This window comes from Pan troglodytes, chromosome 20 (assembly GCF_028858775.2).
Source record: "Pan troglodytes isolate AG18354 chromosome 20, NHGRI_mPanTro3-v2.0_pri, whole genome shotgun sequence".
NCBI lineage: Eukaryota > Metazoa > Chordata > Mammalia > Primates > Hominidae > Pan > Pan troglodytes.
In genome coordinates, this window is record NC_072418.2 from 56,293,631 (window position 1) to 56,575,431 (window position 281,801).

At 46.3% G+C, this 281,801-nt stretch overlaps 4 protein-coding genes, 39 non-coding genes and 2 pseudogenes across 70 annotated transcripts; 44 read left to right on the top strand and 1 right to left on the bottom strand.

Moving 5' to 3' along the window:
• The first annotated feature begins 4,043 nt into the window (after positions 1 to 4,043).
• Positions 4,044 to 32,121, top strand: LOC104003432 (zinc finger protein 813). 4 transcript variants are annotated; one of them, XR_010153958.1, is made up of 6 exons: positions 4,044 to 4,141; positions 13,714 to 13,820; positions 20,109 to 20,190; positions 22,892 to 23,018; positions 28,225 to 30,701; positions 31,191 to 32,121. XR_010153958.1 is itself a non-coding variant. In XM_063802259.1 (5 exons), exons 3-5 carry the CDS (start codon positions 20,176 to 20,178, stop codon positions 29,934 to 29,936), a joined length of 1,854 nt encoding a protein of 617 aa, XP_063658329.1. In that variant the 5' UTR covers positions 4,044 to 4,141; positions 13,714 to 13,820; positions 20,109 to 20,175; the 3' UTR covers positions 29,937 to 32,121. The 4 variants fall into 4 exon arrangements, 2 of the variants coding, with proteins under 2 accessions (XP_063658329.1, XP_063658328.1); XM_063802259.1 differs by having other exon boundaries at positions 28,225 to 32,121; XR_010153957.1 differs by lacking the exon at positions 13,714 to 13,820 and having other exon boundaries at positions 4,053 to 4,141.
• On the top strand, positions 15,619 to 16,578 carry LOC100613074 (tropomyosin alpha-3 chain-like; annotated as a pseudogene).
• On the top strand, positions 41,663 to 42,771 carry PANTROV1R-PS283 (vomeronasal 1 receptor panTroV1R-ps283 pseudogene; annotated as a pseudogene).
• Positions 58,744 to 118,018, top strand: ZNF331 (zinc finger protein 331). 24 transcript variants are annotated; one of them, XM_054672475.2, is made up of 9 exons: positions 58,760 to 58,982; positions 59,590 to 59,818; positions 60,354 to 60,418; positions 77,178 to 77,244; positions 93,949 to 94,012; positions 101,531 to 101,560; positions 107,088 to 107,169; positions 109,383 to 109,509; positions 114,444 to 118,018. In XM_054672475.2, exons 7-9 carry the CDS (start codon positions 107,161 to 107,163, stop codon positions 115,697 to 115,699), a joined length of 1,392 nt encoding a protein of 463 aa, XP_054528450.1. In that variant the 5' UTR covers positions 58,760 to 58,982; positions 59,590 to 59,818; positions 60,354 to 60,418; positions 77,178 to 77,244; positions 93,949 to 94,012; positions 101,531 to 101,560; positions 107,088 to 107,160; the 3' UTR covers positions 115,700 to 118,018.
• A 19,780-nt stretch (positions 118,019 to 137,798) lies between these two features.
• On the top strand, positions 137,799 to 173,410 carry DPRX (divergent-paired related homeobox). 2 transcript variants are annotated; one of them, XM_054672611.1, is made up of 6 exons: positions 137,799 to 138,474; positions 138,587 to 138,876; positions 143,491 to 144,094; positions 168,450 to 168,497; positions 170,901 to 171,055; positions 172,962 to 173,410. In XM_054672611.1, the coding sequence occupies exons 4-6, from the start codon at positions 168,470 to 168,472 to the stop codon at positions 173,352 to 173,354; spliced, it is 576 nt and encodes a 191-aa protein (XP_054528586.1). In that variant the 5' UTR covers positions 137,799 to 138,474; positions 138,587 to 138,876; positions 143,491 to 144,094; positions 168,450 to 168,469; the 3' UTR covers positions 173,355 to 173,410. The 2 variants fall into 2 exon arrangements, with proteins under 2 accessions (XP_054528586.1, XP_016789946.2); XM_016934457.2 differs by having other exon boundaries at positions 137,799 to 138,404.
• LOC100608781 (oligosaccharyltransferase complex subunit OSTC-like) lies at positions 152,985 to 153,591 on the top strand. Its single transcript, XM_054672612.2, has one exon. The coding sequence runs from the start codon at positions 153,101 to 153,103 to the stop codon at positions 153,470 to 153,472; it is 372 nt and encodes a 123-aa protein (XP_054528587.1). The 5' UTR covers positions 152,985 to 153,100; the 3' UTR covers positions 153,473 to 153,591.
• Positions 173,411 to 189,761: 16,351 nt separating the features above from the next.
• Positions 189,762 to 189,868, top strand: LOC112206465 (U6 spliceosomal RNA). Its single transcript, XR_002940829.1, has one exon. It is a non-coding gene; the product is annotated as a U6 spliceosomal RNA (small nuclear RNA).
• Positions 189,869 to 202,764: 12,896 nt separating this feature from the next.
• Positions 202,765 to 202,847, top strand: MIR512 (microRNA mir-512). Its single transcript, NR_035834.1, has one exon. It is a non-coding gene; the product is annotated as a microRNA mir-512 (primary transcript).
• Positions 202,848 to 207,773: 4,926 nt separating this feature from the next.
• Positions 207,774 to 207,845, top strand: MIR1323 (microRNA mir-1323). Its single transcript, NR_035663.1, has one exon. It is a non-coding gene; the product is annotated as a microRNA mir-1323 (primary transcript).
• Positions 207,846 to 209,997: 2,152 nt separating this feature from the next.
• Positions 209,998 to 210,121, top strand: MIR498 (microRNA mir-498). The gene has a single exon (NR_035825.1). It is a non-coding gene; the product is annotated as a microRNA mir-498 (primary transcript).
• Positions 210,122 to 211,519: 1,398 nt separating this feature from the next.
• On the top strand, positions 211,520 to 211,605 carry MIR520E (microRNA mir-520e). Its single transcript, NR_035859.1, has one exon. It is a non-coding gene; the product is annotated as a microRNA mir-520e (primary transcript).
• Positions 211,606 to 214,817: 3,212 nt separating this feature from the next.
• MIR515-1 (microRNA mir-515-1) lies at positions 214,818 to 214,899 on the top strand. Its single transcript, NR_035835.1, has one exon. It is a non-coding gene; the product is annotated as a microRNA mir-515-1 (primary transcript).
• Positions 214,900 to 215,756: 857 nt separating this feature from the next.
• MIR519E (microRNA mir-519e) lies at positions 215,757 to 215,842 on the top strand. Its single transcript, NR_035854.1, has one exon. It is a non-coding gene; the product is annotated as a microRNA mir-519e (primary transcript).
• A 2,120-nt stretch (positions 215,843 to 217,962) lies between these two features.
• MIR520F (microRNA mir-520f) lies at positions 217,963 to 218,048 on the top strand. The gene has a single exon (NR_035860.1). It is a non-coding gene; the product is annotated as a microRNA mir-520f (primary transcript).
• Positions 218,049 to 220,828: 2,780 nt separating this feature from the next.
• MIR515-2 (microRNA mir-515-2) lies at positions 220,829 to 220,910 on the top strand. Its single transcript, NR_035836.1, has one exon. It is a non-coding gene; the product is annotated as a microRNA mir-515-2 (primary transcript).
• A 1,387-nt stretch (positions 220,911 to 222,297) lies between these two features.
• MIR519C (microRNA mir-519c) lies at positions 222,298 to 222,383 on the top strand. Its single transcript, NR_035852.1, has one exon. It is a non-coding gene; the product is annotated as a microRNA mir-519c (primary transcript).
• Positions 222,384 to 224,309: 1,926 nt separating this feature from the next.
• MIR1283A (microRNA mir-1283a) lies at positions 224,310 to 224,395 on the top strand. The gene has a single exon (NR_035634.1). It is a non-coding gene; the product is annotated as a microRNA mir-1283a (primary transcript).
• Positions 224,396 to 226,691: 2,296 nt separating this feature from the next.
• On the top strand, positions 226,692 to 226,775 carry MIR520A (microRNA mir-520a). The gene has a single exon (NR_035855.1). It is a non-coding gene; the product is annotated as a microRNA mir-520a (primary transcript).
• A 3,408-nt stretch (positions 226,776 to 230,183) lies between these two features.
• Positions 230,184 to 230,265, top strand: MIR526B (microRNA mir-526b). Its single transcript, NR_035871.1, has one exon. It is a non-coding gene; the product is annotated as a microRNA mir-526b (primary transcript).
• Positions 230,266 to 230,997: 732 nt separating this feature from the next.
• Positions 230,998 to 231,077, top strand: MIR519B (microRNA mir-519b). The gene has a single exon (NR_035851.1). It is a non-coding gene; the product is annotated as a microRNA mir-519b (primary transcript).
• A 2,252-nt stretch (positions 231,078 to 233,329) lies between these two features.
• Positions 233,330 to 233,413, top strand: MIR525 (microRNA mir-525). The gene is given in 1 exon segment (NR_035868.2): positions 233,330 to 233,413. It is a non-coding gene; the product is annotated as a microRNA mir-525 (primary transcript).
• A 781-nt stretch (positions 233,414 to 234,194) lies between these two features.
• Positions 234,195 to 234,273, top strand: MIR523 (microRNA mir-523). Its single transcript, NR_035866.1, has one exon. It is a non-coding gene; the product is annotated as a microRNA mir-523 (primary transcript).
• A 1,527-nt stretch (positions 234,274 to 235,800) lies between these two features.
• On the top strand, positions 235,801 to 235,886 carry MIR518F (microRNA mir-518f). Its single transcript, NR_035849.1, has one exon. It is a non-coding gene; the product is annotated as a microRNA mir-518f (primary transcript).
• Positions 235,887 to 237,012: 1,126 nt separating this feature from the next.
• On the top strand, positions 237,013 to 237,072 carry MIR520B (microRNA mir-520b). The gene has a single exon (NR_035856.1). It is a non-coding gene; the product is annotated as a microRNA mir-520b (primary transcript).
• Positions 237,073 to 238,527: 1,455 nt separating this feature from the next.
• Positions 238,528 to 238,609, top strand: MIR518B (microRNA mir-518b). Its single transcript, NR_035845.1, has one exon. It is a non-coding gene; the product is annotated as a microRNA mir-518b (primary transcript).
• A 3,433-nt stretch (positions 238,610 to 242,042) lies between these two features.
• On the top strand, positions 242,043 to 242,126 carry MIR526A-1 (microRNA mir-526a-1). The gene has a single exon (NR_035869.1). It is a non-coding gene; the product is annotated as a microRNA mir-526a-1 (primary transcript).
• Positions 242,127 to 243,245: 1,119 nt separating this feature from the next.
• Positions 243,246 to 243,331, top strand: MIR520C (microRNA mir-520c). Its single transcript, NR_035857.1, has one exon. It is a non-coding gene; the product is annotated as a microRNA mir-520c (primary transcript).
• Positions 243,332 to 244,528: 1,197 nt separating this feature from the next.
• Positions 244,529 to 244,628, top strand: MIR518C (microRNA mir-518c). The gene is given in 1 exon segment (NR_035846.1): positions 244,529 to 244,628. It is a non-coding gene; the product is annotated as a microRNA mir-518c (primary transcript).
• A 969-nt stretch (positions 244,629 to 245,597) lies between these two features.
• Positions 245,598 to 245,683, top strand: MIR524 (microRNA mir-524). Its single transcript, NR_035867.1, has one exon. It is a non-coding gene; the product is annotated as a microRNA mir-524 (primary transcript).
• A 1,175-nt stretch (positions 245,684 to 246,858) lies between these two features.
• On the top strand, positions 246,859 to 246,944 carry MIR517A (microRNA mir-517a). The gene has a single exon (NR_035841.1). It is a non-coding gene; the product is annotated as a microRNA mir-517a (primary transcript).
• Positions 246,945 to 247,937: 993 nt separating this feature from the next.
• On the top strand, positions 247,938 to 248,024 carry MIR519D (microRNA mir-519d). The gene has a single exon (NR_035853.1). It is a non-coding gene; the product is annotated as a microRNA mir-519d (primary transcript).
• Positions 248,025 to 251,155: 3,131 nt separating this feature from the next.
• MIR521-2 (microRNA mir-521-2) lies at positions 251,156 to 251,241 on the top strand. Its single transcript, NR_035864.1, has one exon. It is a non-coding gene; the product is annotated as a microRNA mir-521-2 (primary transcript).
• Positions 251,242 to 253,678: 2,437 nt separating this feature from the next.
• On the bottom strand, positions 253,679 to 253,780 carry LOC112206478 (U6 spliceosomal RNA). Its single transcript, XR_002940841.1, has one exon. It is a non-coding gene; the product is annotated as a U6 spliceosomal RNA (small nuclear RNA).
• A 936-nt stretch (positions 253,781 to 254,716) lies between these two features.
• MIR520D (microRNA mir-520d) lies at positions 254,717 to 254,802 on the top strand. The gene has a single exon (NR_035858.1). It is a non-coding gene; the product is annotated as a microRNA mir-520d (primary transcript).
• Positions 254,803 to 255,680: 878 nt separating this feature from the next.
• Positions 255,681 to 255,747, top strand: MIR517B-1 (microRNA mir-517b-1). Its single transcript, NR_035842.1, has one exon. It is a non-coding gene; the product is annotated as a microRNA mir-517b-1 (primary transcript).
• Positions 255,748 to 256,771: 1,024 nt separating this feature from the next.
• MIR520G (microRNA mir-520g) lies at positions 256,772 to 256,860 on the top strand. The gene has a single exon (NR_035861.1). It is a non-coding gene; the product is annotated as a microRNA mir-520g (primary transcript).
• Positions 256,861 to 260,047: 3,187 nt separating this feature from the next.
• On the top strand, positions 260,048 to 260,136 carry MIR516B-2 (microRNA mir-516b-2). The gene has a single exon (NR_035840.1). It is a non-coding gene; the product is annotated as a microRNA mir-516b-2 (primary transcript).
• A 1,412-nt stretch (positions 260,137 to 261,548) lies between these two features.
• MIR526A-2 (microRNA mir-526a-2) lies at positions 261,549 to 261,616 on the top strand. Its single transcript, NR_035870.1, has one exon. It is a non-coding gene; the product is annotated as a microRNA mir-526a-2 (primary transcript).
• A 3,278-nt stretch (positions 261,617 to 264,894) lies between these two features.
• MIR518E (microRNA mir-518e) lies at positions 264,895 to 264,981 on the top strand. Its single transcript, NR_035848.1, has one exon. It is a non-coding gene; the product is annotated as a microRNA mir-518e (primary transcript).
• A 1,093-nt stretch (positions 264,982 to 266,074) lies between these two features.
• Positions 266,075 to 266,171, top strand: MIR518G (microRNA mir-518g). The gene has a single exon (NR_128602.1). It is a non-coding gene; the product is annotated as a microRNA mir-518g (primary transcript).
• Positions 266,172 to 269,904: 3,733 nt separating this feature from the next.
• Positions 269,905 to 269,990, top strand: MIR518D (microRNA mir-518d). The gene has a single exon (NR_035847.1). It is a non-coding gene; the product is annotated as a microRNA mir-518d (primary transcript).
• Positions 269,991 to 271,896: 1,906 nt separating this feature from the next.
• MIR516B-1 (microRNA mir-516b-1) lies at positions 271,897 to 271,985 on the top strand. Its single transcript, NR_035839.1, has one exon. It is a non-coding gene; the product is annotated as a microRNA mir-516b-1 (primary transcript).
• Positions 271,986 to 274,377: 2,392 nt separating this feature from the next.
• MIR518A (microRNA mir-518a) lies at positions 274,378 to 274,463 on the top strand. The gene has a single exon (NR_035844.1). It is a non-coding gene; the product is annotated as a microRNA mir-518a (primary transcript).
• Positions 274,464 to 276,381: 1,918 nt separating this feature from the next.
• Positions 276,382 to 276,447, top strand: MIR517B-2 (microRNA mir-517b-2). Its single transcript, NR_035843.1, has one exon. It is a non-coding gene; the product is annotated as a microRNA mir-517b-2 (primary transcript).
• A 1,123-nt stretch (positions 276,448 to 277,570) lies between these two features.
• On the top strand, positions 277,571 to 277,659 carry MIR520H (microRNA mir-520h). The gene has a single exon (NR_035862.1). It is a non-coding gene; the product is annotated as a microRNA mir-520h (primary transcript).
• Positions 277,660 to 281,801: the final 4,142 nt, after the last annotated feature.

Below are 281,801 nucleotides of genomic sequence, written 5' to 3' on the forward strand. Positions count from 1 at the left end.
TACCCCTAATATCACAGAGATGCTTCCTGCCCGTTGAAGTTACTATTTCGAACAATCGAAGGTAAAACAACATATTGTAGTGGGCCACCTGTACTGAACGTTGAATCGTTTTTCCTCTTAAGTTGAAAATAGTTTCAATGCAAAGAGCTTTTTTGGAGCAGGTAGAGTCGCGCGTCCTGCAGGCGGGGCAAGCTCCCCTCAGTCTGGGGCAGGGCGGTGGAGAGGGTCAGGGACCTCGGTAAAGGGGTGGAGTGGGGCGCTTGTTGCAGCGGGCACAGACAATTAGAACGGCTTATTAAACTAAGCAAGGTCCTGGGTTGGGTTGTTTGAGTGGATAATGGAAACTGAAGAGTGACAAGCAGAACTGCCTATTATACACAGGAGGTGAAGGACAATTTCATATTTCATGGAAATAAAGTCAGGGCCCGGAGCGGTGGTTCACACCTGTAATCCCAGCACTTTGAGTGGCCGAGGTGAGACGATCGCTTGAGCCCAGGAGTTTGAGATCAGCCTGGGCAACATGATGAGACATCGTCTCTACTAAAAATCAAAAAAAAAAAAAATCAGCCAAGTGTGGTGGTGCGCGCCTGTGGTCCCAGCTGCTGGAGCGCTGAGGTGGGAGGATCGCTTGAGCCAGGGAGTTGGAGGCTGCAGTGAGCCCTGATCTCTCCACCACGCTCCAGCCTGGGTGTCAGAGCTAGACCCTGTCTCAAACAAACAAGCAAATAAATGCGAGGTGTAATTCCTCCTGTGGAAATAAAGAGATTTACTTTCTTTTCGTCTCTTTTCTTAGGAGACTTATTTAGAAAATTTGTAAATGGATTTTCTCTGTCTTCTGAGGTTTTTTGTTGTTTTGTTTTTGTTGTTTGTTTTTTAGATGGAGTTTTGCTTTTGTTGCTTAGGCTAGAGTGCAATTGCACGATCCCAGTTCACCGCAGCCTTCAACTTCCGGGTACAAGCCCGGTTTCGAACTCCTGACCTCAAGTGATTCGCCATCTTGGCCTCTGAAAGTGCTGGGATTACAGGTGTGAACCACCACACCTGGTCTGAAGTGGTGTTTTTTAGAAACTAACTAAACCTTTTTTCAGCTTGATGACCCAGGGATGTATTTCTGAAGGACTTGGGAGCTCTCTTTGAAAGGCAAAATACAAGGGAGACAGTACCTGTATCTCAGTAGGAAATTAAATAATTCATACATCAAATAATTCCAATTTAAAGCTATGACCTTTAAATAATTATGAGCCTTTGAAGAGAGAGGCCATTTCTCTTACTGTCTCCTGTCTCTGAAGTAAAAGCTGAAAAACAACAGGAATGAAGTCAGTGGCAAGACCAGCTGGTGCCACTGATGACCAGGCCTGAGGTTAAAATATTAACCCCCAACTCTAACCACATGTGCTCTCAATCTATCATGACCCTTTCACGTGGAACCCCTTACAGTTGTAAGCCCTTAAAAGGACCAGGAACTCTTTCTTCGGGGAGCTCGGTTCTTGAGATGCCAGTCAGCCGATGCTCCCGGCCAAATAAAGCCACTTCCTTCTTTAACCCTGTGTCTGAGGGCTTTTGTCTGTGGCTCGTCCTGCTACACCTTGAGAGAAATGTGCTCATTCAACTTGAGTCCAGTGGAATGCAGGCGTAACTTCTATGAGTTTTCCTGGCCACGTGTGGTGGCCCACACCTGTAATCTCACCACTTTGGGAGGTCAAGGTGGACAGATCACTTGAGGTCAAGAGTTTGAAACTAGCCTGGCCAACATGGTGAAACCACCTCTCTACTAAAAATACAAAACAAAGGGCCAGGAGTGGTGGCTCACACCTGTAATCCCAGAAAATTGGAAGGCTTGGGCGGGTGGATCACAAGGTCAGGAGTTTGAGACCAGCCTGCCCAACATGGTGAAACCCCGTCTCTACTAAAAATACAAAAGTTAGCTGGGCTCCTAGCTACTCGAGAGCCTGAGCCAGGAGAATCGCTTGAACCCGGGAGGCAGAGGTTGCAGTAAGCAGCTGAGATCGTGTCATTGCTCCCCAGCCTAGGCAACAGAGCGAGACTCTGTCTCAAACAAAAAAAACAATGGTGGCATGCACCTGTAATCCCAGCTACTTGGGAGGCTGAGGCAAGAGAACTGCTTGAATCTGAGAGGTAGAGGTTGCAGTGAGCCGAGGTCGCCCCACTGCACTCCAGCCTATGCAAGTCTTCCTCTTATTTACAGGAAAAGTTTTCCTGTAAATAATTAGAAAGACTAAGCAACCCCAGAGATAAGACCTCCTGAGATCATTGTCCCTTTTTATGGAGTGATAAAGTAACCTTCCTTGAAGTGTATCACTCTGTCACCAATCAACTTGCTGCAACCTATGCACTGGTCTTGAATGGAAAATGTGGTGATTGTCCTAAAGCTTCTGTCTTTCCCTGTGTGTGAAACCTAAACGTCTCTACTATGGAACGCTGATCCCATTCATTTGGAGTTGATGTTTGCCAGTGGTTATCCTCATGCTTTGTGTTCAGATAAACTCTATACTTAATCATAAATTCTAAATTTTATTATTTACTGCTGACATCAGTTTCTGTCGGATTTTAGGAGCCTCACTAGAGAGGGCACCTGTCGCCATGTTGTAAAACTCACACTTGTCAAAAAAACATGGGTTAGTGTTTCTTCCCCTCCTCGGCATGAAGCTACTTAGCTGACACAGATGGTCACCTCCATTACCAAGTAGAGCCAGGATGAACTATGTGTGACCAAGGGTGTTGTCAAGTCCTCTTCCCTGAGGACTGATTAGTGTTTATCTTGAAAACATGTCCTTAATGGGTTGTATAGAACAGTGAAGTTTCTTTCTCTCTTTTCAACCTCTTAGCTGTTTGTCTGTATTTCGCATCATAATCTGGCCTAAGGCTTATTTATTAATGAAATGGTTTTAATTTCTTTCTCTATTGTCGTCGTGGAGATGATTTCTCATTGGGGGGAAGACTTTTTGTTTGTTTTCAATTATGTTTTCTCAACAATTAGAAAGTGAAGTAAAAAGTATTTGTTGGGCCAGGTGCAGTGGCTCACGCCTGTAATGCCAGCACTTTGGGAGGCCGAGGCAGGCGGATCACTTGAAGTCAAGAGTTTGAGACCAGCCTGGCCAACATGGTGAAACCCGTCTACAAAAATACAAAAATTAGCCAGGCATGGTGGCACGCGAATGTAATGGCAGGTACTCCGGAGGCTGAGGCAGGGGAATCGCTTGAACCCAAGAGGAAGAGGCTGCAGTGAACCGAGATCCCGTCACTGCCCTCTAGCCTGGGCGACAGAGAAATACGCTGTCTCAAAAGAAATAAGCAAATAAATAAAGTAATAAATCTCTTCCCCAAACGTGCTGAGACAACTAACTGAATATCCAGATGGAAAAGAATACTGTTGGATCCCTATCTCACACAATCAAAATTGTATTTTAAAACATTAAAAAAAAAAAAAAAAGGAAAAAAAGAGAGAGACGAGGAAGGAAGAGCTGCGGGAGGGGGTGTTACTTTGTCGCTCAGGCTGGCCTGGACCCCCAGGCTCAGCGATCCTCCCGCCGCTGCTTCCTGAGTAGCTGGGACCTCAGGCTCCTGCCCCCGCGCGCGCATCCCTCCCACCCCGGCGCCCCATCCAGCAGGTGGTCACCTCACTCCACCCTGGCCTGAGCACTCCGTCCCGCATCCGTGGCGGTGGCTTTAGGGAAGTCTCTGAAGTTGAGCACGGGGTGGACTTGCCCTCCTGAGTGAATGGAGAATAGAAAGGGGGAGGATTTCTATTCTGTTTTGTGGGCCGTCAGCATGAAATCGTACCTTCCGCCCAGGCAGGGCTTTGCATTTCACATTCTAGTTTGCATCCCCGTTACAGACAATTCCAGGGCTTTGGAATAGTGCCTCAACCTTACTGGCCGGTCTCGACTCCAAAACCCTAAAACAGGCGCTGGAGCGAGGGTGAGGGACTCACAGGTCCCACCCTGGCCTCGCCCTCTGCGCATTCCAAAGGGCAAAGTCTCTCCGCCTCTCGCCCCGCCCCTGCCTCGTCAGGCCCCGCCCACCTCCTCCCAGGTCCCGCCCAGGCCTGGCTTCTGTCCTGCGCAGAGATTCGCGAAAACCCGGAAGCGGATCGCGTGGAGTGACGGTCCCACGGCAGCGCGTGAGTTTGGCTCTGTGTTGTATTAAGTCTGCACTTCCCAGGTCCCTGGCGCTTCTGTACCTGGGGCGTGGGGTCCCCACAAACCTGGAAATTCTCAGCCATCTTCCTTCACCTAGAGCAAATTGAGACGACCCCGTGAGAGTCCGGGGGTCGCTTCCTTTTGTGTTTAAGGTCGCCCTGAGGCTGGTCCCGTCCCGGGTCTTTCTGCTATAGGGCAATGTATACACTTTCTATCGCGCATTTTTCCTGCTCTAAACCTTTCTCTGACTCCTCCCACCCCGCGCGTTTTGAAGTCCTCACCCAAGAGGTGGATTCTCGCCCACTTCGGCCGGTGGAGCGCAGAACCGCGGCCCCAGTCCCGGGAAGGCCGCGTCCTCTGTCTGGTCCTGGGATCCTGCAGACCCCACCCTTGTCTTAAGGCGCCCTCGCCCCCCCCCCCCACCTCCCTCCTCCTGCCGGGCCCTGCTGCTCCCTAAGTCTCCCCTCCGCAGTCACGGCTTCCCCTGAGCCCACGTTGGGGAGGTGCCCGGGGCTTGTCCTGTTGAAGGGGGCCAGCCCTTCCACACCTGTGGGTATTTCTCGTCAGGTGGGAAGAGAGACTGAGAAAAGAAATAAGACACAAAGACAAAGTATAGAGAAAGGACAGTGGGCCCAGGGGACCGGCGCTCAGCATACGGAGGACCGGCACCAGTGCCAGCCTCTGAGTTCCCTCAGTATTTATTGATCATTATTTTTACTGTCCTAGTGAGGGGAGTGTAGCAGGGCAACAGGTGGGGAGAGGTCAGCAGGAAAACATGTGAGCAAAGGAATCTATATCATGAATAAGTTCAAGGAAAGGTACTGTGGCTGGATGTGCACGTAGGCTAGATTTATATTTCTCTTCACCCAAACATCTCAGTGTAGCAAAGAGTCACAGAGCAGTATTGCTGCCAGCATATCTCGCCTCCAGCCACAGGGCGGTTTTCTCCTATCTCAGAATAGAACGAATGGAAATGGTCAGCTTTACACCTAGACATTCCATTCCCAGGGACCAGCAGGAGACAGAAGTCTTCCTCTTATCTCAACTGCAAAGAGGCCTCCCTCTTTCACTACTCCTCCTCAGCACAGACTCTTTATGGGTGTCCGGCTGGGGGATGGTAAGGTCTTTCTTTTCCCATGAGGCCATATCTCAGGCTGTCTCAGTGGGGGGAAACTTGGACAATACCCAGGCTTTCTAGGGCAGAGGTCCCTGCGGCCTTCCACAGTGCATTGTGTCCCTGGTTAATCGAGAATGGAGAATGGTGATGACCTTTACCAAGCATACTGCCTGCAAACATATTGTTAACAAGGCACACCCTGCACAGCCCTAAATCCATTAAACCTTGATTCAATACAGCACATGTTTCTGTGAGCACAGGGTTGGGGCTAAAGTTACGGATTAACAGCATCTCAAAGCAGAAACAATTTTTCTTAGTACAGATCAAAATGAAGTTTCTTATGTCTTCCTTTTCTGCATAGACACAGTAACAGTCTGATTTCTCTTTCTTTTCCCCATATCCTGTGACATGGGGTGTTCTTCCCTGCCCAGCTCCAGCCCCTTGAAAATGCGCTCCCCTGGTATGTAGCCATCTTACTCCAAACCGTCATGTGATTCTGTGGGCTAAAGGGATCAGGAGACACAGGCAGTAGAAAACCTGAGAAAGAGAAAAGAATGAGAAAGACTCATAACAGATGGCAAAGTAGAGAATGGGTGAGGGATTTGCCAAGAGACAACGAAAGTGAAAAATATATATATAAGAAAGCAGGAGGAGAAAAGCAACTGGAGACATGCAGAGAAAAGCTAAATGTACAGAGAGATGAAGGACAGCAAGGTAGGGAGAGGGGCAGCAAAGAGGGAGGCTCATCAGGGTGAGGGAGAGGAGGAGGGATTTGGAGCCAGGGCAGACAGAGCAGAGTGGTGCTGGTGGCAAGGAGAACAGAGGGAGAAGCACAGCAGGGAGGACACCTGGGGATCTAGGCTGCCAGAGAGTGGGGACAAGGGGTATAACAGGGAAGAGAGAATGTAACGCGGAGAGCAGAGGAGGCGCAGAGATGGTGTTGCGGGAATCTGAGGACTAAAGAGACTGATACGGGGGAGACAGGAGGATGTTTATTTAAGGTACGCACCGGCTCGGTGGATTTACATCTAAAAAGCTGAGCATTTCAACAAAGAGTGGGGCTTTTATAAGCAGGCTTACAGAAGCAAAATAAAAGCAGTTAATCATATAATGATAGGTCATGTCGTCTATAACATAGCATAACTTGTAGCCTTGCATAGCTGGTGGTCTTGCAGCTGCATTGAAAGAAAAGCAAGAACAGCTAAATACATTTGTTTTCTTTCTTTCTTTCTTTCTTTTTCTTTTCTTTTCTTTTCTTTCTTTCTTTCTTTCTTTCACTCTTGTTCTAAAGGGGAGGAGGTGTCTGGAGCCCATTCCTTTGGCTTCGACTTCGCAAACAGCGTTATGTTATAACTGTTCTTGAAGTGAGCTTGCTAGGCAGAGGAAAACTTGTTCTTCTCTTTTTAACCCTTGCCTTGCCTGTTACTTTTCTTGGAGTGAATGAATGCATATATTTTTTTAATTTCTGCCTGAGTTTTCTCCCTTTTATGCTTTTTATAAACAAGATTTTAATAGAAAGCATCACTATGACTTGATTATTCATGAAAAAGCAGGTTTTCTTCTTTAGGCACAGGCTGATATTTATGTGGAGCTATTAGCTGAGTGGTAGTCTGCCTAGTCACAATTGCTCCTATAGTTGATTGAATGTTCCTTAACAAGGAGAGGTAAGAGGCAAGGGAGTATTAAACCAATTCTTAGTATTTCTAGAACCACTCCTGTTAAGGTTTTGAATCGACTGAAGGAGGAAAACCAGCCTCTAAAGAGGGACTCGGGAGTCTACTTTGTCTAAGTCTGGACTGGAACATGGGATAATTTTTTTATTCTTGCAGTTATTTCTATAACAGCCTTCCTATTATCATTGATTTCTAGGCAGCAATTAGTTAGATTACACTTTCTACATACTCCTCCTTCCTGGGCTAGGAGGTAGTTGAAAGCTAATCTATTTTGGTAGATGGCATTTCTCGTTTTTGTGGCTTGCTGGGCCAGTAAGTCTAATGCATTTGCTGTTTCATTAGTGACGATTTCAAGTACTGCTTGCAACTTTATGATGCGGTTAAGCATGTAAATTGGGGTGCGGTACCTTTATGACTTATTTTGTGCCCGGGTAGCTGGCCTAGAGTACTGAATTAGTCTTTCAGGGGGCCAATCTGTGTCTTTCTAGTCTTCTATTTTTATGTCTTTTCTTATGTCTATATCTCTTTTGTTTTTTTCTTTGATTTTATTGTAGACAAGATACCTTCAAGTTTCTCCCTGTTGCAGTGGGAGTGAGAAGAAACATGGTCTAATTGTTTCAAGTACACAAGCCCTTGTCCTTTTTCCTGGCAACTGTCGGTAGGCCCTTGGTGCACACAGATCCAATAGAGACCAGAGGGTGCTTGCCAGGTATTTGGAGCTTCAAGCTGATACTATGTGTGGTTTAGAGAAGAGAAACGCGAGAATGGGTTTGGATGAGGTGATCTGGAGTCATCTTTGCCTTGCCACAAAGTTTTCTTTAGTGTTTTATTATAATATTGCTGTCTTAAACAAGTTAATTCTTCTAGTGAGTCCGTAAAAGCTCTTCCTTAGTGAGCAACACAGTTTCTCCTGATAATGGAAGTTTTTAAGAGCTAGGGGCTTAAGGCTGGGTGCAGTGGCTCACACCTGTAATCCCAGCACTTTGGGAGGCCGATGCAGGTGGATCACGAGGTCAGGAGATCAAGACCATCCTGGCTAACACGGTGAAACCCCGTCTCTACTAAAAATACAAAAAACAATTAGCCAGGCCTGGTGGTGGGCACCTGTAGTCCCAGCTACTCAGGAGGCTGAGGCAGGAGAATGGCGTGAACTTGGGAGGCGGAGCTTGCAGTGAGCCGAGATCACGCCACTGCACTCCAGCCTGGGTGACAGAGTGAGGCTGTCTCAAAAAAAAAAAAAAAAAAAAGTGCTAGGTGCATCGGTTCAGGGGAAGAGCCAGTTAGAGTTAAATTATCTTGTGACATTAACTCTTTTGCTTCTTAAGGCCATTGGTCTCCTATGTTAGTCCTTCTACAAACATAACATGAGAAAATGCTTAAGCTGCTAGCAATGTTTTCAGCTAGCCGAGCAAACAGGTTTTTAGCTAAAGGATGATGCTCTCGTAACTTCTAGTCTGCATGCTTATGGAATGATTTAAAGACTCGGAATTGTTGCTGGTCCGGGTTCTTTTTTGATAACATATAGGTAGGTTGCTGGGTAGGTGTGTGTGGAGACATGTATGGGGTAACCTGCAGTCCACACGGGTAAGTCTGGCTTTAGAATGGTGAAATTTACTGGATGACAGGTTTTTGTTTCACAGTCTGGTTTTACTGGCATTTTGATAAGCATAATTGGCCTTTGTTGTGTGCTAGGGTGGCACAATATGCAATACTGACCATCTTTTTCTGGGTCCCGGGGGACAAGGTGGCATGCATACATATCTGTAGTCATTTCTATAGTATCTTTATATAGGTAGGTTACCACAGACGGATGAGTCTAGGTCTGCTGCTGGACAAGCATCAAAATACAGAGAAATAGGCCATCAGTAAAAGGGAGGGACCTTGGTTTGGTTTAAGAGGGAACTTTCTTTTGACCTTGCATGTATTTTAAACTATTCACCAGGTGAAAACTTTGTGTTATAACATACATAAGGTTGGTTATTTCCTGGGTCACAAATTGAGTAGATGGTCTGATTATAAGTACAAGTCTTTTTTTTTTTTTTTGAGATGGAGTTTCACTCTTGTTGCCCAGGCTGGAGTGCAATGACATGATCATGGCTCACCACAACCTCCACCTTCTGGGTTCAAGCAATTCTCCTGCCCCATCCTCCTGAATAGCTGTGATTACAGGCATGTACCACCATGCCTGGTTAATTTTGTATTTTTATTCAAGACGGGGTTGCTCCATGTTGGTGTGGCTGGTCTCGAACTCCCGACCTCAGGTGATCCACCTGCCTCAGCCTCCCAGAGTGCTGGAATTACAGGCATGAGTGACCACACCTGGCCTTTATAAGTACAAGTTCTTAAGCGAGTCCTTGTACACTCATAATAAGTATGGTGCAATAGAGTCTTAGTTATCCTGTTCCCTGACCAGGTAGTATGTGTACAGTGGGGACACATTTCTATAGTTGCTTTTTCTACCATGGTTAAGGAGGGTAACAACAGCAAAACAGGTACAGCATGTTCATATCCAGCAAGGACAGAAGAGGGCCTTGCCTGGCAGAGGAGGTTGAGCACAACGACAGAACAATAATAAAACGGTTAGTATTACAAGGAAAACTGCTAGTCTTAAGATTTCTAACCACATTTACTTGCTTGATGAGTCCTCAAGCTTCAGCTGTACGTAGACTAGTCAGCTTCCGGTGTGTGACTAGAGCAGGGCTTGTCGTCCCCTCCAGCTTCAGCTGTGCATAGACTAGTCAGCTTCCAGTGTGTGACTAGAGCAGGGCTTGTCGTCCCCTCCACCTTCAGCTGTGCATAGACTGGTCAGCCTCCAGAGTGACCAGAGCAGGGCTGTCGTCCTCAGCAGCAGCTTGGTCTCATCTCAGGATCAGCTGAGTTGGATGATCTGGGTCTTGCTGGCTGTTCCACTTGTCCTGAACTGCTGGTTTCAGCTGACTGTGGTGGACCTATGGCATGATTCCTGCAAATTTAACAGCAGTGGGAGTGGACAAGATTACAGTACAGGGCCCATCCTATATGGGTCCTAGAGAAGTTGGATTCTATTTTTTAACCTAAACAGAGTCTCCAGGTTTAAGCGGTGTACTGGATCTGTCAGACTTATCGGCATTCTTTCTCATATTCAGTTATGGGCTTCTTGCATGGCTGTTCTTAAAGCCTGCATTTGTTTTCTTAAAGTTAATTCCTCTAGTTCTTGGAGATCACTTTTAATTTGACTTATGATTGGAGAGGCCGACTGAACGAACTCTCATAAGGTGAATACCTAGTTTATTTGGTGGGGGTGCACCTGACTCAGAGGACAACCATATGAAAGACCTGATCTTATCTCAGGTGAGTTTCTTGGCAGTATTTCTTCAGTAGCTGCTTAGCGTCTGGTTCATGTATTTTACTTTTCTTGAACTTTCCGGCCAATAGGCTGTGTGTAACTTCTATTTTATTTTTAGCAGTCTTGTTAAATCTTGCATTATTTCAGCTGCAAATGCTGGCCCATTGTCTGACTTTAGAGATAGAGGCAGTCCAAACCTGGGAAGAAGTCTTCAGTCACTTCTCATGCTTTTTCTGTCCTGGTGGGGAAAGCTTTAACCTATCTTGAAAAGCTACAAATAAGCACTAGCATATACCGACATCCTCTGTCGGATGCACGGAGCAGTTCGGTAAAGTTTATAACCAAGTTTTCACAAGGCATGGCTCCTGCTTCTTGAATTCTTGGGGGCCAAGTGGGCCCCCATCACGGTTTTTCTGAGCACAGGTTAAACATTGTTTACAAATGGCTCAAATGACAGGAGAGAGCCACAGCACATAGAAATGGCACTTTCGTGGCCGGGCGCGGTGGCTCATGCCTGTAATCCTACCACTTTGGGAGGCCAAGGTGGGCAGATCATGAGGTCCGGAGTTCAAGACCAGTATGAGCAACATGGTGACACCCAGTCTCTACTGAAAAAACAAAAAAAGTAGCCAGTCATGATGGCAGGTGCCTGTAATACCAGCTACTGGGGAGGCTGAGGCAGAAGAAACACTTGAACCTGGGAAGCAGAGGTTGCAGTGAGCCAAGATTGCACCACTGCACTCCAGCCTGGGTGACAGAGCGAGACTCCATCTCAAAAACAAAAACAAAAACAAAAAACCAGAAATGGCACTTTCATAACGTTGCTAATGCTGTTTTTCTTATATGAGTTTCTTGATGAGTTTGCTTCACAAACTTAGGAGCTAACATCTTTGGAATGGCTAGTCTCCTATAGAAGAACTTCTACTACCTTCTTTTAATATATTTTTTATCTTCTTGGGCAAACCAGGATCTTTGATTTGGAGTATAACTTGGGTCGTCTTGGAGAGGAGGTTCTGGGAGGAGAGGCATAGCTAAGGCTTCCTGTTTAAAATGCGGCGTGATCATTGCTGCCTGCTTGGCCTCCCTGTCTGCTTTTCTGTTTCCTGTGGCTTCTGGCATCCTTGCCATTTGGTGCCCTCTGCAGTGCATTATAGCTACTTTTTCTGGGGCCTATACTGCCTCTAAGAGCTGTAGAATCTCTTCTTTGTACTTTATTTCTTTCCTCTAGCTGTTAAAAGTCCTCTCTCTTTATATATAGTTCCATGTACATGCAAGGTAGTAAAAGCATACTTAGAATTAGTGTAAATACTGACTTTCTTCTCTTTTGCTAGCAACAGTGCTCTTGTCAGGGCTATTAATTCTGCCTTTTGAGCTGATGTTCCGGTAGGCAGAGGCTGAGCCTCTACTACTGAGTCTGATGTTACCACTGCATACCTGGCATGTCCAAACTCTTCTAGCACAGAACTACTTCCACCTGTGAAGTACTTGACATCTGGGTCTCTGAGGGGTCTGTCTGTAAGATCTTTCTCATTGGGGAATACCTCGTCTCCTGTTTCGACACAGTTATGGAGAGGAGCTCCCTGTTCAACTGGGAGCAGAGTAGCTGGGTTAGGGTGTTTACTGTTCTAAAGTTGTGTAAGGGTTTTCACATAGAAGCCCTTGGTACTGAGTCATCCTCAGGTTTGATAAGTAATGGTGCCTTCTTTGATCCATCAAAGTTATGACTCAGTGTGGCACCCAGACGGTTAGTTGCTGTCCTAGAGTTAATTTGCTAGCTTCCTGTGTTAACAAGATGGTGGCAGCTAATGCCTTAAGGCAAAGAGGCCATCTTAACACCACGGAGTCTGGTTGTTTGGATAAATGTGCCACGGGGCGATGCCACGATCCTATAAGTTGAGTCAGAACCCCTATAGCCTTTCTTTTTTGTTCATGAACATATAGAAAGAAAGACTTAGTTATGTCTCATAGTCTTAAGGCTGGGGCCTGGGTTAAAGCTTCCTTGACCTGCTTGAAGTCTATTTCTTGGTTAGTTTTTCAAAAGAGGGGCTCCTTTTCTCCTCTTTTTGTGGCTTCCTATCAACGACTTAGCCATCAGTGAACAATTTGGAATCCGGAATCTTGCTGCCTCTAAAAATTCCTATTTGACGTTGGGTGGCCGGGGTTGGAAGGGCACAAATGGCTTGCTTCCACTCATAGCCAAGCCAGTCTTCCTCGTGGCTCACTATGACACCTAGATATGGAACCTCTTCAAGGCAAATTTGGGCTTTCTTTTTTGATATTTTGTAACTTATTTTCTATAGGAAATGGAAGAGATCCTGGGTTCCCTGATAACAGTCCTCTTAGATTGGGGCCGGCAAAAGAAGCTCATCTGCATACTGCAACAAGGTGCAGTTGCTATTTGGCAGGGTATAAGCCATGAGGTCTGAGGCCAATGTTTCTCTAAAGATTGTGGGAGAGAACCGGGCATGGTGGCTCGCGCCTGTAATCCCGGCACTTCAGGTGGCTGAGGCGGCTGGATCACGAGGTCAGGAGTCCAAGACCAGACCGGCCAAGATGGTGAAACCCGGTCTCTACTAAAAATACAAAAACTGGCCACGTGCGGTGGCTGGCACCTGTAATCCTAGCTACTCTGGAGGCTAAGGCAGGAGAATTGCTTGAACCCGGGGGGCAGAGGTTGCAGTGAGCTGAGATCGCGCCACTGCACTCCAGCCTCGGCAACAGAGCAAGACTCCATCTCAAAAAAAAAAAAAAAAAAAGATTGTGGGAGAGTTTTTTTGTTTGTTTGAGACGGTGTCTCACTCTGTCGCCCACGCTGGAGTGCAGTGGTGCGATCTCGGCTCACTGCAAGCTCTGCCTCCTCCCGCCTCCTGGGTTCACACCATTCTCCTGCCTCAGCCTTCGGAGTAGCTGGGACTACAGGGGCCCGCCACCACGCCCGGCTAATCTTTGTATTTTAAGTAGAGACGGGGTTTCACCTTGTTAACCAGGATGGTCTCGATCTCCTGACCTCGTGATCCACCCGCCTCGGCCTCCCAAAGTGCTGGGATTACAGGCGTGAGCCACCGCGCCCGGCTGTGGGAGAGATTTTAAACCTTTGTGGGAGTCTAGTCCAGGTGAGCTGTGACGCTTCATTGTCTTATGAAATGCAAAGAGAGGCTGAGTAACTGGTGCCAGACAGATATAAAAGAGAGCATCCTTTAAGTTTAAGACTGTAAACTAGGTAGCACTTGCTGGAGTCCTATCACAGTGTACGGGTTGGGTACCACTGGATGGATAGTTACCGTGGCCTGGTTTACAACATGCAAATCCTGCACCGGCCTATATTCATTAGACCCTGGCCCTGGCAATGGCTTCTGAACTGGCAAAAGTGGAGTCTTCTAAGGCGACTGGCATTGGACTAAAATCTCATGTTTATAGAGCCTTTCTGAACGCTTGCAGATGCCCTGTATGGATTTTTGGGGAACTGGGTACTGACGAACCTGAAACAGGAGTTGCTTGTGGTTTTGATTCTGCTACTACTGGCGCATGATTTACAGCTAACCCAGGTGGGTTGTCCTCAGCCTGTACTCCAGGAATGTCTTTAACTAACTGGAAAAATGATTTTTCTTCTACTTGAGTGTGAGGTTGCACTGGTGCCTGAAAAAGGGGCTGGGTGCAGTGGCTCACTCCTGTAACCCCACCATTTTTGGAGCCTGGGGCAAGGGGATTGCTTGAGTCCAGGTATATGAGACCAGCCTGGGCAACACAGTAAGACCGCCGTCTCTGCCAAAATAAATAAATAAATAAAATTAACCGGATGTGATGGTGCACACCTGTACTCCCAGCTACTCTGGAGGCCGAGGCAGGAGGATCACTTGATCCCAGGAGGTCCAGGCTGCAGTGAGCCGAGATCATGCCACTGCCCTCCAGCCTGGTCAACAGAGTGAGACCCTGTCTCAAAAGAATAAAAGGGGTGGGGGACTTTGTGTTCAGATGAGTGGGTGAGTTCACTGGGTATGATTACTTGTGACATGTTGAGTTCTGTGTATATAATATAATAACTTAAAATTTGTTTAAATTATACAGATGAGATTGAGAATTTAAAAATTCCTATCTATAAGGCATGTACATTGTATAAATCTTGGCATAGAGGTCAGCTTCCACTTGGAATCCCTATTCAGCCAGAGGGCAGTGACTTATTCAGTTGTGAATCACTCTATTCCCTTTTCGCAGGGCTGGGGTAGGAAGTGGGGCAATGAAGTGGGAAAAAAATGACTTTCTGTTATTACATAATACTTTTAATTAAATTAATTAATAATTAATATTTTGGGACAGGGCCTGGCTCTATCACCCAGGATGGAGTGCAGCATGATCTCTTCTAACTGCAGCCTCGACCTCCTGGGCTTAAGCGATCCTGCTACCTCAGCTTCCTGTGTAGCTGGGACCACAGGCGTGAGCCACCAAGTCGGACAAGTATTGTATTTTTTTTTTGTAGAAACGGGTTTCACTATGTTTCCCAGGCTGGTCTCAACATCCTGAGCTCAAAGGATCTTCCTGCCTTGGCCTTCCGAAGTACTGGGATTTCAGGGATGAGCCACCACACCTAGCCTACATAGTACTTTTTAAAGGGGACATCAAAACGTGGTGGCTCCTGCCAGTAACCCCAGCACTTTGGGAGATGGAGGTGAGTGGGTCACCTAAGGTCAGAAGTTCAAGACCAGCCTGGCCAACATGGTGAAACCTGGTCTCTACTAAAAATACAAAAGTTAGGCAGGCGTGGTGGTGTGCACCTGTAGTCACAGTTACTGGGAAGGCCAAGGCACAAGAATCGCTTAAACCTGGGAGGTAGAGGTTGCAATGGGCCGAAATTGTGCCAGTGCACTGCAGCCTGGGTGGCAGAGCGAGTCTCCATCTCACAAAAACAAGCAAGCAAACAAAAAATAAAATAAAAAACAAAAGGGACATCAAAAGTACATTTGTTCTTATGTGTAATAGATTTACTTTATTTTCTTTGTTTCCTCTTCATTGCTTTTATTCTTTTTTTTTTTTTTCAGTTTGAGATAAATTGTAGGTTTTTGTTTTTTGTTTTTTTGTGTTTTTTTTGGCAGAATCTTATGCAGTGACCCAGGCTGGAGTGTAGTGGCATGATGTCAGTTCACTGCAACCTCTGCCTCCTGGGTTCAAGTGATTCTTTTGCCTCAACCTCCCGAGTACGTGGGACTACAGGCCCACGCCACCACACCAGGCCAATTTTCGTACTTTTAGCAGAGATGGGGTTTCACCATGTTGGCCAGGCTGGCCTTGAACTCCTGACCTCAGGTGATCCACTTGCTTCGGCCCCCCAAAGTGCTGGGATTACAGGTGTGAGCAACCACGCCCAGCTGAGATAAATCTTAGTTTTCAAAATTTCTCTTTTAATACATAATCATGGAGAGGAGTCTGCAATGCTGAATGGAGGAGGCAGGAACCAGAGTGTGAGCAGTAGCTGGGTGGGCACCATGGCTGGGATCACCACCATCGAGGCAGTGAAGCGCAAGATCCAGGTTCTGCAGCTGCAGGCAGATGATGAGGAGTGAGCTGAGCACCTCCAGCGAGAAGCTGAGAGAGAAAGGCGGGCCTGGGAACAGGCTGAGGCTGAGGTGGCCTTCTTGAACGGTAGGATCCAGCTGGTTGAAGAGGAGCTGGACTGTGCTCAGGAGCGCCTGGCCACTGCCCTGCAAAAGCTGGAAGAAGCGGGAAAAGCTGCTGATGAGAGTGAGAGAGATATAAAGGTTACTGAAAACCGGGCCTTAAAAGATGAAGAAAAGATGGAACTCCAGGAAATCCAACTCAAAGAAGCTAAGCACATTGCAGATGAGGCAGATGAGAAGTATGAAGAGGTGGCTCGTAAGTTGGTGATCATTGAAAGAGACATGGAATGCACAGAGGAATGAACTGAGCTGGCAGAGTCCCGTTGCCGAGAGATGGATGAGCAGATCAGACTGATGGACCAGAACCTGAAGTGTCTGAGTGCAGCTGAAGAAAAGTACCCTCAAAAAGAAGACAAATGTGAGGAAGAGATGAAGATTCTTTCTGATAATCTCAAGGAGGCAGAGACCCATGCTGAGTTGGCTGAGAGATCAGTAGCCAAGCTGGAAAAGACAATTGATGACTTGGAAGATACACTGAAATGCACCAAAGAAGAACACCTCTGTACACAAAGGATGCTGGACCAGACTCTGCTTGACCTGAATGAGATGTAGAATGCCCCAGTCCCACCCTGCTGCTGCTCCTTCCTCTGACCCTGACTCTGCCTGAGGTCAGCCTGCCCGAAGCTGACCTTTACCTGAGGGCTGATCTTCAATTGGAAGGCTGCTTTCTCCTCTCGCTATCCCCTCCTCCCCTGCCTCTTTTTCACCAAACTGTCTCTGCCTCTTGCTGAAGATTCCAGCTGGGCTAGAGGCTGAGAACCTTTGCAAACAACATTTAAGGGAATGTGAGCCCAATGCATAATGTCTTTAAAAAGCATGTTGTGATGTAAAAAAAAAAAAAAAAATACATAATTACTTCTGGAAGATGCCTTTGTCACATCCTATAATCAGCTCACATCATTTTTTTTCTGTACATTTCCCAGTTATTTTCCTGTTGACCCCAGAATTTGTTAGATTTTTTAAAAGACAATTTCTAAATAGTTTCTGTTTGAAACTAGTTGCGTCTGGTTCAGATTGAGGTCTGCATGCTTTCTAGTCTTTATTATTTATTGAAAACCTTTAGTACCGAATACAGAAGTTTGATTATTTCAGTGCGTACCCAGTAAAGATGTCAGCGGCCTTTTACCTTAACATCAAAATGTAGTTTAACCAGTTAGTGTATTTTTCAGTTTTCTTTCCTTATGTCATCTGTGGACATCTTGAGCTGTGAGCTATTAAGTGCATGTTTCCCTCAAGGCCCTCTGGTCCATTCTGGAGTAACGTTGAAAGATGGGCTGGATTGGCCTGGAACTTTTGGGGTGGCCAGACCCAACACCAGGCCATGGGGGCTACGAACTCTGGCGGAGTCAAAGGAATGAGAAAAGACAAGTTAAGAATGCATAAGGTGGGTCCAGGGGGCCAATGCTAGTATGGAGGCTGCAAAAGACCCAAGCTCTGGAAGCCCACACTATTTATTGGTGATCAAACAAAGAAGCAGGTGGTGAGGATGTGGGGGTTGATAGGAAGCAGTGCATCAAGCACATGATCTATAGGTGTGTCGGTTTAGCATTTATATGGAACATGTTCTGCGACTTGAGATCATGGGGAACTTGAGATCATGTTCTTCTAGTTTAAGATACAATCATTTTATGAGCCTGGGAGTGCTAGAAGCAAGGAAGCAGCAAGTCTGGGCACATTCCAGAGGCCACGAGAGGTTTTAGGCCCTGGACCCTGGCATGTTCCAAGATTCTTTTTATATTATGTCAGACTAGCAAGCCCTGCCTCAGCTTTTCCCCAACATGGAATGCTATTCTGAAAGGACCCATGTATTCTTTTTTTTTTTTTTTTTTTTTTGAGATGGAGTTTCAGTCTTGTTGCTCAGGCTAGAGTGCAATGGTGTGATCTAGGCTCACTACAACCTCTGCCTCCTGGGTTCAAGTGATTCTCCTGCCTCAGCCTCCCAAGTCGCTGGGACTACAGGCACCCAGCCACCATGCCCAGCTAAATTTTTGGATTTTTAGTAGAGATGGGGTTTCATCATGTTGGCCAGGCTCATCTCAAACTCCTGACCTCAGGTGATCTACCCACCTCAACCTCCCAAAGTGCTGAGATTACAGGCATGATCCATTGAACCTGGCCACCCATGTATTCTTGATTGAAAAATTTTGCTTATGTCTTAGTGCTACAGCTGACCCTCTTTCACTGTTTTCAAGGTCAATAGCTGTGTGTTCACACTTCTGTGTTTTATAAATGTTACTGTGATTTTCTTGTAAGGAAAAATTAAAAGTTGGGAATCAATGGCATCAGAACCTTGCAAATGAAGTTTCTTTAGCCCAGGCATATGAAAGATGCTTCTCTAATTTTCAAGGATAGGGGTGATAAAGACCAACCCTTCCCATTAGCATTTCCAGGCCCCCATGTAAGAATTCAGGCATTCTCAGGGTAGCTTGGTGAAAATTTCTCTTTCTCTGAGCCCCAGTGAGCCTCCCTGCAACTAGGAGATGAGGGGCTACACCGGAAAAGCTCAACCTGAATGACCCTGGTCCCTGAAATGATTGGCAAAATAGAATGCGTGTCTGGGTGTGGCTTTTCTCGTGGGAGAGGGGAGTGCCCAGTTGTAATTAGAATTTTAAATGGGATGCAGTACCCCAAAAATAAAAAAGAATAAAAAAATGCAAAAGAATGGAAGAAACAGAGGTGCAGACTCAGACACAGAGACCATCTTCGGGGCCTTTCTCTGTATGAGGACGTCACAGCAAAATCTAAAGCAGGTCACATCAGTCCCTGGCAGGGAACCCTCCACCGGCTTCCCGTGTTCCCCAGGACAAAAGCCCAACTCCTCACTGTGGCTCCACAGCCCTGTGTCCAGGGCCCCTGCCAGTGTCTAGCCTCCTCCTGGGAGCTTGCCCTCATCTCATGACTCCCTCTGCCCCAGTCACATTTGCTTTTCTCTTTTCCCAAACAACAAAAGCCTTCCTGTCTCTGGTCATTGTCCCTGCTCTTACTCTATGTCCCTAAATGATCACGGCCCTGTCCCTTTCTCCTCCTTCAGGTCTAGGCTCAGAGTTGTCTCCCATGCCCTCCCACCCCCATCTGAAGTTCCCTCTGCCCATCAGTCTCTATCACGTTACTCAGGTTCTATTATCTCTGCATCAATCACATCAGAAACGCTTTTTTTTTTGAGAGACAGAATCTCACTCTGTTGCCCAGGCTGTGAGTGCAATCTTGTGATCTTGGCTCACTGCAACCTCTGTTTCCTGGGTTCAAGTGATTCTTGTGCCTCAGCCTCCCAAGTAGCTGAGAGTACAGGTGTGTGCCACCACACCCAGCTAATTATTGTATTTTTATTTTTATTTTATTTTATTTCATTTTTGAGTCTCACATTGTCACCCAGGCTGGAGTGCAGTGGCATGATCTTGGCTCAGTGCAACTGCCACCTCCTGGGTTCAAGTGATTCTCCTGCCTCAGCCTCCTGAGTAGCTGGGATTACAGACACCCACCAAGCCCAGTTGCTTTTTATATTTTTAGTAGACATGGGGTTTCACCATGTTGGCCAGGCTGGTCTCTGACTTCTGACCTCAAGTAACGCACCCTCCTTGGCCTTCCAGAGTGCTAGTATTACAGGCACGAGCCACTGTGCCCAGCTCAATTTTTGTATTTTTAGTAGGGACAGGGTTTCACCATGTTGGCCAGGCTGGTCTCGAACTCCTGAGCTCAAGCGATCCTCACACCTCAGCCTCCTAAGTAACTGGGACCACAGACACACAGACTTGCACAACCATGCCTGGCTAAGTTTTTGTATTTTTGGTAGAGATGGGGTTTCACCATGTTGCCCAGGCTGGTCTCAAACCTGAGCTCAAGAGATCTACGCACCTCGGCCTCCCAGAGTGCTGGGATGACAGGCATGAGCCACCGCACCCAGCTCTGCATGAGGTTTGGTCAGGCCTGGGTCTGTGCCCTAAAGGGGAGCTCATCCCACCCCAGCTCCCCACTGCTGCAGCGTGTGTGTGGGCTTCTCCCGGAGGGGAGTGGGAGTTTCCCTGTAGGAGTTTATTGTCCCTGGTGTGGTCGGCAGCATAGGGGACCGTATGTCCTCAGGATGAGGTCTCCTTTGTATGTGTTGTTGTGTTACAGGGAGGGGATGTGTTGATTCTGAGCAATAAACAACATATTTTTAACATTCAGGATTGACTTCTAAAGACTCTTGGTACGTGAGGAAGAAACCTGGAAGAGGAAAGCAAAGGAGTCAGGGATGGCTCTTCCTCAGGTGAGATGATATTCTCGGTGGATTGTTCTGTCTCCTTCCTTTCAGAAACGCTGGGCCTTGGAGTTGGGAATCTTCTCTGAGTCTGAAGCATCCTGCCTGACAGGTTTGCTCGCACTCACCCATGCCTTCCTCATTCCCTCTTATCTTGCTTAGATTCCATCTCCCATGATCCAGTGACATGAACTTGGGAAGAGGCTGCACTGGGCATGGTCCTGGGAAGGGCTCACACCCAGACATGGATGGAGACGGGGTGAGGGTCCCGTGGTGTCAGTGCTGTTGTGCAGCAGGGATTGTTCAGTGGCCACATGTGGATGCTCTCTCAGCTCTCTGTGGACTAGGATTAGAGCAGCTGCCAATGGAAGTCACATATTCATGTGCACAAAATACGTGGTAAATTCTAGAAAAGGCAACCAATATGGGGAAATGTTTTCTGCCTGATTTTATAATACATTTTTAGTTTTTTGAGTGAGTTACTGTGTTTCTGACTCCAAAAATCTTAGTAATTAGAATGGAAAGTTCATACAGACTTGAATGATAGAAGATGTTTTATCCCATCATTATTTTAAGAATAGGAAATCAACCTGAATAATAGCAGGAGATTCATTCAACCATTCTTAGCACATTAAAGCTCATGGAGACTGTGGGGTTACTGTGGAGAGGCTTGTGAAACAGGTGTTGTCATTAAACATGGTTATAATTTGTATTGTCATTATTATTAAATTATGATAATATTATTGTATTTTAAATATATGAAGTCTTGGTCTGTCGCCTAGGCTGAAGTGCAGTGGCATGATCTTGGCTCACGGGAACCTCCACCTTCCAGGTTCAAGTGATTCTCCTGCCTCAGCCTCCCAAGTAGCTGGGATTATAAGCACGCGTCACCCCGCCCAGCTAATTTTGTTGTATTTTTATTAGTGACAGGTATCACCATGTTGGCCAGGCTGGTCTCGAACTGCTGATCTCAGGTGATCTGCCCACCTCAGTCTCCCAGAGAGCTGGGATTACAGGTGCGAGGCACCGTGCCCAGCCCCACCAATTATTATTAAATACATATTTTTATATTTAACCATCACGTGATGTATATATTTGTTTTGTGGTAAAACTCCAAGCAAAGCTGCAGCTTAGACTTTTTGCTATAAAGCATCTCCTTTCCCTGTCACGTCCTCCAGCCTCACTGGGGAGCCGCTACTGTCAGTTCGGTGTCAGGTGTCAGAGCAAGTCTCGTTCACGTGTATTTCTGCATCACTATGAGACTTAAAAAAAATTCTGCTGTAAATTAAAAAATATATACTTTTTTGCAAAAATTAGCTGAGCACACCTGCAATACTACAGATATCTGAAGATTCCTCCAGGTCAGGCAGTTGAAAGGGTGATTGCTTCCCCTAGGATGGGGCATTTCCTGTTTTCTTAGATCTGAGAGGATTCCACCCTGCCCCCAACTGCCAACGTGTCCTTTTCCAGCAAGATAAGATCCCTCTTCAGTTCAACAAAACTTGCTACTTTTTATATTTGTAAAAACTTTATATACACACTCACATATACAATATACACACACATATACATCTCCATACATATACACACACACAAATGTATATATTTTGAACAACTTTTACAGTTTGAAAACTGAGGAAAATGATAACCCTTTGTATTAACATCTAGTTTTTTGTGAGTCTCTGTAGGTTTCATTATTTTGTTGACATATATACATATATGTCATGACATGTATACACATACACACACACAATGGATTTTCATACTTTGAGAAATCTAGTTTTCATGTATTTTCTTTTATTTTAAGACTGGGTCTCACTGTATTGCCCAGGCTGCAGCACAGTGGCGTGATCTTAGCTCACTGCAACCTCCACCCTCAGGCTCAAACCATCCTCCTACCACAGGCTCCCAAGTAGCTGGAACCACAGGTGCCATGCCAGGCTAATTTTTATGTGTTTTTTTTTGTTTTCGTTTGTTTGTTTGTTTGTTTGTTTGTTTGTTTTGAGATGGAGTCTCTTGCCGAGGCCGGAGTGCAGTGGTGCAATTTTGGATCATTGCAACCTCTGCCTCCTGGGATCAAGGAGTTCTGCTGCATCAGCCTCCCGGGTAGCTGGGATAACAGGCATGTGCCACCATACCCAGCCGGATTTTAGTTTCTGATCTTTCACTGTGGACGTTGTCATCTCTGAAGGCATCACCCATACTCTGTCTCATCTAGATACTGAATGTCACTTGCTGTGTCAATAAAAGTTTCTGGGCCAGGCGCGGTGGACCATGCGTGTAATTCCAGCACTTTGAGAGGCTGAGGCAGGCAGATCACAAGGTCAGAAGTTTGAGGCCAATATTGTGAAACCCCATTTCTACTAAAAATACAAAAATTAACTGGCCATGGTTGTGCGTGCCTGTAATATCAGCTACTCAGGAGGCTAAGGCAGGAGAATCGCTTGATCCTGGGAGGTGGAGGTTGCAGTGAGTGGAGACTGTGCCATTGCACTCCAGCCTGGGCAGCAGAGTGAGACTCCACCTCAAAAAAAAAAAAAAAAGCATAATAAAACACGACTGGGAAGACAAAATGTGGTGATAAATCCCTTACTCGGATTTGTCAGAACATTCACTGCAATTAAATCCTTGCTTTCCCCTCTCGTCTTCTCATTTTCTGTAAAGATAAGAACTCCCATAACAATTTCCTTAAAATGTGTTTTCATTTCAGGGTCTATTGACATTCAGGGACGTGGCCATAGAATTCTCTCAGGAGGAGTGGAAATGCCTGGACCCTGCTCAGAGGACTCTATACAGAGACGTGATGTTGGAGAATTATAGGAACCTGGTCTCCCTGGGTGAGGATAACTTCCCTCCAGAAGTGGGGATGTGTCCTTTCGTATCTTTGTATTTTCTCTTTTTTTAGATAGAGTATCTCTCTGTCCCCAAGGGTGGGGTGCAATGGTGTGATCATGGCTCACTGCAATCTTGAATTCCTGGGCTCAAGAGATTGTCCCACCTCAGCCTCCCCCGGTAGCTGGTACAGGTGCATGCAACCATGTCGGGCTACTTTTTTAGTTTTTTTTTTTAGAGAACGTTCTTGCTGCATTGTTGAAGTTGGTCTTGATCTCCAAGGCTCAAGAGATCCTCCTCAGCCTCCTGAGTAACTGGGATTACGGGCACCAACCCCCATAACTAATTATTGGCTTTTATTTTTAAAATTTTTGCATATGTATGTCCTTAAGGCCAATATGAGTCTTCTGTAGAAAACATGTAGTTGGTTCCTGTTGATTCAGCCAGTCTTTGCCTTCTGAGTGCAGAGTTAAATATTTACATTTGAAGTATTACTGATGGAGAAGACCTTACCGTTGCGTTTCTGTTACATATTATCTGTATTTCTTGTAGGTTTTTTTTGTTCTTCATTTCTCATTTACTACTTTTTGTGTTTAATAGCTTTTTTGTGTAGACATGCTTTGACTCCCTTCTTATTTACTTTTTTTTTGTTTGTTTATGATGGAGTCTCACTCTGTCGCCAAGGCTACAGTTCAGTGGTGCGATCTTGGGTCACCGCAACTGGCTCTGCCTCTCCAGCTCAACTGATCCTTGTGCCCCAGTGGCTCATGCCTGTAATCCCAGCACTTAGAGAGGCCAAGGCAGGCAAATCACCTGAGGTCAGGAGTTCAAAACCAGTCTGGCTAACATGGCAAAACTCCATCTCTACTAAAAATACAAAAATTAGCCGGACACTGTGGTGGGCATCTGTAAGCCCTGCTACTCAAGAGGCTAATGCAGGAGAGTCGCTTGAACCCGGGAGGTGAAGGTTGCAGTGAGCTGAGACTGTGCCATGCACTCCAGCCTGGGCAACAGAACAAGACTCTGTCTCAAAAAAAAAAAAAAAAAAAAAATTCCATAACCTGCAAAAACTACTCTTTCTCCACCAGAACTCTTTATTTATGTCAGAATTATTTGTGTATGTTGCATTTTCATCAACATACATGTATATTGTGTTTTCATGCTTTTTTCTTTTAAATAATAGAAAAAAAGTTGAATTATGAAGAAAAGGTACACTTATAACAGTTTCTGTATCTGTCCTTTTATTTGCCTATTCATTTATATATTTATTTGTTGATGAGATGAAGTTTTGTTCTTGTCGCCCATGCTGGAGTGCAATGGCACAATCTTGGGTCACTCCAACCTCCAACTCCCAGGTTCAAGTGATTCTCCTGCCTCAGTTTCCCGAGTAGCTGGGATTACAGGCATGTGCCACCATGCCTGGCTAATTTTGTGTTTTAATAGACACAGGGTTTCTCCTTTTTTGTCTGGCCAATCTCAAACTCCTGCCCTCAGGTGATCCATCAACCTCAGCCTCCAAAACTGCTGCGATTACAGGTGTGAACCACCGCGCCCTGCCTATCTGTCTTTTAATTTACCTTTACTGGAGAACTTTATATATATTTGTGGGTTGGAGTGACTCTTTAGACTTCTTTCATTTCTTTTTTTTCTTTTTCTTTTTTTTTTTTTTTTTTGAGACGGAGTCTTGGTCTGTTGTCCAGGCTGGAGTGCAGTGGCATGACCTTGGCTAACTGCAACCTCTGCTTACTGGGTTCAAATGATTTTCCTGCCTCAGTCCCCCAAGTAGATGGGACTACAGGCACGTGTCACCACACCCGGCTAATTTTTTGTATTTTTTTTTTTTTTTGTAGAGGTGGGGCAGGGTTTCATGGTGTTAGCCAGGATGGTCTCGATCTGACCTCGTGATCCTCCTGCCTCAGCTTCCCAAAGTGCTGGGATTACAGAGATAAACCACCATGTCCAGCTGGCCCTAAAGTTTTAAAAACATGTTATTGCTATTAGATGGCTTCAAGTATTGAAAGATTTATAGTACGGGCTCTAACCTTCCTTTGTTTAATAAGATTTTTAAGCCTTCAGTGATGTTGATCATGAGATGCTCCCTTTCATGTCTCAGTCATTTCACTGTCCTGTCAGAAATAGCTTAGACTGGCCAGCTGAGGTGGGTCATGCCTCTAATCCCAGCAGTTTGGGATGCCGAGGTGGGCGAATCACTTGAAGTCAGGAGTTTGAGACCAGTCTGGCCAACATGGTGAAACCTCAAATCTACTAAATACAAAAAAATTGGCCAGGTATAGTGGCTCACACCTGTAATCCCAGCACTTTGGGAGGCCAAGATGGGCAGATCACCTGAGTTCAGGAGTTTGAGACCAGCCTGGCCAACATGGTGAAACCCCGTCTCTACTAAAAATACAAAAATTAGTTGGGCATGGTGGCACACGGCTGTTATCCCAAGTACTCAACAGGCTGAGGCAGGACAATCTATTGAACCTGGGAGGTGGAGGTTGTAGTGAGCCAAGATTGCCCCACTGCACTCCAGTCCAGGCGACAAAGTAAGACTCTGGGCTGAGGAGGGAGAATCTCTTGAGGCAGGAGAATCGTGCCACTACACTCCAGTCTGGGTGATAGAGCATGACTCGGTCTCAAAAACAAACAAACAAAAAGAAATAAACTGGGAGCCTTCAGACACAGAAAATTATTTCTCATGCATTTGGAAAGTGGGAAATCCAAGAGCAAGGTGCCAGCCAAATTGGTTCCTGGTGAGAGCCTTCTTCGTGGTTTAGCCCAGCCATCTTCCTGCCGTGTCCTGACATGGGGGAAAGAGGAACAGGAAACGAGCTCTTTAATATCTCTTTTTATGAAAGCACTAGTCCTATTCATGAGTAGTCAACACCCATAACCAAATTCTCTCAAAGGCCCCATCTGCAGAACATCCTATTAGAGAAAAAGAACTCTGAACATGGCGTTTGGCCAATAAGAACATTCAGACCAGGGAGGCTGCATCATATTTTTTGTTTTTATTGTGCAACTTGTTATATACAATGTTTTCTCTGATCTCAGTTTATACATTTTCCCAGTGCACATTCTATGTTTTGTATTTTATGCTAGTGAGCTAGATACATAGGGCAATGTATATATATATATATATATATATATATATATATATATATATAATTGCTGTATTGCCTGGCTGTTTCATAAATGTAGTTGTGACATCATAATTGCACCCTCTGACACTGTTAGTCAATTCTTTTTTTTTTTTTTTTTTTTTTTTTTGAGATGAAGTCTCACCCTTTCACTCAGGCTGGAGGGCAATGGTGCAATCTTGGCTCACTACAACCTTTGCCTACCAGGTTCCAATGATTCTCCTGCCTCAGCCTCCCAAGTAGCTGAGATTACAGGTGCACACCACCACGCCCAGCTAATTTTTTTGTATTTTTAGTAGAGTTAAGGATTCACCATGTTGGCCAGGCTACTCTCGAAATCCTGACCTCATGATCTGCCCGCCTCGGCCTGCCAAAGTGCTGGGATTACAGGCGTGAGCCACCGCGCCCAGCCGTTAGTCAATTCTTATTCCTTATAATGCTGTGTATATTTTTGACCTCATAAATCAGCAGGTAGTGATCTTAACATGTATTTCAGTTCTTATATTGTGTTCTGGTGGTAAATAGAAGTTGTGGCTTTTTTCTTAACAGGAAATTGTTTAGAATTCTGCAGGTTGTATAAATGTACTTGTTATTTGCTTGCTAGTTTTATGAGTTACAATATTTTACTAACTAATTTTTATGATTGTACGTAAGGCTTTTCGGTATGTGGTATGCAATATAACTGACACAGTCCACTAGTTAATGTCATTTTTTTTGAGACAGAGTTTCACTGTTGTTGCCCAGGCTGGAGTGCAATGGCGTGATCTTGGCTCGCTGCAACCTCTGCATCCTGGGTTCAAGTGATTCTCCTGCCTCAGCCTTCCCGAGTAGCTGGGATTACAGGCATGAGCCACCACACCCGGCTAATTTTGTATTGTTAGTAGAGATGGGGTTTCTCCATGTTTGTCAGGCTGGTCTCGAACTCCTGACCTCAGGTGATCCGCCTGCCTTGGCCTCCCAAATTGCTAGGATTACAGGCATGAGCCACCGTGTCTGGCATTAATGTCACATTAACTAGAGCACTGTGGCTCGTGCCTGCAGTCCCAGGACTTTGGGAAGCTGAGGCGGGTGGATCATTGAGGTCAAAAGTTCGACCCCAGCCTGGCCAACATGGTGAAACCCTCTATCTACTAAAAATACAAAAATTAGCCAAGCATGCTGGCATGTGCCTATTATCCCAGGTACTCAGGAGGCTGAGGCAAGAGAATGGCTTGAACCCAAAAGGTGGAGGTTGCAGTGAGCCAAGATTGGGCCATTGCACTCCAGCCTGTTGTGACAAAGTGAAACTTCATCTCGAAAATAAAAATTACAAAAATTTTTAAAAGAATGTCATAACGTGCCTTTTCTGCATAGGTATAGGTAATTTTATGACAGTTATTCAGAAAAATATTGTATTAACTTTTATTTTGAGATAAAGTCTCACTTTGTCACCCAGGCTGAAGTACAGTGTTGCAATCTCAGCTCACTGCAACCTCTGCCTCTTGGGTTCAAGCGATTCTTGTGCCTCAGCCTCCTGAGTAGCTGGGACTACAGACGTAGGCCACCACGCCTGGCTAAATTTTGTAATCTTTTCTTACCTTTTCAGTGCTATGATTGTTTGACAATACAGAATTTCCATTGATTTTGGTTATCCTTACATGAGCTTGTTGTGGATTATTTACCAATATGGTATATCAAGTGGTCCTTTAGCATTTATTTGTATACAGTAAATATGCTGTAAATATGAAGAATATATACTTTTCATTGGTGTGACGGTGATATGTTTTTTGCAAACTGTTAGACACTTTACAGTCACAGTGGAAAAATACTCCTTACTTTAGGCTTATACACATTTGTGCACTGTCAGTGTTTTGTCGTGATATTGGAAAAAGGGTTCCGTAGAGATGATTTGAAGCACATGTAATCGCCCTTTATCTAATAAAGAATCTTACGCTTCTGTGTTCCTAAACTTTGAAGATCATGTTGGGGAAGTTTAAAATGAGTATTTTTTGTGTGTCACATTTACACATTTCAGTATTATTTACCATCTGTACTGAACTGGAAACCTATTGGTGTTTATATTTTGTAGATATCTCTTCCAAATGCATGATGAAGGAGGTCTTGTCAACTGCACAAGGCAATAGAGAAGTGATCCACACAGGGACATTGCAAAGACATGAAAGTCATCACACTGGAGACTTTCGCTTTCAGGAAATTGATAAAGATATTCATAACTTAGAGTTTCAGTGGCAAGAAGATGAAAGAAATAGCCATGAAGCACCCATGACAGAAATCAGAAAGTTGACTGGTAGTGCAGACCGATATGATCAAAGGCATGCTGGAAACAAGCCTATTAAAGATCAGCTTGGATCAAGCTTTCATTCGCATCTGCCTGAACTCCACATGTTTCAGACCCAAGGGAAAATTGGTAATCAAGTGGAGAAGTCTATCAACAACGCTTCCTCAATTTCAACAGCCCAAAGAATTTGTTGTAGGCCCAAAACCCATATTTCTAATAACTATGGGAATAATTTCCGGAATTCTTCGTTACTCACACAAAAACGGGAGGTATACATGAGAGAAAAGTCTTTCCAATGTAATGAGAGTGGCAAAGCCTTTAATTATAGCTCACTCTCAAGGAAACATCAAATAATCCATTTAGGAGAGAAACAATATAAATGTGATGTATGTGGCAAGGTCTTTAATCGGAAGCGAAACCTAGTGTGCCATCGTAGATGTCACACTGGGGAGAAACCTTACAGGTGTAATGAGTGTGGCAAGACCTTCAGTCAGACGTATTCCCTTACATGCCATCGTAGACTTCATACTGGAGAGAAACCTTACAAGTGTGAAGAATGTGACAAAGCTTTCAGTTTCAAATCAAACCTTAAAAGACATAGGAGAATTCATGCTGGAGAAAAACCGTACAAGTGTAATGACTGTGGCAAGACCTTTAGTCAGACGTCATCCCTTACATGCCATCGTAGACTTCATACTGGAGAGAAACCTTTCAAGTGTAATGAGTGTGGCAAGACCTTTAGTCGGAAGTCATCCCTTACATGCCATCATAGACTTCATACGGGAGAGAAACCTTATAAGTGTAATGAATGTGGCAAGACCTTTAGCCAGGAGTTAACCCTTAAATGCCATCGTAGACTTCATACCGGAGAGAAGCCTTACAAGTGTAATGAATGTGGCAAGGTTTTTAATAAAAAGGCAAACCTTGCACGTCATCATAGACTTCATAGTGGAGAGAAACCCTTCAAGTGTACTGAGTGTGTCAAGACGTTCAGTCGAAATTCAGCCCTTGTAATTCATAAGGCTATTCATATTGGAGAGAAACGTTACAAGTGTAATGAGTGTGGCAAGACGTTCAGTCGAATTTCAGCCCTCGTAATTCATACGGCAATTCATACTGGAGAGAAACCTTACAAGTGTAATGAATGTGGCAAGGGTTTTAATCGAAAAGCACACCTTGCATGTCATCATAGACTTCATACTGGAGAGAAACCTTACAAGTGTAATGAATGTGGCAAGGTTTTTAATCGAAAAACACACCTTGCACATCATCATAGACTTCATACTGGAGATAAACCTTACAAGTGTAATGAATGTGGCAAGGTTTTTAATCAAAAAGCACACCTTGCACGTCACCATAGACTTCATACTGGAGAGAAACCTTACAAGTGTAATGAATGTGGCAAGGTTTTTAATCAAAAAGCAAACCTTGCACGTCATCATAGACTTCATACTGGAGAGAAACCTTACAAGTTTAATGAGTGTGGCAAAGTTTTTAATTGAAAAGCAAAGCTTGCACATCATCATACAATTCATACTGGAAAGAAACAAGTGCAATGAGTGTGGCAAGACCTTCTGTCACAATTCAGTCCTTGTAATTCATAAGAATTCATACTGGAGAGAAACCTTACAAGTGTAATGAACGTTGCAAAATTTTTAATCAACAAGCACACCTTCCACGTCATCACAGACTTCATAGTGGAGAGAAACCTTAGAAATGTGAAGCATGTGACAAAGTTTACAGTCACAAATCAAGCCTCAAAAGACAGGAGAATTCATACTGGAGAGAGAGCTTACAAAGGTGAAGAATATCACAGAGTTTTCAGTCACAAGTCAAACCTTGAAAGACATAAAATAATTCATACTGCAGAGAAACCATAAAATTGTAAGAGTTCGTGACAAGGCTTTCGGGCATGATTCACACCTGGCACAACATCCTAGAATTTATACTGGAGAGAAACCTTACAAGTGTAATGAGTGTGGCAAAGCCTTAATGAGCAGTCAACACTTACTCACCATCAGGCAATCCATGGTGAAGGAAACTTGACTAATGTAATGATTGTCACCAAGTCTTCAGTAACGCTACAACCATTGCAAATCATTGGAGAATCCATAAGGAAGAGAGATCATACAAGTGTAATAATCGGCAAATTTTTCAGACATCGTCCATACCTTGCAGTTCATTGGCGAACTCATGCTGGAGAGAAACCTTATAAATGTCATGATTGAGGCAAGGTCTTCAGTCAAGCTTCATCCTCTTTTACAAATGTTCTTGAGGATCAGTTGGATCCTCACAGAGCACCTTGCCCAGCAGTCAGTAAGTTCTCAATAAATGTAAGCATATCTGTAAGGAGATGTGGAGAACAGTGTGAATGTGCATTCATTGCTATCCAGCAATTTGCAATTTTTCCCTCAAAAATCCCAGTTGTTTTCTTTTTTTTCTTTTTTTTTAATGGGTCAAGTAAATTTCTTTTTTTATTATTATTATTATACTTTAAGTTTTAGGGTACATGTGCACATTGTGCAGGTTAGTTACATATGTATACATGTGACATGCTGGTGCACTGCACCCACTAACTCGTCATCTAGCATTAGGTATATCTCCCAAAGCTATCCCTCCCCCCTTCCCCCACCCCACAACAGGCCCCAGAGTGTGATGTTCCCCTTCCTGTGTCCATGTGATCTCATTGTTCAATTCCCACCTATGAGTGAGAATATGCGGTGTTTGGTTTTTTGTTCTTCAGATAGTTTACTGAGAATGATGATTTCCAATTTCATACAGGAGAGAAACCTCACATGTGTGATGATTGTGGCAAAGCCTTTACTTCACGTTCACACCTCCTTAGACATCAGAGAATGCACACTGGACGGAAATCTTACAAATGTCATCAGTGTGGCAAGGTTTTCAGTCTGACTTCACTCCTTGCAGAATATCAGAAAATTCATTTTGAGATAATTGTTCCAAATGCAATGAGTAGAGCAAACTATCAAGCAGTAATTGACATTAAAGTGTTTATGTTAAGAGGATTGGGCCAGGTACAGTGTCTCACACCTGTAATCCCAGCACTTTGGGAGGCCAAGGCGCGTAGATCACTTGAGGTCAGGAGTTTCAGATCAGTCTGGCCAACAAACATGAGCCACTTTTCCCAGTTTGCTTTTTGTTCTTTAACAAAAACTGAGAGAGATTTTTATGGGTATCGTGTTTAATCTAAATCACATTGGGTTATATAATCATTTAACAATATTAATTTTTCCAAACCATCAATATGGGTTATATGTCTGTATATGTTTTTAATGATATTGATCTATATTTGTAGATTTCAAGGTACAAACTTGTCACCTTTTTACTTTTATTTCTATTTCTCTAAGTTCTCTAGCAAATGGAAGTGTTTTTAAATTTTCTTTTAAAATTGTTTATTGTTACAAACTTCTCACCTTTTTACTTTTATTCCTAAGTATTTCTTACTTTAAGTTCTCTAGCAAATGGAAGTGTTTTTAAATTTTCTTTTAAAATTGTTTATTGTTAATGTATGGAAATTCAACTAATTTTTGGTGCTGATATTGTACTGTGCAGATACACTGAATCTGTTTATTACTTCCAGTAGTATTTTGGTTGAGTCTTTGTGATTTTCTACACAGAAGATCATGTCATCTACAAACAAATATAATTTTACTTCTTTCTTTCTGATTTGGATGGGTTTGATTTCTTTTGCTATTTCATTGCTCTGGCTAGGACAGCCAGTATTTATTGAATAGAAGGGGTGAGAGCATTCTTCCATCACGTGAGATCCTACAGGAAAATCATTCCATGTTCCCTGCTTCGTTATCTACTCGTTGGTCATTTCATGGATGGTCTTTCTATTGTTGAGGTAAATTTCCTTTTCTATCTATTTTGTTTAGGATTTCTATGATGACTGGATTTTGAATTTTGTGAAATACTTTTTCTCCATCTATTGAGATGATGTGGTTTTCATCTTTCATTCTGTTCAAGTGGCATATCACATTGATTTGCTTGAATATGTTGAACCATCCTTGCATCCCAGAAATAAGTGGCACTTGAATATCTACAATCCTTTTTATATCCTCTTGAATACAGCTTTTTAGTACAAGGGGTCTTCAAGAAGTTCATGGAAAAATACGTATTTTGCATATTATGAGAAAATTGTGTATGAATTTCCCAGTTTTTGCACCAAAATAAACTGGTACAAATCTGTTATGTCTGAACAGGCCCTAGTTTGAGGCACCCAGAAGGATAAGACATGAGTTTTAAAAGAGACTCTATCTGCCGGGTGCAGTGACTCATGCCTGTAATCCCAGCACTTTGTGAGGCCAAGGTGGGTGGATCACCTGAGATCCAGAGTTCGAGACCAGCCTCACCAACATGGAGAAACAGCATCTCTACTAAAAATACAAAATTAGCCAGGCATGGTGGCACATGCCTGTAATCCCAGCTACTCTGGAGGCTGAGGCAGGAGAATGGCTTGAACCCGGGAGGCAGAGATTGCTGTGAGCCGAGATTGCACCATTGCACTCCAGCCTGGTCAACAAGAGCGAAACTCCGTCTCAAAAAAAAAAAAAAAAAGAAAAGAAAAGAGACTCTATCAAAGCAATATAAATCCTGCTAAAATTGAAACAAAAAGAAGCATCAAATTTACAATGAGACCAGATGCAGTGGCTCAGGCCTGTAATCCCAGCACTTTCAGAGGCCAAGACAGGTGGGTCATGTGAGCCCAGGTATTCAAGACAAGCCTGGGCAACATGGTGAAACCCCCTTGTCTACAAAAAATACAAAAATTAGTTGGGCACGGTAGCACATGCATGCAGGGCCAGCTGCTGTGGAGTCTGCGGTAGGAGGATAGCTCGAGCCTGGGAGGTTGAGGCTGCAGTGAGCTATGATCATGCCACTGCATTCCAGCATGGGTGATGGAGTGAGATACCGGCTCAAAAAAAAAATACTTCTGGTAAAGTTTGGGTAGAGGAATAATGAAATCATTGATGCTTTATGAAAAGGTTATGGAGATGATGCCCAAAAGAAATAAACAGTTTGTAAATGGATAACTTAGTTTGAGTTGGGACAAGACAATGTTGAAGGTGATGCATGGAGTGGCAGGCACACCATCCACATCAGTTTTTTTGTTTGTTTTTGTTTTTGTTTTTTTTTTTTTTTTTTTTGAGATGGAGTCTCGCTCTGTCTCCCAGGCTGGAATGCAGTGGCGCGATCTCGGCTCACTGCAACCTCTGCCTCCCAGGTTCAAGTGATTCTCCTGTCTCTGCCTCCTTAGTAGCTGGGACTACAGGCGCGTGCCACCACATCGGCTAATTTTTGTATTTTTAGTAAGACGGGGTTTCACCATGTTGGCAAGGCTGGTCTTGAACTCCTGACCTCACGATCTGCCCACCTCAGCCTCCCAAAGTGTGGAGATTACAGGCATGAGCCACCATGCCCCTTCCACATCAGTTTTACAAAAAAATTTATCTTGTTTGTGCCACAATGAAGAGGACTGACAGGTAACAGCAGAAACAATAGTCAGGAGTTCGAGAACAGGCTGATTAACATGGTGAAACCCCGTCTCTACTAAAAATACAAAAATTAGGTGGGTGTGGTGGCGGGTGCTTGTAATCCCAGTTACTCAGGAGGCTGAGGCTGCATTATCGCTTTAACCTGGGAGGCGGAGGTTGCAGTGAGCCAAGATGGGGGCAACAAGAGCAAAACTTTGTCTCAAAAAAAATAAATAAATAAAAAATAAAATATGTCAAGCCCCTTCTCTTCCTGTCTCCTCTCGTGGTGTGTACTTGACTCCCCTTCTCGCCAGATCTTCTCACAGGACTTTCAGATTTAAGCAATTCCTGGCCAAGAAACAAAAGCAAAAATCGTTCCATTCCCCAGTGGATTCAGATCAAAACTGGTAATAAAATCAGGTACAATTCCAGAAGGAGACATTGGAGAAGAATGAAGCTGGGTCTATAAGGAATTGCACGTGAGATGGCACACATATTTATGCTGTGTGAGCATCATAATCACGTTACCATATCAAGCCGAAAATGTCACCACTATCTGGACAGTTGGACATGTTTTATTGGGAATATATTTTTTCTCTCTGAATCTGCTATGAACACGTCAGTTGGGTGGGTTCAGTAATATGTGAGACTTTCTTTTCAAAATAAAAAAGGCAAATGATGTAATTGCATAGAGTACCTTAATTTCTGTTTTGCTTTTTTTTTTTTGAGATCAAGACTCCACTGGGTCAGCTGATCACACCTGTGGTCCTCGCACTTTGGGAGGCTGAGGTGGGAGGATTGCTTGAGACCAGGAGTCTCCTGGGAATGTTCTCATCTCCCCTAACCCAATTCATGAGAGACCCTTGGACTTTACTGTTATGGAAAAATCTATATTAAGCAATATCAGTGTGTCAAAGTATTACGTCTGTCACAAGCTCGTGAAAGGAAAATAAAAATTACTAAGCCAAAGAGAAAAGTCAACCTGAGAACTGCATCAGACAAACCTGCCTCCCATTTTATTCCTAAATGAGATAGCCACAAAGACTAAAATAAAGCTACGTAGAGGCCGTGCACGGTGGCTCATGCCTGTAATCCCAGCACTTTTGGAGGCCGAGGCGGGCAGATCACTTGAGGTTGGGACTTTGAGACTAGCCTGACTAACATGGAGATACCCTGTCTCTACTAAAAATACAAAAATTAGTGGGGTGCGGTGGTGCGCGCCTGTAATCCCAGCTACTTGAGAGGCTGAGGCAGGAGAATTGCTTGAACCCAGGAGGCAGAGGTTGCAGTGAGCCGAGATTGCGCCATTGCACTCCAGCCTGGGTGACAGAGTGAGACTCCCTCTCAAAAAAAAAAACAACTTCCAGCAAACATCATATGTTATAATAATCCTTTGCCACAGAAGAGAATCAGGTATGATAAGTTCCTACGTGGAGAACAAAATATGAGTTTCTACTCTGTCTTCAGGTGCCTTCCCAGAGATGCCCCCAAATTTTCCTACAGCAGTGGGGATGTAGGATGGACTGACCCTCCCCACCACACACACACACACACACACACACACACCCTGGGGAAAAGCCCATATAAATCAGTTCCCGTTTCCTCCACAAACTGCGGGCTCCCAGTGAAAACTGCCTTAGACTTTCTTGCAAATCCCATTCTTTTCTGGCCTTCTACGGGATGACAGGGGCCTAGAGAAGGCAGTACTGGGTGGAGTTACCTGGGTGCGCATTTGTCGGGATGTGGCATTTTATGGCTATTCTAAGGTCTGTTATCAGTTGTCTGTCTTGGGGAGAATGTGCAGTCGCCATGGTGCAATAATCCTCTATCCAAGGACCACACAGGTCACCACAGGTGCTCAATCAGTGTGATCCACATGGTGTGATGTGTGCTCTGGCAGGGCACAGACGGACACACTCAGCTCTGTCAATGTGTAAACAGGGAGTGTTGCAATGACATGGTTTATTCACAGTCACTATGGAATCTGATGTGGCATTTTAAAAAATGCGTAGATCTGTTGCAACTGGTATGAAAACATCACGTGGGGAAAAGAAAGAGAGATCAGACTGTTACTGTGTCTATGCAGAAAGAAGTAGACATAAGAGACTCCATTTTGTTCTGTACTAAGACAAATTCTTCTGCTTTGAGATGCTGTGAATCTGTAACCCTAGCCCCAACCCTGTGCTGGCAGAGACATGTGCTGTGTTGACTCAAGATTTAATGGATTTAGGGCTGTGCAGGGTGTGCTTTGTTAAAAAGTGCTTGAAGGCAGTATGCTTGGTAAAAGTCATCACCATTCTCTAAACTCAAGTATCCAGGGACACAAACACTGCGGAAGGCCGCAGGGACCTCTGCCTAGGAAAACCAGGTATTGTCCAGGGTTTCTCCCCATGTGATAGCCTTAGATATGGCCTCGTGGGAAGGGAAAGACCTGACCGTACCCCAGCCCGACACCCGTAAAGGGTCTGTGCTGAGGAGGATTAGTGAAAGAGGAAGGCCTCTTTGCAGTTGAGATAAGAGGAAGGCATCTGTCTCCTGCCCGTCCTGGGAATAGACTGTCTCGGTGTAAAACCCGATTGTATATTATATTTACTGAGATAGGAGAAAACCGCCTTAGGGCTGGAGGTGAGACATGCTGGCAGCAATACTGCTCTTTATTACACCGAGATGTTTGTGTGCGTACACATGAAGGCACAGCACCTTTCCTTAAACTTATTTATGACACAGAGACCTTTGCTCACATGTTTTCCTGCTGACCTTCTCCCCACTATTACCCTATTGTCCTGCCACATCCCCTCTCCGAGATGGTAGAGATAATGATCAATACTGAGGGAACTCAGAGACCAGTGCTGGCGGGTGCTCCGTATGCTGAGCGCCGGTCCACTGGGCCCACTGTTCTTTCTCTATCCTTTGTCTCTGTCTCTTATTTCTTTTCTCAGTCTCTCGTCCCACCTGACAAGAAACACCCACAGGTGTGGAGGGGCTGGCCACCCCTTCATCACTGATTGGCCGGGCGTGGTGGCTCATGCCTGTAATCCCATCACTTTGGAAGATGGAGGAAGGCAGACCACCTGAAGTTGGGAGTTTGAGACCAGCCTGACCAACATGGTGAAACCCCATCTCTACTAAAAATACAAAATTAGCTGGGCGTGGTTGCGCATGCCTGTAATCCCAGCTATTAGTGAGGCTGAGGCGGGAGAATCGCTCGAACCTGGGAGGCGGAGGTTGCGGTGAGCTGAGATCGTGCCATTGCACTCCAGCTGGGCAACAAGAGTGAAACTCCATCTTAAAAACAAACAAAAAAACAAAAAACCCCATCACTGATTGGTGAAAGCTATTGAATTAGACAGAAATGTAACTCTGCAAATATATATTTAAATATTGAATAATGAATATCTGAATGGTGTGTATATACATATATATTTTGTATGTGATTTCAGATGCAATTTTAGATATTCTATGAAATTGATATTAGATATTCTATGATATAAATGGTTGCTTTTTATTTTAGTGTTTAAATGTTTTATCGTTACATTTGTTCAGATGTGTATTTTCTATTTATGAATTGCCACGGTTTAGCCAGCAGTTTACTACAGCACTCATTTATTTTCTCACAGTTCATAGATGAGAAATGTGTCAGGTTTTTCTGGGTACTCTGTCTGGTCTCACGAGGCCAAAATCAAGGTCAAAGCCATGGGTTCTATTCTAGAGACTGTGGGGGCAGAATTCTCTTCTAAGCTCATTCAGATTGTTGTCAGAATTCATTTCTTTCTCTTGGTTCCCATATATTCAATATACAGCATGTGAAATCACTCTCGTGCTCCTGAGTCCTAACTTCCTCCACTATTGCATCTCTCTGACATATATTTCTTCTTTAAGGACACATAGGACTCACCCAGATAATCCAGGATAACTTTCTTTTATTTTTCTTTTCTTCTTCTTCTTTTTTTTTTTTTTTTTTTTTTTTTTTTGAGACTGTCTTGCTCTGTCGACCAGGCTAGAGTGCTGTGGCAGGATCTCTGCTCACTGCTACATCCACCTCCAGGTTCAAGCGATTCTCGTGCCTCAGCCTCCAGAGTAGCTGGGATTACAGGCACTCACCACCATGCCTGGCTAATTTTTGTATTTTTAGTAGAGATGGGGTTTCACCATGTCGGCCAGGCTGGTCTTGAGCTCCTGACGTCAAGTGATCCGCCTGCCTCGGCCTCCCAAAATGCTGGGATTACACACAGGTTTCTCTTTCAAAGTCAAATGAAGCTGGGCATGGTGGTGGGTGCCTATATCCCAGCTACTGAGGAGGCTGAGGTACGAGGAACGCTTGAACCTGAGAGGCGGAGGATGCAGTGAGCCGAGATCACGCCACTACACTCCAGCCTGGTCAACTGAGCGAAACTCAGTCTCAAAAAAAAAAAAAAAAAAAATTCAAATGACTGTTAGCCTTCATTAATCAGTAAATTACCAGTCAAACTCCTTTTGGCAACATAACGTAAACACAGGAGTAGCACCAGGAGTTGGAGACCTGGCTACAACATTATAGGACCAGTAAACTTTTTTGCACTGAGAAAATAATATGTCAATCTAGCTAGAAAATTATTATTTGGGATATTTCTGTTAAGAGAAACTGGTATACTATATATTACTAAACTATATTGGTGATACTGTATTTAACATAGTTATATAACTAAACATCAATATAATTATATAGTAATATGTATTTAAATATTGTTAAACAATGTTTCTATGAAATTTCTATATAATTTGGTATTCAGTTGTGCTCACAAGTCCATTTATTTATGTATGTATGTATTTATTTATTTATTTATTTATTTATTTTCTGAGACCAAGTCTTGCTCTGTAGCCCAGGCTGGGCAGCAGTGTTGCGATCTTGGCTCACTGCAACCTCTGCCTCCCGGGTTCAAGCAATTCTCCTGTCTCAGCCTTCCAAGTAGCTGGGAATACAGTCGCACGCCACCACGCCCAACTAGTTTTGTATTTTTAGTAGAGACGGGATTTCAGCATCTTGGCCAGGCTGGTGGTCTCAAACTCCTGAGCTCAGGTGATCCGCCTGCCTAGGCCTCCCAAAGTGCTAGCATTACAGGCGTCTGCCACCACACCCAGCCATATCTGGACTTCTTATATACCTCCTTCTACTGCGGACTCTACCTGTCAAACTGAAATAGAAAATACTCACCTGACCCACCCCTCTGTCTGGATGGTGAGCTCAGTGTGCTGGTCATGCCAGTCCGCATTATATGAGAGGGCAGCAGCCAGGCTGCTAGATATGGGCTTGTGATTCTGTGACCTCACCTGCTGTCACAACCGCAATGATCATTTTACCTGTCACAGCTGTGACAGTGCAGTCCTAGGAAGCTATTCTTTTTTAAAAACTTCATTTCCCTGTTGTAATTACCAAGAAAACGTTTACTAATTCCTAGATAGCATCTCCAAAGGGATTTTGGAGTGTCTGGGGAGATTCTTTCTTCTTGATCCCTGGAGGCAGAGAGGGTCTCACAAGAAGGAAGCAGGAAATACTGAGCTCTGGTACATCAGGGACTGAACACACACTATGTATGTCTCAGTGGATTCTCTGCCTCCCTGAGAAGTCTTTCCACCCAAAGTAGATTTCCTTATAATATTTAGACCTTTGATCTTTTAAGTTATATGCAGATAAATGGAATCAGGCAAAGTACCTAAGAAGGATTTTGAGAGATAAAAAAAAAAAAGTAAAAGGAAGAACATGAAGCCATTAGTTCACATTAGAAATTTTGGAACTCACCACTCTGTCTTCCAGAAAATAGACCTAAAGACAGATATACCATTTGACCCAGCAATCCCATTACTGGATATATACCTAAAGGAATATAAATTGTTCTATTATAAAGACACATGCACGTGTATGTTCGTTGCAGCACTATTCACAATAGCAAACATGAAGTCAACCAAAATGCCCATCACTGGTGGACTGGATAAAGAAAATGTGGTACCTATACACCATGGAATACGATGCAGCCATAAAAAAGAACAAGACCATGTCCTTTGCAGGGACACAGATGGAGCTGGAGGCCATTTTCCTTAGCAAAGTAACACAGGAACACAAACCCAAATGCCACATTCTCATTTGTAAGTGGGAGGTAAATGATGAGAAGAGAGATACATAGAGGGGAACAACACACACTAGGACCAATTGGAGGGTGCAGGGTGAAAGAAGGGAGAGGATCAGGAAATATGACTAATGGGTACTAGAATTAATACATGGGTGATTAAATGATCTATACAACAAACTCCCATGACACACGTTTACCTATGTAACCAACCTGCACATGTACCCCTGAATTTAAAAGTCTTTTAAAAATGAAGGAAATCTCACTTAATCTCCAAATCTACCATTTCAATTTATCAAATGCACAAGATCCCATGGCTTACAGATTTAATTTTCCATATATGTTCTATATTAACACCTTTGACAAATCTCTCCTCAACACTTACTGTTTTAATTTATATACTCATTAATTTATGAGTATATGAACTGAAAAGAATGATAATTTCTACCCGACTCTATTTTATGATCCTTTAGTATGTCACATTACGTAGTTAGGACATGATATCAGATTGTCCATTAATTCCTGTGGTAGGTGCCATCGTACTTTCTTTCCTGGTATAAAAAGAAGTAAGTCTCTGTGGCTATCCTGATATGGGGTCAATCTTTTTAAATCTAATTTAGTCATGAGGCAGATTCCTATAATTTTATACTCCAATCAGTGTATCTACATTTTATCAAGGTCTTTAAAGATTTATTCATAATTGCTATCAGTCTATGGGCTAATATTTTATACATCAATGGAAACTGGTCAAAACCAAAATTATGAAATTAAATGTCACCTGCATAAAATATAGAGACAAGGTATAAAATAGAAATTAAATATGTGGCCGGGTGCGGTGGCTCACGTCTGTAATCCCAGCACTTTGGGAGGCCGAGGCGGGCGGATCACGAGGTCAGGAGATCGAGACCATTCTGGCTAACACGGTGAAACCCCGTCTCTACTAAAAATACAAAAAATTAGCCGGGCGAGGTGGTGGTCGCCTGTAGCCCCAGCTACGCGGGAGGCTGAGGCAGGAGAATGGCGTGAACCCCAGTGGGCGGAGCCTGCAGTGAGCCGAGATCGCGCCACGGCACTCCAGCCTGGGCTACAGCGAGACTCCGACTCAAAAAAAAAAAAAAAAAAAAAATTAAATATGTATGTTCATTATTGGAAGAACCCCGCTAACTGGCTTGTAGAGCATGGTGGTCAATGCACTCTGAAATCAGCCCAGACAAGATCAGTCCCTATTCTACTCCAAACACGGTGTGAATTTACACAAATCATGTCATCTCTCTGTGCTTGAGTCCTCTTTGTCTTTATAATGGTGGTACCTGGCTCATCGATTATGAAGAATATGGAGGTGAATACATGTCTGTTCTTCATAGCAAAGAGCAATTCATTGCAAATACACTTAAAATGGGACACATCCAAATATGGCAAACTCTTCATACTAGAAAGTAACTTTATTAAGTATTTCTATTGCATTTCAGCTGACTTTATTTTTTATTTTTATTTTTTATGTTTTGAGACAGGGTCTCACTTTGTCATCCAGGCTGGTGTGCAGTGGCGGGATCTCGGTTCACTGCAGCCTCAATCTCCTGGGCTCAAGGGATCCTCCTACCTCAGCCCCCACCAAGTACCAGCTGCCTTTTAAATGTCGCTCATGCATCACGTTCCCTGCAGGATCCTGTGTCTCTGAAGATAAGTAGCAGCCTGTGGGAACTGACAGAATGGCTGCTGGGATGTGGCCATGGGAATGATCTTCTTATCGCAGACTGTACTTGGAATCCTGGGGATTTCTCTCTTATTTACCATTATCTGTCCTTTTACATCACTGGGTGCAGGTTAAGGTCCACAGATTTGATGATCAGACACCTAATTGTAGCCAACACCTTATTCCTCCTCCCTAGAGGAGTCCCACAGACAATGGCAGCTTTTGGGTTTAGGCATTTCCGGAGTGATTCTGGATGTAAATTTCTTTTTTGTGTCCACAGAGTTGTCAGAGGAGTGTCCATTGGCAGCACCTGCCTCCTGAGTGTCTCCCAGGCCATCACCATCAGCCCCAGGAGCTCAGGTGGGCAGAGCTTAAAGGGGACGCCCCCAAGCACGCTGGCTCCTGTGTGTTCCTCAGCTGGCTCCTCCCTGGTCAATATCATTGTTCTTATGCACGTGACCGGCAAGTGGCGCAACAAAAATACCACAAAGAAAAAAGATCTGGGATACTGTTCTGCTGCTCATCACGAGGGCACCAGAGAGTCGCTGACGCGGCACTGCTGTCCTTCCCTGATGTGATCCGCCTGGGGCTCATGCTCTGGGGCAGCAGCTCCATCGTTTGCATCCTGCACAGGCACAAGCGGCGGGTCCAGCACATTCATAGGACCAGCGTCTCCCCCACATCCTCCCCTGAGTCCAGAGCTACCAAAACCATCCTCCTGGTGAGCACCTTTGTGTCCTTTTACACTCTCTCTTCACCTTTCAAATTTGTTTGATTCTTTTAAATAATCCCAGTCAGTTGGTGGTGAATATCTCTGCAATGATCAGTGCAGGTTTCCCAACTGTCAGCCCCTTTCTTCTCATGAGTGGAGACTCCAGTGTATCCAAGCTTTGCTTTGCTTGGATAAGTAACACAAAACCCCCTAATCTTATCAGAAATATGTGAATTGGACATGTTTGTACAATGTTTATGTTTGTTCATTGATCTCTAGAGACCCATAAACACGGTTATGGAACGAGGCTTGTTAGTGCTGTGCTTGCCAGCAGGGGTCACTCTTTCCTTCTTTAACTCCTGATTCCTCCCTCCACCCACACCGCCCTGGAGCAGCTCTGTGGAAAAATTGGAAATCAGCTTAGAGGTTTTTGGGAGGAAGACACTGAAACGTAAACGTTATAAGAAAGTGACGGGGCACAAACACACGTGCCTCATCCCTGTGTCCCTTGGAGTAGACGGGGGAATGTGCGCAGATGCGAAGTTCTTGCTGTCATTTTCGTGATGAACAGTAAAATATATATTTTCTCAGATGCAGAAATCTCATGCCCTCAGTCAACATCCATAAACTGACAATCTTACTTGTTGGCTTGCAAGTAAGGTTAAAATTTAAAACCTTTTGCAATTTCTGATAGGTTTGGTGATGCTGAGACAGATGTGACTTTGTGTAAGAGGAAGGTAGAAAGGTTCTTCACCGGTGTGGTTAGCGGACAGAAAACGGCTTTCTGGAACAAGCAGCAAATTCTCTCACCCAAACTGGAGTGAAATGAGAGTAAGATTCCTCCACTCTCTAACCCTTGAATGGGGCTGTTGTGTGAGAGGGAGGATTGAACTGAACTGTCCGAATGTGATTTATGTGTTGCTCATTCTCCTCCTGGCAGGAGCAGGAAAGGACGAAGAGTCCCCGAAGCTGATGCTGAGTTCATGGGGTTGAGCTGACAGCGGCCAACAGGCTGTCATAAACCGTAAGCAAACGAGGCTTGTTAGTGCTGTGCTTGCCAGGAGGGAGCAGTCTTTTTTTCTGTACCTTCTAATCCCTCCCTTCACCCACGCCGCACTACAGCAGGTCTGTGGAAAGAGTGGAATCAGCTTAGAGGTTTTTGGGAGGAAGACATTGAAACTCCGTTTTTTCATTTTGTTTTGTTTTTGTTTTTGTTTTTAGATGGAATCTCACTCTGTCCCCCAGGTTGGAGTGCAATGGTGCCATCTTGGCTCACTGCAACCTCCCCGCCCCGGGCTCCAGCCTCATGCCATGTTTCCCAGGCTGGTCTCGAACTCCTGGGCTCAAGTGATCTGCCCGCTTGTGCCTCCCAAAATGCTGGGATTACAGACGTGAGCCACCATACCTGGACTGAAACACTTTTAGTCCTGTTGCATGCAAGGATTTAAGTCACCAATGTACATGGATTCCAGCAAGAAGGGTCAGTAGGTGCAGGGGTGGGTAAAGGTGCTAAGGATGTGGGGTGAAGTGTGGCTGCAAACAGGCAGAAAGAGACAAGCTTCTGACCCTGAATAGTCACCAAATGCTGGATGGTGCAATGCTAAGAATGCAGCACAGGCCGGGCGTGGTGGCTCACGCCTGTAATCCCAGCACTTTGGAAGGCCAAGGTGGGTGGATCATGAGGTCAAGAGATCGAGACCATCCTGGCCAACATGGTGAAACCCCCTCTCTACTAAAAATACAAAAATTAGCTGGGCGTGGTGGCGGGCACCTGTAGTCCCAGCTACTCGGGTGGCTGAGGCAGGAGAATCACTTTAACATGGGAGGCGGAGGTTGCACTAGCCGAGATCGTGCCTCTGCACTCTGGCCTGGCGACAGAGCAAGACTCCATCACAAAAAAAAAAAAAAAGAAAAGAAAAAGAAAAGAAAAAAAGTGCAGCACAGACCATGGTCTGAAAAGCTAAAAAAGAATCACACTGGCCGGGCGCGGTGGCTCGTGCCTGCAATCCCAGCACTTTGGGAGGCCGAGGCGGGTGGATCACGAGGTCAGGAGATCGAGACCATCCTGCCTAACATGGGGAAACCCTGTCTCTACTAAAAATACAAAAAATTAGCCGGGCGTAGTGGCGGGTGCCTGTAGTCCCAGCTACTCAGGAGGCTGAGGCAGGAGAATGGCGTGAACCCGGGAGGTGGAGCTTGCAGTGAGCGGAGATTGTGCCACTGCACTCCAGCCTGGGCGACAGAGCGAGACTCCATCTCAAAAAAAAAAAGAAAAGAAAAGAATCACACCTCCCCCATTGTCCTGGCCCCTACCACACACACACACACACACACACTCTCTCTCTCTCTGTCTCTCTCTCTCTCTGTCTCTCTGTCTCTCTGTCTCTCTCTCTCTCTCTCTCTCAATCTCTCTCTCTCTCTCTCTCTCTCACACACTCCTATCCCAGCTTCCTCTGGTCTACTGGCCCTTCGCAGTCCCTTACCCATGCCATTGTATAGTGTATTATACTTATTAGTCTGTGATTACACAGAGAAAAAACACAAAACACAAAAACAAGAAACAAACTCAACAGACAGGGTTTAGGCAGGGTTCCCAGTGAGGGCGGAAAGAGGCTCTTTTGTGCTAATTCAATGTCCTGTTCGGTTTCTGCATCAGAGTAGACAGTAGGAATTGATGTGTTGTGTGTTTTTGGGCTTCGTGTCCCTATGTACCAGAGGACATTATTCCAGTCTGGGTTGGGTGCAGGTAGGGACGTGTGAGACTAACTCTCCTGCCATTTGCCACCCGTTGGGGGCGAGTCATTAGGATTCCTATGAGTGCCTCTGGCCTCTGATGTCCCAAATCCTCACTATGCAGATGATGTTGTGTGTCTCGGCAGGTGAGAGGAGTTGCTCTCAATCTTCCTGTGTGGGGTGTGATCCCCGCTCTGCCAGCAGAGGTAACTGACAGAACCCAAAGAAATGCAGCCTTCTGCTTTCCGGGGAAGGCTTATTGAAAGTATGTGAGCAGACTTACATTGCTCAATGATTTCAGTGGTCGACAAAAATTGTAGATGACAAAATGATTTTGTCATCTGCAGCCTCTGGAAAAGGGAGGCAGCCTCCACCTAGAGGTGCCTGTGGGGTCCTAGTTGCCCTGACGCAATCCTGACACAATAATAGTCACACTGATTTTGAACATTATCTGTCACTTTGCTACTGAGCTCTCGTCATCACCAAATCCTGACCCACAGACAGCTCGGGGCTCCCCAACTTGATATTCCAATTTTGAGATGGGTTAGTCCAAACTCTACAAAAGTCCCCGAAAGCCTTGCTTATGACACAGAAATGGTGTATTCTGGGAGGAAAATGGACTGGCCCAGCAACATCTCAGCTCTAAAGGAAAAATCAAGATCTGTCATCGGTGAAAATTTTATGCCCTTCTCCATGGTCTGAAGCAAAGCTGTGGCATTATGGGGTCCCAAATTCAGCATGTAGCCCCTAAATGCCTGGTCCAGGTTCACTGATGGGTCAGGGAAGTAGATTCCTCATGGTGGCCACAGCAGAGGCTGTTCGGGCTCAGTGCCAGCCACGTGGAACCCGCAGCAGGGGCATTTGCTCCGCTCAATGGTCAGACTTGGGGCCAGGTGTGGGGGCTCCAGCCTGTAATTCCAGCCTTTTGGGAGGCTGAGGTAGGCGATCTCTTCAGGCCAGGAGTTCAAGACCAGCCTGGCCAACATAGGGAAATGCCATCTGTACTAAAAATACAAAAAATTAGCTGGACGTAGTGGCAGGCACCTGTGATCCCAGCTACTTCGGAGGCTGAGGTGGGAGAATCGCTTGAACATGGAGGTTACAAAAAAAAAATCATCAAAACTCAAGGTTTTGGCCACTGCCCACATTCTAGCTGTTTGTTCATCCCCATTCAAACTAGAGACTGTCTGATGAAGCACACCCTCTTTGAGGCTGCAAACTGGAAACAATCTCAGCTGCTGATCTTACAGTTGCATCCCTGATTTAGGAGTCCATGGTAAAGGACTGTTTTCTGAAGCACCTGACCAAACTCAGGCTCTGGACAGAGCCTGAATCTGTCTCATGCAGCTTGTCACTGCAGGCCGGGCTTGTGGTTCTTGGTGAAAGTTGATCTGTTTATCTGGCGGTTGGGGAGGCCCCTGACCATTCCTGGCAGAATGAGTGCATTGGACTTTTGACCCACTTCTGGAGGTTTCAATCATGTCACACCACTCTGGCCACCTTCAGCGTCACGCCAGCTGACTCCAGCCGCACCACGTGTCCCTTGAAACTCATTCATGTCACATTTTAGACTTTTGGGACCATTTTCACTCTGACATACTGAGTCTTTAATCACTAAATCTACTAAAAATGGGCCAACTGTCTGATTTTACTTCCTTGTTTCCCCTCTTGATCCATCAATGTTGTTTAGGGAATTTGTTGATTGAATGTGGCTGTCTCCAAAAGGAATGATCTCTTCTTGACAGCCTCCAGGATCAGGATGAAATTGTTGGGGGCTATGAATCTATTTCCAAAATATGAGATTTCTCTCTCTGACCATTCCAGGCACAATATGTCATTCTTTCTCTGAACAGGCCAGTCTACTTTGCCCACGATGAGTGGCAGCCCAGCTAAAAGCGAGTTATGGGACTCGAAGTTAGTTACAATTAAGTTTTATACAAAAATCTTTATCCCTGTTTCACCTTGCTCTTAGGGACAAAATGTCTTGGAGACAGTAGGGGATGATGAGAATAAAGATGAAATTATAGGTACCAGAATGGGACTGACTGATTCTGTGGAGGGAGAGGGAGAGTGACAACCTGAAACCTGGAGAGCAGTCAACTTAGGTCCTAGGAGCACTGAAGAATGGAGGGACATTCATCACCTTTTTTCCCTCATAATCACCTCCGTGAGTCCCAGAAAGAGTCTCCCTGGAAATGATGTTGGGCCAGGACTGTGTTAGTTTCAGTTAAGCCAGATGGCAGGGCAGGTGCTGGGGGTTCCTGTGTGTTTGGTCTCCACGTCACCCGGAAGAATCCTTTGGGACTGTTCCCTCCCTCTGGGATTCTAGTGAGGAGTGTGCCCTTTCGGTGCCCACCTGCCCTCCTTCCTCTGTGAACTGCGTCTCCTCCTCCTGTTTTTCTTCCACATAGAGATGAATGTATGTTTATTCCTATTTGGATAAACCAGAGAAACAAATCAAGTAACAGAACCCCAGACCCAGCCTCCAACATAGCCTGATTCTTTTCTCTTCCTCTTCCCACTGTACTAATTTCATTATGTCGGTGCAGAGATACCCTGAGGTGGGGTCTCTCAGAACAGATTGCAACACCATACGTGTAGAGAAGGTGGTTGGAGATGGCAGGAGTCCAATCCTGCCAATCCTGAGAATCAAAGCTTGTGTCTGATACTACAAGTGTATACACAGGAAGTAGATGGATCCAGGAAAGATCCTAGAGCCCAGGAAGAGATTATTTAGAGCAGGCAGGATCCCTGCAGGAGAGCAGAGTAGCAGGACATAGGTTCAGCAGCCACTTCTGAGGTCAGATGCTCACAGCTAAGCCTCTGTGGTAGGTCTGATCTGCAGAGCAATGCAGAGCCTGGGAAAGCTCTGATCACACGTGGAAGATAAAACTCTGGGCTTCTATTAGTCTGTTTTCCCACAGATACAAAGAACTACCTGAGTGGGTAATTTATACAGAAAAGAGATTCAACTGAATCACAGTACCACATGGATGGGGAGGCCTCAGGAAACTTACAGTCATGGCAGAAGGGGAAGCAAGGTATGTCTTACCATTGTGAAAAGGAGAGACAGAGAGAGTGAAGAAAAGCACACACTTTTAAGCCATCAGATCTCGTGAGAACGCACTCACTATCAGCAGAACAGCAAGGGGGAAATCCGCCCCCATGATACAATCACCTGCCACCAGGCCCCTCCCCTGACATGTGGGGATTACAATTAGACATGAGATTTGGGTGGGGACGCAGAGTAAACCATGTTAGAGCTCATGGAGAAGTGTCCTATGTGATGGAACATCCTGCTTCTGTGGGCGTGACAGTCTTTGCTCTTTCTTGGCAGAGAAACACTTACAACAGTCACTTGAGGACCATGTATAGATAGGCTTGCTTTCTTCTGAGTTTCTTGAAAAAGGATTCAGAGGAAACATTTTACCCACTTTCAGTTCGAGTGATGGTGGGGAGTGACTTCAGTAAAAATGGCAGATTAGGGAACTCGGGGTAGGAGTGGGAGCTGTCCATCCCCAGAAATCTCAGAAGGCCCAGCACAACCTGCCAGAATTAACCTGATCGAAACTTGTACTTTTTTTTTTTTTTGCCATGTAGCTTTATTTTAAATCAGACCTTTATCTTACTATGTGTTGCAAAGAATCGATTTTGTCACTTCGTAATGTGTCTTATGCACTGCAGTCTATTTCTGAGTTGTGAGCCCCACCCATCTATCGGTCTGCCCATCAACCAACATGTCTTACAAGACTAGCTACCCTCATTTCGTTCTTTTTCAGAGTTTTCTTGATTATTCTTATTTGTATTTTCACCTATGAGATTCTTGCAATAACATCCATAACTCCTAACTGAATATATCTACATTTGGACCAAATTAAATTTATAAATTAGCTTATGAACAATTGATTTTTATAATATTGAATTTTTTTACCCAAGTCCATGCTGTAACTTCTTATGTGTACATTCATATATTTCAGGAATCTTCTACTTAATTCTTATATACATTTCACATATTTGTTAAAATTATTCCTAAGTATATTTTATTTTATTGTTATTTTGTAATTGCATCCCCCCCCAAATCTAACTTGTAAATTATTATCTCATATATACATAAATACCTGCTGTGTGTAATTTAAGGCCATGTCATGGGTTCAAACTGATTTGTAACATCAACCACTCAATTTTCCCCATTCACTGGAATGACTACTATTCCATATCCACAACAAGAGCTGTTGGGTTGAGGGAAATCAGGGTGGAGATGAAGCAAAAGTGAAGAGAAAACATTATCTAACCCACGCATGCAGCAAAACAACCTCCCTATGGATCAATATGTAATTATCTAAAGTATAAAATACTTAGAAAATATTAATATTTATCTCATACTATACAATATGGAAATTATAAGGAAAAGACAAAAGAATACCCAATTACTTATATATTCCCTACATAAAAATATATACATTTATATGGTAAAAGATTGCATTATCGCAGTGTAAAATGAAAATAGGAAAACATATAAAACATAACAATATGTAAAACAAGTGACAATATGTATGTTAGATTTAATATCCTATAGTAAAACAGGGTAAATTAAAACTATAAAATAGAAGAAAATTTAAATCCAAGTAAATCATATGAGCCAAAAACTAAATAAACTAAATAAATATAATCAATAAGCATTTAATACATCTTGACTCAGTTTAGATATAAAAGAAAGAAAAATCAAACAGTGACATGGTGGTTTTGCCATGATGTCATCAAGTGTAAAAAGATAACCTTTCTCAATAGAGATGCATCTCAGGTTTGTGGGTCTGAGTCCCTCATGGACTGCAGGTGAGAGAGTGAAGAGACACAGCCTTTTCTCAATTAAAGTAGAAGGATATAAATATATATATTTATTTTTGCTATACTTTATAATATACAAACACATATGGATGATTACACCCTAATATTTGCTGTGATTCTACAGAAATGCATGACTCTCAGGAGACATCCAAAAGACAGCAAATATCTCACATGAAACTGAATAGTGAACTTCATCCTCAATGAACCACAGAGTTCACCATTCTGAGTATATCGTTCAAGTTATTTTCCTATTTTCCTTCCGCAGGTTCTAGCACGTATTAACACCGTGTGTCTAAAGTCATCCCTGCTGGTCATCTGGAGGAATCTGAGAAGGGGCAGGTCTTTCTTCTGACTCTCAGAGCAGCACCCTCTGCTGGACAGGGCTGGACACCTCACCTCAAGCCCAATCTGATCCACCAACAGGGTCTGTTATCTCCTGTCCGGGGAAGAGGTGGGCCTCTCTCCATCCTGGGAGGAGCGCTGAGCTTCTCCTTCATCCAGGGATGGGCCCCAGGGACCCGCCAGTGGGACTGGGAGAAGCCACCCTCAGCAGGGAAGACAGAGATGCCTGCGTGGCCGAGGCCTGGAAGGTCTGCACCATGGTGCACAGAGGCCCCGGAGCTGGGTGAGGCCAGAAAGCTGCTCTGGGGTCAGCGGGGAATGTGCCTGCTGAATCTGCAAGCACCTGAGCTACGTCTTCACAAATGGCCTCAGACCTAGAGTGCAGGGAGATCCCCTGGCTTTTCTGAAGTGGTGGCCGGTGGTCTCCCGGGGAGCAGAACCTGGGCTGCTTACTTCCCTTACCCAGTGAGGGCCCACGGGGAGCTCTTAAGTTGGGCATCATGGGTCTGCGTGATGTGGCTGCTGTGCCCACATCAGAGGGTTTTTGTTTCTTTTCCAAAGTCAAGCTGCACTAATCTAGACCAGGGATCCCCACCCCTGGGCTGCGGACCGGTCCCCATGGGTGGCCTGTTAGGAACTGGACCGCACAGCAGGAGGTGAGCAGTGGATGAGGGCGCGTGACCACCTGAGCTCTGCCTCCTGTGAGATCAGCAGCGCCACTGCATCTCAGAGGAGTGCCAACCCTACTGTGAACTGTGCATGCGAGGGATCTGGGTTGCATGCTCTTTATGAGAATCTAACTAATGCCTGATGATCTCAGGTGGAACAGTTTAATCCTGAAACCATCCCCCCGTCTGTGGAAAAACTGCCTTCCACCAAACCAGTCCCTGGTGCCAAAAACGCTGGGAACCGCTAATCTAGACAGTTCTCTGCTAAGGAAGCACGTGGTTGAGAAGCATCAGAATCGTTCCCACGGACCATGCTCCGGAGTCTCAGCAGGCTCCTGCAGGTGAGCCCCACTGGCCTCTCCTCTTCCTTCCGGACCTCCTCAGCTTTGGTAATGAAAAGCTGCATCCTCTTCTGTCCCCAATTCCTCTCTGGGTGTCAGGATCTCTAAAACCCTCTCAGCCGCTGAGAAATCTGTCTGTCTGTCTCACAGTGTGTTTATCCGTGCATCATGAAGGACCCTCATATGGCTGACGTGCCTTGGCTGATGCGAGTAACACTGCAGCAAGCGTGGGAGTGCAGATAGCTCTTGGAAATACCCATTTCCTTCAGATGCATACTCAGAGGTAGGATTGCTGGATTGTTTGGTCATTTTGATTTTTAAAATTAAAAAGAATTTTAATTCTCATATTGTTTTGAGTAAAATTAAATTATAACTTGTAAGGCAACTCCATGTTTTTTATAATTTTTTAAAAAAATAATTGCTCTACCAATTGACTGTCCCAACAACAACGTACAGGGGTATTTTTTTTCCTCCGCATCCTCACCACTTGTTACCTTTTGTCTTTTTAATAATAGCAATCCTAAGACATGTGAAGTGATACCTCACTGTGATTTTGATTCGCATTTTCCAGATGATTAGTCTATTCAGGCCCCCCCCCCCCTTTTTTTTTTTTTTGAGATATACTGTCACTCTGTCACCCAGGCTGGAGTGCAATGGCACGATCTCGGCTCACTGCAACCTCCGCCTCCGGGGGAGGCGTGATTAGCCGCCACACCTGGCTAATTTTTGTATTTTAGTAGAGATGTGGTTTCACCATATCGGTCAGGCTGGTCTCAAACTCCTGACCTCAGGTGAACCACCCGCCTTGGCCTCCCAAAGTATTGGGATTACAGGCGTGAGCCACCGCGCCTAGCCCTAACTAATATATTTTAAATAACTTTTTGCTCTTGGCACATGGACTAAAACCACATCACCAAGGCCTTCAATGACGTCCAATGTCCGCCATCTTATTTCCACTCCAGCTCCGCCCCAGGCATAGTTGCTTTTCTTTTTACTGAAGCCTTCTCCTTTTTTTTTTTTTTTTTTTTTTTTTGAGACAGAGTTTCACACTGTCGCCCAGGCTGGAGTGCGGTTGCGCGATCTCGGCTCACTGCAAGCTCCGCCTCCCGGGTTCACGCCATCCTCCTGCCTCAGCCTCCCGAGTAGCTGGGACTACAGAAGCCCGCCACCTCGCCCGGCTAATTTTTTATATTTTTAGTAGAGACGGGGTTTCACCATGTTAGCCAGGATGGTCTTGATCTCCTGACCTCCTGATCCGCCCGCTTCGGCCTCCCAAAGTGCTGGATTACAGGCGGGAGCCATGGTGCCCCGCCAAAGCCTTCTCCTTGCCAAGTTAATTAAAGAGAATGTTTTCTTCATCAAATTAGAAATTACATCCTCAGAGAAGCTTTCCAGTATTTGTAGTTCTTACAGGCCACATTTATTACAAGTTTATAGACTCCAAACTTCTCCACTGAACAGTTAATAAAAAGGACACAGGCTTATTGTAAAATAATTCATTTAGTGCCTGCCATTCTGATTACACTAGAAATTTAGTTCTCCTGCTCCGCGTTCTGTTATGTGACTGTTCAATGCATTACTTAAAACTGCAAGATTGAATAGAGAGATCGGCTTCTGACATTGATGAATGCAAACCACAAGAAACCAAGTCTCCTCTGCAAAATGATGAAAACACTCGCAAAGTCACTAAAATCAATCATTTCAGACTTCTGAAATTTACCAAAGCCACAGAACAAAGTGAAAAGTATCTATCCCACAGAAAGTACCAAACTTCAGTAAGACAGCAGCATTTGTGTCATTTTAACATGGGGGCATTTCTGTCACCCTCCATCCTTCGTTCATTGTGGAGCACTGACTTTGTTTGGTTGGTTGTTTGTTTTTGAGACGGAGTTTTGTTCTTGTTGCCCAGGCTGGAGTGCAATGGCGCGATCTCGGCTCATTGCAACCTCCGCCTCCTGGGTTCAAGCAATTCTCCTGCCTCAGCCTCCTCAGTAGCTGGGATTACAGGCATGTGCCACCACGCCCGACTAATTTTGTATTTTTAGTAGAGACGGGGTTTCTCTATGTTGGTCAGGCTGGTCTCAAACTCCCGACCTCAGGTGATCCGCCTTCCTCGGCCTCCCAAAGTACTGGGATTACAGGCATGAGCCAGTGTGCCTGGCTGCCCTGACTTCTTTCGAAGCTCCTTTTAAACCCCTTCTGTCTCCGTCTTCATGTTCACCACAGTCTTATTCGCCATGGCCAAGACACGGAAACAACCTAAATTTCCTTCAAAGGACAAATGGGTAAAGAAAATGTGATATATACACATTAAAATATTATTCAGCCATGAAAACACAGAAATTCTGCCATTTATGACAACAAGAAAAAAGCTGGTAGATGTTATGCGAAGAGAAATAAGGAAGATACAGAAAGAGAAATATTGCATGATATTCATTTCTTCATTTCTGGGGAGGCCTCAGAAACCAGGTCCTTACTAAGATGTGGCAGGCTAGTTTTGTATTTTAGACTGCTCATTAAAATATGTATTTATTGGGCCGGGCGTGGTGGCTCACACCCATAACGCCAGCACTTTGGGAGGCCGAGGTGGGCGGATCGCCTGAGGTCAGGAGTTCGAGACCAGCCTGGCTAACATGGTGAAACGCTGTCTCTACTAAAAATACAAAAATTAGCTGGGCATGGGGTGCGTGCCTTTAATCCCAGCTACTCAGGAGGCTGAGGCAGGAGAATCATTTGAATCCAGCAGGCAGAGGTTGCAGTGAGCCGAGATGGGCCACTGCACTCTGGCCTGGACAACAGAACGAGACTCCATCTCAAAAAAAAAAAAAAAGTATTAATTGCCTATGGTTTTAAAAAATGCAAGTAGTTTCTGAAGGATAAACTGAAGACTCTTAAACGAGTACTTCTGTTTTCTGAGTCAACCTTTCTTGTTCAGAGAATGAAAAGATCAAGATGCCTCACCTAACATCCAGGAGGGTCCCTGACTTCCTGATTCTAGGCCCTAAACCTATGTCCAAGAGAAAAGTTACATCTGTAGTCCAGAGCTTTTTAAATACAGTTATCCAGGCCCCTAAACAGCACAAGAAAATGGAAGCTAACTCCTTACAACTTGTGAAAGCGACAAAGTAGCTGCTGCTTTTTTGTTGCTTATTTTGGATTAATTAAAGTGACATCTTTTTTATTCTACTTTCTTATTTAAAAATTAAAAAACAGGTTGTGTTGACTTACACACTTCTCCATAAAAATACAATATATTGATTCAATATGAAATGTCTACTTTAGTGCCAGATAAATTGAGAATTTGTATACCAAATTTTAACAAATTTGATGTTCTCAAAAGAAACAGCATTATTCACTTTGTTTCAGATGAGACTGGGCTTATGTTCACAAGTACACACTCACAGAGATCTAATTCCACAGGCACACGTGGTAGAGTAGGCTAAGATCATCACGGACAGTAATGACTTGCAATGCCATTTGACAAATCCCCCAACAGAGCTCTGTAAAACCACTAGAAAATGCGCACAACAGCACAACCATCAAAATGAAAACACCTGTTGTACAGAGTTGTATAGTAGTTGTATAGTTAGTAGTTGTATGGAGCACCCTTGACATAAGTAACTCCATCTTAGAAAAAGACTCCATCTTACATTTCATGGGGCACTTTGCCAACAGGGACAAGATGTTTTGCTTAGTAAATAAATAATAAGGACTGCATCCAAGCAGATAAGGACATAAACAAGCACATTCTTCCACTATCAGTCCTCCCCACAGGACTCTGGCCATAAAAGAAGCTGGGCTTCAGCAGCTCAAAATGGCCATCTTAACTGCCAACCATCCTGCTGTCATTTGTGATAAGCACTTGACATCTGCTGCCAAAGTTTCTACCCACATCAAAGATTCTTCTTTGCAAGATCAACAGACAACTCAGCCCAGACCAGGAGACTGTTTATGTCATCATTACTCTCCCCACGCAGGTTCAAATCTGCTGAGATTTGGTTTATCTCTGATTTATTAGGGAGAATTGGCTCACACGATCACAAGGCAAAGTCCCATGATAACCCATCTGCAAGCTGAGGAAGAAAGAAGCCAGTAGTGGCTCAGTCCAAGTCCAGAAGCCTCAGAAGCAAGGAAGCCAACAGTGCAGCCTTCAGCTTGTGGCCAAAGGCCCAAGAGCCCCCAGCAAACCACCAGGGGTCCAGAGATAACCAGGTCCATACATGTTTGTATCTTTCCACAGTGTCAGGCTTTGATTGATGCTATTTCAATCACAAAAGCCATGAGCCGCCTGGAGTTCCCAAAGAGGCTTGTGATGGTTAATATTAAGTGTCAACTTGATTGGATTGAAGGAAGCCTAGGCAGCTGGTAAAGGATTGTTTCTGGGTGTATCTGTGAGGGTGTTGCCAGAGGAGACTGATGTTTGAGTCAGTGGACGGAGAGAGGAAGACCCACCCTCGATGTCGGTGGACACCATGCAATTGGCTGCCAGCTCGGGTAGAACACAGAAGGCAGAAGAAGGTGGGATACCTTTGCTTGCTGAGTCTTCTGGCTTTCATCTTTCTCCCATGCTGGATGCTTCCTTCTGCTTCTCCTGCCCTTGGACATCAGATTCCAGGTTCTTTGGTCTTTGGACTCTTAGACTTACACTGGTGGCCTCTGGCCACAGGCTGACGACTGCACAGTTGGCTTCCTTGCTTCTCAGGCTTTTGGACTTGAACTGAGCCACTACTGGCTTCTTTTTTCCTCAGCTTGCAGATGGCCTATCATGGGACTGGGCCTTGTGATCGTGTAAGCCAATTCTCCCTAATAAACTTCCTTTCCTATAGACATATATCCTATTAGTTCTGTCTCTCTGGAGAACCCTGACTAATACAAGGCAATTCTCTTTGGTACTGCCCCTTCACTTGGTAGTCAGAGCCATAGGCACGCAGGCTCAAGCCACTTCACAAGTCAGTCAATATTGCAAACCATACATAGTAGTGTACTTAATCAATATATATAAATGTTATAGATTAAACATTTCACAATAAACAAAGTAATGTTTAACATCAAGAGAAAAGAGATAGGAGAAAAGGGTTAACAAGTCAGTCCAGGGAGAGTAACAAAACCCTTGGTCAGGGCTGGGCAGGCCCATTGGTCTTGCAAGAAGTCTTTGAGGCTTCAGCAGCAGATGCCAAGTGCTCATCACAAATGACAGCAGGACGGTTGCAGTTAAGATGGTTATTTCAAGCCACTGAAGCCTTGCTCCTTTTATGGCCACAGAGTCCTCTGGGGAGGACAGATGGTGGAAGAATGTGCTTGTTTATATCCTTATCTGGTTGGATGCAGTCTTTATTATTTATTTATTAAGCAAAACATCTTGTCCCTGTTGGCAAAGTGCCCTGTGGAATGCAAGATGGAGTCTTTTTCTAAGATGGAGTTACTTATGTCAAGGGTACTCTATACAGTAGTCTTATCCACACGTTCATAGAAACATACAATCTCATCCATGTCATAATCAAGGCCAAAAACCTCACAGGCGCCCTCCCTTACCTGAGCTCCAGGAGGCTCCCTGATGAGTCCACACAATCACAAATCCAGTCACACCCACCAATGATTCTCTCCCAACAACAGCATATATTTTTTAGGGCAAAGCATCTCACACCGCAGTGTTTGTCTAAATTGCACCATTTCGTAAGCCCCCTGCTCTTTTGCAGACCTTGGTCAAAGTGAAACATTTCACAGGGGTTCAGGCAGTGAGAAATATCCTGCCTAATCACCTGACCACAAGGCGAACAAAGACCCAATTAAAGAAACATTCTCATCATGTCCTACCGGGCAAAGGCCCAACTGAAAAACCATCTCTATCATATCTTGCTGGGCAAAGGCCCAACTAAAAAAACCATCCCTATCATATCTTTCTGGGCAAAGGTCCAAGGAACATCCTGATGAGATCCCACCGGAAAAAGGGCCAAACCGCCTGATCATAAGAACATCTTGTCAATATCCTGCCGGGCAGCAAGCCATACAGCCCAGGCCTCTCCCGCCCATACCAAGGTAACACTCACAGAGACATTTGAAGAGCCAGGCAGTGCTCCCAAGTCTGGGACAGCATCAGAGAACGAAACGCAAAGTCCTGCCCTTACAGAGAGAGCCTTGGCACAGACCCAGTCAGGACCAGGTCACTCCCGTGGAACCTACTCAAGGTCCCTACACACGTGCCTGGAGCTCCCCAATCTACTGGGGGGTGGGGGAAAGGGCAGTGCTGAAACGTCCCCAAAATCTCACATGTAAACACCCTACCTAACACTTTCTAGAGGCATTTCCAGCTCGGGGCTGTATTTCCAAGAACCCTCTGGAGGCACAGCTCTTTTCTAAGGAGGGCCATGTTGCATGCTGGGAAATTTTTGAACTTTTCCCAAATCACAGCTTTTAAGCTTTCCGGGCTTATTATTATTATTTTGAGACATTGTTTCACTCTTATCGCCCAGGCTGGAGTGCAGTGGTGTGATCTCGGCTCACTGCAACCTCTGCCTCCTGGGTTCAAGCGATTCTCTTCCCTCAGCCTCCCAAGTAGCTGGGATTACAGGCACACACCACCACGCCTGGCTAATTTTTGCATTTTTAGTAGCGATGGGGTTTCACCATGTTGGGCAGGAGGGTCTCGAACTCCTGATCTCAGGTGATATACCCGCCTCGGCCTCCCAAAGTGCTGAGATTACAGGCGTGATTTCTGGTCGTTTCAGAATACATTTCCTTCCCAGAAGGACGCGGGGACACGCCTTCCCTATGGACGGATCCCAAATGCAAGTTGTAAGCAATTAGAACTGTAGGCCCCTAGAGCCTGAACCACTTTTCCCAGGAATTTTTTGTGGTGCGCCTTAGGAGCAAGCAAAGTTTCAGGGCGGGAGAAGGCCGACAGGGCTTCCAGCATTTGAAGATTCTCCCAGTCTGAAATACGCTTCCCCAGAAGTCTATGGGGGGTGCAGCTGCTCTAACAGTGGGAGGAGACACCGACGAAAAGCATTCTGACGGCCGCGCTTCCAGCGCTAAGGATTCCAAAGTAGTGAGCATTTCCCAGAGGTCTCTGGGGCATGGCTCCATTAGGGCCGTGTGCAGTTGCATGCAGGGAAACACTGATGGGCGCCCTTCCAGATACGTCGATTCCCGGGTTATGAGCTACATTTCCCAGAAGCCCTCAAGGCAGGACGTCCTTAGGGTCGCGTAGAGTTGCATACTGGGAAATCCTGACAGCCGCTTCCAACTCTGTGGATTTCCGGGTTATGGACTACATTTCCCAGAGGCCTCTGGGTCACGGCTCCATTTGCGCCGTGTAGAGTTGCATGCTGGGAAACACTGACGGGCGCCCTTCCAGCGGCGTCGAAGCTTCTCTGGTTACGGACTACATTTCCCAGAGGGCCTTGGGGCACAGTCCAATGAGGAGCGAGCCGAGTGGCCGGCTGAGGGGCGTGCTTCATGCTCGCGGGATTTTTAAAAATGGTTTCTCCTGGATCTTATCCCAACTGCGCCTGAGACCTTGTTTCACCTCCTGATGTGCTGGGTGTGGTTAGGCCTCGAGCCGGGAGCTATTTGCCTCCCAGGAGGAAGCCAGGGCAGGGTTCCGCGGGGAATGGCGGTGAGGGAGCCACTCGGGACGGGGAGGCCCTAAAATGAAGAAGCTTCGGCCTGAGGCTTCGGGAGCGGCGAGCAGGGAAGTGGGAGTGTGTGTGAGTGAGTGTGTGTGTGTGTGAATAAGCCAGAGGCTTCCTGGTGGGGCCCCGCCGTGGCCCAGTGACTGAGATAATTGTCTTCGTCTGTGGGGTAATGCGAACAAGCCCCGTTCCCCTAAGCCGTGATGCATGCGGGGTTGACGCGGCCGGGCTCTGTCCCCATAAACTGTGACACAGGTGTGTGTAGACGTCTATGAGGGCCATAGCGCCGGGCTGTAAGGGCATCTGTAGGGGTGACGCAGCCGGGCTGTGTCTCTGCACCTCCGCTCTGTGCGAGGTCAATGCTGGTGGGGTCTGCAGAGGTGGCACGGCCAGGACGGGTCTCCGTGTCTCTGAAATGTTCCTTTGCACTTCTGTCAGGTTGACAGGGACAGGCAGTGTCTCTCTGGTGTGAGCGTCTGTGGGTGTGAAAGGGCCAGCGAGTGTGCGGCTGTGACTGGTCGGGATCGGGCCTGGATGCATGGCCTTTTGAGTGAGCACAGGTGTGTGCGACCATGTCACCTGTCTTTCTAGTGTCTCCGTTGCTTCCTGTGCCTTCGCCTTCCAGCCATGTGGTACCTGCTAGGGAGCAGTGGTCCCAAAGTGACATGAGAGGCTCGACGCTGTTGTGAAAATGACCAAGAAGAAGGCTTCACAAGTCACGAGATGGCAGTTTTGCAGCCAGAAGTGCTCAACATGCACACTACCTGGACGACAAGAGGAAGTAACCTCAAGAATAGAATTCCTTTTGGGGAAGAAAGAGGTACCTGACATGGGAGGCGGGGAGGCGGTGAGAGGGGCAGCTCCATGTTTCAGAACCCCAGTTCCTAGGGTTTTCCAGCATTTCTCTGAAAAACTCACATGCCTGTGCCCTCTTATTTCTGATTGATTTTAACTGTGGTCTGGGGACAAGTGTGCCCTATTTTCTTTCTTTCTTTTTTTTTTTTTTTTTGAGACAGAGTCTTGCTCTGTCGCCCAGGGCTGGAGTGCAGTGGCGCGATCTCGGTTCCCAGGTTCAAGCGATTCTCCTGCCTCAGCCTCCCGAGTAGCTGGGACCACAGGCGCACGCCACCATGCCCAGCTAATTTTTGTATTTTTAGTAGAGACGGGATTTCACCGTGTTGGCATGGGTGATCTCGATCTCTTGACTTCATGATCCGCCCCCGTCGGCTTCCCAAAGTTCTGGGATTACAGTTGTGAGCCACCGCGCCTGGACGTGTGCGCTATTTTCTAACGTAGCTTGTGATCCAGAAAGGTCCTGGTGCCTCATTCTTATCTTCCTTTTCCCCTCCGGCCAGCTGGCCTTCAGGAAAAGCATCCCGGAGGAGGAAAAAGTGTCATATGTCCTAAAGTAAGGTTTCAGGTGAGTTAGCTTTTTGTTCATTCAATGATTTGTGTTTATACAACTTAAGACTATTTACTTTCCTTGGGCCCATTTCTTCCCAAATAGTCATTTATCCCACTAATTCCTCCCCAAGGGATGTGACAGGGCCATGCAGGTCACTCCTCCGTGTATTCTCCATTGACCTACCCTCTTCTAAAATGTCTAAAAATTGTCTAAGAATCTGATGGTACAGAAGAGATTAATTCTAACACTTTATATTACAGTGTGGTTTGGTAAGGAAGGGATTTATTTTTGGGTGGAAGGAAACCCAGATATCTTTGGTCTTTTGTTTATTTTTTATTATTGTAGTTATTTTTTAACATGGTTAATTTTTTTTAATTTTTATATAATTGGCAAATGACAAATTGTATTTATTGTGTATACGTTTTTATATATGTATACATTATGAGATGATTAAATCAGGCTGATGAACATATCCATCACCTCACTAATTATTATTTTTGTCATGAGGACATTTAAACTCTACTCTCTTAGCAATTTTCAAATATACTATATATTTTTTTTTAAATTTTTTTTTCTTTTGCCCTTGTCCCCCAGGCTGGAGTGCAATGGCATGATCTCAGTTCACTGGAACCTCTGCGTCCCGGGTTCCAGCGATTCTCCTGCCTCAGCCTCCCAAGTAGCTGGAATTTATAGGCACCCACCACCATGCCTGGCTAATTTTTGTATTTTTAGTAGAGACGGGGTTTCATCATGTTGGCCAGGCTGGTCTTGAACTCCTGATTTCAAGTTATCTGCCCGCCTCAGCCTCCCAAAGTCCTGGGATTACAGGTGTGAGCCACCATGCCCTGCCTTTGCCCCAATTTTTAATCACATTTTTTTTTCACACTCTTGAGTTGTGTGAGTTTCTTATATATCGTGAATATTAACTGCTTATCAGATGTATGGTTTGCAAATGTTTCCTTCTACTCCATAGGTTCTGTCTTCACTCTGTTGATTGCTCTGCTGTGCAGAAGTTTTTTAATGATGCAATTCATTTGTCTGTTAGCCACCATGCCCAGGCTTGATTTCTTTTCCAAATAGTTGTTAGTCTATAGGGATACTATTGTTGTTTTTTTTTATACTTTAAGTTCTAGGGTACATGCGCACAACGTGCAGGTTTAATACATAGGTATACATGTGCCATGTTGTTTTGCTGCACCCATCAACTCATCATTTGCATTAGGTATTTCTCCTAATGCTATCCCTCCCCCAGACCCCCCACTCCGACGGGCCCTGGTGTGTGATATTCACCACCCTGTGTCCAAGTGATCTCATTGTTCAGTTCCCACCTATGAGTGAGAACATGCAGTGTTTGGTTTTCTGTCCTTGTGATAGTTTGCTCAGAATGATGGTTTCCAGCTTCATCCATGTCCCTGCAAAGGGCATGAACTCATCCTTTTTTATGGCTGCATAATAATCCATGGTGTATATGTGCCACATTTTCTTAATCCAGTCTGTCATTGATGGACATTTGGGTTGGTTCCAAGTCTTTGCTATTGTGAATAGTGCCACAGTAAACATATGTGTGAATGTGTCTTTATAGTAGCATGATTTATAATCTTTTGGGTATATACCCAGTAATGGGATTGCTGGGTCAAATGGTATTTCTAGTTCTAGATTCTTGAGGAATCGCCACACTGTCTCCCACAATGGTTGAACTAATTTACACTCCCACCAACAGTGTAAAAGTGTTCCTGTTTCTCCACATCCTGTCCAGCATCTGTTGTTTCCTGACTTTTTAATGATTGCCATTCTAACTGGCGTGCGATGGTATCTCATTGTGGTTTTGATTTGCATTTCTCTGATGACCAGTGATGATGAGCATTTTTTCATGTGTCTGTTGGCTGCATAGATGTCTTCTTTTGAGAAGTGTCTGTTCATATCCTTGGCCCACTTTTTGATGGGGTTTTTTGTTTTTTTTTTGTAAATTTGTTTGAGTTCTTTGTAGAATCTGGATATTAGCCCTTTGTGAGATAGGTAGATTGCAAAAAGTTTCTCCCATTCTGTAGGTTGTCTGTTCCTTCTGATAGTAGTTTGTTTTGCTGTTCAGAAGCTCTTTAGTTTAATTAGATCCCATTTGTCTATTTTGGCTTTTGGTGCCATTGCTTTTGGTGTTTTAGTCCTGAAGTCCTTGCCCATGCCTATGTCCTGAATGGTATTGCCTAGGTTTTCTTCTAGGGTTTTTATGGTTTTAGGTCTAATATTTAAGTCTTTAATCCATCTTGAATTAATTTTTGTATAAGATGTAAGGAAGGGATCCAGTTTCAGCTTTCTACATATGGCTAGCCAGTTTTCCCAGCACCATTTATTAAAAATGGAATCCTTTCCCCATTTCTTGTTTTTGTCAGGTTTGTCAAAGATCAGATGGTTGTAGATGTGTGGTGTTATTTCTGAGGCCTCTGTTCTGTTCCATTGGTCTATATCTCTGTTTTGGTACCAGTACCATGCTGTTTTGGTTACTGTAGCCTTGTAGTATAGTTTGAAGTCAGGTAGTGTGATGCCTCCAGCTTTGTTCTTTTTGCCTAGGATTGTCTTAGCAATGCGGGCTCTTTTTTGGTTCCATATGAACTTTAAAGTAGTTTTTTCCAATTCTGTGAAGAAAGTCATTGGTAGCTTGATGGGGATGGCATTGAATCTATAAATTACCTTGGGCGTTATGGCCATTTTCACGATATTGATTCTTCCTGTCCATGATCATGGAATTCCATTTGTTTCCTCTTTTATTTTGTTGAGCAGTGGTTTGTAGTTCTCCTTGAAGAGGTCCTTCACATCCCTTGTAAATTGGATTCCTAGGTATTTTATTTTCTTTGTAGCAATTGTGAATGGGAGTTCACTCATGATTTGGCTCTCTGTTTGTCTGTTATTGGTGTATACGAATGCTTGTGATTTTTGCACATTGATTTTGTAAGGGATGCTATTGATTTTTTAATGTTGACGTTGCATACTACAACTTTACTGAATTCATTTATTATTTCTAGTCATTTTTTGATGGAGCTTTTAGGGTTTTTTATATGTATAAGATCATGTCATCTGCAAACAGGAACAGTTTAACTTCTTCACTTCCTATTTGATTGGCTTTTCTTTTTGTTGCCTAATTGCTCTGCCTAAAGCTTCTAGTACTACATTGATTAGAAGTGGTAAGAGTGGGAATCCTCATCTTGTTCCTGATATTTCAACTTTTCACCATTGATTATGATGTTAGCTATGTGCTTGTGTTATATCACCTATATTATATTGAGGTACATTCCTCAATACCTAATCTGTTGAGAGTTTTTGTTAGGAAAGCCTGTTGAATTTTGTCAGATGCTTTTTCTGGATCTATTGTGATGATCATATGGATTTTATCCTTCATTCTGTTAATGTGCTATATCAGATTTATAGATTTGTATATGTTGAACCATCCTTGCATTCCTGGGATAAATCCCGCTTCATCATGTTGAACGATCCTTTTTATATGCTACTGAGTTCCGTTTGCTAGTATCTTGCTGAGGATTTTTGCTTTTATGTTTATCAAAGGTATTGGCCGGTGATTTTTCTGGTCTTGCAGTGTCCTTGTTGGGTTTGGTCATGCTGGTCTTATAAAATGGGCTTGGAGATAGTCCCTTCTCTTGAATTTTCTGGAAGAGTTTGAGAAGCATTGTATTAGGTCTTCGAATGTTTGGTAGAATTCAGCAGTGAGGGCATCAGGTTCTGGTCTTTCATGGGAGATATTTATTGCTTATTCAACCTCCTTACCTGTTGTTAGTGTGTTCAGATTTTGTATTTCTTCATGATTCAATCTTGATAGATTATATATTACTAGGAATTTATTCATTTCTTCTACATTATTCAATTTTTTGGCGTAGAAATTTTTTTTTTCTTTTTGTTTTGAGACGGAGTCTCACCCTGTCACCAGGCTGGAGTGCAGTGGTGCGATCTCGGCTCACTGCAAGCTCCGCCTCCCAGGTTCACGCCATTCTCCTGCCTCAGCTTCCCGAGTAGCTGGGACTACAGGCGCCTGTCACCGTGCCCGGCTAGTTGTTTGTATTTTTAGTAGGGACGGGGTTTCACCATGTTAGCCAGGATGGTCTCGATCTCCTGACCTTGTGATCCGCCCACCTCGGCCTCCCAAAGTGCTGGGATTACAGGCGTGAGCCACTGCGCCTGGCCCGGGAACTAATTTTTTTTATACCAGGCCTGCATTAATTGCATTATAAGAAATATAACTTGCTGGGCGCAGTGGCTCATGCTTGTAATCCCAGCACTTTGGGAGGCCAAGGCAGGCGGATCATGAGGTCAGGAGTTTGAGACCAGCCTGACCAACATGGTGAAACCCCATCTCTACTAAAAATACAAAAATTAGCCAGGCATGGTGGCATGTGCCTGTAATCCCAGCTACCCAGGAGGCTGACACAGGAGAATCACTTGAACCCGGGAGGTGGAGGTTGCAATGAGAGCCGAGATTGTGCCTGGGTGACAGAGCGAGACTCCATCTTAAAAAAAAAAAAAAAAAAAGAAATATAACTTAAGGAAGTCCTGAATTTAAAAAAATGATTACTCAAGTTAAAAAAATCAGAGTTATGAAGGTGCTGGTACCTTATAGTTATTAACAAATGTTGAATGGATAGGCTTGTGGGAAGCATAACAAGTGTATCTCAAAAATGTCCGCACCCTAATTCATGAATGCGGGAATGTGTGATGTTGCACGGCAAGGGAAATTTCAGTTGTAGATGGACTGAAGTTATTAATCAGCTAACCTTAAGACAGGGAGATTATCCTGAATTGTGCCAGTGGGCCCAATGTAATCACAGGGTATTAGAAGTAGATGAGGGGTGCCAGAAGAAGAGAAAGAGGTGAGGATTTACTGTTAACTGTATTTACTGTTAACATTTTGTTAACAGGTATGTGTCCTGTCTCCCACTCCCCCACTAAACACGTGTGTATGTTTGTTTCTGGAGCATTAAATCCTGCTAATTGATCATGCAAATGAGTTAAAGACTCTTCGAATCTTAGTTTGTGAAAGAAATCCAACCCAGCCATGGGTCACATTACATTTGTGTACATGTGGAGAAGAGAGAGGCAGGCCAGTTATCTTTCTCTTGCTTTGAAGAGCTTCACATGTTTACACCTTATAGAATTAGAGATACGCCATTTCAAACTAATCCCATGACAGCAGATTATCAAGAAAGAGAGCCTTTCAGAATTAGATTTTCTATGATTTTAATGTTTCTTTGACGGAGAATGATAATCAGTGATATCTGATGCCTTCCAAATATACACAAGTAACATTTCCATGATTATAATGTACAAGTAACAAATCCAAGGTATATGAAATCCAAATATATGAAATGACTAAGATGGCAACAATTTGAAATAATTACACAAATCTCCCATATCACATAGAACACATGATTCAGTCTCTTGCTAATATTCTTGATTTGGTATCTCTTCTCAGATTAGATTCTTTAAACTTGATTTCTGATGCAGAATCATGTCTCTACTTCCCTAGTTGCTGGTAAAGAGGGAACATTTTCTTATGTGTCTTAGAATCGTTTTTGCTAATTCTGCTGATTCAAATAAATTCATGCTTAACATCAGGCTTGGAAAGTTATTTTTAGTTAGCATTTGTGATATGATAGCTGATTGAGAAGCACATATTTTAGCATAAGAAAACAGCAGCCTCATGTTTCTTTTCTAAAAATGGATTAAGGGATATGTAATGTCAGTGATCTTTTTTTTTTTTTTTTTTTTTGAGACGGAGTCTCGCTCTGTCGCCCAGGCTGGAGTGCAGTGGCGCGATCTCGGCTCACTGCAAGCTCCGCCTCCCGGGTTCACGCCATTCTCCTGCCTCAGCCTCCCGAGTAGCTGGGACTACAGGCGCCCGCTACCAGCGTGAGCCACCGCGCCCGGCCCTGTCAGTGATCTTTAATAAAAACAGCTAACTTATGTAAAGTAATTGTTATGTATTACTATGTTTTATGTAGATTATCTTACTTGATAATTGAGATAGCCATATCTTATGGTATTTATATTCCAGTTTCACCAGTGAGGAAAAAGACACTGCGAGGTTAGTAACTGTCAGAGTTCAGAATCACACCCTGAAAGTTGTACTGCAGAGCCTGTGTTCTTAATTTCTCCAAAGTACTTCTGCCCAAATTACATGTACCTTTTTAAACCTACTTTCTTCATTTGGTAATACATCATAAATGCTTTCTCAATTATATGGATCAGTATCACTAGTAAATGTATTTTATGTCATGATATAGCAGATCATAATTTATTTAATCTGTCCTCTACTGTCAGATATTTCTTTTTTTTTTCTGAGACAGAGTCTCGCTCTGTTGCCCAGGCTGGAGTGCAGTGGCGCAATCAGAGCCCACTGCAGCCTCCGCCTCCCAGGTTTGAGCAATTCTCCTGCCTCAGCCTCCCGAGTAGCTGGGACTACAGTTGCCTGTCCCCACGCCTGGATGATTTTTTTGTATTTTTAGTAGAGACGAGGTTTCACGATGTTGGCCAGGCTGCTCTCAAACAACTGACCTCAGGTGATCCGCCCACCTTGGCCTCCCAAGGTGCTGGGATTACAGGCATGAGCCACCACACCCAACCTATTTTTTTGATTTTTTAAAAATTATTCTCTGAAGGCTGGGCGTGGTGGCTCACGCCTATAATCCCAGCGCTTTGGGAGCTGAGGCAAATGGATCACGAGGTCAGGAGATCGAGACCATCCTGGCTAACATGGTGAAACCCCGTCTCTACTAAAAATACAAAAATTAGCCGGGCGTGGTGGTAGGCGCATGTAGTCCCAGCTACTCAGGAGGCTGAGGCAGGTGAATGGTGTGAACCCGGGAGGTGGAGTTTGCAGTGAGCTGAGATCATGCCACTGCACTCCAGCCTGGGCGACAGAGCAAGACTCTGTCTTTAAAAAAAAAAAAAAATTATTCTGTGGAGAAGTGGAATCATATCAATTGATTGCATCAATGACAGTGTCCTAGTTGTGGTATTACACTATAGTTCAATCATCATTGGTGTAAATCAGGTAAAAGTTAACCAGGATCTCTCTTGCTGTGTTGTTTCTTACAACTGCATGTGAATCTTTATCTCCATTCTAAAGAAAATTCACAGAGAAAAAATTCCCTGAATATTCTTGCACAAACAATTGTGTATGACTATAGCTGTGTCCTTCAGATAAATTTTGAAAACCAGAATTTTGAGTCAAAATCAGACTTGTTAAGTGTCTGCAGTACGCCAAACTCTGTAATATTAGCACGAAGAATGAGAGAATAACTAAAAGGACACAGCTGCTACCTGTATGTTGTCTATAACCCAGCAAGGAGGGGAAACTGAGTAGAAGCAGCTCAGGGCAGCCTGTGATCACGGACTGTGGGGAATTCCAGGTGATGTACCCTGAGAGGTGCTAGGAAGGGAACATCATTCTGACAGCACCCGCTCGGGTAGGCCATTCTTGCATTGCTATCAAGAAATCCCTGAGACTGGGTCATTTATAAAGATTATATTGGCTCATGCTTCTGAAGGCTGAAAAGGAAGCATGGTATCGACATCTGGCATCTGCTTGGTTTCTAGGGAGGCCTCAGGAGCTTTTACTCCACTTTACTTGGAAGGTGAAGTGGGAGCAGGCACGTCACATGGCAAAAGGAGGAGTAAGGTTGGGACACAGCGGTGGCGGGAGGTGCGGGGGATGCCATGTACTTTTAAATGACCAGATTTTGCAAGAACTCACTCACCATTGGCCAAGACAGCACCAAGACATGAGGGATCTGCCTCCATGACCCAAACACCTCCCACCAGGCCCCACCTCCAGCACTGGGGATGACAGTTCACCTCCCACCAGGCCCCACCTCCAGCACTGGGGATGGCAGTTCAACTGGAGATTTAGATGGGGCAAGTATTCAAGCCATATCGCCCACAGATGTCGATTTATAACCAAATAATTCTGAATTCACAGGTTCCATGTGTAGGTAAATACAATTTGTTTTATAACTTGTATTTTTCTAATAATGTTTGATGCAAAGGGAAGACCAATAGGGTAAGGCGAATTAATGCTTGTCTGCTGGGCCATCATGGCTTGAAGGACAAGTTCAGAGGTAAAATTCACACTCCCCTCAGACGTAAAAGGAAGCAGCCTCAAAACAACTGTCGGTATGTACAGGGCATCACTTGGCATTTTGGCCATTTTTCCAGTCAGTGCTCCAGCACATGTGGAAATATGTGTCTGTGTGTGCATGTACATTGGCATCCGCAGGGGTAACCGGGACCTGACGTGTGAGTAGAAGACGCACTTGCGTGGGCGTGTGTGGGGTTGATGTGCCAGCTCTGTCCCCATAATTGTGACAGGTGTGCGAGTATCTTGGGGGCAATGGGACCCATGCAGGGTGACCATCCTTACAGAGGGAGGTCAGCTACACGATCTATAACCCCAGTTAATACAATGTAGACCCCAGGAATCTCTGAAACTCTGTGATCCCAGTGCCCTCTGACTTCTGATTGTCATAGATATGGCCTGAGGGCAGCTGTGCCTTATGAGGTATTTTCTAATTTAGGCTGCGCACCTAGAAAGACCCTAGCTTCTCAGTCTTATCCTCCTCTTTCCCCTAAACCAACATTCTTCCGAAAAAGCACGCCTTGAGAGGAAGAATCATTTACCCATCTTAAAATCAAGGTTCAAGTGAGTTACGTTTTATTCATTAAATGATTAGTGTTTATAAGACAGGACTATTTACTTTCCTTGCCCCTAAATATTCTCACTATAACAACTTATCCCAGTCATCCTTTCCAAAGAGGTGTGGGGGGTTCATACCGGGATATCCCTCAATGTACTCCCCATTGACCAAGTCTCTTCTGAATGTTATTCATGTGCCTCTTTGGCAAACTGTGTAGCTCTTTCTGTGTGCTCTGCTCTTCTATGAATCTGATGATATAGAAAAATACCTCCTGGAGCTTAACATTAGTGCTTGATATTAGAATGTGGTTTGCTAAGGAAAAGATTCGTTTTTAAGTGGAATCAAACACCACCTATCTTTAGTCTTTTCCCTAAGCCTGATTTTCATATCACAGCCAGAAAGTAGATCGTTTGAGTATGTGACAAGGTTGTCAGCTTTGTGAGGCTTTTAAGAGTGGAGTTTGAGCAAACTTCTGTGTCATCAAAGGCATAAATGTTTTCCAAGTAATCAATAAATTGAAATTTTTTCTGTTTACTAGATTTTCTTTGAAGCTGACAGCCTCAGAGTTGTTGTTTTTTTCCACTTGCTTTGTGTGCACAGTGAGAAGCAATGTGGTTTGATTTTGAGTATGAGTTCTGGATCTAGGACAGAGTTGGCAAATTTTTTTCTGTAAAAGGTTCAGCAGTAAAGGGATTTATGGGCCACATATAGTTCTGTATTTTTCTTCTTTTTATTTATTTATTCGGATTATTGTTGTTTTGTTTATTAAAATGACATCCTTTATTTTTTATTTTTATTTGATAAATAAATTATGTGCTTATTATGTACAACATTATGTTTTGATATGTATGTGCATTATGGAGTGATGAAACCAAAGTGAATAACATACCCTTCACCTTACTAGTTATCATTTTTGTGATTAGAACATTTAACATCTCTCAGCAATTTTCAAATATACATTGTTATTCATTATAGTCACCAGGTTATAAAATAGATACACAGAATTTATTCCTCCTCTCTAGCCTTTGTAGCCATTCATCTCCCTATTCCCACCCCTGTCCCAGCCTCTGGTAACCATCATTCCACTCTTTGCTTCTATGAGTTCAGCTTTTTGACACTTAAATAGGTGAGATAATGCAGGTGGACCTTTCTATGCCTGGCTTATTTCACTTAATATAATGTCCTCTAGGTTCACCCATGTTATCACAAATGACTGGATTTTCCTGGTTTTTAAGGCTGAATAGTATTTAATTGTGATATATGCCACATTTTCTTTACCCATTCCTCTACTGATTAACATGTAGGTTGATTTTTTTTTGTTTCCCCCTGGGGTATTGTGAATAATACTGCAGCAACTTGGGAGCATTCCTTCCTCTACAACTTTTTGGAAGAGTTTCAGAAGAATATTTTGTGAATATTTGGTAGAATACAGCAATGAAGCCATCATCAAGTCCTGGGCTGTTCTTTGATCAGAAATTCTGTATTATTTATTCAATCTTTTTACTCATTACTGATATGTTCAGATTTTTCTGTTTATTCATGATTCCATCTTGGTAGGTTGTGTGTTTCTAGGAATTAATCTTCTAGGTTATCCAACTTTTTTGGCATCTAATTGTTCATTGTAGTCTCTCGCGATTCTTTGTATTTCTGTGGTATGAGTTGTAATGTCTCCATTTTCATTTCTGATTTTATTGATTTTTGAGTCTTCCCTTTTTTGTCTTTGAAAGTCTCATGGTTTTTCAATGTTGTTTATCTTTTCAAAAAAATCAACTCTTAGTTTCATTAATCTTCCCATATTGTTTATTTAGTCTCCATTTATTTTTATTCCGACTTTTATTATTCCTTTCATTACTATGAGCGTCATTTGTTCTTTTTCGAGTTCCTTGAGAAGTAATGTTTGTTTAAGGTCTTTCTCCTTTCTTAATGTAGGTGTTTATTGCTATAAACTTCCCTCTTAGAACTGCTTTTCCTGCATTTCTCAAGATTTGATATGTTGTTTCCTTTTGCATTTATTTCAAAATATTTTTAAATTAAACTTTTAACTTCTTCCTTGACCTACTGGTACTTACCATGTTGTTTAATTTCCACATATTTGTGAATTTACCTAAATTCCTCCTGTTATTGATTTCTAGCTTAATACCACTGTGGTTGAAAAGATGCTTGATAGGATTTCGTTGCCTTAAATTTCTTAAGACCTGTTATTTGGCCTAATATGTTATCTGTCCTGGAGAATCTTTCATGTGTGCTGGAGAAGAATACGTATTCTGCTGCTGTTGGGAGGGATGCTCTGTATACATCTGATAACTCCATTTGGTCTAAAGTAAAATTCAATTCCAGTGTTTCCTTATTGATTTTCTGCTGAATAAGTTGTCCTTTGTGGAAAGTAGGATTTGAAGTCCCCTTCAATTATTGTATTGCAGTCTGTTTGTCCCTTCAGATCTTATAATGTGTGCTTTATATATTTACACGATCCAATGTTGGGTACATACATATGTACAATTGATACATCTTCTTCATGAATTGATCCCTTTATAATTCTATAATGACTTTCTTTCTCTTCTTATAGTTTTTGACTTAAATTCTATTTTGTCTGATATACGTAGAGTTGACCCTTGAACAACATGGAGCTGGGGCGACAACTCACCATGCAGTCAAAACTCCACATTTAACTTTTGACTCCCTAAAAATGTAATAGCCTACTGTTGAATGGAAGCCTTATTGATTACATAAAGTAGATTAACACAAATATAGAATGGTATGTGTGTTATATGCAATACTCCTACAATAAAGTAAGCTAGAGAAAAGAAAATGTTATTAGGAAAATATGCCGGGCACGGTGGCTCATGCCTATAATAGCAGCTGTTATAGCAGCCAAAACGGACTAAGACAACTGTATTGCTGAGACACAGTGAAAGGTCATTCAAGATCAGGGGGTGACATCTTAAGTCCTAGAAGTCAAAAGTCTAAAGTGGGTCTCACTGGGCTAAAACCAACATGTTGAAGACTGTGTTGCTTTTTGGAGGCTCTAGGAGGCATTCTCTTTCATGGCCTTTCCCAGCTTCTAGAGGCTGCCCAGACTCCTTAGCTCATGACCCCATCCTACTTTTTTTTTTTGATACAGAGTCTCACTCACTCTGTTGCCCGGGCTGGAGTGCAGTGGCACCATCTCAGCTCACAGCAAACTCCACCTCCCAGATTCAAGTGATTCTCCTGCCTCAGCATCCTGAGTAGCTGGGATTACAGGCATGCACCACCACACTCGACTAATTTTTGTATTTTTTTAGTAGATGGGGTTTCACCATTTGGCCAGGCTGGTCTCGAACTCTTGACCTCAAGTGATCCGCCCGCCTCGGCCTCCCAGATGCTGGGATTACAGGTGTGAGCCACTGCGTCCAGCCCTATCCTACACCTTTAAACCCAGAAAAGACAAGTCAAGTTCTTCTTGTATCACCTCATTCCCCACCTGTTTCTGTCATCACATGTTTCTCTTCTTCGGAACTCCCTCATCTACTTTTAAGGAACTTTGTAATTGCACCAGGCCCACCTAGATAATTCAGGGTAATCTCCGTATCTGAAGGGTGGCTGGTTAGCAATTTAAGTCCATCTGCAACCTTATTTATCTTGCCTTGTAACATAACATATTCCCAGGTTCCAGATGTAGGATGTGGATATATTCTGCCAGTAACAGGCCTGTCCATCAAACTTTCCTGAATAGCTAGAATGTACCCACTCCCCTATAACAATGGTCTGTTTTCCTTACTAACCTTTTTTTAAATTTGGGGCTCCCTATAATTATATACTTTATAATGGGATTAATGAAAGCCTGTAACCAAAAAAAAAAAAAAAAAAAAAAAATTATTCCCCTAAGAAGCACACAAAGAGGAAACTAAAAATTACCCTTATTTATTTATTTATCTATTTATTTATTAAGACAGTCTTGCTTTTGTTGCCCAGGCTGGAGTGCAATGGCACAAGCTCGGCTCACTGCAACCTCTGCCTCCCGGGTTCAAGAGATCTTCTGCCTCAGCCTCCTGAGTAGCTGAGATTACAGGTGTCTGCCACCACATTCAGCTAATTTTTGTATTTTTAGTAGAGATGGGGTTTCGCCATGTTGGCCAAGGCTGGTCTCGAACTCCTGGCCTCAAGTGATCCCCCTGCCTTGGCCTCTCAAAGTGCTGGGGTTACAGGTGTGAGCCACTGTCCGGCCGTAATTACCCATATTTATACCATCTAAAGATAATTACTGTTAACACTTAGTATGTATGTTTACCGTCTTCCCCTCCACCTCTAAGCATGTGTGTGTTTTGTTTCTGGAACATTGAATCCTATTAATCATGTAAATGAGGCAAAAACTCTCCAAATCATAGTTTGTAAAAGAAATCCAGCCCAACCACGGGTCACATTATGTCTGTGTGCATGTGGAGAGAAGAGAGATACCAGTCATGTTTCCTTGCTTTGAAAAATTAATCAATGATAAGTATGAAAATAGTCACTGGATACCTTACAAATATGGACTTTGGAAACATTCCCAAGGTTATATGTGCAAGTAACGAATATTGACTGTAACATTTCAAAGGTATATGAAATAGAATGAGATAGCACTAGTTTAAAATGTTCACTTTTTTTTTTTTTTTCTTTTTTGAGATGAAGTCTTACTCTGTCACCCAGGCTGGAGTGCAGTGGCGCAATCTTGGCTCACTACAACCTCTGCCTCCCAGGTTCAAGCGAATCTCCTGACTCAGCCTCCTGAGAAACTGAGATTACAATCACCCACCACCATGCCCGGCTAATTTTTGTATTTTCAGTAGAGACAGGGTTTCACCATGTTGCCCAGGTTGGTCTTGAACTTCCGACCTCAAGTGATCCGCTCACCTTGGCTTCCCAAAGTGCTGGCATTACAGGTGTGAGCCACTGCACCCAGCTGATAAGAATCTTTAAACTAGATTTTTAAAGGAACTATCATGTCTCTGTCTCCCTAGTTAAAAGGAAATAGCAGACTTGTTACTTTTATGAAAATGGATTGATATGTTACTGATTTTTTAGTAATAACAGCTACCTTATCTTAATTGTTATATATGACTGTGTGTTTCATGTGGATGATCCTGTTCAAACAGTCATACATTGTACTATCTTTCTTGCGGTTTTACCAGTGAGGAAACTTTACCACACTGTGAAGTTAATAACTATCAGAGCTCAGATTAACACCCTCATATCAGACCACAGAGCCTGTGTTAATTTCACCAAAACATCTCTGCTCAAATTATATGTACCTTTTTAACCTACCCTTTTCCCTTGTTGATTCATCAGAGGTTTTCTTAATTAATGAGTCAGTATTATTAGGAAATGTACTCTATGTCATTGTATAACAGACCATGGTTTAATCTGATTTTCCTTTATCCTCCACTGCAAGATTTTCATTTTTAAAAATTATTCTCGACTGGGTGTGGTGGCTCACGCCTGTAATTCCTGCACTTTGTGAGGCCGAGGCAGGCGGATCACCTGAGGTCGGGAGTTCGAGTCCAGCCTGACCAACATGGAGAAACCCCGTCTCTTCTAAAAATACAAAAAAAATTAGCCGGGCGTGGTAGCGCATGCCTGTCATCCCAGCTACTGGGGAGGCTGACGCAGGAGAATCCCTTGAACCCAGGAGGCGGAGGTTGCAGTGAGCCGAGATCGCACCATTGCACTTGAGCCTGGGCAACAAGAGCGAAACTCTGTCTCAAAACAAACAAACAAACAAACAAACAAACAAAAAATTATTCTCTGTAAATTCTGGGTAACGTCAGTGGATTACATCAATGTTAATCTTCTGGTTGTGGTATTATATACTACAATCACCAGCTGGGGTAACCAGGTGAAAGGTACACAAGATCTCTCAATTTTATTTCTTGTAACTACATATGAATCTAAAGTCTATCTAATTAAAAGAGAAAACATTTTCAGAAAAAAAGCATTTTGTGAACATACTTCAACATTGTGTACGACTATAGCTACTTCCTTGGCATAAATACCAAAAAGTGGGATTTTGAGTCAAAATGAGACTGTGGTTAAGTACCTGCAACATCCTGTAGACCCTGTGACGTTAGTACTTGGAATGAGAGCGTGACTCACGGGGCATAACTGCTGCCTGTACATTGTTTACAATCCAGCAAGCAAGGGACACCGAATAGCAGCTCCGGCAGCCTGTGCTGGCGGCCTGCAGAGAATTCCAGGTGACGCTCCAGAGGGGCTAGGAGAGGATACCCTTCTGATGACAGCCATGGCTCGCCCGGCATCACCCCACTCAAGAGGCCAGACGGGGTCCCAGCTGAGGTGACACAGCTCCTTTCCCAGTCGGGAAGGGGCGTCTGCAGGGAGCAGGAAGGGCTTAGCTTGGGGCTGCCCGCTCCGGCACCGACCTGGGACGCGCCCTGAGGCCCCTGCCTGGGACCGTCCCGGACTACATTTCCCAGAGACCATCCAGGAGTACGCCGTGCTGCATGCTGGGACACGGGGCTTGGGGCTCTGGTTTCCCCCGACGGTCCCGCGTCCTCTTCTAGCCTCACCCCCTCCCGAGGCCCCAGCGTTGGGGGACTACCGGGTGCGTCTGCGGCTTTGGGAGAGTCGGAGGAGGGAAAGGGATGGGAGGGGTGCACGCACACGTGTCAGTGTGTCCGCGTGTCAGCATCTGTGCACGCGCACGTGTGTGTCGGGCTCTGTTGTGTCTGCACATGCGTGTCGGCATCTGTGCGTGCGCACACGCCTGTCAGGGTCTGTGTGCCCGCACAGGTACGTCAACGGCTGAGCACGCTATGTATCGGGGGTCTGTGTACGCTCACATACGTGTCGGGGTCTGGGTACGTGCACATACGTGTAGGGGTCTGTGTGCACATGCGTGTCGGGCTCTGCTGCTGCCTGCGCGCTCCGGCCTCTAGGTGCGCGTGCGCATGTGCGCTGGCCTCCAGGGGTGGCGGGACCGAGTGTGTGACGCACTTGCGTGGGAATACGAGGCTGACGCGACGGCCCTGTCCCCGTAACTGTGACACGGGTGCACGCGAGCGTCATTGGGGGCGATGGGGGCCGTGCTGGGTGCGCGTTTGCACCAGTGACGCAGCCGTTGCATCTCCGCCAGTCCGCGCAGGTGAGATTGGCGCGCGTGGCTCCGAGGGGAGACGGGCACGGGGCTTCTGATGGTGACGCGCTTGCTGGAGAGTGTGGGGTGACACAGCCGGGCTCTCCCTATAACTGGTGACCGGGGGTGCTCCAGAGGTATTGGGTCAACGCAGCCTGTGCCTGTGAACCTCGGCGGTGCGTCCCTGGGACTCTGCTCTGTGAGGTGCGCTCTGGGGGTTGTGCGGGGGCAGCGGTCGGGACGGGTCTCCGTGGCCCATGGATGCACCTTTGCACCGTGTGGGGTGGCGGGGCCCGTAGCGTGGCCGTGCTGGGCGTTAGTGGGTATGAGGGGCGCAGATGTGTCTCAGGACAGAGTGAGCTGTGGTGAGGCTGAGCTGTGCAGACTTGTGCTGGGATGGGTGATCGGGCCTTCTGGGTGACGCAGGTGTGTGTGACAACACAACCTGTAGCTCCAGCGTCTCTGTGCTGGGATGGATGATCGGGCCTTCTGAGTGATGCAGGTGTGTGTGACAGTGCAACTTGTAGCTCCAGCATCTCTGCTGCTTCCCCTGCCTTCAACTCCTAACCAAGCGATACCTGCCTGAGAACAAGGGCCGCGGAGGGACGTGAGCGCCTGAGCCTCGCCGGGAAATTCACCAACAAGAAGGCAGAAACAGCCATGAGGTGACGCTTTCAGAGCCAGAAGTGCTGTCCATGCAGGCCGCCTGAGTGACAGGGGACGGTGGCCTCAGGAGTAGAATTCCTCCTGTAGAGGGACAGGTCCCTGATGTGGGAGACAGGGAGAGGGGCAGCTCCACGCGTCATCATCTCAATCGCCACAGCGTGCTCTTCAGGAATCTCCCAGAAACTCCATCTCGGGGCCTTGTATTTCTCATTGGTTTTATTAGGTATGGCAGGGGTTTTCTAATGTTGCTCTTATTTCAGAAAGACAGAATGTCTTACCCTTCTGGTTCTGTTTTCCCCAGGCCAGCATCCTTCAGAAAAAGCATCCCCGAGGAGGAAGACGAATCGTTAAACATCTTAAAGGGTCAGGTGAGTATCCTTTTTTTTTATATTAAATGATATATGTTTATAAGACTTAAGACCAAACATTAAAGGTAGATGACCAAGATTTGAGTCCTGTTTCTGCCTCTTAGCTTTTTGAGCCTTCTGAAGATAGGCTTGTGAGGAGGGTGAAATGCATTAACACGCATAAAATCCATAGACGCGCACCCCTGAGTGGGAGTGCACAGTGAGTGCTGCTGTTTTGTGCTAAGTCTGGATGTCTGTACATCAGGAGCAACGTACATATGAAGGTAACTGGGATGGGTGTTTGCAGGTTCACAAAATGAACCACAGCCTCAAATGGCCTAGAACTGTTATCCTTAACCTGAGGGCCTTCCTTTAACTCCACTTACAACTTTCCAAGGGACATTCTGTGTATATTTACTGTATGTGTTTATCAGTGTTAGTGTATTTGTCCCCCCCCACCACCACCCTAAGGAGATACTCTATAATTTCATGGCATTAAGAAGGATGTACATGCCCCAAAGACGTTTAGACCCATTGGTCTAGAATCAAAGACTGTGTACCTTGACCACAATTATTGTTCAGGATGGTGGAAATGGTTAAGTAATTATACCACGTTCATTTCATGGAATACTCTGCAGCTACAAAGAAGTAAGTTTAGTTATAACCATAAGAAAGAAAAATGCACCTGACATAATATTAAACACTACTAATAGTTATTAACAATAGTAAATGAAGGAAATGCTTCAATTGCCTACAAATTCCATTGAATAAGATTTTTGTAAATACCTTATCCAACATGACATTTTAGTATATTATTTAGGATTATTCTTGAATCCTTCAGAAGAGAGGAGCCTGGCCACATTTATTGAGCACATTTTTGTACCATACTCTATTGTGTTTTGCACACACTCCTTAATTTATTCTTACCTTAGTCTGTAACAAAGTACCATAGACTGGTGGCTGAAACCACAAACATTTATTGCTCACAGTTCTGGAGGCTGGAAGTCTGAGAAGAGGGTACCAGCATGGTCAGGTTCTGATGAGGGCCGTTTTCCAGGTTGGAGACTGTCACCATCTTGCTGTGTCCTCTCATGGAGGACATGTGTGTGCTTGGAGGCTCTTTGGCAGGGCTCTAGGAGGTGTGTGTGCTCGGAGGCTCTAGGAGATAGTCTTTTTTTTTTTCTGTAATTGAGATGGAGTCTTGCTCTATTGCCCATGCTGGAGCGCAGTGGCACAATCTTGGCTCACTGCAACCTCCACCTCCCAGATTCAAGTGATTCTCCCACCTCGGCCTCCCGAGTAGCTGGGACTACAGGCACACACCACTATCCGCAGCTAATTTTTGTATTTTTGGTAGAAACAGGGTTTCTCCTTGTTGATCAGGCTGGTCTCGAACTCCTGACCTCAGGTGATTAATTAGCCCGCCTCAGCCTCCCAAAGTGCTGGGATTACAGGTGTGAGCCACTGAGCCTGCCCTGTGGGAGGTATTTTATGTCCTTGCTTTTGCTGGCTTCTAGATGCTGCCCACACGCCTTGGTTCGTGACCCCTTCTTCCATCATCAAAGCTGCAAAGACAGGCCAAGTCCCTTTTCCATCACGTCACTCTGACCCTACTTCTTTCTGTTCATCTCACCCTCTTCTAATTTTGAGGACCCTGGTGATTACATTAGGCCCACTGAGGTAACCCAGGATAATCTTCCCTATTTTAGTGTCAGCCCATTAGCAATTTTAGTCCACCTGCAACCTTAATTCCCCTTTGCCATGTAAGGTAATATAATCATAGGTGCCAGCAGTACCATATTGACATGTTTGAGAGAGGCAATGAGAGAACAATAATCATGTTCTATTTCTTTTCTTTTTTTTTTTTTTTTGAGACAGAGTTTCGCTCTTGTTGCCCAGGCTGGAGTGCAATGGCGTGATCTCAGCTCACCGTAACCTCTGCCTCCTGGGTTCAAGCAATTCTCCTGCCTCAGTCTCCTGAGTAGCTTGGATTACAGGCATGCGCCACCACACCCAGCTAATTTTGTATTTTTAGTAGAGACGGGGTTTCTCCTTTGTTGGTCAGGCTGGTCTCGAGCTCCCAACCTCAGGTGCTCTGCCTGCCTCGGCCTCCCAAAGTGCTGGGATTACAGGCGTGAGCCACCGTGCCCGGCCTATATTTCTTTTTTTATGTGTTTTTGTTTTGTTTTGTTTTGTTTTTTCCTTATAGACAAGGTTGTGTTCTGTTGCCCATGCTAGAGTGCAGTGGGTTGATAATAGTTCACAGCAGCCTCAATCTCCTGGGCTAAAGTGGTCTTCCCACCTCGGCCTCTCAAGTACCTGGGATTACAGGCACCAGCCACTGTACCCTGCTCCTATCTTGTTATATTTCTTATAATAGGATTAATGCAGGCCTGCTGGGGGCAAAGAAAAAAACAGTCCCTAAGGAGCCCTTAAAGAAGAATCTCCAAATTACCCATAATTGTACCATCCAGAGATAATCACTGATGAACATTTTAAATGGCCAGCACTTTGGGAGGCCAAAGCGGGATGATCACTTGAGGCCAGGAGTTTGAGACCAGCCTGGGCAACAATGAGACTCCATCTCTACTAAAATAAAAAATTGAAAAAGATTAGCCAGGCATGGTGATGCATACCTATAGTTTGAGCTACTCAGAAGGCTGCTGTGGGAGGATCACTTGGGCTTAGGGGTTCCAGGCCGCAGTGAGCCATTGCACTCTAGCCTGGGCAACAAAGGGAGACAGTGTCTCAAAAAAAAAACACAAGAAAAAAACATCTGAAATGGTATTTATGTTTCTAGGCCTCTTCTTTGCCTCTAAGCATGTGTGTGTTTTGTTTTTGGAGTATTGAATCTTGCTAATTCATCATAAATGAGTCAAAGACTCCAAATCTTAATTTATAAAAGGAATCCAACCCAGCCATGAGTCGCATTACACCTGTGTGTGTGTTGGGAGGGGAAGGGCTATGCCAGTGATCTTTGCCTTGTTTTGAAATATCTCACATATTTCTACCTTGTAGGATTAGAAATCCATCATCTGAATCTAACCTATGGTAACAAATTTTCAAGAAAGACAGCCTTTTAGAATTAGATTATAGAATGTTAATGTTCCTTTCCCAGGACATCACAATAATCACCCATGAACACTAATCACTGGGTGCCTTGCAGATATGGACTTTCCATGTGACATTAGCAAGATTATTTGTACAAGTAACAAATATGGGCTGTATAAGTAACATTTCCAAGATAGAAAAAGAATTAGATGACAGTATCTCATATGTATCTCCCTTATCCCGTGGAACACAAAATTCAGCCTCTTGCTAATGTTCTCAACTTGGCATCTTCTCAGATTAGAGTCATTAAATTAGATTTTCTTATGCAGAACAATGTCTCTGTCCCCCTAGTTGCTGATGGAAAGGGAACATTTCCTCGTTATATTTCTTAGAATCTCTTTTGCTAATGTATTCATTTTGTTAAACAAAATGAATTTCATTCTTAACATCAGACTCTGAATGTTATTTTTGGTTAATATTGATTACGCAGACAGCGGGTTCAAGGAAGGCACTTTTGTTTTTCTTGAGACAGAGTTTCGCTCTTGTTGCCTAGGCTGGAGTGCAATGGCACAATCGCGGCTCACCGCAACCTCTGCCTCCCGGGTTCAAGCGATTCTCCTGCTTCAGCCTCTTAAGTAGCTGAGATTACAGGCAAGTGCCACCACGCCCAGCTAATTTTGTATTTTTGGTAGAGACAGGGTTTTTCCATGTTGGTCAGGCTGGTCTTGAACTCCCGACCTCAGGTGATCCACCTGCCTCAGCCTCCGAAAGTGCTGGGATTACAGGCATGAGCCACCGCGCCCAGCGGCACATTTTACCATTAGAAAAAAAAGGAGGGGGCCAGGCATGGTGGCTCACACCTGTAATCCAAAGCACTTTGGCAGGCTGTGAGGCAGGAGGATCGCTTGAGCCCACAAGTTCAAGACCAACCTGGGCAACATGGTGAGACCCTGTCTCTATTATGAATTTTTTTATTTTTTTGAGATGGAGTCTCGCCCTGTCTCCCAGGCTGGAGTGTAATGGCGCAATCTCGGTTCACTGAACCTCCACCTTCCAGTTCAAGCAATCCTCCTGCCTCAACCTCCTGAGTAGCTGGGATTACAAGTGCGCACCACCATGCCCAGCTAGTTTTTTGTATCTTTAGCAGAGACGGGGTTTCACCACGTTGGCCAGGCTGGTCTCAAACTCCTGACCTCGTGATCTGATCTGCCTGCCTTGGCCTCCGAAAGTGCTGGGATTACAGGCATGAGCCACCACGCCCAGTCTTATTATGAATTTTTTAAAAATAAAAACTATAAAAAGAAAAACTTTTTTTAAAGAAAAAAAAGCAAGGAGATTGGCCGACGTGAGTTGGTCTTCAATAATAACAGGTAACTTCTATTACACAAATGTTACATATTATTGAGTGTTTTACATAGATTATCATACTTGCCAGTTGTAACAATCATACCATGTAGTATTTTTATTCCATTTTATCAGTGACGAAACAGACACTATGAGGCTAACTGCCAGGGTTCAGATTCACATCTCTAAAGTCAGACCACACAACCTGTATTCTTAATTTCATCAAAACATCTCTGCCCAAATTATATACACCTTTTTAATCTACCTTCTTCACTTGGTAATTCATCATAAAAATTTTCTCAAGCCAGACGCGGTGGCTCACGGCTGTAATCCCAGCACTTTGGGAGGTCGAGGTGGGCAGATCACAAGGTCGGGAGATCGAGACCATCCTGGCCACCATGGTGAAATCCCATCTCTACTAAAAATACAAAAATTGGCTGGGCGTGGTGGCATGCACCTGTAGTCCCAGCTACTCGGGAGGCTGAGGCAGGAGAATCGCTTGAACCCGGGAGGCGGAGGTTGCAGTGAGTTGAGATCGCGCCACTGCACTCCAGCTTGGCCAGAGCAAGACTCCGTCTCAAAAAAAAAAAAAATTTTCAATAAGAATCGATATTATTAGGCTGGGTGTGGTGGCTCATGCCTGTAATCCCAGCACTTTGGGAGGCCAAGGTGGGCGGATCACGAGGTCAGGAGATCGAGACCATCCTGGCTAACACTGTGAAACCCCGTCTCTACTAAAAATACAAAAAATTAGCCGGGCGAGGTAGTGGGCACCTGTAGTCGCAGCTACTCGGGAGGCTGAGGCAGGAGAATGGCGTGAACCCGGAGGCGGAGCTTGCAGTGAGCCGAGATCACGCCACTGCACTCCAGCCTGGGCGACAGAGCAAGACTCCGTCTCAAAAAAAAAAAAAAAAGAATATTGTTAGTATTCCATGCCATCATATAGCAGACCATAATTTAACCCATCCTCTACTGTGAGATACTGCTATTTTTTTCGTTGTTGAAACTGTATTCTCTGGAAATCATAGATAAGATCAAGGAGGGAATCCGTGTCAGTATCCTGGCTGTGATACTGTACTGCAGTTTTGTTTTTCTTTTTTTTGAGACGGAGTCTTTCTCTGTCACCCAGGCTGGAGTGCAGTGGCACAATCTCAGCTCACTGCAACCTCCACCTTCTGCGTTCAAGCAATTCTCCTGCCTCAGCCTCCTGAGTAGCGGGGATTACAGGCTCCCACCACCATAGCCAGCTAATTTTTGTATTTTTAGTAGAGACGGGGTTTCACCATGTTGGCCAGGCTGGTGTCGAATTTGTGATCTGCCTGCCTTGGCCTCCAAAAGTGCTGGGATTACAGGCGTGAGCCACCATGCCCGGCCTGTACTGTAGTTTTATAAGGTATCACTACTGGTGTAAGTCAGGTTAAGGGTGCACTGGATCTCTCTGTATTATTATTTACAACTACATGTGAATCTACAGTTATCTCAGTTTTTTAGAAAAATAACTTACCTAGAAAAAAATTTTTCTTGATCGCTCTTTCACATACATTTATGTACTTCTGTTTTCTTGTCTTTCTAACTGTTTCCTCCTCCTGGACCCATAAATTCCACATGTGGAATTTTGAGTCAAAATTAGATGTTTGTTAAGGGCCTGCACTATGCCACATCCTGTGACGTTAGTACTTGGAATGAGAGCGTGACTAACGGGGCATAACTGCTGCCTGCACATTGTTTACAATCCAGCAAGCAAGGGGCACCGAACAGCAGCTCGGGCAGCCTGTGCTGTGGCCTGCAGAGAATTCCAGGTGACGCCCCAGAGGGCCTAGGAGAGGATACCCTTCTGAGAACAGCCGTGGCTCGCCCGGCATCACCCCACTCAAGAGGCCAGACGGGGTCCCAGCTGGGGTGACACAGCGCCTGTCACATCCACTCATGGACACTCAGTAGGCCACACTCCCGATCACCCAGCCACAGTCCTAGATCAGTCACTGACTCACAGTCTGCCACTTGTATTTCCATTGTCTCTGGGCGTCCTCTGCCTTCACCTTCCAACCGTGTGGTACCTGCCTGAGAGCAGCGGCCCCCAGTGGGACATGAGAGCCAGGACCCTGTCATTAACTGAGCCAACACAAAGGGCACAGCCATTGCCATAGATAAGTGTTCAAGCCGGACGTGTTCTCCGTACCGGCTCCTGTGTCACAGTAACGGGAAGCCTCAGGAGTGGGAGTCCTTGTGGAGGGAGAGGTGACTAACTTGGTAGGTGAGTGTCGGGAGCATCATGTGTTCTAGAATCCAGTAAATACACGTTAGTCCCCAAGAACTCTGAAACTCACAAATGCCAGTGTCTTCTCCATTCGGATTGGTTTCAGCTGTGGCCTGGGGGGAAGGCGTGCCCTGGAGGGTATTTGCTAATGCAGCCTGTGCTCCAGAAAGACCCTAGGGTCTCATTCTTCCTTTCCCCTAGGCTGGCATCCTTCAGAAAAAGCATCCTGAGGGGAAAAAAAAAAAAAAAAAAAAAAAAAAAAAAAAAATTATTATTTAGGTTGGTGCAAAAGTAATTGCGGTTTTTGCCATTACGTCTAATGTCAATTGCTTTTGCACTGACCTAATATTAAATATCTGAAAGTTGGCTCTCCACATGAGTTACCTTTTTTGTTCTTTAAATGATTTGTGTTTATATGACTTAGGACTCTTTACTCTTTATGGCCCCAAATATCCTCCCTAATAGCAATTTATCCCAGTAATTCCTCCCCAGGGCCTGTGGCAAGGGCCAGGCAGGTATATTCCTCTCTGTACCCCCTGGTTGACCAGCCCTCTCCTTTGAGTATTCACAAACCCATTTGTCAAATTGTTGACATCCTGCTGTGTGCTCTGGTTTTCTAAGATCTGATGGTATAGAAAAATCCCCCCATAAAAAAAAAAAAAAAAAAAAAAAAACTCCCTCCTAGAGGTTCATGTTAGCGTGCTTTATTTTACGGTGTGCTTGGGTAAGGAGGGGATTCGTTTTTAGGTGGAGTCAAACACAGATATCTTTGGTCTTTTCCATGGGACTGATTTTTAGAGCACAAGAAAAGAGAAAGTTAGTTTGTTTAGTCTGTACCTGGCAAAGTTGTCAGTTTTGTGAGGCCTTTAAGAGCGGAGTTTGAGCTAATTTCTGTGTCATCAAAGGCAGAGATGTTTTTCAATATGCAGTAAATCGAAATTTGTTCTATTCACTTGGACTTCTTTGGGCGGACAGCTTCTGTTTTTCTTCAGTTCCCCGTTTGTGTGAACTGTGAGAAACCATATGGTTTAATGTTGAGTATGAGTTCTGGATCTAGGGCAGAGGTTGGCAGCTGTCTTCAATGGCAATTTGTGTATGTTTATGGTCTACAGAGGCTTTGATCTGTGTTTATACTGCAGATTAAATCAAGCTGATTAACATATCCCTCCCTCAACTCACTGATAATCATATTTGCAATGAGAACATTTAAATTTAGTCTCTTGGCATATTCAATATTATTCATTATATTTAGTCACCATGCTAGACAATAAATCTCCAGAAATTATTCCCACTTTATCTCCTTTAATCTTCTCATTCCCCATCACGCTCCCAGCCCCTGACGACCACCTCTCTTCTTCTGTGAGTTGGATTTTTTTACACTCCACATGTAATGACATCATGCAGGATTTGTCTGTCTAGCTTATTTCACTTAGTACAATGTCCTCCAGATTTACATGTTGTCACAATAACAGGATTTCCTTCTTTATAAAGGCTGGATGGCATTGCATTGTGTTATCTCTAGCACACTTTCTTTATTAATTCCTGATGAGTATGTAGGTTGATTCCTTATCTTGGCTACTGTGAATAATGCTACTGCAGTGAACATGGGAGCACAGGTATCTCCATGACATACTAATTTCATTTTCTTTGGATATATACCCAGAGTGGGATTGCTGCGTCATCTGATAGTTTTAGTTTTTTCAGGCATCTCCACAGTGTTTTCCATCATGGCTATACTAATTTACATTCTAACCAACAGTGTATAAGGGTCCTCTTTTCCTCACAGCCTTGCCTACATGTTATTTTTTTGTTTGTTTTTTAATAAAAGCCATTCTTACATGTATGAGGTGACATCTCATTGTGGTTTAACTTTTTGTTGCCCTGAATAATAGTAGTGATCTTGAGCAATTTTTCACAGACCTATAGCAATTTGTATGTGTTCTATCAAGAAATGGCTGTTCAAGTTTTCTGCCCATTTATTATCAGGGTTATTTGGTTTTTTGCTGTTAAGTTGTTTGAGTTCTATGTTTTGTCATTTTTGTTTGTTTTTTTTGTTTGTTTGTTTTCTAGACAGGGTCTTGCTCTGTCATCCAGGCTGGAGTGCAGTGGTGCAATGACAGTTCACTGCCTCCTCCACCTCCTGGACCCAAGCAATCCTCCTACCTCAGCCTCCCAAGTAGCTGGGACTACAGGCACATGCCATCATGCCTGGCTAATTTTTCTTTTCTTTTCTTTTCTTTTTTTTTTGAGATGGAGTCTCCCTCTCTCACCCAGGCTGGAGTGCAGTGGCGCGATCTCGGCTCACTGCAACCTCCGCCTCCCGGGTTCAAGCGATTCTCCTGCCTTAGCCTCCGAGTAGCTGGGATTACAGGCGCGTGCCACCACGCCCGGCTAATTTTTTTTTTTGTATTTTTAGTAGAGACAGGGTTTCACCCTGTTAGCCAGGATGGTCTCAATCTCCTGACTTCGTGATCCACTTGCCTCAGCCTCCCAAAGTGCTGGGATTACAGGTGTGAGCCATGGTGCCTGGCCAATGCCTGGCTAATTTTTCAATTTTTTGTAGATATAGGGTCTCACCATGTTGCCCAGGCTGATCTTAAACTCCTGGGCTCAAGCAATCCTCCCATCTCGGCCTTCCAAAGTTCTGGGATTACAGGTGTGAGCCACCATGCCAAGCCCTATTTTGGATATTAACCCCTTATCAGATATATGGTTTGAAATAGTCTCTCCCAATCCATAGGCTACCTTTTCATTTTGTTGTTTCCTTTGCTGTGTGGGAGATTTTGAGTTTGACGTAGTCCCATTTGCTTATTTTTGCTTTTGTAGGATGATCTTCTGGTGTGATAGCTAAAAACTCATTGCCAAGGGCGATGTGAAGGAGAATTTTCCCTATGTATTCTCCCAGTAGTTTTACAGTTTCTGGTCTTACTTTTATGTCTTTAATCCATTTTGACTTCATTTTTCTTTTTTTCTTTTTCTTCTTTTTTTTTTTTGAGACCAAGTCTCACTCTGTCACCCAGGCTGGAGTGCAGTGGCACGATCTCGGCTCACTGCAACCTCCACCTCCCAGGTTCAAGTGATTTCTCCTCCCTCAGCCTCCTCAGTAGCTGAGATTACAGGCTCCTGCCACCACACCTGGCTAATTTTTGTATTTTTAGTAGAGACGGAGTTTCCCCATGTTGGCCAGGCAGGTCTTAAACTCCTGACCTCAGGCGAGCCACCGCACCTGGCCTCATTTTTCTCTATGAAGTAAAATAAGGGTCCAGTTGCATTCTTCTGCATGCAAATATCCAGTTTTCCCAACAGCATTTATTTAAGAGACCGTCCTTTCCCCATTGTGTGATGTTGGCACCTTTGTCAAAGATCAGTTGACCATGAGTTTGGATTTGTTTCTGAGCTCTGTTCTTCTATTGTGTGTGTTTTCATGCCAGTATTATAACCGTAATAGGTCCATTGCCCCGTGAGCACAGCATGTCAATACAGCAGGTTGCAGCAAAGAAAGAAGGTTTACTGTAAGGCCGCAGAACAAGGAGGTAGGATGAAAATGAAATCCGTCCTCCCAGGGAGTTTGGAGCTAGGGTTTTTAAGGGTTTCAAAGTGTGGAAATCACTGCTTAAAGAGTGCAGTGTGGAGTCATGAGACAGGAAGATGAAGAAACTATTCTCATGCTGATTCTGTTCCTCTGTGGTTGTCTTCAGACTGCTTGGCATCAGCTATTTCACTGGAATTTGGGACCTGAGAAACATCTTGTGCAATTCTTAAAAGCCTCATGATTCTAACATTAGAAATCCTATGTATGGGAACAGTGGGGACTCTGTCTCAAAAAAAAAAATTTTTTTTAAAAAAATCTTTTCATATTGTTTTCCAGTCTGTATTTTATTTATTTTTTGCTCTAATCTTTATTATTTCCTTCCTTCCTATCTTTAGACTCCATTTGTTCATTTTCTGGTTCCTTGAAATGTTTGTTTGAGATCTTCCTTCTTTCGTGATATGAGTATTTACTGCTATAAACTTCCGGCTTAGAACAGCCTCTCTTGCATTCTTTAAGATTTGAGGATGTTGTGTTTACATTTACGTTTGTCTCAAAATATTTTTACAGTTTCTTCCCTGGCCCATTGGTTGTTGAGCATCATGTCGCTTAATATCCACATATTTTTTAATTTACCTAAATTTCTCCCGTTATTGATTTCTAGTTTTATGCCCTTGTGGTTGGAAAAGATCATTCATATGATGTCAGTCATTGTAAATTTCTTAAGATTTGTTTCATGTCCTCACATGATCTATCCTGGAGAATGTTTCCTGTGTACTTGAGAAGAATGTACATGCCGCCACTATTAGAGAGATGGTGCAGAATACAACTGTTAGGTCCATTTGGTCTGACGTGTAATTCAGGTCCAATGTTTACTTGTTGGTTTTCTGTCCGAATGATCTTTCCTTTGTTGAAAGTAGGATTTGAAGTCCTCTTCTATCATTGTATTAAAATCTAACCCTCCCTTGAGATTTCTTAATGTTTGCTTTATGTATTTAAAAGTTCCAATGCTGGATGCATACATATCTATAATTAATATATCATCTTGACTGGTGGACTAATTTTATTATATAATGACATTCTTTGCCTCTCTTTACAGTTTTTGATTTAAAGTCTATTTTGTCTTCTTTTTTTTTTTTTTTGAGTTAGAGTCTCGCTGTATCACCCATGCTGGAGTGCAGTGGCCCGATCTTGGCTCACTGCAACTTCCGCCTCCCAAGTTCAAGCGATTCTCCTGCCTCAGCCTCCCGAGTACCTGGGATTACAGGCTCCTGCCACCACGCCCGGCTAATTTTTGTATTTTTAGTAGAGATGGGGTTTTGCCATGTTGGCCATACTGGTCTCAAACTCCTGACCTCAAGTGACCTGCCCACCTTGGCCTCCCAAAGTGCTAAGATTACAGGCGTGAGCCACCATGCCTGGCCGTTAATCTTTTTTTTTTTTCTTTTTTTTGAGACAGAGTCTTGCTCTGTCACCCAGTCTGGAGTGCAATGGTGCAATCTCGGCCCAACCTCCGCCTCCCGGGTTCAAGCGCTTCTCCTACCTCAGCCTCCTGAGTAGTGTGCACCACTATGCCTGGCTAATTATTGTATTTTTTAGTAGAGATGGGGTTTCACCATGTTGGTCAGGCTGGTGTCGAACTCCTGACCTCGTGATCCACCCACCTTGGCCTCCCAAAGTGCTGGGATTACAGGCTTGAGCCACTGCGCCTGGCCAATCATTTTTTAAAATTAGGACTCCCTTAACTTTCACTCCTTATAACGGGATTAATGCAGGCCAACTGCAAAAAAATTCAGTCCTCTAAGGAGTTCATAAAGAAGAATCTCAAAATTAATTACCCATAATTCCATCTAGAGATAATTACTGTTAATCATATTTGGTATATATGTTTATAGTCCTTCACTTCCCCTCTAAACATGTATGTGCTTTTGTTTCTGGAACATTAAATCCTTCTAATTGATAAAGTAAATGAATCAAAGACTTTCCAAATGGTAGTTTGTGAAAGGCATCCAGCCCAGCCACGGGTCACGTTATACCTGTGAGCATGTGGGGATGGGAGGGGTGTGCCAGTGATCTTTGTCTTGTTTTGGAAAACCTCTCATATATTTACACCTTACAGGAGTAGAGACACATCATCTGAAACTAATCCCATGGCAACAAATTATCAAAAAATATAGTGCACCCTTGGAATGAGTTCTGCATCTGTGGATTCAGCCACAGATCAAAAATATCCTTGGGAAAAAAAATAGGAGGTTTGCATCCTATTTTACAGATGCTAACATCTGTATTGAACATGTACAGACTTTTCTTCTCATTATTCTAAACCATACAGTATGAAAATTATTAGCATAGCATATAAGATAATTTATAAAGAATCTAGAATCTAAAATGTACAGGAGGATGTGGATAGGTTATATGCAGATACTATACCACTTTGTATAAGAGTCTGAAGCATTCGAGGATTTTGATATTCAGGGGGGTTCTGGAACAAATCTGGATACTGAGGGATGGCTCTACAGCCTTTCAGAATTAAATTTTCTATGATTTTAATGGTTCTTTCAAAGACCATGACAGTAATCACTGACGCCTGTTGCCTTACAAATCTGCTTGTACAAGTAACATTTCCATGATTATATGTACAAGTAAAAAATACCCACTATACAAATAACAAATCCAAGATCAGTGAAATTGAGTACGATGACAATTAAAATGGTTTGCATAAATGTCCTATAACACATGGAACACATGATTCATCCTCTTGCTAATGTTCCCAGTTTGGCATCTTCTAAGATCATATTATTTGAGCACAATTTTTGATGCAGAATCATCTCTCTGTTCCCCTACTTGCTTGTGAGAGGGAACATTTCCTCCTTATGTGTCTTAGAATATTTTTACCTAACATGCTTAAACAAAACAAATTTCATTCTTAACGTCAGGCTCTGAAAGTTCCTTTTAGTTAGCATTCGCTATATTGACAGCTGGTTTGACAAGTACATAATTAGCATAAGAAAAAAACAGCAGGCCGGGTGCAGTGGCCCTTGCTTGTAATCCCAGCACTTTGGGAGGCCAAGGAGGCAGATTGCTTGAGCTCAGGAGTTCAAGGCCAGCCTGGGCAGCATAGCAAGACCCCGTCTCTACCAAAAAAAAAAGAAAAAAAATTACAAAAACTAGCCAGATGTGGTGGCGTGCACCTGTAGTCCCAGCTCTTGGGAGGCTAAGGTGGGAGGATGACTTGAGCCTAGGAGGCAGAGGTTGCAGTGTGGTTGAGATTGCACTACTGCTCTCCAGCCTGGGTGACAAAGCGAGACCCTGTTTCAAAAAAATTAAAAACAGCAGATGAGTTTCTTTTTTAAAACTGGATTCAGGATCAGTGTAATGTTACTGATCTTCAATAGTAACCACAAACTTAAAAAATCTTTACATATTGCTGTATGTATTAGATATTCTGATATTTAATAGCTGAGACAGTCATACCTTATAGTATTATTATCCCAATTTTACTAGTGAGGAAACCAGCAGTTAATAACTGTTAGAGCTCAGATTCACATTCTGAAAGTTATAGAAATTAAGAACATAGAGCCTATGTTCTTAATTCCACCAAAATATCTCCTCCCAAATTATACATACCCTTTCAAACCTACCTTCCTCTCTTAGTAATTAATGATACCGTCTTTCAATTTACATGAATCAGTATCACTATTAGTAAATGTATTTTATGCCGTTATATAACAGACTAATTTATTTATTCTGTACTCTACTGTGATATTTTCCTCTATCTTCTGCAAGATTTTCATTTTTAAAAATTACTGTCTTGGCTGGGTGCCGTGGCTCATGCCTGTAATCCCGGCCTGGGCAACAAGAGTGAAACTCCATCTCAAAAAAAAAAAAAAAAAAATTACTGTCTTGAAATTTGCATAACATCAATGGATGATGTCATTGTGAATGTCCTGGCGGTGATATTATACTGTATACTATAATCACCAATTGGTGTAACCAGGTGAAAGATACATAGGCTTTCTCAGTATTATGTGTACAACTACCTAAGAATCTACGGTTGTATCAATTTAAAAGAAAAACTTTCCCACACAAGATAATCTCCAAACATATTGGGCATACATGTGTGTACTACTCTAGCTATTTCCTTGGGATAAATTCTAAAAAGTGGGATTTTGAGTCAAAATGAGACTGTGGTTAAGTACCTGCAACATCCTGTAGACCCTGTGACATTAGTACTTGGAATGAGAGCGGGACTAACTGGGCATAACTGCTGCCTGTACATTGTTTACAATCCAGCAAGCAAGGGACACCGAATAGCACCTCGGGCAGCCTGTGCTGGCGGCCTGCAGAGAATTCCAGGTGACGCTCCAGAGGGGCTAGGAGAGGATACCCTTCTGATGACAGCCATGGCTCGCCCGGCATCACCCCACTCAGAGGCCAGACGGGCTCCCAGCTGGGGTGACACAGCCCCTCTCCCAGCCGGGAAGGGGCGTCTGCAGGGAGCAAGATGGACTCAGTGTGGGGCTGCCTGCCTGGAACGCGCCCTGAGGCCCCTGCCTGGGACCGTCCCAGACTACGTTTCCCAGAGGCCCCCCAGGAACTTAAGGTGCTGCATGATGGGACACGGGGCTTGGGGCTCTGGTTTCCCCAGACATCGCCCTCCTCAAGCCTCTCACCCCTTCCCGAAGCCCCTGTGTGTTTGGGCCTGAGTAGGGCATTCGCTTCCTAGGAGGAACCCAGGGGTGCGCGCCAAGCATGGGGGTAGGGGGACCGCCGAGTGCGCCTGTGGCTTCGGGAGAGGCCAAAGAAGGAAGGAGTGGGAAGGGCGCGCACGCGTGTCAGTGTGTGCATGTGTCAGCGTCTGTGCACGCGCACGCGTGTCAGTGTGTTCATGTGTCAGCGTCTGTGCACGCGCACACGTGTGTCGGGGTCTGGTCGCACATGCGGATCAAGGTCTGGCCACACGCATGCGTTGGGGGTCTGTGTGAGCGTACACGTGCGTGTCGCGGTCTGGGTGTACATGCGTGTCAGGATCTGTGTGCACGCACATGCGTGTCGGGCTCTGCTGCTGCCTGCGCGCTCCGGCCGCTGGGTGCGCGAGGCCCCTCCCGAGTCCGGGGTGCGCATGCGCGCTGGCCTCCATGGGTGGCGGGACCGACTGTGTGACGCACTTGCGTGGGAGTGCGAGGCTGACGCGGCGGCTCTGTCTCCCGTAACTGTGACACGGGTGCACGCAAGCGTCATTGGGGGTGATGGGGGCCGTGCTGGGTGCGCTTCTGCACCGGTGACGCAACCGCTGTGTCTCCGCCAGTCCGCGCAGGTGAGATTGGCGCCCATGGCTCCAAGGGGAGACGGGCACGGAGCTTCTAGCGGTGACGCACTTGCTGGAGAGAGTGTGGGGTGACGCAGCCGGGCTCTCCCCATAACTAGGGCTGGGGTGCTCCCGAGGCTTTGGGGCGACGGAACCCGCACCTGTGAACCTCGGCAGTGCGTCCCCGGGACTCTGTTCTGTGAGGTGCGCTCTGGGGGATATGTGGGGGCGGCGATCAGGACGGGTCTCCGTGGCCCACGGATGTGCCTTTGCACTGTGTGGAGTGGCGGGGGCGGCAGCGTGGCCGTGCTGGGCGTTAGTGGGTATGAGGGGCGCAGATGTGTCTCAGGACAGTGTGTGCTGTGGTGAGGCTGAGCCGTCAGTGCAGGCTTGTGCTGGGATGGTTGGTCGGGCCTTCTGGGTGACGCAGGTGTGTGTGACGGCACAACCTGTAGTTCCAGCGTCTCTGTGCTGAGATGGGTGATTGGGCCTTCTGGGTGACGCAGGTGTGTGTGACAACACAACCTGTAGCTCCAGCTTCTCTGTGCTGGGATGGGTGATCGGGCCTTCTGGGTGACGCAGGTGTGTGTGACAGCACAACCTGTAGCTCCAGCTTCTGTGTGCTGGGATGGGTGATCGGGCCTTCTGGGTGACGCAGGTGTGTGTGACAGCACAACCTGTAGTTCCAGCGTCTCTGTGCTGAGATGGGTGATTGGGCCTTCTGGGTGACGCAGGTGTGTGTGACAACACAACCTGTAGCTCCAGCTTCTCTGTGCTGGGATGGGTGGTCGGGCCTTCTGGGTGACGCAGGTGTGTGTGACAGCACAACCTGTAGCTCCAGCGTCTCTGCTGCTTCCCCTGCCTTCACCTCCTAACCAAGCGGTACCTGCCTGAGAACAAGGGCCGCGGAAGGACGGGAGTGCCTGAGCCCTGCCAGGAAATTCACCAACAAGAAGGCAGAAACAGCCATGAGGTGACGCTTTCAGAGCTAGAAGTGCTCTCCACTCAGGGCGCCTGAGTGACAGGAGACGGTGGCCTCAGGAGTAGAATTCCTCCTGTAGAGGGACAGGTCCCTGATGTGGGAGACAGGGAGAGGGGCAGCTCCACGCTTCATCATCTCAGTTACCACAGCGTGCTCTTCAGGAATCTCCCAGAAACTCCATCTCGGGGCCTCGTATTTCTCATTGGTTTTATTAGGTATGGCAGGTGTTACCCTTCTGGTTCTGTTTTCCCCAGGCCAGCATCCTTCAGAAAAAGCATCCCCGAGGAGGAAGACGAATCGTTAAACATCTTAGGTCAGGTGAGTATCTTTTTTTTTTTTTTTAATTAAATCATATGTGTTTCTGAGACTTAGTCGGCGGGCGCAGTGGCTCACGCCTGTAATCCCAGCACTTTGGGAGGCCGAGGTGGGCAAATCACAAGGTCAGGAGATCGAGACCATCCTGGCTAACACGGTGAAACCCCGTCTCTACTAAAAATACAAAAATTAGCTGGGAGTGGTGGCGAGCGCCTGTAGTCCCAGCTACTCGGGAGGCTGAGGCAGGAGAATGGCGGGAACCCAGGAGGCGGAGTGCAGTGATCCGAGACTGCGCCACTGCACTCCAGCCTGGGCAACACAGCGAGACTCCATCTCAAAAAAAAAAAAAAAAAGGAAATCCCATTGAATTAGACGTTTTGTAAATATCCTATCCAAGATGACGACTGATTATTCAGTGAAGGAAGAGAGGAGCCTGGTCACATTTATTAAGCACATATTCTCTGTACTAAACTGTCTCTTGTCTATTTTGCACACACCTCTTAATTCTTGTCTTAGTTGATTCAGTCTGTTATAACAAAGTACCATAGACTGTGTGACTAAAAGGGCAAACTTTTTTTTTTTTAATTTTTTTTTTTAAGAGACAGGGTCTCACTGTGTTACCCAGGCTGGTCTTGATCTCATGAGCTCAAGCTCTCCTCCCACCTTGGCCTCAAAAAGTGCTTGGATTACAGATGTGAGCCACCATGTTGGGCCTTTTTTATTGTTTTTGTTTTGTTTTGTTTTTGAGACAGGGTCTCACTCTGTCATCCAGGCTGGAGTGCGGTGGTGTGATCATAGCTCACTGCAACCTCAGCCCCCTGGGCTCAAGCAATCTTCCCACCCCAGCCTCCCAAGTAGCTGGGGCTACTGGTGTGTGCCACTACATGTGGCTGTATATTTTTATTTTTATTTTGAGACGGGGTCTCGCTTTGTCATCCAGGTTGGAGTGCAGTGGCACGATCTTGGCTCACTTCAACCTCTGCTTTCTGGGCTCAAGCAATCCTACCACCTCAGCCTTCTGAGTAGCTGGGACTACAGGTGTGAGCCACCACACCTGGCTCTTTTTTTTTTTTTTTTTTTTGGTAGATACAATGTTTCACCATGTTGCCCAGGCTGGTCGTGAACTCCTGAGCTCAAGCAATCTGCTGCCTGTCTCGGCCTCCCAAAGTGCTGGGATTACAGGCGTGAGGCGCCACACCCAGCCAATTTTTTAATATTTTATAGAGACAGGGTCTTGCCATGTTGCCCAGGCTGGTATCAAACTCCTGAGCTCAAGCAATCCTCCCATTTCCACCTCCCAAAGTGCTGGGGTTACAGGCATCACCCACCGTGTCCGGCCACAGCAAGCATTTATTTCTCCCAGTTCTGGGGGCTGGAAGCCTGAGACCAGGGTGCCAGTGCAAGCAGCTTCCGGTGAGGCCTTCTTCCAGGTTGCAGGCAACCACCCTCGTGCCATGGCCACACATGGTGAAAGGGAGCTGAGAGCTCTCTGGGATCGTTTTTATAAGACACTAATCGTATTCCTGAGCACTCCTCCCTCATGTCCTAATCACCTTCCAAAGGCCTCACGTCTTAATACCATCACATTGGGGAACAGAATTTCAATATAGGAATCTGGGGAGGAATAAAATACTTAGTTTTGTCAGGTATCTTCAGAGGCTATTTAGGTACAGTATTGTGCTCAGGGTCAGTGTGTACAAAACCAACTCATTTTTCTTCTCTCACACCACAACAATAATCAACACAGAAAACTTTGTGACTTGGCCGGGTGCGGTGGCCCACACTTGTAATCCCAGGACTTTAGGAGGCCGAGGCGGGTAGATCACTTGAGGCCAGGAGTTTGAAACCAGCCTGGCCAGCATGGCGTAACCCTGTCTCTACTAAAAATACAAAAATTAGCTGGGTGTGGTGGCGCATGCCTGTAATCCCAGCTACTCAGGAGGCTGAGGCAGGAGAATCGCTTGAACCTGGGAGGCTGTGAACCTGTGATGAGCTGAGATCACGCCACCACACTCCAGCCTAGGTGACAGAGCGAGACTCTGTCTCAAAAAAAAATAAGCTTTGTGACTAAATGTGTGGGGAGAAGCAAGCTGTAGTGGACATCAGCCGGATGTCCTGCAGTTCAGTTCTGACACCATCTACCTGGAGATGGCATCAGATTCCACAGGTTGTGAGCAAGACTGTCCCACTCCACCCCACTAGCCACAAGCCCAGGCCTCTGGGACATCTTGCCAACCCTCTACAGGTTGGGGTTCTTATACTCTTTGGCTTCTATTAGTGTATTTGATTGACTCAGAATTCAGGGAAACACATATACCAGTTTATTATAAAGGATGTTTTAAAGGATACTAATAAACAGCCAGATGAAGAGATACGTAGGACTAGGGTTGGAAGAGTCCCAAGCACAGGAGCTTCTGTTCCCGTGGAATTGGGGTGTGCCACCTTTTCAGAGTTCTTTTGTACCTTCCTAGCAGCCACCTCTTGTTCAGCTGTCCAGAAGCTCTCCTCACCCTGTCTTCTTAGGCCTTTTATGGAGACTTCATTGGATAGGTGTGACTGAAGCATGCACGAATGTGTTGAAACGTGATTGGGCAAATAAGAGTTGATTTAATGCTAATTGATTGAGTGGGGAAACTCAAGGCTCGTCTGTTCAGATTCTTCTTGGCCTCTCAGTGCAGCATTCCTTCCTACAGGTACAGGGCAGGACCCTCTCTGGAGTGAGAGTCCTGCTTTGGGCAGGTGAAAGGAGGGCAAGAGAAGATGAGAGAGAGAGAGAGATTCTGCTTCCCCAGGCCTGCTTCTGAGGCTGAAAGTGCCCTAACATTAAGATTTTACCAAGGGTTATGGAATTATGAGCCAGGAACCATGGACAAGAACATACAGACACACACATACCCCATATATACACACATATAGGCACCTACATATATACACACCATACACACACACCCCATATATACACACATATACACACCTACATATATACACACATATACACACCATACACACATATACAAACACACACCATATACACACATATACACACCTACATATAGAGACACACATATATACACACCATACACACATATACACACACATACCCCATATATACACACATATACATACCTACATATAGAGACACACATATATACACACCATACATATACAAACACACCCCATATACACACATATATACACACCTACATATAGAGACACATATACACACCATACATACACACACATACCCCATATACACACACATATACACACCTACATATATACACACCATACATATACAAACACACCCCATGTACACACCTACATATAGAGACACACATATATACACACCATACACACATATACACATACCCCATATATACACATACACACCTACATATATACACACACATATACACACATCGTACACACACACCATATATACATATATACACACCTACATATATACACACCCCATATATACACACATATACACACCTATGTATATACACACATATATACACATCATTCATACATGTACACACACACCCCATATATACACACATATACATACACATCCCATGTATACACAGCTACATATATACACACATATAAAAACCATACACACATATACACACCCCATATATACACAGATATACACACATACATATATACACACATATACACACCATACACACATGCACACACACCCCATATATACATACATATACACATACGTATATACATACATATATACACACCATAACACATATATACATATACACATATACACATACATACCATACACACACGAGCATATATACACACATGCCATATACACACATGTATACACACACATACCCACACCATACATACATACACACCATACACACACATATACACCCCATACACACCTACATATACATACCATACACACGCATAGATACACACATATACCCACACCATACACACACACATATATACACACACCATATATATACACACATATATACACATCCACACCATATATACACACACCATGCACCCACATATATACACACACCATATATATGCACATATATATATACACCCACACCATATACACACACACATATGTATACACACCATATATAGACACACACATATACACAAACATACACACAATTATATCACAAGGTCTGATTGTATTACTGAGACACAGTGAAAGGATGTTCCATAGCAGGAAGGTTATGCCTGATTCAGTGACACTACTTTTCAATATTAGGCCTTATATCAGTTTATTTTTGCTGTTTTAACAAATTACTGTAGATTATTGGCTTCATACAACACAAATGTATTATCTTACTGTCATAGAGGTCAGAAGTCTGAAGTGGGTCTCACCGGGCTAAAACCAGGTTGTTGGAGGCTGTGGGAGATATTCTGTGTCCTTGCTTTTGCTGGCTTCTAGACGCCGCCCACACTCCTTAGTTCGTGACCCCTTCTTCCATCAGCAAAGCCTGAAAAGACAGGCCCTTTTTCCGTCACACCACTCTGACCCTCCTCCTCTAAGTTTAAGGACTCTGGTCATTACATTGCGCTTGCTTCTATAACTCAAAAGAATCTTCCGTATGTTAGAGGCAGCCGATTAGCCATTTTAAGTCCATCTGCAACCTTAATTTTCCTTTGCCATACAAGGTAACATATTTGAAAGTACTGGAATTACCATAGAGACACATTTGAGAGGTGGGCAAAGTGGCAAGATCCCACCTCTACAAAAATACAAAAGTTAGCCAGGCGTGGTAATGTGCAACTGTGGTCCCAGCTACTAGGGACGCTGAGGTGGGAGGATCACTTGAACCCAGGAGATGGAAGCTGCAGTAAGCTGGGTTCACGCCACTCTACTCCAGGGGCGACAGAGTGAGACCCTGTCTCAAAATACATGTGCACACATACACACATTTGAGAGGCAGGCCTATGCATTCAGAGTTTCCTTAATGACTACAGTGGGCCTGCTCCCCCATAACTATGTTTGTGTTTGGCATTTTCTTTTAATTTGGGACTAGCTCCGTAAATTTCTTATATTATAATGGGATTAATGCAGGCCTGCTGGCCAAAAAAAAAAAAAAAAAAACAAATTAGTCCCTGAGGAGCTCTTAGAGAAAACTCTCTAAATTACCCATAATTGTACAATCCACAGGTCATTACTGTTTCTAGTCCTCGTTTTTGTAATTAATGTTTCTAGTCCTCCTTTTTGCCTTTAAGCATGTATGTGTTTTCTTTCTGGAGCATGGAATTTTGCTAATTAATCATGTGACTACTCCAGAGACTCTTTAAATCTAGTTTTAAATCTAATCTATAGCAGCAAATTATCAAGAAAGCCTTTAAAATTAAAGATTTGAAGGTGGAATGATTGCTTGAGGCCAGGAGTTTGAGACCAACCTGAGCAACATAGTGAGACCTCATCTCTCCAAAAATTTAAAAAATTAGCCAGGCATGGTGGTGTGTGCCTATGATCCTAGCTACTTAGGAAGCTGAAGTGGGAGGATCCCTTCAGCCCAAGAGGTTAAGGCTGCAATGAGCCGTGATCCCACCACTGCCCTCCAGCCTGGGTGAAAGAGTGAGACCATCTCAAAAAAAAAACTAGAAGGCCGGGTGCAATGGCTTGTGCCTGTAATCCCAGCACTTTGGGAGGCTGAGGCAGGTAGATCACCTGAGGTCAGGAGTTCGAAACCAGCCTGGCCAACATGGTGTAAACGCCGTCTCTACAAAAAATACAAAAATTAGGCAGGCGTGGTGGCGCACGCCTGTAATCCCAGGTACTTGGGAGGCTGAGGCAGGAGAATTGCTTGAACCTGGGAGGTGGAGGTTGCAGTGAGCCGAGATTGTGCCACAGCATTCCAGCCTGGATGGTAGAACAAGACTCTGTCTCAAAAAATAAGATAAAATAGCTAGAGATTCTAGAATTGTAATGTTTCTTTCCCAGAACATGACAGTAATCACTGATAAATTCTAAGTAATCATCAGGTGCCTTACAAATATGGACTTTCTGGGTAACATTAGCAAGGTTATAGATACAAGTAACAAAGACTGTATAAGTAACATTTGCAAGATAAAATAATGAGGTGATAAGATGGCATTAGTTAAAAATGTTCACATGTATCTTCCATTTCACATAGAACACAAGATCACGCCGGGTGCAGTGGCTTATGCCTGTCACCCCAGCACTTTGGGAGGCCAAAGCGGGTGGATCACCTGAGGTCAGGAGTTCGAGACCAGCCTGGCTAACATGGTGAAACCCCATCTCTACTAAAAATACAAAAACTAGCCAAGCATGGTGGCAAGCGCCTATAATCCCAGCTTCTTGGGAGGCTGAGGTAGGAGAATCACTTGAACCTGGGAGGTTGAGGTTGCAGTGAGCCAAGATCGCTCCACTGTACTCCAGCCTGGGCAACAAGAGCAAAATCCCATCTCAAAAAGAAAAAAAAAACTCCGGGCACTGTGGCTCATGCCTGTAATCCCAACACTTTGGAAGGCCGAGGTGGGCAGATCACGAGGTCGGGAGTTCGAGACCATACTGGCCAACATGGTGAAGCCCCATCTCTACTAAAAATACAAAAAATAGCCGGGCATGGTGACGCATGCCTGTAATCCCAGCTACTCAGGAGAATGAGGCAGGAGAATCGCTTGAACTCGGGAGGCAGAGGTTGCAGTGAGTCGAGATTGCGCCACTGCACTCCAGCCTCAGCAACAGAGTGAGACTGTCTCTTAAAAAAAAAAAAAAAAAAAAAAAACCAGATTCACCCTCTTGCTAATGTTTGCAAGTTGGCATCTTCTCAGAATAGGTTCTGTAAGCTGGCTGAATTCCACACCCCCCCACCCCCCGCCCCCGAGAAGGAGTCTTGCTATGTCACCCAGGTTGGAGTGCAAGGGCGTGATCTCAGCTCACTGCAATCTCCGCCTCCCGGGTTCAAGCGATTCTCCTGCCTCAGCCTCCCAAGAAGCTGGTATTACAGGCTTGTACCACCACACTCAGCTAATTTTTGTATTTTTAGTAGAGATGGGGTTTCACCATGTTGGGCAGGCTGGTCTTGAACTCCTGACCTCGTAATCCACCCATCTCAGCCTCCCAAAGTACTGGGATTACAGGTGTGAGCCACCGCACCCAGCCAAGCTGGATTTTTTAATGCAGAATCATGTCTCTTTTCTCTACTTAATGGTGGAGAGGCAACATTTCCCTAAATGTGTCTTAGAATCTTTATTGCTAGTTTTGCTAATGAACAGAATTTCATTCTTCACACATTAAGCTCTGAAAATTGTTTTTAGTTTGCATTCATTATATTGGCAACTGGCTTGAGAAATATATTTTAATGTAAGTAAAAAAAAAAGCAGACTTGATTATTTTATAAAATTTGAGATGTGTAATGTTGATCTTCAATAATAACAGCTAATTTACATTAAATAATTGTTGTGTATTACTGCATGTTGTAGATAGATTATCTTAGTTAATAGTTCATGCAGTCATACCTTGTGGTATTTTTATTCCAGCTTTACCAGTGAGGAAACCGACACTGTGAGGTTAGTAATCATCAGAGCTCAGGTTTGCATCCTGAAAGACCACAGAGCTGCCAGGTTCGGTGGCAAAACCCATCTCTACTAAAAATACAAAAATTAGCTGGGCGTGGGCGCGCACCTGTAGTCCCAGCTACTCAGGAGGCTGAGGCAGGAGAATGGCTTGAACCCAGGAGGGAGAGGTTGCAGTCACCCGAGATCACACCGTTGCACTCCAGCCTGGCGACAGAGCGAGACTTCATCTCAAAAAATAAAAAAAAGAAGCAGAGCACAGAGCCTGCGTTCTTTTTTTTTTTTTTTTTTTTTTTTTTTTGAGACAGAGTCTCACTCTGTTGCCCAGGCTGCAATACAGTGGCTATTCACAGGTACCATCCCACTACTGATCAGCACAGGAGTTTTGACTGCCTCTATTTCTGACCTGGGCCAGTTCATCCAAGCCTGTGTCCTTAATTTCACCAAAACATCTCTGTCCAGATTATACGTACCTTTTTATTTTATTTTATTTTATTTTTTTGAGATGGAGTCTTGCCCTGTTGCCAAGACTGGAGTACAGTGGTACGATCTCGGCTCACTGCAGTCTCTGCCTCCCGGGTCCCAGCGATTCTCCCGCCTCAGCCTCCCAAGAAGCTGGGATTACAGGCATGTGCCACCATGCCCGGCTAATTTTTGTATTTTTAGTAGAGACAGGGTTTTGCTATGTTGGCCAGGCTGGTTTTGGAACTCCTGACCTCAAGTGATCCACCCGCCTTGGCCTCCCAAAGCGCTGGGATTACAGGCATGAGCCACCGTGCCCGGACTATACATAATTTTTTAAATCTACCTTCTTCCCTTGGTAATTCATCAGAAATTTTTTCTCAATTAATCTGCATCAATATCATTAGTAAATGTATTCCATATCATTATATAACATTATTTATGTATGTGTTCTCTACTATGAGATATTTCAGTTGTTTTCCTTTTTAAACATTATCTGCTGGAAAATCTGGATAAGATCCATGGGTTGTTATTGTTCTGGTTGTGATATTTTACTGTTATTTTGCAAGGTGTCACAGTTGGCATAAATCAGGTCAAGGGTACAAAAGACCACTGTCTAGTATTTCTTATAACTACATGTGTATCTACATTTATCTCAGTTTAAAAGACAATCTTTCCTAGAAAAAACTGATTTTTTGAACATTCTTAGGCATGCATTCATATACTACTATAGCTATTTCCTTGTCATAAATTCCAGAATGTGGAATTTTGAGTCAAAATTAGACATTTGTTCAGTGCCTGCAATATGCCAGATGCTGTGGCTATTCGTACTTGGAATGAGAGTCTGATTCAGTGGACTCAGCTGCTGCCTGTACAGTGTTTATAATCCAGCAAGGGAAACTAAATAGAAGAAGCTCAAGGCAGCCTGTGGTCAAGGCCGGTGGAGAATTCCAGGTCACATACTCAGAGAGGTGCCAGGAAGGGGACATCATTCTGTGGACAGCCACTGATAATTCATGACCAGGTGATTCTGAATATACTGACTCTTTGTTGGGATAAATGGAATTTATTTTCTAGGCTTTATACCTTATGTAATTTTTTTCCTTTTTAAATTTTTTGTAGAGATGGGGTCTTGCTATGTTGCCCAGGCTGGTCTCAGACTCCTGGCTTCAAGCAGTCCTCCCACTGTGGCCCCACAAAGCGCAGTGTTGGCATTACAAGTGTGAACCACTATGTCTGGCCTTTTTTGTCCTTTATCCTTTTTTATTTTTATTTTTTTTTCTTTTTGAGACAGAGTCTCAGTCTGTCACCCAGGCTGGAGTGCAGTGGCACGATCTGGGCTCACTGGAAACTCCACCTCCTGGGTTCAAGCAATTCTTGTGCCTCAGCTTCCCGAGTAGCTGGGATTACAGGCACGCACCACCACACCTAGCTAATATTTGTATTTTTCTAGTAGGGACGGGGTTTCACCATGTTGGCCAGGCTGGTCTCAAACTCCTGACCTCAGGTGATCCGCCCGCCTCAGCCTCCCAAAGTGCTGGGATTACAGGAGTGAGCCACCATGGCTAGGAGTAGACTTTTTAAGAAAAAAAAAGAAACCTTCTTTGTCTTTGGAGAGTCTAATTGCCTCTGACTACATTTCAAATCAGTACACATTTATATTTGATAAGGGAATGCGTGCCTTTTGTTGCAACAATAGGTGCACTGAAATGAAGACACTCAAGATCACGGGGTGTGTCAGGAGCTGTCAGGACCATCCCCAGGTTCCTTGTTTCTCTAGATGGACTCAACAGGACTCACCGTCTAAACCTACTCGTGACCGATTTATTCCAGTGAAGGGATACAAAGCAAAACCAGCCGAGGGAGAGGTTGCATAGGACAGGTTAGCAGGGCACCAGGCTCCCTCTTCCTCAGTCCTCTCCCAGGGGCATCACACCGGATGTGCCTGGCTCATCCAGCATCACATTGTGACAACACCTGTTCCATGTTATCGACCAGGGAAGCTCACCAGAGTCTGCTGGCGCAAGGTTTGGTTTGGTTTGGTTTGGTTTTGGGTCAGCGTTTTGCTCTTTCGCCCAGGCTGGAGTGAAGTGGCATGATCTCGGCTCGCTGCAACCTCTGCCCCCTGGGTCCAAGTGATTCTCCTGCCTCAGCCTCCCAAGTAGCTGGGTTTACAGGCACCCGCCACCAGGCCCAGCTAATTTTTGTATGGTAGTGCAAGGTTTTGATCAGGGTTCATGCACACACTGCCTCGCACAATCTGAATCTTCTGGACTCCCGGAGGAAACCCAGGGTTCCGTGTAAACCACATTGTTTATACTGATTATTCCAGTGAAGGGATACAAAGCAAAATCAGAAGAGGGAGAGGTTGCATAGGACAGGTTAGCAGGGAACCAGGCTCAGTTTAGGCACAGCGAGCCACTCTTACACGTGAAAGAAGAGTGAGAACACTCGGGTGTGGTTTTCAGACGCCATGGGCCAGTGTTGCGAGCAGCCTAAGGACGGCAGTTTCCAGTTCAGTGTGTTAACTGTTCTGCAAAAGGGGTCGTAGAACTTCCCGGACTTTTTCTTTCTGTTTCTCTGTTTTTATATCTCTATTTTATTTATTTTTCTACTGATATCTTAGGGTTGGTTTGTCAGCGTGTATGGTTCTGCATTCCCTCCTTCCCTCTCTCCTCCTCTCCCTCTCTCTCCATATATATACATGTGTATGTGTATGTGTATATATAGACAGATGCGTGTGTGTGTGTATTTTTATATATGGAATTTTACAAATGTTATTGTGTCATTCTGTTTTGGTAACCTAACTTTACTGAGAGTATGTCTGAAATATCTCTCATGTCTTTAAATATCTTTCTAACTTAACATTCAGTAATCATTTACTATTTTACTTTGATATTCTGTGTGTAATTATGCTGTCAGCTTTTCTGGACTCAAAAGTGCTCTCAGATGTCACCTCTGGTATACAAAAAAAACAGTTCTGTATATTACCTGAGCAGTTTCTTGTCCACCTGCCATGTTGTGAGTAACATCACCCAATCTAGAGGCCAGGAGAGGCCCAAGTTTGGATAATACAGCCCCTGTTCACCCTGGAAGCTTGTCTGGAGGGACCAGGGTAGGCTCAGAATGAGACTAAATACTCTAAGCACCCACTGTCTGACCCTAGATCACAATCCCCCCATCCAGAGTTAGCTCATCTATGAGGCTCATGGGCACGGTCTGCATGGAAGAGCACCCTCACTTCTGACACCACTGCAAGCTTGGTGGGGATTCCTCAAACCACCCTCAGCTTCAACAGTTCACTAGAGCCAGGCATGGTGACTCATGCCTATAATCCCAGCACCTTGGGAAGCTAAGGTGGGAAGCTCACTTGAGGCCAGGAGTTCAAGACCAGCCTGGGAAATATAGTGAGATGCAGTCTCTACAAAAAAAAAAAAAAAAAAATTAGCCAAGTGCAGTGGTACAACCTGTAATCCCACCTACTCGGGAGGCTGAGGTGGGAGGATTGCTTGAGCCCAGGAAGTCAAGGCTGCAGTGAGCTGAGATTGTACCACTGCACTCCAGCCTGGATGAGAGTGAGACCCTGTCTTAAAAAAAAAAAAGAAACTATTCACTAAAAGGACCCACAGAATTCACTGAGAGATGTTATGCTCATGGTTACAGTTTATTACAAGGAAAGGATACAGATTGTCATCACCCAAGGAAAGAAGTACGTGGCCAGGTGTGGTGGCTCATGCCTGTAATCCCAACGCTTTGGGAGGCCAAGGAGGGCAGATCACGAGGTCGGGAGTTTGAGACCAGCCTGGCCAACATGGTGAAACCCCATCTCTACTAAAAATACAAAAATTAGCTGGGCATGGTGGCCTGTGCCTATAGTCCCAGCTACTCAGGAGGCTGAGGCAGGAGAATTGCTTGAACCCAGGAGGCAGAGGTTGTGGTAGGCCGAGATCGTGCCACTGCACTCCAGCCTGGGCAACAGAGCGAGACTCTGTTCAAAAAAAAAAAAAAAAAGTACGTAAGTTGAAGTCCAGGAGGGTTCCAGACACAGAGCTTCTGGTGTCTTCTCCCTGTGGAGTCAGGACTCATTACTCTGCTGTCTTTGATGTGTGACAACAGGCACCAACTATCGCCAACTAGAGAAGCTCACCAGAGCTCTGATGTTGGAAATTTTTATTGGGGCCTCAGCATGTAGACATGATTGACTGGTTGGTTGATTAACTGTCTACATGGTTAATCTCAGTGTCCAGGTCAGCTGATACTGCGTGACCAAAAGCTCCTACCCCGAATCCCTTGATTAGTATTTCTGGCATAGCAAGCCCCCATCAGAAACAAAGACATTCCTCTTAGAGGTAATATAGATTACCTTTCAGCACCAGAGGGCAAAAGCCAGACTGCTTTTTAGGCAAGTACACATTCTTCACTACATCCCACCCATCCGTCCCCGATAGGGAGCTGGCCAGAAATGAAGCCCTCCTGTTAAATTGTCTGGGCCTGTCTTTGAGGCAAAAAAAAAAAAAAAAAAGTAAAGCCTCCTCTGCTGCGTGCAGCTAGGTTTCCTGAGGTTTCATTGAGAGCTTGGTTTAGGTTTGATCCATGATACTCTTTTTTTTTTTTTTTTTTTTTTTTTTTGAGACAGAATCTTGCTCTGTCACCAGAGGCTGGGGTGCAGTGACGCAATCTCAGCTCACTGCAACCTCCGCCTCCCGGGTTCAAGCGATTCCCCTGCCTCAACCTCCCAAGTAGCTGGGACTACAGGCACGTGCCACCACATCCGGCTAATTTTTTGTATTTTTAGTAGAGGCAGGGTTTCACCATGTTAGCCAGGATGGTCTTGATCTCCTAACCTTGTGATCCGCCCACCTCAGCCTCCCAAAGTGCTGGGATTACAGGCGTGAGCCACCGCGCCTGGCCTGATCCATGATACTCTTCACCTTTCCCAGATATGTCACGGTTATGTGTTTGTGTTGGGAAGCCAAGACAGAGGAGCCAAAAGGTCATATTACATCACTATGGGGACCCCAGATGCACCTCGTTTTAATCTCTTTTTTTCCACCCCTAGCCCTAGCCTCTCAGAATTTGTCTTCTTCAGTGGAAACCCCAAGAAGACTGATCAGTTCTTCAGTTCTAAAACAATGGCCCAGGTAAGTGTATATTTCTCTTTCCTTCTTGAGCTATGATATTTGCATTTTGTGCATCTGCTTGTGAATTATCTGAAGCCTTTTATCTAGTCAAGCTCTTTATAATTACCTGTTTCCCAGTTCTTTCTATTCCAGTGAATGATAATGCCACGTAGCTCCGTGTCTGCCTTTTTGGGAAATCACTGAGCAGGTGATTAAGTATCTCCTGTTTGCTCCCTTTTTTGGCAAGGGTAATTTTGGAGCAGTGAAGTAGCAAAGTCCTTTGAGGGAAATATTTAAGTCAAGTCCGTGGTTTGATGAGTTAGATATGTTGGTCCCATCTGACCACATGAGAAACAAATCCTCCACTGGTCATGTTTTCTGCGTAGATAAGAGGGAATGCTCATATTCGCCGGTCTGTCTTAGTATGTGCTCAGGTCCCAAGCTTTATGGGACTTTTGGAAAGGGATGGGGCTGTGATTAGGACCTTTGAACAGAGGTCATGTTCCTGCCGGGAAACTGGAGGATAAATTTTATTATTGAATGGATCTCTCAGACCACAAGATGATTCTAAGTCATCTGACATCCTTATCCTCTAAATCAGAAACAGGGGGCCGGGTGTGGTGGCTCACACCTGTAATCCCAGCACTTTGGGAGGCCCAGGTGGGTGGATCACTTGTGGTCAGGAGTTCAAAACCAACCTGACCAACATGGTAAAACCTCATCTGTACTAAAAATACCAAAATTAGCACGCTATGGTGGCATGTGTCCATAATCCCAGCTACTTGGCAGGCTGAGGCAGGAGAATTGCTTGAACCCAGGAGATGGAGGTTGCAGTGAGCCAAGATCATGCCACTGCACTCCAGCCTGGGCAACAGAGCAAGACTCTGTCTCAAAAAAAAAAAAAAAAAAAATCAGGAATGGGGGAAAGGCAGGGTTATGGATGGTAATAAATATGAAGATCTTCCAGTATGGAAGTAGGAGATGATCACATACCCCAGAATCGGAGAAAGCCTTAGGTGTTTTGGGCAACCTAAGTGAATAACTGTAATAAACAGTCTGACTTACCTGTGTGGGAATTTTTTAAATGCTTAAAAGGAAGACTGCTTAAAATGTAGTTTGGCATGATGAACTGGAGGCTTGAAAACATTCAAACATGCAAACCCCATTTTCTTTTTTTTTTTCTTGGGATGGAGTTTCACTCTTGTTGCCCAGGCTGGAGTGCAGTGGTGCCATCTTGGCTCACCTCAACCTCCGCCTTGCGGGTTCAAGTAATTCTCCTGCCTCAGCCGCCTGAGTAGCTGGGATTACAGGGATGCGCCGCCACGCCCAGCTAACTTTGTATTTTAAGTAGAGACGAGGTTTCTGCATGTTGGTCAACCTGGTCTCGAACCCCCAACCTCAGGTGATCTGCCTGCCTCAGCCTCCTAAAGTGCTGGGATTACAGGCATGAGCCACCACACCCGGCAAACCCTATCTTCTTTTCTTTTCTTTTTTTTTTTTTTTTGAGACAGAGTCTCGCTCTGTCGCCCAGGCTGGAGTGCAGTGCCACGATCTCTGCTCACTGCAAGCTCTGACCACCCTGGGTTCATGCCATTCTCCTGCCTCAGCCTCCCGAGTAGCTGGGACTACAGGCGCCCACCATCACGCCCGGCTAATTTTTTTGTATTTTTAGTAGAGATGGGGTTTCACCATGTTTGCCAGGATGATCTTGATCTCCTGACCTTGTGATCTGCCTGCCTTGATCTCATGATCCGCCTGCCTTGGCCTCCCAAAGTGTTGGAATTATAGGCGTGAGCCACTGCGCCCAGCCCCAGCAAACCCTATTTTCTAAAATAAAAGATCTTAAACAGAAATCTTGATTTTTCTTCCCCCCTTAAAAGAAAAAATGCTGTAGGAATCCACACTTGTTGAGAACTTATAAGGCAGGCACATAGCAGACACTGCTTGTAAGCAAGAAGAAAACTTGGATTGTTTTATCCACTTCCTGGCAGGTTTGACTAACTGAGGATTCTGCACAGTAAAGTCATTCTCTCTGCAGCGGTAGAGCTCTTCAGTGACATGCAGGCATTCTGCTTCTGTCACAGTTACAGTGATGTCCTTACCGCCCCTTGCCGATGTCACGGGTGTTCAGTCTACTCACGGTGTTCACCCTACCCAGAGGGTGGCCTCTTGTCTCCTTCATCTGGAAGCTGTTTCCTTTCATTTCATCATGCACATGTGGGTTTCTGTTTCAGTGTTTGGTGACGTTTGCCGACGTAGCCATAGACTTTTCTCAGGAGGAGTGGGCCTGTCTGAACTCTGCTCAGAGGGACCTGTACTGGGATGTGATGCTGGAGAACTACAGTAACTTGGTCTCACTGGGTGAGTTGCGCACCTCAGATAACTTAGACTGCCTCCTGCAGTATCCGCTCTCCCCTGTGAAGTTCAGGACCGCCTTTCAAGAAACTAGCTGAATTTCTTCTTCCTGTCCCCAAGGAATGTATCGAGCCTTATTGATGTGGCCGTGAGCACCACACACCTTCCCCTCCCATCCATCGGTTACCTTCCCACCTTTGTCGACTCCCCCGTAATCATCTCACTTCCTTAATGTCCGTGGAATGAGTGGGAATTCTGGGATATTTATTTCATGACCATCTTCAAAGGAGCCAGTTTGTCCTGTGAGAGTATGTTTATACCCAAATTGCTATTGGTGGTCGGTGTTACTCTAGGGACCCACGTCTAGGGAAAACATGTGGACACAGTGCCCTGAATTGTTCTAGTAAACCAGCCTATGTGTTTGAAGTAGAGTAGATCAGACAAACAGAATCTGTATAAAACCAAAGTGGGCGTATTTCATTTCTTACATACCATACCTGAAGTGAGGTTGAAAGTTACAATCCCTGAACTGTGAGTTAAACATTGAATGACAATATCTTGTAAACATCTCTGGAAACTTATTTTTCTTCTAGCAAAAATAACAACAATGATATTAATGGCTAAGCTGTCTGTGGTGACCCTGCCTGTAATCCCAGCTACTCGGGAGACTGAGGCAGGAGGATCACTTGAGCCCAGGAGTTGAAGGCTACAGTTAGCTATGATCATACCACTGTACTCCAGGCTGGGTAACAGATCAAGACCCTATCGCTAAAACAATAAACAAATAGGAATATATATATTTTATATATATATACACACACATATATATATTATATGTACACATATATATACATATACAATATATACATATAATATATACATATATAGTATATATGATATATATAAACTGCTTACTGTGTGCCATGCACTGTGCTAAGCACTGTGTGTGTAAGTACATTGCATTTCATTCTCACAGGCAGATGAGACAGGCACAATCATTGTCTATTTTGGAGATAAGGATACTGAAACACAGTGATGCAGTCGGACGGAGGGAGCAGGAGCTAGAATCAGATTTAACAGTTTTGGTCCCCAGATTCCTTGCTGCCAGCCACCATGTTCCACTTGCCTCCAGGCATGATGCCTACAGAAATTTAAAATATGACCTTTTCTCGGCCAGGCGCAGTGGCTCACGCCTGTAATCCCAGCACTTTGGGAGGCTGAGGTGGGCGGATCACTGGAGGTCAGGAGTTAGAGACCAGCCTGACCAGGGTTTAGTAGTGAAACCCTGTCTCTACTAAAAATATAAAAATTAGCCGGGCATGGTGGCGCACGCCTGTGATCTCAGCTACTCCGGAGGCTGGTGCAGGAGAATCATTTGAACCTGGGAAGCAGAGGTTGCAGTGAGCCAAGATCACGCTACTGTGCTGCAGCCTGGGCAACAAAGCGAGACTCTGTCTCAAAAATAATAAAAAATAAGGCCGGGTGCGGTGGCTCACTCCTGTGATCACAAGACTGGCAGGCCAAGGCAGACGGATCACGAAGATAGGAGTTCGAGACCAGCTTGGCCAACAGAGTGAAACCCCATCTCTCCTGAAAATACAAAAATTTGCCAGGTGTGGTGGCGCATGCCTGTAATTCCAGCTACTTGGGAGGCTGAGGCAGGAGAATCACTTGAACCCGGGAGGTAGAGGTATAGCATTTCTTTTTTTTTTTAAGATGAGATTTTTTTCTTTTTTTCACTCTGTTATTCAGGCTGGAGTGCAGTGGCACAATCACGGCTCACAGCAGCCTCAACCTCCTGGGCTCAAGCAATCCTCCTGCCTCATCTCCCTGAGTAGCAGGGACCACAGGTGCACACCACGACACCCGGCTAATTGTTGTGTTTTTTCTTAGAGATGGGATTTCGCCATGTTGCCTAAGCTGATCTTGAACTCCTGGGCTAAAGGAATCCACCCACCTCAGCCTTCCAAAGAGGCTGGATTACAGGCGTGAGCCACTGCACCCGGCTCAATAGCATTTTGACTTCTGGTTGTTACAAATTTGATTAATACTCAATCAAAAAAAATTTAAGGCCAGGCATGGTGGCTCACGCCTATAATCCCAGCACTTTGGGAGTCCAAGGTGGGCAGATCACCTGAAGTCAGGACTTCAAGACCAGCCTGGCCAACATGGTGAAAACCCGTCTCTACTAAAAACACAAAAATTAGCCAGTGTGCTGGTGTGCACCTGTAATCCCAGCTACCCAGGAGACTGAGTGAGGCAGGAGAATTGCTGGGACCTGGGAGGCAGAGGCTGCAGTGAGTCAAGATCATGCCACTGCACTCCAGCCTGGGCAACAGAGCAAGACTCCCTCTCAAAAAATAAAAATAAAAATAATTTTAAAAGAATTTTTAAAGTTTTAAGCTTGAAATTTTCCCTCAAGTTCTATGTCCTCTAACATTTCGTTTTTTTAAAGGAGGGCATATGATTTCTAAGCCAGAGGTACTGTCTTATAGAATTAAGGGAAAGAGCCTTGATGGTTGTGAGGGAAAAGACAAGACAACAATACGGAGGAAAGTGGGAGCCAGTCAGCCACCTGTACAAAGAGCATCCCCACAGGGCAGGGAACAGGCACACCCTGAGGTGTTGGAGAAGCTTTCTCCAAGGGCTCAGGCCCAAAGCCTCTAGGAAAGAAAGATCTTACCACGAACTTGATCTTCACCCCATTTCCCTGTCACCTTGTTTTTCCTGTCATATTTAACCCCATTTTATGTGCTGCTGGTGCTGCTGGTCTGTGGGCCACGCCTTTAGTAGCAGGGGTAGAGGTGACATGATCCTCTGCCCTTTATCATTCCTGAAAGTGGGTTAGCCTCGCTTTAAGTGCCCGTTTTCTTTTTCTTATATCTAGGTGTTGGCAGTACTGCTTCCCGGGTGTTGTTAATGTGTCTCCACCATGAAGCACCTGGTATCTGGCTGTAGCTCCTCTTTGCCATCGGCAGTCATTGGCAGTGCTTACATTCATCACACTGGGGGCTCAAATGGTGCGCGCCTATCACTGCCCCTTCATTTATCAGCTGTTATGATTTAAAGAGAAACTTTGTTTCATCTGCTAATTGCTCATGCAGTGGCACTGTTCATATTGGATAAGAAGGATAAAAACTTTGTTCTTTTTCTTTGTCAGTTTTTATGTTGTATTTTTTTCTTTTTTTTTTTTTTTTTTGAGGCAGGGTCTTACTCTGACTCCCAGGCTGGAGTGCAGTAGTGCAGTCTGGGCTCACTGCAGCCTTGACTTCCGGGCTCAAGCCATCCTCCCACCTCAGCCTCCCAAGTAGCTGGGACTACAGGTGTACACCACCACACCTGGCTAATTTTTATATTTTTTTGTAGAGACAGGGTTTTGCTATGTTTCCCAGGCTGGTTTTGAATTCCTGAGCTCAAGTAATCCACCCGCCTCGGTCTCCCAAAGTGCTGGGATTACAGGCGTGAGCCACTGCACCTAGCCAATTGCCAGTTTTTATAATAAAGGTCTGGTTTCCTAGCGTGTTCCAGAGCTGGCCATTTAACATTTTGTAGTATCATTATGAACTTATAGATTTAAACGTTTGCTGTTTCTCAGTCCTTTGCAGTTAGCCTCCTTATTGATGCTCAAGTTCTAAACTTTTCCTTATTGTTCTTCTAAACTTTTTCACATTTTTTATTAAATTTAGTCTCGTAAATTATCTTTTTTGTTGCTTTTGAATGTTGTATTCTTTTACCCAGTTGCTTTTTTTTTTTTTTTTTTTTTTGAGACGGAGTCTTACTCAGTCAGCTCACTGCAACCTCCACCTCCCGGGTTCAAGCGATTCTCCTGCCTCAGCTTCCCAAGTAGCTGGGATTATAGGCGCACACCACCATGCCTGGCTAATTTTTGTGTTTTTAGTACAGACAGGGTTTGTTTGTTTTTGTTTTTTGTTTTTTGTTTTTTTGATATGGAGTCTAGCTCTGTCACCCAGGCTGGAGTGCAGTGGCACAATCTCGGCTCACCGCAACTTCTGCCTCCCAGGTTCAAGCGATTCTCCTGCCTCAGCCTCCGGAGTAGCTGGGATTACAGGCGCCCACCACCATGCCCAGCTAATGTTTGTATTTTTAGTAGAGACAGGATTTCACCGTGTTGGCCAGGCTGGTCTCGAACTCCTGACTTCATGATCTGCCCACCTCGGCCTCCCAAAGTGCTGGGATTACAAGTGTGAGCCACCGTGCCCAGTCTGTTTTTTTGTTTTTGTTTTGAGACAGAGTTTCATGCTTGTTGGCCAGGCTACAGTGCAATGGCATGATCTCGGCTCACTGCAACCTCTGCTTCCCAGGTTCAAGCAATTTCCCTGCCTCAGCCTCCCGAGTAGCTGGGATTACAGTCATGCGCCACCATGTCCGGCTAATTTTGTATTTTTAGTAGAGACAAGGTTTCTCCATGTTGGTCAGGCTGGTCTCGGACTCCCGACCTCAGGTGATCTGCCTGCCTTGGCCTCCCAAAGTGCTGGGATTACAGGCGTGATGAGCCACCACTCCCGGCCCTTTACCCAGTTACTTTTAATAATACTACTGACATATACGTGTATCAGTTTCAGAATGCTTTACACACAGCCATCCAACTGCATATTGTTTCATTACAGTACTTCTATATTTGGTTTTCCAAGTATATCATCACATCATCTACAAATACTTGTTTTCATCTTCAAAATAGGAAATAATAGGACTAATTGTCGGGACCTTTTTCATGTCTGACTTTAAAATAGATGTCTCCAATGAATTCTCAGTTAGTATTGTGCCAGAAGTAGAATCTACATTTTAACAAGAGCCCTGGGTGATTCACATTTATTCTACTGGATAATTTTTATTTCTATTAGACGAGTTTTTGGTTTGTGGTTAGGTTCGTTTGTACTTGTGTCCCTCTAAAGGAAAGAAAATATGTTCTTTTTTCCCAGATTTGGAGTCAGCATATGAAAATAAGAGTTTACCTACAGAAAAAAACATTCATGAAATAAGGGCTTCCAAAAGGAATTCAGATAGAAGAAGTAAATCCCTTGGCCGTAACTGGATATGTGAAGGTACGCTTGAAAGACCACAGCGCTCCAGAGGGAGGTATGTCAATCAGATGCTCATTAATTATGTCAAAAGGCCTGCTACTAGAGAAGGCACCCCTCCTAGAACACATCAGAGACATCATAAGGAGAATTCCTTTGAATGTAAGGACTGTGGGAAGGCCTTTAGTCGTGGCTATCAACTTAGTCAACATCAGAAAATCCATACTGGCGAGAAACCTTATGAATGTAAAGAATGTAAGAAGGCCTTCCGTTGGGGCAATCAGCTTACTCAACATCAAAAAATTCATACTGGGGAGAAGCCCTACGAATGTAAAGACTGTGGGAAGGCTTTTCGATGGGGCTCAAGCCTCGTTATTCATAAGAGGATTCATACTGGTGAAAAACCCTATGAATGTAAAGACTGTGGAAAGGCCTTTCGGCGTGGTGATGAGCTCACTCAGCACCAGAGATTCCACACTGGGGAGAAAGACTACGAATGCAAAGACTGTGGGAAGACCTTTAGCCGTGTGTATAAACTTATTCAGCACAAGAGAATTCATAGTGGGGAGAAGCCTTACGAGTGTAAAGACTGTGGGAAGGCTTTTATTTGTGGTTCAAGCCTCATTCAGCATAAAAGAATTCACACAGGTGAGAAACCCTATGAATGTCAAGAATGTGGGAAGGCCTTTACTCGAGTCAATTACCTTACTCAGCATCAGAAGATCCACACCGGTGAGAAGCCTCACGAATGTAAGGAGTGTGGGAAGGCCTTTCGCTGGGGTTCGAGCCTCGTTAAGCACGAGAGGATACATACGGGCGAGAAGCCGTACAAGTGCACAGAATGTGGGAAGGCCTTCAATTGTGGCTATCACCTCACTCAGCACGAGAGAATCCACACGGGCGAAACCCCGTATAAATGTAAGGAGTGTGGGAAGGCTTTCATTTATGGGTCGAGCCTCGTGAAACATGAGAGAATTCATACCGGGGTGAAACCCTATGGGTGTACAGAATGTGGGAAGAGCTTTAGTCATGGCCACCAGCTTACACAACATCAGAAAACGCACAGTGGGGCGAAATCCTACGAATGTAAGGAGTGCGGGAAGGCATGTAACCACCTAAACCATCTCCGAGAACATCAGAGGATCCACAACAGTTGAAGAGCCTTTTGAACGCAGTAGCCCGCTCGTATCTATGGTTTCGCTTTCCACAGTTTGTTACCTGCAGTCAACTGCAGTTCAAAAATATTAAATGGAAAATTCCAGAAATAAAGAATTTTAAGTCTCAAATGGTGTGCCCTTCTGAGTAGCGTGATGAAATCTCTCGCTGTCCGGGTCCAGCCGGCCGGGGATGTGAGTCATCCCTTGGTCCAGCACATCCACGCTGTATATGCCACCCACCCTGCTAGTGACTTAGTAGCCGTCTTGGTGATCAGATCAACTATCCCAGCATCACAGTGCCTGTGCCCAAGCAGTCCTCACTTTGCTTAACGGTGGCCCCAGAGAGCAGGAGTAGTGATGCTGGTGATTCGGATATGCCAAAGAGAAGCCACAAAGTGCTTCCTTTTAAATGAAAAGGTGAAAGTTCTCAACTTAAAAAAGAAAAGAAAAAAATCATATACTGAGGTTGCTAAGATCTACATGACAATAAGATATTTTGGGAGAGAGATACGTTCACATAATTTTATTACATATATTGTTACAATTGTTCTATTTTGTTAGCTACTGTTGGTAATCTCTTACTGTGCCTAATTTATAAATTAAACTTTAGATATGTATGTACAGGAAAAAATGTAGTATATAGTATCGCATATATGTACAGGAAAAAAACGTACTATCTGTGGTTTCAGGTATCCACTGGGGGTCTTCGAACGTACCCCCCTCAGGTGAGAGGGGACTGCTGTACAAAGAATATAGGAAGGCCTCTAGACTACATCCATTCCTTCCTCAACAGGAGGAAAATTCATGGTACAGTTTAACGTAAGCCTTCACTGATCACTGTTGTTTTTGTTTTTGTTTTTGTTTTTTTGAGACAGAGTCTCACTCTTGCCCAGGCTGGAGTGCAGTGGCACGGTCTTGGCTCACTGCAACCTCCACCTCCCAGGTTCCAGCAATTCTCCTGCCTCAGCCTCCCCAGTAGCTGGGATTACAGGCACCCACCACCACATCTGGCTAATTTTTGTATTTTTAGTAGAGACAGGTTTCACCATGTTGTCCAGGCTGGTCTCAAACTCCTGACCTCAGGTGATCCACCCACCTTGCCCTCCCAAAGTGCTAGGATTACAGGCATGAGCCACTGCACCCAGCCCACTGATCACTCTTCTGCTTACAGAATATCAGAAGTCATTCTAGAGGCAAATTTGAAGAGTGGAAAAATCACTTTTTCTGAATGATCTTGTTTTTGGTGTAGATGTTTTTATTGTGTGGGTTAGTTTAATGAATACATAAAGACTACCAGTACCATTCTGTCTTTACTCCGTGGCATCTGTGGAATAACCCTGCTAATGTAACACGTGAGAAAGCCTTTAGTCATGCCACCCACTCTACCAGTTGTCCCCACCATCCCCCGCCCTCCGCCCTGTGAGACACTGGGCCAAAGGCTCGCTACCCCTGTGCGTTGTCTGGCACACAGACACTATGTGCATTATTTGTACATAAGGATAATCACATCTACCCGAGACTGCTATCATGGAAATTAAATGTTTGGTACATGTAAAGTCTTTGAAAGTGTAACTGGAATATTGTGTAATTTTAATAAATATTAACTATTGTTGTTTTTATGATCATTACTACCATTTGTGTTGCCATTAGTGAATTTTTACAAGAAAACTCCCTGTGGGTGCAATGAGTCTGGAAAAGATCATTGAGTCTTCTAGAAGAAAACATTAAGAGATTATTGGCACAACCGTGGGTTACGCAATGATTTCTTAGTACACAAAACACAGCAAACATAAAAAGTTGTTACACTTCATCAAAAGTACAAAGTTCTGTTCATCAAATGATGCTGTTAAGATAGGGAAAAGGCAAGAAGCAGGACTGGAAGAAGATGTTTGCTCTAAGGTACACCTGACAAAGGAACTCTCATAGAAAATATAAAGAATCCCTCAAGTTGAAAAAAAAAATCAATTTAAAGGGGAGAAAACTTCAGCACGTCTCAACAGAAGATCACCAAATGGCCAATAAGTAAGTGAAAATGTATTCAATGTCATTGCTCCTCAAGGAACTGTAGAGTAAAACCACAATGTGCTGTCACTCTAGACAGTCACCAGGATGATTAAATTTAAATCACAATAACAAGGCTGATTTCAGATGTCTCACCACAAAGAAGGAGGATAAGGGAGCGAGGTGATGGATATGTTAATTAGCTTGATTTAATCCTTCCACATTGTATACATGTATCAGAACATCACATTGTACTCCATCAATATAATACAATTATTATTTGTCAATCAAATATTAATAAAATCAAAGATGAGCAGGTCTCTTTGTTGGATATTCAAACACGACCTATTCAAGAAGGAACCCCGCCAGCAGACTGGACCTCTGCTAAACCCTAGCGGTGCCCACAGCAGGGACAGCGCGGGAGGGAGGTGAGCGGACTGGTCCTGGGGACGGGGTCAGGGCCCAGAGTAGAGTTGTTACAGGAAACGGGTGCCAATCCAGACCCCAGGAGAGAGTTCTTGGATCTCACACAAGAAAGAATTCAGGACAAGTCCTCAGTGCAAAGCAAAAGCAACTTTATTAAGAAAGTAAAGTGGTGGGACCAGGTGCGGTGGCTCACGCCTGTAATCCCAGCACTTTGGGAGGCCAAGGTGGGTGGATCACCTGAGGTCGGGAGTTCAAGACCAGCCTGGCCAACATGGCAAAACCCCATCTCTACTATAAATACAAAATTAGCCAGGTGTGTGGGCACACATCTGTAGTCCAGCTACTCGAGAGGCTGAGGCAGGAGAATCACTTGAACCCGGGAGGCAGAGGTTGCAGTGAGCTGAGATCACACCACTGCACTCCAGCCTGGGCGACAGAGGGAGGCTCCATCTCAAAAACAGAAAAAGTGGTGAAAGGACAGCTGCTCCACAGACAGTGTTGGACGCTCCTGACGTTAGGAGGAACGCACCCACCCTAGGTCTAATGCTCACATATATGGGGAGACGTGCTCTGCTACAAGGGTTTGTGATGAAGGATTCCTTTTCTTCATTATTTTGCAAGAATTGATATTATCTTTAAAGCAAAACTAGGAATGCCTTTGTTCTCCGGATATCAGGATATCTGGACACTCCCAAGTGCAGGTCTGTTTAGTAACTGTTATTAATTTGTTCCCTTAACCGTAAACATCTGGAGGCTCGGAATGCCTACATTTCTCAGAATGCAGCCCAGCAAGTCTCAGCCTCATTTTCCTAGCCCGCACTCAAAATGGAGTCGCTCTGGTTCAAACACCTCTGACAGAGTCCTGGGGGAAGTGAGGACACAGACTCAGGGGAGAGACCTGAACTATCTTAAGATGGTCCTAGGCTGAGGGTAGGATTACCTTAGGGAAAGGACCACAGCCCATAGTAGGAATCGGAGAATATGGATTGGGGAGGACCCTAGACCCCATGGGAGTGAGTTTGACGGGGCAGAGGAGTGGCTAGTGGGCATGGGAGGGCCTGGCGCATGGGAAGGGACGGCTAGAGCTCGGGGATGAATTCTGGGAGAGAAGGGATAGAGTCCTGGAGAGAGGCCTTGGGGCTGGGAGAGGACTGGAGTGCTCCTGAGAGCAGCTGCGGAGATGGAGGGCGGACGCTACATCCTGCAGGAGAGCCTTAGGCACGGGGGATGGTGGTGTGGTTAGAGCTCACGGGTGTCCTATAAAGGTCGGCAAAGGATCCAGAATATAGGGTTGAAGTCCTGCTTCTTTGATTTACCTCAAGGGTAGGGTTACATTTCAATCAAAGCTGCTTAGTTCTCGGATTACAAATACCTCAGCATTAGGTTAAGGATTCAGATGCTCCAGGGGTGGTGGGGAAGTGAGGGAGCATGTTTGGGGAAGGGGTTCCAGACCCAGGTTTCAGAGCTGGGTATCTTTCTGGTCTAGGCTTCAGTACCCTTAGGAATCAACCTCATGGGCGGCATCATCCTGCTTAGTGCCCCTTTCCCCTGTGGACCCTACGCCAGCCTCAGCAGAAGGGGCCTAGGGTCCCCCTCCTTGCCACCAAGAGCAACACGCATGGTGGGGCCACTGCTCTTCCTAGCATTCCCGCGTAAACAGAGGAGGAGCGGAGTGGGGTAAGAAGAGAAGGGCAGGGGAAGGAGTGTGAAGAGGAGAAGCAGGTGGAAGACAGTGAGAGGAGGCTGGAGGAATGTGGGAGTAGGGGTAGGGAGAATACTGAGAAACGAGGAGGCTGTGCAGAAAGGCAGCACTGGCCTGGCCTTACAGGACACAGCCAAGGCACAGGAAGACAGCCTGGGTGGACAGGGTTAGTTCCCAGAAGGAAATATGGGAAGAATGTGTGTCAGGCAGGACTCGGCTCAAGGAGCAAAATCCAAAGTCTATATAAAAAGCCCAGAGGTGGGCCAATGCGGTGGCTCACGCCTGTAATCCCAGCACTTCGGGAGGCCGAGGCGAGTGGATCACTTGAGGTCGGGAGTTTGAGACCAGCCTGGCCAACACAGTGAAAACCTGTCTCTACTAAAAATGCAAAAATTAGCCCGGCACAATGGTGCACACCTGCAATCTCAGCTACTCGGGAGGCTGAGGCAGGAGAATCACTTGAACCGGGCAGGCGGAGGTTGCAGTGAGCTGAGATCCAGCCAGGGCACTTTTTTGAGACAGAGCAAGACTCCATCTCAAAAAAAAAAAAAAAAAAAAAAAAAAATCCCGGAGGTGGCCAGGCGCAGTGGCCCATGCCTGTAATCCCAGCACTTTGGGAGGCCTAGGCAGGCAGATCAGCTGAGGTCAGCAGTTAAAAACCAGCATGGCCAACTTAGTGAAACCCTGTCTCTACTAAAAATACAAAAATTAGCTGGGCGTGGTGACCCACGCCTGTAATCCCAGCTACTCAGGAGGCTGAGGCAGGAGAATGGCTTGAACCCAGGAGGCTACGGTGAGCTGAGATCGCCCCACTGCACTCCAACCTGAGCTACAGAGTGGCTAATTTTTGTATTTTTAGTGGAGACGGTACAGTGGTTCATGCCTATACTCCTAGTACTTTAGGAAGCCGAGGTGGGCAGATCACCTGAGGTCAGGAGTTCAAGACCAGCCTGGCCAACATGGTGAAACTCCGTCTCCACTAAAAATACAAAAATTAGCCAGGTGTGATAGCGCATGCCTGTAATCTCAGCTACTCAGGAGGCTGAGACAGGAGAATCGCTGGAACCCAGGAGGCAGAGGTTGCAGTGAGCCAATATTGCTCCACTGCACTCCAGCCTAGCCGGCAGAGCAAGACTCTGTCTCATAAAAAAAAAAAAAATAATAATAATAATAATAATAAAGTTTACCCTAGCTTGGGCAACATAGTGGGATTCTGTCTCTACAAAAAATAAAAATATTAGCCAGGTGTGGTGGTGCTCACTTGTAGTCCCAACTACTCAAGAGGCTGAGGCAGGAGGATTGCTTGAGCCCAGGAGGTGGAGGCTGCAGTAAGTGATGATTGCATCACTGGACTCCAGTCTGGATAATGACAAAAAAACAAACAAAACAAACAAAAACCCTACAAAGAGCAGTAACAACAACAACAAAAAAAACAGGGCGGGTACAGTGGCTCACACCTGTAATCCTAGCACTTGGGGAGGCTGAGGTGGACGGATCACCTCCGGTCAGGAGTTTGAGACCAGCCTGACCCACATGGTGAAACCCCGTCTCTACTAAAAATACAAAAATTAGCCGGGCAAGGTGGCGCATGCCTGTGATCCCAGCTACTCAAGAGGCTGAGGCAGGAGAATCGCTTGAACTCAGGAGGCGGAGGTTGCTGTGAGCCGAGAGTGTACCACTTCACTTCAGCCCAGGCGACAGAGTGAGACTCTCTCAAAAAAAAAAAACAAAACAAAACAAAACTACAAAGAGCAGTAAAAGCCATGGGGTAAAGGGTAACCATGAAGTCAAAGTGCTTTACTAAAGTAAGTCATTATTGAGCCGGGCTTGGTGGCTTACGCCTGTAATCCCAGCACTTTGGGGGGCCGAGGCAGGCAGATCACCTGAAGTCTGGAGTTCAAGACCAACCAGGCCAACATGGGGAAACCTCATCTCTATTAAAAATACAAAATTAGCTGGGTGTGGTGGCAGATGCCTGTAATCCCAGCTACTTGGGAGGCTGAGGCAGGAGAATTGCTTGAATCCGGGAGGCGGAGGTTGCAGTGAACCAAGAATGCACCCCATTGCACTCCAGCCTGGACAACAAGAGTGAAACTCTGTCTCAAAAAAAAAAAAAAAAAGGAGATACATGAGTTGTACGCAAAAGCTACAAAACAGTTGTAGTTGTAGAATAATTTTTTTTAAAAACCTAAATAAATGGAAGGGTTTTTTTTTGTTTTTGAGATGGAGTCTCACTCTGTTGCCCAGGCTGGAGTGAAGTGGTGCACTCTCAGCTCACCGCAACCTCCACCTCCCCGGTTCAAGAGACTCCTGCCTTAGCCTCCTGAGTAGCTGGGACTACAGGCACCTGCCACCACGCCCGGCTAATTTTTGTATTTTTAGGAGAGCCAGGGTTTCGCCATGTTGACCAGGCTGGTCTTGAACCCCTGACCTCAGGTGATTCACCCGCCTTGGCCTCCCAAAGTGCTGGGAATGAAAGGATATTTCATGGTCCTGAATTGGAAGATTTAATATTGTTAAGATGATGGCTGGGCACGGTGGCTCATGCTTGTAATCCTAGCACTTGGGGAGGCTGAGGGAGGAGGTTTGCTTGAGCCCAGGAGTTCTAGACCAGCCTTGGCAACATGGCAAGATCCCATCTCTGTATTATTTTTTTAAATAAAATTTCAAAGATAACAATATTACCCAAAGCAATATATACATATTCAATGCAATCTCAATAAAATACTCAATGACAATTTTTTGCAGAAATGGAGAAACCAACTCTTAGAGTTGTATGGAATTTCGAGACACCCCAAATAGCCAAAATAAAGAACAGTGGAGGACTCACACTTCTGGATTTCAATTTTTTTTTTTTTTTGAGACGGAGTCTCACTCTGTCACCCAGGTTGGAGTGCAGTGGCATGATCTCGGCTCACCACAACCTCCGCTTCCCAGGTTCAAGCAATTCTCCTGCTCAGCCTCCCGAGTAGCTGGGATTACAGGTGCCCACTACCATGCCTGGCTAATTTTTGTATTTTTAGTAGAGATGGGGTTTTGCTATGTTGGCCAGGCTGGTCTCAAACTCCTGACCTCGGATGATCCACCTGCCTCGGCCTCCCAAAGTGCTGGGATTACAGACGTGAGCCACTGCACCCGGCCTGGATTTCAAAAAAATTTTAAAAAGCAATAGTAATTAAAACAGTGCAGTATACGATAATGGCAAAAGGATATACATACATGGCTGGGCGTGGTGTTGTGCACCTGTAATTCCAGCTACTCAGGAGGCTGAGGCAGGAGAATCGCTTGAACCCAGGAGATGAAGGTTGCAATGAGCCGAGGTTGTGACACTACAGTCCAGCCTGTGCAACAGAGTGACTTTCTGTCTCCAAAAAGAATTTTTTTACTTAAAAAAATTACATAAATATTATATGTATAATATCTAAAAAACAAAATACAAAAATAGCCAGATGTGGTGGCACCCACCTGTAGTCCCAGCTACTCAGGAGGCTGAGGTGGGAGGATCACCTGAGCCCATGAGCCCAGGAGGTCGAGGCTGCAGTGAGCTGTAATTGCGCCACTGCACTCCAGCCTGGGCAACAGGTGAGACCCTGTCTCTAAAATAAATAAATAGGCTGGGCGCGGTGGCTCACGCCTGTAATCCCAGCATTTTGGGAGGCTGAGGCAGGGGGATCACGAGGTCAGGAGATCGAGACCATCCTGGCTAACACTGAAACACCGTCTCTACTAAAAATACAAAAAAAAAAAAAAAAAAATAGGTGGGCATGGTGGCGGGCACCTGTAGTCCCAGCTACTCGGGAGGCTGAGGCAGGAGAATGGCGTGAACCCAGGAGGCAGAGCTTGCAGTGAGCCGAGATCACACCAATGCACTCCAGCCTGGGTGATAGAGTGAGACTCCGTCTCAAAAAAAATAAAAAATAAATAAATAAATAAATAAATAAATAAATAGAAGCTAGAAGGGTTTTGAATGTTCACAATACAAATAATAAATGTTTGAGGTGATGGATATGCCAATTACCCCGATTTGATCATTACACATTGTGTACAGAAATCAAATTATCACTCTGTATCCCATAAACACATGTAATTATTATGTGTAAAATAAGAAATAAAGAATTTATGAGAAATTATTTGCTACAGAGCAGACATCATTGTCTGGAGAGGCAGTAATTACACAAAGTTATAGAAGCCGAGGAGCAATTGGGAAGGTTCTGATCTCTTTTAGGCACCTGTGGCTGAGTGAAACTCATCACCAAAACAAGCCCCATCTGAACACGTGCACGCAGCCAGATCAACAGAATAACTCTGCGCACATTTCACAGGTTCTTTGGACAAAGGTATGGGGTGTCCTCACCTGAGTCTGCACTAAACCTGGAGTCATTTATTTCACAAGTTTCCACAACACCAAGGGTCAGCAAACTCTCTGTGAAGGGCCGGTTAGTAAATATTTTACTAGACACATATTTTGCAGGGCGCATATGTTCTCTGTCATGTAGTCCTCTTTATTTTTACAAGCTTTAAAAAATGTGAAAACTGGTGGGGTGTGGTGACTCACGCTTGTAATCCTAGCATTTTGGGAGGCCAAGGCGGGAGAATCTCTTGAGCTCAAGAGACTAGCATGGGCAGCATTGAGAGACCTCATGTCTACAAAAAATGGAAAACTTAGAAGGGGGCGATGGCACTCACCTGTAGTCTCAGCTACTCAAGAGGCTCAGGTGGGAGGATCCCGTGAGCCTGAGAGGTCAAGGCTGCAGTGAGCTGTGATTTCAGAACTGCACTCCAGCCTGGGAGTCAGAGTAAGACCCTGTCTCAAAAAAAAAAAAAAAAAGAAAAGAAAAGAAAAAAAATGTGAAAACCACTCTTACCCCTAGAATGTACAAAAAGATCCTGGAACAGCGGTGCACACCTGTAATCCCAGCACTTTAGAAGGCAAGGCAGGAGAATCACTAGAGGACAGGAGTTTGAGACCAGCCTGGGCAACAGAGCAAGACTCTGGCCTGGGTGCAGTGGCTCAGGCCTTTAATCCCAGCACTTTGGGAGGCCTGGGCAGGCAGATCACCTGAGGTCAGGAGTTTGAGACCAGCCTGACCAACATGACGAAACCCCGTCTCTATTAAAAATATAAAAATTAGCCAGTCGTGGTGGCGGGTGCCTGTAATCCCAGCTACTCGGGAGGCTGGGGCAGGAGAATTGCTTGAACCAGAGAGTCGGAGGTTGCAGTGAGCTGAGATTGCACCACTGCACTTCAGCCTGGGAGACAGAGTGAGACTCCTAGTTACCGGGGAGGCTGAGGCAAGAGAATTGCTTGAACCTGGGAAGCAGAGGTTGCAGTGAACTGAAATAGGAAAGAAAAAAACAAAGATGGGGTCTTGCTATGTTTCCCAGGCTGCTCTTGGACTCCTGGGCTCAAGTGATTCTCCCACACTGGCCTCCTGACCTCAGGTGATCCGCCCACCTTGGCCTCCCAGAGTGCTGGGATTACAGGCTTGAGCCACTGTACCTAGCCCCCTCCAGGATTTTTACCGTTTGACAACTCATATTTAAATCTTTAGTCTTGAGTCAATTTTTCAATATAGTGAAAGGTAGGAGTCCAGTTTCATTCTTTTTTGTTTTTTGTTTTTTGGTTTTTTTTTAGAAAATCCTAGGCTGGGTGCAGTGGCTCACACCTGTAATCCCAGCACTTTGGGAGGCCCAGGTGGGTGGATCACTTGAGGTAGGTTAGGAGTTCAAGACCAGACTGGCCAACATGGTGAAACCCTGTCTCTACTAAAAATACAAAAATTAGTCGGTTGTGGTGATGGGCACCTGTAATCACAGCTACTCAGGAGGCTGAGGCAGGAGAATTGCTTGAACCCAGGGGGCAGAGGCTGCAGTGAGCTGAGACTGTGCCACTGCACTCCAACCTCGGTGACAGAGGGAGACCCTGTCTCAAAAAGAAAAGAAAATCCCATTAATTATTCTACCAAAAAGACATGTGTACTCATATGTTGATTGCAGCGCTATGAGTGCTGACAGTCTCACTCTGTCATCCAAGCAGGAGTACAGTGGCATGATCTTGGCTCACTGCAGCCTCTGCCCACCAGACTCAAGCAATCCTCCCACCTCAGCCTCCCGAGTATCTGGGACTGCAGACACGTAACACCACTCTCAGTTAATTTTTCTTTAATTTTTGCAGAGACAGGGTCTGGCCATGTTGCCCAGGTCAGTTTTTTTTTTTTTTTTTTTTTTTTGAGGCAGAGTTTCACTCTTGTTACCCAGGCTGGAGTGCAGTGGCGCGATCTCGGCTCACCGCAACCTCCGCCTCCTGGTTTCAAGCAATTTTCCTGCCTCAGCCTCCTGAGTAGCTGGGATTACAGGCATATGCCACGACGCCCGGCTAATTTTTGTATTTTTAGTAGAGACGGAGTTTCACCATGTTGGTCAGGCTGGTCTCAAACTCCCGACCTCAGATGATCCGCCCGCCTCGGCCTCCCAAAGTGCTGGGATTACAGGCATGAGCCACCGCGCCCAGCCCGCCCAGGTCAGTTTTGAACTCTTGGACTGAAAGTATCTCATCTTGCCCTCTGAAAGTGCTGGGATTACAGACATGAGCCACACTACACCCTGCCCAGTGTCAGCCTTCTGCATATGGCTAGCCGGTTATCCCAGCGGCATTTATTGAATAGGAAGCCCTTTCCCCATTGCTTGTTTTTGTCAGTTTTGTTGGCCATCAGAACGTTGTAGGTGTGTGGCTTCATTTCTGGGTTCTCCATTCTGTTCCATTACTCTATCTGCCTCTTTATTTTTATTTTATTTTATTTTATTTTTTTGAGACACAGTCTCACCCTGTCACCCAGGCTGGAGTGCAATGGCGCAATATCAGCTCACTGTAACCTCTGCCTCCCGGGTTCAAGCAATTCTCCTGCCTCAGCCTGCCAAATAGCTGGGATTACAGGCATGCACCATCACGCCCAGGTAATTTTTGTGCTTTTAGTAGAGATGGGGTTTCACCATGTTGGCCAGGCTGGTCTCAAACTCCTGACCTCAAATGATCTGCCCGCTTTGGCCTCCCAAAGTGCTGGGATTACAGGCATGAGCCACTGCGCCTGGCCTATGTGTCTCTTTTTCTACCAGTAACATGGTGTTTTGGTTACTGTATACTTCTTTTGTTTTACATTTACTGGCTTATTATAAAGGACATTACAAAGGACACAGACGAAGAGATGCATAGGAGGAGGTATGGGAGAAGGGGTGAGGAGTTTCCGCGCCCTCCCTCGGCACACTACCCTCCAGGAGCATCCAAGTCTTCAGCTATCAGGAAGCTCCTAGTTACTGTTTCCTTGTACAGTTTGAAGCTGGAATGTCATGCCTCCAGTTTTGTTCTTTTGGCTTAAGATTGCTTTGGCCATTGGGCTCATTTTAGGCTCCATATGACTTTTACAATAGTTTTTTTTTTGTTTTTTTTGAGACAGTCTCACTCTGTCACCCAGGCCGGAGTGCAGTGGCGTAATGTCAGTTTACTGCAACCTCTGCCTCCCAGGTTCAGGCAATTCCCCTGCCTTAGGCTCTCGAGTAGCTGAGATTACAAGCACGTACCACCACACCTGGCTAATTTTTGTATTTTTAGTGGAGAAGGGGTTTCGCCACGTTGGCTACGCTGGTCTCAAACTCCTGGCCTAAGGTGATCCGCCCGCCTCGGCCTCCCAAAGCGCTGGGATTATAGGCATGAGCCACCGCGCCTGGCCTACAATCATTTTTTATAATTCTGTGAAAAATAATATTGGTAGTTTGATGATTCTGGATTGCTTTGGGTAATATGGCCACTTAAAAATTATTTTAATTATTAAAATTGGGGGTACATAGTAGGTGTATGTATTTATGGGTTACATGAAATATTTTGAAACAGACACACAATGTACAATAATCACATCAGTGTAATGGGATATTCATCACCTCAAGCATTTATCCTAATATGGCCTTTTGTTTTGGAGATGGAGTCTCACTCTGTCGCCCAGGCTGGAGTGCAAGGGCACGATCTCAGCTCACTGCAACCTCCGCCTCCCAGGTTCAAGTGATTCTCCTGCCTCAGCCTCCCAAGTAGCTGGGATTACAGGCGCCTGCTACCACGCCCGGCTAATTTTTGTATTTTTCGTAGAGACGAGGTTTCACCATGTTGGTCAGGCTGGTCTCCAACTCCTGACCTCGTGATCCACCCGCCTCGGCCTCCCAAAGTGCTGGGATTACAGGCGTGAGCCACCTTGCCTGGCAATGTGGTCTTTTTAACAATATTGATTCTGCCAATCCATGAGCAAGGAAAGTTTTTTCATTTGTTTGTGTCAAGGATTTCTTTCAGCAGTGTTTTGTTTGTTTTTTGAGACAGAGTCTCACTATGTCACCCAGGCTGGAGTGCAGTGGTGCGATCTCAGTTCATTGCAACCTCCGCCTCACAGGTTCAAGTGATTCTCCTGCCTCAGCTTCCCGAGCAGCTGGGACTACAGGTGCACAGCACCACGCCGAGCTAATTTTTGTATTTTTAGTAGAGACAGGGTTTCACCATGTTAGCCAGGCTGGTCTCGAACTCCTGACCTCAAGTGATCCACCTGCCTCAGCCTCCCAAAGTCCTGGGGTTACAGGCATGAGCCACTGCACCTGGCCTCTTTCAGCAGTGTTTTGTAGTTCTCCTTGTAGAGACCTTCCAGTTCCTTGGTTAGATCTGTTCCTAGGTATTTGTGTGTGTTTGTGTGTGTGTGTGTGGTTATTGTAAATGGGATCCCGTTCTTGATTTGACTCTCAGCTTGAACATTATTGGTGTATAGAAATACTACTGATTTTCATACATTGATTTCATATCCTGAAATTTTACTGAAGTTGATCAGTTCTAGGAGCCATTTGGCAGAGTCTTCAGAGTTTTCTAGGTATAGAATTATATCATCCGTGAAGAGGGATAACTTGACTTCTTCATTCCATTCCCTTTTGGGATGCCTTTTCTTTCTTTCTCTTGCCTGATTGCTCCGACTAGGACTTCCAGTACTATGGGGAACAAAAGTGGTGTGAGTGGGCAGCTTTGTCTTTTTCCTGTTCTTAAGGGGAATGCTTCCAGCTTTTGCCCATTCAGTACGATGCTGGCTGTGTGTTTGCTATAGACGGCTCTTACTATTTTGAGGTATGTTCCTTCAATGCCAAGTTTGTTGAGGGTTTTTATCACAAAGGGATGTTGGATTTTTTTTTTTTTTTTAAGATGGAGTCTCACTCTGTCGCCCAGACTGTGGCACAATCTCAGCTCACTGCAACTTCAACCTCCCGGATTCAAGCAATTCTCCTGCCTTAGCCTCCCAAGTAGCTGGGATTACAGGTGCCTGCCACCATGCCTGGCTTATTTTTGTATTTTTAGTAGAGACAGGGTTTCACCATGTTGGCCAGGCTGGTCTCGAACTCCTGATCTCAGGTGATCCACCCACCTCGGCCTCCCAAAGTGCTGGGATTATGGGAGTGAGCCACTGCAGCAGGCCAGGTGCCAGAATTCTTAACGCTGGTTCCTTCTCATCTAGAAACACTGGTCCTTCTAATTTCTGTAATTATTTTCATGTGGATAGAAACTTTTTCTTTTTCTTTCCCTACATTATTATTGTCCCCCTCCCCTTTCCCCTACTCCCTAGGGAGTGTGATTGCATAGAGTGTTGGGTAGGCTTTTTGGCCTTGTTTCTATAGCCTTATGCACTTTTTCTGGCAAGTTTTATTTATTTATTTATTTAGAGATGGAGTCTTGCTCCCATTGCACACGCTGGAGTGCAATGGCACCATCAGGGCTCACTGCAACCTCCACATCCCGGGTTCAAGCGATTCTCCTGCCTCAGCCTCCCGAGTAGCTGGGATTACAGGCGTGCACCACCACGCCTGGCTAATTTTTGTATTTTTAGTAGAGACAGGGTTTCACCATGTTGGCCAGGCTGGTCTCAAACTCCTGACCTCAAGTGATCTGCCTGCCTCAGCCTCCCAAAGTGCAAAGATTACAGGCGTGAGCCACCGTGCCTGGTCTTTGGCAAGTTTTGTTTTGTTTTTTTGAGACAGAGTCTCGCTCTGCCACCCAGGCTGGAGTGCAGTGGTGTGATCTCAGCTTACTGCAAGCTCCACCTCCCAGGTTCACGCCATTCTCCTGCCTCAGCCTCCTGAGTAGCGGGGACTACAGGCGCCCACCACCATGCCCGGTTAATTTTTTGTATTTTTAGTAGAGACGGGATTTCACCGTGTTAGTCAGGATGGTCTAGATCTCCTGACCTGGTGATCCGCCTGCCTCGGCCTCCCAAAGTGCTGGGATTACAGGCGTGAGCCACTGCGCCCGGCCTGGCAGGTTTTATATTGGGCCACGCAGTTCAACCTACAGGCCAGGAGATGGCACTTCGGGCTGAAAGTTGCCGGCAGCAGAAGCAGGTGGGCATGTACCTGATCTTGGTTTCCTGGGAGGTACTGTCTGTTGTTTCAGGTCATGGGCTGGAGCATGGAGTGCCCGGTGCCATGAGCTTCCTGTTCCCTGGGGTGGGGGACACGGCTGGGCAGAGCTGGAGCCCATAGCTTGCACAGGAATACCTCAATGATGAAGGCAGGCACCAGGCCTATGAGGGTGGCTGAGAGGAGCTCCAGGTGAAATGCGCTGAGGCCTCTGTGTAGGGCTGAGGGGTGAGGATATTGCACCGGCTCCTCATCTAGATTGGCAGGAACGTGAATCGTGTCCCTGTCACACCCCTATCGTGGGGTTCGTGGCTCCTAGTTCAGATGCACACTGTACTCCTTTCTTTCTTCTTTTTTTTTGAGACAGTCTTCTGTCGCCCAGGCTGGAGTGCAGTGGCGTGATCTCAGCTCACTGCAACCTCCGCCTCCCAGGTTGAATCGATTTTCGTGCCTCGGCCTCCCAAGTAGCTGGGATTACAGGTGCCAACCATCACGCCCGGCTAATTTTTGTATTTTTACTAGAGACAGGGTTTCAGCCAGGCTGGTCTTGAACTCCTGACCTCAGGTGATCCACTCGCCTCGGCCTTCCAATGTCCTGCGATTACAGGCGTGAGCCACGAAGTCTGGCCACTGTACTGCCTTTTTTTTTTTTTTTTTTTTTGAGATGGAGTCTCGCTCCGTCACCCAGACTTGAGTACGGTGGCACGACCTCGGCTCACTGCAACCTCCGCCTTCAGGGTTCAAGTGATTCTCCTGCCTCAGCCTCCCGAGCAGCTGGGATTACAGGCACATACCACCACACCTGGCTAATTTTTGTATTTTTAGTCGAGACAGGGTTTCACCATGTTGGCCAGGCTGGTCTCGAACTTCTGACCTCAAGTGATCCACCCACCTTGTGGTTCCCAAAGTGCTGGGATTACAGGCATGGGCCACATCACCCAGCCAGCACACTGCACTGTTTCCCGGGACCACAGTGTGGTGGAGAGCCTCGGGAAACGCCTGTTTCGTGGCTCTCTACGGAGTGGTTTTGAAGCTGCACATGGTCACTCTGCCTGGTCCAGGGAGATTTAGGGCTCGCCTGGCCTCTCATATGGTGGCACTGCTGCTTCATGTAAGAGGGGCACCACCTCTGGGGCTGTGCAGGTGTGTGTTGTGGTGGTGGCCAGCTGGCTGGGCCCGACCTCAGGCCCTGAGGGAAGTGGTCGGGTACCAGCAGTGCTGGAATGGGGTGGGCAGTACCCCAATTCCCTGAGCCCTAGATGGCCCACTGGAATGCGTGGATGAGTCCCGTTGGGGTTGGAATGGAGGTGGGGCTAGGGCAGCGTTCAGTGCTGACTCTGATGGCGGGGTACGGGCTGGTCCCCTGCTCACTGGCCAACTCTCCAGCGGGTGCAGGCAGAGTACTCCGGCGGTGGGAGCCTGGGGGGTGATCCCAGGCCTGTCGGATAGAGTTGGCAGACGGGCACTCTCTGGGTCACAGCTGAAACGCCTGGGGGGTGTGGGGGTGGGCACCGGAAGCCAGGAGGTGGCAAGCCCCTCTGGGCAGGGAGCCTGTGGTAGACAGTCTGGAGCCATGGGAAAGTTGGGGCCCCAGCCTGAGGGCAGCAGTGGCAGGACCCCAGTGGCAGCCACCACGGAGGGCCTGTCAGTTACCTCTGGGAGTTTCCTGCCAGAGGAATGTGGAGGCCACCGACCAGGGTGCTGAGGCCAGGGTGGGGCAGCTGTGCTGGGGGCCCAAGCCGGTCAGCCTGGCCTGGCAAGGAGCAGTGGAGGCAAGGCCTGAAGCCCATCCATCCCCTCCTCAGCGCGATCCTAGTGTAACTTCGCCAGGGGTTCTTTCCGCCGTCTGCATAAAGACAGACCAGGGCATGGCAGGAGAGAAAGAGTTTGACAGACACGAGGCCGGTCATGCCACGTGGGAGATGGAGTTCATACTCAAACCATCCAAGGCTCACAGGTTAGGTTTTCAAAGGCAGTTTGGAGGAAGTAAAATCAAAGGCAACTTGGAAGGGGTGGGGGGGGAGGTCCCCAGGTTACAGATGCTTGCTACTGATTGGTTGGGGCAGAGATGAACTCCTAGGCCTCCTGGGGGCCAATTCGCATTTAAGTGGGGCCACCGGAGCGGCATTGTTGGTCCAGGTGCAGCCAAGGGTGTCAGACATGCAAAAAACCTGGAAAAGTATCTCAAAAACCAACTGGGGAAGCTGTTTATCTTACAACTTCTGGAACGTCAGCGCCTTAGCTGGATTCAGGTTCCTTTCGCTGCCTCAGCCTGATGGGCTCCTATTAGCTTTACAAAAGCAGTTGAGTTTGCAGTAAAGCCTATTATCATTTAAACTGTAGCCTAAATGTCTTCCAAAATTAGCTTGGCCCAACAGCCCAGGATTAATTGAGGGTGAGTTAGCTTAGTTTACTGTTCGCATTTTCTCACTGACAGAACTTTCGTACAGGCGGCTTCACTAGCAGGCGGACAAAGAGCCTGGCCTTCCTTGTTGCTGGGGCTGTGGCAGCTGACAACAGGGTGCTCATGGGGTGTGCAGGGATCCAAGGCCTGTGGGGCTCCACACGGGCTTGAACGGTGCTCTGCGGAGACTCCAGGCTGCCTCCATGTTGCTCTGGAAGCTCAGGGGGTCAGGGGGGCTCTTCTCCGCCCAGGATTGCAAAGGATTGTGTTAGAAGTGTGGGTCCCTGGCCGGGCATGGTGGCTCACATCTGCAATCCCAGCACTTTGGGAGGCCAAGGCAGGTGGATCACCCGAGGTCAGGAGTTCAAGACCATCCTGGCCAACATGGCGAAACCCCCTTTACTAAAAATACAAAAGATTACCCGGGCGTGGTGGCGAGCACCTGTAATCTCAGCTACTCGGGAGGCTGAGGCAGGAGAATCGCTTGAATCCAGGAGGCAGAGGCTGCTGTGAGCCAAGATCACACCACTGCACTCCAGCCTGGATGACAAGAGTGAGACTCCATTTCAAAGGAAAAAAAAGTGTGGGACCCCCAGGGGCTCTCACTCTCACCCTTTCTCTGCATCAGGGAGCTTCCCCCAACTCCGCTGCAATCCCAGGAGGGCAGCTGCCCAGCCTTGCCTGTTCTCCAAGTCCCACCGCAGCCCTGGTGAATCCCAGCATGGTGTTCTGGTCTATGCCCTTGAAGACCGGGCAGTTACCCTGTTTCCTCTCCATGAAAGCAGCGCACTGGGGGGAGGGGGGAGGGATAGCATTGGGAGATATACCTAATGCTAGATGATGAGTTAGTGGGTGCAGCGCACCAGCATGGCACATGTATACATATGTAACTAACCTGCACATTGTGCACATGTACCCTAAAACTTAAATAATAATAATAATAATAAAAAAGCAGCGCACACTAGCAGCGTCCATCAGCCGTCATGAACTGCAACCCACAATCACATTTGTTAATAGTAAAATATTTTCATACTTTATTTTATTTGTATATTTTATATTATGTTAATATTTTATTTTTATAATGATTATATGTTAATGTTTTCTATTGATTAATGTTAATATTTTGGGTATTAGAATGTGGGTATTTTGGGTTAGAATTTCAAGTTATTTTTGCTTTTTTTTGAGAAGAGTCTCACTCTGTCACCCAGGCTGGAGTGCAGTGGCGCGATCTCGGCTCACTGCAAGTTCTCCCTCCTGGGTTCACGCCATTCTCCCGCCTCAGCCTCTGGAGTAGCTGGGACTACAGGTGCCTGCCACCATGCCCGGCTAATTTTGTTTTTGTATTTTAGTTTCACCGTGTTAGCCAGGATGGTCTTGATCTCCTGAACTCGTGATTTGCCCGCCTCGGCCTCCCAAAGTGCCGGGATTACAGGCGTGAGCCACCGTGCCCGGCCTATCTTTGCTTTTTTAATGTGGCTACTAGAAATATTAAAATTACATACTTGGCCGGGCGCGGTGGCTCAGGCCTGTAATTCCAGCACTTTAGGAAGCTGAGGCGGGCAGGTCGCCTGAGGGCAGCCTGGCCAACATGTTGAAACTAAAAAATACAAAAATTAGCCGGGCGTGGTGGTGCATGCCTGTAATTCCAGCTATTCCGGAGGCTGAGCCAGGAGACCCCTTTGAGCCCAGGAGGCAGAGGTTGCAGTGAGCCAAGATTGCACCACTGCATTCCAGCCTGGGCAAGAGCAAGACTGTCTCAAAAAAAAAAAAAAAAAAAGAAGAAATTACATACTTGCTCTCATTGTATTTGTTTGGACAGCACCAGTTCTAGATACAAATGTGGCAGTATTTTTCAAAATCTTTTATTCTTGAGACAGAGTCTTGCTCTGTCACCCAAGCTGGAGTACAGTGGTGCAATCTCGGCTCAATGCAACCTCTACCTCCTGGGTTTAAGCAATTCTCCTGTCTCAGCCTCCTGAGTAGCTGGGATTACAGGCATGTACCACCATGCCCAACTAATTTTTGTGATTTTAGTAGAGACGGATTTTCGCCATGTTGGCCAGGCTGGTCTGCAACTCCTGACTTCAGGTGATCCGCCTGCCTCGGCCTCCAGGGCTAGAACTATAGGTGTGAGCCACCGTGCCAGGCCAAAAATCTCTTAATGTCTATTCTTTGAGTCAACATTTCCACTTATTACACTGCTTTTTGTTTTTTGTTTTTTGTTTTTGAGACAGAATCTAGCTCTGTCACCCAGGCTGGAGTGCAGTGGTGCAATTTCAGCTCACTGCAACCTCCACCTCCTGGGTTCAAGCAATTCTCTGCCTCAGCCTCCTGAGTAGCTGGGATTACAGGCGCCTGCCATCATGCCAGACTAATTTTTGTATTTTTAGTACAGACAGGGTTTCACCATCTTAGCCAGGCTGGTCTTGAACTCCTGACCTCATGATTCACCCACCTCAGTCTCCCAAAGTGCTGGGATTACAGGTGTGAGTCACCCGCCCGGCCACACCATTTTTACAGCATTAATTTAACTTTCCTCCATGATGTAGATACATGGACATTGTCATTTACCCAAGGAACTTCCTGTTATATCCTCAGGATCTCCTTAGTAAAAATTACACTGATCAGACTTTCTGTGCAGTATGTGGCAAAACTCATGAGGATATCAGAGGAACAATCTACCTTCTCTCTTTTGCCAGACTGGACTGACAGTCATTCAGCTATAATGTAGCGAGTGAACTAGACGACTGAAACTTTAAGGACACAAAATGAGAGAGTCAAGTATTTTGACAAAAGTCTTAGGTGAAATCAAGCCAACTGCTCTGCAGGCAGGGACTTTAATGGTAAGACACATCCTGAGTAAACAGGTAGAATGCCGTTGCGCTTCAAGCCATGCCGGGAAACAGAAGAGGAGCCGAGGACAGGAAAGATTGAGGGCATCTGTGGAATTCGCAATTTTACTCAGGATGTAAGGTTAAGTCTTGCTAAGAATGTGACTTTCAGTAAAGATCAGATACAAGTGTCATAGAAGACGCCAGAGAAAATCTGTTTGAAGTAAACATGATGGCCGGGCACGCTGGCTCACGCCTGGAATCCCAGCACTTTTAGAGGCCAGAGGCAGGAGGATGGCTTCAGCTCAGGGGTTCAAGACCAGCCTCGGCAACAAGGTGAAACTCCATCTCTACTGTAAATACAAAAATTACCCTGGTGTGGTAGCACATGCCTGTATTCCCAGCTACTCGGGAGGCTGAGGCAAGAGGATCACTTGAGGCCGGGAGTTCCAGACCACACCCGGCTATTTTTTTTCTTTTTTTTCTTTTTTGTTTTTTTGAGATGAATTTCACTTGTGTTGCCCAAGCTGGAGTGCAATGGCGCAATCTCAGCTCACTGCAACCTCTGCCTCTGGGTTCAAGCCTCAGTCTCCCGAGTAGCTGGGATTACAGGCACCTGCCACTGCGCCCCAGCTAATTTTTTGTATTTTTAGTAGAGACGGGGTTTCACCACGTTGGCCAGACTGGTCTTGAACTCCTGACCTCAGATGATCCACCTGCCTTGGCCTCCCAAAGTGCTGGGATTACAGGCATGAGCCACCGCACCCGGCCATTTTAAATGCTTTTACCACACACACACAAAAAAAATGGCACGTAAGGCTGGGTGTGGTGGCTCACGCCTGTAATCCCAGCACTTTGGGAGGCCAAGGCGGGCAGATCACGAGGTCAGGCATTCAAGACCAGCCTGACCAACGTGGTGAAACCCCATCTCTACTAAAAACACAAAAATTAGCCGGGCATGGTGGTGCACACCTGTAATCCCAGCTACTCAGGAGGCTGAGGCAGGAGAATTGCTTGAACCTGGGAGGCGGAGGTTGCAGTGAGCTGAGATCGCACCACTGCACTCCAGCCTGGGCGACAGAGGGAGACTCCATCTCAAAAAAAAAAAAAAAAAAAAAAGGTATGTAAGGTAATAAATACGTTAATCAACCTGATTTAGCAATTCCACAATGTATACATATTTCCAAGCTTCATGTATACCATAAACATACACAATTTTAATACATATAATATATGCAATTGTACACCATAAACATAGACAATTTTTGTCAATTTTTAAAAATATAAGTTTTTAAAGTTATTTTGGCTGGGCACGGTGGCTCAGGCCTGTAATCTCAGGACTTTGGGAGGCTGAGGCAGGTGGATCACTTGAGGTCAGGAGTTCAAGACCAGCCTGGCCAACATGGTGAAACCTGGTCTCTACTAATAAAGAAAAATTAGCTGGGCACAGTGGCATGTGCCTGTAATTCCAGCTACTCTGGAGGCTGACGCAGGGGAATCACTTGAACCCGGGAGGCGGAGGTTGCAGTGAGCCAAGATCATGCCACTGCACTCCAGCCTGGGCAACAGAGCGAGACTCTGTCTCAAAAAGAAAAAAAAATCAAATCAAATAAAGATATTTTGTTAAGCTGGGTATGATGGGGTACCTGTAGTCCCAGCTGCTTGGAAGACTGAGGCAGGAGGATCACTTGAGCCCAGGAGTTCAAGTTCCGCCTGGGCAACAGAGCAAGTCCTCACCTCTATAACAAACAAACAAACAAACAAAAAACAAAATAAAGTTTTTAAAAACGTATTTGCTCACTGGCAATGCACAAGGGGCTTTAAGTGTTTCCCACCTTCATGCCCCACAGAGCTTCACACTTTCCCTTCACCCAGAGGACACCTCCAGTGGACTGGACCATCCCTTTTCCGTGGTTAAACTAATTCAGCAAGGGACTAGGGATGTTTTCATGAGGAGTTTGGGAGCTTGACGCTGGTGGCTGTTGATTGTTCTCCAAGCTGTGTGGGATCCCATATCCAAAATACATAGCAAATCCTAGCAGGGAAATGAGACAATGAAAGGAAATGTAGTCACCCCTTCCCTTATAAATGCCCTATAGCGATTATACTGTGGTTTGTTTATCTGGTGGTTTTCTTGTTTCTTTTATTTAGAAATAGAGCTTCGCTCCATTGCCCAGGCTGGAGTGCAGTGGCATGATCGTGGCTCACTGCAGCCTCGACCTCCTGGGTTCAAGCAATCCTCCCACCTCAGCCTTCAGAATAGATGTGACTACAGGCAGGTGCCAACGTGCCTGGCTAATTTTTTTTTTTTTTTTTTTTGAGACAGCATCTCACTCTGTCACCCAGGCTGGAGTGCAGTGGCACAATCTCAGCTCCTGTCCCCGGCGCTGGAGTGCAATGGCATGATCTCGGCTCACCGCAAACTCTGCCTCCTGGGTTCAAGCAATTCTCATGCCTCAGCCTCCTGAGTAGGTGGGATTACAGGCGCCCGCCACCACGCCCGGCTACTTTTTTGTATTTTTAGTAGAGATGGGGTTTCACCATATTGGCCAGGCTGTTCTTGAACTCCTGATCTTAGGTGACCCACCTGCCTTGGCCCCTTGAAGTGCTGGGATTATAGGTGCGAGCCACTGCGTGCGGCCAGTTTTTTATTTTGGTAGAGGTGGAGTCTCGCCATGTTGCCCAGGCTGGTGTGGAGCTCCTGGTCTCAAGCGATGCTCCTGCCTTCATCTCCTGAGTAGCTGGGACTACAGGCACACCCCACACTGTTAGCCTGAGACAGCTACAGGGAAAGGTCGCAGGAAGAGTGTTGGGCTCAGACACCCAAGAGGCCTCTTTTTTTCCAGGAAGCCACTCACCAATCAACATCCAGACTCCACATTGGGCCCAGGTCTCAGTGGTCATCTGCATCATCAGGTAAACATGCGCAGAGATGCTGACCAGAGGAGAACAGGCAACAGGGGGACCTGCAGGCAAAGCGTTAACCGTGAGCACACCACGAACGTCTGCAAGGGACCCTTATCCCAAGGGGCGGGAAGGCCTCAGCTCTGTTCCAGTTGCATATTCAATGCCTATTCTTCTTTTCTTTTTTGAGACAGAGTCTTGCTGTGTCACCCAGGCTGGAGTGCAGTGGCGCGATCTCAGCTGAATGCAACATCCGCCTCCTGGGTTCAAGCGATTCTCCTGCCTCAGCCTCCTGAGTAGCTGGGATTACCGGCACACACCACCATGCCCGGCTAATTTTTGTATCTTTAGTAGAACCAGAATTTCACCATGTTGGTCAGGCTGGTCCCGAACTCCTCACCTCAAGTGATCCACCCACCTTGGCCTCCCAAAGTGCTGGGATTACAGGTGTGAGCCACCTCACCTGGCTCAATGCCTGTTCTGAGTAGGTATTCCATTGGGTGTTCTGGAAGAGACAGGTTTTGGGAAGTACTGATATGTGGGGGCTGGAGGGGGTGTCCATGAACAGTCCATTGGTTTTTAGCAACTGCCCTTTTTTCCCCTGGTCCTATAGAGTATTTAGAGCTTGAGACATGCAGATTCCACTGACTCAGGAGGGTGGTGTGGGGACATAAGGCCACCTACCTTGAAGTAAAGAGGAGTGTTGCTCTGGGGCTGTCTCCAGACGGTGAAAGTGAATCCCACAATGAGCACCAGCAGCAACACAGCCGCTGCGATGTGGATCAGCTCTCCAGAGAACAGGCGTTTGGGCCAATGGGCTGATACCAGGCATAGCATGGACAGCAGGACAACTGGAAAAGGGTCAAGGTTGGGGAGAACAGGTTCAACTTCAGAAGCTAAATAAGTGAAGATCTCGGGCCACATCCTATCCCCCAAACCATATATATATATATATATATATATATATGTGTGTGTGTGTGTGTGTGTGTGTGTGTGTGTGTGTCCCAGCCTCCCAAGTAGGGACTACAGGCACGTGTCAGCACACCCAAATACTTTTTTTTTTTTTTGAGATGCAGTTTCGCTCCTGTTGCCCAGGATGGAGTGCAGTGGCACAATCTTGGCTCACTGCAACCTCTGCCTCCTGGGTTCAAGTGATTCTCCTGCCTCAGCCTCCCAAGTAGCTGGGATTACAGGTAACTGCCACCACACCCAGCTAATTTTTTGTATTTTTTTTTTTTGAGAAAAAGTCTTTCTCTGTTGCCCAGGCTGAAGTGCAGTGGCGTGATCTTGGCTCACTGGAAACTCGGCCTCTCCGGTTCAAATAATTCTCCTGCCTCAGCCTCCCCGAGTAGCTGGGATTATAGGCGTCTGCCACCGTGCTCGGCTAATTTTTGTATTTTTAGTAGAGATGGGGTTTCACCATGTTGGCCAGGCTGATCTCGAACTCCTGACCTTGTGATCCACTCCCCACCGGCACCCGGCCTCCCAAAGTGCTGGGATTACAGGCGTGAGCCACTGTGCCTGACCTAATTTTTTGTATTTTTAGTAGAGATGGGATTTCACCATGTTGGCCAGGCTGGTCTCAACTCCTGACCTCAAGTGATCCACTTGCCTCAGCCTTCTAAAGCGAGCCACCACACCCAGCCTAAACTTTTAATTTTATATATATATATATTTGTGTGTGTATATGTATGTGTGTGTGTGTATATATATGTGTGTGTGTGTATATATGTGTGTGTGTGTGTGTATATATATATGGCTTTTTGTTTGTTTTTTGAGATGGGATCTCGCCCCATTGCCCAGACTACAGTGCAGTGGTGTGGTCTTGATTCACTGAAGCCTCAACTGCCCAGGCTCAAGCAGTCGTCCCGCCTCAGCCTCCCAAAGTGCTGGGATTCCACGTGTAATCCACTGTGCCCGGCCAAAAGTGCGCCTACTAAGAAGGGCCACCACATCTTCCCGACTCCCCTCAACTACCAAAGCCCCACACTCCCTACCCGGCCCCCTGCCGCACGCTATCAGGTTCAAAACACCCCGCGGAGAAACGCCACTGCTCACCAAGCAGAAAGGCACATCCATAGACGATGCGGCCCCATCTCGGGGTGGGGATGGTGCTGACAGGGCTCCACAGACTCGCCGGAGTGCTGGACGCTTCAGGAACACATGCTGGGGATTCTGCTTTGGGTACAGAATTCATCTCCACTGCTTCCTCCTTCGGCTTCTCGTTCTTGCTGGTACCTGAATTAGAGAGAGTAGGGCAAGATTAACCCAGGTCCCTGTTCATCCAACATCGGAGAGCCTAATACACCCACGGTACTCCCATGTATCCGAGGTTTCATCTACCCGTATCCACTACAGTCCAAAAGTAGTAAATGGAAAAGTCCAGCAGTAATTCGTAAGTTTTCTTTCTTTTTTTCCTTTTTTTCTTTTCTTTCTTTTTTTTTTTTTTTTTTTTTTTTGAGACGGAGTCTCACTCCGTCACCCAGGCTGGATTGCAGTGGCACAATCTCAGCTCACTGCAACCACCCCCGCCTCCCAGGTTCAAGCAATCTCCTGCCTCGGCCTCCTGAGTAGCTGGGATTACAGGAGACCACCACCACGCCCAGCTAATTTTTCTATTTTTAGGAGATACCAGGTTTCACCATGTTGGCCAGGCTGGTCTCAAACTCCTGACCTCAAGTGAGCCACCTGTCTCGGCCTCCCAAAGTTCTGGGATTACAGGCGTGAGCCACTGCGCCCCGCCGTAATTCATAAGTTTTCAATTGTGTGCAGCTTCAAGTAGCGGCATTCCACGCTGCCCATGCCCAGGATGTAAATCATCCTTTTGTCCAGTGTGTCCATGCTGTGAAGGCTACCGGCCGTGTTAAGTCACATTAGGCATCTGAGTTATGGATGGGAAAATGATCATATATAGGGACTGGTACTATCCGCGGTTTCGGGCATGTACTGGGGGTCTTGGAACGTGTCCCCCATGGATAAGCAGGGGCTATTGTACTCCTCCCACTCCTGTATGTGTAGCAATGCACCGAGGGGCCAGGAGGCAGGCAGAAGAGGGCTGGGAACCCCATCAATCCTCACGTGTCTAGGACCCCAGTCTCACCTGAGGACAAGAACAGAAAACGCCACCAAGGAGTAAGCAAGCATAGTCCCGATGGACAAGAGGTTCACAAGGTCACTGAACTCAAACAGGAAAGCCATGATTGCTATAGTCAGGGCTCAAAACAGGGTAAGTTCCAATGTTCCACAGCACTAGAGGGTGACTGTCGTTAACAACTTATAAGAGCTGGAAAAGCACTTTGGAAGGCTAAGGCGGGCGGATCACCTGAGGTCAGGAGTTCAAGACCACCCTGGCCAACACGGTGAAACCTCATCTCTACTAAAAATACAAAAATTAGCTGGGTGTGGTAGCACATGCCTGTAATCCCAGCTACTCTGGAGGCTGAGGCAGGAGAATCGCGTGGACCTGGGAGGCGGAGGTTGCAGTGAGCTGAGATCGTGCCACTGCACTGCAGCCTGGGCTACAGAGCGAGACTCTGTCTCCAAAAAAAAAAAAAAAAAAGAGCTGGAAAAATAGGTTTTCAGTGTTCCCAATGCAAGGAAATAATCAATGTTTGAAGTGATGGTTATGGTATTACCTTGATTTGATTATTACATCTTGTATACATGTATGGAAATATCACACTGTACCCCACGAATATGTACAATTATTGTGTTAATTAATAATAGGAATGTGGCCAGGTGCAGGGGCTCATGCCTGTAATCTCAGCACTTAGGGAGGCCGAGGCAGGCGGACTGCTTGAGCCCAGAGGTTCCACATCAGCCTGGGCAACACAGTGAGACCCCCGCCTCTACAAAATTTGAATATTAGCCAGGTGTGGTGCCACTGTACACTGGCATGGGTGAGAGTGAGATCCTGTCTCAACAACAACAAAAGTCAGATTATGTACATTTTCTTTAATTTTTTTTTTTTTAAACAGGAATCATCATACCTCCCTGCAGCCCTAACCTGCAGCGCTCAAGCCATTCTCCCACCTCAGCCTCCCGAGTAGCTGGGACTACAGGTGTACCACCACCACACCCAGCTAATTTTTTTTTTTTTTTTGAGACGGAGTCTCGCTCTGTCGCTCAGGCTGGAGGGCAGTGGCGCGATCTTAGCTCACAGCAAGCTCCGCCTCCCACAGCCAACTAATTGTTAAAAATTTTTTTGCAGAGACAAAAAAATGATCTCAGGGTCTGGCTATGTTGCCCAGGCTGGTCTCAAACTCCTGGGCTCAAGTGATTCTGCCTTGGCCTCCCAAAGTACGGGGGTTACAGGCATCAGGCACTGCACCCCGCCCCATTTTCTATATTGTATTGTACTGTATTTATTTTATTTTAATTATTTTTATTTTATTTTGAGACAGGGTCTTGCTTTGTCACCCAGGCTGGAGTGCAGTGGCGTGACCTCAGCTCACTGAAGCCTCAACCTCCTGGGCTCAAGCAATCCTCCCACTTGAGCCTCCCCAGTAGCTGGGACTGCAGGCACGTTCCAGCATGCCTGGCTAACTTTTTTTTAAATTTTTGTTGAGATGGAAGTCTCCCTATGTTGCCCAGGGTGGTCTTGAACTCCTGGGATCAAGGAATCCTCCCACCTCAGCCTCCCAAAGTGCTGGGGTTATAGGCGTGAGCCACTGAGCCTAGTCCCATTTTCCTGTTAAACTTTTTATTAAATAAACTTTTGTAATAGCCAACTTTTTAAAAAAATTAATGAATAATAATAAAAGCAAAAATGGATGGGCTGTGGGGGAGGATGAGGAACTAACTCATAGAAAATGGATGAAAGAAACCCTGGATTCTGGGCCTTTACCTGCAACGGTCCCAGCAACGACAGTGGCCACCACAGGGGTGCTGGTGCGGGCGTGGATCCGGGCGGGCGAGTCCGCAGAAAAGGAGCCCGTCCTCAGCCATTGACTAGAGCACGCGAGGCGTGGGGAACGTGGCACCCAGGAGGCTGCATGCAGGAGAAAACGGGAACACGCATGGGGACTCAGGAAGCAAGAGGGACTGGGGCTTCTGCTCTGTCGCCTCCGTGGGTGAAACGTCTCCTCCCTTTACCAAGGCCCAGGACACCCGAGAACCAGGCAGCAGACAGGGAGAGAGCATCCAGCACTGACCTGGAGGAAAGGGCACAGAGGGTGCCGACGGCCACAGCGTATCTGATGGGGGCCCATCCAATGTGGACAAAAGCCTCCGGCAAGGGGTTCTCGGGACATGTCAGGTAGTAGGGGCACCATGAGGGTGAGCGCCGCTGAGACACCAAAATAGGCCAAGAAGCAGATGAAGATCGAGGTCGCAGTGCCCAAGGGGATGGAGCGGTGAGGGTGGAGGCGGTGAGGGTGGAGGGCTCCTTCTCCTGCGGGACAGGTATATGCACTGGGCCAGGAAAATGCACAGAAGTGAAGGTACAAAACCCTCTTCCCTCTTCCCCATCTGAGAGCAGGGTAGCCTTTAATGAAACCTGTGCCCAGCGGCAGCCCAAACTGTGCCCAAACCCCTGATGAGACAGAATGACCGTGTTACCTGTGGTGGCGACGCCATCATAACCCACAAATGCAAAGAAACACGTGGCTGCTCCATGGAGAATCACGCCAAAGCCAAAAGGCACAAACCCTCCAGAGCCCAGGGAGCCCAAGCTATGGGGACAAAAGGAACAAGAAACATTGGTAAGGTGTGCAGCCGTCTTTCTGGGACGACTCAGTTAACTCCAACTGCTCAGTTAATTCCACAAGCCCTGGGCCCCCACTGCCATCCCCACTCCCCATCATCTGGCTCTGTCAACCCAGATTCCCCCTATTCCCACAATAGTCCAGGTTCTGCACCCCAGGCCCCACTCCTGTGTCCAAGAAGGCACCTCTGGCCAGTTGCAATGGCTCACGCCTATAATCCCAGCACTTTGGGAGGCTGAGTCAGGTGGATCACTTGAGCCCAGAGGTTGAGACCAGCCTGGGCAACATGGCAAACCCCATCTCTACAAAAATTTAAAAACTTAGCTAGGTGTGGTGGTGCACACCTCTAGTCCTAGCTACTCTAGATGATTGCTTGAGACTGGGAGGCGGAGGCTGCAGTGAGCCATGATCGTGCTACTGCACTCCAGCCTGAGGGACAGAGCAAGACCCTGTTTCAAAAAATAAAAATAAGTTTTAGGCTGGGAGCAGTGAGTGGTTCACACCTGTAATCCCAGCACTTTGAGAGGCCAAGGTGGGCAGATCACCTGAGGTCAGGAGTTTGAGACCAGCCTGGCCAACATGGTGAAACCCCATCTCTACCAAAAAAAAAAAAAAAAAAAAAAACCAAATTGGCCGGGTGTGGTGGCAGGAACCTGTAATCCCAGGTGGCTGAAGCAGGAGAATCGCTTGAACCCGGGAGGTAGAGGTTGCAGTGAGCTGAAATTGTGCGACCGAAATTTAGCCTGGGCGACAGAGTGAGACTCCATCTCAAAAAATAAAAATAAAGGTAAATTTGAAAATAAAAAAACAGGCCAGGCACAGTGGGTCACACCTGAAATCCTAGCACTTTGGGAGTCAGAGGTGGGCAGATCACTGGAGGTCAGGAGTTCGAGACCAGCCTGGCCAACATGGTAAAACCCCATCTCTATTAAAAATACAAAAATTAGCCGAGCATGGTGGCAGATGCCTGTAATCCCAGCTACTCGGAGGCTGAGGCAGGAGAATCGCTTGAACCCGGGAGGCAGAGGTTGCATGAGCCGAGATCGTGCCACTGCACTCCAGCCTGGGTGACAGAGTGAGACTCCATCTCAAAAAAAAAAAAAAAAAGTAAATAAATAAATAAAAATAAATAAAAATTAAAATTAAAATTAAAAAATAAAAAAAAATAAAATAAACCTGTGCCCTCACCTGTGAGTGTCGTTGGACCCCCCCCCCACCCCAGCTCGGCCCATTTGTAGTCGGCGTCTGTGAGCTGCCAGTTGTGCAGATCTCCCTTGATGAAGCCAGAGACGATGACGCAGCTCAGAACCAAAAGGTTCACACCTGTGAAGACTTTGGAACCCCAGGCTGACTCCCGAGCTCCCAGAGCCAGCAGTCCTGTGGGAAACATGGAATATCCAGAATAAATAAACCCACAGAGACAGAAGGCAGATCCGTGGTTGCCAGGGGCCAAAGGGAATGGGGAACGACTGCCTAAAGGGTGCAGGGTTTCCCGCAGTGGTGATGAAAACGTTTCCCAATTAGATGGAAGTGGCAGCTGCACAATGCCGTGGATGTACTAAATGCCACTGAACTGCATGCTTTCAAATGGTTCATTTCAGGCCAGGCGCAGTGGCTCACGCCTGTAATCCCAGCACTCTGGGAGGCTGAGGCTGGAGGATCACGAGATAAGGAGATTGAGACCATCCTGGCTAACATGGTGAAACCCTGTATCTACTAAAAATACACAAAAAAATTAGCCGGGCATGGTGGCGGACGCCTGTAGTCCCAGCTACTCGGGAGGCTGAGGCAGGAGAATGGTGTGAAGCTGGGAGGCAGAGGTTGCAGTGAGCCGAGATCGCGCCACTGCACTCCAGCCTGGGCAGACAGAGTGAGACTCCGTCAAAAAAAAAAAAAAGGAAAGAAGAGAAAGAAAGAAAGAAAGCAAGAAAGAAAAGAAAGACCTTACAATTCATTTGGAAACAAAAAGAGCTCAAATAGCAAAAGGAATCCTGAGCAAAAAGAATAAAGCTGGAGACATCATGTTACCTGACTTCAAAACATATCAGAAGGCTCTGGTAACCAAAACAACATGGTATTGGTATAAAAACAGACATATGGCTGGGTATTGTGGCTCACACCTGTAATCCCAGCACTTTGGGAGGCCAAGAGGGGCAGATCCCTTGAGCTCAGGAGTTCAAGACCAGCCTGGGCAACATAGTGAAACCCCATCTCTACAAAAAATACAAAAATTAGCTGGGCATGGTGGCAGGCGCCTATAATCCGAGCTACCCAGGAGGCTGAGGCAGGAGAAGCGCTTGAACCTGAAGACTGAGGCTGCTGTGAGCCAAGATCACACCACTGTACTTTAGCCTGGGCGACAGAGCGAGACTCGGTCTCAAAAAAAAAAAAAAAAAAAAAACCAAACCAGAAACAAAAAAAACCCCAAACATATAGAGCAATGGTACAGTATAGAAAATCCAGAAATAAATCCACGTGTGTACCGGCTGGCCACTGTGGCTCACTCCTGTAATCCCAGCACTTTGAAAGGCCGAAGTGGGCAGATCACCTGAGATAAGGGGTTCTAGACCAGCCTGACCAACATGGCAAAACCCCGTCTCTACTAAAAATCCAAAAATTGGCTGGGCGTAATCCCAGCACTTTGGGAGGCCGAGGCGGGCAGATCACCTGAAGTCAGGAGTTCGGGACCAGCCTGGCCAACATGATGAAACCCTGTCTCTACTAAAAATACAAAAATTAGCTGGACGTGGTGGCACACACCTATAGTCCCAGGTACTTGGGAGGCTGAGGAAGGAGAATTGCTTGAACCTGGGAGGTGGAGGTTGTGGTGGGCTGACATCATGCCACTGCACTCCAGCCTGGGCAACAGAGCAAGACTCCATCTCAAAAAAAAAATAAAAATAAGCCAGGGGTGGTGCCCACACCTGTAATCCCAGCTACTTAGGAGGCTGAGTGAGGAGAATCACTTGAACCTGGGAGGCAGAGGTTGCAGTGAGCTGAGATCAGGCCACTGCACTGCAGCCTGGGTGACAAGAGCAAAACTCTGTCTCAAAAAAAAAAAAAAAAAAATTAGGCGGGTGTGGTGGCATATGCCTGTAATCCCAGCTACTCAGGAGGCTGAGCCAGGAGAATTGCTTGAAACTGGGTGGCAGAGGTTGCAGTAAGCAGAGATCACACCATTGCACTCCAGCCTGGGCGACAGAGCAAGACTCTGTCTCGAAAAAAGAAAAAAGAAGAAGAAAAAAGAAATGATCCATGGGTGAGGGGTTGGATATCCTAGATGCCGTGACATGATGATCATTACCTACTCCATTCATGTATCAAAATATCACGTGCCCCATTAATATGTACAATTATTATGTATCAAATAAGAAAAAAGTTCCCTTCATTGGCTGTTTTAATTTTATACCACCCTAAGTGAAATATTGCCACTTAGAAAGCTTAGCTGCAGAGTTTAGTAAATTATAGTGAAAAAACACACCTGAAGCTGGAGCTCTGCCGGGGGCGGGTGCAGGGCTGATGTGGAGTCCCAGCTTGTCCAACCAGCGGCCCATGGGCTGCCTGCAGCTCAGGATGGCTTTGAATGTGGTCCCACACAAATTCAGAAACTTTCTTAAAACATTACGAGTTTGTTTGTGATTCTGGGTTTTTTCCAGCCCATCAGCTATCGTTAGTGTATTTTATGTGTACCTGGAGACAATTCTTCTTCTTCCAATGTGGCCCAGGGAAGCCAAAAGATTGGACACCACTGATTGTAGACAAATAAGGAGGCCACCTTCAGACAGAGCACTGTACACTGTTTTGTTCTTGTTTTTCTTTGAGATGGAGTCTCGCTCTGTCTCCCAGGCTGGAGTGCAGTGGGACCATCTCAGCTCAATGAAACCTCCGCCTCCCAGGTTCAAACGATTCTCCTGCCTCAGCCTCCAAGTAGCTGGGATTACAGGCAACCAACACCATGCCTGAGCAATTTTTGTATTTTTAGTAGAGACAAGGTTTCACCATGTTGGCCAGGCTGGTCTCAAACTCCTGACCTCAGGTGATCCACCTGCCTCGGCCTCTGAAAGCACTGGGATTACAGGCGTGAGCCACGGAGCCCAGCCACAAAGTGACCGTCTAAAAAAAACCAAAAAATCCTTTTTGCAAGACTAAAAGTGCTCTCATGATAATTTAAAAAATTTTTTTTTGAGACACGGTCTCGCTGTGTCACTCAGGCTGGAGTGCAGCAGGCTCAAGGCATCCTCCCACTTGAGCCTCCTGAGTAGCTGGGACTATAGTCCCACATTACCACACCCAGATAATTTTTGTATGTTTGGTACAGATGGGGTTTTGCCATGTTGCCCACACTGGTCTTGGACTCCTGGGCTGAAGTGATCCACCCGCCTCAGCCTCCCAAAGTGCTGGGATTATAGGCACGAGCCTCCGCACCTGGCCCTAATATTTATGGTGGAAATAAGGAGATGATTATGGTACGATTTCATGCCTTCCACAGTTTATTGACATAAAAAGATTTTTTAAAAAAACATTGACAATGCTTAAGGAGGAGAAGAATAACACGAACACACTTCATGGAATGCACTCTGTAGGCAAAGTACGTTAACCGAATAGTGAGTGAGTTCCAAATTTTTAAAGTCCTGTTGCTCACAGGATGGAGGAAGGACTACATGAAAAGTAAATTCTAATTCAAATTTGAGGTGAACCGGCTGGGCGCAGTGGCTCACACCTGGAATCCCAGCACTCTGGAAGGCCGAGGCAGGTGGATCACCTGAGGTCAGGAGTTTGAGACCAGCCTCACCAATATGGTGAAAACCCGTCTCTATTAAAAATACAAAAATTAGCCGGGCATGGTGGTGGGCGCCTGTAATCCCAGCTACTCGGGAGGCTGAGACAGAATTGCTTGAATCTGGGAGGTGGAGGTTGCCGTGAGCCGAGATCGTGCCACTGCACTCCAGCCTGGGTGACAGAGTGAGACTCCACCTCAAAGAAAAAAGTAAGCTGGGTGGTGCAGTGGCTCACGCCTGTAACACTAACACATTGAGGGGCCAAGGCAGGAGAATCGCTTGAGCCCAGGAATTCAAGACCAGCCTGAGAAACATAGGAAGACCCCATCTCTACAAAAAATTTAAAAATGAGTGGGCATGGTGGCATACACCTGTAGTCCCAGCTAGTTGGGAGGCTGAGACAGGAGGATGGCTTGAACCCAGGAGGTTGAGGTTGCAGTGAGCTATGATCCTACCACTGCCTGGACAACAGAGTGAAACCGGTCTCAAAAACAAAACACAAAAAAGCAGACAGCGGCATAGAAATAGGATTGGACGTGGCCGGGTGCGGTGGCTCACGCCTGTAATCCCAGCTCTTTGGGAGGCCGAGGCAGGTGGATCACTTGAGGTCAGGCGTTCGAGACCAGCCTGGCCAACATGGTGAAACCTCGTCTCTATGAAAAATACAAAAATATTAGCCGGCCATGCTGGCAGGCGCCTGTAATCCTAGCTAATTGGGAGGCTGGGACAGGAGAATGGCTTGAACCCGGGAGGCGGAGGTTGCAGTGAGCTGAGATTGTGCCACGGCACCCCAGCCTGGGCAACAGAGTGAGACTCAGTCTCAAAAAGAAAAAAAGAAAAAAAAGACCCCCTCTCTATGTTAAAGAATATTTTTAAAAAAGGAAGAAAGAAAAGAAATAGGATTGCACAAAACGGATCTGATCTAAAGGTCATAGACTGCAGGGGTCGGGCGGACGGGGAACCCAGCAAACCTGTCTCTCTGCATTCCTCCTGGCCTCTCTGAGCAGCCTTCCCTCCTGCTGGGCAGAGGGCAGAAGCCTCTCCGGAATGAGGGTCATAGACCTAAAACCAAACAAGATAGGACAGGAATTCCTTTATGGTCAGTGTTTACAGGGAAGATGGAGGGAAAATTAAAGTCAGAGATTTTAGGTTTTATGGCAGGATTTGGGGAAAAGGGATTCTGGTGTCTATGGCTCACTTTGGGAAAGACAGTTTCTAGTTTCTATGGCTAGCCTTGGGGGAGAAGGAGGGTCAGGAAGAAACTTCCGCTTCTGAAGCTGCTTCGGAAGCCTTCGTTTTGAGGTTATCGGTTTCTGAGCCCCAATATTAGCCTGCCACAGTCTAAGCTTTCAAAGCGCCTGTCAAACTCTTGTGGATCTATGTATTTCAAAGACCAAAATCAACAGCTCACATATGGGGTCCAAGAGGAGGGGGGAGGTCACTGCACGTTGTCACGTGTGAGATCTTTGTTTTTTGTTGTTGTTGTTGAGATGGAATCTCGCTCTGTCGCCCAGGCTGGAGTGCAGTGGCACCATCTCAGCTCGACTGTAACCTTCACCTCCCAGGTTCTAGCAATTATCCTGCCTCAGCCTCCCAAGTATCTGGAATTACAGGTGCGTGCCATCATGCCCCGCTAATTTTTTTTTTTTTTTTTTTTTTTTGTATTTTTAGTAGAGACGGGGGTTTCACCATGTTGGCCAGGCCAGTCTCAAACTCCTGACCCCAAGCGATCTGCCCACCTCGGCCTCCCAAAGTGCTGGGACTACAGGCATGAGCCACCGCGCCTAGCCTCGTGTGAGATCTGATAAGAAGTCACGCACTAGAAGGAAGAGAAGAGTGTACTCCACAACCCCAAATGATGTGTTTGGAATCATCTCAAACCCACATAACAAGCGTTTCATATGGAATTGGGACAGAACATGGCCCCTAATGAGCCCCCTAAATAATTCTCAAGGACCACTTCTCCAATGACGAAGGAGACTGAGGATTTTTTTTCCTACGTTTATTGGCCGTGTGGATATTTTGCCTTTGTAAAATATGTGTCCAAGCCTTTTGCCCATTTCTCCAGTGGGTAGTATTTCCTTTGCTTTTTTTTTGAGACAAAGTCTCACTCTGTTGCCCAGGCTGGAGTGCAGTGGCCTGATCTCGGCTCACTGCAACCTCCACCGCCCGGGTTCAAGCAATGCTCCTGCCTCAGCCTCCGAAGTAGCTGGGACTACGGGTCCACACCATCACACCTGGCTAATTTTTGTATTTTTAGTAGAGACAGGGTTTCACCTTGCTGGCCAGGCTGGTCTCGAACTCCTGACCTCAGGTGATCCCCCTGCCTCAACCTCCCAAAGTGTTGGGATTACAGGCGTGAGCAACCGTGCCCAGCCCATTGGTTAGTATTTCTTTCTCTCGCTCCATTCCTCCCCATCTCCTTCCCTTCCTTGCTTCCTTCCCTCTTTCTTCCTTTCTCTTTTCTATAGAAGTTATTTCTCTCTCTCTTTTTTTTTTTTTTTTTTTTTGAGACAGAGTCTCCCTCTGTCACCCAGGCTGGAATGCTTCAGCCTCTCAATGCCATCATGCCCAGCTAATTTTTTGGACTTGTAGTAGAGACAGAGTTTCACCATATTGACCAGGCTGGTCTTGAACTCCTGGCCTTAGGTGATCCACCCACCTCAGCCTCCCAAAATGCTGGGATTATAGGCATGAGCTACCGTGCCCAGCCAGATCTGTCTAATTTTTTTTTCTTTGAGACGCAGTCTCACTCTGTTACTCAGGCTGGAGTGCAGTGGCGTGATCTTGGCTCAATGTAACCTCCAACTCCTGGGTTCAAGCGATTTTCCTGCCTCAGCCTCCTGAGTAGCTGGGATTACAGGTGCACGCCACCACGCCTGGCTAATTTTTGTATTTTTAGCAGAGACAGGGTTTTGCCATGTTGGCCAGGCTGGTCTCAAACTCCTGACTTCCAGTGATCCGCCCGCCTCGGCCTCCCAAAATGCTAGGATTACAGGTGCGAGCCACCGTGCCTGGCCGAGATCTGTCTAATTTTAAAGAATGTATGAAGATTCAGATTTAGGTTCCTGCTATTCTGTTATGGGAAATCTTTTCCTAGTTTCTTCTGATTAATATAAATCCTTAATTTTATTTTTACTATTTTTTTACTACAGTCCTCTCTCTTTTATTACTTTTTATTTTTCTTAATTTTAATATAATGAAAAGTTCGATTTTTCCTGTTATGGTTAGCATTTTTTTCTTCTGTTTAAGAGGTGTTTCCTGGCTGGATGTGATGGCTCACACCTGCAATCCTAGCACTTTGGGAGGCCAAGGTGGGAGGATCACTTGAACCCAGGAGTTCAAGACCAGCTTGGGCAACATAGTGAGACCCTTGTCTCCAATTTTTTAAAATTAAAAATTAAAAAAGGCGGGGCTGGGTGTGGTGGCTCACCCCTGTAATCCCAGCACTTTGGGACGCCGAGGCGGGTGGATCACCTAAGGTCAGGAGTTCGAGACCAGCCTGACCAACATGGAGAAACCCCGTCTCTACTAAAAGTACAAAATTAGCCGGGCGTGGTGGTGCATGTCTGTAATCCCAGCTATTTGGGAGGCTGAGGCAGGAGAATCGCTTGAATCCAGGAGGCGGAGGTTGCAGTGACCTGAGATTGTGCCATTGCACTCCAGCCTGGGCAACAAGAGTGAAACTCTGTCTCAAAAAAAATAAATAAATAAAAAATAAAATAAAAAAGAAGTGTTTCCCTAGCGTGAAGACATGAAGCTCTTCTGTAAACTTCATTGTTCTGCCTTTACAATTCAATCTACAACCCACTAGAATTAATCTTCCGTATATATAGCATGGGGTGGAGGTCAAACACCTTTTTTCCATATGGATGTTCAGCTGTCCCAGTGTCATTTATTTAAAAGACTGTCCTGGACCTGGCATGGTGGCTCATGCCTGTAATCCCAGCACTTTGGGAGGCTGAGGCGGATGGATCACTTGAGGTCAGGAGTTCAAGACCAGCCTAACCAACATGGCAAAACCCCATCTCTGCTAAAAATACAAAATTAGCCAGGTTTGGTGGTGCATGCCTGTAATTCCGGCTACTCGGGAGGCTGAGGCAGGAGAATCCCTTGAACCTCATAGGCAGAGGTTGCAATGAGCCAAGATCGCACCATTGCATTCCAGCCTGGGCAACAAGAGCGAAACTCTGTCTCAAAAAATAAGAAAAAATAGAGGCCGAGAATGGCCCTTGCTGCCACCAACATGGAGACTTTGTACCGTGTCCCGTTCTTAGTGCTTGAATGTCCCAACCTGAAGCTGAAGAAGCCGCCCTGGCTGCACATGCCGTTGGCCATGACTATGTATGCTCTGGTGATGGTGTCTTACTTCCTCATCACCAGAGGAATCGTTTATGATGTTACGGTTGAACCGCCGGGTGTTGGCTCTATGACTGATGAACAAGGGCATCAGAGGCCAGTAGCTTTCTTGGCCTACAGAGTAAGTGGACAATATTATTATGGAAGGACTTGGATCCAGCTTCCTGTTTACAGTGGGAGGCTTAGGTTTCATAATCCTGGACCGATTGAATGCACCAAATATCCCAAAACTCAATAGATTTCTTCTTCTATTCGTTGGATTCGTCTGTGTCCTATTGAGTTTTTTTCAAGGCTAGAGTATTCGTGAGAATGAAACTACCGGGCTCTCTGATGGGTTAGAGTGCCTTTAAGAAGAAATCAGGCTGGGTGCAGTGGCTCACGCCTGTAATCCCAGCACTTTGGGAGGCCGAGGCGAGCGGATTACCTGAGGTCAGGAGTTCAAGATCAGCCTGGGCAACATGGTGAAACCCCATCTCTACTAAAAATACAAAATTAGCAGGGCGTGGTGACACATGCCTGTAATCCCAGCTACTCGGGAGGCTGAGACAGAAGAATCGCTTGAACCCGGGAGGCAGAGGATGCGGTGAGCCGAGATCGCGCCATTGCACTCCAGCCTGGGCAACAAGAGTAAATCTCCGTCTCACCAGAAAAAAAAAAAAAGAAAAAAAAAAAGAAGAAATCAGTGCATACTGGATTTGCTCCTGTCAATGAAGTTTTAAAGGCTGTCCAATCCTCTAATATGAGATGTAGAAAAGAAGGAAGAGCAGCAGTAAAAGAAATATCTAGTGAAAAACCAGGAAGTGTATTGAAGCTTGGACTAGAATTTCTTCTTTATTAAAGAGACAAATTTATCACAGTATTTTCTTTTCCCGCTGACCACATTGCTATACCAACGATGATGAGTGGCATTTTCTTCTTAGTTTTTTATTTCTTTAAGAAAATACAAGCCAGGCGCGGTGGCTCACTTCTGTAGTCCCAGCACTTTGGGAGGCCAAGGTGGGCAGATCACGAGGTCAGGAGTTCCAGACCAGCTTGGCCACCATGTTGAAACCCCATCTCTACTAAAAATACAAAAATTAGCCGGGCGTGGTGGTGGTGGGGCACCTGTAATCCCAGCTACTTGGAAGGCTGAGGCAGGAGAATCACGTGAAACTGGGAGGCGGAGGCTGCAGTGAGCCTAGATCGCTGCCACTGCACTCCAGCCTGGGCGACAACAGAGCGAGACTCTGTTTCAAAAAAAAAAAAGAAAGAAAGAAAGAAAGAAAAGAAAATATACTGCATACCTACAACTATAATAGCAAATATAGTGATTATTTTTTACAACCCCCTTAACACTTTTTGGAGATGACATTTCTGACTTTCAGAAATTAACATAAAATCAAGAAGCAAGATTCCATGAGCTGAGACCTCTGGACAGCTGGTCAGCTTTACCTACGGAGCTTTGGCTTTAACTAGAGTGTGTGATGGTAGATTATTTCAGATAGGTATGTAAGACTGCTGCCTGAACAATAACGTGTACGAAAGGAACAGAAATAAATACTAATTAAAAAACAAAATAAGAAAAAATAAAAAATAAACACTACTATGGACATGGTAGCTCATGCCTGTAATCCTAGCACTTTGGGATGCCAAGGTGGGTGGATCGCTTGAACCAAGGAGTTCAAGGAGTTGGAAGACCAGTCTGGGCAACATAGCAAGACCCCATCTCTAAAAAAAAAAAAAAAAAAAAAAAAAAAAAAAAAAGAGTACTAAAGACTCAGAGATAGAAAAATGGAAATTATTCATATTGTCTCCAGATTTTTTTTTTTTTTTTGGACGGAGACTTGCTCTGTCACCCAGGCTGGAGTGCAGTGGCACGATCTTGGCTCACTGCAACCTCCACCTCCCAGGTTCAAGCAATTCTCCTGCCTCAGCCTCCCAAGTAGCTGGGATTACAGGCATACGCCACCAAACCCAGCTAATTTTGTACTTTTAGCAGAGACGGGGTTTTGCCATGTTTGTCAGGCTGGTCTTGAACCCCTGACCTCAGGTGATCCACCCGCCTCGGCCTCCCAAAGTGCTGGGATTACAGGTGTGAGCCACTGCGCCCGGCCAGTAGTCTTTTAGCCTTGTAACAGATTAATCTTTTCTAGGGAAATGGAGACCTTTCATTTTCATGTCCTTTTTACGTCCCTGTTGATTGTATCTCTGCCTCCATTCTGTTGATCGGAATGACACTGACTTAATTTGGGTTCTCTAAAGCAGACACTGATACAAAGGCTTGAGTTCCAGAGGTTTATTTAGAATGTGATCCTAAACCAAGAGGGAGGTAGCAGGGAGAGTAAGACAGGGAAGGATGGGGAGCCAACACCTTATCTAAGGACATGTTGAGGCCAGGCGTGGTGGCTCATGCCTGTAATCCCAGCACTTTGGGAATCCGAGGCGAGCAGATCACAAGGTCGGGAGTTTGAGACCAGCCTGGCCAACATAGTGAAACTCTGTCTCTACTAAAAATGCAGAAAACAGGCCGGGTGCGGTGGCTCACGCCTGTAATCCTAGCACTTTGTGAGGCCGAGACAGGCGGATCACCTGAGGTTGGGAGTTGGAGACCAGCCTGAGCAACGTGGAGAAACCCCGTCTCTACTAAAAATACAAAAATTAGCCTTGCGTGGTGGTGCATGCTTGTAATCCCAGCTACTTGGGAGGCTGAGGCAGGAGAATCACTTGAACCTGGGAGGCGGAGGTTGCGATGAGCCGAGATCGTGCCATTGCACTCCAGCCTGGGCGACAAGAGTGAAACTTCATCTCAAAAAAAAAAAAAAAAACAGAAAAAATTAGCTGGGCCTGGTGGCAGACGCCTGTGGTCCTAGCTATTCAGGAGGCAAAGGCAGGAGAATTGCTTGAACCTGGGAGGTGGAGGTTGCAGTGAGCCGAGATCATGCCACTGCACTCCAGCCTGGGTGACAGAGTGAGACTCTATCTCAAAAAAAAAAAAAAAAAAAAAAAAGGATAAGTTGCTGAAGTCTGTGAAGTGGACAATGAGGGCTTGATTCCTTTGAAGCCTGTTGAAGACTGTTTACGCTTCCTCTTATCATCCCCTGCCTCATCCCCTGTCACAGAGATGAAAGACTGGGACATTTCTGTGCCAAATTTCATCCCACATTGGGTGAGGCTTTCCCTGAGACATGTTGACTTCCTGCAGTTCAAAGCTACTTTCTTCTTTAGACAGGGTCTCGCTCTGTCCCCCAGGCTAGAGTGCTATAGCGTGATCTCGCCTCACTGCAAGCTCCGCCTCCCGGGTTCAAGCCATTCTCCTGCCTCAGCCTCCCCAGTAGTTGGGACTACAGGCACCTGCCACCTTGCCCGGCTGTTTTTTTGTATTTTTAGTAGAGACAGGGTTTCACCATGTTAGCCAGGATGGTCTCGATCTCCTGACCTCATGATCCGCCCACCTTGCCCTCCCAAAGTGCTGACATTACAGGTGTGAGCCACCATACCCGGCCTATTTTCTTCTTTAGACAGGGTCTTCCTCTGTCCCCTAGGCTGGAGTGCAGTGGTGTGATCTTGGCTCACTGCAACCTCTGCCTCCTGAGTTCAAGAGAATCTCCTGCCTCAGCCTCCTGAGCAGCTGGGATTACAGACATGCGTCACTATGCCTGGCTAATTTTTTGCATTTTTTGGTAAAGATGGGGTTTCACCATGTTGGTCAGGCTGGTCTCGAACTCCTGGCCTCAAGTGATCTGTCTGCCTTGGCCTCCCAAAGTGCTGGGATTACAGGTGTGAGCCACCCCGCCCAGCTAAAGCTGTTTTCCATTTTTAATTTTTTGTTGTTGTTGTTTTGAGACCGAGTCTCACTCCGTTGCCCAGGCTGGAGTGCAGTGGCATGATCTCTAAATTTTGTATTTTTAGTAGAGACGGGTTTTCACCTTGTTGCCCAGGCTGGTCTCGAATTCCTGACCTCAGGTGATCCACTTGCCTCAGCCGCCCAAAGTGCTGGGATTACAGGCGTGGGCCACCATGCCCAGCCTGCCAAAGCTATTTTCTATGGGATAAATGACAGCAGAAAGGACCCCAGAGCAAAATACTAAAAAGATGTATGGCACGTGCATGAGGTGAGAGTATGGTAGAATCAAGTGAGTCTCTGCTTTCATGAGACTGAACAGTGAGGCTCAGGTTAAAATTAGAGGTGTACAAGAGAGTATGATATGGACATCTGCTACTGAACAATCCTTGTGCTTCTTGAAAATGCTCATTTCCATATTTTTTATTTTTTATTTTTTTTCAGATACAAGGTCTCACTGTGTCACCCAGGCTAGATTGCAGGGGCACAATTAAGGTTCACTAAAGTCCCAACCCCCTGGGTTCAAGCAATCCTCCTGCCTCAGCCTCTGGAGTAGCTGGGACTGCAGTTGCATGCCACAGTGCCCGGCTAATTTTTTAATTTTTTGTAGAGGCAAGGGCTTGCTATGTTGCCCAGATTGGTCTTGAACTCCCGGCCTCAAATGATCCTCCCACCTGTGCCTCCCAAAGTGCTGGGATTACAGGCATAAGCCACTGCACCCAGCCTCATTTCTATATGTAAGTTCATTTAGTCATTAAGTCTTGAAGCAAAGATCCAGCCACGATCTATATAAAATTTTCAATACAGGCCAGGCATGGTGGCTCATGTCTATAATCCCGGCACTTTGGGAGGCTGAGGCAGGCTGATCACTTTAGGTCAGGAGTTCCAGACCAGCCTGGCCAACATGGTGAAACGCTAATACAAAAAATTAGCTGGGCATGGTGGTCAGCACCTGTAATCCCAGCTGCTAGGGAGGTTGAGGCAGGAGAATCGGTTGAACCTGGAGGTAGAGGTTGCAGTAAGTCAAGGTCACGCCACTGCACTCCACCCTGGGAAACAGAGCAAGACTCTGTTCCAAAAAAAAACAAAAGGCAATCTTTCCTAGAAAAAAAATATTTTCTGCACATTCTTAGGCACGCATTTGTATGCTGCTATAGCTATTTAAAATTTTCAATACAATATGTTTACCAGAGCAAACTACAATCCTCATTGTTATGTGGGCCCCAAACCATTACTGATACTCATCTGTTTCCCCCACGTCTTCTACATTTCCTCATGGTGGGCCAGTACTTCATTTTTTGTAACTCATTTGCCTGCTGGGGTGACTCAGGCCTTTGTTTCTGAGAGATCTGAGTCCGGTGTTGCTAGGAAGGAAAAGGTTAACTAGTCTATAATCCATTCTTTCTCCCAACCTGGTGATGTCTGAGGAGGCATCCCTTGGTCAAACTTCTTTGTAAACATGCTAATCAGATCTCATGGTATTTATTAGAGGAAAACAACCAGAGATTCTTATCTGTGAGATGCTTTCAGCAGGACATACTTGTTCTTTCTTGATGTCTTGCAGTAAACAAGGAATTTAGGGGTTTATGGGCATGAGCCACTGGAAAATGTCAGCGTCACATATTTAGTTAACAGAGAGAGAGAGAGAGGGGCTGGGCATGGTGGCTCATGCCTACAATCCCAGCATTTTGGGAGACTGAGGCAGGAAGATCACTTGAGCCCAGAAGTGTAAGATCAGCCTAGGTAACATAATGAGACCTCGTCTTATTAAGAGTCTGATTCCACCCTCCCTTGGTGTTATCTCAGTTACTGTACTTTTACAGGGCTGTGGTTGTGCAACTTCCTGCTGGGCATGGGGAATTCTCTGAGTTCCAGACAAGAACCTTCCTGCCCCAATATGCAGCAGCAACCCAGTCTCTTCATAATGCTCGTGGTTGATTATCCATGCCCGCCAACTACCTCATTTCTCTGCCCAGTGCTTAATCAGCCTGAAGAGCCCACAGTCACCAGGCAGAAAACCTTACTGTGCTTCTTGGTGAAAGTGTTCCCTCTTCAAAAATGAAGACATCGCGCCAGATAAGGTTTGGGGACAAGAAGCACAATTTCTTCAAGTGGGTCCCTAGACAGGATATTGATAAATGCCAATTCTATTTCACTCCCTGGTAGCTACACCTGTATATTCTAACTACTAGGGTCACAGCCCCTTATATTGACTGTTGGTTATATGCAGATATTGCATCTTAGAGGACAGCACCCCAACCCCATGGGATGTTATACCTGGGCTGACACTTCAGTTGAGCCCTTTAAAAAGCCATTCCTGGGCCAAGCACGGTGGCTCACACCTGTAATCCCAGCACTTTGGGAGGCCGAGGCGGGCAGATCATGAGGTCAGGAGATCGAGACCATCCTGGCTAACATGGTGGAACCCTGTATCTACCAAAAATACAAAAAAAATTAGCTGGGCCTGGTGGCAGGCGCCACCAGCTACTCAGAAGGCTGAGGCAGGAGAATGGCGTGAACCCAGGAGGTGGAGGTTGCAGTGAGCCGAGACTGTGCCACTGCACTCCAGCCTGGGCAACAGAGTGAGACTGTGTCTCAAAAAAAAAAATAATAATAATAAATAAATAAAAGGCCATTCCTGGCTGGGCATGGTGGCTCACGCCTGTAATCCCAGCACTTTGGGAGGCCGAGGAGGGCGGATCACCTGAGGTTGGGAGTTTGAGACCAGCCTGACCAACATGGAGAAACCCTATTTCTACTAAAAATACAAAATTAGCCTGGCATGGTGGCACATGCCTATAATCCCAGCTACTTGGGAGGCTGAGGAAGGAGAATCGCTTGAATCCGGGAGGCAGAGGTTGCAGTGAGCAGAGATTGCACCATTGCAGTCCAACCTGGGCAACAAGAGTGAAACTCCATCTCAAAAAAAAAAAAAAAAAAAAGCCATTCCTGGCCCGGCGCAATGGCTCACGCCTGTAATCCCAACACTTTGGGATTACACTTGCCAAAGTAAGTGAATTACCTGAGGTCAGGAGTTTGACACCAGCCTGGCCAACATGGTGAAACCCCGTCTCTACTAAAAATACAAAATTAGCTGGGTATGATGGCAGGCGCCTGTAATCCCAGTTACTCAGGAGGCTGAGGGAGGAGAACCCCTTGAACCCAGGAGGCAGAGGTTGCAGTGAGCCAAGATTGTGCCATTGCACTCCAGCCAGGGCGACAAGAGCGAAACTCCGTCTCAAAAAATAAATAAATAAATAAATAAATAAATAAATAATAACCATTATGTTATCCCATGATGGCAGCTCCTTCTGTATAAGGTAATAAATATGTGATGTAAAGAGTGTATTTCATATTAATGCACTGATTGTTGTACTTTTTTTTTTTTTTTTTTTTTGAGACAGGGTCTTGCTCTGTCGCCCAGGCTGGAGTGCAGTGGCACAATCTCGACTCACTGCAACCTCTGCCTCCCAGGTTCAAGCAATCCTTCTGCCTCAGCCTCCTGAGTAGCTGGGATCACAGGCGCCTACCACCACGCCCAGCTAATTTTTGTACTTTTTTAGTAGAGATGGGGTTTTGCCATGTTGCCCAGGCTAGTCTCAAACTCCTGACCTCAGGTGATCTGCCCTCCTTGGCCTCCCAAAGGGCTGGGATTACAGGCACAGGGAGCCACCATGCCCAGCTGTTTTTTTGTTTTGTTTTTTGGTTTTTTTTTGAGACAGAGTCTCACTCTGTCGCCCAGGCTAGAGTGCAGTGGCTTGATCTTGGCTCACTGCAACCTCAGTTCACTGAAGCCTCCCAGTTTCAAGCCGTACTCTTACCTCAGCCTTCTGAGTAGTTGGGATTACAGGCATGAGCCACCGTGCTCAGCCTTTTGTTTTGTATTTTTAGTAGAGACGGGGTTTCACCATGTTGGCCAGGCTGGTCTTGAACTCCTGGCCACAAGTGATCCACCTGCCTTGGCCTCCCAAAGTGCTGGGATTACAAGGATGTTAGAAAATGGCTGGGCCTGGTGGCTTACACCTACTTGGGAGACTGAGGCACGATAATCGCTTGAACCCGGGAGGCGGGCATTGCAGTGAGCTGAGATCAGGCCATTGCACTCCAGCCTGGGCGACAGTCACAAAAAAAAAAGAAAGAAAGAAAGAAAGAAAACACATCAATTCCAGGAAATACAAATCAGATGAGATCGGGCGTGTTCCCGGTGGTATGGCTACAGAAACAGGAAACACAAATCAATCACCTTCACCACTGCCCTCTCCGGGGGAAAGGATGAAATATAATCAACTTACCACTAACTAGTCAGTCATTCCCCTTAAAGGACAATAGCAGATCAAGGTGTCATCATGGGCTTTTTTTTTTTTTTTTTGAGACAGGGTCTCGCTCTGTCGCCCAGCCTAGAGTGCAGCGGCACCACCATAGCTCAACCTTCTGGGCTCAAGCGATCCTCCTGCCTTAGCCACTGGAGTACTAGGACTATAGGTGCATGCCTCCATGCCTGGCTAATTTAAAAATTTTTTTTGTAGAGACAGGATTTGGCTTTTTTACCCAGACTCATCTCAAACTCCTGGCCTCAAGCTATCCTCCCGCCTCGGCCTCTCACTGGTACTCTTATCACAGGCATGAGCCAGCGTGTCTGGCCCTGATCACAGCCAGAAACTCCCAGGCTGTGATAATGAGCTCAGCTTTCGTGAGAGACAGCTCATGCTATTAGGCACATCCTTCGTCTCTTCTCCTGCTACCCTGCTACCGCGTCTCTGTTCATGGGTGCATTACACAAGCAGTGGTCTGAGGATAGAACCTCAATGATGCCCACTGCACAAGGCACCCTCTCTTCCTGGTTGCTCAGGATCTTCTCTGTGGTGAGCACTCCCTGGAGAACATTAACATGAGACACAGAGATCTCATGCCTCTGCCTCTTCTCATAATTCCTTTTTTTTTTTTTTTTGAGAGGGAGTCTCACCATGTCGCCCAGGCTGGAGGGCAATGGTGTGATCTCAGCTCACTGCAACCTTCACCTTCCAGGTTCAAGCGATTCTCCTGCCTCAGCCTGCCAGGTAGCTGGGGCTACAAGTGTGCGCCACCACACCCGGCTAATTTTTGTGTCTTTAGTAGAGACGGGGTTTCACCATGTTGGCCAGGCTGGTCTGGAACTCCTGACCTCAGGTGATCTGCCTGCCTCAGCCTCCCATAGTGCTGGGATTACAGGTGTGAGCCACTGTGCCCAGTGCCCCAACTTTTTTGTGTGTGTCAGGGTCTCACTCTGTCACCCAGGCTAGAGTGCAGGGGCATAATCTCAGCTCACTGCAACATCTGCCTCCAAGGCTCAAGTGGTTCTCCCACCTCAGCCTCCTGAGTAACAGGGACTACAGGCATGTGCCACCAAACCCAGCTAATTTTTTGTATTTTTGGTACAGACGAGACTTCACCATGTTGCCCAGGCTGGTCACAAACTCCTGACCTCAAGCGATCGACCAGCCTTGGCTTCCCAAAGTGCTGGGATTACAGGCGTGAGCCGCCGTGACTGGCCCCAGCTAATTTTTGTATTTTTAGTAGAGATGGGTTTTCACCATGTTGGCTAGGCTGGTCTCACACTCCTCACCTCAGGTGATCCGCCTGCCTCTGCCTCCCACAGTGCTGGGATTACAGGCATAAGCCACCACGCCCCACCGTGAGACCCCCATCTCTACAAAAAAACGTTTTAATTAGCTGTGCATGGTGGCAGGCACCCTAGTCCCAGCTACCTACTTAGGGGGCTGATCGCTTGAGCCCAGGAGGTCAAGGCTGCAGTGAGCTGGGATCACAGCTCTGCACTCCAGCCTGGGAGTCAGAGGGAGACCCTATCTCCAAAAAGAAAAAAAGACTAGAGATTGTGCCCCAGGCACAGATCATATTAATCCCAGTGATATTCTGGGAGTGGTGGCCAGACTCCTTCCCAGGACTGGTCTTCCGGTTTGGCAATGAGTGTTAGTCAAGGCGTGAGGTTCTCATGGGCTGTCTCAAGCACTCTGTTCGACATCTTTTTACTCTCTCCCAGGCTGGGGTGCAGTGGCGTCATCTTGGCTTACTGTAGCCTCCGCCTCCAGGGTTCAAGCAATTCTGGTGCCTCAGCCTCCCGAGTAGCTGGGATTATAGGCGCCTGCCATCACGCCTGGCTAATTTTTTTTGTATTTCTAGTAGAGTCAGGGTTTCACTATGTTGCCCAGGCTGGTCTTGAACTCCTGACCTCAGGTGATCTGCCTGCCTCGACCTCCCAAAGTGCTGGGGTTGACTGCTCGTGGCCCCACTGTTGCACATCTTGACTTCTCAGCCTCCAAGGTGATTCTTTAGGACACCATTTTAATCCCTCTAAACATGGCAACAGAGCCAGTGGTTTCCAGCCCTATTTGCGCAGTAGAAGGATTATTTACAAATCCTCATACTTAGACTCCACCCGCAGAGATTCAAGTGGACTGAGCCTGGAGTGAAGCCGAAGGCATTTTCTTATAATCCTGAGAATGATAATATACAGCTGTGGTTGAAAACCACCACTAAGACTTGTAAACTTTGTTCATTCAAGTCTTCTTTTCTCCCCTTAAAAGCAGGCTTATCCTTGAGGTGGGCTTTTTCAGGCTCCAGTGAGCATCACTGAGAACATTTAATTAATATACTGAGGCCTCTCACAAGAGGGAAGGAGTGGAAGAACTCCTAGAGAAGGAATTGGAAGGGAGAGATGTTTTTCTTTCTTGCTTTTTTTTTTTTTTTTTTAGAGACAGAGTTCACTCTTATTGCCCAGGCTGGAGTGCAATGGCGTGATCTTGGCTCACTGCAACCTCTGCCTCCCAGGTTCAAGCAATTCTCCTGCCTCAGCCTCCCCAGTAGCTGGGATCACAGGCGCCTACCACCATGCCCAGCTGATTTTTGTACTTTTTTAGCAGAGACGGGCTGTCGCCACGTTGGCCTGGCTGGTCTCGAACTCCTGACCTCAGGTGATCCGCCCGCCTCGGCCTCCCAAAGTGCTGGGAGTACAGACATGAGCCACCGTGCCCGGCCGAGATGTTTTTCTTAACACAAAAAGTTTTTGTCCGGGTGCGGTGGCTCACGCCTGTACTCCCAGCACTTTGGGAGGCCGAGGCGGGGAGATCACTTGCAATCAGGAGTTCGAGACCAGCCTGGCCAACGTGGCAAATACAAAAATTACCTGGGCATGGTGGCGCTTGCCTGTAATCCCAGTTATTTAGGAGGCTGAGGCAGGAGAATTGCTTGAATCCGGGAGGCGGAGGTTGCAGTGAGCTGAGATCAAGCCACTGAACTCCAGCCTGGGCGACAGAGTAAGACTCCATCTCAAAAAAAAAAAAAAATTTCTAAAGCAAGCGCTTGGGCTGTTCTGTTGTCAACATACAGTAGCTGGCCCTACCTTTAACCCAGGATAAGGGGCAAAAATATACCCAAAGATACATGTAATCAAAGTTGCTGGGTGGGTGCAGTGGCCCACGCCTATAATCCCAGTGATTTGGGAGGCTGAGGTGGGAGGATTACTTGATCCTGGAGGTTGAGACCAGCCTGGGTAACACAGTGAGACCCTGTCTCTGAAACCTAAAATAAAATAAAATACCACTGTGCTCTATCCTGAGCAACAGAGCAAGACCCTGTCTCAAATATAATAGAAATAAAAATCAGCAGTCTGTGGGTTTAGCATCTTTGGACTAATGGTACCAGCATGAGGGAAAGCAGGTCTTTGTAGCTCTGATAAGTGAACTTTGACACTTCTTAGTGTTTTTCTCTAACTGTGGTGACATACGAATAACATATAATTAACCATTTAAAAATAAGCGGTTCGGTGGCATTTAGTACATCACAGTGTTGTGCAACCACCACCTCTAGGTATTTCCAAAATTTTTCTTTCTGTTTTTTTTTTTTTTTTTTGAGACAGAGTTTCGCTCTTCTTGCCCGGGCAGGAGTGCAATGACACGATCTCCGCTCACCGCCACCTCTGCCTCCCAGGTTCAAATGATTCTCCTGCCTCAGCTTCCCGAGTAGCTGGGATTACAGGCATGTGCCACCGCACCCGGTAATTTTGTATTTTTGGTAGAGATGAGGTTTCTCCATGTGGGTCAGGCTGGTCTCAAATTCCTGACCTCAGGTGATCCACCCGCCTCGGACTCTCAAAGTGCTGGGATTACAGATGTGAGCCACCGTGCCTGGCCCCAAAACACTTCCCTAACTCTACAATAAAGTCCCATAAGCAGGTATTCCCCACTCCCTCCTCCTCCCGGCCTGTCCATCCACTAATGAATGGATTAAACAAATATGGTTTATCCATACAATGGAGTATAATTCAGCTGTAAAAGGGGCTTGGCGCAGTGGCTCACACCAGTAATCTCAGCACCTTGGGAGGCCGAGGCGGGCAGATCACTTGAGGCCAGGAGTTTGAGACCAGCCTGGCCAACATGGTGAAACCAGGTCTCTACTAAAAATACAAAAATTAGCCAGGCGTGTTCGTGCACACCTGTAATCCTACCTACTCAGGAGACTAAGGCATGAGAATCACTTGAATTTGGGAGGCAGAGAAGTTGCAGTGAGCTGAGATCAAGCCACTGCACTCCAGCCTGGGCAACAGAGCAAGACTCTGTCTCAAAAAAAAAAAAAAAAAAAAAAGAGGAATGAGATACCGACACATTATACCAGGAGGATAAACCTTGAAAACAACATGCTCAGTAAAAGAAGCCAGCACACAAAAGGTTACATATTGTATAATGTCATTTTATTTTAGTTTTTGAAAAGCTGGTCTCCTGGGCTCAAGCGATCCTCCCTTCTTGGCCTCCCAAACTGCTGGGATTACAGGTGTGAGCCACTGTGTCCGGCCTATGATTTTTTTTTTTTTTAATGAAATACCTGGAAAAGATAAATCCAGAGAAACAGACGGCAGATTACAGGCTCTTTTTAAATTGGTTTCTGACACTATCACAAGATAAAAATGTGGTTTAAAATTGTTGCTTGGTATGTCTTATTCACCTCTAAAGAGATACTGTTCATCAGGCCGGGTGCGGTGGCTCACACCTGTAATCCCAGCACTTTGGGAGGCTGAGGCGGGAGGATGGCTTGAACCCAGGAGTTCTAGGCTGTAATGTGCTCTGCCAATTGGGTGTCCACACTAAGTTCAGCATCAATATGGTGACCTCCCACCAGGGTGCCTAAGAAGTAGGGAAATGGTCTAGGTTGAAAATGGAGCAGGTCAAAATTTTCATGCTGGCTGGGCACAGTGGCTCACACCTGTAATCCCAGCACTTTGGGAGGCCAAGGCGGGCCTATCACCTGAGGTCAGGAGTTCGAGACCAGTCTGGCCAACATGGTGAAACCCTGTCTCTACTAAAAATACAAAAAAAAAATTAGCTGGGCATGGTGGCGTGTGCCTATAATCCCAGCTATTTGGGAGGCTGAGGCAGGAGAGTTGCTTGAACCCAGGAGGCAGAGGTCGCAGTGAGCCGGGATCACGCCACTGCACTCTAACCTGGGCGACACAGTGAGACTCCATCTCAAAAAAAAAAAAAAATACTTTCATGCTGATCAGTAGTGGAATCAGCTTGTGAGTTGCCCTCCAGCCTGAGCAACACAGACTGCCTCTTACTAATCCCAGCACTTTGGGAGGCTGAGGTGGGAGGATGGCTTGTGCCTAAGACTTTGAGACTAGCCTAGCCAAAATCCCATCTCTACAAAAAATGCAAAAATTAGCTGGGTATGGTAGTGTGCACCTGTAGTCCCAGTTACTCAGGAGGCTTAGGTGAGAGGCTCACCTAGGCCCAGGAGGTTAAGGCTGCATTGAGCTATGATGTTGCCACTGCACTCCAGGCTGGGCCTGGGCCTTTGTAGTCACGGCTACTTGGGGGCAAATGTAGGAGGATCACTTGAGCCCAGTAGGTCGAGGCTGCAGTCAGCTGTGTTTTTTGAGACATAGCAAGACCCTGTCTCAAAAAGAAAAAAAAAAGTAGCTACAAGCTCATTTATGCAAAGGCTAACCACTATCACAAGTAGAGATGTGCAGAACTGAGATTCAAATGGATGGAATGGCAAGAAAAACTGCCACTTCTGTGAACCTGAAGTCAAACTGCCCTTGTCGTCAAGATAAAAGGTATACATGGTGTGAGCCTGGGCATCTGAAAGGTGTTGCAGCTTTTTCTTTTATTTTTTTGAGATGGAGTCTCACTCCTGTCACCCAGGCTGGAGTGCAGTGGTGCGATCTCAGCTCACTGCAACCTCTGCCTCCTGGGTTCAAGCAATTCTCCTGCCTCAGCCTCCTGAGTAGCTGGGATTACAGGTGCCCACCACCACACCCAGCTAATTTTCGTATTTTTAGTAGAGATGGGTTTTCGCCATGTTGGCCAGGCTGGTCTCGAACTCCTGACCTCAGGTGATCCACCTGCCTCAGCCTCCCAAAGTGCTGGGATTACAGGTGTGAGCCACCTGTAATTAGCCGGGCTTGGTGGTGGGTGCCTGTAATCCCAGCTACTGGGGAGGCTGAGGCAGGAGAATTGCTTGAACCTGAGAGGCGGAGGTTGCTGTGAGCCGCGATCGTGCCACTGCACTCCAGCCTGGGTGACAGAGTGAGACTCCATCTCTAAATAAATAAATAAATAAATAAATAAAATGAGATGATTTCTGAGTGAGTTAACTAAACCAGGATATGCAGAACAATGCCAAGCATATATTAGCCACTAAAGAATATATAAGTTGCCTGAAAGCCCCTTTAGGGTTTAAACCTGGACTTTATTATTCACAATCACATTCCCGGTCCCCATTACGGAGCCTGGTCACCTGGGTGCTTGTTAGATATGGAAATCATCAGATCCCACCCCAGACCGAGTCAGAAACGTTGAGGGCAGGAGTTCAAGACCAGCCTGGCCAACATGGCGGAAACCCCGTCTCTACTAAAAATACAAAAATTGGTCAGGCGTGGTGGCACAGGCCTGTGATCTCAGCTACTCGGGAGGCTGAGACATAAGAATCCCTTGAACCTGGGAGGCAGAGGCTGCAGTGAGCCAAGATGGTGTCATTGCACTCCAGCCTGGGTGACAGAGTGGGACTCTGTCTCAAAGAAAAAGAAAAAAAGAAAAGAAATTGCAGCTTCTGCTCAGGAGGTCTGGAGTGGGCCAGGATTCTGCATTTTAACAACTCCCAGGAGTGTTAGTGGGGCTGGTTTGTGGACTCGCCTTTGAGTCGTTGGTCTCCGCTCAATCAATATTAGATAAAATGACAGTATTGGGAGAAATCCAGGGGGCTCTGGAGGACCGAGGGATCATACTGGAGGCAGATAGGGCAGAGAAAGGTGGAGGAGGTGGGAGTCGGGTGTGGCTGTGGAGGAAGCTACTTAAATCCGGATTTGATCTTTGCTGGTTCTTATCCCTGGACCTGAACCCAGGCGCACATCTGGATTAGAAGATGCCAGGCTCAGAGGATCTTCGTAAAGGTAAGCCAGAAAAAATGAGAACCGAAGCAAAGACACGTGAAGAAGTGGAAAGCAGCTGGTGGCGGGAAAAGGCAGAGGGACCAGGCGGCTGAAGCTGGTGCTTCGTCCACGTGGGTGGCAGGGACTTCCCACAGAGGCTGTCATCGTTTTTGTTGTTGTTGTTTTGTTTTGTTTTGTTTGTTTTTTGAGACAGTCTCACTCTGTCGCTCAGGCTGGAGTGCAGTGGCATGATTTCGGCTCACTGCAACCTCCACCTCCCAGGTTCAAGCAATTCTCCTGCCTCAGCCTCCCGAGTAGCTGGGATTACAGGCACACGCCACCACACCTGGCTAATTTTTTTTTTTTTTGTATTTTTAGTAGAGCCGGGGGTTTCACCATATTGACCAGGCTGGTCTCGAACTCCTGATCTTGTGATCCGTCTGGCTCAGCCTCCCAAAGTGCTGGGGTGACAGGCGTGAGCCACTGCACCCGGCCCAAGTTTTGTATCTTTATAGAGATGGGGTTTCACCAGGGTTGGTCTCAAGCCCCTGACCTCATGGGATTGGCTGGCCTCGGCCTCCCAAAGTGCTGGGATTACAGGCATGAGCCACGGTGCCCGGCCGCGGCTGTCATCTGACAGCACAGGCAAATGCAGGGAAGCCTGTTTCTGCCTTCAAATCCGAAATCTTCTCCCTTGTAGTTGTGTCCTAATTCTTCCACCCCGATGCTTGTTCTTGAGCACAGGGGAATCTGATTCCTATGAGGATGATTAGGTCCTAGATAGAATATAGGCTTAGCCAAGCTGGAAATCTTATGTTCATGAGCACTTACTAGACTCTGGGGCTGCTGCCAAACCATTTTCAGGCATGATGCGATTCAGATCTTTTAGAGCGAGGCATGCGGTGGCTCATGCCTGTAATCCCAGCACTTTGGGAGGCCGAGGCGGGCAGATCGCTTCAGCCCAGGAGTTCAAGACCAGCCTGGGCAACAAAACAAGGCGTTGTCTCTACAAAAAATACAAAAATTAGCCGGGCATGGCAGTGTTGTATAGTTCCAGCTACTTGGGAGGCTGAGGTGAGAGGATCGCTTGAGCCTGGGGAGGTTGAGGCTGAAGTGAGCTGTGATCATGCCACTGGGCAACACAGCAGTACACTGTCTCAAGAAAAAGAAAGTAAAAGGTGACATCCGTGACAGCAGTGATGTTATTTTTCTGCTTATTTCCTTGCTATATTCCTAAAAGAATATACTTAATAAACATTGAATAAATGATAAGAATAAAACCATGTCCATCCATTTCACCTTGGATTGAGTTGCCTATTTCTACACAAAGAAAATAGAACCCAAGAGGTAAGGCACAAGCGATCCCTTATTTACGTATTTATTTATTTATTTATTTATTTATTTATTTATTTATTATTTTCTTGAGACAGGGTCTCCCTCTGTCTCAGGCTGGAGTGCAGTGGCATAATCTCGGCTCACCACAGCCTCTGCCTCTGAGGTTCAAGCGATTCTCCTGCCTCAGCCTCCCGAGTAGCTGGGACTACAGGCGTGCACCATCACGCCCAGCTAATTTTTGTACTTTTAGTAGAGACAGGGTTTCACCACGTTAGCCAGAATGGTCTTGATCTCTTGACCTCATGATCCGCCCGCCTTGGCCTCCCAAAGTGCTGGGATTACAGGTGTGAGCCACTGTGCCCGGCCAAATTTTTGTGTTTTTAATAGAGATGGGGTTTCACCATGCTGGCCAGGCTGGTCTCAAACTCATGACCTGATGTGATCTGCCCGCCCTGGCCTCCCAAAGTGCTGGGATTACAGGCGTGAGCAAGGGATCCCATATTTAAATGATAACAGAAAAAAAGGATGGAGGAACCAAGGGGGAAAGGAACAACCCTTTCCTATGAAAATGACAAATGAGGCTTGGAAAAACAAGGACAAAAGGCAGATCAAGTTGTCCTCCTGCTTCAGCCTCCCACAGTACTGGGACTGCAGCCTGAGGCACGACCCCGGCCAGCAGTGTCTCCATATCTAAGAACCTTAGTCACGGCCGGGCACAGTGGCTCACGCATGTAATCCCAACACTTTGGGAGGCCGAGGCGGGTGGATCACCTGAGGTCAGGAGTTCGAGACCAGCCTAGCCAACATGGTGAAACCCTGTCTCTGCTAGAAATACAAAAATTATCCGGGCATGGTGGTGTGCGCCTGTAATCCCAGCTACTCGGGAGGCTGAGGCAGGAGAATCGCTTGAACTCAGGAGGTGGAGGTTGCAGTGAGCTGAGATTGTGCCACTGCACTCCAGCCTCGGTGACAGAACCTCAGTCACTTGATCATCACGTTGTACCTCAGTGGAAAGGAAAGGAAAGTTCAGGCTTTTGAGAATGGAGTTGTTAGCATTTCCCATTTGTGTCTTTTTCCTTTTCTTTCAAGGCAAGGACCAGATGCATTCACACAGGAAACGAACCATGTTCACTAAGAAGCAACTGGAAGATCTGAACATCTTGTTCAATGAGAACCCATACCCAAACCCCAGCCTTCAGAAAGAAATGGCCTCGAAAATAGACATACACCCAACAGTACTGCAGGTTGGAAAATGATCCCTCTGCTCACTAAACTGCCTTCCTGATCTAATCTAAATTCAGAGTCCCTCTAGGATAATTCCTGAGGTCTCATTCCAATCGCCAATATTCCCCAAACCCACACTCTTCTACTCACGTCCCCGTAAACCTTTCTTCAACCCCCTAGAGCAAGAATGGGAAAATTTTTCCAGTAAAGGACCAGGTAGTAAATAATTGAAGCTTTGTGGGCCATACCGTCTCTCTAGCAACTATTTTAACTATGCCACCACAGTGCAAAGTCAGCCACAGACAACGTAAACAAGAGGCCCATCTGTATTCCCAGAAACTCTTTTACTCAGGTTGGAGCACGGTGGTGCAATCACAGCTCACTGCAGCCTCGACCTCCCGGGCTCAAGCAATCCTACCACCTCAGCCCCCCAAGTAGCTGGGACTACAGGTCTACAGGTGCACACTACGCCTCCCAAAGTGTTGGGATTACAAGCATGAGCCCGGCTGTATTTTATTTTTTGTAGAGATGGGGTTTCGCTATGTTGCCCAGGAGGCTGATCTTGAACTCCTGGTCTCAAGTGATTCACCTGCCTTGGCCTCCCAAAGTGTCAGGATTACAGGCGTAAGCCACTGCGCCTGGCCTGAAGTTTATACAATTTTCACATTACAAAATAGTGTTGTTTTGTTTTGTTTTAAGACAGGGTGTTGCTCTTGCCCACATTGGAGTGCAGTGGCACGATCATAGCTCACTGCAGCTTTGAATTCCTGGGCTGAAGCCACCCTCCCACTCAGATTCCCAAGTAAGTGGGACTACAGGTGTGTGGTACTACAGCCTCCCGAGTAGCTGATACTACTGGTGTGTACCACCAGGCCCAGCCAATTTGTGTGTTTTTTGTAGAGATGGGGTTTCGTCATGTTGCCCAGGCTGGACTCAAACTCCTGAAATCAAGTGATCCACCCACCTCAGCCTCCCAGAGTCCTGGGATTATAGGCATGAGCCACTGTGCCTGGGCAGTAGTATTCTTTTATTTTCTCTCTTTTTTCTTTCAGTCCCAACACACATACAACACAAAATAGTACTCTTATTGTGTTTGCTTTTTCTCAACCATTTTAAAACGTAAAGCCTATTCTTAGTGCATGGGTGATACAAAGACAGGGGGTGGTCAGATTTGGTCACGAGCCTTAGCTGGCTGGCCTGAGCCCCAGAGCAGCCCCTGCGACTGATCCCCTTGCTCTCCTATCCCCTGCTCTGGGTTTTCTGACCCCTGACTCAATTTCTGTCCCCAAAATCTCTCATTTCTGCTCCTTCCTGGGAGTAGATTGAGTAGGGTTCCACAAAGAGGATGTAAGTGGCCAAGCTGTGGCACTAGCTGTTCTCACCTAGAAGTACTCATATTATCAACTAAAAGGAAAACTTGGGCTGGGTATGGTGGCTCATGCCTGTAATCCCAGCAGTTTGGGAGGCCGAGGCGGGCGGATCATGAGGTCAGGAGTTCGAGACCAGCCTGGCCAATATGGTGAAACCCTGTCTGTACTAAAAATACAAACATTAGCCAGGCATAGTGGTGTGAGCCTGTAGTCCCCACTACTCAGGAGGCTGAGGCAGAAGCATCGCTTGAACCTGGGAGGCGGAGGTTGCAGTGAGCCGAGATGGTGCCACTGAACTCCAGCCTGGGCGACAAGGTGAGACTCCATCTCAAAAATAAAATAAAATAAAATAAAAATAAATAAATAAATATTAGGAGAGTTTAAGGGCCAAAAAAAGGAAAAAAAGAGAAAAGTTAAAAACTTAAAGGTTAAAAAAAAGAATATAAATAAATAAAATACGTTTAACAAAATAAAAATTAAAAAGTAAAAATTTTTAAAAGATAGAATGACAAGTCATCTGAATTCCACCCCATTCTCTTCTCTCTCTTCCCTTCAGGTCTGGTTCAAGAATCACAGAGCAAAACTCAAGAAAGCGAAATGCAAGCATATTCATCAAAAACAAGAAACTCCACAACCGCCAATAGCAGAGGGTGGGGTCTCCACCAGTGTCGGCCCGAGAAATGCAGACACACTACCCAGATTGCCCAGCGCTGCTCACCCGATCGGCCTGGTGTACACGGGTCATCGAGTCCCCTCGTTCCAGCTCATCCTGTACCCCAACCTCAAGGTCCCTGCAAATGACTTCATTGGCCACAGAATAGTCCATTTTGGCTGCTGCCGAGATCCTAATATATACTGCCTCTACCCCATTTTGGAATCCCAAGTTTGCGCTCCAACCTTCCATTCTGGCTCTCCTGCCTGTTCATCTAACGAAAGTCGAGAGAGATGATAAATACAAAAAGTCACATGTTGTAATGGTGTGTGTGTGGTACTGTGACATTTGCATTTGGTCTTCGTGCCTGTTTCAGGCTCCAGAATTCCATGGAGTCTCCAAAGTGCCATCTTTTTGTATTTTGCGTGCTAATGTTGACCGATAGCTTCAGGATGGGGACTGGTCTCTGGAAAGACCCCAGTAGGATTAGAGGGCAAACTTCTGGGAGGGGAAGGAAGCTGAGGGTGAGGCTGATCACCATTGGCCAGTGGTTTCATCAGTCATGTCTCGGTAAGGAAGCATCCATCAAAACCCAGGAGGACAGGGTTTGAAGAGATCCCTGACAGCTAAGCATGCGGACGTACCTGGAGGGTGGCATATCCGGGGAGGGCATGGAAGCTCCGGGCCCCTCGTCATACGCCTCATCCTGGCAGGGCGCGGTGACTCATGCCTCTAATCCCAGCACGTTGGGAGGCCAAGGCAGGCGGATCACCTGAGGTCAGGAGTTTGGGACCAGCCTGGCCAACATGGCGAAGCCCATCTCTACTAAAAGTACAAAAATTAGCCGGGCGTGGTGGCTTGTGCCTGTAATCCCAGCTACTCGGGAGGCTGAGGCAGGAGGATGGCGTGAACCCGGGAGGCAGAGGTTGCAGTGAGCTGAGGGGATTGTGCCACTGCATTCCAGCTTGGGTGACAGAGCAAGAATCTGTCTCAAAAAAAAGAAACAAGAAAGCACAGAGGACCAGCTGGAATATTTGGAAGACCAGAAAATGTCCTTAAAACTCAAAATGCCTGGGCATATAGGTCAGGTCCACCTAGCCTTTTGAATCAATGCAAACCCTTCCTCAAGGCCTGGAGGTTGGCAACACAAAATCACCCTGTGGAGAACCTAAAGCATTCCCTCTCTGAGAGTTGAGTCAATTGGGATTCCACCCCCAAAATTCCTAAAAATCTCAAGTTCCTAGAAAATTCTCAGAAAAAGCAAGCTCTCCTAAACCTCCCTGGCTGTACTCTGATGCAACTTCGCAACCATCAGAGAATCTCCATCCCCTTGAACATTGGTTCCTCACGCCCGTAATCCCAGCACTTTGGGAGGCTGAGGCGGGCGGATGGCTTGAGCCCAGGAGTTCGAGACCAGCCTGGCCAGCATGGTAAAACCTCATCTCTAACAAAAACATAAAAATTAGCCAGTCTCATATACTGGTCTCAAAATAAATAAATAGATTAAAATTTAAACATAAAATAAACATGAGTGTGTTAGAAAGAACCTACTGGCCCGGCGTGGTGGCTCACACCTGTAATCCCAGCACTTTGGGAGGCAGAGGCAGGCGGATCATCTGAGGTTGGGAGTTCGAGACCAGCCCGACCAACGTGGAGAAACCCCGTCTTTACTAAAAATACAAATTAGCCGGGCATGGTGGCGCATGCCTGTAATCCCAGCTACTGGGGAGGCTGAGGCAGGAGAATTGCTTGAACCCGGGAAGGGGAGGTTGCCATGAGCCGAGATTGCGCCATTGCACTCCAAGCCTCCTGGGCAAGAAGAACGAAACTCCGTCTCAAAAAAAAAAAAAAAAAAAAAAAAAAAAAAGAACCTACTGTAGGATTAGGAGTTGAGTAATTTCAGATAGAATCAAAAGAAGAGAAAGGTCTGGATTGGGTGGTGCCAGCGGCAGCTTCTATGACTGAGTATCTCAATACATCTTATCTATAGGACGGCTGACTAGAAAGAGGACAAACCTATAATAGATGAATGGGTGGCAGCCATTGCTTAGCCATAGGGGAATATTTGATGGGTTGGGGCTCAGGACAAATGTTAAAAACAATCTTAATAACAGCATGCCGGCCCGGCGGCCCACGCCTGTAATCCCAGGGGATTTCAGAGGTGGAGGGGGAGGCGGAAGGATTGCTTGAGCCCAGGAGGTTGAGGCTGCAGTGAGCTGTGATTGCACTGCTGCACTCCAGCCTGGGTGGCAGAGCGAGCCCCTATATCAAAACAAACATTATCAAGAAAAATTATTAAATGAATAACAAAAACAGGCTGGGCACGGTGGCTCACGCCTGTAATCCAAGCACTTTGGGAGGCTGAGGCAGGTGGATTGCTTCAACTCAGGAGTTTGAGACCAGCCTAGGCAACATGGTGAAACCCTGTCCCTACAAAAACACAAAGAAGGAGTCTCGCTTTGTCGCCCAGGCTGGAGTACAGTGGTGTGATCTCGGCTCACTGCAACCTCCATCTCCTGGGTTCAAGTGATTCTCCTGTCTCAGCCTCCCAAGTAGCTGGGACTACAGGCATGCACCAGCACACCTGGCTAATTTTTGTATTTTTAGTAGAGATGGGGTTTCATCATGTTGGCCAGGCTGGTCTCAAACTCCTGACCTCAGGTGATCCACCTGCTTCAGCCTCCCAAAGTGCTGGAATTACAGGCTTGAGCCACCATGCCCAGCCTCTACAATTAATTTAAAAAGAACCATAACCCCAAAACTTGTACAACCACCAGTCCAGGAAACCAAGTCACAATTTCTGCAGCAATCAGCCCCAAATGCCCAGGGCTTGATCCATCACTCGTAGCTTCCCTAGTTTTTGTGCCCACCCCCCAACCTTGATTTCAACTTAGGATCAACCAGAGAAACCCAATGTTTGGCTAAACAATCCCACAGGATCCTACTTCTGGTTAGCTCCCTGGCGGCCTCCCAACGTCAGCAGCCTTTGATCAGGACATATCTGAAGACTTCGTTTTTTTCCTGCTATAAAGCTTTCTTTCTTTTTTTTTTTTTTTTTTTCTCCTGAGGTGAAGTCTAACTCTGTCTCCCAGGCTGGAATGTAGTGGCATGATCTCGGCTCACTGCAACCTCCGCCTCCCGGGTTCAAGCGAGTCTCACACCTCAGCCTCCTGAGTAGCTGAGATTATAGGCATGCACCACCACACCTGGCTAATTTTTATGGTGTTTTTTTTTTTTTTTTGTAGAGACGGGGTTTCACCTTGTTGCCCAGGCTGGTCTCGAACTCCTAACCTCAAATGATCTGCCCAACTCGGCCTCCCAAAGTGCTGGGATAACAGGCGTGAGCCACTGCGCCTGGCCATGGAACCTCACTCTTTAATGTGTGCAGGGACCCCAGTCATTCCCCACTGTGTCGCGGTTCCCATAACAGTGCCTGTCACCAAGTATGTTTTCAAAATATATTTTTGGAAGAGAGAGAGAAACAGAAGGGGAGGGGGTAGGAAGAGAAAGTAGGGGAAGAGGAAAGTGAGAGAGGGAGACAGGAAGGGAGAGGGAAGGGAGACACAGAGATGAAGACAAAGGGAAAGAGACAGAGGCCGGGTACAGTGGCTCATGCCTGTAATCCCAGCACTTTGGGAGGCCGAGGTGGCAGATCACCTGAGGTCAGCAGTTCGAGACCAGCCTAGCCAACATGGTGAAACCCCCGTCTCTACCAAAAATACAAAAATTATCTGGGAGTGATGGTGTGTGCCTGTAATCCCAGCTACTCGGGAGGCTGAGGCAAGAGAATCACTTGAACCTGGGAGGTGGAGATTGTGGTGAGCCGAGATTGCACCCTTGCACTCCATCCTGGGCAACAGAACGAGGCTCTATCTCAAAAAAAAAAAAAAAAAAAAAAAAAGAAAAGAAAAGAAAAGGAACAGCTTCCAAGCATCTTTAGAGAAGGGCTTCACTAACATCAAATCCTGTCTTCCTCTCATCACCTTCTAGCTCAGTATTTCCCCAACGTGAGAATAATAAGAATCATCTGGGGAGCTGTTAAAACCCAGACTCCGAGACCAGACAGGGGCATGCTTCCCAGGTGTGGGCATGATTTTTCCCTGGGGTTGCATTTAACGAAGTTCAAAACCCAGGAGGTACAATCAAAACCTGAGCCGTCCGGAGACTCAAGACTTCTTAGGGAAGATGAAAAAGAGAAACTCCGGCCAGGCGCAGTGGCTCTCGCCCGTAATCCCAGCACTTTGGGAGTCCAAGGCAGGAGGATCGCTTGATCCCAGGAGTTGGAGACCAGCCTGGCCAATATGGTGAGACCCTCATCTCTACAAAAAAAAAAAAAAAAAAAGAGAGAGAGAGAGAGAGAGAAAGAAGTTCCCAGAGAAAGTTCCCAGAGGAAACAGGAGGGAAAGGGGCGAGGACTGCACCCAGCCAGCTAGGGTGTGAGTGTGAACCATAGTCTAGGGGGCTGGGTGTGAATTCCCAGTCCAGGGGGTATGAATACGTAGAGACACCAATGCTGGCCCTGCACCCAGCCTCCTCCCTGGGCGAACTATTGACTGAAGCCACCCCTCGTGTCCCCACTGTTCCTGGTCTCAACTTCCTCACCTGATGAATGGGCGGGGAGGGTAATTCCCCTACGGTGGGGCTTTTCTCACTCTGTTATGTGTTCTTACAAAATGTGCTCTCTGATATCATCTGTATCTCCCTAGAAGGAATCATTAGTTTATCTTTTTTTTTTTTTTTTTTTTTTTTTTTTTGGGACAGGGTTTCACTCTGGTCGCCCAGGCCAGAGTGCAGTGGTGCGATCTCGGCTCACTGTAACCTCCACCTCCTGGGTTCAAGCGATTCTCCCACCTCAGTCTCCCAAGGCCTGGTGCGGTGGCTTACGCCTGTAATCCCAGCACTTTGGGAGGCCAAGGTGGGCGGATCACTTGGGGTCAGGAGTTTGAGACCAGCCTGGCCAACATGGTGAAACTCCGTCTTTACTAATAATACAAAAATTGGCCAGGCGTGGTGGGGGGCAGGTGTAATCCCAGCTACTCGGAAGGCTGAGGCAGGAGAATTGCTTGAACCCAGAAGGCGGAGGTTGCAGTGAGCCGAGATCGTGCCACTGCACTCCAGCCTGGGGACAGAGTGAAACTGTGTCTCAAAAAATAATAATAATAATAATAATTTAGGCCGGGTGCGGTGGCTCACGCCTGTAATCCCAGCACTTTGGGAGGCCGAGGCGGGTGGATCACGAGGTCAGGAGTTCAAGACCAGCCTGGCTAACATGGTGAAACCCCATCTCAACTAAAAATACAAAAAAATTAGCCAGGCGTGGTGGCACGTGCCTGTAATCCCAGCTACTTGGGAGGCTGAAGCAGGAGAATCGCTTGAACCCAGGAGGGGGAGGTTGCAGTGAGCCAAGACCGTGCTACTGCACTCCAGCCTGGCAACAGAGCAAGACTCCGTCTCAAATAATAATAATAATAATAATTAAAAAAAATAAAAAATAAGAAATAAAAGAATGAACCACAATGTCCCTTTGTTCTACAGGCCACTCTTGTGCTATCCACAGTTGCCAAAAACCCCCACCTGCCTTGTCTATGGACGCCCATCGTGGTGATGCCACAAACACCTTTGATCCTACGGATACCAGGGTAAATTCAGCATCCAAGTCCTTGAATTCTTCCCGTGAGTATAAGCTGCCCTGGCTCAGCCCTCTTCTTTGCCAGGAACCCAATCCTTCAAACTTCCCTCAAAGACTGGGTACTTTTAGCATGACTGCTCTAGAGATTCTGGGTGGGGCTCAAAGTTTAACCTTCAGGGTCAGCAACATTTTATGGAAAGAGCCACAGAGTAAATATTTGAAACATTCTCGTACACTGACACTCAGCTGGACTGGCAAAGCAGAATATCTGTGTGTCAGTGTGCGTTTTATTCAGCCGTTGTTTGGGTCAGGGTCTGTGGGCGGCCCCCGGCAGCTAACGCCCTCCTGTGAGGAGCAATACCTCACCGTCAAGCACAGTCCGTCACATGTTCTTGCCCTGGTCGCTCGCTCTTTCTCTTCTTTCTTTCCTTTCTTTCTCTCTTTCGTTTCTTTCTTTCTTTTCTTTCTTTTTCTTTCTGTCTCTTTATCTATTTCTGTTTCTTTCTCTCTCTCTCACCTTTCTTTCCTTCCTTCTTTCCTTGTTTCCTTCTTTTTTTCTTTTCTTTCTTTTTCTTTGTTTCTTTTCTTTCTCTCTCTCTCTCTCTCTTTCCTTTTCTTTCTCTCTCTCTCTCTCTTTCTCTCTTTCTTTCTTTCTGACAGGGTCTTGCTGTGTCACCCAGGCTGGAATAGCAAGATGCAGTCATAGGTCACTGCACCCCAAATAAATTTCCCCAGGCTCAGGTGATCCTCCCACCTCACCCTTCCAAGTAGCTAGGACCAACAGGTACATGCCACCATGCACGTCTAATTTTTATTTTTATTTTTTGAGACTGGTCTTGCTCTGTCACCCAGGCTGGAATGCAGTGGCACGATCACAGCTCACTGCAGCCTCGACAACCCGGCCCCTCCAAGCAATCTCCCCCCTCACCCTCCCAAGTAGCTGGGACCTCAGGCATGTACCACCATGCCCTGCTGATTTTTTATTGTTTGTAGAGGCGGGGTCTCCCTATGTTGCACAGGGTGGTCTTGAACACCTGGCCTCAAGCAATCCTCCTGCCTTGGCCACCCAAAATGCTGGGATCATGGGCGTGAGCCACTGTGCCTGGTCTGGTCTTCCTCCTTTCATCCTCTTAGTCCCTGACCTGTCCCTCTTCTAGAGTCCTCCCTCTTCATGACCCTCTCCCCCTTGTTGGGGCTCAGAAACTGATACCCCTAAATACAGCACGTTAAAGGTGTCTCAAGGGCCGGGTGCAGCGGCTCATGCCTGTAATCCCAGCACTTTGAGAGGCCGAGGCAGGCAGATCACTTGAGGTCAGGAGTTCAAGGCCAGACCGACCAACATGCAAAACCCTGTCTCTACTAAAAATACGGAAAAAGAAAATCAGTCGGATGCTGTGACACACGCCTGTAATCCCAGCTACTTGGGAGGCTGAGGCAGGAGAATCTGGGAGGCGGAGGTTGCAGTGAGCCGAGGTCACACCACTGCACTCCAGCCTGGGCAACAGAGCGAGACTCTGTCTCAAAAAGTAATAATAAATAAATAAATGAGCCTCAAGGTCTCTGACCTCCCCCCATCATCTCTTCCAAAGCACAGGCCTTTATCTGTGTAAGATCCAGACCTGCCAAGAGGAATAATTGTTTTTTCTTCTCCTCCCTGTGAGACAAAGAATGTAACCACACCTGAACAGATCCCATCACTGTCAATAGGAATGATTTCCAGGACCCATTCATGCTCTCTAGTAATCCTTTATTGCCCTCAATGGAATTCCTCTAGCCCCCTCCCATAATCAGTTTGCCAGGAGAACATATAAGCTTCTGAACCCCCTTGGGGGATGGGCGATCACTGGCTCTCCTCATGCTCAGGTTAAAGACATTTGTAAGCCTTTTCTCCTGCTAATCTGCTTCCTATCAGTTCTTTTCAGCCAACCTTCAGAGAGCCAAAGGCAGCCTTCACCTTGGCCTCAACACCTTCCATGCCTTCTTCTTCTCCCCCTCCCCTGCAAAGCATTCCCCACTCCTTGGGTCCCCCACTTTCAAGCATCCCACCATCCCTGTTATGTGTCACCCCCCTCATTCTCTGCTTTTATAACCCTTTTAAAATTATAGGCCCAGCCAGGTGCAGTGATGCATGCCTGTAATCCCAGCTCTTTGGGAGGCTGAGGCAGGCAGTTCACTTGAGCTCAGGAGTCCTACACAGCTGGGGCAACATGGTGAGACCCCCATCTCTACCAAATTGCAAATATTAGCCGGGTGTGGTGGTGTGAGCCTGTATTCCCAGCTACTCAGGAGGCTGAGGTAGGAGAATAGTTTGACCCCAGGAGACGGAAGTTGTAGTGAGCCAAGATCACCACACTGTACTCCAGCCTGGGCAACAGAGCAAGATCGAGCCTAAAAAAAAAAAAAATTAGGTGGGGTGCGGTGGCTCACACCTGTAATCTCAGCACTTTGGGAGGTCGAGGCAGGTGGAACACCTGAGGTCAGGAGTTTGAGACCAGCCTGGCCAACATGGCAAAACCCCATCTCTTCTAAAAATACAAAAAAATTAGCTGAGTGTGGTGGCGGGTGCCTGTAATCCTGGCTACTTGGGAGGCTGAGGCAGGAGAATCACTTCAACCTGGGAGCCAGAAGTTGCAGTGATCTGAGATCATGCCATTGCACTCCAGCCCGGGTGATAGAGTGAGACTCTATGTCAAAAAAAAATACATAAAAAATTAAAAATTAAAAATCAATTTAAAAAATGCCAGCTAGTATACTTTTCCTCCCTCCCTTCCTTTTTCTGTCTCTCTCTCTCTTTTTTTTTTTTTTTTTTGAGACAGTTTCACTCTTGTCGCCCAGGCTGGAGTGCAGTGGCGTGGGGATCTTGGCTCACTGCAACCTCCACCTCCTACGCTCAAATGATCCTTCTGCCTTAGCCTCCTAAGTAGCTGGGATTACAGATACAAGCAACCAATCCTAATTCTTGTATTTTTCGTAGCGACAGGGTTTTGCCATGTTCTCCAGGCTGGTCTCAAAGCGAATGCTGGCCAGGCTCATTTTTTTAATTTGAATTGTGGGAAAACTGAGGCTGGATCGAATGGTCCTGGACATGCCCTGGAACAAACAACATTTAGCTATGCAAGGCACAGTGTCAGTGTCTGGTATTGGGGTGCCCCAGTCTCAAGTCCCAAGAAAAAGACAAGGCAGACCATGAATTTTGTGTGGCTCCAACTCAGTTTTCTTCATCTGTTGCTTCACTTGCAGTGCCAGACCAGAATCACTTTGACCTAAAACTAGCCACGATAATTAACATTCAGTACGACTCATTACCGAACAAATTCAAAATGTAAGGAACTGTCTTTAGAACTTGTTCTATATAACCATGTTATTAAGGTCTGCTGCAGCTGTTCTATGCAGCTCTTTTTTTTTTTTTTTTTTTTCTGGCGATAGGATCTCGCTCTATCGCCCAACCTGGAGAGCAGTGGCATGATCACAGCTCACTGCAGCCTCAACCTCCTGGGCTCAAGCAATCCTCCCACCTCAGCCTCCCAAAGCGCTGGGACTACAGGCGTGCACCATTGCACCCAACTGATTTTTGTATTTTTTGTAGAGATGGAGTGTCACTATGTTGCCCAGGCTGGTCTCCAACTCCTGGCCTCAAGCAATCCACCAACTCGGCCTCCCAAGTGCTGGGATTACAGGCGGACGCCACTGCTCCCAGCCCCAGATTTTTTTCTCATTTATATTTCCGCAAACCTCAAAAAAAACCCCAAAGGTCCCTAGGTCAGTCACTTCCCACTAGTAAATAAGTCAGCATCTTTGCAAAGATCAAAGGAAAAGCAATTTTCCTTACCATAGAGCCTCTTACAGGAAAGAGAGCTCTGATTTTCCATATGTTCCCCAAGCACGCTAGGATGTTCCTATGCCCTGATGGCATTTTTACTAACCCATTGTTGCATCCCTTTCCAGCCCTCCTTCCTGTAACATAAGTGCAGGTGGGAGTTGGGGATTTGTCCGCTAACTGGGTATAGAGAAAACAGATGGGTATGCTATTCTCAGTAAGGGAGCTTCTGTCCTGGGAAAAATGTGGCCTCTCCTAAGGAACCCTATCCCATTGAATCACCCTGATTCACTTTTTTTTTTGAGATGGAGTCTTGCTCTGTTGCCTAGGCTGGAGTGCAATGGTGTGATCTCAGCTCACTGCAACCTCCGTCTCCCAGTTCTAGTGATTCTCCTGCCTCAGCCTCCCAAGTAGCTGGGACTATAGGCATATACCACCAAGCCTGGCTAATTTTTTTTTTTTTTTTTTTGAGACGGAGTCTTACTCTGTGCCAGGCTGGAGTATAGTGGCGTGATCCCGGCTCGCTGGCTGACTGTAACCTCCGCCTCCCGGGTTCAAGTGATTTTCTTGCCTCAGCCTCTCGAGTAGCTGGGACTATAGGCGCCCACCACCACACCCAGCTAATTTTTGTATTTTTAGTAGAAACAGGTTTTCACCATGTTGGCCAGGATGGTCTCGATCTCTTGACCTCGTGATCCACACGCCTTGGCCTCCCAAAGTGCTGGGATTACAGGCGTGAGCCACTGCGCCCGGCCCTAATTTTTGTGTTTTTAGTAGAGATGGGGTTTTGCCATGTTGGCCAGGCTGGTCTGGAACTCCTGGCCTTAGGGGATCTGCCCACATTGGTCTTCCAAAGTGGCGAGATTACAGGCAAGAGCCACTGTGCCCTGCCTCTCATTTTCTCTCTTCCCAGATTTGGTTCAAGAACTTAAGAGCTAGGCCATATGCGGTGGCTCAAGCCTGTAATCCTAGCACTTTGAGAGGCCAAGGCAGGCAGATCGCTTGAACTCAAGAGTTCCAGACCACCCTGGGCAACATGGTGAGATCCCTGACTACAAAAATTCGCCAGGTGTGGTGGCATGTGTCTGTAGTCCCTGCTATTCAGGAAGCTGAGGCAGGCGGATCGCTTCAGCCTTGGGAGGTCAAGACTGCAGTGAGCTGAGATGGAGACACAGCACTCCAGCCTGAGCGACAGAGCCAGACCCTGCCTCAAGAAAACAAAACAAAACGATAACACTGGAGAGCCAGAGCAGGAACCAGTCTCCTCTCCAATCTCCAAACCTGAGAGAGACATGAGTCACACTGACGGCTTTGCCTGCCTGCGATCTCTCTATGTGTGTTGATTCTTGCGGAACAAGGCGCTTCGAGCATCTCCTCTGCCCCTACGCCCGTGACCCTGTCCCTCTTCTTGTCTCCACTGTCCCCCAAGCGGGTACATTTGCCCACCTTCTCACCTGGGACACCCTGGGCGTGGATCTCCTCACCTGCAGCGCTAGGTGTGCTCCCAGGGTCTCCACATCCCTAACCCCTGCAAGGCTGGACTCTTTACCTGCAAAGCCCCCCGCCGCGGCCTCCTCCCTCTACCATACCCCAATGCCAGGCTCACTTCCTGCCGCCTGCCTGGAACGCGGCTGCTCAAGCATCCCCCACGCCCTCTGAAGCCCCCCCCGGCGCACTCCACGCCCTCTCGCCTGACCCCTGTTTCCGCTGCCGGCGTCTCCACACCCCCTGACGCCGCCACGCCCTGGACCGAGGTCTCTAGAGCTGCGCGCCCGCTGCACGTCCCTTAGGAGTTTCGGCGCGTCACGAGGCGCTGGCGCGCGTCTCCCGGCCCATCCACCCCGGGCCCGGCGACACCTTTCTTTGCCACCTGGAACCAACATCTTGGTTCCCTTTTGAGGGATCAGAACTTGTTTAATTGGAATACGGCACAATTCTGAATTTTTCTGCCGTCTCTATTCCAACTTCAGAGTTCTGCTGTCCAGCCCTGCGACAGTCTTCCGGTGCCAACGCGGCAGGTCAGTATGTATCCCCCACGATGCCCCCCGGGCCGTGGGCCCCTGGTTAACAGGTTTCCCTTTCGCTCGCTGCCTGGAAGTATCGCCACCTCGCCCCGCCCAACCACCCACCAGACAGCTCTGCAGCCACAGCCCTTCATCCAACCAGGAAGTCCAGGGCCCATCTGGCCCGCTAGACCTCGGGAAACCACGGCGTCAGAGCGCCCATTAAGAGGGGTCCAGGCCGGGCGCGGTGGTTCGCATCAGAGCACCCATTAAGAGGAGTCCAGGCCGGGCGCAGTGGTTCGCATCAGGGCACCCATTAAGAGGGGTCCAAGCCGGGCACGGTGGTTCGCATCAGGGCACCCATTAAGAGGGGTCCAGGCCGGGCACGGTGGTTCGCATCAGGGCGCCCATTAAGACGGGTCCAGGCCGGGCACGGTGGTTCGCATTAGAGCACCCATTAAGAGGGGTCCAGGCTGGGCACGGTGGTTCCCATCAGGGCGCCCATTAAGAGGGGTCCAGGCCGGGCGCGGTGGTTCGCATCAGGGCGCCCATTAAGAGGGGTCCAGGCTGGGCGCGGTGGTTCGCATCAGGGCGCCCATTAAGAGGGGTCCAGGCTGGGCGCAGTGGTTCGCATCAGGGCACCCATTTAGAGGGGTCCAGGCTGGGCCGGTGGTTCGCGTCAGGGCGCCCATTAAGAGGGGTCCAGGCTGGGCGCGGTAGTTCGCATCGGAGCACCAGTTAAGAGGGGTGCAGGCCGGGCACGGTGGCTCTAATCCCAGCACTTTGGGAGGATCACCCGAGGTGAGGAGTTCGAGAACAGCCTGGCCAACGTGGTGAAACCCCGTCTTTACGGAAAAATACAAAATTTATCAGGGTGTGGTGGCGGGCGCCTGTAATCCCAGCTATTCGGGAGGCTGAGGTGAGAGAATCGGTTGAACGCGGGAGGCGGAGGTTGCAGTGAGCCGAGATTGTGCCGCTGCACTCCAGCCTGGGCGGCAGAGTGGGACTCCGTCTTGGGGAAAAAAAGGGTAGTCCAGGCCGGGCGTGGTGGCTCAGGCCTGCAATTCCAGCACTGTAGGAGGCTGCGGCAGGAGGATCGCTTGAGACCAGGAGTTAAGAGACCAGCCTGGGCAATATAGTGCGACCCCTGTGTTTGTTTGTTGAGACCCTTGTGTTAAAGCAAACTAAATATGGCCTGAGAAGGACTCCGTAATTCTGTATTTGAGTCCTTGTGGATGAACCGCGACCTAACTTAATAGGTACAAAAGATTGAAAACCTAAGTTAGGCCCGGCGCGGTGGCTCACGCCTGTAATCCCAGCACTTTGGGAGGCCGAGGCGCGCGAATCACCTGAGGTCGGGACTTTGAGACTAGCCTGACCAACATGGAGAAACCCCGTCTCTTCTAAAAATACAAAATTAGCCAGACGTGGTGGCTCATGCCTGTAATCCCAGCTACTCGGGAGGCCGAGGCGGGAGGATAGCTTGAACCCGGGAGGCGGAGGTTGCAGTGAGCCGAGATTGCGCCATTGCACACTCTAGCCTGGTCAACAAGAGCGGGAAACACCGTATCAAAAAAAAAAAAAAAAAAAAGAAAGGAAGCCTAACTTACGTTTTATGCGCCTGTAACCGCCACTGAGTGTTGGCCAATCCCAGCAGCCCAGCAGCTGTACTTCATCCACTCACAGGCTGCTGAGCATTCAAACTGTGTTCAAATAAGGCAAACGCTGAGCGGTAACCAATCCCGCTCTTTCTGTACCTCACTTCCGATTTCTGTATGTCACTTTCCTTTTCTTGTCCATAAATTTGTTCTGACCACGAGGCATCCCTGGAGTCCGTCTGAATCTGCCATGACTTTCGGAGCTGCCCGATTTGCAAGAGGTTCATTGTTCAGTTGAACTCCTTTACATGTATTTATTTTATGTATTTGATTTTATTTATTTTATGTATTTTATTTTATTTTATTTATTTTATTTTTATTTTGTTTTATTTTTATTTTTATTTTATTTTATTTTATTTTTATTTTCATTTTTTTGAGACGGAGTCTCGCTCTGTGGCCCAGGCGGGAGTGCAATGGCACCATCTCTGCGCACTGCAACCTCCGCCTCCTAATTCAAGTGATTCTACCGCCTCAGCCTTACGAGTAGCTGGTATTACAGGTGCCCACCACCACACCTGGTTAATTTTTTCTGTTTTTAGTAGAGATGGGGATTCACCACGTTGGCCCGGCTGGTCTTGAACTCCTGACCTCAAGTGATCTGCCCACCTCAGCCTCCCAAAGTGCTGGGATTACAGGTGTGAGCCACTGTACCTGGCCCCCTTTAAATTTAATTCGGCTGAAGTTTTTCTTTTAACAGATGGTGTCAGAAGCGGAGTCCAGAGTAGAGCTTCTAGGAACCTTCGGGAGTGCTGAGTGAACACGCAAGGTGCCTGCGGAACCCACTTGTGTCCATTGACCTCTCCGAGTGGCCGGGGATCGTGGGTAAGTTCCCTCTCGGATTTCAGAGCTCCACAGATTTGTGTTTTGAGCTCTCCGAGTTTCATTGAGCAAATATCTGATCCAAACTGGGTTTGGAAGCTGTGACAGAAACTGGACTGGTTCTGGGAACGGATCTGATGTGGTAATTAGCTGGCTTGGACCCAGTTAGAGGCCTCTTACGTGTGACTGGGTCAGAAAGAAACTGGTAGCAAATGGTAATATTGCAGGAGGTGTAAAATTTGGCTTTTAAAAATTAACAGGGATGTTTGTGTTCTACCCCTTTGTTTCATTTTTCTTGTGCACTTAGGTATTAAAAAAAATTACCGGGTAAGTTAATCAAGGGAACCTGAGAGTAATGAATGCCAATATTTTAGGTAAAAATGGGATCCTTTTTTTTTTTTTTTTTGAGATGGAGTCTCGCTTGGTCACCCAGGCTGGAGTGCAGTGGCACGATCTCGGCTCACTGCAAGCTCCACCTCCCAGGTTCACGCCATTCTACTGCCTCAGCCTCCCCAGTAGCTGGGACTACAGGCGCCCGCCACCACGCCCGGCTAATTTTTTTTTTTTTGTATTTTCAGTAGAGACGGGGTTTCACTGTGATGGCCAGGATGGTCTTGATCTCCTGACCTCGTGATCTGCCCGCCTCGGCCTCCCAAAGTGCTGGGATTACAGGCATGAGCCACCACGCCCTGCCAAAAATGGGATCCTTAAATTCTGAAAAACTGAGTTCCTTCTGGCTTATACATTAGGCACGGGAAGGAGCAAAGACTTACAGAAATGGCAAAATCTGCCTGAGCGTGGTGGCTCACGCCTGTAATCCCAGCACTTTGGGAGGCTAAGGTGGGTGGATCACCTGAGCTCAGGAGTTCGAAACCAGCCTGGCCAACATGGTGAAACCCATCTCTACTAAAAAGACAAAAATTAGTGGGGCATGGTAGCTTGTGCCTGTAGTCCCAGCTACTTATGAGGCTGAGGCACGAGAATTGCTTGAACCCAGGAGGCGGAGTTTGCAGTGAGTGGAGATTGCACCACTGTACTCCAACCTGGGTGACAGAGCAAGACTCTGTCTCAAAAAATAAAAATGGCTGGGTGCAGTGGCTCACGCCTATAATCCCAGCACTTTAGAAGGCCAAGGCAGGTGGATCACCTGAGGTCGGGAGTTTGAGACCAGCCTGGCCAACATGGTGAAACTCTGTCTCTACTAAAAATACAAAAAATTAGCCAGGTGTGGTGGCATGCACCTGTAATCCCAGCTACTTGGGAGGCTGAGGCGGGAGAATCTTGAACCCAGGAGGCTGAGGTTGTAGTGAGCCAAGGTTGCTCCATTGCACTCCAGCCTGGGCAACAAGAGCGAAACACTGTCTCGAAAATAAATAAATAAATAAATAAAAATTAAAAAATTAAAATGAGGGCTCCCAAAAGTTAAATCTGCTAATCTTTCAGCTTCGTTACTATCCTGATCCAAAGGAAGCAGACTGCAGCACCAGTTGGCTGACTTTGGATAAGTAATGGGGTCCATTTTACCTGAGTAAAGTATGGGATGGGGTCAGAGGCCCTCCCCTCAGTAAAGTCCCCCTTGGTTAAAAATGGGTTAAAGATGACAGGGCCCAGCTGGGGTCAAGTTTGAGCCTTGCGAGTTCAGTATTGGGTGCTAAGCATGGTGGCCAGTGTCTGCGTTTTGTCACGTATTTTGCTTTGGCGCCATAATGAAAAAATGTTAATTGGCTTACCCCACGCAACCCCTTGGGCCACACTTGCAAAACTAAGAGGCTTTTGCTTAAGGTTCCATAAAACAGAAAAAGAATTTCCTTTATGATGCCGCAGGCTTGGCCCTCAGGACTATAGTGTGGCAAGCAGAGTCACTAGGGCCACCTGGGCAAAGGGAACCTAGAAGCCTGGCATGCTGGCAAAAGGTAAAGTATTTCTTACCAATTAGACTGTGGCCTCTCTGTGCAAACTGGTTAGATGAACAGTAAAAATCACTGTTTATCTCCTCTGTAATGCTTTGATTAATACAAAAAAGAATTCTGAGGCTGGTCTTAGGAAGCTGTAATAAATCTGGTATGCTTTGTGTCTTTCTGTATTCTGTCACGAAGAGGGGTACCTTCAGATAAAATGCGTGCCTAGGGCCGCATAAGCCCCTTGTTCAAGACGGCCCAGCAAACTGGTCAATCATGTCCTTGGAAGCTTAACCTCCTAATACCACGTGGCCCTGCTTTCTCTTTTCACAATGGCAGGCCAGGTTCAGGGTTCCATTCCCGGCTTACTCAGCGAGTACTTTCTGGTGTCACCATGTGTTGATTCTCTTCCCTCTGTTTCTTATAGAACACAGAAATATTAGCTGTTTGGCCTAGCCAAGGTTGGGTAATAAAAGATTTAAAAGGACTTTTTAAAACAAGCGCTATAGTTAAAACTCAGGTACATTAAAAGTGGATATTTGGCCAGGCGTCGTGGCTCATGCTTGTAATCCCAGTACTTGGGGAGGCTGAGGCAGGCGGATCACTTGAGGTCAGGAATTCAAGACAAGCCTGGGCAACATGGCATAACTCTATCTCTACTAAAAAAAAAAAATTAGCTGGGCATGTTGGTGCACGCCTGTAATCCCAGCTATTCAGGAAGGCGGGAAAATTGCTTGAACCCGGGAGGCGGAGCTTGCAGTGAGCCAAGATTTCACCACTGCGCTCCGGCCTGGGTGACAGAGCGAGACTCCGTCTCAAAATAAATAAATATAAAATAAAATAAAATAAAATAAAATAAAATAAATAAAATAAAAGTGTAGTGCTTGCTTCAGCAGCACATATACTAAAATTGGAATGATACAGAGAAGACTAGCATGGCCCCTGCACAAGGATGACATGCAAATTCATGAAGCGTTCCATATTTTGTGCATCCTGGCAAGATCATTTCTGTATCTGCTAACTAGCACTAAAGAAATAGTGTGAATCTAAGCAAAAACGAGTGGCACCCAAAAACAAAATTGTGGTTTTCATTAAAAAATATAAATATTTATATAATAAAATATATATGATATATATAAAATAAAATATATATAATAAAATATACATAATATATATAAAATAAAAAAGTATATAAAATATATATATATGTGTGTGTATATTCAAATTCTTTTTTTTTTTTTTTGAGACGGAGTTTCACTCTTGTCACCCAGGCTGGAGTCCAATGGCACGATCTCGGCTTACCGCAACCTCCACCTCCTGGGTTCAAGTGACTCTCCTGCCTCAGCCTCCCGAGTAGTTGGGATTACAGGCACCTGCCACCACGCCCAGCTAATTTTTGTATTCTTAGTAGAGACAGGGTCTCGCCATGTAGGCCAGGCTAGTCTTGAACTCCTGACCTTGGGTGATCCACCCGCCTCGGCCTCCCAAAGTGCTGGGATTACAGGTATGAGCCACCGTGCCGGGCAATGTGTATATTCAAATTCTAACAGCCTGGGACTCCTTGGGAAAAACAGGAGGCACCAGAGACGCCATTTTGGAAAAAAACCTGTTTTCCTCATGGAACCACAGGAATTGGAAATGGATAGATTCCCCTTCAGAAATCTAAGGCTCTGTTCTTTTTGGGATTCAGGATCTGGTATAAAAATGGGACCCTTAATTTTTGGAGACCTGTTTTGCTTTCTGCTGTGCCCACTTATTACATTGGGCCCTAGAAACTGCATGTTTTCCTGGTCCTTTTTGTCCAAGGACTCCACCCTAAAGCCAGTAATCTCAAATAAATAAATAAACACCTAAATCAAATATTTTGAAAGAACAATAAAAACTAATGCCTTTTAGTTCACATAACTTTAGTAATCTTTGGGAAATAAAAAGTTTTAAAGATTATTGGGAAAAATGAAGACATTTAGTCTAAATTAGGCAGGTCAGATATTAGGTTTGTTCGATGCTTTAAGGTCATCAACTGCTTCTTAGGCTTTTGAAAATTGTTCAGTTTACCTACTTGGGAGCATTAGATTCTAGATAAGGCCTGGGAACATGTGGAATTAGCCATGCACTCTATCTATGCAAAGGTTATAAAGAAAAGAGATTTTTTTTTAAATTAACAAAAACCACAGGTGGTTGTGCTCTGCCTACCCAGCACAGCAGGTGAGATGGTGCACCCTCAGTGGACTGAAGAGGCCACGGGATCCCACCTCAGCCAGGTGAACTTCATTGCGCCATGGCAGCTTTCGTGTGAGCCACTGACTCGTGCACATGTTAGACTCCTTGGTCTATAAGAAAGCATCTTGTATGGTAAATTGTTGTTCTAAAGTAAAATAACTGGTTTGTTCAAAAAGGGGATGTTAAGGACAAGTCAGAAAGTCAAAGCATGTTGTAGATGGTCTGGGAAAGTCGTGAAAGGGTTTGTGAAAGGAAATTTAAGCCACCAAAAGTAAAAGTTGCTAGTTACCATTATAACATGATTGAAACTACTGAAAAAATAGTTTTACATGGAAAGTGTGTGAGAAGAGTGAAACATGTTTTTGGTAAAATATTTTTAAAAGGCAGGAGAATGTCAATTTTCACCTAGTTGAGAGGGTTATGTGATTTTTAAATTAGATAAGAATAAGCTCACGGTTTGAACAAGTTGTGGAAGGTTTGTAAAAACTAATCTTGCAAAAAAAATTCTGTGTGCAAACATGTTGACTAAATTTAAAGGGGTATTTTCCAGTTTTCCATAAATTAAACATTGAAATGAAAGGACAAACAGGGTTTCTTTTTTTGTTTTTTTGTTGCCCAGGCTATGGGCAACTATGTAGCTAGGCATGTTGGTGCATGCCTGTAATCCCAGCTTCTCAGGAAGCTGAGGCAGGAAAATTGCTTGAACCCAAGAGGCAGAGGTTGCAGTGAGCCAAGATCGCACCACTGCATTCCAGCCTGGGTGACAGAGCAAGACCCTATCTCGAAAAAAAAGAAAAAAGAAAAGCAATAGCTCCCTGGGTGTCAGGTATCAGTGAGAATGGGAAGTCAGGTCTTCTCTGACTCCTAGGACATTCCTCTCTCTGTCTTTGGGGGTTGAATTCCTTGTTAGAACTCCATCTTGTTAAAGGGGCCTCACACCTGCCCTTGCCTTCTGCAGCAGCCCTCCTTAATCCTCTCCAAACTTCCATCTCCAGACCACCGGATTCTCCTCATGAGTGCCCTGGGTGGACATTGGTGAAAGGTCACTGCCTTCAGGACACACCATAGGTACAGTCACCAAGGTAACCCAGTTCAAAGAAGAGCAGGATGTTGGGTATTTACAAAGGAGATCTAGCAGTTGGTCCAAACCAGTCAGTGCTGGCAGGCACCGTTCATCGTGCCATCAGTGGCAAGATGGAGATCTGGCAATGCATGGCTCACAGTAAGATACACGCCCTGTGCCATTCCACCCTATCATTAGAAAAGGAGTCTTCTTTGTCTTTCTTTCTTTTTTTTTTTTTTGGAGACAGGGTCTCACTCTGTTGCCCAGGTTGTAGTGTAATGGTGCAATCTTGGCTCACTGCAGCCTCTGCCTCCTGGGGTCAAGTGATCCTCTCACCTCAGCCTCCTGAGTGGCTGAGATCACAGATGCCAGCCACCACGCCTGGCTAATATTTTTGTTTGTTTGTGTTATGTTTTTTGAGACTGAGTCTTGCTCTGTTGCGCAGGCTGGAGTGCAGTGGCGCAATCTCGGCTCACTGCAACCTCCACCTCCCTGGTACAAGCAATTCTCCTGTCTCAGCCTCTCAAGTAGCTGGGATTACAGGCGCCCGCCACTACACCTGCCTAATTTTTGTATTTTTAGTAGAGACAGGGTTTTGCCATGTTGGCCAGGCTCGTCTTGAACTCCTGACCTCAAATGATCTGCCCGCCTTGGCTTCCCAAAGCGCTGGGATTACAGGTGTGAGCCACTGCACCCAGACAATTTTTGTATTTTTTTTTTTTTTTGTAGAGACAGGGTTTTGCCATGTTGCCCAGGCTGATCTCAAACTCCTGACCTCAGGTGATCACCTTCCTTGGCCTCCCAAAGTGTTGGGATTACAGGTGGGAGCCACCATGTCCAGCCGCTTTTTCTTTTAAAAAAATTTTTTTTTTGACATAACAGACAACACCACTCTCTTTTTTTTTTTTTTATAGAGATGGGGTCTCATTATATTGACTGGTCTGGTCTTTTTAAATTTTATTTTTTTGAGACGGAGTCTCACTCTGTTGCCCAGGCTGGAGTGTAGTGGCGGGATCTTGGCTCACTGCAACGTCTGTACCCCAGATTCAAGCGATTCTCCTGCCTCAGGCTTCCAAGTAGCTGGGATTACAGGCTCATGCCACATCGCTGGCTAATTTTTTTTTTTTTTTGTATGTTTTTAAATTTTATTTTTTAAGTAGAGACAGGGTTTCACCATGTTGGCCAGGCTGGTCCTGAACTCCTGACTTCAGGTGATCCAGCCTCCTCGACCTCCCAAAGTGCTGGGATTACAGGCATGAGCCACCATACCCAGCCTTCCTGCTATTTTTGAAGTACCTGTACCAGGCTGGTTTCTCTGGGTGAGGGGAGTGGTCAGGCAGAGGCAGGCCCCGTCATGGTAAGCAGCTAGGAGACTGCTAGAGATTGACAGGGCACTCATGAGTGCCCTGGGTGGACATTGGTGAAAGGTCACTGCCTTCAGGACACACCATAGGTACAGTCACCAAGGTAACCCAGTTCAAAGAAGAGCAGGATGTTGGGTATTTACAAAGGAGATCTAGCAGTTGGTCCAAACCAGTCAGTGCTGGCATGCACCGTTCATCGTGCCATCAGTGGCAAGATGGAGATCTGGCAATGCATGGGCTCACAGTAAGATACACGCCCTGTGCCATTCCGTAGACGTAGATCAAGCGATTATTACTGCAGAAATCTCCGTGGACGTAGAGCAAGCAATTATTACTGCAGAAATCTCCGTAGATGTAGAGCAAGCAATTATTACTGCAGAAATTGCAGGAGCAGATTCTGCAGCATGTCAGATCCAAAGAAGCTTCCCTTGCAAGATGGTAACCTTGAGGGCTTCCATACCACACAGAGCTGGTCTAGGTGATGGCTGACCATCCAGGCATAATAATTTGGGGAACAATTCCAGGATGGAGGTTATGTTGCTAGACTTGTTTGTCCGGGAAAGTGGTAGACAGGAAGTTCCTGTCTGCACACGTCTCCTGGCTCCAGCCCTTTCCCCTGTCCATCTGTCCTACAGACTCCACCTCAGGCATGTTGTCTTGGAGGACGTGCAGAAAGGCAGCCATGCACTTTCTAGGTTTCGATGCCGTCTTAGAGTCACTGGTCACCAGGTCTGGGTCAAAGGGGAGTCTCTGGCTCTCAAGACTGGACTGGGAGGAATCACATCGCTTCTTCACCATCAGCTTTATCTGCTTTGCCTTTTCCGACTTCAGCTTTCTCTGCAGGGGGTATCAGTGGGGTTGACAAAGATTGACATCTTTTTGTTATCCTCATCCCTAATCTTGCCACTGACATTCTTCAGTGCCTAGGCGATGCTGGCATTCTCCACAAAGATGTGGGCCTGCATTTTCTCATAGCGAAACTGAATCAGGAGGAAGGGGCATTGCATTGACTCTGAATCAAATTCAGCAGCCACTTCTCATCTTATTTTATGCAGATCTTGAACTAGCAGCTCCCTAAGGTCCGATCTGGCCTGTTTCCCTCTGTTCTTTTCTCTGGAGGTTTTTGGCGCTTTCTCTGTGTTAACATGGGTTTGGTCTTGTTTATGGCAAGTGCCTCTCCATGGCTGGGTGCGGTGGCTCACGCCTGTAATCGCAGCACTTTGGGAGGCCAAGGCTGGCGAATCACCAGAGGTCAGTTCGAGACCAGCCTAGCCAACATGGCGAAACCCCGTCTCTACTAAAAATATTAAAAAATTAGCCAGGTATGGTGGCGGGCGCCTGTGGTCCCAGCTACTCAGGAGGCTGAGGCAGGAGAATCGCTTGAACCCGGGAGGCGGAGGTTGCAGTGAGCTGAAATTGTGCCATTGCACTCCAGCCTGGGTGACAGAGTGAGACTCTGTTTAAAAAAAAAAAAGTAAGTAAATAAATAAATGTTGATATTATGTAGCCATGTTATGTAGTTTTGCATAGCCTTTCTCTGTCTTATAGCTATGAAAGACAATTTCCAAAACATAGCCTAGAATGGAGAATTGAAGATAAAGTGAGAACTGTTGGGCATAGTAACCTAAAAAGGGATCCCCTCTGGTGTGGAAAGATTGTTCCAACGCAAAAGGGACTGAGATCCAGAGATGGCAGTTGTCTGAGATCTGGAATCTTCAGAAGAGGTAGATCAGACTTGCTCAGGAAATAATGGGTCCTACCATCACAGCGGGTACGGATGGGGCTACAAGATGAGAGAGGCTGGATAGGAGAGTATTTAAGGAAAAAAAAAAGATGGAAAAGGACCAAAGGACAGTCTGTGAGACCCCAGAGAATGCATTAAACCTGAAGAATTTCTGAACAATGACGTCTGATATTCAGGCTTCCGTTGTTTCTTTTTGTGCTGTAATCTTCCGTGTTTTCTCTGCACATAGCTCAGTAAAGCTCTATTCACCAGTTAGCCTAGAGTCTGTCTTGAGATAAGCAGGGAGGGCTGTGACAGCTGCACAAGGGCGGAGTGGTTTGTAGACCTGAAAAGGAAATTGTAAGAGCTGGCAGATCTTAACCAGGAGAGGGAGCCCCTTTCCACAGTCTAGAAGCTTCTGAAGTCATTTAAATGGAACTGAATTATATGAAGTCAGATGTCAGTTGGGGAAAAAGTCGAACTTTACTTATTTATTTATTTGTAATTGTGTGTGTCTGTATATATATATATATAATTTTTTTAAATTATGATCTCTGTGATAGTACCAAATCAAACTTTTTTTGGAGACAGAGTCTTGCTCTGTCACCCAGGCTGGAGTGCAGTGGCGTGATCTTGGCTCACTGCAACCTCCGCCTCCCAGGTTCAAGCAATTCTCCTGCCTCAGCCTCCTGAAGAGCTGGGATTACAGGCGCGTGCCACCATGCCCGGCTAATTTTTGTATTTTTAGTAGAGATAGGGTTTCACCATGTTGGCCAGGCTGGTCTTGAACTCCTGACCTCAGGTGATCCACCCGCCTTGGCCTCCTAAAGTGTTGGAATTACTGGCATGAGCGACCACGCTGGCCCAAACCCTGCTTTTTACTGGAGAGACGAGGTAGCCCTAAGTTAAAAAAAAAAAAAAAAAAAAGACCCTGTTTCACTTCTTTTGGATATACCCGGGGTGACATTGCTAGATCATTCTGCAATTCCTCCTTTTTTTTTTTTTTTTTTTTTTTTTTTTTCTGCTGGGGGTGGGATAGAGTCTCACTCCCAGGCTGGAGTGCAATGGTGTGATCTTGGCTCACTGCAACCTCCGCCTCCTGGGCTCAAACGACTCTCCTGCAGTGAGGAGCTGGGATTACAGGCGCCTGCCACCACACCCTGCTAATTTTCTTTCTTTTTTTTTTTTTTTGTATTTTTAGTACAGACGGGGTTTCACCATGTTGGCCAGGCTGGTCTCGAACTCCTGACCTTGTGATCCACCCGCCACAGCCTCTCAAAGTGCTGGGATGACAGGCATGAGCCACCGCGCCCAGTAGATCATTCTGTAATTCTGTGTTTAACTTTTTCCCCCCTAAACTTAACTGAAGTGATATTTAACTTTCTGAGGAATCACCAAATCAAAGGTGACGTTTGAGACAAATACAGGAAGTGGAGGTGGTTTTCCTCATGTAGATGAAGACATTCTAAACCCAGAACTGAAAACACACATGGAATCCTTTCAAGTATCAGGATGCCTTGGTGGACAAAATGGATACATCCAACTTCTCAAGGAGCTTAATATTCAGTATTAAAGCTGAGGTGAGCTCAGGTGATTCACGCCTGTAATCCCAACATTTTGGGAGGCCAAGGCAGGCGGATCACTTGAGCCCAGGAGTTTAAGACCAGCCTGGGCAACATAGTGAGACCCCTCCCCCCTGCCCCCGTCTCTACAGAAAATAAAAAAATTACAGACGCATGGTGTAGTCCCAGCTACTTGGCAGTCAAAGGTAGAAGGACTGTTTGAACCCAGGAGTGGGTTGAAGCTGCAGTGAGCCTTGATTGTACCAGTAAACTTTAGCTTGGGAGGCAGTTGAGACCCTGTCTCAAAAAAAAAAAAAGAAAGGAAGAATTTCTCTCTCCCAACTTCCCTTGGTTTCTCCTCGCCCCCCGGCTAAAAAGTGATTGGGGACCTTTTAAAAAACTTCCTGCTCTCCACAGAATGGGATTATAGCCCCGAGATGATCCATAAAAGATTTTCAGAAAGAATGGAGAGCTTAGGGAGTGAAGGTTCTAAAACAGTAAATAGAGTGTCACAAAGAAATCCATTCATCTCTTTGAAGGCTGGGTATTTGGAGAAAGAGAGAAAGAAAGCTTCATTCAGAGAGCGCTCGCCTGTATTTAGGAGTGCTTGGAGAGGGTGGGGTGACTATAGAATTAGGGTAAAGTTCAGTGTCTTGCAAATCAGCCCTGAAATAGCCCTGATCCCTGCAGGCCTGTCTGGTTTCCCAAACCCTCCACTTGCTTTCAAATTTGCATTAAAAAGCTTTTGGCTTGTTCATTCTGTTCTTTCTTTCTTTTCTTTCTTTTATTTATTTATTTTTTTTGAGACGGAGTCTGGCACTGTCACCCAGACTGGAGTGCAATGGCGTGATCTCCGCTCACTGCAGCCTCCACCTCCCGGGTTCAAGCAATTCTCCTGCCTCAGCCTCCCGAGTAGCTGGGATTACAGGTGCCCACCGCCACACCTGGCTTATTTTTTTAATTTTTAATAGAGATGGGGTTTCTCCATGTTGGCCAAGCTGTTCTCAAACTTCTGACCTGGTGATCCACCCGCCTCAGCCTCCCAAAGTGCTGGGATTACAGGCGTGAGCCACTGCGCCAGGCCCTCATTCTGTTACTTCTTTCTTTCTTTTTTCATTAATTTAAGTTCTGGGATACACATGCAGGATGTGCAGGTTTGCTACATAGGTAAATGCGTGCCCTGGTGGTTTGCTGAACCTATTGACCTAGGTATTAAGCCTCACAGCCATTAGCTATTTGTCCTGATGCCCTTCTGCCTCCTGCCCATTCTTTGTTATTTCTTCATATTCCAATTAATGTTCATTTTGAGGACCTGGCTCTGGCCAGGCAAGGTTCCAGTCTGGAGTCAAACTGAGGAAAGTATTACCTTTCACAAACACTTAGACCATGTTGGGAGTGGAGAATGATTGTCCTCCACATGCGTATGGGTGTGTTATAAACCCCAGGAAGGTAAATACTAAGCAAAGGCGTGCACAGATAATTATTGCAACTGATGATTCCACGTCAATTGTACTGTACTGTGAGTAGGTTTATAGGCTGCTGTGACAGGGGCCATCACCTGGGTACGAGGGTGCTGGCTTCCTCTTGAAGAGGTGACTTTAAATTGTGAATTGAATAGATGAAAGGATATTGGCCCAGTGGAGGAACTTTGAGGGGAGGGGGTAGGGTATCCTGGTTGGGAGGATATTACATACAGAAATTAGGGAGTGGTGACAACATTGACTCTTCCAGTAATTGTCTGGGTGTGGTAACTCAGGACTGTAATCCCAGCACTTTGGGAGGCTGAGATGGGAGGATTGCTTGAGCTTGGGAGTTCCAGATCAGCCTGGGTAACACAAGGAGATCTAAAAATGGGTGTGGTGGCTCATTCCTATAATCCCAACAACTTGACTCAGGAGGCTGAAGTGGGAGGATCCCTTAAGGTCAGGAGGTTGAGGCTGAAGTGAGCTAGCACTTTGGGAGGCCAAGGTATGTGGATTACTTGAGGCCAGGAGTTCGAGACCAGGCTGGCTAACATGGTGAAACCCCATTTCTACTAAAAATAAAAAAATTAGCCAGGCATGGTGGTGCGTGCCTGTAATCCCAGTGACTCAGGAGGCTGAGGCAGGTGAATCACTTGACCCCTGGAGGCAGAGGCTGCAGTGAGCCAAGATCATACCACTGCACTCTAGCCTGGACAACAAGAGTGAAACTCCGTCTCAAAAAAACAATAATAATTAAAAAAAATTTTTTTAATAAAAAAATTAACAAATGACCCGCACACCTGGGGTGAAGTAAGACGAGGCTGGCGGCATAGCTCTGTCACCTGTGGTTAGGATTAATTAAGCTCAGCTTTAAAGGCTGGATCTTAGCCTCCTGGGTTTTAATTTTGACTTCTCCACTTCTCAGCCATGTTTTGTTTTGTTTTGTTTGCTTGAGGAGGGACAAATCAGGCCAGCATTGAGCCTCTTTCCCCCGTGTGTCAACTGGGATTGATAATTACAAGATTAAATGATGCTTGTCTGTGATTTTAGCATCCCTTCAGCCCATCATTCATTTCAAGAGTATTGACTGGGCTTCAGGGTAGGTTCCATGTTAGTACTGGGGACGCCGTGGGTGGGAGGGAGACTGGGTCTCCACCCTCCTAGAGTTATAGTCTAGGCCTGTAGTTAAGCAGATTTTTGTGCAGGAATCAAACCCACTACACTACCTGTCAGAAATCAAGCCCTGTTCCAGGCACTGGGAAACTCAGAATTTAAAGGGGATGTACCAGGTCTCTGTCCTTGCGGAGCATTATCGATCAGTAGAAGAGAGAAAATAAACAAGCAAACACCTAAGACAATTGTAATAGCAATAATGTGATATCAATAAAATGAAACAGAGCAACAGAAATAGGGTAGATGGGCCGGGCGCGGTGGCTCACGCCTGTAATCCCAGCACTTTGGGAGGCCGAGGCGGACGGATCACGAGGTTAGCAGATGGAGACCATCCTGGCTAACACGGTGAAACCCTGTCTCTACTAAAAACACAAAACATTAGCCGGGTGTGGTGGCGGGTGCCTGTAGTCCCAGCTACTCGGGAGGCTGAGGCAGGAGAATGGCGTGAAGCCGGGAGGCGGAGTGCAGTGAGCCGAGATCGCGCCACTGCACTCCAGCCTGGGCAACAGAGTGAGACTCTGTCTCAACAAAAAAAAAAAGAAAAGAAAAGAAATAGAGTAGATGGTCTTAGAAACGGCAAGGAATCCCAATGAGAGGTTCTACCTGGGACAAAATAGAAAAATGGGAAATCATAATAAGCTCTGGAATTGGGACAGTGGTATTGTTTATTTCCTAGTTGTGGCAAATCTAATGTAAAATATGGACATTAAAGGAAACTGGGTGGAGAACATAGAGAACTTTCCGTACTTTTTGCAACTTTTCTGTAAGTCTAAATTTATTCAAAGGCCGGGCGCAGAGGCTCCTGCCTGTAATCCCAAAACGTTAGGAGGCTAAAGCAGGTAGATCACTTGAGCTTAGTAGTTTGAGACCAGCCTGGGCAAAAAAGTGAGACTTCATCTCCACTAAAATTTTAAAAAATTAGCTGGCTTTGCTGGTGAGCACCTGCACCAGACTGGTTAGCCTGGGCAGCATAGTGAGACCCCGTTTCTATAAATGAGATAAAAATCAGCTGGGTGCCAGGCGTGGTGGCTCATGCCTGTAATCCCAGTGCTTTGGGAGGCCGAGGTGGGCGGATCACCTGAGGTCGAGAGTTTGAGACCAGCCTGACCAACATGGAGAAACCCCGTCTCTACTAAAAGTACAAAAATTAGCTGGGTGTGGTGGCACGCGCCTGTAATTCCAGGTACTAGGGAGGCTGAGGCAGGAGAATCAGTTGAACCTGGGAGGCGGAGGTTGCAGTGAGCCGAGATCACTCCACTGCCCTCCAGCCTGGCTACAGAGCAAGACTCCGTAGCGGGGTATTGCATGCATGTAATCCCAGCTACTCTGGAGACTGAGGCAGGAGAATCATTTGAACCTGGGGGGCGGAGGTCACAGTGAGCCAAGATCATGCTATTCCAGCCTGGGTGACAGAGTGAGACTCCCTCTCAAAAAAAAAAAAAAAAGAAAAAGAAAAAGAAATGCATTTACAGAAGCTAGGAAAATCAAATTCAGGGAGGAGGCTGGAGGGCAAAGAGTGGGTGTGGCCAGACTTTAATCCATTCTCCATCTGTGGGTGGTCCCTAGGGTATAAAACAGCTCCAGGGCCCTGCCTTTCATCCTCAGGATGGGAAGTCCTCACAGAGTTCAGTAAGTATTGGCTTCCCATGGTGTTTCTGCACTTCCCCCGTGGTCATATGAGCTTCACATTTAGGTTGTAAGACTCCCCCTACAATCTCCAACACTGAGTCCTCTCTATTTGTAGTCATGACTCCCATACCTTGATTCTCTGCCCCTAATACTCTTTTTTTTTTTGAGACGGAGTTTCACTCTTGTTGCCCAGGCTGTAGTGCAGTGGTGTGATCTCGGCTCACTGCAACCTCTGCCTCCAGGGTTCAAGCAATTCTCCTGCCTCAACCTCCTGAGTAGCTGGGATTACAGGCATGCACCACCATGCCCAGTTGATTGTTTTTGTATTTTTAGTAGAGGTGGGGTTTCACCATGTTGGCCAGGTCTCAGACTCCAAGCCTTGAGTGATCCGCCCTCCTCAGCCTCCCAAAGTGCTGGGTTTACAGGTGTGAGCCACCATTCCTGGACCGCATTATTGATTTTTTAAAATTTTTGGATTTTGTTCAATTAGTGATTGAGTCTCACTGTGTTGCCCAGATGGGGTTGTCTCCCAGGCTGGAGTGCAGTGGTGAGATCGTGACTCACAGTAGCCTCAACCTCCCTCACCCCAGCGTCCCGTGTAGTTGGGATGGCAGGCATGCAGGACCATGCTCAGCTATTTTTTTTTTTTTTTTGTAGGGTTGGGGTCTCCCACCATTGTCTAGGCTGGTCATCAACACCTGGGCACAAACATCCTTTCACCCCGGCCTCTGAGCCACTGCACCCAGTAGATTTTAGGTTCATTTTATTTTTTATTTAGGTATCCACAAAGGCAGCTTTTTCCTTTTCTTTATTTTTTAAAGAGACAGGGTCTCACTCTGTTTCCCAGGGTGGAGTGCAGTGACCAGATCTTGGCTCTCTGCAACCTCCGCCTTCCAGACTCAAGTGATCCACCTTCATCTCCTGAGTAGCTGGGACTATAGGTGTGCACAAACACACCCAGCTGAGTTTTAAATCTTTTGTAGAGAAGGGGGCCTCAGTATGTTTCCCAGGCTGGTTTTGAAGTCCTGTGCTCAAGCAATCCTTCTGCCTTGGCCTCCCAAACTGCTAGGATTACAGGTGAGCCACCACACCGGGCCTGTCCACGTAATTTAAAAGGTGCTGGACGTGTGCGGTGGCTCACGTCTGTAATCCCAGCACTTTGGGAGGCTGAGGTGGGCGGATCACGAGGTCAGGAGTTCGAGACCAGCCTGGCCAATATGGTGAAACCCTGTCTCTACTAAAAATACAAAAATTAGCCAGGTGTGGTGGCAGGCGCCTGTAATCCCAGCTTCTCAGGAGGCTGAGGCAGGAGAATTGCTTGAACCCAGGAGGCGGAGGCTGCAGTGAGCTGATGATCACGCCATGGCACTCCAGCCTGGGCAACAGAGCAAGACTAAGAAAAAAAAAAGAAAGAAAAAGAAAACAGAAAGTAATTTAAAAAGTGTTATTCAGGAAGGTGTTATTCGGGCTGGGGACTCCCAAAGTGCTGGGATTACAGGCATGAGCCCCAGGGCAGGCCTAGGATTTGCATTACAAGGCTCTTCATTGTTCCTGAGAACTGGAGAGAATGCTCAATCTACCTTTCGCTTTTGAGCAAAATTCAGAAGTCAGTTTTAAATCTCTTATCTTCTGCATAGAGGATGTGCCTGCAGTTTCCAGGTACTGGACAATACAGGGAGGGTACTTCTCAGTCTGTGGCACTCAGCCTTGAGGGCACTTTCTGGTGTCAGAATGAAAGTGCTGTCATAGCTGAGGTCCAATGACTGAGGCGAGCACCGAAAAAACACCATGGGGGTCGGGGCGGGGGGCTCCAGGAGCCACTGCAGGTAAAAGCTAAATCATGGTGCTTGTTCTGCGCCATAAACTGGACTTCAGTCCAGCTTTAAGGAAATGACCAGGGTCTCTGAGTTGTGAGGCTGGGTTCCGTAGCAGCTATAATGCTTGGATTCAGGGATAGCCTGGGTCACACCGTTGCCAGAGAAGAGGCAACCAATCCAGACCCCAAAAGCGGGTTCTTGGATCTCTTGCTGGAAAGAATTTCGAGGCAAGTCGCAACACAGCGAAAGAAGCAAGCTGAGGCCTGGGCTCAATCCTCCTGCTTCGTCCTCCCAAAATGCTGGGATTACACGCACGATCCCCTGTGCCCTGCCAATATTTGGTAATTATAACTGGTGGTCAGCTTACAATGTGGCTATTTCCAGACCATAAGTACCAACTTTATAGGTGCCTTGTGAGTGAGTGCCTTGCTGCTTCAAGCAGTTACTCTCGTGTGTTATTAAACCAGAGGCCTGCTAAGCCTCTGTGCCTAGTAAAGATTACAATTTGGAATGTCAGCCCCCAGCTGTCCTGTGTGATTGGCAGGTTAGGTCCTTGTTGAACCAGAAGCAACTGGCCAGTCATACGGATGCAACTTTCGGGCCAGTAGAAAATTTCTATGTCAACCTGGAGACATAGGGATTGTACCTGAATACCCTATTAGTAAATAAATAGTATTTATTTATAAATTATTTATAATAGTATTTATCTGAATATATCCCAAGCAGCCCAAGTGTGTTCCAGACATAACATTTTTATTTACATTTAAATATCACTAAGATTAGAGATACACATCTAACTCAGGTTTTCAACTAGTCTTAACCATTGAAAGAACTATTGTGGCAGGAGGCAGTGGCTCACGCCTATTATCCTAGCACTTTGGGAGGCCGAGGAGGGCGGATCACAAGGTCAGGAGTTCGAGACCAGCCTGGCCAGCATGGTGAAACCCCATCTCTACTGAAAATACAAAAAAGTAGCTGGGCATGATGGCACAGGCTTGTAGTCCCAGCTACTCGGTAGGCTGAGGCAGGAGAATTGCTTGAACCCGGCAGACGGAGGTTGCAGTGAGCCGAGATCGCGCCACTGAACTCCAGTCTGGGCAACAGAGCAAGACTCTTGTCTTAAAAAAAAAAAAAAAGAGAGAGAGAGAAAGAACTAGTTGTTATCTGTAAGCCATGCTGGTTTAGCCAAAATGCTGCAGTTGTGTATGGCCAGGGATGTTGAGGCTGCAGTGAGCCGATGGCTGTGCTGCTGCTCTGCAGACTGGGAGACAGAGCAAGAACCTGTCTCAGAAAAACAAAAAGTTAGTGAGACAGACATGCCGTTCTGTTACTTTTCCCCTTGCTGGTTCAAAGCTAGGTAGTTGCCAATTAAATGTAATCTTGTAGAGGAAAAATATTTTTCGTTTTTTGAGACAGGATCTCACTCTATTGCCCAGCCTGGAGTGCAGTTGTGGGAGCTCACAGCAACCTCCACCTCCTGGGTTTAGGCAATTCTTCTGCATCAGTCTCCCGAGTCGCTGAGACTACACCTGTGCCCAGAGGGCAGTGGCCAGATCTTGGCTCTCTGCAACCTCTGCCTTCCAGATTCAAGTGAGCCACCTCCGCCTCCTGAGTAGCTGGGACTATAAGTACATACCACCATACCCAGTTAATTTTTGCATTTTTTGTAGATAAGGGGTCTAAGTATGTTTCCCAGGCTGGTTTCGAAGTCCTGTGCTCAAGCAATCCTCATGCCTTGGCCTCCCAAACTGCTAGGATTACAGGCAAGCCACCACACCGGGCCTGTCCACCTAATTTAAAAGGTGTTATTCAGGAAGGTGTTATTCGGGCTGGGGACTCCCAAAGTGCTGGGATTACAGGCATGAGCCCCAGGGCAGGCCTAGGATTTGCATTACAAGGCTCTTCATTGTTCCTGAGAACTGGAGAGAATGCTCAATCTACCTTTCGCTTTTGAGCAAAATTCAGAAGTCAGTTTTAAATCTCTTATCTTCTGCATAGAGGATGTGCCTGCAGTTTCCAGGTACTGGACAATACAGGGAGGGTACTTCTCAGTCTGTGGCACTCAGCCTTGAGGGCACTTTCTGGTGCCAGATGAAAGTGCTGTCATAGTTGAGGTCCAATGACTGAGGCGAGCACCGAGAAAACACCATGGGGGTGGGGGCGGGGGGCTTCAGGAGCCACTGCAGGTAAAAGCTAAACCGTGGTGCTTGTTCTGTGCCATAAACTGGACTTCAGTCCAGCTTTAAGGAAATGACCAGGGTCTCTGAGTTGTGAGGCTGGGTTCCGTAGCAGCTATAATGCTTGGATTCAGGGATAGCCTGGGTCACACCGTTGCCAGAGAAGAGGCAACCAATCCAGACCCCAAAAGCGGGTTCTTGGATCTCTTGCTGGAAAGAATTTCGAGGCAAGTCGCAACACAGCGAAAGAAGCAAGCTGAGGCCGGGCGCGGTGGCTCACGCCTGTAATCCCAGCACTTTGGGAGGCCGAGGTGGATGGATCACCTGAGATCACTATTTTTCTTTTTGTTTTTTGAGATGGAGTTTCGCTCTTTTTGCCCAGGCTAGAGTGCAATGGCACGATCTCGGCTCACAGCAACCTCCGCCTCCCGGGTTCAAGCCATTCTCCTGCCTCAGCCTCCCGAGTAGCTGGGATTACTGGCACGCGCCACCACGCCCAGCTAATTTTGTACTTTTAGTAGAGACGGGGTTTCTCCATGTTGGTCAGGCTGGTCTCCAACTCCCGACCTCAGGTGATCCGCCCGTCTCGGCCTCACGAAGTGCTAGGATTACAGGCGTGAGCCACCACACCCGGCCTGTTTTCTGCATTTTTAGTGGAGACAGAGTTTCACTATGTTGGCCAGGTTGGTCTCAAACTCCTGACCTTGTGATCTGCCCGCCTCGGATTCCCCAAGTGCTGGGATTACAGGCGTGAGCCACTGTGCCCGGCCTCATTTTTCTTTTTTTTTGAGACAGGATCCGACTCTATTGCCCAGCCTGGAGTGCAGTGCAGTGATCTCAGCTCACTGCAACCTCTGCCTCCCGGGTTCAAGCAATTCTCCTGCATCAGCCGCCCAAGTAGCTGAGATTACAGCTGTGCCTGGCTTATGTTTTGTATTTTTAGTGGAGATGGGGTGCCACCATGTTGGCCAGGCTGGTCTTAAACTCCTGACCTCAGTTGATCCTCCCACCTCAGTCTCCCAAAGTGCTGGGGTTACAGGTGTGAGCCACCGCGCCCAGCAAGCATAAGATTTTTTGACACATGAAGGATCACTTGCTGGATGTGCACTGAGAAGTAATGTGCCCATTTCCCAGCCACACTCTCCCAAAGGCTTTTACAGGCGCTGTCCCCGTGAGGTGGTAGAACAGAATGTCAGAATTCAACACATTCCAACACTGTCTTCTGTTGAGCTGTAGGAGGACTGCCTGTGGAGGGACATGGGTTCTATGCTACCTTGCAGGTTTTCCCTGGGGCTTGTGATCATTGTCCGCTTGGTGACATGCAATCTGGGAGTGCTTTCTGGAGTCTGATAAGAACATATTGGCACATTGCCTGTGACGTGTGGGACCCGGGCATTTTGAGTGCTGAGGTGAGTCCTTGATTGTAACTGATGGGGACTGGTATCTTAACTCCAGGTTACTGAAGACTAGGAATTTCTTGCCTTACAGTAAAATTGCAAAGAAGAGTAGCATAAGACGTAGATCAGAAGACTGCAGAATAGATTAACAAATGAATGCCCAAATAAGGATGCTAAACTTGGATTTGCATCAAGAAGACAGATATTGGTCGGGCGCGGTGGCTCACGCCTGCAATCCCAGCACTTTGGGAGGCTGAGGCGGGTGGATCACGAGGTCAGGAGATCGAGATCATCCTGGCTAACATGGTGAAACCCCGTCTCTACTAAAAAAATACAAAAAACTTAGCCGGGCGTGGTGGCAGGCGCCTGTAGTCCCAGCTGCTGGGGAGGCTGAGGCAGGAGAATGGCATGAACCCAGGAGGCGGAGCTTGCAGTGAGCCGAGATCGTGCCACTGCACTTCACCCTGGGCGACAGAGCGAGACTCTGTCTCAAAAAAAAATAATAATAATAATAAAAAGGTCAGGTATTAGGATAGTTTTGAAGCCCACTTGCTCCTATCATGGCATTGAAGCATCAGTTTGTTGCCAATCACTCATTCTTCTGTGTTCATAGACAGGACTGTGGAAATGTACACTTGGATTCTTTCATAGGTAATGCTGAGAAATTTAAAACCAAAAACGGCCGGGTGCCGTGGCTCCTGCCTGTAATTCTAGCACTTTGGGAGGCTGAGGCGGGCGGATTACAAGGTCAGGAGTTCGAGAGCAGCCTGGCCAATATGGTGAAACCCCATCTCCACTAAAAATACAAAAATTAGCCTGGCATAGTGGCGGGCCCCTGAAGTCCCAGCTACTCAGGAGACTGAGTAGAGGAGGAGAATGGCTTGAACATGGGGTGCAGAGGTTGCAGTGAGCTGAGATCGCACCGCTGCACTCCAGCCTGGGCAACAAGAGTGAAACTCTGTCTCAAAAAAAAAAAAAGTGAAATTAAAGTGTATGATTAGAGTGCATGATTGGTTCTGACTGGATGTGTAACATGTGCATAGCCTTCTCATAAATCAAAGGTTTTTATGTGAAACCTACCACTAGTGATGTAAGTGAATTTGTGTAAATGCTGGTGTGTCTGCCTTTTCCTAGCAACTCCCTGGGCAGCCTGAGGATTCTTTGAGGTTATTTTTTTTCAAGATCTGGCTGGGAGCTTCTGCATGAGTGCTGTGTGAACGTCCTCCATCTGCAGTGTGAGGACAGCGAACCCTAGTGTGAGTTAACCACGTAGGAAGAGTTTGAAGTCAGACGTGACATTCAGACTGAGGTCCTCAAAACTGAGGGGCATTTTCTGTGGTTTGAAAGGAAAGTGCACCCAGTTTTGGGGATGTCAATTGTGAATACTCATCATAACCCATCCCCAGCCCCCCATCGCATTGCACCACATGGATGCACCCAGTGGACTGGCCTTTGCTTTTCTATTGTTTCTTTTTCTCTCCACTGCAATCAGCTTTCTCACATTGAATGCATTCCATTTTCTAAGCTCTCTCCTAGGCAAAAATCCCTCTAATGCAAAGCAAAAATGTCTGTTATGCAACATTGTTCTGAGACCCCAGGAATTGCAGTTAACTTGGCTCCTTAGTATGTACTTCCTAAGGCGGGTGGGGTGGCTCGCGCCTGTAATCCCAGCACTTTGGGAGGCGGGCGAGGCACTTGAAACCCTGTCTCTACTAAAAATACAAAAATTAGCTGGACATGGTGACATGTGCCTGTAATCCCAGCTACTTGGGAGGTGCAGACAGGAGCATCGCTTGAACCCAGGAGGCAGAGGTTGCAATGAGCCAAGATAATGCCACTGTACTCCAACCTGGGTGACAAAGCGACACTCAAAAAAAAAAAAAGTGCTTCCTGTGAAGTTTTCCTTTCCCTTCTGCCCCCCATACCAGTCCATCTATTTAGTAGATGTCCTGGTTTCTACCCAGGATATCATGGACCAGGGGTTCTGTCTTCCAGCCTTGAGTACAATGGTGTGACTATAGCTCACTGCAGTCTTAACCTCCTGGGCTCAAGTGATCATCCTGCCTCAGCCTCCAAGTAGCTGGTATTACAGATGCATGTGCCCCCATTCCCAGAGGTTCTTAAATTTATGACAAAAACCCAGAAGCTTGGCTGAAGCAGCTTGTTGGGGCCCACCCACAGATTTTGTTTGGTGCCATAGACCTGGGTTGGGATCTAGGGAGCCATTTTTCTTGGTCTCAATGTAAATGTCTAAGCATTTTCTTTTTTTCTTTCTTTTTTTTTTGGGACAGGGTTTCGCTCTTGTTGCCTAAACTGGAGTGCAATGGCACAATCTTGGCTCACTGCAACCTCTGCCTCCTGGGTTCAAGTGATTCTCCTGCCTCAGCCTCCCAAGTAGCTGGGATTACCGGTGTGCACCACCGTGCCTGGCTAATTTTTATTTATTTATTTATTTATTTTATTTTTTGAGATGGAGTCTTGCTCTGTTGCCCAGGCTGGAGTGCAGTGGTGTGATCTCGGATCATTGCAAGCTCCGCCTCCTTGATTCATGCCATTCTCCTGCCTCAGCCTCCCGACTAGCTGGGACTACAGGTGCCCGCCACCACGCCCAGCTAATTTTTTTGTATTTTTAGTAGAGACGGGGTTTCACTGTGTTAGCCAGGATGGTCTCGGTCTCCTGATCTTGTGATCTGCCTGCCTCGGCCTCCCAAAGTGCTGGGATTACAGGCTTGAGTCTCTGCGCCTGGCCAATTTTTTGTATTTTTAGTAGAAATGGGGTTTCACCATGTTTCCTGCCTATCTATCTGTGTATTTAGACAGGGTCTCACTATGTTGCCCAGGTTGGTCTCAAACTCCTGGACTCAAGCAATCCTCCTGCCTCCACCTCCCAAAGTGCTGGGACTACAGGCTTGAGCCATCCTGCCTGACCATTTGAGAGCTTTTTTTTTTGAGATGGAGTCTCTCTCTGTCTCCCATGCTGTAGTGCAGTAGTGCGATCTTGCCTCACTGCGACCTCTGCCTCCCGGGTTCAAGCAATTCTCCTGCCTCAGCATCCCCAGTAGCTGGGATTACAGGCGCCCCCCACTACACCCAGCTAATTTTTGTATTTTTAGTAGAGACAGTGTTTCACCATGTTGGCCAGGCTGGTCTCGAACTCCTGACCTCAGGTGGTCTGCCCACCTCCGCCTCGCAAAATGCTGGGATAAGAGGCGTGAGCCACCGTGCCTGTCTTCAACAATGATTTCTAATTGCATTTTATGGTGGTGATTGAACATAATGTACTTCAGTCCTTCTCCGTTGTATGCCTCGTGTATTATGTGTCTCATAACGTCTGTCCCGTCCTATGCTACATGTGCATTTGAATGTTGGGGAGGGTTCAGTAGATGTCCATTGAGTTGGTTTGCAAACTTATTTGAAACTTCTACTTACTTCTGCCTAATTCTGCTTATTATTGAGAGTGGACTGCTCTGGGATGCCTTTTGTTTGTACTCTGATTTCAGATGGACCCTGAGAATGCTCAAGCCCCAAACCCTCCCTTGGGAAGTGAAGCTCAGGCTGTGATTTCAAGCCAGGGGGCGTTTTTCTATAACTGGATGAAAAGCACCTCCAGGGCTTGAAGCTCACAGTTTGAGAGCAATCGTCTAAGGAAGTTGATGGCAATGTTGGTAGTTTTTTAAACAAGCATGAAATCAGATTCCTGTGTTTACTTCTGGATGCTGTTGATCCAGGAAATGTACTTAGAAAATTCATTTTAACAGAAATAGTCATAAGCGTCTTGGTAATTTCATGAAGCTACAGTGAGTAAATTGCCTGAGAATTTCCCTGCCCGAAAGGTCTTCAGGAGCGTAATTTTTTAAAATATAGCTTATTTAATACAAATAGAGATGAGGTCTCACTCTTGCCTAGACTGGTGTGCAGTGTCATGTTCACAGCTCACTGTAGCCTCTCAACCTCCGGGGCTCAAGCATCCTCCTGCCTCAGCCTCCCAAAGTGCTGGAATTACAGGTGTCAGCCACCACTCCCTACTCATACTTGCATATTTCTCTTCAAATTCTGTTGAGGTTTTATGGCCTAGCCTGTGGTCTATCCTGGAGAATATTTGTGTGCATGACAATGTGTGTGTGTGTGTGTGTATATATATATATATTTTTTTTTTTTTTTTTTTTTTTTTTTGAGATGGAGTTTCACTCTTGTTGCCCCAGCTGGAGTACAGTGGCATGAATCTCAGCTCACTGCAACTTCCGCCTCCCGGGTTCAAGTGATTTTCCTGCCTCAGCCTCCCGAGTAGCCGGGATTACCCTCCACCACACCCGCCTAATTTTTGTATTTTTAGTAGAGGTGGGGTTTCGCCATATTGACCAAGGTGGTCTTGAACTCCTGACCTCAGGAGTCCTGCCTCGGCCTCTCAAAGTGCTGAGATTACAGGCGTGAGCTACCCTGCCCAGGCTGACCATATATATTCCTAATTTTTGTACTTTTTTTTTTTTGAGACGGAGATTCACTCTTGTGGCCCAAGCTGGAGTGCAATGGCGTGATCTCGGCTCACTGCAACCTGTGCCTCCTGGGTTCAAGCAATTCTCCTGCCTCGGCCTCCCGAGTAGCTGGGATTACAGGTGTGCACCACCACGCCTGACTGACACTGTATATTCTTAAACAGCTCAGATTCCATTTTGGATTCTCCCATCAGGACTGTATGTTCGTGTACTGGAACTTAGGTGAACACTTGGCTCAAAATTCATTGCTGTTCTCTATAAATCTAGCCAGTTCTCTTGGTTAAATTTAAGGTATGTATAGTAGTCGCTGCTTTTTCTTTCGGGGGACAAAACTCAGGAGGATTGCTTCTTGATTCATAAGAGCAACCTGTTGAGATTTTCACGCAAGGAACCCGAGATGTTCATTTAATGGGCTTATAATTTGGGATTCCAGAACACATGCAAACAGGGCAAATGAATGTTTGGCTGTATCTTTACTTTTGTGTTCATTTCAGCCTGGTCAAGGTTTTAGAATCCAAGGAAACCAATAAACACCCAGAGTGCTGGAGCAAGACTGTCTCCTGCTGTGACCCTCAAGATGGAAGCAGTTTCTGTTGTCTGAAAGGAAAGAAAGTGCTTCCTTTTTGAGGGTTACTGTTTGAGAAAAGCAACCTTGAGGTTGATGCTGATGTTTGTAACACACCTGCAGAGTATACTTATAATCAGACTTGGGTGATGTGAGGTTTTGTTTTTACTCCAAGATGGGGGTCTCCACCCAGGCTGGAATGCAGTTGCCCTTCCGACCTAGAACTCCTGGGATGAACTGGTCCTCTATGCCTGAGCCTGCCAAGTAGCTGGGACTATAATATAGGGGTGTGCCGCCATATTTGGTAGATTTTTCAATTTTTTGTAGAGATGGGGCCTCACCCTGGCCAGGATGGTCTCAACTCCTGAGCTCAAGCAATCCTACAGGTGTGAGCCACCGTGCCCATTTTAAAGATAGTTGACATGATCAAGCATAGTGGGGCACACAGCCCCAGCTACTGCAGAGGCTGGGGTGGGAGAGTCTCTTGATTTCAATGCTATACCGTGCACTAATGACACCTTTGAATAGCCACTGCACTCCAGCCTGGGCCAACATAGCAAGATCCCATCTCTTAAAAAAAAATACATTACATGGCACCTGGTTCCAGAGACACCATTTGTGTTGGTCAAACAATGGCCTCCTATAAATTTAGTTTAATGAATCCAAACCATGTTTCCTTCATTAAGAGAGTAAATAAGCCTCCAAGTCTATCCAGTCTTTTTGAGACAGAGCTTGGCTCTTGTCACTCAGGCTAGAGTGCAATTGTGCAATCTCAGCTCACTGCAACCTCTGCCTCCTGAGTTCAAGGAGTTCTCTCACCTCAGCCTCCCAAGTAGCTAGAATGACAGACGCCTGCCACCATGACCAGCTAATTTTTGTGTTTTTACTAGAGATGGGGTTTCACCATGTTGGTCAGGCTGGTCTCGAACTCCTGACCTCCGTGATCCACCCACCTCAGCCTCCCAAAGTGCCGGGATTACAGACGAGAGCCACCACGCCCGGCCTATCCAGTCTTGTTCTGCAGTCCCCAATGGGGATTTTTTTTTCCTGTTCATTTGTCTTTTTATTTTAATCTACTTGTCCCTGACACTGAAAATTTTTCCTTCCCAACAACTTACCATCATTTCTCAGAATAGACCTGCTTCCTCTGTGAGAAGCTTATAGTTGATTCAACCCTCAACCACTAATGCCAACCCTAGTGAGTTCTTTTGACTACAGCTGGACCATTTATCCTATTTCCTGTGGGTAACGATTCCAATGTACCATTCCAACAGGCAAAACCTCGCCTCTAAATACAGGTTGCTTGGCAAGATCTAAAAATGTTTGCTGTGCCTAATATAAACTATTGTAAAGAAAATCCATCTCAATCACAGTGACAAATGTCACATGAGACAAAACCACAGATATTTTCACAAAAATAGGGTCCTTTAGAACCCTAGAAGGGTCTCTCTAGTAACAGGTGGGATGTTCAGCAGCTCTTGTTGTTGCCACAGTGAGCGATGCCTGTTCGTCCAGCCCTTAACACCTCTTACTCCATGGAAGTTATGCCTGCACTGCTCTATAGAACGCCTCTTGGGTTGAGGTAGAGTTGGAGGGGACCTCAGTGTCCCTTGCTGATGGGATGTGCACTGCTTAGCAAGCGCACGGAGGTGGAGTGCATGGGCTCTGAGTTTTTATTGGGTAAATGCAGCCGAAATGTAGTGTGCATGAACAGGTCAAAAAATTGCACGTTTGATTTAATTTTTAAATTTTAGAGATGGGGGTCTCACAGTGTCACCCAGACTAAACTGGGCTGTGCTCCTATGCGTACCCTAGTAGCTGGGACTTCAGGTGAATATTAACCCATGCATAGGCAAGGAGAGAGGAAGGCTCTGACAGTCTGTGATCTCCCCTCACTGCAACCTCCACCCTCTGGACTGGGAACGTCAGGGCACTGCACCGATGCAGGCAGGATGAGCCGAGGGGAAAGGAGAGCCAGGCATCACTGGCTGGGGACATTTTGGGTTTGATCTGGATGGAGCAGGTGTCTCCTGGAGAGAGAGCCCCTGGGATTTTCACTCTGCTCCCTGGCTGTCTTAGTCATGGAATCTGACAACAGAGACTCCTGCCCAGGGCCACTTCATTTGGTTTCTGGAGCCCAGTGGTCCTTCCTGCCTGGACTTAGGATCTTTTGGGGAAGTTTGGGATCTGGCAGGGCATCTGCATAATCCATAGAAATCCCTGAGAGTCACTTCCCTTGGCTGACATCTCCATGTTCCTACCCATTACCTTCCAAAGGAGACCCTTAACTGAATTACCAAAGGGGGCTTCCCAGAGCAGGGAAACCCGGTTAACTTTCTATTTCAGGTCAACAGTATACTTGAGATGTACTTGAACTAGAAATGATTGGTTGTTTAGGTGTGGGCATTTGTTTTTCCTAACTTAGTCTCCAAGAAAAAAAAAATTATTGAGGTTTTACAGCCTAGCCTGTGGTCTATCCTGAAGAATGTTCATGTGTGTGACAATGTACATTCTTTTTTTCCCCCCTGCTCTGTCAAATCTTACTGAGGAGCTTTTACGGCCTAGTCTGTGGTCTGTCCTGGAGGGTATTTGTGTGTACAACAATGTATATTCTTAAACATTATCTTAGATTCCATTTTGGATGTTCCCATCAGGACTGTGTGTTTCTGTGCTGGAACTCAAGTGAACACATGGCTCAAAATCCATTGCTGTTCTCTAGAAATCCAGCCCAATTCTCTTGGTTAAAGATAAGGTATGTGTAGTAGGCATTGCTTTTTCTCTTTGGGGACAAAACTCAGGAGGATTGCCCCTTGATGAACAAGGCTAACCTGCTGAGCCTCTGAAGCAAGGAACTGGAGATGGTCCTTTCAGGGGTTTATGTTCTGGATTCCATAAAACATGCAAACAGGGGCAATGAATGCACCTTTTTTATTTTTATTTTTTTTTTGAGATGGAGTCTTACTCTTGCCAGTCTGGAGTGCAGTGGCACGATCTCGGCTCACTGCAACTTCTACCTCCTGGTTCAAGTAATTCCCCTGCCTCAGCCTCCTGAGTAGCTGGGACTACAGGTACATGCCACCACAAGCGGCAAATGGTTGTATTTTTAGTAGAGACGGAGTTTCACCATGTTGGCCAGGATGGTCGTGGTCTCTTGACCAGCCTCCCAAAGTGTTGGGATTCCAGGCGTGAGCCAACGCGCCTGGCCAATGAATGCATCTTTATTTTTGTGTTCATTTTAATCTGGTAAGGTAAATTCCAACAAAAAACCCAGAGTTTTGGAGCGAGAAGATCTCATGCAGTCATTCTCCAAAAGAAAGCACTTTCTGTTGTCTGAAAGCAGAGTGCCTTCTTTTGGAGCGTTACTGTTTGAGAAAAACCACGTTGAAGTTGATGCTGATCTTGGTAACACATTTGCAGAGCGTGCTTATCATCAGACTTGCATGATGTTGGGGTTCTGTTTTTGTTTAGTTTTTTTGCAACACAGGGTCTCTTGCCCAGGCTGGAGTGCGGTGACACTTCCAACCTAGACCTCTTGGGCTCAGTTGGTCCCCGCCCCCGCCCCCCCCCCCTTTTTTTTTCTCTTGAGACAGTCTCTGTCTGTGGCCCAGGCTGGAGTGCAGTGGTACGTTCTCTGCTCACTGCAACCTCTGCCTCCCGAGTAGCTGGTATTACAGGCACATGCCACCACGCCTGGCTAATTTTTGTATTTTTAGCAGAGATGGAGTTTCATCATGATGGCCAGGTTAGTCTTGAACTCCTGACCTTAGGTGATCCGCCTGCCTCGGCCTCGCAAAGTGCTGGGATTACAGGCATGAGCCACTGTGCCTGGCCCACAACGTATATTCTTAAATATCATCTTAGATTCCATTTTGGTTGCTCCCATCGGGACTGTGTGTTTCTGTGCTGGAACTCAAGTGAACACATGGCTCAAAATCCATTGCTGTTCTCTAGAAATCCAGCTCAATTTTCTTGGTTAAATATAAGGTATGTGTGGTAGGCTTTGCTTTTTCTCTTTGGAGACAATACTCAGGAGGGTTGCCCCTTGATGAACAAGGCTAACCTGCTGAGCCTTTGAAACAAGGAACTGGCGATGGTCCTTTCAGGGGTTTATGTTCTGGATTCCAGAAAACATGCAAACAGGGACAATGAATGCATCTTTATTTTTGTGTCCATTTTAACCTGGTAAGGAAAATTCCAACCAAAAACCCAGAGTTTTGGAGCGAGAAGATCTCATGCAGTCATTCTCCAAAAGGGAGCACTTTCTGTTGTCTGAAAGAAAACAAAGTGCCTCCTTTTAGAGTGTTACTGTTTGAGAAAAACCACCTTGAAGTTGATGCTGATCTTGGTAACACATTTGCAGAGCGTGCTTATCATCAGACTTGCATGGTTCTGTTTTTGTTTAGTTTTTTTGCAACACAGGGTTTCTGTTGCCCGGGCGGGAGTGCGGTGGCACTTTCAACCTAGACCTCTTGGGCTAGTTGGTCCCCCCCACTTTTTTTTTTGTTGTTCTTGAGACAGAGTCTCACTATGTGGGCCAGGCAGGCAGGCAGTGACACATTCTCTGCTCACTGCAACCTCTACCTCCCGAGTAGCTGGTATTAAAGGCACGTGCCACCACGCCTGGCTAATTTTTGTATTTTTAGCAGAGATGGAGTTTCACCACATTGGCCAGGTTAGTCTTGAACTCCTGACCTCAGGTGATCCGCCCGCCTCTGCTTTCCAAAGTGGTGGGATTACAGGCATGAGCCACCCTGCTCGGACTCCAGGGTTTTTTTTTTTTAATTATTATTTGTATTTTTTTGTGCTGCCAAAGCAAGCACTTGTGTGTAGGAATTTTTTTTGTTTTGTTTTGTTTTGTTTTTGAGATGGAGTCTCATTCTTGTCGCCCAGGCTGGAGTGCAGTGGCATGATCTCGGCTCATTGCAACCTACGCCTTCCAGGTTCAAGCGATTCTCCTGCCTCAGCCTCCTGAGTAGCTGGGATTTCAGGTGCATGCCACCACGCCCGGCTAATTTTTGTCCTTTTGGTAGAATCGGGGTTTTGCCATGTTGGTCCGGCTAATCTCGAACTCCTGACCTCAACTAATCCACCTGCCTCAGCCTCCCAAACTGCTGAGATTACAGGCATGAGCCACCGCACCCAGTGAGGAGTTATTTTTAATGTGAGCAAACAGTATATTCTTTTTTTTTTTTTTCATAGACAGGGTCTCAAAAATATATGATGTATATTTAATCATATAGTCTTATCATGTATATAATGTAGTCATATGTACACCAAACCCTGTTCTACACACGGAGAACACTCTTGTATCACTTTGGGTATTTATTTACTTGTTTCTTTCTGTGTTTTTCTTGTTTGTTTGTTTGTTTGTTTTGTTTTGAGACAAGGTCTAGCTTTATCACCCAGGCTGGAGTGCAGTGGTGCCATGTCGACTTACTGCAACCTCCACCTGCCACCTCAGCCTCCTGAGTACCTGTCTACAGGTGCGCACCACCACACCCAGCTAACTTTTCTATTTTTTGTGCACAAGGTTTCACCATATTACCCATGCTGGTTGAGCTGGAACTCCTGAGCTCAAGCGATCCTCCTGCCTTGCCCTTCTTAAGTGCTGGGTTTATTGGTGTGAGCCACCACGCCCCACCCATACTTGTGTATTTCTGTATTTATTGAGGAGCTTTTACAGCGTACCCTGTGGTCTATCCTGCAGGATGTTTGTGTGTGAGACAGTGTATATTCTTGAACATAGTAGATTCCATTTTGGATGCTCCCATCGGGACTGTGTGTCCCTGTGCTGGAACTCGAGTGAACACTTGGCTCAAAATCCATTGCTGTTCTCTAGAAATCCAGCTCAATTCTCATGGTTAAATATAAGGTATATGTGGTAGGCATTGCTTTTTCTCTTTGGGGACAGAACTCAGGAGGGTTGCCCCTTGATGAACAAGGCTAACCTGCTGATTCTTTGAAGCAAAGGACTGGAGATGGTCCTTTTAGGGGTTTATGTTCTGGATTCCAGAAAACATGCAAACAGGGCCAATAAATGCATCTTTTTTTTTTTTTTTTTTTTTGAGATGGAGTCTCGTTCTGTCACCCAGGCTGGAGTGCAGTGGCACAATCTTGGCTCACTGCAAGCTCAGCCTCCCGGGTTCACGCCATTCTCCTGCCTCAGCTTCCCAAGTAGCTGGGACTACAGGCGCCCACCACCACGCTAGGCTAATTTTTTGTATTTTTAGTAGAGGCGGGGTTTCACCCTGTTAGCCAGGATGGTCTTGATCTGCCTGACCTTGTGATCCGCCCGCCTCGGCCTCCCAAAGTGCTGGGATTACAGGCATGAGTCACTGCGCCCGGCCCCAATAAATGCATCTTTATTTTTGTGTCCATTTAAACCTGGTCAAGGAAGATTCCCACAAAAAATCCACGGTGCTGGAGCAAGAGGATCTCAGGCTGTGACCCTCTAAAGGGAAGCGCTTTCTGTGGTCAGAAAGAAAAGCAAGTGCTTCCTTTTAGAGGGTTACCGTTTGGGAAAAGCAATGTTGAAGTTGATGCTGATCTTGATAAAATATTTGCAGAGCGTGCTTATCATCAGACTTGGATGATGGTGGGGTTTTGCTTTTGTTTTGTTGTATTCCAAGACAAGGTCCCTGTTGCCCAGGCTGGAGTGTGGTGACACTTCAGCCTACATTTCTTGGGCTCCGGTCGTTTTTGTTTGTTTGTTTGTTTGACAGGGAGTCTCACTGTGTGTCTCAGCAATGCAGTGGCACTATCTTGGCTCACTGAAACCTCAGCCTCCTGAGTAGCTGGGATCACAGGTGCGTGCAACCACGCCCATCTAATTTTTGTATTTTTTGCATTTTCAGTAGAGACGGGGTTTCACCGTGTTAGCCAGGATGGTCTCGATCTTCTAACCTCGTGATCAGCCCGCCTCGGCCTCCCAAAGTGCTGGGATTATAGGCGTGAGCCACCGCGCCCAGCCGAGAAACTAATCTTTTGAGATGAACTCTGAGATGTGGATTTTAGCTTATTTGCAGCCACCACCACTCTAGTTTTGGAAGATTTTCATCACCCCGAAGAGGCTTATACTCATTTGCAGTCAGTACCCACCCACCTCTTCCACCCAGACCGTGGCAACGACTCCCCATCTCTCTAGCTCTGGATCTGCCTCTTGTAGGCCGGTCACGTAGACCAATCTTGTATGGGTGTCCAGTTGAGGATAATGGGTTGGTTCTGGTTTTCTGCAGTGTGAATCTTACCACTGAAGGGTGGTCCCTGGAGGGAAGCAGGAGGCTGAGAGAACTGGGCAGAACATCCTTTGGGAATGGAGTGGGGCGGGCAGACCCTGATGTCTGGGAAGCTCACAAGGGTGGAAGACCCCATCTTCCTCCCTGAGAACTGCAAGGTGACCCTCCTGGGGCACTGGAAGGAGTGAAGGCCTCTGGACTGGGAACGTCAGGGCATTGCACCGATGCAGGCAGGATGAGCCGAGGGGAAAGGAGAGCCAGGCATCATTCTCTGGGGACATTTTGGGTTTGATCTGGACGGAGCAGGTGTCTTCTGGGAGAGAGAGCCCCTGGGATTTTCACTCTGCTCCCTGGCTGTCTTAGTCATGGAATATGACAACAGAGACTCCTGCCCAGGGCCACTTCATTTGGTTTCTGGACCCCAGTGGTCCTTCCTGCCTGGACTTAGGATCTTTTGGGGAAGTTTGGGATCTGGCAGGGTGTCTGCATAATCCATAGAAATCCCTGAGAGTCACTTCCCTTGGCTGACATCTCCATGTTCCTACCCATTACCTTCCAAAGGAGACCCTTAACTGAATTACCAAAGGGGGCTTCCCAGAGCAGGGAAACCTGGTTAAATTTGTATTTCAGATTAACAGTATACTTGAGATGTACTTGAAGTAGAAATGATTGGCTGTGGGTGTAGGCATTTGTTTTTTCTAATTTTAAATATGGGACCATCATGAATTTGGGTGTCACTTTGTGCAGGGGACGTGGGAATCTCTGTCATTTTTTTTTTTTAACATATGCTGCCAGAGAAGGCACTTAGGTGGAGAAATTACTCTTCGTGTGAGCATTGAGTATATAGAACTTCCTTTTCTGGGGGCAATGTCTTATATATGATACACATTTTATCATATCATCTTATATAGATAATATAATGATTAACACAATACTCTTCTACTCTTGTAGAATACTCTTGTATCACTTTGGGTTTTTTTTCCTTCTTGTGTGTGTGTGTGTGTGTGTGTGTGTGTGTGTGTGTGTGTGTGTGTTATGAGACAAGGTCTGGCTCTGTCACCCAGGCTGCAGTGCAGTGTTGCAGTCTTGGCCCACTGCAACCTCCATGCCCCACCGCAGCCTCTGGAATAGCTGTCTGCAGGCCAGGCACGGTAGCTCAGGCATGTCGTCTCAGCACTCTTGGAGACCAAAGCAGGCTAATCACCTGGAGTCAGGAGTTTGAGACCAGCCTGGCCAAGATGGCGAAACCTCATTTCCACTAAAAGTACAAAAATTAGCCGGGCGCGGTGGCTCACGCCTGTAATCCCAGCTCTTAGGGAGGCAGAGGCAGGAGGATAGCTTGAGCCCAGGAGTTTGAGACCTGCCTGGGCAATATAGTGAGACCCTGTTCTCCACAAAAAGAAAAGAAAAAAAAGAAAAAAAATTTTTAAAAATGCAAAATTAGGTGGGCATCATGGCACTTGCCTATAATCCTAGGTACCCCAGAGGCTGAGACAGGAGAATTGCTGGAAACCTGGAGGCAGAGCTTGCAGTGAGCTGAGATCACGGCCCTGCACTACAGCCTGGGTGACAAAGTGAGACTTTGTTTCAAAAAAAAAAAAAAAAAAATTTATTGAGGAGCTTTTATGGCCTAGCCTGTGTTCTATCCTGGAGAATGTTTGTGTGTACAACAGTGTATATTCTTAAACATCATCTTAGATTCCATTTTGGATGCTCGCATGGGGACTGTGTGTCCCTGTACTGGGACTTATGTGAACACTTGGCTTCAAATCCATCGCTGTTCTCTAGAAATCCAGCCCAATTCTCATGGTTAAATATAAGGTATGTGTGGTAGGCATCGCTTTTTCTCTTTGGGGACAGAACTCAGGAGGATTGTCTCTTGATGAACAAGGCTAACCTGCTGAGCCTTTGAAGCAAGGAACTGGAGATGGTCCTTTTAGGGGTTTATATTCTGGATTCCAGAAAACATGCAGAGAGAGTCAATAAATGTATCTTTATTTTTGTGTCCATTTTAACCAGGTAAGGAAAATTCCGTCAAAAAACCCAGAGTTTTGGAGCGAGAAGATCTCATGCAGTCATTCTCCAAAAGAAAGCACTTTCTGTTGTCTGAAAGCAGAGTGCCTTCTTTTGGAGCGTTACTGTTTGAGAAAAACCACGTTGAAGTTGATGCTGATCTTGGTAACACATTTGCAGAGCGTGCTTATCATCAGACTTGCATGATGTTGGGGTTCTGTTCTTGTTTAGTTGTTTTGCATCACGGGGTCTCTGTTGCCCAGGCTGGAGTGCGGTGGCGCTTCCAACCTAGATCTCTTGGGCTCAAGTGGTCCCGTGCTTGCTTTTTTTTTTTTTTCTTGAAACAGAGTCTCTGTCTCTGGCCCAGGCTTGAGTGCAGTGGCATGTTATCTGCTCACTGCAACCTCTGCCTCCCAAGTAGATGGGATTACAGGTGCACGTGCCACGACACCTGGCTAATATTTGCATTTTTAGCAGAGATGGAGTTTCACCACATTGGCCAGGTTAGTCTCCAGCTCCTGACCTCAGGTGATCTGCCTGCCTCAGCCTCCCAAAATGCTGAGATTATAGATGTAAGCCACCCAGCCGAGCCTCTAATTTTTTTTAATGTGTGCTGCCAATGCAAGCACATATGTGTAGGAATTATTTTTCATGTGAGCACATAGTATATGGAACTTAATTTTTATTGATGTACGGTCTCAAAAATATATATTTTATCATATTCTTATTATACATGTAACATAGTCATATACACACAAAACACTCTTCTATACACAGAGAATACTCTCGTATCACTTGGGGTAATTTTTATGGGTGTGTGTGTGTGTTTTTTTTTTTTTTTTTTTTTTGATAAGGTCTGGCTCTGTCACCCAGGCTAGAGTGCAGTGGTGCTATCTCAGCTTATTGCAACCTCCACCTGCCACCTCAGCCTCTTGAGTAGCTGTCTACAGGTGCACACCACCACGCCCGGCTAACTTTTCTGTTTTCTCTACACATGAGGTATCACCGTGTTGCCCAGGCTGGTCTCAAACTCTTGAACTCAAGTGATACTCCTGCCTCAGCCTCCTAAAGCGCTGGGTTTAGAGGTGTGAGCCATCACACCTCACCTGTACCTGTGTGTTTCTGCTCATTTTATTGAGGAGCTTTTACAGCCTGGCCTGTGGTCTCTCTTGGAGGGTGTTTGTGTGTGTGACAATGCATATTCTTCAACATCTTAGATTCCATTTTGGATGCCCCCGTCGGGACTGTGTGTCACTGTACTGGAACTCGAGTGAACACTTCGCTCAAAATCCATTGCTGTTCTCTAGAAATCCAGCCCAATTCTCATGGTTAAATATAAGGTATGTATAGTCGGCATTGCTTTTTGAAACAAGGAACTGGAGATGGCCCTGATAGGGGTTTATGTTCTGGATTCCAGAAATCATGCAAACAGGGCCAATCAATGCATCTTTATTTTTGTGTCCATTTTAACCTGGTCAAGGAAAATTCCAACAAAAAATCAATGGTGCCGGAGCAAGAAGATCTCAGCCTGTGACCCTCTAGAGGGAAGCGCTTTCTGTTGTCTGAAAGAAAAGAAAGTGCATCTTTTTAGAGGATTACAGTTTGAGAAAAGCAACGTTAACGTTCATGCTGATCTTGGTAATACATTTGCAGAGCGTGCTTATCATCAGACTTGGATGAGGGTGGGGTTTTGTTCCTGGTTTGTTTCTTTTCTAAGACGGGGTCTCTTTTGCCCAGGCTGGAGAGCAGTGGCACTTCCAACCTAGCTCTCTTGGGCTCAGGTGGTCCTCTTTGCAGGGTCACGATCTCTGCTCACTACAATCTCCCCTTCCCGGGTTGAAGTGGTTCTCCCACCTCAGTCTCCTGTGTTGCTGGGAGCACAGGCCCATGCCACCAAGCCCGGCTAATTTTTGTATTTTTAGCAGAGATGGGGTTTCACCGTGTTGACCAGGATGGTCTCCATCTCCTGACCTCGTAATCCACCTGCCTCGGCCTCCCAAAGTGCTGGGTTTACAGTCATGAACCACTGCACCCGGCCTTTGATCTTAATTTTCAATATGAGACCCATCATGAATTTGGGCATCACCTCTGTACAGGGGCCATGGTGATCTCTGTCACTCCATTCATTTCTTATGTGTGCTGCCAAAGCAAACATTTATGTGTAGGAGTAATTCTTTATGTGAGCATACAGTATATGGAACTTTCTTTTTTTTTGAGATAGGGTCTGAAAAATAAATGATGTACAGCCAGGTGCATGAGTATATGAGCAGTTTTTGTGTGTATACGACATGAGCGGTGGCTCATGCCTGCAATATCAACACTTTGGCAGGTTGAGGCAAGTGGATCACTTGAGGTCAGGAGTTTGAGACCAGCCTGGCCAACATGGTGAAACCCTGTCTCTACTGAAAATACAAAAAATTAGCCAGCTATGGTGGCGCACGCCTGTATTCCCATCTACTGGGGAAGTTGAGGGAGGAGAATCACTTGAACGGACAGATGGAGGTTGCAGTGAGCCAAGATCACGCCACCACACTCCAGCCTGGGCGAGAGAATAAGACTGTCTCAAAAAATATATATATATAATATATATTTATATAGAGAGAGAGACTGTCTCAAAAAAAAAATATATATATATATATGGGTGTGTTTGTGTGTATACATATATATGATGTATATTTCATCATATAGCCATATATATAATTATATACACAAAAAATACTCTTCTACACACAAAGATGACTGATAACACTTTGGGGTTGTTTTTGCTTGTGTGTTTTTTTAGATTTTTTTTGCAACAAGATCTGGCTCAGTCGCCCAGGTTAGAGTGCAGTGTTTCAATCTTGGCTCACTGCAACCTCTACCTCCCACCTCAGCCTCCTGAATTAGTGTCTACAGGCATGCACCACCACACCTGGCCTACATTTGTATTTTTTTACAGACAGGGTTTCACCGTGTTGTACACGCTGGTCTTGAGCTCCTGAGCTCAAGTGAATCTCCTGCCTTGGCCTCCTGATATGCTGGGATTAGAGGTATGAGCCACCACACCCAACTGGTACTTGTGTATTCCTGCTCAAATTTTATTGAGGAGCTTTTACCACCTAGCCTGTGGTCTATCCTGGAGGATGTTTGTGTGTGCGACAATGTATATAGTTCAACATCTTAGATTCCATTTTGGATGTTTCCAGTGGGACTGTGTGTCTCCGCACTGGAACTCAAATGAACACTTGGCTCAGAATCCATTTGCTGTTCTCTGGAAATCCAGTCTAATTCTCTTGGTTAAGTATAAGGTATGTCTAGTAGGCATTGCTTTTTCTGTTTGAGAACAAAACTCGGGAGGATTGTCCCTTGATGAACAAGGCTAACCTGCTGAGCCTTTGAAGCAAGGAACTGGAGATGGTCCTTTTCAGGGTTTTTATTCTGGATTCCAGAAAACATGCAAACAGGGCCACTAAATGCATCTTTATTTTTCTGTCCATTTAAACCTGGTCAAAGAAAATTCCAACACGAAACCCAGAGTGCTGGAGCAAGAGGATCTCAGGCTGTGACTCTACAAAGGAAAGCGCTTTCTGTTGTCAGAAAGAAGAGAAAGCGCTTCCCTTTTGAGGGTTACGGTTTGAGAAAAGCAGTGTTGAAGTTGATGCTGATCTTGGTAATACATTTGCAGAGCATGCTTATCATCAGACTTGGATGATAGCGGGGTTATGTTTTGGTTTTGTGTTTTTCTAAGACAGGGTCTCCGTTGCCCAGGCTGGAGTGTGGTGGCACTTCCAACCTAGCTCTCTTGGGCTCAAGTGATCCTCTTTTTATTTATTTGTGTATTCATTTTTGAGATGGAGCCTGGCTCTGTCACCCAGGCTGGAGTAGAGTGGGATGATCTCCACTCATTGCATCCTCTGCCTCCCAGGTTCCAGAAATTCTCCCACCTCCGTGTCACTAGTAGCTGGGATTACAAATGCTCACCACTATGACCTGCCAGTTTTTGTATTTTTAGCACAGACGGGGTTTCACCATGTTTGCGTGGCTGGTCTCAACTCCTGACCTCAAGTGATCTGCCTCCTTGGCCTCCCACAGTGCTGGGGATTATAGATGTAAGCCACCGTGCCCGGCCCATTCCTGTCTTTTTAATTTAATCTGCTCGTCCCTGACATCGAAAATTTTTCTTGCCTAACAGCTTCCACTTATTTCTCGGAATAGACCTTTTTCTGCAGGAAGGGTGTCGTTGATTCAACCCTCACCCACTCATGCCAACCGTAGTGAGTGCTGTGACTGCAGCTGCACTGTTTATCCTGTTTTCTGCAGGTAATTTTTCCAGTGTACCATTCCAACCTGCAAAACCTCACATTTAAATGCAAATTTCTTGGTAAGCTGTGAAATGTTTGCTGTGGCTAATATGAGAAACAAGCTATTATAGACAAGATGAATCTCCGTTGCAGTGATAAATGTCACATGGGACAAAACCACAGATATTTTCACAAAAACCTTGAGGACCCTAGAAGGGCCTCCCTAGTAACAGGTGGGATGCACATCCGCTCTTGTTGCCATAGTGAGTGATGCCTGTTCGTCCAGCCCTCAACACCTTTTACTCCGTGGAAGTTACGCCCGCACTGGTTTACAGAACCTCACTTGACTTGACTTGAGGTAGAGTTGAAGGGGACCTCAGTGTCCCTTGCAGATGGGATGTGCATTGCTTAGCAAGAGCACAGAGGTGGAGTGCATGGGCTTTGAGTTTTTATTGGGTAAATGAAGCTGAAATACAGGGTGTATGACCACGTTATCAACGCACACTTGATTTAGGTTTTGTATTTTAGAGACGGGGGTGTGTGCTGCCAAAGCAAGGACTTATGTGTAGGAATTATTCTTTCTGTGAGCATACAGTATATGGAACTTTCTTTCTTTTGAGACAGGGTCTCAAAAATATATGATGTATGGCCAGGTGCGGTGGATCACGCCTGTAATCCCAGCAGTTTGTGAGGCCGAGGCGGGTGGATAACTTGAGATCAGGAGGGCGAGACCAGACTGGCCAACATGGTGAAACCATGTCTCTACTAAAAATACAAAAAATTAGCCAGGCCTGGTGGCACACGCCTGTAGTCTCAGCTACTCCGGAGGGTGAGGCAGGAGACTATCACTTTGAGTGTGTGTCTTTGTGTGTGTGTGTGTGTATGTGTTTCTAATTTTTTCAAGACACGGCCTGACTATATCGCCGAGGCTGGAGTGCAGTGGTGCAATGTTGGCTCACTGCAACCTCCACCTGCCACCGCAGCCTCCTGAATTAGTGTCTACAGGCATGCACCACCACACCTGGCTCACTTTTGTATTTTTTCTACAGATGAAGCTTCACCATGTTGCCCAGGCTTGTCTGGAACTCTTGAGCTCAAGTGATCCTCTCACTTCGGCGTCCTGAAGTGCTGGGGTTAGAGATGTGAGCCACCGCACCCAACAGGTACTTGTGTATTTTTTTATTGAGGGGCTTTTACAGCGTAGCCTGTGCTCTCTCCTGGAGGATGTTTGTGTGTGTGACAGTGTACATTCTTCGACATCTTAGATTCCATTTTGGATGCCCCCATGGGTACTACGTGTGCCTATACTGGAACTCAAGTGAACACTTGGCTCAAAATCCATTGCTGTTCTCTAGAAATTCAGTTCGATTCTCTTGGTTAAAGATAAGGTATGAGTAGTAGGCATTGCTTTTTCTCTTTGGGGGCAAAACTCAGGAGGATTGCCCCTTGATGAACAAGGCTAACCTGCTGAGCCTTTGAAAGAAGGAACTGGAGATGGTCCTTTTAGGGGGTTTATATTCTGGATTCCAGAAAACATGCAAACAGGGCCAGGAAATGCATCTTTATTTTTGTGTCCATTTAAACCTGGTCAAGGAAAATTCCAACAATAAACCCAGAGTGCTGGAGTAAGAATATCTCAGGCTGTGACCCTCCAGAGGGAAGTACTTTCTGTTGTCTGAGAGAAAAGAAAGTGCTTCCCTTTGGACTGTTGCGGTTTGAGTAAAGCAGCGTTGAAGTTGATGCTGATCTTGGTAATACATTTGCAGAGCACGCTCATCATCAGACTCGGGTGATGTTGGGGTTCTGATTTTGTTTTTTTCCAAGACAGGGTCTCTGTTGCCCAGGCTGGAGTGCAGTGGCAGTTCCAACCTAGCTCTCCTGGGCCCAAGAGACCCCCTATTTATTTATTTATTTATTCATTCATTCATTCATTCATTGATTCATTCATTTAGAGATGGAATCTGGCTCTGTGACCCAGGCTGGAGTGCAGTAGGACAATCTCCACTCACTGCAACCTCCATCTCCCAGGTTCCAGCAGTTCTGCCACCTCAGCCTCCCACGTAGCTGGGATTACAGGCGCCCACCACCATGTCATGCTAATTTTTGTATTTTTAGCAGAGATGGGGTTACACCATGTTTGCTGGGCTGTTCTCAACTCCTGACTTCAAGTGATCTGCCTCCCTGGCTTCCCAAAGTGCTGGTATTACAGGCATGAGCCACTGTGCCCGGCCTCAAGTGGTCTTCCTGAGTCAGCCTCCCAAGTAGTTGGGATTTCATGGGGTGTGACACAACACTTGGTTCAGCTTTTAATTTTTGGTAGAGATGGGGTCTCTGTTGCTCAGGACGGTCTCAACTACTGAGCTCAAGCGATCCTACAGGTGTGAGCCACCTTGTCCTGATGACCTATTTCAAAGATAGTTGACTTGGCCAGGCATCATGGGGCACACAGTCCCAGTTACTGCAGGGGCCGGGGTGGGAGGGTCCTTTGATTTTAAGGCTATAGCATGCACAGATCCCACCTTTGAATAGCCACTGCACTCCAGCCTGGGCCAACATAGCAAGATCCCATTTCTTTAAAAACAGATTACATAGCACCTGGTCCCACAGACTTCATTTGGGTTGGTCATGTCATACAGTGGCCTCCCATCAATTTAGTATAATCAATCCAAACCATGGTTCCTTCATTAAGAGAGTGGGTAATCCTCCAAGTCCATCCAGTCTATTCTGTAATCCCCAATGGGTGTCCGTATTGATACAATTTCTTTTTGTTCCTGTTCACTCGTGTCTTTTTAGTGTAATCTGCTTGTCCATAACACTGAAATTTGTTTTTCCCCAACATCTTGCCATCATTTCTTGGAATAGACCTGCTTTCTCTGCAGGAAGGGTGTAGTTGATTCAACCCTCACCCACTAATGCCAACCCCAGTGAGTTCTTTGACTGTAGCTGCCATGTTTATCCTATTTTCTTTGGGTAACGATTCCAAGGTACCATTCCAATGGGCTTAAACCTTGCATCTAAATGCCAGTTACTTGCTAAGATGTCAAATGTGTCTTATATTAGCTGTGGCTAATATAAGAAACTGTTGTAGACAAGATGAATCTCAGTCACAGTGATAAATGTAGCATGCAACAAAACCAGTTGTTTTCACAAAAATCTTGAGGACCCTAGAAGGGGCTCCCTCGTAACAGGTGGAATGCACAGCAGCTCTTCTTGTTGCCATAGTGAGCGATGCGTGTTCTTCCAGTCCTCAACACCTTTTATTTATTTATTTATTTTATTATTATTATTATTTTTTGAGGCAGAGTCTCACTCTGTCGCCCAGGCTGGAGTGCAATGGCGTGATCTCAGCTCACTGCAACCACTGCCTCCCGGGTTCAAGCGATTCTCTTGCCTCAGCCTCACGGGTCGCTAGGACTACAACCATGCGCCACCACGCCCGGCTACTTTTTGTATTTTTAATAGAGACAGGGTTTTGCCATGTTGGCCAGGTTGGTCTGGAACTCCTGACCTCAGTTGGTCCACCTGCCTCAGCCTCACAAAGTGCTGTGAATACAGGTGTGAGCCAACACGCCCGGCTATCAACAACTTTTCCTACGTAGAAATTATTCAGGCACTGGTTTATAGAACCTCACGTGGGTTCACGTAGAATTGAAGGGGACCTCAGCGTCCCTTGCAGATGGGATGTGCAATGTATTTGAGATGTACTCGAACATTGCTGTTGAGGTGTGGGCATCTTTTGCTTTTTCCTAATTTTAAATATGGGACTAGTCTGGGTATGGTGACTTCCACCAGTAATTCTAGCACTTTGGGAGGCTGAGACAGGAGGATCACCTGAGGTCAGTTGTTCGAGACCAGTCTGGCCAGCATGGTGAAACCCCGTCTCTACTAAAAATACAAAAATTAGCCGGGTGTGGTGGCACGCACCTGTAATCCCAGCTACTCGGGAGGCTGAGGCAGGAGAATCACATGAATCTGGGAGGCGGAGGTTACAGCGAGCAGAGATCACACCGTTACACTCCTGCCTGGGCAACAGTGTGAGACTCTTTCTCTAAATAAATAAATAAATAAAATAAAAATAATTAGATGAATATGGGACCAGCATGGACTTGGGTTTCGCCTTTGTGCAGTGGCCAGCGTATTCTATGTCATTTAAATTTTTTTATGTGTACTTCCAAAGCAAGCAGTTATGTGTAGGAATTATTCTTCCTATAAGCATGCAATATTTGGAACTTTCTTTGAGACAGGGTCTCAAAAATACATGATGTATATTTCATTTTATATTCTTATATATTATGTACACAAAAAATACTCTTCTAAACACAGAGAATATTCCGATATCACTTTGGGTGTGTGTGTGTGTGTGTGCGCGCGTGTGTGTGCGGTTTTTTCTGAGACAATGTCTGCCTCTGTCACCCAAGATGGAGTGTGGTGGTGTGATCTCGGCTTACTGCAACCTCCACCTCCCACCTAAGCCTGCTGAATTAGTGTCTCCAGGCATGCACCACCACACCTGGCTAACTTCTGTAATTTTCGTACACATGGGGTCTCACCATGTTGCCGGGGCTGGTCTCAAGCTCCTGAGGCAGGTGATCCTCCTGCCTGGGCCTCCTAAAGTTCGAGGAGTTAGAGGTCTGAGCCACTGGGCCCCACTTGTACTTGTGTATTTCTGCTCAAATTTTATTGAGTAGTTTTTACATCCTAGCCTGTGGTCTACTCTGGAGAGTGTTTGTGCATATGACAGTGTATATTCTTCAACATCGTAGACTCCATTTTGGATGCTCCCTTCGTGACTGTGGGTCCTGTACTGGAACTCGAGTGAATACTTGGCTTAAAATCCATTGCTGTTCTCCAGAAATCCTGCCCAATTCTCTTGGTTAAAGGTATGTGTAGTAGGCATTGCTTTTTCTCTTTGGGGACAAAACTCAGGAGGATTGCCCCTTGATGAACAAGGCTAACCTGCTGAGCCTTTGAAGCAAGGAACTGCAGATGGTCCTTATAGAGGTTTATATTCTGGATTCCATAAAATATGCAAACAGGGTCAATAAATGCATCTTTATTTTTGTGTCTATTTTAACTTGGTCAAAGAAAATTCCAGGAAAAAATCCACGGCGTCGGAGCAAGAAGATGTCAGGCTGTGACCCTCTTGAGGGAAGCACTTTCTGTTGTCTGAAAGAAAAGAAAGTGCTTCCTTTTAGAGGCTTACTGTCTGAGAAAAGCAACGTTGTAGTTGATGCTGATCTTCGTAATATCTTTGCAGAGCATGCTTATAATCAGACTTGGATGATGTTGGGGTTTTGTTTTTCTTTTTTATCTAAGACAGGGTCTCTGTTGCCCAGGCTGGAGTGCAGTGGCACGACCTCGGCTCACCACACCCTCCGCCTCCCAGGTTCAAGTGATTCTTCTGCCTCAGCCTCCCGAGTAGCTGGGATTATAGGACTGCGCCACCATGCCTGGCTAATTTTGTGTTTTTAGTAGAGACGGGGTTTCTTTAGGAGCTTTTAAGGCCTCCCTTGTAGTCTGTCCTGGAGGATGTTCATGTGTGCAGCAATGTATATTCTTCAACATTGTAGATTCCATTTTGACTGCTCTGATCAGGACTGTGTGTCCCTGTGCTGGAAATCAAGTGAACACTTGGCTGAAAATCCACTGCTGTTCTCTAGAAATCCAGCCCAATTCTCTTGGTTAAATATAAGGTATGCGTAGTAGGCATTGCTTTTTCTTTCTGGACACAAAACTCAGGAGGATTTCCCCTTGATGAACAAGGCTAACCTGCTGAGCCTTTGTAGGAAGGAACGGGAGATGGTCTTTTTAGGGGTCTATGTTCTGGATTCCAGAAAACATGCAAACAGAGTCAATAAATAGATCTTTATTTTTGTCTCTATTTTAACCTGGTCAAGGAAAATTTCTACAAAAAACCCAGGGTGCTGGAGCAAGAAGATCCCATGCTGTGACCCTCTAGAGGGAAGCGCTTTCTGTTGTCTGAAAGAAAAGAAAGTGCATCCTTTTAGAGGTTTACTGTTTGAGGAAAGCAACGGTGAAGTTGATGCTGATCTTGGTAATACATTTGCAGAGCATGCTTATAATCAGACTTGGATGATGGTGGGATTCTGTTTTTATTTTTTATTTTTTCTAAGACAGAGTCTCTCTTGCCCAGGCTGGAGTAGGGTAGCACTTCCAACGTAGATCTTTTAGGCTCAAACGGTCCTCTTTTTTTTTTTTTTTTTTTTTTTTTTTGAGGCAGAGTCTTGCTCTGTGACCCAGACTAGAGTGCAATGGCGCGATCTTGTGTGCAAGCTCACCTCCTGAGTTCAAGCAATTCTTCTGCCCCAGCCTCCCAAGTAGCTGGGACTACAGGTGCCTGCCACCACTTCCAGCTAATTTTTGTATTTTTAGTAGAGACAGGGTTTCACCACGTTGGCCAGGCTGGTCTCAAACTACTGACCTCAAGATCCACCCACCTCAGCCTCCCAAAGTGCTGGGATTACAGGCGTAGGCCACTGTGCCAAGCGGTCCTCTTTTTTGAGATGGAGGCTTGCTCTGTGACCCAGGCTGGAGTGCAGTGGCAGGAACTTCGCTCCCTGTACCCTCCACCTCCCAGATTCAAGCCATTCTCTCCTGAGTCAGCCTCCCTAGTAGCTGAGATCGCAGACGTGAGCCACCATACCCAGCTAATTTTTGTATTTTTATTATTTATTTATTTACTCATCGATTTTTGAAACAGAGTCTTACTCTGTCCATCAGGCTGGAGATCAGTGGCACAATCCCACGTTCAAGCAATTCTCCTGCCTCATCCTCCCGAGTAGCTGGGATCACAGGCGCACACCACCACGCCCGGCTAATTTTTGTGTTTTTTTTGTTCGTTCGTTTTGTTTGTTTGTTTGTTTTTGTAGAGACAGGGTTTCAACATGTTGGCCAGCCCGGTCTCCGACTCCTGACCTTAAGTGAGCCCATACACAATCAAGAAGAGAGCGAGACCTGTTCTTTTTTTCTGTCTTTGACTATTTGAGACAGTCTTGCTCTGTCACCCGAGATGGAGTACATTAGTGTGATCTTGGCTTACTGCAACCTCTGCCTCCTGGACTCAAGCAATTCTCTTTTTTTTTTTTGGAGACAGAGCCTCTCTGTGTCTCCCAGGCTGAACTGCAGTGGTGCGATCTCAGCTCACTGCAACCTCAGCCTTCCAAGTAGCTGGGATTGCAGACATGTACCCCCATACCAGTTTTATATATATATATATATTAGACACAGTTTCACCATGTTACCCAGGCCATTCTTGAATCCTGACGTCGGGTGATTTGCCGACGTAGGCCTCCCGAAGTGCTGGGATTATAGGTATGAGCCACTGCACTCGGCCTTTTTTCCTAATTTTGAATATGGGAACCATTATGAATTTGGGTGTCACCTATGTGTGGGGGCTATGGAAATCTCTGTCACTCCATTCATTTGTGTGTGCTGTCAAAGCACCAACATGTGGGAATTATGCTTTATGTGAGCATATAGTATATGGAACTTTGGTTTTTTTGATACAGGGTCTCAAAAAAAAATGATGTATATTTCATCACAATGTTCTGTATATAATTCCATACACACAAAATAGTCTTCTACACACAGAGAACACTCTTATATCACTTTGGAGTTGTTTTTGTTTGTGTATTTTGTTTTAATTTTTATGAGACAGGGCCTGGCTATGTCGCTGAGGCTGGAGGGCAGTGGTGAGATCTTGGCTCACTGCAACCTCCACCTGCCACCTCAGCCTCCTGGATTAGTGTCTACAGGCAGTTACCACCACCCCTGGGTAAGTTCTGTATTTTTGGTACTGATGAGGTTTCAGCACGTTCCACAGGCTGGACTCTTAACTCCTGAGATCAAGTGATCCTCCCGCTGTTCAAATTTTACTGAGGGGCTTTTATGGCCTCGCCTGTGGTCTGTCCTTTAGTGTCCCTGTCCTGGAACTCAAGTGAATACTTGGTTTAAAATTGATTGCTGTTCTCTAGAAATCCAGCCCAATTCTCTTGGTTAAATATAAGGTATGTGTAGTAGGCACTGCTTTTTCTTTCTGGAGGCAAAACTCAGGAGGATTGCCCCTTGATGAAGAAGGCTAACCTACTGAGCCTTTGAAGCAAGGAACTGGAGATGGTCGTTTTAGGAGTTTATGTTCTGGATTCCAGAAAACATGGAAACAGGGCCAATAAATGCATCTTTATTTTTGTGTCCATTTTAACCCAGTGAAGGAAGATTTCAACCAAAAACCCATGGTGCTGGAGCAAGAAGATCTCAAGCTGTGACTCTCCAGAGGGATGCACTTTCTCTTATGTGAAAAAATAGAAGGCGCTTCCCTTTAGAGCGTTACGGTTTGGGTAAAGCAACGTTGAAGTTGATGCTGATCTTGGTAATATATTTGCAGAGCATGCTTATAATTAGACTTGGATGATGGTGGGGTTCTGTTTTGTTTTTTGTGTTTTGTTTTAAATCAGAGTCTCACTCTGTCACCCAGGCTGGAGTGCAATGGCGCGATCTCGGCCCACTGCAACTTCCTCCTCCTGGGTTCAAGCGATTCTCCTGCCTCAGCCTCCTGAGTAGCTAGGATTACAGACATGCGCCACCTCGCCCGGCTCAGTTTTTGTATTTGGTGGAGATGGGGTTTCATCATGTTAGTCAGGCTGGTCTTGAACTCCTGATCTCAGGTGATCCACCTGCCTCAGCCTCCCAAAGCATTGGGATTACAGGCGTGAGCCGCCGCGCCAGGCCTCTTCAACATCTTAGATTTCATTTTGGATGCTTCTGTGAGGACTGCATGTCCCTGTGCTGGAAGTCAAGTGAACGCTTGGCTCAAAATCTGTTGCTGTTCTCTAGAAATCCAGCCAAATTCTATTGGTGAAATATAAGGTATGTCTAGTAGTCATTGCTTTTTCTCTTTGGAGACAAAACTCAGGAGGATTGCCCCTTGATGAACAGGGCTAACCTGCTGAGCCTTTGAAACAAGGAACTGGAGATGGTCCTTTCAGGGGTTTATATTCTGGATTCCAGAAAACATGCAAACAGGGCCAGTAAATGCATCTTTATTTTTGTGTTCATTTTAACCTGATCTAGGAAAATTTCTACAAAAAACCCAGGGTGCTGGAGCAAGAAGATCTCAGCCTGTGACCCTCTAGAGGGAAGCGCTTTCTGTTGTCTGAAAGAAAAGAACGCGCTTCCCTATAGAGGGTTACCCTTTGAGAAAAGCAGCATTGAAGTTGATGCTGATCCTGGTAATACATTTGCAGAGCATGCTTATCATCAGACTTGGATGAAGGTGGGGTTCTGTTGTTTTTTTTTTTTTTTTCTAAGACAGGATCTCTGTTGCCCAGGCTGGAATGTGGTGGCACTTCCAACCTAGCTCTCTTGGGCTCAAATGGTCCTCTCTTTTGGGATAGAGTCGTACTCTGTGACCCAGGCTGGAGTGCAGTGGCGTGATCTCAGCTTACTGCCACCTCCACCTCCCAGTTTCAAGCCGTTCTCCTGCCTCAGATTCCTGAGTATCTGGGATTATAGGTACCTGACACCACGCCTGGCTAATATTTGCATTTTTCTTTCTTTTTTTTTTTTTTGAGATACAGTCTTGCTCTGTCACCAGGCTGGAGTGCAGTGGTGCCATCTTCGCTTACTTCAACCTCTGCCTCCCAGTTTCAAGTGATTCTCCTGCCTCAGCCACCCGAGTAACTAGGATTTCAGGCATGCACCACACGCCTGGCTAATTTTTTGTATTTTTAGTAGAGACAGGGTTTCACCATGTTGGTCAGGCTGGTCTCGAACTCCCGACCTCTGGTAATCTTCCCGCCTTGGCCTCCGAAAGTGCTGGGATTGCAGGCATGAGCCACCCCGCCCGGCCATTATATAGTCTTATATATATAATACCATATACGTGCAAAATACTCTTCTACATAAAGAGAATACTCTTATATCACTTTGGGGTTTTTGTTGTTTGTTTGTGTGTGTGTGAGTGTATGTTTTATTTGTTTTTGGATAAAGTCTGGCTCTGTCACCCAGTCTAGAGTGCAGTTGTGCCATCTCAGCTCACGGCAACTTCTACCTCCCACCTCAGCCTGCTGCATTAGTGTCTACAGGCATGCACCACCACACCTGGCTCCGTTTTGTATTTTTTGTACACATGGGCTTACACCATGTTGCCGAGACTGGTCTCGAACACCTGAGCTCAGGTGATACTTCAGTTTCAGCCTCCTAATGTGCTGGGATTAGAGGTGCCAGCCACCGTGCCCCACTTGTAGTTGTGTGTTTCTGTTCAAATTTTATTGAGGAGTTTTTAGGGCCTAGCCTGTGATCTACCCTGGAGGATGTTTGTGTGTACAACAATGTATATTCTTTCACATCGTAGATTCCATTTTGGATGCTCCCATCGGGACTGTGTGTCCCTGTGCTGGAACTCTGGTGAACACCTGGCTCAATATCCATTTCTCTTCTCTAGAAATCCAGCCCAGTTCTCTTGGTTAAATATAAGGTACATATGTCTACGAGGCATTGCTTTTGCTCTTTGAGAACAAAACTCAGGAGGATTGCTCTTTGATGAACAAAGCTAACCTGCTGATCCTTTGAAGCAAGGAACTGGAGATGGTCCTTTTAGGGGTTTATATTCTGGATTCCAGAAAACATGCAAACAGGGCCAATAAATGCATCTTTATTTTTGTGTCCATTTTAACCGGGTGAAGGAAAATTCCAACAAAAAACCCAGAGTGTTGGAGCAAGAAGATCTCATGCTGTGACCCTCTAGAGGGAAGCACTTTCTCTTGTCTAAAAGAAAAGAAAGCGCTTCTCTTTAGAGGATTACTCTTTGAGAAAAGCAACGTTGAAGTTGACGCTTATCTTGGTAATAAATTTGCAGAGAATGCTTATAATCAGACGTGGATGATGTTGGGGTTTCATATTTGTTTTGTTTTGTTTTTAATACAGGGTGTCTGTTGCCCAGGCTGGAGTGTGGTGGCCCCTCTCCAACCTAGATCTCTTGGGCTCAAGTGGCCCTCTTTTTTGGGTCAGAGTCTTGCTCTGTGGCCTTGGCTGGAGTGCAGTGTCAGGATCTCCGCTCACTACAACCTCTGCCTCCTGGGTAAAAGCGATCCTCCTGCCTCAGCCTCCCAAGCAACTGGGATTACAGGCATGTGCTACCATGCCCGGCTAATTTTTGTAATTTCCTTTATTTATTTTTGAGACAGAGTCTTGCTCTTTCGCCCAGGCTGGAGTGCAGTGGTGCAATCTCGGCTCACTGCAACCTCCAACTCCCACCTCAGCCTCCTGAATAGCTGTCTACAGGCATGCACCACCACACCTGGCTAACTTTTGTATTTTTTATACAGACATCGTTTTTCCATGTTGCCTGGGCTGGTCTTGAACTCCTGAACTCAAGTGATCCTCCCACTTCGGCCTCCTAAAGTGCTGTGATTAGAGGTATGAGCCACCGTGCCCCATCTGTGCTTGTGTGTTTCTGCTCAAATTTTATTGGGGAGCTTTTATGATATAGCCTGTGGTCTCTCTGGAGGATGTTTGTGCCTTTGACAATGTATATTCTTCAGTATGTTACGTTCCATTTTGGATGCTTGCATGGGGACTGTGTGTCCCTGTACTGAAACTCAAGTGAACACTTCGCTCTCTGTCCATTGCTGTTCTCTAGAAATCCAGCCCAGTTCCCTTGGTTAAAGATAAGGTATGTCTAGCAGGTATTGCTCTTTCTCTTGCAGACAAAACTCAGGAGGATTGCCCCTTGATAAACAAGGCTAACCTGCTGATTCTTTGAAGGAAGGAACTGGAGATTGTCCTTTTAGGGGTTTATATTCTGGATTCCAGAAAACACACAAATAGAAAACAGGGCAAATAAATGCATCTTTCTTTTCGAGTCCATTTTAACCTGGTTAAGGAAGATTCCAACAAAAAATCCATGGTGCCACAGCAAGAAGATGTCAGGCTGTGTCCCTCTACAGGGAAGCGCTTTCTGTTGTCTGAAAGAAAAGAAAGTGCTTCCTTTTAGAGGGTTGCTGTTTAAGAAAAGCAACGTTTAGGTGGATGCTGATCTTGGTAATAATACATTTGCAGAGCGTGCTTATCATCAGACTTGGATGATGGTGGGGTTCTGTTTTTGTTTTGTTTTTTTTTTTCTGAGACAGGGTATCTGTTGCCCAGGCTGGAGTGCAGTGGCACTTTTAACCTACATCTCTTGGGCTCAAGTGGTCCTGTTTTTTGGGATAATCTCACACTGTGACCCAGTCCGGAGTACAGTGGCATGAACACCACTCATTGCACGCTTTGCCTCCCAGGTTCAAGCCATTCTTACGACCCAGCTTCCGGAGCAGCTGGGATTACAGGCATGAGCCACCACACTGGCTAATTTTTGTATTTTTAATACAGATGGGGTTCACCATGTTGGCCAGGCTGGTCTCCAACTACTGACCTCATGATCCACCCACCTCGGCCTCCCAAAGTGCTGGGATTACAGACGTGAGCCACTGTGCCCGGCCAACACGGAGAATACTCTTATATCACTTTGGGGTTGTTTTTGTTTGTGTATTTTTAAAAATATTTTTTGAGACACAGTCTGGCGCTATTACCTAGGTTGGAGTGCGGTGTTGTGACCTCAGCTCACAGCAACCTCTGCCTCCCAGCTGAGCCTCCTGAGTTAGCATCTGCAGGCATGAACCACAACACCTGGTAACCTTTGTATTTTTGGACACATGAGGTTTCACCATGTTGCCCAGGCTAGTCTTGAACTCCTGAGCTCAAGTAATCCTCCTGCCTCCGACTCCTAAAGTGCTGGGATTACAGGTGTGAGCCACTGCACCCCACCTGTACTTGTGTATTTCTATTCAAATTTTATTGAGGAGCTTTTACGGCCTAGACAGTGGTCTATCCTGGAGAATGTTTGTGTGTATGACAATGTATATTCTTTTTTTTATTATTTTTATTTTTTGGAGACGGAGTCTCACTCTGTCACCCAGGCTGAAGTGCAATGGCATGATCTCGGTTCACTGCAACCTCTGCCTCCTGGGTTCCAGCGATCCTCCTGTCTCAGCCTGCTGAGTAGCTAGGATTACAGGTGTGCGCCTGGCTAATTTAGATTCCATTTTGGATGCTCCCATCGGGACTGTGTGTCCCTATGTTGGAACTCAGGTGAACGCTTGGCTCAAAATCCATTGCTGTTCTCTAGAAATCCTGCCTAATTCTCTTGGTTAAAGATAAGGTATATGTAGCAGGCATTGCTTTTTCTCTTTGGGGACAAAACTCAGGAGGATTGCGCCTTGATGAACAAGGCTAACCTGCTGAGCCTTTGAAGCAAGGAACTGGAGATGGTCCTTTTAGGGGTTTATGTTCTGGATTCCAGAAAACATGCAAACAGGGCAAATAAATGCATCTTTATTTTGTGTCTATTTTAACCTGGTCAAGGAAAATTCCAACAGCAACAACAAAAAACCAGTGTTGGAGCAAGAATATGTCATGCTGTGGCCCTCCAGAGGGAAGCGCTTTCTGTTGTCTGAAAGAAAACAAAGCGCTCCCCTTTAGAGGTTTACGGTTTGAGTAAAGCAGCGTTGAAGTTGATGCTGATCTTGGTAATACATTTGCAGAGCGTGCTGATCATCAGACGTGGACGATGGTGGGGTTCTGTTTTGGTTTTGTTTTTTTCTAAGACAGGGTCTCCGTTGCCCAGACTGGAGTGCGGTGGCACTTCTACCTAGATCTCTTGGGCTCAAATGGTCTTCTTTTTATTTCATTTTTTTAATTGTTTGAGATGGAGTCTCACTCTGTCACCCAGGCTGGAGTACAGTGGCAGGATCTCCACAACTACAGCTTCACAGGTTCCAGACATTCTGCCACCTCAGCCTCCCAAGTAGCTGGAACTATAAGCACCCACCACCATTCCCTGCTTTTTGTATTTTTAGACGAGAAAGGGTTTCACCATATTGGCCAGGCTCGTCACAACTCTTGCCCTTAAGTAATCCTCCTCCCTGGCCTCCCAAAGTGCTGAGATTACAGGCGTGAGCCACCGTGCCCAGCCTCAAGTGGTCCTTTTGAGTCAGCCTCTCAAGTAGTTGGGACTACGTGGGGCGTGCCACCATACTTGGCTAAGTTTTTAATTTTTGGTAGAATTGGGATCTCTTTTGCCCAGGATAGTCCCATCCCGCAGCTTATGTGGTCCTACACGTGTGAGCCACCTCGTCTTGATGACCCATTTCAAAGATAGTTGACATGGCCAGGCATTGTGGGGCACACAGTCCCAGCCACTGCAGAGGCCAGGGTTGGAGGGACCTTTGATTTCCAGACTGTACCATGCACTGATCACACCTTCGAACAGCCACTGCGCTCCAGCCTGGGCCAACATAGCAAGATCCCATCTCTTTAAAAACATAGATTACATGGCACCTGGTTCCAGAGGCTCCATTTGGGTTGGTTATTTGAAATGGGCCTCCCATCAATTTAGTGTAATCAATCCAAATCGTTTCCTTCATTAAGAGAGTAAGTAGCCGGGGCATGGTGCCTCGTGCCTGTAATCCCAGCACTGTGGGAGGCAGAGGTAGGCGGATCGCCTGAGGTCAGGAGTTCAAGACCAGCCTGGCCAATATGGTGAAACCCCATCACTACTAAAAATACAAAAATTAGCCGGGTGTGGTGGCGTGAACCTGGGAGGCTGAGGTTGCTGTGAGCTGAGATTGCGCCATTGCACTCCAGCCTGGGCGACTGAGCTGGACTCTGACTTAAAAAAAAGGTAAGTAAGGCTTCAAGTCTATCCAGTCTTAATTTGTAATCTCACATGGATGTCCATATTAACAAAATTTTCTTGTTTTTCCTGTTTTTGTCTTTTTAGTTTAATCTTCTTGTCCTTGACACTGAAATTTTTTTCTCTCCAACAACTTGCCATCATTTCTCGGAATAGAGCTGCTTTCTCTGCAGGAAGGGTGTAGTTGATTCAACCGCCACCCACTCACGCCAGCCCCGGTGAGTTCTTTGACTGCAGCTTCCCTGATTATGCTATTTTCTTCGGGTAATGAACCCAAGGTACCTCGCATTTAAAGGCCAGTTGCTTGGTAAGCTGTGAAATGTTTGCTGTGGCTAATATGAGAAACAAACTATGGTAGACAAGATGAGTCTCAGGGGCAGTGATAATTGTCACATGGGACAAAACCACAGATACTTTTCACAAAAACCTTGAGGACCCTAGAAGGGCCTCCCTAGTAACAGGTGGGATGCGCGGCAGCTCTCGTTGCCGTAGTGAGCGATGCCTGTTCGTCCAGCCCTCAACACCTTTTACTCCGTGGAAGTTATGCCTGCACTGGTTTACAGAACCTCCCTTGACTTGGGTTGAGGTAGAGTTGAAGGGGACCTCAGTGTCCCTTGCAAGTGGGATGTTCACTACGTAGCAAGAGCACAAAGGTGGAGTGCGTGGGCTTTGAGTTTCTATTGGGTAAATGAAGCTGAAATGTAGGGCACATGAGCACGTCATCAATGTACAATTGATTTAATTTTTGTATTTTAGAAACGGAGGTCTCGCTATGCCGCCCAGGGTAGAATGTGCTCTCTCCCTCTCCTCTTCCTAGTATCTGGGACTACAGGTGAATATTTTAATCTATGCACAGGCAAGAAGAGGGCAAGGAGGGTTCTTTTGTTCTGTCTTTGACTTTGTGAGGCAGTGTCACTCTGTCACTCAAGCTGGAGTGCAATAATGTGATCTCGGCTCACTGCAACCTCTGCCTCCTGGGTTCAAGCAATTTTTTTTTTTTTTTTGAGTCAGTATCTCACTCTGTCCCTCAGGGTGGAGTGCAGCGGCCCAGTCTCTGCTCCTGCAACTTCTGACTCCCAAGTAGGTACAATTGCAGACATGTGTCACCACGCTTGGCAAAATTTTTTTTGTATTTTTAGAGCTGGGATTTTACCTTGTTGGCGAGGCTGGTCTGGAACTCCTGACCTCAGGTGACTCGCCCATCTCGGCCTCCCAACAAGTTATGCTGATCTTGGTAATAACTTCGCAGATCGTGCTTACCATCAGACATGGAGGATGGTGGGGTCCTGTTTTGTTGTTGTTGTTTTTCTAAGATAGGGTCTCTTGCCCAGGCTGGAGTGTGTTGGCATTTCCAACCTAGGTGTCTTGGGCTCAAATGGTCCTCTTTTTTCGGACAGTCTTGCTCTGTGACCCATGCTGGAGTGTAGTGACGTGATCTCGGCTCACTGCAACCTCCACCTCCCAGTTTTAGGCAGTTCTCCTGCCTCACATTCCTGAGTAGCTGGGATTATAGGTGCCTGACACCATGCCTGGCTAATATTTGCATGTTATTTATTCATGTATTTATTTGTTTTGAGATGGAGTCTCACTGTCACTCAGGCCAGAGGGCAGTGGCAGGACCTCGGCTCACTCAAACCTTTGCCTCTCAGGTTCAAGCAAGTCTTCTGCCTCAACCTCCTGAGTAGCTGGAATCACAGGCACCCGTCACCACGCCTGGCTACTTTTGTATTTTTTTTTTCACCGTGTTGGCCAGGCTGGTCTGAAACCCCTGACTTCATGTGAGCCGCCCGCCTCAGCTACCCAAAGTGGTGGGATTACAGGCATGAGCCACTGCGCCCGGCCAACAATGTATATTTTTCAACATGGGAGATTCAGTTTTGAATGCTCCCATCGGGACTGTGTGTCCCTGTGCTGGAACTCAAGTGAACGCTTGGCTCAAAATCCATTGCTGTTCTCTAGAAATCCAGCCCAATTCTCTTGGTTAAATGTAAGGTATGCGTAGTACGTAATGCTTTTTCTGGAGACAGAACTCAGGAGGATTGTCCCTCGATGATCTAGGCTAACCTGCTGAGACTTTGAAGCAAGGAACTGGAGATGGTCCTTTTAGGGATTTATGTTCTGGATTCCAGAAATCATGCCAACAGGGCCAATAAATGCATCCTCATTTTTGTGTCCATTTTAACCTGGTGAAGGAAAATTCCAACAAAAAACCCACAGTGCTGGAGCAAGAAGAGCTCAGGCTGTGACCCTCTAGAGGGAAGCACTTTCTGTTGCTTGAAAGAAGAGAAAGCGCTTCCTTTTAGAGGATTACTCTTTGAGAAAACCAACGTTGAAGTTAATGCTGATCTTGGAGATCATGCTTATAATCAGACTTGGATGATGTTGGGGTTTTGTGGGGTTTTTTTGGTTTTTTTTCCTAAGACAGGGTGTCTGTTGCCCAGGCTGGAGTATGGTGGCCCCTCCAACCTAGATCTCTTGGGTTCAAGTGGCCCTCTTTTTTGGGACAGAGTCTTGCTCTGTGACCCTGGCTGGAGCTCAGTATCAGGAACTTTGCTCACTGCAACCTCTGCCTCCCAGGTTCAAATGATTCTCCTGCCTCAGCCTCCCGAGCAGCTGGGATTACAGGCATGTGCCACCGCGCCCAGCTAATTTTTGTATTATTGTTATGTATTTATTTTTTAACTTATTCATTTTAGAGACAGAGTCTCACTCTGTCGCCCAGGCTGGAGTGCAGTGGTGCGATCTCGGCTCACTGCAACCTCCAACTCCCAGCTCAGCCTCCTGAATAGCTGTCTGCAGGCATACACCACCACACCTGGCTAACTTTTGGTTTTTTTGTACAGATGTGGTTTCCCCATGTTGCCCAGGTTGGTCTCGAACTCCTTAGCTCAGGTGATCTTCCACCTTGGCCTCCTAAAGTGCTAGGATTAGTGGTGTGAGCTGTCGTGCCCCACCTGTACTCATCTGTTTCTGCTCAGATTTTATTGAGGAGCGTTTACGGGGTAGCCTGTTGTCTACCCTGCAGGATGTTTGCGCCTACAACAGTGTATATTCTTCTTCAACATCTTAGATTCCATTTCGGATGCCCCCATGAGGACTGTGTGCTCCCGTGCTGGAACTCAAGCGACCACTTGGCTCAAAATCCATTGCTGTTCTCTATAAATCCAGCCCAATTCTCTTGGTTAAAGATAAGGTATGTGTATAGGCATTGCCTTTTCTCTTTGGGAACAAAATTCAGGAGGATTGCCCCTTGATGAACAAGGCTAACCTGCTGATTCTTTGAAGCAAAGAACTGAAGATGGTCCTTTTAGGGATTTATGCTCTGGATTCCAGAAAACATGCAAACAGGGCAAATAAATGCATCTTTATTTTTGCGTCCATTTTAACCTGGTCAAGGAAGATTCCCACAAAAAATCCACAGTGCCAGAGCAAGAAGATCTCAGGCTGTCGTCCTCTAGAGGGAAGCACTTTCTGTTGTCTGAAAGAAAAGAAAGTGCTTCCTTTTAGAGGGTTACCGTTTGAGAAAAGCAACATTGAAGTTGATGCTGATCTTGGTAATACATTTTCAGAGCATGCTGATCATCAGAGGTGGATGATGGTGGGCTTCTGTTTTTGTTTTGATTTTTTCTTTTTTTTTTTTTTGAGATGGAGTTTCGTTCTTGCTGCCCAAGCACTAGTATGTAGGAATTATTCTTTATGTGAGCATATAGTACATGGAACTTTGTTTTTTTGAGACAGGGTCTCCAAAATATATACATGTTATCATATAATCTTCTATGTATAATTATATTCACACAAAATAGTCTTCTGCACACAGAGAATACTCTTATATCACTTTGGGGTTGTTTTTGTGTGTGTATTTTTTTTTTTTTTAATTTTTTTTGAGACACCATCTGGCCCTATTGCCCAGGCTGGAGTGCAGTGTTGTGACCTCAACTCACTGCAGCCTCTACCTCCCACCTCAGCCTCCTGAATTAGTGTCTGCAGGCATGAACCACTACACCTGGCTATCTTTTGTATTTTTACAGATGAGGTTTTACTATGTTGGGCAGGCTAGTTTTGAACTCGAGCTCATGTAATTTTCCCGCCTTCGACTCCTAAAGTGCTGGGATTAGAGGTGTAAGCCACTGCACTCCACCCGTACTTCTGTATCAAATGTTATTGAGGAGCTTTTACGGCCTAGGCAGTGCTCTATCCTGGAGAATGTTTGTGTGTAAGACAATGCATATTCTTTTTTTCTTTCCTGTCACCCAGGCTGGAGTGCATTGGCATGATCTCGTCTCACTGCAACCTCCGCCTCCCAGGTTCAAGCAATTCTCCTGCCTCAGCCTCCTGAGTAGCTGGGATTACAGGTGGGCACCACCACGCCTGGCAAATTTAGATTCCATTTTGGATGCTGCCATCATGACTGTGTGTCCCTGTGCTGGAACTCAAGTGACCATGTGACTCAATCCATTGCTGTTCTCTAGAAATCCACCTCAATTCTCTTGGTTAAAGGTAAGGTATGTGTAGTGGGCATTGCTTTTTCTCCTTGGAGACAAAACTTAGGAGGATTCCCCTTGATGAACAAGGCTAATCTGCTGAGCCTGGAGATTGTCCTTTTAGAGGTTTATGTTCTGGATTCCAGAAAACGAGCAAACAGCGAATAAATGCATCTTTATATTTGTGTCCATCTTAACCTGGTCAAGGAAAATTTCAACAAAAATCCCAGATGGCTGGAGCAAGAAGATCTCATGCTGTGACACTCTGGAGGGAAGCACTTTCTGTTGTCTGAAAGAAAACAAAGCGCTTCTCTTTAGAGTGTTACGGTTTGAGAAAAGCAACGTTGAAGTTGATGCTGATCTTGGTAATACATTTGCAGACCATGCTTATCAGGCTTGGATGACGGCAGGGTTCTGTTTTGGTTTTATTTTTTTCCAAGACCAGTCTCTGTTGCCTAGGCTGGAGAGGGGTGGCACTCCAAACTAGATCTCTTGGGGTCATGTCTTGCTCTATTATTATTATTAATTATTATTTTTGTGTGTGTGTGAGACGGAGTCTCGCTCTGTCACCAGGTTGGAGTGCAGTGGCGCAATCTCAGCTCACTGCAACCTCCGACTCCGTGGTTCAAGCGATTCTCCTGCCTCAGCCTCCTGAGTAGCTGGGATTACAGGCACACACCGCCATGCCGAGCTAATTTTTGTATTTTTAGTAGAGACCGGGTTTCACCACGTTGGCCAGGATGGTCTCAAACTCCTGACCTCATGATCCACCCGCCTCGGCCTCCCAAAGTGCTGGGATTACAGGTGTGAGCCTCCGTACCCAGCCTGTTATTTTATTTTGTTTTATTTTATTTATTTTATTTTATTTTGAGATGGAGACTCGCTCTGTCGCCCAGGCGGGAGTGCAGTGGCAGGATCTCCACTCACTGTAACTCCCACCTCCTAGGTTCCAGTGATTCTTTCACCTTAGCCTCGCAAGTAGCTGGTATTACAAGCACCCACCAACACGCCCTGCCAATTTTTGTATTTTTAGACGAGAAAGGGTTTCACCATGTTGGCCAGGCTGGTCTCAACTCCTGACCTTAAGTGATCCACCCGCCTCGGCCTCCCAAAGTGCTGGGATTAGGGATAAGGCTAACCTGCTTATTCTTTGTAGCAAGGAACTGGAGATGGTCCTTTTAGGGGTTTATGTTCTGGATTCCAGAAAACATGCGAACAGGGCCAATAAATGCATCCTCATTTTTGTGTCCATTTTAACCTGGGCAAGGAAAATTCCAACAAAAAACCCAGAGTTCTGGAGCAAGAAGATCTCATGCTGTGACCCTACAAAGGGAAGCACTTTCTCTTGTCCAAAGGAAAAGAAGGCGCTTCCCTTTGGAGTGTTACGGTTTGAGAAAAGCAGCGTTGAAGTTGATGCTGATCTCGGTAATACATTTGTAGAGCATGCTTATCATCAGGCTTGGACGATGGCGGGGTTCTGTTTTGGTTTTGCTTTTTTATTCTAAGACAGGATCTCTGTTGCCCAGGCTGGAGTGCGGTGGCACATCCAACCTAGGTCTTTTGGATTCAAATGGTTTTTTTAGTGGTCAGAGTCTCTCTATCACCCAGGCTGAATTGCAGTGGTGTGATCTCAGCTCACTGCAACCTCCACCTCCCAGGTTCAAGTGATTCTCCTGCCTCAGCTTCCCAAGTAGGTGAGATTACAGGTGCCCATCACCACACCTGGATAATATTTTCATTTTTTTAAATTCATTTATTTGTTTTTGAGATGGAGTCTCACTGTTACCCAGGCTGGAGGGCTGAGGCATGATCTCCGCTCAGTGCAACCTCTGCCTCCTGGGTTCAAGCAATTCTTCTACCTCAGCCTCCTCAGTAGCTAGAATTACAGGAACCCACCACCACACCTGGCTGCTTTTTGTTTTTTGTTTTTTTTTAGTAGAGATGGGATTTCACCATGTTTGCCAGGCTGGTCTCAAACCCCTGACCTCAAGTTAGCCACCGGCCTCTGCCTCCCAAAGTGCTGGGATTACAGGCATGAGCCACCACGCCTGGCCTAATTTTTATATTTTCAGCAGAGACGGGGTTTCACCATGTTGGCCAGGCTGGTTGCAAACTCCTGACCTCAGGTGATCAGCCCACCTTAGCCTCCCAAAGTGCTAAGATTACAGGCGTGAGCCACCACACATGGCCATTAACACCTTTTAGTCCATGGAAATTATTCTGGCACTGATTTATAAAACCTCACATGGGGTCAGGTAGAGTCAAAGGGGACCTCAGTGTCCCTTGCAGATGGGATGTGCGCTGCTCAGCAAGAGCACGGAGGTGGAGTGCGTGGGGTTTGAGTTTTCACTGGGGAAGTGAAACCAACATCTTGGGTGCATGACCAGGTCATATATGCAGTCATATATGCAATATGCGTGGTGGTGGGTGCCTCCAATCGCAGCTACTCAGGAGGCTGACGCAGAAGAATCGCTTGAACCCAGGAGGCAGAAGTTGCCATGAGCCGAGATCGCACCACCGCATCCAGCCTGGGCGACAGAGTGAGACTCCGTGTCAAAAAAAAAGAAGATCTCAGGCAGTGACCCTCTAGATGGAAGCACTGTCTGTTGTATAAAAGAAAAGATCGTGCATCCCTTTAGAGTGTTACTGTTTGAGACAAGCAACGTTGAAGATGCTGCTGATCTTGGTAATACATTTGCAGAGCGTGCTTATCATCAGACTTGCATGATGTCGGGGTTCTGTTTGTGATTTGAAATTTTTCCAAGACAGGCTTTCTATTGCCCAGGCGGGGGTGGGTAGCACCTTCAACCGAGATTTCTTGGGCTTAAGTGGTCCTCTTTTTATTTTTTGATTTTTTGAGACACACTCTTGTTTCGTTGGGAGTGCAGTAGCAGGATCTCTGCTCACCGGAAACTCCACCTCTCGGGTTCCAGTGATTCTCCCACCTCAGCCTGCCGAATCGTTGGGAATTCAGGCATCAGGCACCCACCATCATGTCCTGCACTCTTGCTGCCCATCCTGGAGAGCACTGGCATGATCTAGGCTCACTGCAACCTCCGCCTCCCAGGTTCGAGCGATGCTTCTGCCTCAGCCTCCTAGGTAGCTGGGATTACAGGCACCTACTGCCCCACCCAGCTAATTTTTATGTTTTTAGTAGAGACGGGTTTCACCATGTTGGCCAGGCTAGTCTTGAACTCCCGCTTTCAGGTGATCCACTAGCCTGTGGTCTATCCTGGAGGATGTTTGTGTGTGTGACAATGTATATTCTTCAACATCTTAGACTCCATTTTGGATGCTCCCATCGGGACTATGTGTCCCTGTGCTGGAACTCAAGTGAACACTCGGCTCAATGTCCATTGCTGTTCTCTAGAAATCCAGCCCAGTTCTCTTGGTTAAGTATAAGGTATGTGTAGTAGGCATTGCTTTTTCTCTTTAGAGACAAAACTCAGGAGGGTTGCCCCTTGATGAACAAGGCTAACCTGCTGAGCCTTTGAAGAAAGGAACTGGAGATGGTCCTTTTAGGGGTTTATGTTCTGGATTCTAGAAAACAGGCAAACAGGGCCAATAAATGCATCTTTATTGTTGTGTCCATTTTAACCTGGTCAAGGAAGATTTCAACAAAAAACCCAGAGTGCTGGAGCAAGAAGATCCCATGCTGTGACCCTCCAAAGGGAAGCGCTTTCTGTTTGTTTTCTCTCAAACAAAGTGCCTCCCTTTAGAGTGTTACCGTTTGGGAAAAGCCACGTTGAAGATGATGCTGATCTTGGTAATACATTTGCAGACCATGCTTGTAATCAGACGTGGATGATGTTGGGAGTCTGTTTTTTTGTTGGTTTGTTTGGTTGGTTTTTTTGTTTGGTTGGTTTTTGTTTTTTGTTTTGGTGTGGGTGTTTTGTTTTGTGGTGGTTTTTTTTTTTTTTTTTTTCTAAGACAAGGTCTCTGTTGCCCAGGAGAGACTAGAGAGGCACTTTTTAAGATAGGTCTGTTGGGCTCAGATGGTCCTTTTATGGGACACAGTCTTGCTCTGTGACCCAGACTGGAGTGCAGTGGCGCGATCTTGGCTCACTGCAACCTCCACCTCCCGGGTTCAAGTGATTCTCCTTCCTCAGCTTCCTGGGTATCTGGGATTTCAGGTGCCTGACATCACACTCGGCTAATATTTGTATTTTTCTTTTTTATTCATTCATTTATTTATTTTTGAGATGGAGTGTTGCTGTCACCCAGCCTGGAGGGCAGTGGCATGATCCCGGCTGACTCCAACCTCTGCCTCTCAGGTTCAAGCCATTCTCCTGCCTCAGTCTCCTGAGTAGCTGGAATTACAGGCACCCACCACTACAACCAGCTACTTTTTGGTTTTTTTTTAGTAAAGGTGGGGTTTCACCATGTTGGCCAGGCTAGTCTCAAACCCCTGACCTCAAGTGAGCCGCTGGCCTCGGCCTCCCAAAGTGCTGAGAATACAGGTGTGAGCCACCAGCCACAGCCATCAACACCTTTTACTTTATGGAAATTTTTCTGGCACTGGTATAGAACCTCACGTGGGGTCAGGTGGAGTTGAGGGGACCTCAGTGTCCCTGCAGATGGGATGAGCAAGAGCACGGAGGTGGAGTGCATGGGGCTTCAGTGTTTATTGGGGAAATGAAGCTGAAATCTTGGGTGCATGACCAGGAGATAAATGCATGAGACGGGGGTCTCACTATGCTGCCCAGGCTAAAGTGGGCTTAGATCCTCTTGCCTCTGCCCCTCCCCAGTCCTTGGTAGATGGGACTACATGTGAATATTAACCCCCCCATGCACAGACAAGAAGAAAGTAAGGAATGTTCTTTGGTTCATACCTGACCCCAGTTAAACTTGTATTTTAGATAAACAATGTATTTGAGATGTACTTGAACAACAAATGATTTGCTGTTCAGATATGGGCATCTTTGTTTTGTTTTGTTTTTTCCTAATTTTAAATATGGGACTAGTCTGCTATGGTGGCTCTTGTCTGTAATTCCTGCACTTTGTGAGGCTGAGACAGGAGGATCACCTGAGATCAGTTGTTCGAGACCAGCCTGGCCAACATGAAGCCAGGAGGCTGAGCTTTCAGTGAGCTGAAATCTGCTGCTGCACTCCACCCTGGGCAACAGAGTGAGACTCAGTCTCAAGAAAGTAAAAAATAGGCCGGGCGCGGTGGCGCATGCCTGTAATCCCAGCACTTTGGGAGGCTGAGACGGGAGGATCACCTGAGGTCAGGAGTTCAAGACCAACAGGGCCAACATGGCAAAGCCTTGTCTCTACTAAAAATACAAAAATTAGCTGGGTGCAATGGTGCACATCTGTAATTCCAGCTACTCTGGAGGCTGAGGCAGGAGAATCGCTTGAACCCAGGAGGAGGAGATTTCAGTGAGCTGAAATCAAGCCATGGCATTCCAGCCTGGGCCACAGAGCAAGATTCCATCTCAAAAATAAATGAATAAATAAAATAAATAAAAATAAATAGATAAATATAGGACATCATGAATTTGGGTGTCACCTTTGTGTAGCAGCCAGCGTAATCTCTGTCATTCCAATTTTTTTTATGTGAACTGCCAAAGCAAGCACTTGTGTAGGAATTTTTCTTCCTGTGAGCATACAATATACGTAACTTTCTTTGACACGGGGTCTCAGAAATATATGGTATATATTTCGTTATATATACAGTTATATATAATGTAATCATATACACACAAAATACTAAATACAGAGAATACTCTGATATCACTTTGGGTATTTTTTTCTTTCTTTGTGTGTGTATGTTTTTTATTTGTTTGGTTGGGTTTTTTTGTTTTTGTTTTTGTTTTTGTTTTTGTTTTGAGACAGAGTCTTACTCTGTCGCCCAGGCTGGAGTGCAGTGACAGGATCTCGGGTCACTGCAAGCTCCGCCTCCCGGGTTCATGCCATTCTCCTGCCTCAGCCTCCTGAGTAGCTGGGACCACAGGCACCCGCCACCACACCTGGCTAATTTTTTTTTTGTATTTTTAGTAGAGACAGGGTTTCACCATGTTAGCCAGGATGATCTCGATCTCCTGACCTCGTGATCCACCCGCCTCGGCCTCCCAAAGTGTTGGGATTACAGGCGTCAGCCACCGCGCCCGGCCGGTTGGTTATTTTTGAGACAAGGTCTGGCTTTATCACCCAGGCTGGAGTGTAGTGGTGCGACCTTGGCTCACTGCAACCTCCACCTCCCACCTAAACCTGCTGAATTAGTGTCTACAGGCATGCACCACCACACCTGGCTCACTTTTGTGTTTTTCATACACATGGGTTTACACCATGTTGCTGGGGCTGGTCTCAAACTCCTGAGCTCAGGTGATCCTCCCGTCTTGGCCCCCTAATGTGCTGGGATTAGAGGTGTGAGCCAACCCACCCCACCTGTACTTACGTATTTCTGTTCAAATTTTATTGAGTTTTTATGACCAAGCCTGTGGTCTATCCTGGAGAATGTGTGTGTATGTGACAATGTATATTCTTCAACATCGTAGACTCGATTTTGGGTGCTCCCATCGGGACTGTGTGTACCTGTCCTGGAACTCAAGTGCACCCTTGGCTCGTAATCCATTGCTCTTCTCCAGAAATCTTACCAATTCTCCTGCTTAAATATAAGCTACGTGTAGTAGGCATTGCTTTTTCTTAGCAGATACGAAACTCAGGAAGATTGTCCTATGATAAACAAGGCTAACCTGCTGATTCTTTGAAGCAAGGAACTGGAGATGGTCCTTTTAGGGGTTTATGTTTTGGATTCCAGAAAACGTGTAAACGGGGCCAATACATGCATCTTTATTTTGTGTCCAGTTTAGCCTGGTCAACAAAAATGTCAACAAAAAACCCAGAGTGCTGGAGTACGAAGGTCTCAGGCTGTGACTCTCCAAAGGGAAGAATTTTCTCTTGTCTAAAAGAAAAGAACGCACTTCCCTTTAGAGTGTTACCGTGTGAGAAAAGCAATGCTGAAGTTGATGCTGATCTTGCTAATAACTTTGCAGAGCCTGCTTATAATCAGACTTTGACAATGGTGGGGGTCTGTTTTTTTTGTCCTAAGACAGGATCTCTGTTGCCCAGGCTGGAGTATGGTGGCACTTCCAACCTAGGTCTCTTGGGCTCAAATGGTCCTCTTTTTTGGGACAGAGAGTCTTGCTCTGTGACCCAAGCTAGAGCACAGTGGCGCAATCTTGGCTCACGGCAATCTCTGCCTCCCAGTTTCAAGTGATTCCCCTGCCTCAACTTCCTGAGTAGCTGGGATTATAGGTGTCTGACACCATGACTGGCTATAATTTTCATTTTTCTTATTTATTTATTTTTGAGTCTCACTGTCTCTCAGGCTGGAGTGCAGTGGCAGGATCTCGGTTCACTTCAACCTTTGCCTCATGGGTTCAAGCAATTTTCCTGCCTCAGCCTCCCAAGTAGTTGGAATTATATGTGTCACCATCATGCCCTTTTTGTTTTTTTTTTTAGTAGAACATGGGTTTCACCATGTTGGCTAGTCTCAAGCCCCTGACCTCAAGTGATCCTCCCGCCTCAGACTCCCAAAGTGCTGAAAATACAGGCGTGAGCCACTGCGCCGAGCCATCGACACCTTTTACTCCATGGAAATGATACTGGCGCTGGTTTATAGAACCTCACTTGGGGTCGGGTAGAGTTAAAAGGGACCTCAGGCTGGGCGTGGTGGCTCACGCCTGTAATCCCAGCACTTTGGGAGGCCGAGGCGGGTGGATCACGAGGTCAGGAGATTGAGACCATCCTGGCTAACATGGTGAAACCCCGTCTCTACTAAAAATACAAAAAATTAGCCGGGCGTGGTGGCGGGTGCCTGTAGTCCCAGCTACTTGGGAGGCTGAGGCAGGAGAATGGTGTGAACCCGGGAGGCGGAGCTTGCAGTGAGCCGAGATGGCGCCACTGCACTCCAGCCTGGGTGACAGAGCAAGACTCTATCTCCAAAAATAATAATAATAATAAGGGGGTGGGGGACCTCATTGTCCCTTGCAGATGGGATGTGCACTGCTTAGCAAGAGCATGGAGGTGGAGTGCATGGCTTTGAGTTTTCACTGGGGCACGGAGGTGGAGTGCATGGCTTTGAGTTTTCACTGGGGCACGGAGGTGGAGTGCATGGCTTTGAGTTTTCATTGGGTAAATGCAGCTGAACTCTTGGCTGCATGACCAGGTCATATATGCAACGAGACGGGGGTCTCACTATGCTGCCCAGGCTAAAATGGGCTTAGGTCCTTTTGCCTCTGCCTCTCCCCAGACCTTAGTAGCTGGGACTACATGTGAATATTAACTATGCACAGGCAAGAGGAAAGAAAGGACCGTTCTTTGGTTCACACCTAGCCGCCAGTCAAATTAGTATTTTAGACGAAGACTGCATTTGAGACGTACTTGAACAACAAATGATTTGCTGTTTAGGTGTGGGCATCTTTCTTTTTTCCTAATTTTAATAATGGCACCAGGCAGAGTACAGTGGCCCACGCCTGTAATTCCAGCACTTTGGGAGGCTGAGACAGGAGGATCACCTGAGGTCGGGAATTTGATTCCAGCCTGGCCAACATGGTGCAACCCCGTCTCTACTAAAAATACAAAATTAGCCCGGCATGGTGGTGGTACATGCTTGTAATCCCAGCTGCTCTGGAGGCTGAGGCAGGAGAGTCGCTTGAAGCTGGAAGGCTGATCTTTCAATGAGCTGAGATCACGCCACTGCACTCAAGCCTCGGCAAAAGAGGGAGACTCCATCTCAAAAACATAAAAAATAGGCCAGACACGGTGGTCCACTCCTGTAATCCCAGCACTTTGAGAGGCCAGGACAGGCGGATCTCCTCAGGTCAGGAGTCCAAGACTAGCTGGGCAAACAAGGCAAAACCTCGTCTATACTAAAATTAGAAAAAATGGCTGCGCACAGTGGTGGACACCTGTAATCTCAGCTACTTGGGAGGCCACAGCCAGAGAATCTCTTGAACCTGGGAAAAGGAGATTGCAGTGAGACGAAATCACACCACTGTACTCCATCCTGGGTGACAGAGTGAGATTCTGTTTCAAAAATTAAATAAATAGGCCGAGCACAGTGACTCATGCCTGTAATCCCAGCACTTTGGGAGGCCGAGGTGGCGGATCACCTGAGGTCAGGAGTTCAAGACCAGCCTAACCAACATGTAGAAATCCCATCTCTACTAAAAATACAAAATTAGCCGGGTGTGGTGGCGCATGCCTGTAATCCCAGCTGCTCGGGAGGTTGAGGCAAGAGAATCGCTTGAACCCCAGGGGGCGGAGGTTGTGGTGAGCCGAGATTGTGCCATTGTATTCCAGCCTGGGCAACAAGCGAAACTCTGTTTCTAAATAAATAAATAAAACTATTAAATAAACATTAAACCTTAAAAAATAAAAATAGATAAATATGAGATCATCATGAATTTGAGTGTCACCTTTGCGCAGGGGCCATGGTAATCTTTGTCATTCCAATTTTTTCATGCGTGCTGCCAAAGCTAGCACTTGTGTGTAGGAAGTATTCTTCCTGTGAGCATACAATATATGGAAGTTTCTTTTTTTATTATTATTATTTTTTATGTTTTTGAGACTGAGTTTTGCTCTCGTCGCATAGGCTGAAGTGCAATGGTGTGATCTGGGCTCCCTGTGATGTCCACCTCTTGGGTTAAAGCGACTCTCCTACCTCAGCCTCCTGAGTAGCTGGGATTACAGGCATACACGACCAGGGCTAGGTAATTTGTTGTATTTTAGTAGACGGGATTTCTCCATGTTGGTCAGGCTGGTCTCAAACTCCCGACTTCAGGTGATCTGCCCACCTTGGCTTTCCAAAGTGCTGGGATTGCAGACAGCCACCGCGGCTGGCCTTCATATATTCTTATATATATAATATCATGTACACACAAAAGACTCTTCTACACCCTGAGAATACTCTTATATCACTTTGGGCATTTTTTTGTTTGTGTGTGTGCATTTTTTGTTTGTTCGTTCGTTTGTTTTTGAGACAAGATCTGGCCCTGTCACCTGTGCTGGAGTGCAGTGGTGTGATCTCGGCTCCCTGCAACCTCCACCTCCCACCTCAGCCTCCTGAATTAGTGTCTACAGGCATGCACCTCTATACCTGGCTAACTTTTGTATTTTTACAGATGAGGTTTTACCATGTTTCCCAGGCTGGTGCCTAACTCCTGAGAATATAAGGTATATGTAGTAGGCATTGCTTTTTCTCTTTGAAGACAAAACCCAGGACAGTTGTCCCTTGATGAACAAGGCTAACCTGCTGAACGTTTGAAGCAAGGAACTGGAGATGGTCTTTGTATCGGTTTATGTTCTAGATTCCAGAAAATATGCAAACAGGACCAATAAATGCATCTTTATTTTTGTGTCCATTTTGACCAGGTCAAGGAAAATTTCAACAAGAAACCCAGAGTGCTGGAGCAAGAAGATCTCAAGCTGTGACTCTACAAAGGGAAGCCCTTTCTGTTGTCTAAAAGAAAAGAAAGTGCTTCTCTTTGGTGGGTTACGGTTTGAGAAAAGCAACGTTGAAGTTGATGCTGATTTCGGTAATACATTTGCAGAGCATGCTTATCACACTTGGACGATGGTGGGGTTCTGTTTTGGTTTTGCTTTTTTATTCTAAGGCTCTGTGTTGCTCATGCTGGAGTGCAGTGACATGTCCAATATATCTCTTGGCTTCAAATGGTCAGCCTGGGCAACATGGGGAAATTCTGTCTCAAAAAATAAACAAATGAATAAAAATACAAAATAAAGCCGGGCATGGTGGCTCATGCCTGTAATCCCAGCACTTTGGGAGGCTGATGCAGGTAGATCATCTCAGGTCAGGAGTTTGAGACTAGTCTGACCAACGTGGTGAAAATCCGTCTCTACTAAAAATACAATAACAACAAAAATTAGCCCAGTGTGGTGGTGGGCACCTGTAATCCCAGCTACTTAGGAGGCTGAGGCAGGAGAATTGCTTGAACCCGGGAGGCAGACGCTGCAGTGATCCGAGATTGTGCCACAGCATCCAGCCAGGATGACAGAGTGAGACTCCGTCTCAAAAAAAAAAAAAGCTGGGCACTGTGGCTGACGCCTGTAATCCCACCACTTTGAAAGGCCGAGGCGGGTGGATCACGAGGTCAGGAGATCAAGACCATCCTGGCTAACACGGTGAAACCCCATCTGTGTTTAAAAATACAAAAAATTAGCGAGGCGTGGTGGTGGGCGCCTGTAGTCCCAGCTACTCGGGAGGCTAAGGCTTGAGAATGGCTTGAACCCGGGAGGCGGAGCTTGCAGTAAGCCAAGATCGTGCCATTGCACTCTAGCCTTGGCAACAGAGCAAGACTCCATCAAAAAGAAACAAAAACAAAAAAAAAACCCTACAGTACTGGAGCAAGAAGACCTCATGCTGTGACCCTCTAGATGGAAGCACTGTCTGTTGTCTTAAGAAAAGATCGTGCATCCCTTTAGAGTGTTACTGTTTGAGAAAAGCAACGTTGAAGATGCTGCTTATCTTGGTAGTACATTTGCAGAGCGTGCTTATCATCAGACTTGCATGATGTTGGGGTTCTCTTTGGTTTGTTTTTTTCCAAGACAGGTTCCCTGTTGCCCAGGCGGGAGTGGGTGGCACCTCCAACCGAGATCTCTTGGGCTCAAGTGGTGATCTTTTTATTTTTGATTTTTTGAGATGCGCTCTCATTCCGTTTCCCAGGCTGGAGTGCAGCGGCAGGATCCCTGTTGACCGGAAACTCCGCCTCCCAGGTTCCAGCGATTCTCCCACCTCAGCCTGCCGAATAGTTGGGAATACAGATGCCAGCCATCGTGTCCTGCTAGTTATTATTTTTATTGTTGTTGTTGTTGTTGAGACAGAGTTTCACTCTTGATGTCCAGGCTGGAGTGCAGTGGTGCGATTTAGGCTCACTGCAACCTCCACCTCCTGGGTTCAAGCGATTCTCCTGCCGCAGCCTCCTGGGTAGCTGGGATTACAGGTGCCTACTGCCCCACCCAGCTAATTTTTGTGTTTTGAATAGAGACTGGGTTTCACCATGTTGGGCAGGCTGGTCTCAAACTCCCGACCTCAGGTGATCCACCAGCCTTGGCCTCCCAAAGTGCTGGGATTACAGGCGTGAGCCACCGCCCCTAATCTCACGTGGTCCTCTAGAGTCAGCCTAGACTCTGGTCTATCCTGGAGGATGTTTGTGTGTGAGACAATATATATTCTTCAACATCAGCCCAATTCTCTTAGCTAAATGTAAGGTATGAGTAGTAGGTATTCCTTTTTCTCTTTGGGGACAAAACTCAGGACGATCGCCCCTTGATGAACAAGGCTAACCTGCTGAGCCTTTGAAGCAAGGAATTGGAGATGGTCCTTTCAGGGGTTTATGTTCTGGATTCCATAAAACATGTAAACAGGGCCAATAAATGCATTTTTATTTTTGTATCCATTTTAACCTGGTCAAGGAAAATTCCAACAAGAAACCCAGAGTGCTGGAGCAAGAAGATCCCATGCTGTGACCCTCTAGAGGACGCACTTTCTGTTTGTTGTCTGAGAAAAAACAAAGTGCTTCCCTTTAGAGTGTTACCATTTGGGAAAAGCAGTGTTGAAGTTGATGCTGATGTTGGTAATACATTTCCATGCTTATAATTAGACTTGGATGGTGTTGGGGTTCTGTTTTGTTTTTGTTTTCTAAGACAGGGTCTCTGTCGCCAAGGCTGGAGTACAGAGGCACTTCCAACCTAGGTCTCTTGGGCTCATGTGGTCCTTTTTGGGACAGAGTCTTCCTCTGTGACCCAGGCTGGAGTGCAGTGGCACGATCTTGGCTCACTGCAATCTCCACCTCGCGGGTTCAAGCTATTCTCCTGCCTCAGCTTCCTGAATAGCTGGGATTACAGGGGCCCGACATCACCCTTGGCTAATATTTGTATTTTTCTTTTTTATTCATTTATTTATTTTTGAGATGGAGTCTCGTTTCCCCAGCTGGAGAGCGGTGACATGATCTCGACTGACTCCAACCTCTGCCTCTCAGGTTCAAGCAATTCTCCTGCCTCAGCCTCTGAAGTAGCTGAAACTACAGGTGGCCGCCACCACGCCTGGCTACGTTTTGAATTTTTTTTTTTTTCAGTAGAGATGGGGCTTACCATGTTGGCCAGGCTGGTCTCAAACCCCTGACCTCAAGTGAGCCACTCACCTTGGCCTCCGAAAATGCTGAGAATACAGGCATGAACCACCACGCGCCTCCCAAAGGCGTGAGCCATGGTGCGTGGCCATCAACACCTCTTACTTTATGGAAATTTTTCTGGCACTGGTGTAGAACCTCACATGGGGTCAGGTGGAGTTGAGGGGACCTCAGTGTCCCTGCAGATGGGATGAGCAAGAGCACAGAGGTGGAGTGCATGGGGCTTCAGTGTTTATTGGGGAAATGAAGCTAAAATCTTGGGTGCATGACCAGGAGATAAATGCATGAGATGGGGGTCTCACTATGCTGCCCTGGCTAAAGTGGTCTTAGATCCTCCTGCCTCTGCCCCTCCCAGGCCTTGGTAGATGGGACTACATGTAAATATTAACCCATGCACAGGCAGGAAGAAAGTAAGGACCATTTTTTCGTTCGTCCCAGCCCTCAGTTAAACTTGTATTTTAGATAAACAATGTATTTGAGATGTGCTTAAACAATAAATGATTTGCTGTTTAGGTGTGGGCATCTTTGTTTCCCCCTAATTTTAATGATGGGACTAGTCCAGGTATGGTGGCTCCTGCCTATAATTCCAGCACTTTGGGAGGCCGAGACAGGAGGATCACCTGAGGTCAGTTGTTCAAGACCAGCCTGGCCAACATGGTGAAACCCCGTCCATACTAAAAATACAAAAATCAGCCAGGCCTGGTTGCACACACCTGTAATCTCAGCTACTTGGGATGCTGAGGCAGGAGACTCGCTTGAAGCCGGGAGGCTGAGCTTTCAGTGAGCTGAGATTGCGCCACTTCATTCCAGCCTGGGCAACTGAGTGAGTCTCAGTGTCAACAAAGTAAATAATAGTCTAGGCACAGTGGCACACGCCTGTAATCCCAGCACTTTGGGAGGCCAAGACAGGAGGATCACCTGAGGTCAGGAGTTCAAGACCAACGGGGCCAACATGGCAAAGCCTCATCTCTACTAAAACTACAAAAATTAGCTGGGTGCAGTGGTGCACATCTGTGATTCCAGCTACTCGGGAGGCCGAGACAGGAGAACCACTTGAACCCAGGAGGAGGAGATTTCAGTGAGCTGAAATGAAGCCATGGCATTCCAGCCTGGGCCACAGAGCAAGATTCCGTCTCAAAAATAAATAAAACAAATAAAAATACGTAGATAAATACGGGACCGTCATGAATTTGAGTGTCACCTTTGTGGAGCAGCCACGGTAATCTCTGTCATTCCAATTTTTTTTATGTCCACTACCAAAGCAAGAACTTGTGTAGGAATTATTCTTCCTGTGAGTATGCGATGTATGGAACTTTCTTCGAGACAGGGTCTCAAAAATATATCATGTATATTTTATATATTCTTATCATATATAATATAATCATGTACACACAAAATACTGTTCTAAATACAGAGAATACTCTGATATCACCTTGCGTATTTTTTGTTTCTTTGCGTGTGTCTGTGTTTGGTTGGTTTTTTTTTTTGTCATATTTTTTGTATCCCTACTTATATATTTATTTTTAATTTTATTATTATACTTTAAGTTTTAGGGTACATGTGCACAACGTGCAGGTTAGTTACATATGTATACATGTGCCATGCTGGTGCGCTGCACCCATTAACTCATCATTTAGCATTAGGTATATCTCCTAATGCTATCCCTCCCCCTTACCCCCATCCAACAACAGTCCCTAGTGTGTGATGTTCCCCTTCCTGTGTCCATGTGTTCTCATTGTTCAATTCCCACCTATGAGTGAGAACATGCGGTGTTTGGTTTTTTGTCCTTGCGATAGTTTGCTGAGAATGATGGTTTCCAGTTTCATCCATGTCCCTACAAAGGGGTTGGTTATTTTTGAGACAAGGTCTGACTCTATCGCCCAGGCTGGAGTGTAGTGGTGCCATCTCAGCTCACTGCAACCTCCACCTCCCACCTAATCCTGCTGAATTAGTGTCTGCAGGCTTGCACCACCACATCTGGCTCACTTTTGTATTTTTTATACACATGGGTTTACACTATGTTGCAGGCGCTGGTCTCAAACTCCCTCCCAAGCTCAGGTGATCCTCTGTCTCGGCCTCCTAAAGTGCTGGGATTAGAGGTGTGAGCCACCACACCCCACTGGTATTTGTGTGTTCCTGTTCAAATTTTATTGAGGAGTTTTTATAACCAAGCCTGTGGTCCATCCTGGAGGATGTTTGTGTGCATGACAATGTATATTCTTCAACATCGTAGACTCGATGTTGGATGCTCCCATCGGGACTGTGTGTCCCTGTACTGGAACTCGAGTGAACACTTGGCTCTAAGTTCATTGCTGTTTTCTAGAAATCCAGCCCAATTCTCTTGGTTAAATATAAGGTGCACGTAGTAGGCATTGCTTTTTCTTTCTGGAGACAAAACTCAGGAGGATTGCCCCTTGATGAACAAAGCTAACCTGCTGAGACTTTGAAGCAAGGAACTGGAGATGGTCCTTTTAAGGGTTTATATTCTGGATTCCAGAAAATGTGCAAACAGGGCCAATAAATGCATCTTTATTTTTGTGTCCATTTTAACCTAGTCAAAGAAAATTACAACAAAAAATCCACGGTGCTGGAGCAAGAAGATCTCATGATGTGACCATCTGGAGGTAAGAAGCACTTTGTGTTTTGTGAAAGAAAAGAAAGTGCTTCCTTTCAGAGGGTTACTCTTTGAGAAAAGCAGCATTGAAGTTGATGCTGATCTTGGTAATACATTTGAAGAGCATGCTTATCATCAGACTTGGATGATCTTGGGGTTTTGTTTTTTTCTAAGACAGGGTGTCTGTAGCCCAGGCTCAAGTGCGGTGGCACTTCCAAGCTAGATCTCTTGGGCTCAAGTAGCCCTCTTTTTCGGACAGAGTCTCGCGCTGTGACCCTAGCTGGAGTGCAGTGGCAGGAACTTGGCTCACTGCCACCTCTGCCTCCTGGGTTCAAGCAATTCTCCTGCCTCAGCCTCCCGAGCAGGGTTATAGGCATGTGCCACCACACCTGGCTAATTTTTGCATTTTATTATCGATTGATTGATTGATTGTTGAGACAGAGTCTCACTCTTTTGCCCAGGCTGTAGTGCAGTGGTGTGATCTGGGCTCACTGCAACCTCCACCTCCCACCTCAGCCTTCTGAATACCTGTCTACAGGCATGCACCCCCACACCTGGCCAACTTTTGTATTTTTTGTACAGATGAGGTTTCACCATGTTGCCCAGGCTGGTCTTGAACCCCTGAGCTCAAGTGATCCTCCCACCTCGGCCTCCTAAAGTGTGACTAGTAGTGTGAGTCACTATGTCCCACCCTACTTGTGTGTTTCTGCTTACATTTTATTGAGGCGATTTTTTTTTTTTTTTTTTTTTTTGAGACGGAGTCTTGGTCTGTTACCTAGGCTGGAGTGCAGTGGCGCGATCTTGGCTCACTGCAAGCTCCGCCTCCCAGGTTCATGCCATTCTCCTGCCTCAGCCTCCTGAGTAGCTGGGACTACAGGTGCCCACCACCACGCCAGGCTAATTTTTTTGTATTTTTAGTAGAGATGGAGTTTCACCTTGTTAGCCAGGATGGTCTAGATCTCCTGACCTCATGATCCTCCCGCCTCGGCCTCCCAAAGTGCTGGGATTACAGGCATGAGCGACCGTATTGAGGCGCTTTTACAACATAGCCTGTGGTCTATCCTGGGGAATGTTTGTGTGTGTGACAATGTATATTCTTAGACATCTCAGATTCCATTTTGGATGCTCCCATCGGTACTATGTGTTCCTATATAGGAACTCAAGTGAACACTTGGCTTAAAATCCATTGCTCTTGTCTAGAAATTTAGCCCGGTTATCTTGGTTAAAGATAAGGTGTGTCTGGTAGGCATTGATTTTTCTTTCCGGAGAAAAAACTTAGGAGGATTTCCTGTTGATGAACAAGGCTAGCCTGCTGAGCCTTTGAGGCATGGGACCTGGAGATGATCCTGTTAGGGGTTTATGTTTTTGGATTCAGGAAACACACCAGCAGGACAAATAATTGCATCTTTATTTTTGTGTCTATTTTCACCAGGCTAAGGAAGATTCCAACAACATATCCATGGTGCTGAAGTAAGAAGATCTCGTGCTGTGACCCTCTAGAGGGAAGCACTTTCTGTTGTCTGAAAGAAAAGAACATGCATCCTTTCAGAGGGTTACTCTTTGAGAAGAGCAACGTTTAGTTTGATGTTGATCTTGGTGGTACATTTGCAGAGCATGCTTATCATCAGACTTGGCTGATGGTGGTGTTCTGTTTTTTTGTTTGTTTGTTTTCTACAACAGGTTGTCTGTTGCCCAGGCTAGGGTGTGGTGGCACTTCCAACCTAGATCTCTAGGGCTCAAATGGTCCTCTTATTTGGGGCAGAGTCTTGCTCTGTGACCCAGGCTGGAGTGCAGTGGCAGGAACTCTGCTCACCGGGTTCAAGTGATTTTCCTGCCTTGGTTTTCTGAGTAGGTGGGATTACAGGCGCTCACCACCACACCCAGCTAGTATTTGTAGTTTTCTTTATTATTCTTTTTTTATTTTAATTTTTGAGACGAAGTCTCGCTATTGCCTACGGTGGAGTGCAGTGGCGTGATCTCGGCTCTCTACAACGTCCGCCTCCCAGGTTCAAGCAATTCTGCTGCCTCAGCCTCCCGAGTAGCTGGAATTAACAGGAACACACCACCATGCCTGGCTACTTTTTGGATTTTTTTTTTAATAGAGACGGAGTTTCACCATGTTGGCCAGGCTGGTCTCAAACCTCATGTGAGCCACCCACCTCGGCCTTCCAAAGTGCTGGAATTACAGGCATGAACCACGACGTCTAGCCTAATTTTTGTATTTTTAGAAGAGACAGGGTTTCACCATGTTGGCCAGGCTGGTCTCAGCTCCTGACCTCAAGTGATCCTCCCCCTCGGCCTCCCAAAGTGCTGGGATTACAGGCGTGAGCCACCTCGCCCAGCCTCAAGTGGTCCTCTTGACTCAGCCTCCCATGTAGTTGGGACTACATGGGGCGTGCCACCACACTTGGCTAAGTTTTTAATTTTTCATACAGGTGTGATCTCTGTTGCTCAGGAAGGTCTCAACACCTGAGCTCAAGGATTCCACAGGTGTGAGCCACATTCTCCTGCTGACCCTTTTCAAAGATAGTTGACATGGCCAGGCATCGTGGGGCACACAGTCCCAGCCACTGCAGATCCCGGGGTGGGAGGGTCCTTTGATTTCCAGACTATTCCATGCACTGATCACACCTTGTTTTTTTGTTTGTTTGTTTGTTTGTTTGTTTGTTTGACAGAGTCTCAGTTTGTTGCCTGGCGGGAGTGCAATGATGTGATCTCGGCTGACTGCAACCTCTGCCTCCAAGGTTCAAGTGATTCTCCTGCCTCACCCTCCAAAGTAGCTGCGGTTACAGGCATGCACCACCACACCCAGCTCAGTTTTTGCATTTGGTAGAGACAGGTTTTCACCATGTTGGTCAGGCTGGTCTCGAACTCCTGATTTCAGGTGATCCACCTGCCTCAGCCTCCCAAAGAGCTGGGATTATAGGCGTTAGCCTACGCTCCCGGTCTGTATTTCCTAATTTTAAATATGGGACCCATGATGAATTTGGGTGTCACCGTGTACAGGGGACATGGGAATCTCTGTCATTCCAATTTTTTTAATGCATGCTGTTCTGTGTAGGAATTATTCTTCCTGTGAGCAAACAACATAGAGAGCTTTCTTTTTTTGACACCGGGTCTCAAAAATATATCATATACATTTTATTATAATGTCTGATATTGATAATATAATCATACACACACAAAATACTCTTCTGGACACAGAAAATACTCGTATCACTTTGGGGTTTTTTTGTTTGTGTGTGTTTTTGGGATTTTGGGGTGTTCTTTTTTTTTTTTTTTTTTTTTGAGACAACATCTGGCTCTGTTGCCCATGCTGGAGTGCAGTGGTGCAATCGGCTCCCTGCAACCTCCACCTCCCACCTCCCACTTCAGCCTCCTAAAGAGCTGAATACAGGCATGCACCACCACACCTGACTAACTTTTGTATTTTTTGTACACACAGGGTTTACCATGTTTCCCAGGCTGGACTGGAACTCCAGAGCTCAAGTGATCCTCCCGACTTGGCCTCCTTAAGTACTGCAGTTAGAGGTATGAGCCGCCGAGACCCACTGTACTTGTGTTTTTCTATTCAAATATTATTGAGGAGCTTTTATGGCCTAACCTGTGGTCTATCCTGGAGGTTGTTTGTGCGTACAATACATAGTCTTCAACATCTTTTTTTTTTTTTTTTTTCGTTTTTTGAGAAGGAGTTTCGCTCCTGTCACCCAGGCTGGAGTGCAATGACATGATCTCGGTTCACTGCAACCTCCGCCTCGTGGGTTCAAGTGATTCTCCTGCCTCAGCCTCCTGAGTAGCTGGGATTACAGGCACCCGCCACCATGCCCAGCTAAGTTTGTATTTTTAGTAGAGACGGGCTTCTCCATGTTGGTCAGGCTGGGCTCAGACTCCTGACCACAGGTGATCCGCCCGCCTCGGCCTCCCAAAGTGCCGGGATTACAGGCGTGAGCCACCGCGCCCAGTCATCGTATATTCTTATCATATATATAGTATAATATACACAAAAAATACTCTTCTACACACACAGAATACTCTTATGTCACTTTGGGCATGTTTTTGTTTGTATGTGTGTGGGTGTTTTCTGTTTGTTTGTTTGTGAGGCAAGGTGTGGCTCTGTTGCCTAGTCTAGAGTGCATTTGTGCCATCTCGGCTCACTGCAACCTCCGCCTCCCACCTAAGCCTGCTGAATTAGTGTCTACAGGCATGCACCACCACACCTGGCTCACTTTTGTATTTTTTGTACACGTGGGGTGACACCATGTTGCCGAGGCTGGTCTCAAACTCCTGAGCTCAGGTGATCCTCCCGTCGTGGCCTCCTAAAGCGCTGGGATTAGAGGTGTGAGCCACCATGCCCCACCTGTACTTGTGTATTTAGATTCAAATTTTATTGAGGAGCTTTTACGGCCTAACCTGTGGTCTACCCTGCAGGATGTTTGTGTGTGAAACAATGTATATTCCTGAACATCGTAGATTCCATTTTGGATGCTCCCATTGGGACTGTGTATCCCTGTGCTGGAACTCAAGTGAACACTTGGCTCAAAATCCATTGCTGTTCTCTAGAAATCCAGTCCAATTCTCTTGGTTAAATATAAGGTATGTGCAGTAGGCATTGCTCTTTCTCTTTAGAGACAAAGCTCAGGAGGATTGCCCCTTGATGAACAAGGCTAACCTGCTGATTCTTTGAAGCAAGGAACTGGAGATGGTCCTTTTAGGGGTTTATGTTCTGGATTCCAGAAAACATGAAACAGGGCCAATACATGCATCTTTACTTTTGTGTCCATTTTAACCCGGTGAAGGAAAATTCCAACAAAAAACCCACAATGCTGGAGCAAGATCTCAGGCTGTGACCCTCTAGAGGGAAGCGCTTTCTGTTGGCTAAAAGAAAAGAAAGCGCTTCCCTTCAGAGTGTTAACGCTTTGAGAAAAGCAACGTTGATCTTGGTAATACACTTGCAGAGAATGCTTATAATCAACCATGGAAGGTGGTGGGGTTTTGTGTTTGCTTGTTTTGTTTTGTTTTCTAAGACAGGGTGTCTGTTGCCCAGGCTGGAGTGTGGTGGCCCCTCCAACCTAGATCTCTTGGGTTCAAGTGGCCCTCTTTTTTGGGACAGAGTCTTGCTCTGTGACCCTGCCCTGGCTGGAGTGTCCTGTCAGGATCTCCACTCACTGCAACCTCTGCCTCCTGAGTTCAAGGGATTCTCCTGTCTCAGCCTCCCGAGCAGCTGGGATTACAGGTATGTGCCACCACACCTGGCTTATTTATTTATTTATTTATTTATTTATTTATTTATTTATGAGACAGAGTCTTGCTCTGTCATCCATGCTGGAGTGCAGTGGTGCAATCTCGGCTCTCTGCAACCTCCACCTCCCACCTCAGTCTCCTGAATTAGTGTCTACAGGCATGTACCACCATACCTGGCTAACTTTTGTATTTTTACAGATGAGGTTTTACCATGTTTCCCGGGCTGGTGTCTAACTCCTGAGCTCAAGTGATCCTCCTGCCTTGGCCTACGTAAGTGCTACGGTTAGAGGTGTGAGCCACCGCGCCCCACCTGCCCTTGTGTATCTCTGTTCAAATGTTACTGAGAAGCATTTACGGGATAATGCCCGGAGGATGTTTGTGTGTGTGACAATGTACATTCTTCAACATCTTAGATTCCATTTTGGATGCTCCCGTCGGGACTGTGTGTCTCTGTCCTGGAATTCAAGTGAACACCTGGCTCTCCATCCATTGCTGTTCTCTAGAAATCCAGCCCAATTCTCTTGGTTAAATATAAGGTAGGTGTAGTAGGCATTGCTTTTTCTCTTTGGGGACAAAACTCAGGAGGATTGCCCCTTGATGAACAAGGCTAACCTGCTGATTCTTTGAAGCAAAGAACTGGAGATGGTCCTTTTAGGGGTTTTTATTCTGGATTCCAGAAAACATGCAAACAGGGCCAAAAATTGCATCTCTATTTTTGTGTCCATTTTGACCTGGTCAAGGAAAATTTCAACAAGAAACCCAGAGTGCCGGAGCAAGAAGATCTCGTGCTGTGACTCTGCAAAGGGAAGCCCTTTCTGTTGTCTAAAAGAATAGAAAGCGCTTCCCTTTGGAGTGTTACGGTTTGAGAAAAACAACGCTGAAGTTGATGCCGATCGTGGTAATACATTTGCAGAGCATGCTTATCATCAGGCTTGGACAATGCCGGGGTTCTGTTTTTGGTTTTGCGTTTTTATTCTAAGACAGGATCTCTGTTGCCCAGGCTGGAGTGCAGTGACATGTCCAACCTAGGTCTCTTGAATTCAAATGGTCCTTTTTAGGGGGCAGAGTCTTTTCTCTGTCACCCAGGCTGATATGCAGTGATGCGATCTCGGCTCACTGCAACCTCTGCCTCCCAGGTTCAAGCAATTCTCCTGCCTCGGCTTCCCAAGCAGCTGAGATTACAGGCGTTCATCACCATACCTGGATGATATTTGTATTTTTTAAAATTTATTTATTTATTTATTTATTTATTTATTTATTTTTGAGACGGAGTCTCGCTGTCACCCAGTCTGGAGGGCAGTGGCACAATCTCGGCTCACTGCAACCTCTGCCTCCCGGGTTCAAGCAATTCTTCTGCCTCAGCCTCCTGAGTAGCTGGAATTACAGAAGCAAACCACCGCACCTAGTTACTTTTTGTATATTTTTTTTAAGTAGAGACTGGATTTCACCATGTTGGCTAGGCTGGTCTCAAATTCCTGACCTCAAGTGATCCACCCACCTCTGACTCCCAAATTTCTGGGATCACAGGTATGCGCCCCCATGCCTGGCCTAATTTTTGTATTTTTAGCAGAGACGTAGTTTCACCGTGTTGGCCAGGCTGAACTCAGCTCCTGACGTTAGGTGATCTGCCCGCCTGGGCCTCCCAAAGTGCTGAGAATACAGGCGTGAGCCACCGTGCCTGGCCATTAACACCTTTAAGTCCACGGAAATTATTCTGGCACTGGTTTATAGAACCTCGCTTGGGGTCAGGTAGAGTTGAAGGGGACCCCAATGTCCTTGCAGGTGGGATGTGTACTGCTTAGCAAGAACACGGAGGTGGAATGTATGGGGTTTGAGTTTTTATTGGAGAAATAAAGCCAAAATCTTGGGTGCATGACCAGGTCGTATATGCAACAATATGGGGGTCTCACTATGCCACCCAGGCTAATGTGGGCTTAGATCCTCCTGCCTCTGCCCCTCCCCAGTCCTTAGTAGCTGGGACTACATGTGAATATTAACTCATGTACAGGAAGAGGAAAGTAAGGACTGTTCTTTGATTCATGTCCCACCCCCAGTTAAATTTGTATTTTAGATAAACAATGTATTTGAGATGTACTTGAACAACAAATGATTTGCTGTTTAGATGTGAGCATCTTTTTTTGCTCCTGATTTTAAATATAGGACAAGGTCAGGTATGGTGGCTCACGCCTGTAATTCCATCATTTTGGTAGGCGGAGACAGGAGGATCACCTGAGGTCAGCTGCTTGAGACCAGCCTGGCCAACATGGTGAAACCCCGTCTGTACTAAAAATACAAAAATTAGCCATGCGTGGTTGTGCTGCACGCCTGTAATCCCAGCTACTCAGGAGGATGAGGCAGGAGAATCGCTTGAAGCCGGGAGGCAGAGGTTGCAGTGAGCTGAGATCGCGCCAGTGAACTCCAGCCTGGGGAAAAGAATAAGATTCAATCTCAAAAAAATAAAAAATAGGCCGGGCACGGTGGCGCACACCTGTAATGCTAGCACTTTTGGAGGTCGAGACAGGGTGATCACCTCAGGTCAGGAGTTGAAGACCAGCTGCGGCATCACGGCAAAGCCTCATCTCTACGAAAAATACAAAAATTAGCCAGGTGCAGTGGCAGGTGCCTGTAATACCAGCTACTCGGGAGACCAAGGCAGGAGAATCGTTCCAACTGGGCAGCAGAGGTTGCAGTGAGCCAAGATCGTGCCACTGCACTCCAGCCTGTCGACAGAGTAAGACTTGGTCTAAAAAAAAAAAAAAAAAAAAAAAAAAAGAAAAATATGGAACCATCATGAATTTGGGTGTCACCTCTGTGTGGGGGCCAGGGTAATCTCTGTCAATCCAATTTTTTTTTATGTGCACCAGCAAAGCAACCACTTATGTTTAGGTATTATTCTTCCTGTGAGCATACAATATGTAGATCTTTATTTTCTTTGAGACATGGTCTCAAAAATGTATGATGTGGCTGGGCACAGTGGCTCAAGCCTGTAATCCCAGCACTTTGGGAGGCTGAGGCGTGTGGATCACCCGAGGTCAGGAGTTCAAGACCAGCCTGGCCAACATGGTGAAAATCCGTCTCTACTAAAAATACATATATATATATATATGTATATATGCCGGGCATGGTGGCAGGTACGGGTAATCCCAGCTACTTGGGAGCCTGAGGCAGGAGAATCGCTTGAACCTGGGAGGTAGAGGTTACTCATATCACTATGAGATTGTTTTTTGTTCTTGTGTGTGTGGTTTTTGTTTGTTTTTGAGACAAGGTCTGGCTCTGTCACCCAGGCAAAAGTGTAGTAGTGCGATCTCGGCTCACTGTAACCTCCATCTCCCACCTATGCATCCTGAATTAGTGTGTCTACAGGCATGCACCACCACAGCGGGCTACCTTTTTTTTTTGAGAGGGAATTTTGCTCTTGTTGCGCAGGCTGGAGTACAATGGCAAGATTTCAGATCACTGCAACCTCCGCCTTCCGGGTTCGTGTGATTCTCTTGCCTCAGCCTCCCAAGTAGCTGCGATTACAGGCATGCACCACCACACTTGGCTAATTTTGTATTTTGAGTAGATACAGGTTTCCCCATGCTTGTCAGGCTGGTCTCCAACTCCTGACCTCTAGTGATCCACCTGCCTCGGACTCCCAAATTGCTGGGATTACAGGCATGAGCTACCACACTCAGCCACCTGGCTAACTTTTGTAGTTTTTCTACAGACGGGATTTCACCATTTTACCTGAGCTGGTCTCCAACACCTGAGCTAAAGTGATCCTCCTGCCTCGGCCTCATAAAATGTTGGGATTAGAGGTGTGAGCCACCGTGCCTCACCCGTACTTGTGTATTTCTTTATTTTTATTGATTTATTTATTTTGAGACAGAGTTTCACTCTTGTTGCCCAAGCTGGAGTGCAATGGCACAATCTCGGCTCAATGCAACCTCCTCCTCTTAGGTTCAAGCGATTCTCCTGCCTCAGCTTCCCAGGTAGCTGGGATTAAAGGCGCCCACCACCACACCCAGCTAATTTTTGTGTTTTTAGTAGAGACAGGGTTTCAGCATGTTGGCCAGGCTGGTCTCAAACTCCTAACCTCAGGTAATCCACCTGCCTCGGCCTTCCAAACTGCTGGGATTACAGGCATGAGCCACTGTGCCTAGCCTCAAGTGGTCCTCTTAAGTCAGCCTAGACTGTGGTCTATCCTGGAGGATGCTTGTGTGTGTGACAATTTATATTCTTCAACGTCTTAGATTCTATTTTCGAGGCTCCCAAGGGGATTGTGTGTCCCTGTGCTGGAACTCAAGTGAACACTTGGCTGTACATCCATTGCTGTTCTCTAGAAATTCAGCCCAATTCTCTTGGTTAAAGATAAGGTATGTGTAGTAGGCATTGCTTTTTCTTTCCAGAGACAAAACTCAGGAGGATTGCCCCTTGATGAGCGAGGCTAACCTGCTGATTCTTTGAAGCAAAGAACCAGAGATGGTCCTTTTAGAGGTTTATGTTCTGGATTCCAGAAAACAGGCAAACAGGACCAATAAATGCATTTTTATTTTTGTATCCACTTTAACCTGGTCAAGGAAAATTCCAACAAGAAACCCAGAGTGCTGGAGTGAGAAGATCCCATGCTGTGACCCTCTAGAGGGAAGCACTTTCTGTTGTCTGAAAGAAACCAAAGCGCTTCCCTTTGGAGCATTACGGTTTGAGAAACTCAATGTTGAAGTTGATGCTGACTTCGGTAATACATTTGTAGAGCATGCTTATCATCAGACTTGGATGATATTGGGGTTCTGTGCTTTTTTTTTTTCTTCTAAGACGAAATCTGTATTTTCCAGGCTGGAGTCCATAAGCACTTCCAACCCAGGTCTCTTGCGCTCAGATAGTCCTCTTTTTTGGGACAGAGTCTTGCTCTGTGACCCAGGCTGGAGTGCAGTGGCGTGATCTCGGCTCACTGCAACCTCTGCCTCCTGGGTTCAAGCAATTCTCCTTCCTGAGCTTCCTGAGGAGCTGGGATTACAGGCGCCTGACATCATCCTTGGCTAACATTTGTATTTTTCTTTTTTATGCATGTATTTATTTACTTTTCAGATGGAGTCTCGCTGTCAACCAGGCTAGAGGGCAGTGGCACGATCCCAGCTGACTACAACCTCTGCCTCTCAGGTTCAAGCAATTCTCCTGCCTCAGCCTCCGGAGTAGCTGGAATTACAGGAACACACCACCAGGCCCGGCTACTTTTTGTATTGTTATTATTATTATTATTATTATTATTATTATTATTATTATTATTTTTAGTAAAGAGGGGGTTTCACCATGTTGTCCAGAGAATACAAGCATGAGCCACTGCGCAGCCATCAACACCTTTTACTGCATGGAAATTATTCTGGCACTGGTATAGAACCTCACGTGGGGTCAGGTGGAGTTGAGGGGACCTCCGTGTCCCTTGCAGATGGCATGTGCACTTCTCAGCAAGAGCACGGAGGTGGAGTGCATGGGGCTTCAGTGTTTATTGGGGAAATGAAGCTGAAATCTTGGGTGCATGACCAGGAGATAAATGCGTGAGACAGGGGTCTCACTGTGCCACCCTGGCTAAAGTGGTCTTAGATCCTCCTGCCTCTGCCCCTCCCCAGTCCTAGGTAGATGGGACTACATGTGAATATTAACCCATGCACAGACAAGAAGAAAGTAAGGACTGTTATTTTGTTCATACCCTGCCCCCAGTTAAATTTATCATATATATAATATATCATATATATAACATAATCATATACACACAAAATGCTGATTTGAATACAGAGAATACTCTGATATCACTTTGGGTATTTTTTGGTTTGTTTCTGTGTGTGTGTGTTTTATTTGTTTGGTTGGTTATTTTTGAGACAAGGTCTGGCTCTATCACCCAGGCTGGAGTGTAGTGGTGCGTTCTCGGCTTACTGCAACCTCCACCTCCCACCTAAGCCTGCTGCATTAGTGTCTACAGGCATGCACCACCACACCCGGCTCACTTTTGTATTTTTTGTACACATGGGGTTACACCATGTTGCCGGGGCTGGTCTCGAACTCCTGAGCTCAGGTGATTCTCCCGTCTTGGCCTCCTAAAGTGCTAGAATTAGAGGTATGAGCCACCGTGCCCCACCTGTACTTGTGTATTTATGTTAAAATTGTATTAAGGAGTTTTTATGACCAAGCCTGTGATCTATTCTGGAGAATATTTGTGCGTATGACAATGTCTATTCTTCAACATCGTAGATTCCATTTTGGATGCTCCCATTGGGACTGCGTGCCTATACTGGAACTCAAGTGAACACTTGGCTCAAAATCCATTGCTGTTCTCTAGAAATCCAGCCCAATTCTCTTGGTTAAATATAAGGTATGTGTAGTAGGCATTGCTTTTTCTTTCCAGAGACAAAACTCAGGAGGATTGCCCCTTGATGAACAAGGCTAACCTGCTGATTCTTTGAAACAAGAAACTGGAGAGGGTTCCTTTTGGGGTTTATGTTCTGGATTCCAGGAAACATGCAAACAGGGCCCATAAATGCATCTTTATGTTTGTGTCCATTTTAACCTGGTCGAAGAACATTCCAACAAAAAATCCACCATGCACCGAGCAAGAACATCTCAGACTGTGACCATCTGGAGGTAAGAAGCACTTTCTGTTTTGTGAAAGAAAAGAAAGTGCTTCCTTTCAGAGGGTTACTCTTTGAGAAAAGCAACGTTGAAGTTGATGCTGATCTTGGTAATACATTTGGAGAGCATGCTTATCATCAGACGTGGATGACGGTGGGGGTTTGTTTTTGTTTTATTTTTTATCTTAGGCAGGGTCTCTGTTGCCCAGGCTGGAGTGTGTTAGCACTTCCAGCCTAGATCTCTTGGTCTTAAATGGTCCTCTTTTTGGGGAGCGGAGTCTCACTCTGACCCAGGCTGGAGTGCAATGGCAGGAACTCCGCTCACTGCAACCTCCACCTCCCGGGTTCAAGCGATTCTCCTGCCTCAGTTTTCCGAGTCGCTAGGATTACAGGCGCACTCCTCCACACCTGGCTAATATTTGTAGTTTTCTTTATTATTCATTTATTTATGTGTTTTTGAGAAGGAGTCTCGCTGTCGCCCAGGCTGGAGTGCAGCTGCACAATTTCAACTCACTGCAACTTCTGCCACTGGAGTAGCTGGGATTTCAGGTGCATGCCACCACACTTGGCCAATTTTTTGTGTGTGTATTTTTAGACCGGGGGTTTTCCCATGTTGGCCAGGCTGGTCTGGAGCTCCTGACCTCAGGTGACCCATGCACCTCGGCCTCCCAGAGTGCTGGGATTACAGGCATCAGCCACCGCACCCGGCCCTGTCTCTGACTTTTGTGAACTGAGGAAGTAACCTTTTGAAATTTACTCTGAAGTGTGAATTATTTTAGCATATTTTCAACCACCAACATTCTAGTTCAGGAGATTTTCATCACCCCAAAGAGGCTTATTCCCATTTGCAGTCAGTTCCCACCCCACTCTTCAACCCAGACCGTGGCAACCACTTTGCATCTCTCTAGCTCTGGATCTGCCTCTTGTGGGCGTGTCACATAGATCAGTTTTGAATAGGTGACCTGTTGTGACCACTGTAGTTGAGGATAATGGGTTGGTCCTGGTTGTCTGCAGTGTGAATCTTACCACTGAAGGGGGGTCCCTGGAGGGAAGCAGGAGGCTGGGAGAACTGGGCAGAACATCCTTTGGGAATGGAGTGGGGCGGGCAGACCCTGATGCCTGGGAAGCTCACAAGGGTGGAAGACCCCATCTTCCTCCCTGAGAACTGCAAGGTGACCCTCCTGGGGTACTGGAAGGAGTGAAGGCCTCTGGACTGGGAACACCAGGGCATTGCACCGGTGCAGGCAGGATGAGCCAAGGGGAAAGGAGAGCCAGGCATCGCTAACTGGCGACAATTTGGGTTTGATCTGGACGGAGTCTGTGTCTTCTGGTAGAGAGAACCCCTGGGATTTTCGCTCTGCTCCTGGCTGTCTTTCAGTCATGGAATCTGATGACAAAGACTCCCACCCAGAGCCAAGACATTTCGTTTCTGGAGCCCAGTGGTCCTTCCTGCCTGGACTTGGGATCTTTTGGGGAAGTTTGGAATCTGGCAGGGCATCTGCATAATCCATAGAAATCCCTGAGAGTCCCTTCCCTTTGCTGACATCTCCATGTTCCTACCTATTAGCTTCCAAAGGAGACCCTTATCTGAATTGTTGAAGGCAGCTTCCCAGGCCAGGGATACCCAGTTAAATTTGTATTTCAGATCAACAGTATATTTCAGATGTACTTGAACAAGAAATGATTTGCTGTTTATGTGTGGGCATTTGTATTTCCCTTTTTTTTTTTTTTTTTTTTGACAGAGTTTTGCTCCTCTTACCCAGGCTGGAATGCAATGGCACGATCTCGACTCACTGCAACCTCCACCTCCCAGGTTCAAGCGATTCTCCTGCCTCAGCAGCCCGAGTAGCTGGGATTACAGGTATGCGCCACCACACCCGGCTCAGTTTTTGCATTTAGTGGAGATGGGGGTTCACCATGTTAGCCAGGCTGGTCTCAAACTCCTGACCTCAAGTGATTCCCCTGCATCGGCCTCCCAAAGTGCTGGGATTATAGGCATGAGCCTCCACGCCTAGCCTCAAGTGGTCCTCTTGAGTCAACCTAGACTACAGTCTATGCTAGAGAATGTTTGTGTGTGTGACAATGTATGTTCTTGAACATCATAGATTCCACTTTGGATGCTCCTGTCGGGACTGTGTGTCCCTGTGCTGGAACTCAAGTGAGAGTTGGCTGAAAATCCATTGCTGTTCTCTAGAAATCCAGCCCAAGTCTCTTGGTTAGAGATAAGGTATGTCTAGTGGGCATTGCTTTTTCTTTTTCGGGACAAAACTCAGAAGGATTGCCCCTTGATGAACAAGGCTAACCTGCTGATTCTTTGAAGGAAGGAACTGGAGATGGTCTTTTAGGGGTTTATATTCTGGATTCCAGAAAACTTGCAAACAGGGTCAATAAATGCATCTTTATATTTGTGTCCATTTTGAACTGGTTAAGGAAAATTTCAACAAGAAACCCAGAGTGCTGGAGCAAGAAGATCTCAGGCTGTGACTCTGCAAAGGGAAGCCCTTTCTGTTGTCTAAAAGAAAAGAAAGCGCTTCCCTTTGCTGGATTACGGTTTGAGAAAGCGACGTTGAAGTTGATGCTGACCGTGGTAATACATTTGCAGGGCATGCTTATCATCAGGCTTGGACAATGGCGGGGTTCTGTTTTGGTTTTGCTTTTTCGTTCTAAGACAGGGTCTCTGTTGCCCAGGCTGGAGTGCGGTGGCAGTGGCATGTCCAACCTAGGTCTCTTGGATTCAAATGGTCCTTTTTTGCAAGCAAAGTCTCTCTCTCACCCAGGCTGGAGTGCAGTGATGTGATCTCGGCTCACTGCAACCTCCGCCTCCTGGGTTCAAGCGATTCTTCTGCTTCAGCTTCCCAAGTAGCTGAGATTACAGGCACCCATCACCACACCTGGATATTTGTATTTTTAAAAATTCATTTATTTATTTATGAGACAGAGTCTCGCTGTCACGCAGTCTGGAGGGCAGTGACACGATCTTGGCTCACTGCAATCTCTGCCTCCTGGGTTCAAGCAATTCTTCTTCCTCAGCCTCCTGACTAGCTGGAATTACAGGCGCACACCACCACACCTGGCTACTTTTTGTATTTTTTTTTTTAGTAGAAATGGGATTTCACCATGTTGGCTAGACTGGTCTCAAACCCCTGACCTCAAGTCATCCGCCCACCTCTGACTCTCAAATTTCTGGGATTACAGGTATGCGCCCCCACGCCTGGCCTAATTTTTGAATGTTTAGCAGAGATGGGGTTTCACCATGTTGGCCAGGCTGAACTCAGCTGCTGACCTTAGGTGATCTGCCTGCCTCGGCCTCCCAAAGTGCTGAGAATACAGGCGTGAGCCACCGTGCCTGGCCATCAACACCTTTTACCCCACAGAAATTATTCTGGCACTGGTTTATGGAACTTCACTTGGGGTCAGGTAGAGTTGAAGGGGACCCCAATGTCCCTTGCAGATGGGATGTGTACTGCTCAGCAAGAGCATGGAGGTGGAGTGCATGGGGTTTGAGTTTTCATTGGGGAAATGAAGCTGAAATCTTGGGTGCATGACCAGGTCGTATACGCAACGAGACGGGGGTCTCACTGTGCCGCCCAAGCTAAAGTGGGCTTAGATCCTCCTGCCTCTGCCCCTCCCCAGTCCTTAGTAGCTGGGACTACATGTGAATATTAACTCCTGTACAGGAAGAGGAAAGTAAGGACTGTTCTTTGATTCACGCCCCACCCCCACTTAAATTTCTATTTCAGATAAACAATGTATTTGAGATGTACTTGAACAACAAATTATTTGCTATTTAGGTGTGGGCATCTTTTTTTGTTCCTAATTTTAACTATAGGACAAGGCTGGGTACCACGGCTCACACCTGTGATTCCATCATTTTGGGAGGCCAAGACAGGAGGATCATCTGAGGTCAGTTGTTCGAGACCAGTCTGGCCAACATGGTGAATCCCCATCTCTACTAAAAATACAAAACTTAGCCCAGTGTGGTGGTGGTACACGCCTGTAATCCCAGCTACTCAGGAGGCTGAGGCAGGAGAATCACAGGAAGCCGGGAGGCTGAGCTCTCAGTGAGCTGAGATCGCACCACTGAACTCCAGCCTAGGCAACAGTGAGACTCAATCTCAAAAAAATAAAAAATAGGCCGGGTGCGGTGGCACACGCTGTAATCCCAGCACTTTGGGAGGTCGAGACGGGTGGATCACCTCAGGTCAGAGTTCAAGAGCGGCCCCGCCATGACGACAAAACCTCCTCTCTACTAAAAATGCAAAATATAGCTAGGCGTGGTGGTACACACCTGTAGTCTCAGCTACGTGGGAGGCGGCAGCAGGAGAATCTCTTGAACCCGTGAGAAGGAGATTGCAGTGAGCTGAAATCACACCATTGCACTCCAGCCTGGGCGACTCCATCTCAAAAAATAAATACATAAATACATAAATACATAAAAAATAACCCAGAGTACTGGAGCAAGAAGATCTCAGGTAGTGACCCTCTAGATGGAAGCACTGTCTGTTGTCTAAGAAAAGATCGTGCATCCCTTTAGAGTGTTACTGTTTGAGAAAAGCAACGTTGAAGATGCTGCTGACCTTGGTTATACATTTGCAGAGCGTGCTTATCATCAGACTTGCATGATGTTGGGGTTCTGTTTGTTTTGTTTTTTTTTTCCAAGACAGTGTCTCTGTTGCCCAGACTAGAGTGGGTGGCACCTGCAACCGAGATCTCTTGGGCTCAAGTGGTCCTCTTTTTATTTTTTGATTTTTTGAGATGGGCTCTCGTTTCATTGGAAGTGCAGTAGCAGAATCTCTGTTGACCGGAAACTCCACCTCTCAGGTTCCAGTGTTTCTCCCACCTCAGCCTGCCGAATCATTAGGAATTCAGTTGCCTTCTATCAGGTCTTGCTAATTATTATTGGGTTTTTTTTTTTTTTTTTTTTTTGAGGCGGAGTTTCACTCTTGTTGCCCAGGCTGGAGGGCAATAGTGCGATCTCAGCTCACCGCAACCTCGGCCTCCCAGGTTCAAGTGATTCTCCTGCCTCAGCCTCCCGGATAGCTGGGATTACAGGTGCCTACCACCCCACCCAGCTAATTTTTGTGTTTTCAGTAGAGATGGGGTTTCACCATGTTGGGCAGGCTGGTCTCGAACTCCTGACCTCGGGTGATCCACCAGCCTTGGCCTCCCAAAGTACTGGGATTACAGCTGTGAGCCACCACCCCTAATCTCAAATGGTCCTCTAGAGTCAGCCTAGACTGTGGTCTATCTTGGAGGATGTTTGTGTGTGAGACAATGTATATTCTTCAACATTGTAGATTCCATTTTGGATGCTTCCATCGGGACTGTGTGCCCCTGTCCTGGAACTCAGCTGAACACTTGGCTCAAAATCCATTGCTGTTCTCTGGAAATTCTGCCCTAATCTCTTGGTTAAATATAAGGTATGTGTAGTAGGCTTTGCTTTTTCTCTTTGAGGACAAAACTCAGGAGGGTTGCCCCTTGGTGAACAAGGCTAACCTGCTGAGCCTTTGAAGCAAGGAACTGGAGATGGTCCTTTTAGGGGTTTATGTTCTGGATTCCAGAAAATATGCAAACAGGGCCAATAAATGCATCTTTATTTTGTGTCTATTTTAACCTGGTCAAGGAAAATTCCAACAAGAAACCCAGAGTGCTGGAGCAAGAAGATCCCACGCTGTGACCCTCTAGAGGAAGCACTTTCTGTTTGTTGTCTGAGAAAAAACAAAGTGCTTCCCTTTAGAGTGTTACCTTTTGGGAAAAGCAGTGTTGAAGTTGATGCTGATGTTGGTAATATATTTGCATGCTTATCATCAGATTTGGATGATGTTGGGGTTCTGTTTTGTTTTTGTTTTCTAAGACAGGGTCTCTGTGGCCCAGGCTGGAGTACAGAGGCACTTCCAACCTAGGTCTCTTGGGCTCAAATGGTCCCCTTTTTTGGGACAGAGTCTTGCTCTGTGACTCAGGCTGGAGTGCAGTGGTGCAGTCTCAGCTCACTGCACCCTCCACCTCCTGGGTTCAAGTGATTCTCCTGCCTCAGCTTCCTGAGTAGCTGGGATTACAGGCACCTGACATCATGCCCAGCTAATATTTGTGTTTTTCTTTTTTATTCATTCATTTATTTATTTTTTAGGTGGAGTCTTGCTGTTGCCAAGCCTGGAGGGCCGTGGCACGATCCCGGCTGACTCCAACCTCTGTCTCTCAGGTTCAAGCAATTCTCCTGCCTCTGCCTCCTGAGTAGCTGGAATTACAGGCGCTTACCACCACGCCTGACTGCTTTTTGAATTTGTGCGTGTGTGTGTTAGAGAGAAAGAGAGAGAGAGAGATGGAGTTTCACTCTTGTTCCCCAGGCTGGAGGGCAATGACATGATCTTGGCCCACACAACCTCCGCCTCCTGGGTTCAAGTGATTCTCCTGCCTCAGCCTCCTGAGTAGCTAGGATTACAGGCATGCGCCACCACACCTGGCTAATTTTGTATTTTTAGTAGATATGGGGTTTCCCCATGTTGGTCAGGCTGGTCTCGAACTCCTGACCTCAAATGATTCACCTGCCTCAGTCTCCCAAAGTGCTGGGATTACAGGCGTGAGCCAACATGCCCGGCCTGAATTTTTTTTTTTTTTTTTTTCAAGTAAAGACGGGGTTTCACCATGTTGACCAGGCTGGTCTCAAACCTCTGAACTCAAGTGAGCTGCTCGCCTCGGCCTCCCAAAGGCATGAGCCATGGTGCGTGGCCATCAACACCTCTTACTTTATGGAAATTTTTCTGGCACTGGTATAGAACCTCATGTGGGGTCAGGTGGAGTTGAAGGGACCTCAGTGTCCTTGCAGATGGGATGAGCAAGAGCACGGAGGTGGAGTGCATGGGGCTTCAGTGTTTATTGGGGAAATGAAGCTGAAATCTTGGGTGCATGACCAGGAGATAAATGCATGAGACGGGGGTCTCACTATGCTGCCCTGGCTAAAGTGGGCTTAGATCCTCCTACATCTGCCCCTCCCCAGTCCTTGGTAGATGGGACTACATGTGAATATTAACCCATGCACAGACAAGAAGAAAGTAAGAACCATTATTTGGTTCGCACCGGGCCCTCAGTTAAACTTGTATTTTAGATAAACAATGTATCTGAGATGTCCTTGAACAACAAATGATTTGCTGTTTAGGTGTGGGCATCTTTGTTTTTTCCCTAATTTTAATGATGGGACTAGTCTGGGTACGGTGGCTCCTGCCTGTAATTCCAGCACTTTGGGAGGCTGAGATAGGAGGATCACCTGAGGTCAGTTGTTCGAGACCAGCCTGGCCAACATGATGAAACCTCGTCTGAACTAAAAATATCGATATTAGCCAGACGGGGTGGTGGTGCACCCCTGCAATCCCAGCTACTCAGGAGGCTGAGGCAGGAGAATCGCTTGAAGCCAGGAGCCTGAGCTTTCAGTGAGCTGAGATTGAGCCACTGCACTCCAGCCTGGGCAACAGAGTGAGACTCAGTCTCAAAAAAGTAAAAAATAGGCTGGGTGTGGGCCGGGCGCGGTGGCTCATGCCTGTAATCCCAGCACTTTGGGAGGCCGAGGCGGGTGGATCACGAGGTCAGGAGATCGAGACCATACTGGCTAACATGGTGAAACCCTGTCTCTACTAAAAATACAAAAAAAAAATTAGCCAGACGTGGTGGTGTGCGCCTGTACTCCTAGCTACTCAGAAGGCTGAGGCAGGAGAATGGCGTGAGCCCGGGAGGCGGAGCTTGCAGTTAGCTGAGATCGCACCACTGCACTCCAGCCTGGGTGACAGAGGAAGACTCCGTCTCAAAAAAAAAAAAAAAAAAGGCCGGGTGTGGTGGTGCACATCTGTAATCCCAGCATTTCGGGAGGCCAAGACAGGAATTACCTGAGGTCAGGAGTTCAAGACCAACAGGGCCAACATGGCAAAACCTGGTCTCTACTAAAAATACAAAAATTATCTGGGTGCAGTGGTACACATCTGTAATTCCAGCTACCCAGAGGCTGAGGCAGGAGAATAGCTTGAAGCCAGGAGGAGGAGATTTCAGTGAGCTGAAATCACACCATTGCCCTTCAGCCTGGGCCACAGAGCAAGACTGTGTCTCAAAAATAAATAAATAATAAAAATGACATAAAATAAATAAATAAAAATAAATACATAAATACAGGAGCATCATTAATTTGGTTGTCACCTTTGTGCAGGGGCCAGGGTAATCTCTGTCATTCCAATTTTTTTTATGTGCACTGCCAAAGCAAGCACTCATGTAGGAATTATTCTTCCTGTGAGCATATAATATATGGAACTTTCTTTGAGACAGGGTCTCAAAAATATGATATATATTTCATCATATATATAATATAATTGTATACACACAAAATACTGTTTAAATACAGAGAATACCCTGATATCACCTTGGGTATTTTTCTTTGTTTCTGTGTGTGTGTGTGTGTGTGTGTGTTTTATTTGTTTGTTTGGTTATTTCTGAGACAAGGTCTGGCTCTATCGCCCAGGCTGGAGTGTAGTGGTGTGATCTCAACTCACTGCAACCTTGCCCCCGACCTAAACCTGCTGAATTAGTGTCTACAGGCATGCACCACCACACCTGGCTAACTTTTGTATTTTTTGTACATATGGGGTTACACCGTGTTGCCGGGGCTGGTCTCTAACTCCTGAGCTCAGGTGATCCTCCCGCCTCAGCCCCTAAAGTGCGGGGATTAGAGGTGTGAGCCACCGCACCCCAGCCATACTTGTGTATTTCTATTCAAATTTTATTGAGGAGTTTTTACCGCCTAGCCTGTAGTCTATCCTGGAGAATGTTTGTGTGTGCGACAATGTATATTCTTCACCATCGTAGATTCCGTTTTGGATGCTCCCATCGGGACTGTGTGTCCCTGTGCTGGAACTCGAGTGAACACTTGGCTCAAAATCCACTGCTGTTCTCTAGAGATCTGTAGGGTCCAGCCCTACTGGGCCTGTGGGTTTTTCTCTTCGTGAGCAGATAGGAGAGATTGTAGAAATAAAGACACAAGACAAAGAGAGAGAAGAAAAGGCAGCTGGGCCTGGGGGACCACTACCACCAAGACGTGGAGACCGGTCGTGGCCCCGAATGCGTGGCCGCGCTGTTATTTATTGTATACGAGGCAAAAGGGCAGGGTAAGAAGTGTGAGTCTTCTCTAATGATAGGTAAGATGACGCGAGTCACGTGTCCACCGGTCAGGGGGCCCTTCCCTATTTGGTAGCTTAGGCGGAGAGAGAGAGGGGACAGTTTACGTCATTATTTCTTCTATGTATTTCTCGGAGAGATCAAAGACTTTAATACTTTCACTTATTCTGCTACTGTTATCTAGAAGGCAGAGCCAGGTGTGCAGAGGGGAACGTGAAAGTGGACCAGGAGCGTGACCGCTGAAGCACAGCATCACAGGGAGACGTTTAGGCCACCAGACGGCTGCGGGCGGGCTTGCCTGATGTCAGGCTTTCCACATGAGGTGGTGGAGCAGAGTCTTCTCTAACTCCCCTGGAGAAAGGGAGACTCCCTTTCCGGGTCTGCTAAGTAAGGGGCGCCTTCCCAGGCACTGGCGCTACCGCTGTGCTAAGTAACAGGTGCCTTCCCACTGGTGTTACCGCTGGACCAGGGAGCCCTCTAGTGGCCGTGTCCGGGCATGACAGAGGGCTCACACTCTTGTCTTCTGGTCGCTTCTCACCGTGTCCCTTCAGCTCCTATCTCTGTATGGCCTGGTTTTCCCTAGGTTATGATTGTAGAACAAAGATTATTATAATATTGGAATAAAGAGTAATGCTACAAACTAATGATTAATAATATTCATATATAATCATATCTATAATCTATTCCTAGTATAACTATTCTTATTCTATATATTTTCTTTGTTATACTGGAACGGCTTGTGGTGA

What these genes read in the sequence shown, in the direction of transcription:
- LOC104003432 (XM_063802259.1), top strand. An exon ending in TAGGAACCTGGTCTCCCTGG is followed by an intron (nt 23,019 to 28,224) that starts GTGAGGATAACT and finishes TATATTTTGTAG; the next exon opens with ATATCTCTTCCAAATGCATG.
- ZNF331 (XM_063800284.1), top strand. An exon ending in CAGTAACTTGGTCTCACTGG is followed by an intron (nt 109,510 to 114,443) that starts GTGAGTTGCGCA and finishes CTTTTTTCCCAG; the next exon opens with ATTTGGAGTCAGCATATGAA.
- LOC100608781 (XM_054672612.2), top strand. Translation starts at nt 153,101, where the DNA reads ATGGCCCTTGCTGCCACCAACATGGAGACTTTGTACCGTGTCCCGTTC.
- DPRX (XM_054672611.1), top strand. Translation starts at nt 168,470, where the DNA reads ATGCCAGGCTCAGAGGATCTTCGTAAAG. An exon ending in CTCAGAGGATCTTCGTAAAG is followed by an intron (nt 168,498 to 170,900) that starts GTAAGCCAGAAA and finishes TTTTCTTTCAAG; the next exon opens with GCAAGGACCAGATGCATTCA. An exon ending in TACACCCAACAGTACTGCAG is followed by an intron (nt 171,056 to 172,961) that starts GTTGGAAAATGA and finishes TCTTCCCTTCAG; the next exon opens with GTCTGGTTCAAGAATCACAG.